Below are 205,432 nucleotides of genomic sequence, written 5' to 3' on the forward strand. Positions count from 1 at the left end.
ACTACTGAGCCTGCGTGTCTGGAGCCTGTGCTCCGCAACAAGAGAGGCCGCGATAGTGAGAGGCCCGCGCACCGCGATGAAGAGTGGCCCCCGCTTGTCACAACTAGAGAAAGCCCTCGCACAGAAACAAAGACCCAACACAGCCATAAATAAATAAATTAATTAAAAAAAAAAAAGAATACTTCTGCTCTTTTTATTACTTTGACTTTTTGAAGAATCTGAGACTATTAATTACCTTATAGAGTATATTCTGAATTTGTCTTATTGTTTGCTCATGATGTTATTAACTTCCCTTTCTCCTCAATTCCCTGTGATCTAGACAGAGCTAGGTCTTAAGGCTTGATTGGATTCAGGTTAAACATTTTTGACAAGAATACTTCAGAGATGTTGTGAACTTCGTGTTGCATCATATCAGGAGAACATGCTGTCAGATTGCCACACTCTTACTGATGTTAAGTTTGATTACTTGGCTAAGGTAAGATCTGCCAAATGTCTCCCTTGTTAAAGGAACATCCTTTTTCTTTGCAGTAAATACTCTGTACAATGATATTATCTAGTCTCTCAGCAACCTTTCACCTGATAGTTTTATCATCAATTGATTGTTCTTGCTTTAATCAAATATTACATTAGGAGTTGCAAAATGGTTAGTTTTCTAACTATCGTTATATCAACATTTCTTATCCAGCATGTCTTCTTTCCTTTTTTCCTCTATCATAGTCATTTAGTGTGTTGCCATTAGTTACACCCATTATTATTTTTGATACTCTCATTGTTCTAAATTTAGCCAGTGGGAGCCCTCTGAGCCAGTTCCTAGAACCTTCTGACACAATCCCATTAGTCTTTGAGCGTTTCCTTACTTTCTGAAACAACAATATGTCAAGGCTCACCTTGTACTTTTCCTGCCTTAGATATGGGCTCAGCTATTTCCCCCAAAGAACCTTAGTTCTTTTTACTGGGGAGTGACTTTTTGTTGTTTTCTGCTTATAAAAGCACTACATGCTCATTGTAGAAAAATTAGAAAATAAAAGAAAGTATAAAAAAAGAAAATGAAAACCATGTATTACTCTACCATTTAGAACTAACCACTCTTAACATTTATTGTACTTATTTCCATGGTTTTTAAACTATGTATCTAAAGTGGATATTTTAAATTTAAATTATGGCTTGATACTGTATATTTTGTACTGTACTTTTTTCTTTTATCAACTATATCCATGTCATTAGATAGTCTTCAAAATCATGATTTTAATCTTTTTGTGACAGAAACTGTGTCTTAAAGTGTTTGACTCTTTCCCAGGGCATCACACCTACCTATTGTGATAAAACTAAAACCATTCCACAGCTGTTAAGCTGCATCATAAAGCTTCACTGAGGAATTAGGGCATTAGTTGAGTATGAAAAAAGTAATAATGCCGTGAAATGAAGACATCCCTTGAAAACAGAAGTTTCCAAAATGCAATATATTCATGTGAGTTTCTCTCTACTAGTTACTGTGAGTGGATAAATTTCCTTGAATCTAGGTACTTTTCATGTCTTTAAGACAACCACCTGATAAATGAAACACCAAGGTATCTATTTTAAGTGCCCCCAAATTGGAATCAATTTTGTAAAAATATGATTGACCAACAAAGAAAAAGAGATGACTCTTCTTCTACTTATTCCTTGTTATATGATGGTGGGAATGTTATTTAATTGCTTTGTGACTTAGTTTTCTCGTCTATAGATTAATAGTAGTTCCTCCTACACAGCACTATTGTGGCAATTAAGTAATAATTAAAGTGTTTAGCACAGGATCTGGCATATAGTAAGGGCTCAATAAATGCCAACTCTTAGAATTATCACTGCAAGCTAGAATGGTGAATCGGATTTGAACTATCATTAATGGAAGAGCAGGATTTAGGCCGATGGTGGTGGGATTAAGGGACACTGTGGGAGCAAGACAAAATGCTAGCACAAAATTCGGAACACACAAGTTCTATTGAGCGAAGCTGCCGAGCTGTTGAGTATCTCTGTGTGAAGATTAAACAAGCTTGCTCTTATGATAGCACTGTAATGCAGGGGAAGCAGTTACCTTCTGTCCTTCTTCTTTGTCATACACATATCTATCATTTATATTGACTTGGGTCAAAGCATTAGAGGTATTTTTAATAGCGAAAGAGTTGAAAACTTCTCATTGGAAAGTGGACAAAATGTTAGCCAAACCCATGCTCATGTGGATTTCAATAATGCCTAAAGAGATTTTTACAGCTTTGAAGTCTTCTCAGCGTCTACCTGACTCCAGGTTTCCTCTACTCTTATTTCCTCTTTCAGATCTGATAAGGGTCTTAGAGTTAACCTAACAAGTGACCTCTGGTCACCCTAACAGGGTTATAAAGAAGTCAAGCACGTGCATAGACCACTTCTAGCTGCATGACCAGAGGAAAATTACTTAATCCTCTGGGTCCTAAATTTCCTCATCTTTAGAACAGGAATTACAACAATAATATTTACTATATAAGGTCATTGTAAGAATGAAATGCATTGCCATATACGTAGCACCTAATACCATGCCAGCGATTCAAGTATGTAGAATAAACAACAAATAGCAGTATTTATATTTACGATCATATATTGAAGATTAAACACCCTCCCAGTTTCAGCTTTCAGATCCTCCCTCCCGTTGCATTGTTTTTTAATCAAATTTGTAAGTTAGAATCTCTGTCAGATACATTGCCTTAAGTGTGAGGTAATTATATATTCGGAGTCTCCTATGTCTACTCCCACGCTAGTTATCCATGCAATTTATTCATTAATTTCACAAACCTGTATTGAGCACTTTATGATGCTTCACTCTGCTGGATCCTGGGCATCCGCAGAAGGTGCACATATCTGAGAAAAGGAGAAAGTATTCAAGTCCCCCGTGATGATGTCAGGGTTGAAAGTGGGAATACATGTCTGGAAATGCTGCTTATTAAGCAAGTGTCAAATTAGAATAAGTGAAAGATTTAAGCCCTTTAAGAAGACATCTTGCAGAGAGACTCAAAGGCAAGGTGGGCATTTGATAGCTTTATCTGGGACCACAGTCTCCAGACTATCTCACCACGAGTGGGAGGGACATGGCTATGTCCCTGAACTGTTTCCAGTTCCTTTTGGAAGCGTTTGTCAGGGCAAAGGTGAGAGACTCATGCAGTCGTCTCTGAGAGCATGACAGAATTAGAGGCTAGAGCCACCATCGTGTGTTTAAATTCTGGGTCCCGAAGCAATTGCTCCAGCTCACAGCTTCTAAAAATGTCCTTGGCTTAAAGTTTTGGCTCAGGGGTTGAGGCATTATACTGCAGAATGTTTCTGGAATAATTCAGTGACCTCAGACAGGCTACTCCAAGTCTCCCTAAACCACCTGCATTGTTCGACTATATTTAGCAATGAACATTTAAACAAAGAGAAGACAATTTATTGGATTAACAGGTGGGGGAGAGGAGGATACAGAAATGGTACCTCTTGCCTGGCCTCCCTCACTCATCCAATAAACACACAGTTGTGAGTGCCTTTTGTGTGCCAGGCACTGTGCGAGGTGTAGTAACCTGGCAGGTTTCAAGGCATTCCTCTCCTTGGGATGAAATGACTCCGAGATCCAGAATTAATTATTAGTATTAATTGATTAGTATTAATTGTACCAACCACAGATCATTCTCAGGGGTCCCCATGTTTATGGTCCCAGAGGGGACTGGGAGAGGATTGGGGGATCAGGGAAATACCACCTGCAGCAGTCCCAGCTCCTATGAGGAACGAATCACTGTTCTCTCCTCCTCAAGTCTCAACAGAAGTGAGCACGTTATTTCTCATTGGCTCATTGTTCCCTAAAGCCCCACCAGTGAGAAGATAATCTATGATTATTGGCTCAATTTCTCTACCTTCGTTAGGGACACAAGTTTAATAAATCCGAGCATACTTCTGGCTGGGTCAGGTTGACCAGGATAAAATTAACATTTGCTTCAGGATACATTTTGATCTAAACCATTCTCTGTATCTAAACCTTTAAGATGGAAGAAATAGCATCATATTCAACATTGGAAAAATGCTAAATACACAGGCTGATGCTTTATCTACCTTTTCTTTTTCTTTTTTTTTTTTTTAATTTATTTTTGGCTGTGTTGGGTCTTGCTGCACGCGGGCTTTCTCTAGTTGTGACAAGCAGGGGCTACTCTTCATTGCGGTGCGCAGGCTTCTCATTGCGGTGGCTTCTCTTGTTGCAGAGCACAGGCTCTAGGCGCATGGGCTTCAGTAGTTGTGGCGCTTGGGCTCAGCAGTTGTGTCTCATGGGCTAAGAGCGCAGGCTCAATAGTTGTGGTGCACAGGCTTAGTTGCTCCGCGGCATGTGGGATCTTCCCAGACCAGGGCTCGAACCCGTGTCCCCTGCATTGGCAGGCAAATTCTTAACCACTACGCCACCAGGGAAGTCTTATCTACCTTTTCTTATAAAAAGCTTGAGTTAGATAATCACAAACAGAACTTTAAAAAATACCCTCATTATCTGTAAAGATGCTTTCAGGAGTAAGTAACAAAACCCCCAATTCAAACTGCATTAAAGAATAAAGAATTACACTGTGGCAGCACAGGAAGTGCAAGGGTCAGGCAGCCTTCAAGGCCGGTTGATTCAGCAGAGCAGCAATATCTATGAGGATCCAGGTTATTTTTGTCTCTTCACTCACCATCTTCTGTGTTGGCGTCATCCTCAAGGGAGAGGCAAGGTGATTACAACAGTTCAGGTACAAAACCTGGACATAGCAATAGCAATATTCGCAAGAAGGAGAGAGAGACAGATCTTCTTGCTGCTGTATCATGGGAGCCCTTCCCCAGAAGCCCCAACAGATTTCAGCCCCCATGTCTCATTGGCTCCTTAACTCAACACTGGCAAGGGAAATGGGATTACACTTGGCCAACGAATGCCACCCCTGGAACTGGAGATGGAATCAGCATCACCTGGGGCGCCTAGCTGTGTGGAGGAAGGATGGATATCTGAACAAAGTTGGGGGTCTCTGAGTGAGAAAGTGGGGGAATGGATGCTGGGTAAATTACATTTAGTTTCAGGAAACAGAAAACCTAACTTACAAGGGACTTAGGCCCCAAAATTATTTTTCTCTCATAACTTAAATGACTGCATAAGCTGGCTGCTGGCATTGATTCAGCAGCTTGGTGATGCCACGGATAGAAACTGGGTGATGCTCTTGACATTTTCATCCCCCACGTTTGTAATTTTTTGACCCCAAGATGGCCATTCAAGTTCCATACATCAAGTCTGGATGCAATACAGGGAGAAAGGGGGAAAGGGTACGGGCTGTAAGAAGTACTGTGTCCTGGAATTTATGAAAAAGTAGATTTAATCGCCCTGTCTTACAAGGGTCTACAATTTACATGCGGAGACAAAACACATCTTAGGAACCACAACACAATGTCAGTACCAAGAGAAGGATGCGAACAACTCTTCAGGAGCAACTGGTGGGCATCAGGGCTGCCTGCCCCACCCCCGACATCTGGTCGCCCCCGCCCACCGTGTCGCAGTCCTGCTGTGTTACTGGCCTTGCTTCAGCTCCAGGCAAGCTTCCAGAAATCATGACCTGCACACCTGAAGTGAGCAGATCTCTGTCTACTTGTCCTTTAAATGGACACTGCTTTTTCTGTTGGGAAGACAGATAAATGTATCGGAGGCTCTTGGATGACGATATTGTCCTGGCAGGGGTCCAGGGTGGCTGGGAAGAGAGAGCATTTAATGGGTCTGGCAGCAGAGCAGCCGAGGTGTGGCTGAATGTAGCAGGGGACGAGGACCTCTTTGGCGATGACATTATCTGAGCTTGGGTGGGCTCTCAGCTCAAGTTTCAGATGGCCAGGCACCTCTTGCTGGCAGCCATCCAGTTGACAGATTACATTCTGAAACGATGAGGTAAGTTTGGAAGAAGGTTAAGCAAAACAGTTATTCTTTAGTCAGTCACTTGGGTGTTGCCTGTCTCCCCATAACATCTTAAATTCGGGAAGCACAGGGAATCTATGTCTTGCTTGCCTTTACGCCATTACCCTAACCTCTGGCACACGTGGGCTTCCTCTTGCCTTTAGGAGCACACTCCAGGATCTTACGATGCCCTGATGTCACCACTACCCCCTCACCCTCCCCAAATTTCATCTTCTTCCCCATCTCCAGCCTCTCTTCCTGCCTTGCTTCCCCTTCATACACAGATTGGATAGAGGTTCTGACTCCTGAAGTGGCCCTTCAGATCTTATTCTCCAGCCCTTTCCACAGCACTCAGCACCATGAACTGCAGCTGTCTCTCCCTTGGCTTCTGGAACTCACTCTCTCCTGGGTTTGGTTCCTTGAGCGATTCTTCTCAGGCGACTCTTTAAATGTCTGTTTCCCTCTGAGCCCTGTCCAGAGCTCTCTGCTTTATTTCTTACTCTCCGTGTCCTGCCTGGGTCCTTACAACTACAACCTCTGCTTCTGTCTCCAGCCCAGCTCTCTCTCCCAAACTCCACATATTATGATATAACTCCACCAGCCCAGCCCACAGGTACACTGAACTCAACGGGGCCAAGACCGGGGACAAGCTCCAAATGGGATTCCTCTCTTTCTAAAGAACACCAGCATCTATAAGCCAGAAACCTGCAAGTCATCCTAGAATCCTCTGGGTATGCATCTTATGTGACAGTCACCATTATTAAGATGTTGCCATCTGAATATGTGACATACTTAACCCTTTCTTCAAACCTTCCATCACAGTGTGTCATTGTTTGGTACCCCTCATGTGAAAGATGCCCTGCTGCCTCTTCCCCTCCAAGCCAGCCTGAATGAGTTGCCCTGCCTCTGGGACCCAATAGCACCAATAGCCCTCAGCCCCTTCTTCTACTGTAGAACTTATGAATAAATATTTTAATCATGTGTTTCCTTCTTCCTCACCTATACTAGGCTGTGATTTCCTCCAGGACGACTCTGTCATTACCGTTTTGAAATCTCCAACAAACAGCATACATAGGGCCTGGCACATAGTATTTACAAAATCAGTGTTTGTTGCATGAATTAGTCAACAAAAGGCTGACAAAACTATAGTATAGTTTTATACTATAAAAGTTCATTGATACACTTTGGTCCACATAGAAAAGAAGAGAAAAAAGCCACTGACAGTCCCATCACCCAACTGAACTATAGTCACATTTGGGTATATTTTCTTATCTTTACTTCTATGGGTAAGATTTATTTTTACTTAAGTATAATCATACTGCACTTGTAATTTTGAATCCTGCTTTTATACTACAAATATATATTTTTTCATATTGTTAAATATTTTTTCCAGCTTTATTGAGATATAATTGACATATGACATTGTGTAAATTTAAGGTATACAACATGATGATTTAATATACATATGTATTGTGAAACGATTACCACGATAATAGTTAACACCTCTGTCACCTTATAATTATCTTTCTGTGTGTGTGGTGAGAATATTTAAGGTGTTCTTAGCAACTTCCAAGTGTACAATACAGTATTATTAACTAAAGTCACTTCCAAGTGTACAATACAGTGTTATTAACTAAAGTCACTTCCAAGTGTACAATACAGTATTATTAACTAAAGTCTTTGTACATTAGATCCCCAGAACTTACTCATCTTCTAACTGTAAGTTTGTACCCTTTGACCAACACCTCACCACTTCCCCTACTCCCCCAGCCCCTGGCAATCACCATTCTACTTTGTTTTTATGAGTTTGGCTCTTTCAGATTCTACATATAGATGAGATCATAACGGTATTTGTCTTTCTCTGTCTGACTTATTTCACTAAGTATAATGCCCTCAAGATCCATCTATGTTGTTGCAAATGGCAGGATTTTTCTTTTTTATGGCTGAATAATATTCCATTATATATATATATAGCATATTGTTTACTCTTTAATTTTATTAATAATTTTACTTATATATAGATTTTGCTGTCTATGTAGTCAATCCACTATTTTCCTTTATGATTTCTTCAACTGATTACAACCTTAGAAAGGGCTTTCCTATCCATAATTCAGACAAATATTTAGCCATCTTTCCTTCTAGGATTTTTATGTTTTGATGGACTGTTATGTCTAATGCTTTTATCCACTTAAATTTATTTTGGCATGTCATGTAAAATAAAGGTCTAACTTGATCTTTTTCTCCTCAGAGTTAAGCAGTTGGGTAAGCATAATTTTTAATAAGATTATATTTTGCATTGTATTACATTTCAGGACAAGATTGCTAAAAGGAAGTCTGGATAATGTTTCTGATGAAATAAACCTCATCATGTAATTTGGAACATGAGTTAAGTGTATGACATGCCAGGAGGTAGGGGCAGGGTAGGGCCAAGTATGAGTTAGGTCTTGGAAACAAGGAAGACTCCCATTTCTGGGGATATCTTTTAGACTGGTGCATGTGCAAATAGAAAAAGCAGGATTATGCTTATGGATCCCTTAACCCCAGGAGCATTCACATGCACAAAGGATTGGTTTAGTAATGCCTAGGTATGATGTTGCCACTTCCATTTCTATAGAGGTCTATGAATACAATAAGATGGGAGGAAGAGAGAGCAGATGGAGAAGATATTATCTTTAATTTGCATCACTTCATACAAACCTCAGTCCTGACCCTGTGTTAAACAATGACTCATATTTCCACAAGTTGCCAAATATTTTAAAGACCATAGGAACACTATATAAGCTGAATGCAAATTGGTCTGCAGAAACCTAGGCTGCTGTCATTAATGTGTACAATTCATATATTTATTCAAAAGTCAGGGTGACTTTCCAATAAGAAAGGAATCACTCATGAAGCCATTCCCTCTACCACAGTGTGGATCAAGAGGGTCAGTACACATGACGGTGGTCTGCCTTCAGTTTATAGATCCGGGTTTTGGTTAGAAACTCAAGTTCAGCACCTAGCACCAAGGGCCTCTGGTTGGTTTAGTAGGGCAAGGTAAGCTAATGTGCCCATGCACAGTACTGGGAAATTTGCCTTGTGCCCCTTTTTGTCATCATAACAGAAAGACTTTATAATATCAACATTGTCATTTTGCAGAACTGAGTGCATCAGCAAAAAAGAGAGAGAGAGAGAAAATTTTGCAGCTGCACACACACACACACACACACACACACACACACACATTTGGCTCAGCTTTACTGATGAGATCTTGGCTTGGAAATGAAACAATTTTGTCATTCACGCAATTTAAAAACAGACCCCAAACCATCATTAAATAAGCAGTTGTCACAGAAGTACAACAACTCCTTAAGTTACCCAGCCACAGCCTATATACCAGCTATCCAGATTTTTCTCTAAAAAAGTGGTCGAATGTTCAAGTTGGAACAAGGAAGGAGTGCAACTTCCTTGTCTTACACTTTGAGGTTTTCAACTTGGTTTTACCATATTCTCTTTATCATTTACTAATTGTTAATTAATAACTATTTCTTAGCTCTCTTTCCCAGCCAGCTTCCAAATTCTTTGAGTGCAGAGGCTGCACTTTGTTGTGTGGCTCGCCAGTGTCCCGTGCATGAAGGATGCTCAGGGAATGTGGAAGATGGTCCTGGTGCTTCACCTACACCTTTCGGTACAATCCCAGACAAGAAAATACCTCTGGTACATCTAGCTCATGTTGTTTGATGGCCTTTAAGTGTGAACAAGACAAGCTTTAACCATAGTTAATATATGATGATGGCAAAAATAACTGGCGTCTGGCAAAAAATGAGTTAGCTACCTTATTATTCAAGAATGATGATCCAAGTTGTGGATTGTCTGGGCCTCTGGCTCTCCTCTCCTTTGTAAGGGGAAGTGAGGACAGAGGAATGAAGACTTTTCAGTCTGGGTGTAGATGCCAGTTGCTCATATCAGTCTGGTCAAACGCAGCTCCTGGAAGCCTTTTCTCTGTGTGTAGTAAATGACAATCAGGGGTTGGGGGAAGGGGTGATTGTTTCTTATACCATCTTTGAAAGTCTTTACTCTTGTTTTATTTCTAGGAATTAAAAATAAAAATTTGGTTCACTGGTAATTTAAAGAATTATATATTGTTAACTGTTTTGAAAGTTAGCTTTATCAAGGTATAATTAAAATAATCTAGTTTTTGAGCATGTCCATCACCTCAGAAAGTTTCCTCATGCCCATTTACAGGCATCATAGATCCCAACTCTAGCCCTAGGCAACCACAGAGCTGTTTCTGTTTCTATAAATTTGCCTTTTCTAAACACTTCATATAAATGGAATCAGACACACAATATACAGTCTTCTGTGTCTGGCCTCTATCACTTAGAATAATGTTTTCGAGGTTCATCCATGTGGTAGCATGAGTCAGTAGTTCTTTCATTTTAATTGTTGAATATTATTCCATTTTATGGATTTACCATATTTTGTTCATGAATATTTACCATAGTCACCAGTTGATGGATTTTTTAAGTTTCCAGTTTGGGTGGTTATGAATAATGCTCCTATGAACATTCACATCTGTGTCTTTATGTGGACACATGTTTTCATTTCTCTTGTAAAGATTCCCAGGAGTGGATTGCTAGATTGTATGGCAAGTTTATGTTTAACTTTTTAAGGAACTGCCAAACTGTTTTCCAAAGTGGCTGTATCATTTTATGTTCCAACCAGCAATGCATAAAAGTTTCAATTTCTCCACATCCATACTAACACATGGTATTGTCTTTTTGATTCTAGTCATTCTAGTGGGTTTGTAATTGTATCTCTTTCTGGCTTAAATTTGCATTACCCTTGTGACCAGTGATGTTGAACATCTTTTCATGTTCTGATTTCCATTCATTCATCTTCTTTGATAAAATGTCTATTTAAATCTTTTGCCCATTAAAGAAATTGGATTATGTTCTTATCATTGAATTATAAGAGTTCTTTACATATTCTGGTTACAAGTCCTTTACAGATCTATGATTTGTAAATATTTTTTCCCAGTCCATGGCCTATCTTTTCATTTTCTAAACGGTGTCTTTTGAAGCACAAAAGTATTTAATTTTGATAAGGTCTAATTTAGCCATTTTTTTCTTTAAGTATCATACTTTTGATGTCAACCGTTTTTATATTATGTTAAAATTAAAATTTTTGTATAAATATATTTAACATTATATGCAAAATACGTAATTTTATGTAAATATAATGTTTAACATTATTTTAAATATATGTTAAGAGGGAAATTAGTACCAAAGATTTCTCTGTTATCCCTCCTGACCTGCTTTGTATTTAGAATAGAAGCAACAACAGTACTCTGTTATAAATTAGTGTCAAGGTTTTACAAAGCCACAATGAGAGATATTCACTGTTTATCACCCAGCCCTGGATCCCCAATCTGTCACCTGGGCCACAGTACCAATGCAAGAACACTTCCTAAACCCAGCTTGACTTAACTGTAATAGTCGAGCAAACAAAACATACACTGTTCTGTTGCCTTGTGGATTTCCTGGACTGTGCTTCCTGTGTGTGTTTTTGTCATTTTCCTTCATTTTCTGCCCCCTGCCTCTGCCGGAGTTGTCACCATGTGAATTGGTTTCCCAAAGGGTTGCTGGGTTTGCTTCTTCCTTGTGCTAACAGGAGCTATGTGCCTGCCTTTTGTTGAACATTAAATACATGCTGGAAGCAAAAGTATCATTAATATAATGCTTTATGCTTCTGAGGCAGCTTTCTCATTACTGTCTAGCATACTGAGCAAAGAAGTTAAGTTACAGAAATAAAGAGAAGTGTGGTGTTGACAGTGCAAGCAGAGTCCCCTTTTCACATGGCAAGGCAGGAGGAGAAAAAGAAAAAAAAGAATTCTGAATACCAAATTCAAAACCCTTTACAGGAGGCATCTGGAAGAATTTACTCCTCGTCCTGGGTCAGCCATTAGTGGGCAGCAAGAGCTGATGAATGGGAGCTGGGATTGTGTATGAGAGAGCAGCAAAGAAAAGAGGGAGAGTTGGAGCCTGGAGAGAGTAAGAGGTGAAGCAGAGGGTCCAGAGCCAGCAGAGGAGGGGATGGTTGAAGGTGTATGGAAAGAGCACCTTGTTAGTCATGCTAAATGCCAGCAAAATGTGGCGATTTGTGTGAGAGGGTGGAGGCATTGACCTTGAACTGGAGTAGGAATGCATCATCCTCTGAGATGAAGGGATAAAAAGAAAATGGCTACAGATAAATGTGTCATTTGGGTGGAGTATACAATGGAAAGAGAGTGTGCCTGATGAAAGCAATTTTACTTGATGAAGTAGGAGATGAAGTCATCTGAAGTGTTCAAGTAGGGGCATTAGCACGTGAAATTTTGGGATTATCAGGTGAGGGAGATGGAGACTAGAGAGAACCAAGGTTAAGTTAAAAGATCAATGAATGAGGACAGTTAGGATAAGCCAGAGAACAAGAGAGCTATGTGGTTTTCTCCAGCCGCACATGATGGCTGGTATTTAGGAGGAGCGGGAAAACGGACTGACACACTTTTGAGGTTCCTTGGGGGGAGAAGGCTGACACAAGGATACAGAGGGAATATCCAGGTGGGAAGTATAGTTTGGATGATTAACCATATCTTCCAGGATGGGTAGGAGTGGTAGGGAGGCTAGAAGATGTTGATACCAGTGATTTCCAAACTTATCTGTACCTAGAATCACCTGAGGATCTCTTAGAAACTCCACAGCCCAAGCCACATTCCAGGTGAATTACACCACAATCCTGGGGCATGGGATGCAAGCACAGACATCCATACTTTTTGAAGTTCCCCGAGGTAATTCTAACATGAAGATAATTTGGGAACCACTGGGCATATACGTTAGGAGAGTGGTTCTCAAAGCGTGGTCCCCAAACCAGCAGCAGCAGCATAACCCTGGTACTTGTTAGAGATGCAGATTCCTGAGCCCTACCCCGTACCCACCGAATCAGAAAATCTGGGGTTGGAGTTCAGCAGGCAGTGGCTTAACAAGTCTTCCAGGTGATTCTGATGCTTGTTAAAACTTAACAAACGCTGAATTAGCAGAAAAGGAAGGAATCTTGGTCTTGGTTGTCTCTTGAAGAGCAGGCATAGTGAGGGAGCTTGAAGGTCTGGTATCCTTTGATGTTAAACATTTCCAGACCATAGCTAGCTCAGCTCTGAGACTTGAAAAGTTCAAGGAACTAAACACTAGTCTGTTGGATGGTCGTCCACAGATAGGTTTAAACGCCTCAGAATCATGTCAGGATTTGGCATGGTGAGAAAACTTATGATCAACACACGTCCAGATCTTCAGTGTTTATAGAGGATAGAAAATGGTAACCTCAAGTGGCATAAGCTTTGATGGGGTTTACGCAGGATGGAAAAACAGCACCAGGGAGACGGGTGAATCCTGACTCCAACCGCTGCCTCCTGTCTCAGGTTGTGTGGGAGAAACGGCAGCCTCCACTGGAGATGGAAGCAAGGAAATGCGCACCTTTGGGAGAAGGTAGGATTCAATTGATGATGGTGGAAGAACGCTGTAGAGAAGAAAATATTGAAACACTTATTGTCTGAAATGGTGGCTTCAGAGGGCATGATGGAAACGGGTGAAGGGTTTGGAGAGAGGGACTGAGGGGGGAGGAGCAGAAAGGGAGTATAAAGCTGCCAAAGGGAAATACAAGCTTGATGTTTGGGCATAAAAGGCTGGGGAGGAGGGCAGGTACCACTTGCCTTTGGGGCAGTGGCCATGGATCATTGGTATAAAAGTGCTTGGGAGAAATGACTGGCTTTCTCAACATGAATTATTTGGTGCCTTTGTGGTTGATGGCCCCAGGCAGTCCTATCTCCATCTCTCGGGGAGCTCAGTCACCTTGTGGTGAAAGCCGCAGTTTTGCACAAGGCTGTTTTGTGTCAGGCGGAGCAGCCATAGGCCTCGGGAAGCCGCCCCAAGGTGGATGGGGGTAGAGGGGCCTGGTATGGGATGAGCTCTTTCACCTGGGCAACTTTCCCCCTCCCCAGAGCTCCGGATGTTCACCCCAGCAGGATATGCCTGCCTGAAAATGGTTCCAGGGCCCAATTGTTATCATAAAGGAAAGCAGGGCCAGGAGAACCTTGAAAACTTTTAGATAGTACTTATCCTGGCTCTGACTGATAAGTGAGGCAGGAGGAGAAAAGGAGGAAGGAATCAATCAAAGAGATGTTAACAAAAGCAGAAGAAAACAGGTCCTTTTTGCTGGGCTAAGTAGTCTGGCTTATGATTTCTGTGTGACTCACAGCCACACTGGGGATTCTAGAATGAATTATATCCAGGTATGAATCAGGCATTGTAACGGCCACAAGATGTAGCTTAGTTTACAGATCAATACAATTGCTTGGGCTGGTCCAAGGCTAAATTGTGAAGCTGGCGTAATTTGTTTCTGATTGTACTCCATTTTTGGGGCCTTTTTCCTTCTCTGGAAATCCTTCTCAGATTTTTCTCTCCCTGTAGTCCTGTGCTCACCCTTCAGGAACATCCCCAGGGGCTCAGGGCTAGGGACAGCGTGGAGGTTCAGCCTCCTCCTTCTACCTAATGTTTTGTTGTTTTTTTTTAAAATTTATTTATTTATTTATTCTTGGCTGTGTTGGGCCTTCGTTTCTGTGCGAGGGCTTTCTCCAGTTGCGGCGAGCGGGGGCCACTCTTCATCGCGGTGCGCGGGCCTCTCACTATCGCGGCCTCTCTTGTTGCGGAGCACAGGCTCCAGACGCGCAGGCTCAGTAGCTGTGGCTCACAGGCTTAGTTGCTCCGCGGCATGTGGGATCCTCCCAGACCAGGGCTCGAACCCGTGTCCCCTGCATTGGCAGGCAGATTCTCAACCACTGCGTCACCAGGGAAGCCCCTACCTAATGTTTTGATGGGCAGTCATTAGAGACCCTCCCTCCCCGGAGACTCATAGCCCACTGTTGCGCTCCCCAAATACCCCTGTCTGGTTCTTGGGAATATCACAGTCCCCAGGCAATTCCTTGGACACAGGACTAATACTCAAAATATGTAACGACTCACAGGGCAAAGGCACTGACTGATGAGTCAGAATAGACATCAGCTGTAAATACCTCCGTAAAACAGCAAGGTACATGCTGGCCCCAGAGTTGCATCCTGCCCGCCCCGCCTCTCAGCCCTGCAGTGGCCTTGGCCTCTCCCACCTCAGCTGTCCATCCCATGTGTATATCCTGGGCTGGTCATTACCATCAACAATGACCCCTTCTCCTCTCCGACTCAATCATCCTCTGCTAACCTTTCAGTTTATCTCCCCTAATCCAAAAACAATTTAATTCCAACAGCTCTTTGACACACCTACAAGCTGTTGATCCAACTGTTGTTTCTCTATCCCTCCAACCCTCTAGTCCTCCCTCCCTCTTACGTAGCTCAGATTCCATAGCTCGTCATCATTATTACTCCCTCACACTCTCATCCCCCTTGCCTCTCTCTTACTCCAGTGTACTCATGGGGCATCCTAGTTAAATCCAGCTCGTCACATACGGCACACTCATGTTTGCATAGCCGCTGTTTCCTACCATCTTAAAAACAAAACCCTACCTTGATCCCACACCACCTTCTAGCCGCTGACCCATTCCTCTCCTCCCCTTTATAGTAAAATCCCTTGAAAGAGCTGTCTATCTTCACTGTCTCCAATCTCTCCTCCCATTCTCTGTTAAACTCACACCTATCAGGATTTCCCCTCCACCATTCCAACAACTCTGCTCTCATCAAGACCACCAGAGACATCCACTGTAAAATCCAGCGGTCAGTTCTCAGCGTTCATCCTACTGGATGGATAGGTAGCATTTCATAGCTGATCACTCCCTTCTTCTTGAAGCATTTTCTTCTTTTGACTTCCAGGATTTCACACTTTCCTGGTTTCCCTCCTCTGTCATGAGCCTTTCCTTCTCAGAGTCCTTTGCTTGTTCTTTTTCATCTTACTGACTTCTAAATAGCGAGATACTTCAGGGCTCAGTGGTTGGACCTCTTCTCTTCTCCATCTACGCTCACTCCCTAACTGAGCTCATCTCTTCTCACGGCTTTAAATACCACCTTTGCCTCGATGATTCCCAATTTTATATTTCTAGCAAAGACCTCTCACCTGTCTTCCACTCTCATATGCCAACTGCCTATTGGAAATCTCCACTTGATAGATAATAGGCATCTCATGTTTAACATGTTCATAATGGAACTCCTGTTTTTACCTTCCAGTGGTTCCTCCTACAGTTCTTCCAGCTCAGTAAATAGCAACTCTATCCTTCCAGTTACTCAAGACAGAAATCATAGAGCCATCTCTACATCTTCCTTTCACTTTCAGACCCTATGTCTAATCCATCAGCGAACTTCAATATATATTTAGAAGCTAACCACTTCTCATCACTCCAGTTACTTCTACTATGGTACAAGCTGACAATGTTTCTTACCTGAATTATTGCAATAGCTTCTTAATTGGTTTCCCTGCTTTCACTTTTGCCCCTCCTCCAGTTGTTTCAATACAGCAGTGATTCTTTTCAAACATTAGATGGCAAAGCTCCCTTCTAAAAAACTTCCCCAAAGTATCCATTTCATTAAAAGCAAAAACTAAAAATTTTAATGCTGACAAGGCTCCACAACACCATCTGTTTCTCTGCCCCTTTTCTCCTCTGACCCATGCCTTACTACTCTCCCCTATGTTCATGCCACGTGGTGACCTCCTTGCTAGTCCTCAAATGTGCCAGGCATGTTCTAGCCTCAAGGCCTTTGCACTTGCTATTTCCTCTGCCTGGAATGCTCTTCCTCTGCTTTGCTAGTTCCCCAACTCCAAAAATTGTTTCACTCCAGCAGTTTTAATGTCACATTCCCAGGAACAACTTTACTTAATATCTCAACTTACCCCCTCATCCTCTTTTCTGGCACTTCCCATCCCTCTTTGCTTTGAAATTTTTTTTCCCCAGCACCTAATCACCATCCAACATACTGTATTTATTTGTTTATTTATTGCGTGTGTTCCCCAATATAATATAATCTCCATGAGGACAGGATAGGAATTGTTACCTGTTTAGATTGCTATGTTGTCCTTAGAACAGTCTCTAACACATATTATGTGCCTAATAAATATTCTCTGAGTGAATGGATGAATTTGGATGATAAGGACATCAAGGGCAGCCTTGATCCATAAAACATAGATTATCAGTATCAGAAACCACAATCCACGGGGAGAAGTATTGCAGTAAAAAGGGTCACAAAAGAGTAATATGTTGCATGAATGAATAATCCTAAGAGAAGGAAAGGAGAAACTAATTTCCTTCTAGCAGTCAGATACTACCTGGTGCTTTTTCCTTCTCACCTCATGGTCTGTAGGGAGGTGGACTTTAAACATTACCCTAAACTCAGATTTAACAAAATCTGGAGAAGCCTTAATATAATCGAATTACCTCATGGCCAAAGCCAGCATAGTGCTACATACATAAGAAATCACAATCTAACAACCAAAAAGTAATTAATTTTTTTCTTCCAGTTTTGTTGAGATATAATTGACATACAACACTGTGTAAGGTGTACAGCACAATGGTTTGACATATGTGTACATTGCAAAATGATCACCACAATAAGATCAGTTAACATCCATCACCTCATATAGTTACAAAAAAATTCTTCTTTGTGATGAGAACTTTTAGGATCTACTCTCTTAGTAACTTTCTAATATACCATACAGTGGTGTTAACTAGTCAGCATGTTGTACATTACATCCCCAGTATTTATTTATCTTATTACTGGAAGTTTGTCCCCTTTGACCACGTTCATACAACTCACCCTCCCCCCACCCCGCTTTTGATATCCACAAATCTGTTCTCCATGTCTATGAGTTTGTTTTTTCTTAAGATTCCACATATAAGTGAGATCATACAGTATTTGTCTTTCTCTGACATTTTACTTAGCATAATGTCCTCAAGATCTATTCATGATGTAACAAATGGCAAGATTTCCTTTTTCTCTGTGTGTGTGTGTGTGTGTGTGTGTGTGTACATACTGCATTTTCCTTATCCATTGATGGACACTTTGGTTGTTTCCATGTCTTGGCTATTATAAATAATGCTGCTATGAACTCAGGGGTGCAGATATCTCTTTGACATAGTGATTTAATTTCCTTCGGATATATATCCAGAAGTGGGATTGCTAGATCATATAATAGTTCTATTTTTAATTTTTTGAGGAACCTCCATACTGTTTTCCATAATGGCTGCACCAATTTACATTTCCACCAACAGTGTACAAAAGTTCCCTTTCTCCACACCCTCAACACTTACTTTTTTTTTTTTTTAAAGATGGGTCACCATAATGGTTTTTTTTTTTTTTATTAATTAATTTATTTTTTAAATTTTTGGCTGTGTTGGGTCTTCGTTTCTGTGCGAGGGCTTTTTCTCTAGTTGCGGCAAGCAGGGGCTACTCTTCATCGTGGTGTGTGGGCCTCTCACTATCGCGGCCTCTCTTGTTGTGGAGCACAGGCTCCAGATGCGCAGGCTCAGTAGTTGTGGCTCACGGGCCTAGTTGCTCCGCGGCATGTGGGATCTTCCCAGACCAGGGCTCGAACCCGTGTCCCCTGCATTGGCAGGCAGACTCTCAACCAATGGGCCACCAGGGAAGCCCAACACTTACTTTTGTCTTGCTGATAATAGCCATCCTAACAGGTGTGCGGTAATAGCTCATTGTGGTTTTGATTTGCATTTCCCCGATGACAGTGATGTTCGGCACTGTTTCATGTACCTGTTGGCCATTTGAATATCTTCTTTGGAAAAAATCTATTCAGATTCTTTGTTTTTAAAATTGGATTGTTTGGTTTTTTGCTATGGAGTTGTATGAGTTTTTTAAAATATATTTTGGATAGTAACCACTTATCAGATATATGATTGCAAATATTTTCTCCCTTTTTGTAGGTTGCCTTTTCATTTTGTTGATCATTTCTTTGGCTGTGCAGAAGCTTGTTAATTTGATGTAGTCCTACTTGTTTATTTTTTATTTGTTGCTTGAGATTAGGTGGCAAATTTAAAAAATCATTGCTAAGACCAATGGGAAGGAGCTTTCCCCCTATGTTTTCTTCTAGGAGTTTTACGGTTTCAGGTCTTATATTTAAGTTTTTAATATATTTTGAGTTAATTTTTGTGAATGGTGTAAGACAGGGGTCTAGTTTCATTCTTTTAAATGTGAGTGTCCAATTTTCAAGCACCATTTATTGAAGAGACTGCCTTTTCTTCACTGAGTATTCTTGGTTCTCTTATCAAATATTAGGTGATCATTTAAGTACGGGTTTATTTCTGGGCTCTTGATTTTGTTCCATTGGTCTACATATCTGGCTTTATGCTGGTACCATACTGTTTTGGTTACTATAGCTTTGTAATGTAGTTTGAAATCAAGACATGTGATGCCTCCAGCTTTGTTCCTCTTTCTGAGGCTTGCTTTGGTTATTTGGGGTCTTCTGTGGTTCTATATGAATTTTAGAACTGTTTCTCCAAAAAGTAATTTAAATCTTTTACTGAAGTCTCACAAAGAGATACCAAAGTGGAATACGTTACACAACAGGTGGCATAATTCCTAAAGATTCTCTTCACTTTCAAAAGTATTATTTTCAAATTTAAATAAAAACACAATTCTTATAAAAATACATAGTGATTGCGGGTCAAAGTTTTTATTTTAACTCATTAAAATGATGATGAAGCCAGTTCAAGGATGATAAGAGAATATAATGTATATATAGTTAGTGAAAGCAAAAACGAATGTAAGAATAAGACTGTTAGTTAGATACAAAACTAATTTTTTTACCAAAGGGCAATAAACCATTATCTTTGAGGTTCTCTTTTCTACTTTCAGAAATAATTTGCATTTCTACAGGTCAAAAATTATTCTCTATAGGTGCCTTAGTCAGCTCAGGCTGCCATAACAATATACCATAGACTAGGTAGCTTAAACGACAGAAGTTTATTCTCTCACAGTTCTGGAGTCCAAGTTCACCATGTCAGCATGGTTAGTTTCTGGTGTGAGATCTCTCTTCCTGGCCTGAGGATGCCCACTTTCTCCTTACGTCCTCACATGGCAGAGAGAGAGAAAGTGAACTCTCTGGTGTCTCTTCTTATAAAGACACTAATCCCATAATGAGGGCCCCACCCTCATGACCTCATCTAGATATAATAACCTCTCAAATGTTCCATCTCCAAATACGATCATATTAGAGGTTAGAGCTTCAACATATGAGTTGGTGGGTGGGGCGGGGGGGGGGGTGCGGGTGGTGGAGAAAATTCATTCCGTAGCGGTAGGCAAAAATATTTGCATTAGCAGTTTTCTGCAAAGTTTAAAGGCTACCCTTACAAAATTGTAAAATGTTCTAATAAATAATTGGAATTAGTAAGTCAAACAAATTTCCAGCCTTCTGAATTCAGATGACACTTAGGAAGGCTTATTAGACAGGACCCTGGCATGACAAGGAAGGCATTTGCCTTTCAAGGTTTGGGAAATTTTTCTTAACATCACTCATTTACTTCTCTGTAGACCCACTCAAAGTTCAGATTTATGAGTTCTGAAGCTTACACAGGTTGAGGGGGGAGGGATGCTCTGTATGTAGAAGAATATAAAATGGGCATGTAAATACAGTACTTGGGTCCCAGGGACTTAGGATGAGCCTTTGCTAATGAAAACTTCATGGAAAATCCATGTCTGGCGCTCTTCATAGCAATTTCCACAATTTCTCTTTAAATCTCTCTTTTCCTCTCCCCATCCCTGAAAATCATCATCTTTCACTGCTGCTTCTTTCCCCACTCAAAACTCTTCTCCAGCTCTTCTTGGCCCATGAATTTCTTCTAATGTCTTTCTAATATAAATCATTTTAACCTCTGCAGGTGTCTTCTAATTCTTGATACCTACTATCTCTATAGCAAGAGGCAGGAAGTGTCCTTCTTAGAATCAAGAGTAGGGTAAGATTGTGAACATAACTACAGTAAGGTTTACTCCCTCAAAACCTACTTTTTAGGGAAAGGCCGTTGCTTCCTTCCACTAAGGTGGAGATGACTGAGGAAGCCTAACGTGTACCTCCCTCAGGAATTTTTAGCAATAGTTGGGAAGCCTTAAATCAAAAAAATGAAAACCATTATTTGTGGAATTTCAGGCAGAGGGGACAAGGTCTGTGATATTTGCGGGGCATAAAGAATGGCAATACTGATTTTTAGAAAAGCTCCCAGGAACACACATTCTACAGAATATCACTCACCTGTCACCATAATCAGTTCATCACAGCATCCTTCCTGCGTGCCCTCTGCTGGGATGATGAATGAAATTGCCATCACATCAGTACTGCCACTCCTTCCCCGTCATTGTTTCCCTTTTTAATAATGATATTGGTGGCCGTGTGGGTAGTATGGGATACACTGTTTCAGTGGCTTACAGTAGCTGGCTTGAATCCCACTCAACATGAGTGTCAGAATGCCTTTAAGACCCCCCTCATCATGCAATACCAACTGAGTTAGAAACATGGCCTTGCTCTCTGGACAATTATTGGAAGAGACAAAAAAAATTGTCAGATACAAAGATCTGTAGAATGCTGACTTCATTCAGAAAGTGTTTTAAATAAATAACACACTGAGGCTTTTGGAGACGGTAGAAGAAAGGTGTTTTAAGGGCTGACAGGAGAAAGGAAAGCAGGAATTACCTCAGAGGATTCTTGTCTTTCTATTAGCTGGAAGGATGCAAATATGTATTTTTCTATATATAGAAAATCCCCCAGAGCCTGCCTGGCATCAGCATATAGATTTTGCACAACAGTGCAGGAGTGCCAGCAATGCAATGGTCTCCATCCCTGGGCTTGCCTGGCTTCTGCCTGCCCTGGGCTCCCTGCTGAGGTCACAGCCATGTGGAAGCCAGGCCTTCCCTGGTGACTGACAACAGAGCTTGTTAACCAGCTGGGAGACAAGAGTAAATTGCTGGGGAAAAGTGGCAGATGAAAGGCTGGCTTGGTGCTAATGTGACTCCCTCCAGAGGGTAGCAAGTCAGAAGAAAGCCTTCCCTGCCTTGTGCAGAAGGCTTTGTGCTCGTGTGCTGTGTAGATGCCAGTGCCGCTGGGTGGTGCGTAAGGAAAAACACATGCTGCTCAACACTGATGTTGCTAAAGCCACTTTAATTTTCTGGGAGCATCCCTTTCATGGGAAAGAAGAAAAGCATAAGGGATGTCACCTAAGTGGGTTCTGGGAACACAACTAGGGCTGTAATGAATGCAGTTATTGGGTACATGGCCTGAAGTGTTCATTAATAGAATGCAAATGTTCTGGAAATAGATTTTCTTTTTCATTCCCTTTAGGGCATTCCATTTATTTCTGCTATGTCCAAAGAGAACCATTTTCCTGTATGCTCTGAGTATACAACCCTTTTATACAACTCTTTATTATATGCCTGGTTTAAAGATACCCTAAATGCCCACCCTGCTACTGTATATAAGCAGGGAAGGATACATTCCATGCTAAAAAGAGCTGGGAACTCTGATGGTCGGCAGGGTCTTCACCAAAGTAGTGGAATGCAAATTAACAGAAGGTCAACTCTGTAGAATTAGGCTTTCGCTCCTGGAATTATTAGCAAGACTCAGCTTTTTTTTTTTTTTTTTTAATGCCCTCTCTGAGGAAGGAGCAAAAGAGACAAGAGAAAGCTTCTAGGCTAACCTGATGTTTATTAATGGCCCTGGGGCTCAGTTGAGGGGAAGAGTTGAGGCCAAGATTCAGTAATTACTTATGGGAAGCAGGAAGGAACACTGAACTAATATATCAGATAAGAGTTGTAAAGCCCCAGAAAATATGAAGTAAAGACTAGGCATTCAGGTTTTTTATTCTCTCCAAACCTAACTTCTGACCTCATTTCTTTTATCTTGAGAAGGAGGAAAATTACTTTTATATTCAGACCTCCGTATCTCCTGGCTCTCTTTATGTGTAATATTTCAGAGGTCTGAGGCTATATAGGTAAATGAGAAGGGGTTTTTTTTTGTTGTTGGTTTTTTTTTTTTTTTTTTTCAGTTAGAGTGAGAAAGAGACTGCAGAGAGGAAGGTTTGTTAGAAGATCACTGTAAATAGTCTAGATAATCAAAAATTAGGATCTGATTTAGGGGTAATGGACAGAACTGATGGGAAAGGATAGAAGTGAAGCCACAGGGAAGATAGAATCTCTAAGGCTAGGCTATGGCGTGGTATAGGGGTGATAGGAGCACCAGGGGTAGGGGTCAAAAAAGTGAGTCAAGGCCAGGTTACTGGAAGATTGGCCATTAACAGGTCAAGGTGACCACTTGGAAATCAGTTTTAGTATGAAGGGGGTGTTGTAGGCAGAAGCCATTTTACAAGAGGTTAAAGAGTGAATGGGTAAGTGAAGGGTGGATACCCATTTTCAGATGTTAGAGAGGTGAGGACTGAGAAAAAGACCAAGCTGCTGATTGTTTCTATTAGATGATTGCCCAGAGATCAGTTTTAGTACACGCTGGGCAAGTAGCCCAGTTTATTTTAACCAAAAGAAAAGGAATAATGGGGGGATAGAATTAGCAAAATAAATTGGACACAGATCATGGGGGGCCTTGAAATTGTTTACAGTTTATGCTGTAGACCACTTGAGAATTCTCGTGAGCTCCAGGTGTGAATAAGCCATCAGTCCACAATGCCTGTAGGACAGTGGCTGCGTCTCCCTGGCATACAGCAGAGCGTTCCTTGTGGGATGCTCAGAATGTATTCATTGTTGAAAACGTGGCTTCATTGAAGGAGTTTTGGTTGGATACTAACATGCTAAAATCTCCTTTGGGAAGGTTTAGAAAATTTGTTGGTAATGATGGTGAGTAGAATAAGAATTGAAAGAGGGCTAGCTGAATGAGTTGGAGGAATTGAAGTAGGCTTTATAAAGGAGGTAGGGCTTGGCTAAATTAAAGGGGGAAACAGCGTAAGCAAAGATGAGGAGTCAGGAACGAGTTGAGGATGGCATGATGACTACTAAGGAAATTGTACTTTGGGGTGCTTTAAGAAATGAGATTCCAAAAGAATGAGAGGGGTTTTCATGCTGTACTCTTCCCTGCCCACAGCTCTGGAGTGTCACCCACCACTGGTTTGAGATAGGATGATTCAGACATATCAACCCCATCCTCTTCCCCCGGCTCCATGCTTCCCTGCAAACACTTAAACAGAGGTACCTAAACAAAAACATTTCGGAGGATGGGCTGGGGTGGGGAGAATATTTTCAGGCAGACAAATAGGATCATCCACTCCTGCTCCTTACCTGCAACTTCCCAATAAGGGAAAGACCCAAATGTATGACGCTCCCGAAGTGTCTTCCTTTCAGAATTGGAAATAAATGTAAACGCTTACCAAAGTAGAAAATCTTAGCTAGAATGCTGTATTTTTCTTTTTCCTACCACTTTGTAACTATTAGTCTTGCTGCTGATGGGTGCTTAAAGGAAGAATTAATGTCCAGCCATGAAATTTTCAGGATGAGATGCTGGACTGGGAAAATCATGTTAAAATAAATTTGATAGGTAAGTCGCCCAGGAACTTGGAAGGCTGTGCTGAGTCTGAGAGCATGCCACGTTGTTTTCAGCTTAACCTGACTCCAGACTTTCTTTATCTTTTATGATTTTATCATTAAGAGACTTCAAGTTCCTGTACTGTGTGTTGGCATCTTTCCACCAGTCATGTCCCCTATGACACCTATAAATGTGCCACACAAAATCTGCCTTCAACACGAAGTCTGCCTTTAACAATAAGTCTACCTTCAACACGAAGTCTACCTTCATCAGTAGCTCCTTGAGCCTGTTCAGTGGCCCCTCCTTACTGGACACAGTCTCGGTTCCCCACTCTGGATGCAGCCCCTGGAGCTGCCCAGTTCCCAGTCTCTTGAGGGACTTCTCCCCTCCGTGGATGCCCCTCTTCTGTCCTCCCCCTTCCACTTGTGTCCCAATCTCTGGAAACACTCTGCACCTTTAGTTCTGCTCCTCAGCCTTGGTCCTGGGTTGTCACGTATTCCGTGAGTTTTCCTGGATAGAGCTGAACAGAGCTTTGGATCCAGTGAGTAGATGCAGAGAGAAGAAAGCCATGTTAGCCCTTCTGCCCCAGGTCAATCATCCAGGAGAACAGTCTGATTTTTCACACCACTATAAATGACTGCCTTTTAGCACAACTCCTATGCTTTTAGCTAGAAGCGAGACCTCCCTTTCTTCTATAGAAGTTACATTATATAAACAAGTCCCTGAGGATTTTCCCATGTTGCAGTATTTGGAGCCCCGAGACCAGGTTCAGTCACACACGTGTATAACTCCTAGAATATATCACCTCCCACCGCAGCAAATGTAGATTAATTGGAGCCCTCATGCATCATTATTTTTCCCCTAGAGGTCACAGACAGACTGGGAGGAGGGATCACAAATGTATAATATGAAACCAGTTTAAGAAGTAAGAAGATGGGTGGTTCTCTAGAGCAGTGGTCCCCAACCTTTTTGGCACCAGGGATTGGTTTTGTGGAAGACAATTTTTCCATGGACTTGAGGGGGAGGAGGAGATGGTTTCGGGATGATTCAAGTGCATTACATTTATTGTGCACTTTATTTCTATTATTATTACATTGTAATATATAATGAAATAATTATACAACTCTCCATAATGCAGAATCAGTGGGAGCCCTGAGCTTGTTTTCACTTGCCGCTCACTGATAGGGTTTTGATATGAGTCTGCAAGCAATTGATTTATTATGGTCTCTGTGCAGTCAAACCTCTCTGCTAATGATAATCTGTATTTGCAGTCACTCCCCAGCGCTAGCATCACCACCTCAGCTCTACCTCAGATCATCAGGCATTAGATTCTCATAACGAGTGCACAGCCTAGGTCCCTGACATGCGCAGTTCACAGTAGGTTTCACACTCCTTTGAGAATCTAATGCCATTGCTGATCTGACACGACGCAGAGCTCAGGCGGTAATGCGAGCGATGGGAGCGGCTGTAAATACGGATGAAGCTTCGCTCACTCACCCGCCGCTCACCTCCTGCTGTGCGGCCTGGTTCCTAACAGGCCATAGACCGGTACCGGTCCGTGGCCCAGGGGTTGGGGACCCCTGCTCTAGAGGGTCACCACTGATGGGCAAATCAACCAAACTCTACAAAATCGGAGATTTGCCATGGGAGACAGTATGAGATGGGGGAAGCTCAAGAGAAAAGGAGGGAAGGACCAGGACAGCACCACAGGAGCCAAAATTGTAATTAAGTAGTGGTTCTTAAATGCCAGTGCATGAATCAGCTGCGGCAGGCCCCTCTCCAGACGGACTAAACTGGAATCAGTGGCAGTGGGCCCAGGAATCTCTACTTTAAACTAATTCCCCAGGGAATTCTGACATTTGCCCAGGTCTGGGAACCCCATGTTAAGAGGCTCCACCAGGAAAGAGCCCCTCAGAGTTCTATACTAATTCATATAATTCTCACAAGTTTCCTATAAGGAAGGCACTATTATTATCCCTATTTTACAGATGAGAACACTGAGGCACAGCTCATAAGCAGTGGAGCCTGGATTTGAACCTGGGTAATCTGGCTTCAGAGACCATGATAATATTTCAACAGAACTATTCAAAGGAAATACAAGGAGCAAGCAAAACATTAAGGCCCATGGAAGAAAAAGAATAGGAAGAAGTGAGAGGCAAATGAGAAAATCATTCTATAGGAATTAGGAAATGATTGTAAAAAAGAGACACACCTTCCAGCATGCAGAGCTAGGGACAAATTTGGTGAAATGCTTTTCTTCAGGGCAGTACAAGGACAACAGCGGTCTCATGACAGCCCCCAGATCATTCAAATTCTGTCACGAAAAAAAGAGGAGATTATTTCTAGTAGACTATACATGAAATAGTGACAAATATATTTAAGAATGATGTTGAACATGAATTAACTCTTCACACATAGCACCCAGAAGGTCCCATCAAGGGAAACATGCTGATTTCTGAACATTCTGCTTAAGGAAGTTTTTATTCCACTGTATGTTATTTTCCCATTGCCTAAAAGCCCTCCTTTTTTGTCTAATCTATGATGTCATGCTTATTTGCCCTCTTCTGACCTAAACAGTAATGAAATTGAGGTCCTTGTAAAAAAAAAACTCTCCTCTTCAGAGCCAGGATACTAAAAGCTTATTCGGATATGAGACAGTTGTCTTGATAATATCTAGTCTAGACATAGTGGCTCACGAAAGAAGGTACAATTACAGTTTTTAGTCTGGAGTTGAAGTCTTCAGGTTTTCTAAAAATCTGATTTTAGTATGCGTTATTTTTGTAGAGATGGTAAGAGAGCAAACATCTTGCTCAGTCTTCACCAGAGCAGTTAATTGTGTTTCTTCTCTCTACATCCTCTAGCGCTGTCAGAGTCAGTAACTGACCCTGTGATTGGCGGGCAGGTTTTTTTCTGGCAGCAACCCCTGGGGCACTGTGCACCTAAACAAAATGCTGAGAAGCCGGCCCCTCACCATCCCAGCACAGGAGTGGCATTTCCTGAGTTCCCACCAGAAGAGTCATGGACCTGTTCAGGGTCCAAAATTAATTTAACAAGATGGCAGTTTGGCCTGTGTTGCCAGAGGGATGGCCCACGTGTGACCCTTTTTCACAGAGCACAGGTATTTGCCAGAATTGAAGACAGAAAAAGAAATTCCTCTTCCTCTGGAGATCTCTGCTGCTAATCTTGGTGCCACTGAAGTAGCAAACTGAGATGTTACAGTAAAAGGCCCACCCATGTTATTATAAAGCAGAAGAGGCCAACAACCCAAGTAAGTTATAATTAGCTGAATTATATCAGGTGCTGCTAATCAACACAATTCTTACCGCCAATCATAGGGAAGGTCTTCAGGGCAAAGAGAGAGAAGAGATGTTGCTTTTATATTAATGCAAACAAATAATTGTTGAATGGATAGATGAAGGCACATCCATCTACTCTGGTTGTTTACCCCTGAGAGTACTTGAGAGTTCTCCCCACCTCCTCTTTCTTGCCTTTCTCTCCCTCTTATCTCCTCCCAGACGTTACTAGACACTTGACCATTTAGTGCTATGGAAACCACTCAAACGTGTTGTGTGTCTGCTCTAGCCTTCCACGCTACCCCTTTTCAAAGCCTGTCCCCCATTGTCACAGGATGGTTTTACCAAAATTCTAACCTGATCATATCAGTCCTCCGACCAGACTCTTCTATGCTTCCTCCTTTTCCCAGAGTGGTTGAAATGTCATGGGTGTACTTCCCAAACCGACCCCAGCCCACTGCTGCAATCCACAGTGGGCTTCACCAGCACACCCCGGCCATCAGCTCCCAGATACCAAACCCTCATGGCTCGGTCCCACCCTCACGCCTCTGAACAGGCGGGTACCTCAGTCTGAAAAGTCCCCTTTCTCTTACTCAGCCCTCAGCACCGTCTCCGTTGCTCCATCTGTTCTAAAGACTCTCCTGGAAAGCCAGGCAAAATAAATCCGACTCCTCCCTACGATTCTTCTTCTCGGGTTCCCCCATCAGTGTTCCAACAGTGTTTACAAGGCTATCCCAGCTACTCAACCAGTCTGAAGACACTCAAGTTGGTGAGGTACAAACATGGATCTGTTTTATCTTTCAGATGGCTTCTACCTACTATGTTGCAGCCGACTCTCCTTTCCTCTGGGCAGCAAGCTCCCTTAATGATACTTCATTCCATCCTATAATCCTTCAGTCACTTCTCCATCTCCCCTGGGCAGGCTGGACCAGGGCAGGGAACGCATCTGCTCTCTGACACAGTCCCCCTTTTACATAAAGTATCAGAGTGAGGGGAAGCAGGAAAAGGTTCCCTTTGTCACTTAGCTTCAGTGGTGAGGTTGCAGGCAACTCCGTTGTTTCTCACAGCTGGTGGGTGGGAATCATTGTATAAAGAGTCAGTGTGGTCAGATGGAAGCCCAAAAATCCCACTGAAGAGGACTGAGTCCCCAGAAGGTACCCTAAGCATTGGCAGTTCCTTCCCAGGTGAATCAACAGCAACTCCCAGCTGACCCCGCTGTCCCCCCATCCCCCCTCCACTCCGCACCCCTAGAGGTACCACTCACGTCCCTCTGAGGTCCATTCCTCTTTGTCTTTTGACACAGATTTGCTGAAACAGTTGGGAGCTCTTGTGGGGTTTATTGTTAGAGAATTTCACCTCTTAGACCTATGGAAGCTACAATAAAATCTTGAAAAGGAAAATATGTGCTCTTGTGCTCAAGTTTAAAGTAAATATTCTGAAGGTCAGCTAATTTATTGTAGATCCTTTTTCAATTCTTTTTTTTCCTTTTTCTTTCTCTTTGCTCTCTTAGGGATCTGGCTACAGGCTACATTAGATAATCATATGGAGACAATTACTTTTTTAAATCTTGTAATTTTAAATCCTAAAAATCCATATATCTTTAAATTACAATTAGAGAAATTAGGCCCAGCATTTCTCAAAGTGTGCTCTGAAGAACCCAGAGATGTTCTGTGAAGACATGGTTCAGTGGTCAGATACATTTGGGAAACATCATATTCTCTAGAGCCCCCTCCTATTCTATGCTGTATTCTATATTCTATTTATTTTCTCCAGAGTCACCATCAATATTGGCAAATCAAAAGCTCTGAGAAGTTCTGCAATAAATGAACCTGTTTAACATTATTGAACCTAAGATTTTGCAAAGTTATTTGTGCTCTGAATTTCCTGCCCCAACTTTTTAACCTGTGTGACACCTATTGACCCAGTTTGGAACATACTGGCTTTTGTGATGAGGCAGAGTTGAATGCCAGAAAGAGTATTAAGAAATGGATTGGGCTTCCCTGGTGGCGCAGTGGTTGAGAATCTGCCTGCTAATGCAGGAAACACGGGTTCGAGCCCTGGTCTGGGAAGATCCCACATGCCGCGGAGCAACTAGGCCCGTGAGCCACAACTACTGAGCCTGCGCGTCTGGAGCCTGTGCTCCGCAACAAGAGAGACCACAATAGTGAGAGGCCCGCGCACCGCGATGAAGAGTGGCCCCCACTTGCCACAACTGGAGAAAGCCATAGCACAAAAAAAAAAAAAAACGAAGACCCAACATAGCAATCAATCAGTCAATAAAGAAATCTTAAAAAAAAAGAAATGGCAGTTGCCGGGCCTGGATCCGTCTGCTTTGTACCCCGGAGCGCCCTCGGTGTTACTTCTCTGGCATCTGTAAAACATGGCATGCTTCAGCTCATTGCAGCTCTAACCTTCCAAAAGATAGGCATTCAGAAATGATTTCATGCTTTTTTATGGCTAAAAATAGAAAAAAAAAAAAATGATTTCAATGATTCAGCTGCCGAAAACTAATACTAAGGCACCAGTAGCTCTCTGTGTGTGTTCAGCAAACCCATGAAAATTCTGCCTGATTAGGTTTTAAAAACCTTTATATGAAGCATTTGTCAAAAGCAGAAAAATTTTTTTTTTAAAAAGAACAATAGATTAATTTTTAAACCATTTGAATCTAAGATATGACGAAAGTCAAGGAAATAAGTTATCAACAATTTTAGTTTTGTAAACAATTTTAGTTTTTGTATAAAATATATTTTATGTGTTTTTTAATATCCTAGTGCTCTTTATAGATATTACTAAACACAGATAACACCCAGGCTATGAAAACCATAGAAATCTGGATTAATCAATTTTTGGAATGTGGTTTTACCAGCGTGTTACAAATTTAAAAAAAGAAAGAGAGAAAAAATAACTGTATTTTGTATTTCTCCAAAGTTATTAGATAGAAATAAAAATTAATCCAGCAAATATTATAAATTAGAGCATTTAGAATCTTAATTTTAAAATTATGAAACTATACAAATAAGAGTCGTTCTAAAAAATGTCCGTGAAACCTGTTTTTTCTGTTTTGTTTTCAATCTAACTTAATCCTTCCACCCCAGTTAAATATTTCAGATTTCCTCGCAGTGGGATTCAGACTGATTACTGAAGGGTTCTAGCACCTGAGAATGGCATCTGTCTTCCTGTCACCGTGCCAACTCCTTGTGCGACAAATGAGGGATTTCCCCTTTTTTTTTCCGGTCTTCCCTCCAATGAGGGAGAGACACGGCTCCTACCTCAGGAAGAGCACCATTTCTCATTACAATTGGTTCCTTTCCTCTACTTTGTGTGAGAGAAAGGCTTGAGATGAAATCCTTTGTCTTTTTAGATATGATTTTTGTTTTCTCACTATTCTTACTGACGTCTTTGTGTGGTGCAGTGGCTGGGATCCCATTGCATTTACATGGCAACCAGGAAATCAGTCATTCACAGTTGCCATGGTAACCAGAGGGGGGCAGGGAGGAGAAGTGCATTTGATCACAGTCGGCTGTGTCCCTTCCTGGAAGCCTACAGAATTTTTAGACAGAGGTCATTATGAACACAACAACAACAAAAAAATACTTTTTGGCATCAAGACAGCTGTGTCCTGGCATCACAAAACATCCTGTATAGGAGGGTGTGGGTGAGCGTGAGGTAGACATCACAAGTAGGCCAAGGACGTTGCCTTCTCCCCTCAGAGCTCAGGGTGCTGACCTGATCTCCTAGTAAGTCTGTAGAGGGAGGTCTGTGAGCACCAGCTCCACACTGAATTGCCCAAGCTTCTCTTTAAAGCTTCAGGTCTGCAAAGTAAAAGCAGGTAACCAATGTTGTGCAGGACAGTGAGTATCTCGGTGTGGGTGGGAAACACAGCTCTGCTTTTATGGTAAAAGGAGCCCCAAACTGAGGAAGTGGGGCAGGAGGTGCTGTCCCAAGAAAAACGGAAGTGTCTGTTAAGTCGTTTCCTGCCACATCTGCTTCTGGAGCTGAAGGTCGTCATATTTCAAATTTTTTAAAAAAGTCATGTGAGGTTAACCAATAAGATTATCTTTTACAAGCATGATAATTAGGATCCTTAATCGATAGGCAGATTATGTTTTATAATAGACAACAGGGGCCCTGGAGTCCAGGAACAGACTTGGTTCCTGTATTTATCTAGTCTGATCTTTGGGAGCCAGAAATGACCTATAACCAATCACATTTATAACTAAAGTTGAGAATGCACTACTTGATCTTAAAAGTCTTCTAAGGGCAATATCTTAATAGGCCAGGAGATAAGAATGTTACTCTATGAATGTAGATCCTTTTCTTTCCAAAGTGAGGAAAAAATCTCTCATCTTCCTTTTTTTTTTTTAACAGCAGAATGTTACTATTTTCCTCTTTTGAAGATGAAATGAGCAAACTCTTGATTTTCACCCCTCCTTCCTCCAAATTGCCCCTCCCCCACTACACACACACACACACACACTCACACACACACTCTCACACACACACTCACACTCTCACACTCACTCTCCCTTGTGTTCATCTCAATAAATAGCTCCAGCCTTCATCATTCACTTTAGAGTCTTCCTTACTCTTCCTTCTCCTACATTCAATTTAGCAGCAAATTCTTACAGGTCTGGTTTCAAAATATATCCTGAATTCAGTCTCTTCTCACAACCTTTATTCATCATACCCAAGCCTCCTTATCTTTGTAAATTCTAAAAGTCTCCTGACTGGTCTCTGAGTTTCTACTGTATCTACCTACATCCTGGTCTCATAATGCCAGTCAGATCATGCCACGCCCCTGTTGAGACCACTCCCCACCCACCCACAGCTGTACCTAACACTCAGAACACAACTGTGACCCGCAGAATGCTGCCTGACATGGCCCCTGACTGCCTTTCCCCTTCACTTTCCTGTTCATGCATTCTACTCTACCCATGCTGACCTCCTTGCTGTTCTTTGAATACATCAAGCATTCCCTCATCCCAGGGTCTTTGCACTTGTGGGAATGTTCTTCCTGACATCACTTCCTTCAAGTCTCCAAATGTTGGCTCCTACAAGGAGGTCTTTGTATCAGCCCGAGTCTTGGTAGGAAATAGAAGACACACATTTCTTACAAGAATGAAGGGACTTGTTACAGAGGTGTGTGCACGGTTAAGGAAACCAACAGCAAGATTTGATGCCACGTCTAGGCTTGAAGGGGCAAAAGGAAGAAATAGCGTTGCAGGAGCATTAAGAAAGCTGTAGTCCTGGAGACGCATGGAGCTGCCCAGAGGGAACTGTGGTGACTGCGGGGAGGAAACCAGGGCCAGAGCAAAAGGTGTAGGAATAAACACACTGACCTCACTTTTGGTGTGTTGGCCAAACACAACTGGAAACCCGAGTCCAAGGCAGTTGAGTACTGTGCACATTCTCTATTGTTGCCTCACAAATTACCCCAAAACACAGCGGCTTGAAACAATAAACATTTATTCTCTCTTACAGTTTCTGTGGGTCAGGAATTCGGAAGCAGCTTATCTTGATGTTTCCGGCCCCAGGTCTCACATGAGATAGCAGTCAAGATGTCAGTTTTTTGAAGGGGTGGAAGATTCATTTCCAAGGTGGCTCACTTAACATGGTTGGCAAGCTGTTGCTGGTTTTTGGTAGGAGGCCTAAAATCCTGCCCCCAGGTGGGCCTCCACAGGGCTACGTGAGTATCCATACAACATGGTGCCCGGCTTCCCCCCAGAGTGAGTGATCCAAGAACCCAGGTGGAAACTATGGGGCCTTTTATGAATCAGCCTTGGAAATCACACACTGTCACCTCGGCTGCATTCTATTAGTCATATAGATCCACCTAGGGGATGAGACCACACAAGCTGTGAATAGCAGGAGGCAAGAATAGTTGGAGGCCATCTTGGAGATACCATCAGGCCCAGAGCAAACCAAAGAGGGTGGAGAATTAATTGAAAAGAGTGAGAAAAGGTGGAAATCAGGGAGTAACCAGTAGCCTTCCTGACCATCCTACTTAAAATATTGTATGCCACTCTGTTCCCCTTTATTTTTCTTCTCAAGACTTAATGCTACTTGACATAACCAGTATCTATTTGTTAACTATTTTATTTTTGATTCCCCTACCATCATATAAACTCCTTCAGATAAGAGACTTCAACTATTTTGTTTTCTGCTGGCACCTAATAAGCTTCCAATAAATAATGGTGTAGCTGAATGTATAAATTATACCCAATTTTCGATAAAAAGTAAATGCTTTTAAAAGACCAATTCCAGTGACATCCCCACTTTTTTAAACTGAAAGTTTATTTTGCCCCCAAAAGAATACTACTACTCAGTGAATTAGAATTTGCCTCTGGGAGTTTTACAAGCAACACAGTTGCCTCTTGGTCTTTTCTTCCTCTTCATCTGGTGGTGGTGGTATTTTTCCCTTCATTTTAAGGTCAAGTTCTCATTTTTATCCTCTTAAAATAAAGTAAGTTATATTGCCTCTTGTTTCTTTGGCTCTCAGTTGAGTTCTGTTTTCAGAGGTCTTATTTATTTTTTATAAATTTATTTAATTTATTTATTTTTGGCTGTGTTGGGTCTTTGTCACTGTGCACGGGCTTTCTCTAGTTGTGGTGAGCGGGGGCTGCTCTTTGCTGCAGGGCGCAGGCTTCTCACTACGGTGGCCTCTCTTGTTGCGGAGCACGGGCTCTAGGCATGTGGGCTTCAGTAGTTGTGGCACGTGGGCTCAGTAGTTGTGATGTGCGGGTTGTAGAGCGCAGGCTCAGTAGTTGTGGCGCACGGGCTTAGTTGCTCCGCGGCATGTGGCATCTTCCCGGACCAGGGCTCAAACCCATGTCCCCTGCATTGGCAGGCGGATTCTTAACCACTGCACCACCAGGGAAGTCCCCAGAAGTCTTATTTAACAAAATGGCTCTCATGAGAAAAATGAACCCTTCCCTCTTAATCTTCCCCCTTATTTCCCCTCTTTTGTTTTTTCCTAAAACATGCCAAGGGCACCTGTGGGGACTTCTGTGGCACCTGTGAGGCTAAAGAGATTGCTGACCTCTGGCTACTGAGGGTCAGAAGAGAACAGATTGCAAGCAGAGAACATTGCTCCTGGGCCCCACGTGGAGCCCACGTTCACGACGTTCTCCCCATTGACTGACCATGAGAAGAAGAAGGCAGCCCCAGGAACATCTGTACCCAAATCTAGAGTGGCTGGAGGATGCCTTTTCTCCTCCAGCAGCCCTAGAGGGTGCATCATTAACACCTTTCCAGATACGAAGTGGGAGAAACTGATCTCTTATGTTATGAAGCAGCTTCCCTCGAAGTGGAGGAGACAAGCTCGTTGTCAAAGCAGTGAAATGACATGACTTGATGCCACGTGTGCATACCTGTCATTCCACACAACATCTGCACAGAAGCATTCATTGTAACTGCTTTTTGTAATGTGGTACACCTACACCATCCGTACCAGAACCAGCAGCTTTTATCTTTTGTTAATACTAACCTAATCCTGGCCGTCAGCTCAGTTGGTTAGAGTGTGGTGCTACTTCATAACCCTCATCATTTACATGTATTATAAATGTGAATAATGAGTAATTCTTGTAAATTTCATTCATTCATTTAACAAAGATTTAGTGAGTGCTTACTATGTATCAGGCACCATCAAGACCCTGGTTAATCAAGGTAAGCACACAGTTATCTGCCCAGAAATTTAGGGGTAGACAGGTGTTTTTATTTTCCCATCTGATGATTGTTGTAAGTGGCGGGTCTTTGAAGAATTTCCCTAGACTATTATTCCAGAATAAAATGGGAGTCTGTCTCACTAACGATTAAGCAAATCCAGTCATTCTGAACACTTTAGTTTCTTCCTTGAAATCTTACTTTTCCTCTAGTGGTGTCCTCTCAGTTATGGGCAAGTACAACTTTTTTCCCTCTTGACTGCATTATTTGAGGTTATTGTTGCCACCTTCTTCAGGTATAAAACCATTGATGTATGTAATCCTTAAGTAAGGATTCAGGTCATGTAGTTTCCCATGCTTATATCAGCGCACCAAGTGTTTTTAAAGGATTTTTTTTTAAGTCATATTTATGCTGTCAGTTTTCAGCTAGTATAACTCTACTTTCTAGATGCAAAAATTTGGTGGTGGGGAGTTGGGGGAACGTCTGTAAATATTTAATAGCAAACAAATGGCTTGGCTGTTGTCTGGGTGAATTTCAGTATTTTGAGCTGCGAAAGAATCAGTGACAATCACTGGTCTTGAGCAAGTAACCTACTCTTTTCATTTGAAAACAAAGCCATTAATAACAATGTATAACTAATGACAGACTTGCTTCCTAACGTGATACTGTAGGATGTAATTTTTTAAAATTATAAATAAATCTACAGATGTTTGGCTTATAATCTTCCTCCTAAAATTAATCTCTGTACCTCACTTGAAATGCTTTTGCCTTTATTCATATATGCAACAGATATTTATTGCACACCTACTATGTGCTGTGCACTGCACACTGTACCAGAGATACAGCATTGAGTAGGACATGACCTATGTGTTCTAGAATTCCACGGGTGGTAGAGGATGGAGAAAGGGAAACACACAAGGACAATACAGTGTGATAAGAGCTATAATCAGGATAAGCAATAGGTGATTTGTGGAGGAGCGAGGGTAACAACTAACCCAGCTATTTCCTTTTAGAAAACTGTACAAGTAAAAGTAGTAATTTGCTAAGAAATCTTATTTATTGACTACGTTTGCCAAATCAGTCATTTGAGATTTTCACATTTACTATACGCCAGCAAATCTTCTCTGCTGAAATTACGCTGTGTAATCATACAAGTAATACTTAAAGAATGTTGTATAACTTCTTACAAAAGTAACTTAAATCATTTTTGTAACACTTCATGGGAAGTTATAGCAAATGTTTCACATTACTGAAATGCACTTTCCAAGTTTACAGATTGTGAGGAGAGCCATCAACTGACAAACCTTCACAAGAGCTTTCTACATATACTGGGCCTTCATTACCATCTAAGTAAATAACAGATTTTGCCTCTCGGTTTAATATCCTTACTTGGTTGGCATTTCAGGGTCTTTCCTGTTTCAGCATCAATAGCACATTTTCCTTCTCTTCTCATTTTCTGATTCCTAAAACATTTTGGGTCATATTTTAAGCAGTCTTGGTGGTTTGTTTGCTCCTTAACATTTTGTAAAATGTATGCTCTTGTATCTTCAAAGTGGTCAGTAGTATTCATAACTTTCTTCCACGGGACCTAATGGTTTAGATTCCCCTAAAGTTAACAAACATGTACTGAGCACACATAGCATACAGAGACCAGAGACACAGCCCTGCCCACAGCCCAGCACTCAGTCTAGCTAGACTCCAGAGGACTTGGGAGTAGAGACAGATTCACCACCCAACACTCAACATCACAATTCCCTCCCCAGCCCCTATGGTTCTGTTTCTGAAATTCTATCACAGGAAAATCCAAAGCAAGAAACTTAAGACTTACGAGAAAACTAGAGCTGGGGAGATCAAGGTCATAAGCAAACCTATGAATATTCTTTACAGTAGAGAAATCACCAAAGACGCGATGACAGAAGGTCCCCAAACATCTTTTATTGCCCAGCCTTTTGCCACCTTATTTACCATCAAAATAGATCATCCTTTCTGGCAACGTATTTGGCAGAGAAAATCAAATCTTGCCTTTCTGCCTTGTCTGCAAATTACTGGAGTTATTACCATATAGCTTTTCTTTCAAGACACTTCAAAATGATTTACTCCTGTGATGTTAATCTCACTGATTCGCATCCTTTAATTCTGACATTCTTTTCAAAAGATTGTTTTTCCCAGGCGTTGCTTGTGTACAGTGTTCTCTAACCTCTGCCAAACTTCATTGCTGACTCCCTCTTCTTGATCTTGTTGCTTGTTTCCTGTTGTCCCTGCTTTTCTATATGCATCTTTGGAGACGTTTTAGAGGGGACAAGTTGTATTTTGCAGAATTGCTCTTTGTTTTTATGGTAAGAATGCATTTGGTTTAAACTCTTTCATTACCCTAGTGGACAGTCCAGCCCTACCTTCCACTGGTGGAGGGTTTGAAAATTTTCTGGGAAGCCCAGAACTTCAGACATGAAGCAGGCAGTGTCCACTCAGGGAGTGTCTGGCCTTTGTCCTTACTTAAGCTGGCCAAACCCTCCCTGTGCACAGCTGTTTGGATCCACAGCCAGGCCTCTATGGCTCTTTCTTGCCTGTCTCCAGCTCTGATTCGACTGCCTTCCCCAGCTCCTGTGTGCGTCCTTTCTGTGTCCCTCCATACCTGGTGTCTCTTCGGCAAGACCTCCCGCTTCATGATTAGCCCTCCTCCAGCACCCCTTGGCTTCCACCTACCCTTTGTCTCTGAGCCCACACCCTCCCTCCTTCCCTTCCCATCAACTCTTGTATTTGTTAGGAAAGCAAATTTCTTGAACTCACTGATCATTGGCAACCTCCCCAGGGCTTTATGTATGTAGTACAATCATATATACACTTGGGTTAACAACCCAAATGAGTTCAATCGTGGTGACATTTCAGGCAATGTGAGGGAAGAATCTGGGGAAATTCACACTATCCAGTTAGCCCCCTAGTTAGCCCTGCCCAGGGCAAAGGGAAAGGAGAACTCATGCTTCTCTGGAGGAAGAGGTGGCCGTGGCTTGGCAAACCCCTTGTCCTATTAACTTTTGTGCTGGGCTATGCAGCAGAGACTGACATTTCCCATTTGTGAGGGTCAGCGGCGCTCTCTCTCTCCCTCTCTCTCTCTCTCTCTCTCTCTCAAGAAAGATTAGTTCTACCCACCCTGACCCCTGACTCTCTTTAAACCAAATATGATTCAGTCTCCTTGGCTCCCTAACAGCTGGGGGTAGGCTCAGATGTCTCGGGGGAGGGAATGATCGTGCTGACACAGAGATCAGATCATGACTATGCCTCTTTTTCAAAAGAAGTCTTGAGAGAGACTTCCATTCCTTTTAGTTGATCCAAGAAATGCCTGGAATTCTGGATTTTCTGTGATAAGATAACAGCTCAATGATTCATTTATTTATTCCTTTTTTAAAAAATTTATTTTATTTTTGGCTGCATTGGGTCTTTGTTACTGCACGGGCTTTCTCTAGTTGCGGTGTGCGGGGGCTGCTCTTCGTTGCGGTGCGCAGGCTTTTCATTGCGGTGGCTTCTCTTGTTGCAGAGCACGGGCTCTAGGCATGTGGGCTTCAGTAGTTGTCGCATGTGGGCTTCAGTAGTCGTGGCACGCGGGCTCTAGAGCACAGGCTCAGTAGTTGTGGCACGCGGGCTCAGTAGTTGTGGCTCGCGGGCTCTAGAGCACAGCCTCGGTAGTTGTGGCGCATGGGCTTAGTTGCTCCGCGGCATGTGGGATCTTCCCGGACCAGGGCTTGAACCTGTGTGCCCTGAATTGGCAGGCGGATTCTTAACCACTGTGCCACCAGGAAAGCCTCCATTTATTTATTCTTGATGACTATTTGGCACAACAATTAAGCAAGCCATTAAATGTATCATTCATGCATATGAGTGGACAGGATTTATTAACATACGAATTCACCTTCTTATTCTCATTTCACCATTCCCTCTCCAGCGCAGCCCACACATGCCCTCAAGGAGCTGCAGTGCTGGTTGGTTGCTGGCTCCTTCTGGAGACAATAGAATAAGGAAGGGGAGAGAGAGACCCATACTCCATACTGAGACGTGGGCGGAAAAGCAGGGAGGGCTTAGCCAGAGAAGGCAAGTCAATCAAAACAGTAAAGAAATAGCTGAGCAAAGCAAGGGGGGGAGGACAGAGGGAGGAACAGTATTTAACAAGATTAGAGGGAGAGTCTGGGGATTTGGCATGAGAGGCTCTGGGACAGCTGTGAGGTGGCAAAAACCCGAGAATTCAGGAGGGAATGTGAAAAGGTTTTCTGGCTTATTAATTAGTCTCTGGCTTATAAATTAGTTTCTGGCTTATAAATTAATCTCTGGCTTATAAATTAGTGTCCTTTAAGTCTCCTTGCATCTGGAAATGCAAGTAAAGAATAGCTTTCTTTCCTTTTTTTTTTTTTCTGTTTCTTTTTTTTTTTTTTTTTAAACATCTTTATTGAAGTATAATTGCCTTACAATAGTGTGTTAGCATCTGCTTTATAACAAAGTGAATCTGTTATACATATACAATATGTTCCCATTTCTCTTCCCTCTTGCATCTCCCTCCCTCCCACCCTCCCCATTCCACCCCTCTAGGTGGTCACAAAGCACCGAGCTGATCTCCCTGTGCTATGCGGCTGCTTCCCACTAGCTATCTATTTTACATTTGGTAGTGTATATATGTCCATGACACTCTCTCACCCTGTCACATCTCACCCCACCCCCTCCCCGTATCCTCAAGCCCATTCTCTAGTAGGTCTGTGTCTTTATTCCCGTCTTGCCACTAGGTTCTTCATGGCCTTTTTTTTTTTTTTTTTTCCCTTAGATTCCATATATATGTGTTAGCATACTGTATTTGTTTTTCTCTTTCTGACTTACTTCACTCTGTATGACAGACTCTAACTCCATCCACCTCATTACAAATACCTCCATTTCATTTCTTTTTATGGCTGAGTAATATTCCATTGTATATATGTGCCACATCTTCTTTATCCATTCATCTGTCGATGGACATTTAGGTTGCTTCCATGTCCTGGCTATTGTAAATAGAGCTGCAATGAACATTTTGGTACATGACTCTTTTTGACCTATGGTTTTCTCAGGGTATATGCCCAGTAGTGGGATTGCTGGGTCGTATGGTAGTTCTATTTGTAGTTTTTTAAGGAACCTCCATACTGTTCTCCATAGTGGCTGTATCAATTTACATTCCCACCAACAGTGCAAGAGTGTTCCCTTTCCTCCACACCCTCTCCAGCATTTATTGTTTCTAGATTTTTTGATGATGGCCATTCTGACCGGTGTGAGATGATATCTCATTGTAGTTTTGATTTGCATTTCTCTAATGATTAATGATGTTGAGCATTCTTTCATGTGTCTGTAGGCCATCTGTATATCTTCTTTGGAGAAATGTCTATTTAGATCTTCTGCCCATTTTTGGATTGGGTTGTTCGTTTTTTTGTTATTGAGCTGCATGAGCTGCTTGTAAATCTTGGAGATTAATCCTTTGTCAGTTGCTTCATTTGCAAATATTTTCTCCCATTCTGAGGGTTGTCTTTTCGTCTTGTTTATGGTTTCCTTTGCTGTGCAAAAGCTTTTCAGTTTCATTAGGTCCCATTTGTTTATTTGTGTTCTTATTTCCATTTCTCTGGGAGCTGGGTCAAAAAGAATCTTGCTGTGATGTATGTCATAGAGTGTTCTGCCTATGTTTTCCTCTAAGAGTTTGATAGTGTCTGCCCTTACACTTAGGTCTTTAATCCATTTTGAGTTTATTTTTGTGCATGGTGTCAGGGAGTGTTCTAATTTCATACTTTTACATGTTCCTGTCCAATTTTCCCAGCACCACTTATTGAAGAGGCTGTCTTTTCTCCACTGTATATGCTTGCCTCCTTTATCAAAGATAAGTTGACCATATGTGTGTGGGTTTATCTCTGGGCTTTCTATCCTGTTCCATTGATCTATATTTCTGTTTTTGTGTCAATACCAAACTGTCTTGATTACTGAAGCTTTGTAATATAGTCTGAAGTCAGGGAGCCTGATTCCCCCAGCTCCATTTTTCGTTCTCAAGATTGCTTTGGCTATTCGGGGTCTTTTGTGTTTCCATACAAATTGTGAAATTTTTTGTTCTAGTTCTGTGAAAAATGCCAGTGGTAGTTTGATAGGGATTGCATTGAATCTGTAGATTGCTTTGGGTAGTAGAGACATTTTCACAATGTTGATTCTTCCAATCCAGGAACATGGTATATCTCTCCATCTATTTGTATCATCTTTAATTTCTTTCATCAGTGTCTTATAATTTTCTGCATACAGGTCTTTTGTCTCCTTAGGTAGGTTTATTCCTAGATATTTTATTCTTTTTGTTGCAATGGTAAATGGGAGTGTTTTCTTAATTTCACTTTCAGATTTTTCGTCATTAGTGTATAGAAATGCAAGAGATTTCTGTGCATTAATTTTGTATCCTGTTACTTTACCAAATTCATTGATTAGCTCTAGGAGTTTTCTGGTAGCATCTTTAGGATTCTCTATGTATAGTATCATGTCATCTGCAAATAGTGACAGCTTTACTTCTTCTTTTCCGATTTGGATTCCTTTTATTTCTTTGTCTTCTCTGATTGCTGTGGCTAGGACTTCCAGAACTATGTTGAATAATAGTGGTGAGAGTGGGCAACCTTGTCTTGTTCCTGATCTTAGTGGAAATGGTTTCAGTTTTTCACCATTGAGGACAATGTTGGCTGTGGGTTTGTCATATATGGCCTTTATTATGTTGAGGAAAGTTCCCTCTATGCCTACTTTCTGCAGGGCTTTTATCATAAATGGGTGTTGAATTTTGTCAAAAGCTTTCTCTGCATCTATTGAGATGATCATATGGTTTTTCTCCTTCAATTTGTTAATATGGTGTATTGATTGATTTGCGTATATTGAAGAATCCTTGCATTCCTGGGATAAACCCCACTTGATCATGGTGTATGATCCTTTTAATGTGCTGTTGGATTCTGTTTGCTAGTATTTTGTTGAGGATTTTTGCATCTATGTTCATCAGTGATATTGGCCTGTAGTTTTCTTTCTTTGTGACATCTTTGTCTGGTTTTGGTATCAGGGTGATGGTGGCCTCGTAGAATGAGTTTGGGAGTGTTCCTCCCTCTGCAATATTTTGGAAGAGTTTGAGAAGGATAGGTGTTAGCTCTTCTCTAAATGTTTGATAGAATTCACCTGTGAAGCCATCTGGTCCTGGGCTTTTGTTTGTTGGAAGGTTTTTAATCACAGTTTCAATTTCAGTGCTTGTGATTGGTCTGTTCATATTTTCTATTTCTTCCTGGTTCAGTCTCGGCAGTTTGTGCATTTCTAAGAATCTGTCCATTTCTTCCAGGTTGTCCATTTTATTGGCATATAGTTGCTTGTAGTAATCTCTCATGATCTTTTGTATTTCTGCAGTGTCAGTGGTTACTTCTCCTTTTTCATTTCTAATTCTATTGATCTGAGTCTTCTCCCTTTTTCTCTTGATGAGTCTGGCTAATGGTTTATCAATTTTGTTTATCTTCTCAAAGAACCAGCTTTTAGTTTCATTGATTTTTGCTATTGTTTCCTTCATTTCTTTTTCATTTATTTCTGACCTGATCTTTATAATTTCTTTCCTTCTGCTGGCTTTGGGGTTTTTTTGTTCTTCTTTCTCTAATTGCTTTAGGTGCAAGGTTAGGTTGTTTATTCGAGATGTTTCCTGTTTCTTGAGGTAGGCTTGTATTGCTATAAACTTCCCTCTTAGCACTGCTTTTGCTGTGTCCCATAGGTTTTGGGTCGTCGTGTCTCCATTGTCATTTGTTTCTAGGTATTTTTTGATTTCCCCTTTGATTTCTTCAGTAATCACTTCGTTATTAAGTAATGTATTGTGTAGCCTCCATGTGTTTGTATTTTTTACAGATCTTTTCCTGTAATTGATATCTAGTCTCATAGCATTGTGGTCGGAAAAGATACTTGATACGATTTCAATTTTCTTAAATTTACCAAGGCTTGATTTGTGACCCAAGATATGATCTATCCTGGAGAATGTTCCATGAGCACTTGAGAAAAATGTGTATTCTGTTGTTTTTGGGTGGAATGTCCTATAAATATCAATTAAGTCCATATTGTTTAATGTATCATTTAAAGCTTGTGTTTCCTTATTTATTTTCATTTTGGATGATCTGTCCATTGGTGAAAGTGGGGTGTTAAAGTCCCCTACTATGATTGTGTTGCTGTCAATTTCCCCTTTCATGGCTGTTAGTATTTGCCTTATGTATTGAGGTGCTCCTATGTTGGGTGCATAAATATTTACAATTGTTATACCTTCCTCTTGGATCGATCCCTTGATCATTATATAGTGTCCTTCTTTGTCTCTTGTAATAGTCTTTATTTTAAAGTCTATTTTGTCTGATATGAGAATTGCTACTCCAGCTTTCTTTTGATTTCCATTTGCATGGAATATCTTTTTCCATCCCCTCACTTTCAGTCTGTATGTGTCCCTAGGTCTGAAGTGGGTCTCTTGTAGACAGCATATGTATGGGTCTTGTTTTTGTATCCATTCAGCCAGCCTGTGTCTTTTGGTGGGAGCATTTAATCCATTTACATTCAAGGTAATTATCGATATGTATGTTCCTATTCCCATTTTCTTAAATGTATTGGGTTTGTTATTGTAGGTGTTTTCCTTCTCTTGTGTTTCTTGCCTAGAGAATTTCCTTTAGCATTTGTTGTAAAGCTGGTTTGGTGGTGCTGAACTCTCTCAGCTTTTGCTTGTCTGTAAAGGTTTTAATTTCTCCATCGAATCTGAATGAGATCCTTGCTGGGTAGAGTAATCTTGGTTGTAGGTTTTTCTCCTTCATGACTTTAAGTATATCCTGCCACTCCCTTCTGGCTTGCAGAGTTTCTGCTGAGAGATCAGATGTTAACCTTATGGGGATTCCCTTGTGTGTTATTTGTTTTTTTTCCCTTGCTGCCTTTAATATGTTTTCCTTATATTTAATTTTTGACAGTTTGATTAATATGTGTCTTGGCGTGTTCCTCCTTGGGTTTATCCTGTATGGGACTCTCTGTGCTTCCAGGACTTGATTAACTATTTCCTTTCCCATATTAGGGAAGTTTTCAACTATAATCTCTTCAAAAATTTTCTCAGTCCCTTTCTTTTTCTCTTCTTCTTCTGGTACCCCTATAATTCGAATGTTGGCACGTTTAATGTTGTCCCAGAGGTCCCTGAGACTGTCCTCAGTTCTTTTCATTCTTTTTTCTTTATCCTGCTCTGTAGTAGTTATTTCCACCATTTTATCTTCCAGGTCACTTATCCTTTCTTCTGCCTCAGTTATTCTACTATTGATCCCATCTAGAGTATTTTTAATTTCATTTATTGTGTTTTTCATCATTGCTTGGTTCCTCTTTAGTTCTTCTACATCCTTGTTAAATGTTTCTTGCATTTTGTCTATTCTATTTCCAAGATTTTGGATCATCCTTACTATCATTATTCTGAATTCTTTTTCAGGTAGACTACCTATTTCCTCTTCATTTGTTAAGTCCAGTGTGTTTTGAGCCTGCTCCTTCATCTGCTGTGTGTTTTTCTGTCGTCTCATTTTGCCTATCTTACTGTGTTTGGGGTCTCCTTTTCACAGGCTGCAGGTTCGTAGTTCCCGTTGTTTTTGGTATCTGTCCCCAGCGGCTAAGGTTGGTTCAGTGGGTTGTGTAGGCTTCCTGGTGGAGGGAACTAGTGCCTGAGTTCTGGTGGATGAGGCTAGATCTTGTCTTTCTGGTGGGCACGTCCACGTCTGGTGGTGTATTTTGTGGTGTCTGTGGCCTTATTATGATTTTAGGCAGCCTGTTTCTTTTAAAAATTTATATTCTAAATAACTTTTTGTTGCCAGACTGTGCTTCTTTATAAGCAATTCAGTGCAGAAATGAAACCAGGAGTTGCCCCAGGATTGTTTAGGGTTACCTAGAGAACAAATATTCAGAATTTGGTATATATGTACCATGGCTTCCTGCAGACGATTTGAAAAAAAAATAGAGGGATCATTGTTCCTTACCCCATGACCAACTTCCCATATCAGAAACTTCCTTTTTTTCCCTTCCCCAGGCACCCAAAGGAAAACAACAGCAGTTTTGGAATTTCTTTCAATGATGCTTTTTCATTAACTTCTGTTAAGCGCCTGCTATGTGACAAGTAAAGATGAATGGAACCTGGCCCTAGCCTTAAGGGCTGATACTGATGAGTGAGGTGGACATATTAACAACTTGATAAAACACTGCAGTTAGTGCCTCTATGGAGACAGAGGCAAGGCACTGTGCACTCATGGGGCAAGGAAGACCCGCCTGTTTGCATGGTCAGGGGAGGTTTTTGAGAGAAGCTGAGTCTGAAGGGATAAGTGGGGGTCACCAGCAGAAAAATGGAGGAAAGAATAAGGGCGTTTCTGGCAAAAGGAAGAGCATATGCCAAGATGCAGAGGAGAAAAGAGCATGGCCCCAGGAGAAACCATGAAGGTAGATGTAGAACGGGTGGATGTAGGGTTGCAACAGGTTAGCTAAGAAGTTTAGGATGTAGGTGGGTGGCGTTACAGAAGGCCTTGTATGCCATGCAAAGGAATTAAGCCTTGTATCCTGCAAGCAGTGAGGAAGGGAGATTCTGAAAAATTATAGCAGGGTAGTGACTTGCTCACCTCTTCATTTTAGAGATGGACTTCTAGTGGGCATGGCTTAGAAGAGAGACTGAGGTAGAAGGACAAAGTAGAAAGTATTGCAGTCATCTAGGGAAAACCAAAGTATTGTTGGAATAAGACCATGGCCACAGTAATAGAGAGGAAGAGTTTGGTGGAAGAGAGAATTTCATGGCGGGTATGAAGGATGAGGAACTTTAAATCAGACATGGGGTAACAAAGACAGATGATTCTGATATTATTCTTATATTCCTGCTCTAGGCAACTGGTTGTTGTATTCCTCACTCAGTAAAATGGAGAATACAGAAAGGAGAACAAGCTTTGGATAAGTCAATATGTATAATTTGGGGACTGTTGATATCAAAGAACTCCAAGGAACATCCAGCTAGAATGCTCAATAACGCAGGAGAGATAACAGACCAAAATCATGGCCTCCCTACTACCATCGACCTCCGCTGCCAGGTAGATGTAAGAAGTACAGGTATCAATGCCTACAAACAGGGCCACTGATGACTGTTGAAGCATTTTACAGGCTTCTGTTTTATGTATAGGCTCATGTTTAGTTACTGATGGCATGAGTGGTTCATGGTGAGATGTAATTATATCTCCTAAGAAATGGACACTTTAAAAAAAAAAAGAACTGGACACTTTGTAGTCTCAGTATGCACACTTACCATGCTTGTCTTAAGAGCTCTGAACTGGATTAATCTTCTCTCTTGGCCAATCTACACATCCACATTTTTCTTTTCTCTCCAGAAAAAGAAGCTATTAGAATCAGTTGAAAGCAATGAGGTTAATGACAAGAAGAGAAAGATCTTACAATCTAGCTTTCAGCTTTGAAGAGAGGTTGGTTGACACTTCCCAGCAATGGGCAGGTTAACCTACTGAGAGTTTTATAAGGGCCAGAGATGGAAGAACAGATCAGAAGGCAGCAGGCCAAATTCCTAGAGATTTTAGTGTCTGAAAGAGATTTCCCTATGTAGACATAAAGATAAGTACCAGCCACTCTCTGATGGTTGAGGGAGAGAGAAGGGAGCGAGAGAGGATTTAAACAACAGAAAGGACCTGTTTGAATCCAGAGTTCATGCCAGAATCTGCCACTAGTTTAAAATTAACCAAAGATTTGTTTCCAAAATCTTTCCAACCATTCATAATTGTGCTTCTCATTTTTCTTAGACTTGATATCATATATATTTAAATTTTCATTTAAAAGCTTCCAGTAACCTTTGGCACCAAGATTCCTGATTTGGAGGTAATCCATGTCTGATCTTCATTGGGTTGTAGGAGGTTGTGGGAATGCTATCCAATCCTCTTTCACAACTACAATTCTATTTACTGGTGGTTCAAAAGTAGTTCCTCATTTTAAATCTTGAATCAATCCACTTTGTAATTTTTTGATGTTAGTGAGTTAACATCAGGGTCCTTTTTTTTTTTAAATTTATTTTACTTATTTTTGTCTGTGTTGGGTCTTCGTTGCTGCGCGCAGGCTTTCTCTAGTTGTGGCGAGCGGGGGCTGCTCTTGGTTATGGTGCACAGGCTTCTCTCGTTGCGGAGCACGGGCTCTAGGAGCATGGGCTTCAGTAGTTGTGGCACGCGGGCTCAGTAGATGTGGCTCATGGGCTCTGGAGTGCAGACTCAGTAGTTGTGGCTCACAGGCTTAGTTGCTCCGCGGCATGTGGGATCTTCCCAGAGCAGGGCTTGAACCCGTGTCCCCTGCATTGGCAGGCGGATTCTTAACCACTGCGCCACCAGGGAAGCCCACAGGGTCCTTTTTGATAAAAGATTTCTAGGAAGAAATAAGCAAGCTCTGTTTATGGAACATCAAATCAAAACAAAGAGTATCCTGGGGACTGTCTCAGAACATTTCATAGAAATTAAATTCTGTACCTTCCAGGCTAATGTAATGTAGTCCTCAAGGTGGCTTAGGAAGGCTCGCCTGGTGACTTCCCTGATGATAGAGTTATCCTGCATCCGCCCTAGATTTCCAACATTTCTTGTTAGTTTACTTGCTGGAGGGGTAAGGCAAGGCTGGATTAAAAAATAGAGCTGGGAATTAACTGTTGCCCAGGAAGATTAGCTTTCCAGGCACTGATTCTTGAGGAGAGGTTTCTTAATGGTGTTTACCTGGTCACTAGAAGGATTCCCCCGAGCCCCACCCTCAGCCTGGGTTTAATCTGTAGCTTCCCCAAAGCACCTTGTGTTCATAGTGGGGAAGAATGACTCACAGGCTGAATAAATTCAGAGTCCCAAGAGCATTGAGGTTTAGTGGTGAATATCCTACTGTGGGGAATCGGGAAACCAAGTACTGGTCCTGGTTTGGCTACTGACTGCCAAAGTCACTCACCGTCTCTGAGCGTCCACCTCCTCTAAAAATAATAGGATCTGATATGTATTGAATGAATCCCATGTTTCAGGAATGATTATTATCCTTTTGTGCACCATTTCATTTAATCCTCAGATTTCTGCTATGGGCTATGACTATAATCACCTCCATTTTGCAGATGAGGAAATCGAGGCACGTAGAAGTTAATTTGCCCAAGTTCATAAATCAGTAATGACCGCTTGGACGCAAATACTGGTGGGCAGATTGGCCTGCAGTCTCTACCCTTATTCCTAACACTGCACCACCTCCTAAAGTGAAGGGAAAAGACAAGAGGATGACGAGGGTTCTTTTAGCCCTGCTAGTGTGGGGTGGAGGGGAAGAGGGCTCTGTTTCTGGGGTGAGAAGATCCAGTGTCCAGCTCTACCTTGTTCCTCCCCACCCCTGAGAATCTTTCAGGGACTATGTCTTCACTATTAGGCCACGGGTAGCATTGCAGGACTTCGTTTAGCTCCTATGCCCCACAAGAATACTTATCAGGGCCATTCTTTTCTGAGCACGTGGGTTAAGCGAGATCTCAGCGGTAGTGGAACCTTGGAGAGATGAAGCATCGGGAATGTTGGCCACAGAGAAAAATGCTGCAGCAAGAAGCTGCAAGCTCCCAGCTCGCTGCCTTGATAGGGACCACAGTAAATCAGGAGGTGCCCTGGAGGCTGGTGCTGGATCTCAGGGGCAGAACCTGGCCAGGGGCTGTGGATCCCCCCCACCCCCAAAACAAAAGCAGCAGCAGCAGCAACAACAGACCAAGTTCAGGCTGAGAAAGCAGACTCTGTGCGGAAGGGGGCCGAGAGAATTGAGGGAATAAGGGGAAGGAAGGAACAGACGGCCCCAAAGGGTCTTGGAACAAAGGGGAAAAGGGGATTGTAGCCACATTGGTGTCGGTAGCCCAGGAGAAGAAGAAAGCGCTCCCGTGAGCCCTGAAATGGAAGGAGAGGGAAAGAAGTAAGCAGCTCACAGCTAGCAAGAGGAGGAAGTGGGAGATGCGCTGCTTCCTGTAGAAAGACCGATGACTGAAGACAAAGCTGGGTGGGGACTAGTCCCTGGGCTGCAGGAGCCGCTGCTACGCATACACACAGCGGCTGACGCGCCGTGGGCAGCTCCTACTACTGCGGGGCTGGGCTGGGCTGGGCTGGGCTGGGCTGGGCTGGGCTGGGCTGGGCTGGGCTGGGCTGGGCTGGGCTGGGCGGGCTGTGCCGGAGCTCGCCTGCACACAGCGGCTCGGAGGGAGGAGGAAAGCCACTCGTCTCAGACCAGCCTCGGGAGCCAAGGTAAAGGAAACACTTTTCGTGTTGCTCCTCGCTAAGTGAGAAAAATGACCCTCGCCTGTGGTTGTAAGGGCAGATTTCGAAGGGAAGAAAGACACATTGTTCCGGGGATGGGGGGAAATGGTCAGGATGGGTTGTGTTAGCAGGGCTTTTGAGAAGGACCAAATTCGTGACACCTTGATTTGAAAAAAATAATCCTCATTAGTGCTTAGCTTCGGTGACTCATCAGGAAAACGCGCTAAATGTTAAGAAGCTGTTTGCATAGTTCTCTTGGGAGGAAGGCAGAGCCCAGTTGAAATCAATTGGGGCTGTGAAGCTGTGGGCTGATCATCTGAACGTTGCAGTCTTGTTTGAGGGGTGTAAAATGTTAATTGCATTATCTTTCTTACACATTGCACTGGGGTAGCTTCTATCTTGCAGCATAACGACTGTGATTTGGCTTTTTGTTTGTTTGTTTGTTTGTTTTGGGGGTTAAATCCTTTTGTACTCAGAATTTGCTAACAAAGGCTGGAATTGCGTATTCGAGGGGCAGTATTTACCATTAAAAAAAAAGGTGTCTTCCTCCCTCTGCTCTGTGCAGCCACTTTCAGGATAACCTCAGAAACAGCTATCATTTACCAGTGGGTCTTATCCTAAAGTTGCATTCTTTCCCAAAAGAGTGTGGCGGGTTTAACTTGTCTAGAATCGGATACCAGTGTATATATGGATTTTATGTTTATATAGATTTTATTCATCTATAGGTCAAGGTGCATATTAGCCTCAGTGATGGACAACATGTAAAAGTGTTGCCAGGTTGTTTCCTTACCTGTATATGCTGTGGATGGACGAAATAGTGAAATCAGAACTTGATTTTTATTCTTTGATTTCCTTGAGCAATGGGTCCTCTTATTAGAGTCTATGGCCATGGCTTGTTCATATTTGTGAATGATACATACAAGTGCAGTAAATAGGTCTAACGGATTAGAAATGAGATTGTGAGATTTCTTTGGCAGGATATGTAGGAGGGTTTAATATCCTAGCATAGCCTGATTTAAAAAATTAAGCTGTGTCTCCAACAGAAAATGCGGTTAAGCAATAAGTGATCATTGATAAAAGGTTTTGTCTTGCATTTTTACAATGAAAGGAGATAATTTTCAAAAGAAAGAACTGCTTATAGTGGAGTAAAAATAATAAAAAGGTCATATTTAGACACTCATTCTTAAAGTGTAGGTTTTAAACACTAAATATGCCATGGAAAGTGTATATGCTTCCTCATTTATCATTATTCTCAATTGTGAAGAGCTCTTTTTTTTTTAATGTCACCTTATGAAATTGATTTGGCTTCTCAAAATTTGTGGAGTAGCAGCGCATTTTCAGAGATAAGAATCTTTAGGTACTAAAGAAAAAAACGTCAAATTTTCTGAGCATACTTATGAAACTAAACCTGTGTGATGACTAAGAGGTGAAATAGTGCTGGTGTTGAAACCATGGAGCTCCCCTGGCAAATCCATTGAATTTAATCAAACCTGTGGGCAAAACAAGTCACGCCACATATTCCATGGTTCCAGTTCCCGTGTGTCTCCTAGACATACGGGAACTGGAACCATATGTAAAGATCATCTTCCCAGAGAGGAGATCTCGGGTGCATCTTGGATCCCAAATGCCCCTAACTGGAGCTCTGTGACCAAGCTGCCTGTTATTAAATGAAATGGAAAGTTGGGAGTCCAGGCTGTATGAATGAGGATGGGGCTCACGCTCTGGTACTTACTCAGCTACGGGCTGGATTCACTAGATACTGCCAACACCCTGCTTTGTGTGAGGATGTGTAGACAATCTGCTTTACTCCTCACTGTGTGTTTCACAAAAGAGTCAGAAAATGAAACCTTGGCTCATAGGCACAGGGGAGTCCAGAGGCCCCCTGCTCTCTTTCAGAAAACATCGAACAAGAGATGCCTATTTTCTGCACAGCCCCAAACATTCCCTTAATTATTAAATTCCAGCTTGAAGCACAACATGAATGAGTAACGGCAGATCAGTAACTACGATGGCAGGAGGTTTAGGAAAAAGATGAAAAAGCTCCTGTCCTGTAAAATGGGACTATTTCCTCTTCTTCTGGCCATATGGAATATTAAAAGACGTACTACTTTTGTCCAGAGTGTTCGGAGGCTTTTGAGGGAGTCAACCAACACTGAAATTTTAATTGTGTGTGTGTGTGGTTTTTCTTCTGCCATATGGCCAACGGCAGAGTGGAAACACGACTCCTGGTTGGTCCTGGGCCTCATGGTGGGCTCGTAGTGAATGCATTTGGTTGACTGACTTTTTTAGCCTACTTCAGAAGGCAGGCTCAACTTTTAAGTATAAAAGCTCTATAGTCAGAGCACAAAGCCTCTTCAAAGACAACTGTGGGTAGCAGAAAACAGCATGGTGGAGTGAAAAGAATGCAGGCTTCGAGAGTCAGGCAGATCTGCCTTTGAATCCTACCATTGGTTCTTGCTGGTACGTTATGAACCTTGCTTTCTTCACTGTAAAGAAGGGTTAATAGTATATAATCAGGGTATTTGTTGTTGTTGTTTGTTTGTTGTGTTTTATTTGGTTTTTGCTTTTGTGTGTGATTTGTGAGTGCCTGCCTGGTACATAGTAGGTACTCAGATGTCACTTTTTCTTCTGCATCGGGAAAAGTTAGCGTATTCTTGATCTTTGCCACTATCTCAAAGATTCAGGAGACATTTTTTTTAAAATTGTAGTCAAATATATATAACATAAGATTTCCCATTTTAACTAGTTGTAAGTGTGCCACTCTGTGGCATTAAGTATATTGACATTGTTGTGCAACTGTCACTACCATCCATCCCCAGAGCTTTTTCATCTTCTCAAACTGAAAATCTGTTCCCATTAAACAGTAACTCCCCATTCCCTCCTCCCCCCGAGCCCCTGGCACCACCATTCTACCTTCTGTCTATGACTACTCTAGGGACCTCATGTAAGTGGAATCATACAGTATTTGCCCTTTTGTGACTCGCTTATTTCACTTGCCAAAATGTCTTCAAGGTTAATCCATGTTAACGGCATATGTTGGAATTTCCTTCCTTTTTTAGGCTGAATAATATTCCATTGTATATACATACTATAGTTTTTTATCCATTAGTCTGTTGATGGACACTTGGGTCGCTTCCACGTTTTAGCTATTGTGAATAGATCATGGGTGTACAAATATCCCTGCTTTCACTTCTTTTGGGTTACCCAGAAGTGTAATTGCTGTATTATATGGTAACTGTGTTTAATGTTTTGAAGAATGGCCATACTGTTTTCCATAGCTGCTACACCATTTTATATTCCCACAGCAGTACACGAGGGTCCCAATTTCTCCACATCCTCACCAACATTTGTTATTTCCTGGGGTTTTTTGTTTGTTTGTTTTTGACAGTAACTATCCCAGTGGGTGTGAATTGGTATCTCTTTGTGGTTTCAATTTGCATTTCCCTGAGGGTTAGTGACGTTGAATGTCTTTTCACGTGCCTGTTGGTGATTTGTATGTCTCCTTTAGAGAAATGCCTATTCAAGTCCTCTACCCATTTTTTAATTGGATTGTTTTCGAGGAGACGTTTTGAAATGGCAGCATCTCTTAATATAGTGTGTCAGAAAGATCATGATTATAATATTTGTATTCAGTCTCTTGCATACACCAGTATTATCCCTGCCCAAGTGAAATACATCTCTCAAAAGTAACTTTTAAAAGCAAAAGGAGAAAGAAAATCTGCATAGATCCTGATAATTAGTGATATCAAGAACCTGATAGTGTAAGTCAAACCCTAATTGTAGACCGGTGATCCTGCTGGCCAGGTGCAGGCCAGGCCCCAGGAGGGGGCCATCACTTCAGTGTCTTTCTAGTCTCTATTCATTAGCTGCAGGGGAAAAAGTGCCCAATAGGTAGCAAGTTCAGAAAAAGGGAGGAGAAACTACACACTAAATTGTTCTCAAACTCTTTATAATGGAGAGGATTAACCTTGGAAAGGGGCTATAGTAGTTAAACAACAACAATAGATTCTGAGAGAAGTTTCTACTAATGCAATGTGATTCTAATCTAAATTTCACTTTTGAAAATAAGAATCCTGTGTTTCACTTTCCACCACAGATTTCACTTTCCATTCCAAAACCAGTGAGGCAGGGTATGGATGGGGCTGAAGCGATCTGGGCAGAAAGATTAGGGAAGACTCTGTTGAACAGCAGTGATACCTGAGGCTTATGGTGTGGGTGCAGATGTTGACCTTGAATGGTTTGAAGAGCTCCTGAAAGACTGTATGTTAATTTTTTTGTAATGCACTCTGTGTGTGTACTAGGAGGTTGGATAATGACCTCCAACTTTTTAAAATTTGCAAATCTGTTGATTCTGTGGTTACTGGGAGGACCCATGACTGGCTTTACTAGACCCAGGTGGGAGAGGGGAATTACAGAGCTGGGTTAAGACTTTGTCCCAGCCTATGACATCATAGAATTGCAGAGCTAAAAAGGACCTGGGAAAAAAACCTAGCCTGTATCAACCCCTCCATGACGGATAATAAAATAGGCCCAGAATTTGTTACCTTTCTAGAGCTGCACAGTTGACTAATACCTCACCTCCCAATTCAATTTCCATTTTACTTCCCTCCACAGTAGGGCAAATGGATAGAGAAAGTCATTATACTTTGTCACTTTAAAAATTGTTTGGAAGACCATATTCTTTTGTTTACAAAGAAGAGGGTAATGTTTAAAGTTAATATGCTATGTTTCTGTGTTCAAATTTTTAAAAATGTAAAGATGCCAATGTGGAATTGAGATTCAGATTTTCAGGTAAGAGCGTTAGAGATATATGTGGTTTCTTAAAACTCTTATGTTAAAGAAAATCAATTATATTTAATGGGAGTCAATGTTCAGACAATGTTCAGAATCTCTAGAGGACTTCCTTAAACATTAGAAAAGAGGGAGCTCAATTCTCAAACTCTAGAAATAACATGTTTCTTAGAAGTGAAGATATAAGACAGGGTCAGCCCTTTTATCTCTTGTTAAACTGTCAAACTCTTAATGGAAAGACTTAGTAAAACCAGTCACTTGACACTTTCTCCCTATTTCTTTGGCCTTCCCTTGTCCCCCTGCCAGTCTGGTTGTCAGGGTCAGACCTTCCCATGATCCTCTGCCCCAGGCACCCGGCAGTAGAGCTGAAGGAGAAGTTCTGGAAACTGGAGTGATGGACTCTACTCCAGATTCCTTGCAACATCAGCAGGGCCATTGCTGTTCTTAGGAAATCCCCCCCCCCCACTCCCTTTATTCATTACAGGTGACCTCACCTCCTGTTATTTGGAGAAGGTATATATTATGGAATTCCTCGACCTCATTCTTTACCACCTCACAATTTCTCATGTCTTCATTCATTTTCTTCTCCTCCCTTCCTAGGTCAAATTAGCACAGCTTTTCTTTCAAGCCTGGACTTGGACTCTTATTTCCTTTTACTTTCTAGGGGACTATGTTCTGACAATAATTCTATCTCCTTCTTACACATTTGGTTTCTTCTTTTTATTGGCCCTTTCCTCTTTGCCTGCAAACATGCTAGTTTACACATATAAATTTAAACAAACCGGTTGCCAACAAAGCTTCCCCTTGACTTCGGTAACCTCTACTAACTTTGTTTTCTTCCTACCTGTAGCAGAGGAAAAATAGTTTTCCCTCCACCTTTCTCAGTTCTGAGAAGCCTGTAACAAAAGACAGATTGATAAGAGAAAAACAAATGGACATTTATTAACTTGTATACCTCATGTGTACATGGGAGATACCAGGGAAAAATGAGGAGCTCTCAGAAGTGGTTTAGAACTCAGGCTTAAATACCATCTTGAGCTAAAGACAAAATTGAGAAGGAGGAGTGGAGGAGGGCAGTTACGGGGAGGCGGCCAGGAAAAGTGTGGTAAATAAGAGTAAGATTTGAGATACATATTTAAGTTGATTCCACTCCTTCTTTTCCTGGAACAGAGAGGGAGGCACCCTTACAAATCGAGATTTCCTTTATAATGTAAATTTCCCTTACAAAAATGTAGCTTCTAGTATGTTTTCATAATTTCTCCAGTGTCTCCTGTTTCCCACGATAATCTGCCTGAAATAATCCTTATGCCAAAGAGGCATATTTTGGAGTGGCATATTCTGCCACCCTTCATGCCTCTCTGAAGGCTCCCAACTTCTCCATTAACTCCAAGTTCTGCTCCCCAAAATACGAGTGTTCTCAAGATTTGATTCTTCTGCCACTAAATTTCTCCCTCTTCCTTTATCAAACCCTTTTCTATGATTTCTGTCATTGTCACTGGGGTGGGGGGCAGTTCCAAATCTGATTCTCCATCCTGATCTCTCACCTACTCTAAACTTGCACATTGAGCACCCTGCAAACTTGCCAGAACATCCAACCCACTGAAACTGAGACTCCAAATCAGTGCTTGCCATTGCCTTTCCCCACTCAAAACCAGCTCCTCACCTGATTCCACGACTATTAATGACACCCATTCTCTCAGTCCCTCAATTAGGAAAACCCAATTTCATTATTATCCTCACCAAACAACCAAGTTGGAGTCAGTTGCTCAGACCTTTGCATTGTCATTGGAAACATATCTTGACACCATCTAATCTTTCCCATGTTGATAGCCAGTGTCTTCGTTCTAGCCCTCCTGACCTCCAGCTGGGCTGATTTGTTGTTTGTGTTCTTGCCTCTCCCTGGAAGAACTTTCCTGCTTCTCCTTCCACACTTCACCCCTATAGTCTTGCTTCTCTGCATAGCCAAATTCCATTCATCCTGTAAGCCCCAGTTCAAATGCTGTCTCTTCCATGAAGTCTTCCTTGGTTTCTTCCTTTCCCAATAAAAAGCAATCTTTACTTCCCCTGAAGTCTTTTGTTCTTTCATCACAGCAATTAGTGCATTCTCGTGTGTATAATGGCAATCTGCTATTTTTTTTTTTTCTTTTGCAAGCTCTTTGAGGACAGCAGCCACGCCCAGTTTCATCTTTGTCTTCCTTACAGCACACAAATACAGCTTGGGTTTTTGTTTGTTTTTAATTTCAGTTTTATTGAAGTGTAATTGGCAAATAAAATTATAAGATATTTAAAGCGTTCATCATGGTGATTGGATATACATATATACTGTGAAAGGATTCCTCCCATCTAGCTAATTAACACATACATCACCTCACATATATTTGTGGGATTTTTGTTTTTGCTTTTTTTGTTTGTTTGTTTGTTTGTTTTTGGTGAGAACATTTGGGTTCACAAATGCAGTTTGTTTATCGTTCGTTTAATGAACTTTCTTGTGTCACTTATTTTTTTATGCAGAGTGGACTAGATATTCTAGGAGCTCAAAAACTACTGGGAAAACAGACAAATACTGACAGAATTACAATACAGTCAGTCTGTCCACAAGTCTTAACGGAATGTCTGCAATGTGCCATGTGTCCTTCGAGGGGCCAGGGACACTTGGATGAACAAAACAGGCCAGTTCTTTGTTTTCTTGGAAATTACATTCTATTGGGAGAGACCTGGAAAACACATAAACCAGTGGTTTACAGATCTAGCTGCACATTAGAAATCACTGAGAGGTACTTAGAAAAAAACACCTATGGCCCAGCCTCAACCCAGACTAATTAGATCAGAATCAGCCAGGATTGGACCCCATTGACAGAAACAAATTACAATACAAGAAAATATCAGGTAGTGATAAGTGCTGAGGTGGATTAAAATAGAAACAGATTGAATGATAGAGATTGTGTGTATGATGGTGTGGTCATGGGTATTTTACCTTTGTTGGGTAATCCCTGAAGGCCTCTCTGAGATGACATTCACAACTCATGTGCCTTCCCTATTAGTAGCGAGGCAGACAGAGCTGCTGTGATTGGCTAATTCAAGTGTCCTGTGAGGCCATGGCGCAGCCCTGCCTCTCTGAAGAACATGGTCACCAGACTCCAGAAAAAAGGTCTAGCTCTATTAGCAAGGAAGAAGGGGTGAATGGTTATCGGGTGTTCAACAGAGTCTGCCACTATTATTGTTTCCATCCTATACATGAGGATATCAAGGCCCAAAAGGTTAAAAAAACCTATCAAGATCATACAACTTTGAGTTGAACAGTGTTTCCATGCATTCTCCTTTCAGAAAAACAAACATACACATATACACACAAATGGAAAGCTTGCTTTAGTTGATGGTGATGATCTAGGTAGACTGGAGAAAGAGTCCTGGAAAAAAATACAAAATGGCTCCTGTGAGACGAAGCAAAGAATCACCTTCTAAACAAACGATTCCAGAAGAAATTACATCAGGTCCTAGTAAGTAATAAGAATGGCATTTAATTTAGACAACTAGCCCTGCATTTCTGCATTGTAAAATACATATATATATAATTAAATTGAGTCTTCCTGACTCGTCATTTAAATCAATTTGATCTAAATAAAATCCACCCTGGGCCAAGAAATGAGCAAGAGAGGCCAAGGGTTCTGTGTATGATGTCTATCAGACTTAAAGGAAAACACTGTTTTCTCTAGAGAGGTATGCATTTTGTTGATTACAGCACATGTAAGAGAAGCAAGAATACTCTCTGAAATTTCTGATTATGAGTTATTTTGAAAATAGTTTTCCACTTTCCAACTGCAGAGGCAACATGCAGTTCTATTATTGTTGCATTGTCTTCATGGTTCCTACTTTTCATTCTGATATTTCATTTCAGAGACTACGTTTGTGAGGCAGCAGTAGTGAAAAAGGGAAAGTGCAGTGAAGCTGCCGTCATTACAGTGTTTTGACTGCTTGCCTCTAGGTGTATTTCTGTGCATTCTCATCGTAACAGATTAAGTGTTAATGGTAGGAATACCTTCTCTGTAATGAATGATCGAATGCTTCCTACTCTTATATTTGCATTTTTAAACAGGAAAGTAAAAGTTCATTTCTAAGCTTTGCCAACAGAGCTGTGTTTAAGAAGGGTATTTATCTGATCTGCACAGAACCATATGAGAAAAATTGTGAAAAAATTTACACAGAAAAAAAAAATTAACAGTCATTTTAGTCTTTCTTTGGAGAATTGAATGGATCCTTTGCCATTATTTTTTAAACTTCATGAATGATGGTTGTGTTTAGAGAACATTACTGTATATAAGCATTAAAGTAATTTCGCTAACAGTTTTATTATTTTTTTTCCATTGGGGGAAAAGAAAACTTGATATCAAACAGTCCCAAAATTTTCTTTTAATTAAACTAATAAAAAACTTAAGTTAAAAAAAAGTGAAAATTTCTAAGTAAAAAAAAAAAATTTGATTTTTTTATTATGTTTTAAAATAATCTGAAAATACTACAGTATAGAAAAATAATATTCTAAGGCTTAATACACAGGAGAGCATAGTAGTTAAAGAACATTGGTTTGGAATCAGAATGTCCTGGACAAGAACTATCTGTGCCTCTGTTTCCTTATCTATAGATTGGGATATAATGACAATACCTACTTCACAAAATTGTCAGGGGAAAATAATATAATGTATGTAAAATGTTTATTTAACATAGTGCCTGACATATAGTAACTAACTATTCAGAATTGTAGCTATTATTAGTATAATTATTATTGTTACCACAAAGATGGAGTAGAGCATCTCTAGCTCTAGCCATGGGGTTCTTAGCCAGTTTTAGCAGAAATGATTATGGCCCAACATAAACCACAGGTGCTCAGAACTTGGAGTAAGGAATCACCTGAGGAAGCCTGCTTCCTAAGCATAGTCAGACGTCAGTGTTCTGACTTAGTTAAGTGACAGTCTCAGGCTTGCACTATTTGTTCACCAATGCATGTGCTTAGGCATAAATATTTCTGGTTTTCCTTCCCAACTCATGATAGGCTTACAGGTCTCCGTCTGCTTTAGTTAGATGTAGCCATGTGTCTTGCATTGACCAGTGAAGTGAAAGCAGAAGTGATGTTTGTCACCTCTAGGAGGAAGCTTATAATGACCAGAATGTGAGCGCATTCCTTGGCAACTGACAGTGGTGAAAACACAGGAACAGTGGCTGAGCTCTTAAGCCTGGGTCTTAGAATAAAGACACACGGAGATGGTCTATCCACTGACCTGCAATGGACACATAGTGAGAGTGAAAAATGAGTTTTTCTGTCTTAAAAGATTTGGGGGTTGTTTGTTTCCACAGTATAACCTTAGCCTATCCTGACTAATAGGCTCTGGTTATCCCTTCAAACTCTAGAGAAAAAAATATTATTGGTAACAATACATAAAATATGTAGCAATTTGGAGTTAGTCATTTAAAAAAAATTTTTTTTAATTTAATTTATTTATTTTATACATCAGATTCTTATTAGTCATCAATTTTATACATGTCAGTGTATACGTGTCAATCCCAATCGCCCAATTCATCACACCACCACCCCCACGCCCCCACCACTTTCCCCCTTTGGTATCCATATGTTTGTTCTCTACATCTGTGTCTCAATTTCCACCCTGCAAACCAGTTCATCTGTACCATTTTTCTAGGTTCCACATACATGCGTTAATATACAATATTTGTTTTTCTCTTTCTGACTTACTTCACTCTGTATGACAGTGTCTAGATCCATCCACGTCTCAACAAATGACTCAATTTCGTTCCTTTTTATGGCTGAGTACTATTCCATTGTATATATGTACCACATCTTCTTTATCCATTCGTCTGTCGATTGGCATTTAGGTTGCTTCCATGACCTGGCTATTGTAAATAGTGCTGCAATGAACATTGGGGTGCATGTGTCTTTTTGAATTACGGTTTTCTCTGGGTATATGCCCAGTAGTGGGATTGCTGGATCATATGGTAATTCTATTTTTAGTTTTTTAAGGAACCTCCATATTGTTCTCCATAGTGGCTGTATCAATTTACATTCCCACCAACAGTGCAAGAGGGTTCCCTTTTCTCCGCACCCTCTCCAGCATTTGTTGTTTGTAGATTTTCTGCTGATGCCCATTCTAACTGGTGTGAGGTGATACCTCATAGTAGTTTTGATTTGCATTTCTCTAATAATTAGTGATGTTGAGCAGCTTTTCATGTGCTTCTTGGCCATCTGTATGTCTTCTTTGGAGAAATGTCTATTTAGGTCTTCTGCCCATTTTTGGATTGGGTTGTTTGTTTTTTTTAATATTGAGCTGCATTAGCTGTTTATATATTTTAGAGATTAATCCTTTGTCCGTTGATTTGTTTGCAAATATTTTCTCCCATTCTGAGGGTTGTCTTTTCGTCTTGCTTATGGTTTCCTTTGCTGTGTAAAAGCTTTGAAGTTTCATTAGGTCCCATTTGTTTATTTTTGTTTTTATTTCCATTACTCTAGGAGGTCTAGAGTAGGTCTTTAATCCATTTTGAGTTTATTTTTGTGTATGGTGTTAAGGAGTGTTCTAATTTCATTCTTTTACATGTAGCTGTCCAGTTTTCCCAGCACCACTTATTGAAGAGACTGTCTTTTCTCCATTGTATATCCTTGCCTACTTTGTCATAGATTAGTTGACCATAGGTGCACAGGATATCTCTGGGCTTTCTATCTTGTTCCATTGATCTATGTTTCTGTTTTTGTGCCAGTACCATATTGTCTTGATTACTGTAGCATTGTAGTATAGTCTGAAGTCAGGGAGTCTGATTCCTCCAGCTACATTTTTTTCCCTTAAGACTGCTTTGGCTATTCGGGGTCTTTTGTGTCTCCATACAAATTTTAAGATTTTTTGTTCTAGTTCTGTAAAAAATGCCATTGGTAATTTGATAGGGATTGCATTGAATCTGTAGATTGCTTTGGGTAGTATAGTCGTTTTCACAATATTGATTCTTCCAGTCCAAAAACATGGTATATCTCTCCATCTGTTGGTATTATCTTTAATTTCTTTCATCAGTGTCTTATAGTTTTCTGCATACAGGTCTTTTGTCTCCCTAGGTAGGTTTATTCCTAGGTATTTTATTCTTTTTGTTGCAATGGTAAATGGGAGTGTTTCCTTAATTTCTCTTTCAGATTTTTCATCATTCATATATAGGAATGCAAGAGATTTCTCTGCATTAATTTTGTATCCTGTAACTTTACCAAATTCATTGATTAGCTCTAGTAGTTTTCTGGTGGCATTTTAAGGATTCTCTATGTATAGTATCATGTCATCTGCAAACAGTGACAGTTTTACTTCTTCTTTTCCAATTTGGATTCCTTTTATTTCTTTTTCTTCTCTGATTGCCGTGGCTAGGACTTCCAAAACTATGTTGAATAATAGTGGTGAGAGTGGACATCCTTGTCTCGTTCCTGATCTTAGAGGAAATGCTTTCAGTTTTTCACCATTGAGAATAATGTTTACTGTGGGTTTGTCATATATGGCCTTTATTATATTGAGGTAGGTTCTCTCTATGCCCACTTTCTGGAGAGTTTTTATCATAAACGGGTGTTGAATTTTGTCAAAAGCTTTTTCTGCAACTCTTGAGATGATCATATGATTTTTATCCTTCAATTTGTTAATATGGTGTATCACATTGATTGATTTGCATATATTGAAGAATCCTTGCATCCCTGGGATAAATCCCACTTGATTGTGGTGTATGATCCTTTTAATGTGTTGTTGGATTCTGTTTGCTAATATTTTGTTGAGGATTTTTGCATCTATATTCATCAGTGATATTGGTCTGTAATTTTCTTTTTTTGTAGTATCTTTGGTTTTGATATCAGGGTGATGGTGGCCTCATAGAATGTGTTTGGGAGTGTTCCTTCCTCCGCAATTTTTTGGAAGAGTTTGAGAAGGATGGGTGTTAACTCTTCTCTAAATGTTTGATAGAATTCACCTGTGAAGCCATCTGGTCCTGGACTTTTGTTTGTTGGAAGATTTTTAATCACAGTCTCAATTTCATTACTTGTGATTGGTCTGTTCCTATTTTCTATTTCTTCCTGGTTCAGTCTTGGAAGGTTATACCTTTCTAAGAATTTGTCCATTTCTCCCAGGTTGTCCATTTTATTGGCATACAGTTGCTTGTAGTAGTCTCTTAAGATGCTTTGTATTTCTGCAGTGTCTGTTGTAACTTCTCCTTTTTCATTTCTAATTTTATTGATTTGAGTCCTCTCTCTCTTTTTTTTGATGAGTCTGGCTAATGGTTTTTCAATTTTGTTTATCTTCTCAAAGAACCAGCTTTTAGTTTTATTGATCTTTGCTATTGTTTTCTTTGTTTCTATTTCATTTATTTCTTCTTTGATCTTTATGATTTCTTTCCTTCTGCTAACTTTGTGTTTTGCTTGTTCTTCTTTCTGTAGTTCCTTTAGGTGTAAGGTTAGATTGTTTATTTGAGATTTTTCTTGTTTCTTGAGGTAGGCTTGTATAGCTATAAACTTCCCTCTTAGAACTGCTTTTGCTGCATCCCATAGGTTTTGGGTCGTCGTGTTTTCATTGTCATTTGTCTCTAGGTATTTTTTGATTTCCTCTTTGATTTCTTCAGTGATCTCTTGGTTGTTTAGTAACATATTGTTTAGCCTCCATGTGTTTGTGTTTTTTATGTTTTTTTCCCCTGTAATTGATTTCTAATCTCATAGCATTGTGGTCAGAAAAGATGCTTGATATGATTTCAATTTTCTTAAATTTACTAAGGCTTGATTTGTGATCCAAGATGTGATCTATCCTGGAGAATGTTCCGTGCAGACTTGAGAAGAACGTGTAATCTGCTGTTTTTGGATGGAATGTCCTATATGAATTAAATCTATCCGGTCTATAGTGTCATTTAAAGCTTCTGTTTCCTTATTTATTTTCATTTTGGATGATCTGTCCGTTGGTGTAAGTGAGGTGTTAAAGTCCCCCACTATTATTGTGTTACTGTCAGTTTCCTGTTTTATAGATGTTAGCAGTTGCCGTACATATTGAGGTGCTCCTATGTTGGGTGCATATATATTTATAATTGTTATATCTTCTTCTTGGATTGATCCCTTGATCATTATGTAGTGTCCTTCCTTGTCTCTTGTCACTCTTTATTTTAAAGTCTATTTTATCTGATATGAGTAGAGCTACTCCAGCTTTCTTTCGATTTCCATTTGCATGGAATATCTTTTTCCATCCCCTCACTTTCAGTCTGTATGTGTCCCTAGGTCTGAAGTGGGTCTCTTGTAGACAGCATATACATGGGTCTTGTTTTTGTATCCATTCAGGAAGCCTGGTTCTTTTGGTTGGAGCATTTAATCCATTCACATTTAAGGTAATTATCGATATGTATGTTCCTATGACTATTTTCTTAATTGTTATGGGTTTGTTTTTGTAGGTCCTTTTCTTCTCTTGTGTTTCCCACTTAGAGAAGTTCCTTTAGCATTTGTTGTAGAGCTGGTTTGGTGGTGCTGAATTCTCTTAGCTTTTGCTTGTCTGGAAAGCTTTTGATTTCTCCATCGAATCTGAATGAGATCCTTGCCAGGTAGAGTAATCTTGGTTGTACATTCTTGCCTTCATCACTTTAAGTACATCATGCCACTCCCTTCTGGCTTGTAGAGTTTCTGCTGAGAAATCAGCTGTTAACCTTATGGGAGTTCCCTTGTATATTATTTGTTGTTTTTCCATTGCTGCTTTCAGTAATTTTTCTTTGTCTTTAATTTTTGCCAGTTTGTTACTATGTGTCTCGGCGTGTTTCTCCTTGGGTTTATCCTGTATGGGACTCTCTGTGCTTCCTGGACTTGGGTGGCTACTTCCCATGTTAGGGAAGTTTTCGATTATAATCTCTTCAAATATTTTCTCTGGTCCTTTCTCTCTCCCTTCTCCTTCTGGGACCCCTATAATGCGAATGTTGTTGCGTTTAATGTTGTCCCAGAGGTCTCTTAGGCTGTCTTCATTTCTTTTCATTCTTTTTTCTTTGTTCTGTTCCACAGCAGTGAATTCCACCATTCTGTCTTCCAGGTTACTTATCCGTTCTTCTGCCTCAGTTATTCTGCTATTGATTCCTTCTAGTGTAGTTTTCATTGCAGTTATTGTATTGTTCATCTCTATTTGTTTGTTCTTTAATTCTTCTAGGTCTTTGTTTAACATTTCTTGCATCTTCTCAATCTTTGCCTCCATTCTTTTTCCGAGGTCCTGGATCATCTTCACTATCATTCTGAATTCTTTTTCTGGAAGGTTGCCTATCTCCACTTCATTTAGTTGTTTTTCTGGGGTTTTATCTTGTCCCTTCATCTGGTACATAGCCCTCTGCCTTTTCATCTTGTCTATCTTTCTGTGAATGTGGTTTTTGTTCCACAGGCTGCAGGATTGTAGTTCTTCTTGCTTCTGCTGTCTGCCCTCAACCCTGCTAGTGTTGGAGGGTCTCCTGCAGAGGCAGGGGGTGGCTGTGTCTCACCGTGAGGACAGGGACACTGGCAGCAGAAGTTCTGGGAAGTGCTCCTTGGCATGAGCCCTCCCAGAGTCCTGGAGATAGTCATTTTTAATGAATTTTGTATGTGTGTGTGTCTGCTTATCATATGTTGTACCATAAGTAAACATCAGGGTACTAAGCATTTTAATTTATATAGATTTATATAAAATTTTTCATTTAAATTTCTTTTAAAATCAGGTTTATTTCCATTTCATACAAAGGAAATTCAATATACCAAAATTACCAACATCTATTTTTTTTGGAGAGAGCTACCCATGATGTCCAAGTCAGGACTCTCAGTTCTAGGCCTGATGTGATCATTGGATCATGGTCCCTCTCACTAAAAGCTCATCCAGAATGGTGCCTTGTGACACAAAGGATCTTCTGAGAGAAGATGAGGGACTAAGCCATGCCCATGACCTTTGTCTCCAGTATGAAAATAGTCTTCCCTAAGTCCTATTACAATGTTCAGTTATAAACAGTGGTGCTTAGTACATAGAGGGTCTTAAATAATACGTATTGATAAATAGATGGAAGTAGTCCACAGTTCTTCCCAATGTCTGGACTCTTTCATGTTTGCTTTTTAAAAATAAATCTCTTTATTTTCGATCTTAGTTTAAAAACATCTCGGCATTAAGACTTACATTTACCCTAGAATCAAGTTATATTGTTATGATCAGGCAGTGTTAAGGAAAAGAAAATGCATTTCTAATTAAAAAAAAGGACTTACATTTATTCTTTTAAAACACTTTACATGTGATCGCCCATGTATGCACTGATGTAGTCTATTTTATTTGATAATTTTTACTGCTGATTTTATTTTACCTGATAATTTCATTTGGGTCCCTAAAACTACCTTATGAACTACCTCAATTATTTAAATTAGAAACAGATTAATTTTCTCCAGTGTACAAACTCAAATTAATTTCATTATTAACCCGAGTTTTAAATTGATTAATCTTGGAGTGTTTAAGGAACCAAGCGGGGTTTTTTCATCCTTAAGGAGATGGGCATATTGATTTGGTGACTCTCTCGTGGTCACACCAGTTGTGCTATGAAGAGCAAGACATTTGCAAGAAAACTTTGGATAGATTTTATAAACCAGCCAGAAACCTGTGTGTCTGGGGCTTCTGGGGGAACAATTTGTGAGTCATTTTAAAAACAAACACACTCATAATCACAGTGCATGGTGTTACCATGGTAATTAGGCCTGTGGAGTTGGGTTGCTTATGTTCTTGTAAAGGGAAGAGGGGGAGAGAAACTGAGAATTCAGAGCGTTGACTATCGGCTTCAATTTGACTATCACAAGACAGAGTGTAGGGTTTCTTGAGAACGTACTGGCACAGCTGTCCTGAGAGGGAAGTGAAGAAACTCTGGCATCCTCCCTTTGTTACTGAATATAAGTTAGCCGTTTTAGTGTTGGGTGTTGTGATTCACAGGGGAGAAAAGGGCCATTTGGCATTCTCTCAGGAAGAAGGGGGGAAAATTGGTCCTTTATCTGCTGTATAATTACATATAAGTCTCTCAGATCTACCCGGTAAGTGTCTGGTGTGCAGGTGCACAGGGCTTTAGTGAGCCTCTAAAAGGTGCCAAAATGACACTGGCATAATATTATTACAGATTTAAACGCTCCTCAGTGCATTATTCTAATACAGTTAGAGACGGGTTTTAGTGAGGCCATTGTTTCAGATCTGATCCCCAAGTAGACCAGGTCTCTTTTCTCTATTTTATGGAGTAGATATGACTCCTTTATCTTGGACAGTCATCTTATAATATAGGCCCCTGGGTCACAGAGGAGACCAAGGAGGTTATGTGAGCTCTGCCAAATCTTTCATCACTCCAGGGGAAAGTAAAATCAACATGCGTGCTTTTTTTTTTCCCCCATTTATTTTTATTTTTTTAATTTATTTAATTTATTTTATTATTTTTTAAAATTAATTAATTAATTTATTTTTGGGTGTGTTGGGTCTTCGTTTCTGTGAGAGGGCTTTCTCTAGTTGTGGCGAGCGGGGGCCACTCTTCATCGCGGTGCACGGACCTCTCACTGTTGCAGCCTCTCTTGATGCGGAGCACAGGCTCCAGACGCGCAGGCTCAGCAGCTGTGGCTCATGGGCTTAGTCGCTCCGCGCCATGTGGGATCCTCCCAGACCAGGGCTCGAACCCGTGTCCCCTGCATTGGCAGGCAGAGTCCCAACCACTGTGCCACCAAGGAAGCCCTCCCCCATTTATTTATTTATTTTTTGGCTGCGTTAGGTCTTTGTTGCTGCGCGCGGGCTTTCTCTAGTTGCGGTGAACGGGGGCTACTCTTCATTGCTGTGCACAGGCCTCTCATTGCGGTGGCTTCTCTTGTGGTGGAGCACGGGCTTCAGTAGTTGTGGTGCGTGGGCTCAGTAGTTGTGGCTCGTGGGCTCTAGAGCACAGGCTCAGTAGTGTACGGGCTACTGTGGCATAGTGGCGTAGTGGCATACGGGCTTAGTTGCTCCACAGCATGTGGGATCTTCCTGGACCAGGGCTCAAACCTGTGTCCCCTGCATTGGCAGGCAGATTCTTAACCACTGCGCCACCAGGGAAATCCCAACATACATGCTTTTTTGATGGACAGTCAACAAAGTGGGATTACTGAGGAGTGATTCATTATGATTCTGTACGGAGAACAAACAACACCCTTAAATTAAAGGTATGAGTTAGTTCACCTACAAAACTGGTTTTTAAGAATGATTTAAGATTTACTTTAAGAAGCCTAGGTATCCTCTTAAATGGATAAGTATAATACATTGACTAGAGGTTTTTTTAGAGTATTCCTCATGCAGATTTTATTTCTACAACTTTTCCGTATTAAAACTATTTTTCAAAAGCCTTGAAATAAAGTGCCGTGGAGTTTGATTAAAGGGTCATGCAAATGCAGGGAGTTTGTGTGTGATTTTGCCCTGGCATATGGTGTAAAAACTATTCCTCAAAACTGTGGGTTTCATTTTTCCTCTCATATGTGGGAAGAAGGCACATGTTACCCAAACTTCATTCTATGCTGTCTTAATTTTTTAAAGATTAGTAAACAATGCTTAACTTAAACTTTTTTTCTGATGGTGAAAGTAATTCATGGTGATCATTGAAAATTTGGAAAATACTTAAAGTGTAAAAGAAAAATTAAGACTGATCCCTTCCATTAATTAGGTTTTTGGTTGAACCACATATAACAGAGACCTGATTTCACAGTGGCTTACAGAAGTTAGAAGTTATTTCTCTCTCACATAACAATCCAGAGGTGTGTGGTCCAGGGCTGGTAAGGTAACTCTCCTCCACAAGATCATCCAGGTATCCAGCCTCCTTCTATCATACTGTTACATCATTCCAAGCATATTTTCCTTGCTTTATGGTCTAAAGTGGCTTCCTACCATAAGGACCTCATTATAACCAGTAGGAAGGGAGGAAGTTGGAAAGGGGAGGGCATGACCCAGAAGTTGCACCCATCACTGCTGCAGCAATCCCCTTGAACTTTGTCACATGGCCACACACCTAGCAACAAGGGAGGCTGAGAAAAGCAGTTATTCTTGACATGTATGTGCCTAGCTTAGATTCTATCACAAGCATGGAAGAAGAGGAAAGCAGATACTGGGGCATATCTAGCAATTTCTGGTACTTCCATTTTCTATACAAAAGGGATAATACACTGTTAACATTTTGACATACCTTCTTCCAATCTTTTTTCTAGAAAAATATGTAGCAGAAAGATATGTATAATATTTACTAGAAAATATTGTATGTGATATATTAGAATATTAAATATGAAAAATATGAAAATGTATTAGAAAAATGCATATATATAATATATAGATATTAGAAAATTAGCTGAGGTCATACTCTATATATAATTTTGTATTCTCTTTTCGCATAACTTTATTCCGTGTGTATTTTTCCTCATCATTTAAATTTTTTGTATTTATTGTTTCCAAGTTCCATCGTGTGGAATTTTTCTGTTTTACTTAATAGGTTATGTTATTAATATTTAGGCTATTTCTAACGCCTTGGTAATACTTCTTTGTCTATACTTTGCATTTTTTGGATCAAGTCAAGGAGTGACATCACCAGACAATGGGTGAGAACATATTTGGGATCTTGATAAATATTGCCCAACTGCTTTCCAGAGAGATTGTGTTGATTTATGCTCTCCCAAGAATGTATGAGAGTTCTGGACTCAGAGCTCCCTTCAAGGCTTATTTTGCAAGTCCCACTAATCATTGTTATCCCTAGGGTTTATTCTCTGAAAATAGGTTGTTTTCTGCCCTTGGCTTGTTTTTGTTTCCTTTGCTGTCATTAATCATGAGATAATGGTTTTCTAATAATGTTGGCTCATTTAAAAACATATGGTCCCTTATAGTCCTCTGGGAATATAATCAGTTGGGCTGAGATTTTAGCACACGTGCCAGTCTTAAGCAATGGGAGATCTCTAGAGACGCTGATGTTCATTTGGTCTCAGGGCCCAACGTGAATTTGATTTCCACTCTCAGTCATAATGCTCTAGATGCTAAGTAACTCTTAGTTCTGAGACACAGTGAAATATGAATGGTAAAGCATTCCCTGAGGCTTAGGCAGTTCCCTTTGAGCTGGCTGCCGGATATCTTTTCAGAAGTAAAGACAGGAACTTTCTTAGATATGAACCACACTCTGCACTAGGCAGAATTAGGCCAACTCTGTTCAGTATCCTCAAAGGTCATTAGTGGCTAAGGGCATAGGTGTTTCTACTTCTAAACAGCCTTCAGCTTTGGATGCTAACGATGTTTTTTAACCATTAACTTGTCCAATCTATCCTCTTAAAGGGTTAGATATACACGAATGGAGCCCCACCTCTGTCTGTCCCTAACAGCTGGAGAAAGAGTGTACCAAAGAGCACTTTGGTCCTGCTGGGAGCTAATCAAGTTAGGTCAGGAGGAAAGCTTGTTCTTATTCATCTCACCGGTACACAGCCTCTGTCACAGTTCACCAAGAACTGTGCTTGCCCTCGGTTCCCAAGCCGACTTGATATTTTCATGTTTTCTTGCAGGTTAGGGAAGGTCACAAAGAAAGGGACTCCTATTTTCACAAATATGTTTCTTCAAAGAAAGAGAGTTAACAAAATGTTTGTTTTTTGGCTCAGAAAGGTAAACCTGTGAGCCCCTCTGCCCTTTGAGCTATTCAGCCATCACCACCAAACCCTATTTACAGAAACATTTATTTGCTTGTTCAGCTTTTATGTATCATGTTATTTCTCCTTTTTTTTAAAAAAAAAAAACAACCAATACATTCTCCTCTCTGCTTTCTCAACAGCCAGATCTGCCAGTGAGCCTCAGGCTTTGTGAACTGAAGAGGTAAGAATTCTGAAATATTTTCTTCTAGGATCTTAAATCTAATCAGAACTTTAAGAGTTAAAGAAAAATCTTAAGCCTAGAGATGAAAGCATTTAACATGTAATGTTGATCAAAAAGAAACATTCATAGTCTTTAGCAATATTGACATGACTTTAGGATTTAAAGGAAAAAAAAATGGCTCTCCTTAATGATAGTTAAAAATCAGATTTCTCACTCAGATTTCACCCATTTTCTTCTAAAAACCTGAGTTTGGACGTCTTTGAGGTCACTGCCTTAACAAAATGTGTCTCTATGGCACCGAACATGATTAATTGGTGGCAGCCATTGAGGACAGTGAAAGACAGATGTCAGAGTAGATTAGACCAGAGAAGTGTAAACCCTGTTCTTAACAGATTGGTTGTAGACATTATAAGGGCTTTTTCAGCAGCAACAACAGTCACAATAAAAGGTCAATTTAATACTGGTGGGGTTTCTTCTTGAAGAAACAGACTTGGCTTTTGAAACTGAGTAAAGCCATTTGAATCTAGCTGTAGACTTGAAAGGTCACCATATTGCTGAGACAGGTGATAATGTGTTTTCTCTCCCCAACCAAGATGCAGTTTCCTTTAGTCCTGACGTGGACTTCCCCCCATTTTATTTTACTTTATTTTATTTATTTATTTATTTATTTTTTTGGCTGTGTTGGGTCTTCGTTGCTGCGCATGAGTTTTCTCTAGTTGCGGCGAGCGGGGGCTATTCTTCGTTGTGGTGCGCGGGCTTCTCATTGTGGTGGCTTCTCTTGTTGTGGAGCACGGGCTCTAGGCACGTGGGCTTCAGTAGTTGTGGCACGAGGGCTCAGTAGTTGTGATTCCCGGGTTCTAGAGCTCAGGCTCAGTGATTGTGGCGCATGGGCTTAGTTGCTCCACGGTGTGTGGGATCTTCCCAGACCAGGGCTCGAACCCATGTCCCCTGCATTGGCAGGTGGATTCTTAACCACTGCGCCACCAGGGAAGTCCTTCCCCCCATTTTAAAATTAACTTCATTCTGATAAATTTCAAGTATATAGCAAATAGAGAGGATAATATAATGAACTTCCGTATCCCTATCACTCAATTTTAACAATTATAACTCATGACCAGTATTGTTTCATTTATACCTCCACCCCTTCTCTTCTTTTCCCATTGGAGCATTGGATTATATGATGATGGCTTGAATTTGGCTGTTGGATTTTTAATTGTTTATACAACTATTTAGTGGCTACAGCAAAATGCAAATAAAAAATAAAACCTGCTTTTAACCTAACTTACTTTGCAGAAGCTAGCCATTTAACCATGTACTCATTCAGCCAATATTTAGTATTTACTAGTATCAAAACCTTCTTAGGAGAAAAAGTAGAGAACAACTAATGGAAGGGAGACCAGTAGACGTCTTGGATTTGCAAATGATGGGCTGGATATGGGAGAACTGATGAAATTGCTGATTGAAGATGAAGGAGAGGAGGATATTTAGAAAAACTCCCCAATTTCTCTTTTGGGAAATTCAGTGGGTGACGATAACTGGGCTACAGATACAGGAAGAGAGGAACAGATTCAAATCTGTGGAGTGGCCACATCCAGACGGATATGTCCAATAAGCTGCTCAAGGATGGTACAGAGCAGTGATTCTTAGTCCTGGGTGCACATCAGAATCTCCAGGGAAGTGTTTGAAAGCACCGATATGTAAACCCTACCCAGACCACTTGAGTCAGAATCCCTTGGGGAGGGGTCTGAACATCTGTAGTTTATAAGAGCTCCTCAGGTGATTACAATGTGTAGTCACGATTAAGAATCTCTTGTCTAGAGCTTAGTAGAAGGAAGGCCTGTGGGGGTGTGTGCTTTTAATGCCATGTATAGCTTTTGCGACCCCATAATGAGGTTCTTTTGGAGTTAAGTACTTAATACCTTTCAGGTGAGGGCTAAGCCATCCCTACACTCTACCAAATATTATTAATAATGAAGGCTTTTAAAATAAGTTTTTCATGTTCTCTGTCTGATGTTGGTGTTGATTTCTTTCATACTAATCACTGTACTTAAATGTTTCAAATCAATCCAAGCAGAGTTTCTCAGTGCGGGTTGCTGACACATTGAATGGGGCAATTCTTCCTTGTATTCTTTGGTATCCCTGTCCTTGGCTCACAAAAGGCCAGTGGCATCTTCCAGCCATCATGGTATCCAGAGTGCCCTAAGGAGACATTGAGAACTACTGTGTCGTTACACACCTTTAAAGAGGTTGTTTGTCATTTTACTCTTACCTACAAGCATTTTTGCTTCATGCAAAATTACTGGTTTCGGTTATGCAAAGTAGTTCCTTATGTAAGTGGTCTCTGTGCTAAAAAACTAAAGAAAGAAACTAAACAAAATAGAGATGTAAAAGGAAATATTGTTTTGCACTGTTGGAGGGATTTTGAGCATATTTGTTCTAGTACCAAATCTATTTTTTATGTCTGTACAGAGAAGCAAATTAAACACTAGGCAAGAAATGGTCAAATATTGAGATTTAAAGCAAAATACTGCTAAGGCATTATGCAAATTGAACAGCAGTGTTGAAGGATGTATTTGTTTCTTGTTTGCTGCTGTAACAAATTGTAGCAAACTTGGTGGATTAAAACAAATCCACCAAATACAGATATGTTATCTTACAGTTCTGCAAGTTAGGTTCTGTAGAGATCTCACTGGTCTAAAGGCAAAGTATTGACAGAGCTGTGTTCCTTTCTGGAGGCTCTAGGGAAGAATTCTAGAGTCCCCTTTCCTCCATTTTCAAAGCCAACAGCCTTGCATCTCCGTATGTCTTTCCACCATATTCGTTCCTCTGAACTGAGCCAGGAAATGTTCTTTGACTTTAAGGAGCCATGTGATAAGATTTGGCACACCTAGATAATACAAGATACTCTCCCCATCCCAAGGTCCTTAATTTAATCACATCTTCAAAGTCCCTTTTTCCACATAAGTTTATATATTCACAGGTTCCAGGGATTAGGGCATGGACCTATTTGGGGGCTATTATTCTGCCTACTACAAAGTAAAAGAGATTAATTGTTCAGAAAGGTAGAAATGCCTCAGGTAGCAGAGATAGGATTATCTTACATTTCATTGTATAGGGTTGAGAAGGTTTAGGGTTCCCAAGCTGATGAAGCAAGTTCTTGTCTTGACTCTGCAAAACCTGTTTGTAAATACAGGCACTGAAGGCTTTTAGTTTTCTTGGAATATTTGGCATTGGATCAAGTGGACAGGTTGAAGTCCAATGTCTCCTTCCTTGGCCAGACTTTCTGGTACTATGGGTGTGGCCTCTGGAGAGCATGCTGCTTTTGGCATTTTTCCAACTCTGGAGAGTTTGCCTACAGTGTGCAGGTTCCAAGGTCTTTGAATGGCACCAAAGAAATGTGAGATTTTTATTTTATGCTGTTATGTCTGCCTGTCACATTATGCTTTATTTATTAGGCTCTAACATGTGGAAGTTGGAGGGAAAAATAACATAATATTTTAGAACCTTACTGTAGTGGTATTTATTATAGCTAATTTCTAAGTATGGTTTAATTTCCACTATACATTAGGTAAGTCATCCCCACAAAGTAAGAAACAATTGCTCGCCTAGTGAATGAAATGGATCACTGGGTTATTTTTTAAAAACCATCTCCAGGGTAGAATATAGCCAGAATTTTTTAAAAATTTGTTTATATTTTATTTATTTATTTTTGGCTGCGTTGGCTCTTCATTGCTGTGTGCGGGCTTTCTCTAGTTGCGGCGAGCAGGGGCTACTCTTCGTTGCGGTGCGCAGGCTTCTCATTGCGGTGGCTTCTCTTGCGGTGGAGCACGGACTTTAGGCACACGGGCTTCAGTAGTTGTGGCACATGGGCTCAGTAGTTGTGGCTCGTGGGCTCTAGAGCGCAGGCTCAGTAGTTGTGGCTCACGGGCCTAGTTGCTCCGCGGCATGTGGGATCTTCCCAGACCAGGGCTCGAACCCGTGTCCCCTGCATTGGCAGGCAGGTTCTCAACCACTGCGCCACCAGGGAGGTCCCTAGCCAGAAATTTTTGATGGAGATTTTAAATGTTGCAGCTATTTTTGTAGCGAGTCCCCTTTTTATCCACTTCAAGACAGGTCAGCAATACAGATCTGAAGGCCAAACTTAGGGCTAGCTCTAGAGTAACAAAGCATCCTGATTTGTCTAAGACTGGGGGGTTACCTGGGACTTGGGAGCTTCAGTGCTACAACTCCTGGAGTTCTGGGTAATTTGGGACAGTTGGGCGCCTAGATGTCTAAAAACAGCTCTAGCGGAAAGTGACTGTCATGCCGATGAATTGTGAAAATAGAAAATCTGATTGAATGAAATAATGACAGTAACCTCCAGGGTTTGGGCTGAGGATAAGGGTGAATCTAACTCTGGAAAAATCTGTATCCACATATACATGTTTGCCCGAAACCAACTCAGAAGAACCAGCAACATTTATAAAGTGTTATTAGATTTCATGGCCCACTCTTTTAATCCCTCAGTGTTACTGGCATCTCTGATGATCACAGCTTTAATAGCTTTCTTATTGAGGTGACCACAGAACCTCATTGAATCTTTTTTGGCATGCCAGCATGTATGGAAATTACAAGTTTGCCAAAGCAGCATGGTGCTCTCTTAGTTTGAATCCTGCCTTTTGTATAACAAAATTGAACTTTTCCCCCCCTAAGAGACAGCACAGAATGTTCAAGAATAGATAAGTATTAGGAAGACTATCTTGATGCCCACGGGGAGGGGATTGGAGAGGGTCATGTCTTGGAGTCTTATCCAGCTCTAAGAGGTTGGTGCTCTCTGACTCCCAGTGGTAGAGCATGAGCTACTTACCCTGATGTAAGTAAGTGGCTGCACCTGGGTGAAGATTCTTACTCAGCCCTTCCTCCGTGCTTCCATAATGCTCTGCCCTGCCCTCACCCACAGCAAAGCCAGACTAGGAAAACAGGAATACAGAAGGAGCCTCATTTCTTACATTTCTGTGGCCTTCATTTGGAGATTTTTATTCTCTAAGCCACTGGGACAAAGAGATTGTAAGTGTACTTGAAAGGGCAGTGCATTAGCTTCCCTAGAATAGGCTTTGACTTTTAGGAGCTGGCAATATATATATATATATTTTTAATGTTTGTTTACTATCTTCTAAACTGTTCTAGTTGGTAGGTACAAAGAATTCTCTTTCAATTCTTTTTTTTTTTTTTCTTCCAAAAAAAAGATTGAGTACTATCAGTCTTGGAGGTAAGATCTGGGTTTCTGATGAGGATAGGGCTTGGATAGATTGTGAGTTATTCTGATATTCTTGTCAATCCCTTTTTGGGGTTGCTTCCTTCTAGGACTCTCAACCCTGGTTTCATTTTGTTAAGACTAGCCTCCTTTCAGCTTTGAACCTCAGCTGTTTTTTTTTTGTGAATCAAACAAGCTCCAGAAGAAATGAAAGGAGATGAAATCCTTTTGCTGTTGTTTAAACTCAGATTCTTTTACTCCTTTCCAAAAAGAAATTACAGAGTAAATGTAAATAGGAGATCCAAATGATCCAAGCTACTCTGGTGCAGGGTTTCTTTGGGGGTAATAGAAATGTCTTGGAACTAAATAGGGATGATGGCTACGTGACATCATAAATGTACTAAATGCCGTTGAATTGTACACTTTAAAGTGGTTAATGATTAATTTCATGTTTTGTGAATTTTACCTCAAAAAAAAAACGTTGAACTTCAAGAGGAAGGAAAAAAAAGACTGTTTCTCCCTATCTTCAAATTCTGGAGGAAGTCTCATCCATTTTAATACACTCATGTTTTTAAATTTCTAGACCAAAATTGTTGTTCATCCTGTCCCATTACTGGGAGAAGATATTTGGACTTGAAAGTGTCTGCCAGGCAGAACCAATCAGGAAATTTCATAGAGTTAAGACACTAGTTGTTAGTATTAAGATGCATAGTTTTTGTTACTGGATTATAAACTGGCCTATAATTTGCAAAGCTGATTGCAATAAAAAAAATTTTTTTAAGTTTAATAATTTAAAACACTGGACTTTTTTCCACCTCTCATGGGATAGAAGTTACGTCAACTAGGTTGGAAAGTTTTTTAATATCCTCTAGTAGCAGACTGCAATTGGGTATGACAAAACAGAAAGAGTCCAGTTGTGGTAACTTCAATGAAATGTGAGCATGGTAAAAAATTTCATATATAGAAATGTCTTTTATTAAAATATCTCCTTGGACATTCCCAAGGGCTACCACCTGATCAAAGTCTGACGGGCACTTATTTTAAGGGATGACTGCATAGGGTTTCACACATAATCATTGGTTTAATGGTGAAACTTTAAGGTTTTTAATTATTTCTAGATTTAGAGACAACTTTTTTGGCCTTTTGCAGAGATGTAACTAGGCAACCAGTATAGCACTTAACTGGTGCACAGCATCCAAACTTCATAGCCATTGCATCATTTTTTAAATGCTGTTTAAATCTGTCTTTTAGCTTTGGCATATGCTGCCATGTAACCTTTAATTTCTTAGAAAATATCGTGCAAAGCCCCAGCTGTAAGATAGAATGGTTCCTAGAACCCCAGCATGCTCTGTCTGATGTTAATCAATGTGCTTACAAGAACAATGGTAATAGAGTCGAGAGGTAGCCAAATGTACTGTGTTTTATAATTGGACGTTAAGAAGGTAGGTTTCAGTTTTGGTGTGTGAAGGTGTAAGAGTTTAAAACCATATCCTCAGCAGGTGGTAATGAGCATTTCTCACAATGTGATTAATGGAAAATGTACATTCACAGAGATGAGAGGTGGCCTTTATTCTAGTGAAGTTGATTTTACTTTGTTGGATAGGTGGTAACTAGAAATACCTAGTTTGATTAATAAGCCAGAATGTATTGAAAGCTTTTTAAGTGTCAGACGCTATTCTAGGTATATACTATATTCCTTTTCTGCGATAACTAAGCTTTTAATTTTTTAATTAGTTTTTTTTAATTATGAAAGGAATGTATATGTGAGATTTTAAAAAATTCAAGTAGTAGACACAGGAATAAATGAAAAAGAGAAGTTTCTTTCCAAACATCAACTCCTAGCCCACTCCCTAGAGATAACCACTGTTAATAGTATCTTGTGTGCCCTCCAGAAATTTTCCATCTCCTGGTTAATCTGTATTGAAATGTGAGTATGATAAGTGCCATTAAACCGTCTGTTCGTAGATTTCTCTTCTGGACCAAATCTCTTCATTTTGAGACACCATTTGATGCTTTTTTTTGACATGTGCTTTTTTAAAACTGAAAGAGTAAAAATGTCAGAACCAAAGTGATGCCAACAGAGGGCTGGTGGTAGGGAGGGTGACAACTGAAGACTGTTACTGTGAATTCTAGCTTCTGTAAGAGTTACATACAGAATGTAAGTAATAAACCTTAAGGTAGTTCTTCATCATTTTCAAAGTCATCTGGAGTACGTTATCTCCCTTTATCCTTTTGATGACCCTGTGACACAGAAATTGTTTACCTTATTTTACAAAGGAGGAAGCTGTGCTTCCCAGAGGTTAGGTAACTTGCCCATGAACACAGCTGACGAGTGACAGGATCGGGACGAGAATCAAGTCTTTTCCAAGTTTTAGCCTTGAACCAGACCACACTGGCAACCATGAGGAAGAGAGGGGCTCGGTAACACCACTGTGGTCCCTGTAGTGGGAGGCTGGAAGTGAAGGGGAGGCTTGCAGTCTGAAGATCCAGTTAGAAGTTATTCTGATTCTGCTCCTTGGGCAAGTTGTTTAATGCAGTCCGTATGCCCTCCTCACAGTTTCCTCACTGGCTATGTTTATTCCTGTTCTGTTTGTTTGGGTAGTACTGGCCAGAGGGATGGGGACGCCATAGTATTTCATCACCATACTACAGGAGTTGGTTTGAAGGGTGGGCATGCAACCCAGCAAGGGCCAATAGATTCTTTCTCTGGAATTTTCCAACTCAAGTGGAGGGAGGAGAGGTCCCATCCTTTCTAGTCTCAAGGTAGTAAGAATCATGTAAGGCCATGTTTCAGTCTGTTGAGAGAGTAAAGTCTGACACACAAAGGGGGAGCAAAAGAGAGAGAGAGACAGAGCGATAAAGGGAAGGAAAGAGATAGCCCAGTGAGAATTGGAGTCCATCAATCCAGTTGATGTGAGCCAATATATTCCCATTTTTTACCTAACCTAAGCCAAGTTGCTACTAAAGGAATCCTGTGTGATATCTTTGGGCCTTAGTTTCCTCATCTGTAAAATGGGGGTTTTAATATTTTCCCTGAAGTACTGTATATCTGAACTACTGTAAAGATGAGTTGAGATAATGAATAGGAAAGTACTTTGTACATTGTAAAACGCTGTACAAATGCAAGATGGTATTATTCATTAATATGTTGCACTGAACTAGGAAAAGTTGAAAGAATGAAATTACCAATCATTTGGAAAATAGGAAGTGAGAGCTTTGTAAGAGCCATCTGGTATTGTGCCGAAGTAAATGAAAGCTGCCAGAGTTCCCAGATTTTCTTTGGGTATCCCCTTTCATATACTCTTAAGTTCTAATAGATACCCATCATAAATACCGGGATAGATCTTACCTCACTGGCTCAGGTTAATTCAGTGAGTTCCTTTTTTCTATCTCCTGTCCTAATCTATGGTAAACAGACACACAGTAACACAAACCAAACAAAAATAAACACATCATATTAATATCTCAACATTTTAGCTTTTTCACTTAAAAGAACTTTACAGATTTATAAATGACATTTTGGCATCATCAAAGAAAATCAACCTTAAAGTGGCTATTCTATTTTTAGTACTTCATTTGGGAATGATATAGTTGAGGCGATTCTTGGGATGGGAGGTTAGTTATTTTGGGCTTAGATAGGATCAAAATCCATCTTTTACCTTAATGGACTTATATCTTTGATATATAAACTCTAAGTAACCAAAATGTACTTGAAATTACATCTTATGCATGACACAGGAAGCGTCACTTCACTTCTACAGCATTTTTCACTATATATGATAACATCTCTCCGTGAGAGAAAACAGATGGCACAGAACAGAAATTTGTTCTCTTTCTTAGATTTGCCATTTAGGCAGTTTTTATTGTAGCAAACATATCTTTCTTCATATTTGATCATTAAAACCAAAAAAAAAAGTGGTTTAAATTCTCAATCTAAATAGAATAGCATGTGCAAAAAGGTCAAAGTCACCACGGAAACATGATCTGTAAGCATAAAGAAGCATGAAATAGCAACCTGAATGTCTTACATCTCTCACAGTTTAAAATCTGAGAAATATATCCACCACTTTCACTGTTCTTGCAAATCTAAACCTTTGCCTTACAAAATCACCGAGGCAGGAAGGTTGAATCAGTGCTGTTTGACCACCCCACTCCACATCTCACCTAGCCATTGTTTATCTTTGTCTGAGCTTGATATCAACCCCATGAATGTCAGTGTTTTTGTATAAATGGAGGACTTGGAATAAGTTCATTTTCTGGATAAGCATGCTCTTAACCCTCAGAAAATGTCAACTGTACTGAAAACAGTTGGCATCCTCAAATCAATTAATTTTAGGAGAGCTTAATAAAGAGAATATTTACAAGGACGTGAGCAGAGTATAGGGAAACTGCAAGGGAGAGTGTACTTTTTTCAGGGCTCCTTTACCACCCGTAGACAGGAAGGGATGAGGGCTGGGAGGAGAGAACCCTCCTCAGTGGGGTTGTGACCTCCAGGAAAGGGCTGTAGCCAGCTTATAATGACCCTGCAGGCAGGGATGCCAGGAAACAAATACTCTGAAATGCTTCTCCTCTTTCCTTCTATCTGCTTATGCTCCCCATTGACCATACCTAACTGGAAGACAACAAGGAAGCCTGCCTCTGAGTCTGTAGTTCAGTCTCCTAGGGTGTAGAGCCGGGTAGAACAGGATGGAGAATGGGTTTGGAGGGGCAAATGAAAGGTATCCGGCACAGTTAACCTTCATTGTGAAAGTCTTGCATGAAAGAAATAGTACCCCTTTCTCTCCCAAATGTAGCTGTCTTATCAAAAAAAAAAAAATTGTTTTAACCAACGTTCACTTTTTCATTAATTGTATTTAATCAAGTTCATGGTCCATATTCAAATGGACCCAAATGCGATTGGTAGCATTTGGAGAGCATTCCCTTGTTTGTGTGATGAAGCACGATCTGGAGGAGGTACAGAAGTGACGAAACCACCCTAGTGCTTGTCCTGCTCAGACTTAGATGGCAACCTCGACTTGAAGTTCAAGTTTAGGGGAAGGGGTGGTAAAAAGTAATTAGATACCTCAGAGCAACTCTGAATAGTCCACATTTGTGGGCCTCCCATAATCAAAGGAGTGACTATTGTCCCAGAGAAGTGCAATGTCCACTTCTGGTGGGTTGAGTAGCCAGTTTTTGGTTTTGTCCAGCTTGCTTTTAATCTCAGACGAATTATTTTCACTCCTTTGATCTAGGGACCAGGATTACTTGCCTTGATCTAATCCAGATTAACTACTCTGATCCACTGAGAATGAATCAATCAACTGAATCGGATAAATCCCCATAATTAGAGAGGTATTTGTGGCAACATAAAATGATAGGCAAAAGAAAACAAACTTGGAATACCACCCTAAAGCATAAACTTCTGTGGACCAGAAAATTCCCTGACTTGGGAAATTCTGGGACCTAAGGATTCCAGAACAAAGAGTTGGGTCTATAACAGAAACAGTGAGAGGCAGTGTGGTGTAGTGAAAAGGGCATGGACTTTGAGATCTCAGCCTGGTACTGACTGTGACCATCTTGGCAAATTTCTGTGCTTTCTCAATCTCAAATTTCCTTGTGTGTAAAATGAGAGTAATTTAACTTGTTACAAAATTAATTGAAACCATATATGCAAAATAAAGACAGTGTTTTCCACATATTCAAACACTCTTTTGGGGGAGGTATACTTACTTTTTAAAAAACAGTGTTTCTTTACAGCTCTATTGAGATGTAATTGACATAAAATATAATGGACATACAATAAATGATATGTATATAAAGTTGATGAATATTGGCTGCATACATCCATGAAAGCATAGCCACAATCAAAGTAATGAACAAACCCATCCAAAAGTTTCCTCATGCCCAATAACAATCTCTTCTTCCCCTTCCCCATCTTCAGGCAACCACTGATCTGCTTTCTGTCACTCTAGAAGAGTTTGCATGTTCTAGAGTTTTATGTAAATGCGTTTATATATTATGTATTCCCTTTTGTCTGGCCTCCTTTGCTCAGCAGAATTACATGGAGATGCATTCATGTTGGATGTATCAATATGTTATTTCTTTTATTACTGAGTAGTATTCTAGAATATTGGTATGCCACAATTTGTTTATCTGCTCACCTATGAAAGGATATTACTCAATTATGTTTATTTTTGTTTTTTTTTGTTTTTTGTTTTTTTAGAAATTCACGTTCTTATTGATTGATTGATTGATTGATTGATGTGTTGGGTCTTCGTTTCTGTGCGAGGGCTTTCTCTAGTTGTGGCAAGTGGGGACCACTCTTCATCGCGGTGCGCGGGCCTCTCACTATCGCGGCCTCTCTCGTTACGGAGCACAGGCTCCAGACGCGCAGGCTCAGTAATTTGTGGCTCACGGGCCCAGTTGCTCCGCGGCATGCGGGATCTTCCCAGAGCAGGGCTCGAACCCGTGTCCCCTGCATTGGCAGGCAGATTCTCAACCACTGAGCCACCAGGGAAGCCCAATGTTTTAATTCTGTTTCCCTTCTTCTTCCCTCCCTAATAGCATAAGAAAAAAAATGTCTTATCTGTGTTACCACAGCTGATATTTCTAGTAACAATCTCTAGGAATAGCGTGGTTTAACAAGAATGGGGTATAAATGCAGGTATCACAGTAATTGTCTTAGTCCAGGGCTTAGGTTGAGTTTCTGAGCTGAAGGCCAATTCCTTCTGCTTTCTAGACTTTCTTTTGTTCTTTATCATTAATCAGCAAGCCAAATGCCCATTGACTGACGAATGGATAAAATTATGGTATATCTATACAATGGAATATTATTTGCCATAAAAAGGAAGTACTGATTCAATACTACAATATAGATGAACCTTGAAAACATTATGCTAAGTGAAAGAAACCAGGCACAACAGGCTATGTGGTATATGGTTCCATTTATTGAAATGTCCAGAACAGGAAAATCCATAGAAACAGAGCATAGATTTATGGTTGCAGGAGCTGGGCGGAGTGGGGAGGGGAAAATGGGGAGTGACTGCTAAAAACTATGGATTTTCTTTTTGGGGTGATGAAGATGCTCTGGAATTCAATAATGGTGATGGATGCACAATTTTGAATTTTCTAAAAATCACTGAATTGTGTATACTTTAAAAGGGTAAAATTTTATGTGCATTATATTTCAATAAAGCTCATATTTAAAAAAGCAATCTGTGCAACTTTGCTTAGGGAAAAGCATTCAAGAACAGCAATTAATTTAATTTCCAATTTTTCATTTGCTAAAGAGAAAACTTAGAGCCGTTTACCTCGTTGATTATGCTGCACCTGCATTTCCAGGTCATGAGCACAAAATGGAACTTTCTAGCATGAGGAAGTAGAAATGTCACATCTGTAATAAGTCATATTTGGGGAGGTAGTTTGGCATCATATTGTTTTGGTTTCCTTGAGACGATGAAGGGCCTGTAGCCACTTTGACTTTTTTGTCTTTTCCTTTCCTTTTAAAAATAACGTGCATTCAGATTGTCTAATCATCTTTCCTCTAGCCTTAGTTAACCAGATACAGGATATCCTGTCAGTAAAGCATTTTAGCTAAATCAGATTATTTACCAAACTCCTAACAGCAGTAGACAGAACAGAGTGAGTAAAGTAGACGTCCAAGTATTCAAAATAATCCTTGGGAAAGGAAAGAAGCCAGTAGCTTAGAATTAGTAGTGATTCAATTAGAGGAACAACTTTGATTTCCAACAGCTGTGGAGGATGAGAGTAAGGACAGACTTCCTCCCTTTCTAATTGTCTTCCTTCACCTGGTGAAACACCGCCTTATATAGAAGGCTTTTAGCTGCTCCACTGCAGTGAATCAGGACCAACATTGTAATATCTGGAAACAGAGCTCCATCTGCTCTACTCCCAATAAATCAGTATTTCCTAGGTACTCAAGATTTGTAACCGAAGAAAAAACATTTTTTCCCCCTGCTTTTGAAAATCTTACCAGCCAAGGTTTGAGTTTTGGTGTCATTTAGTTTAAATCATAAAGTGGATGAAAAGGATAACCCAGGGTGAAAGTAAAACCCATGTAACTCTACCCAGAAATGTTACCTTTGTTTTGTGCTGCAACTTAACAAATACAGTTTTCCCAAGGTGACTTGAAAAATTTTATGTCAGTGTGTGTGTTCATCTTGGATTTTTCTGTTATAGTCTCTCCGGCTTCTGGTACACTACAAAAAAATTGCATGGGAGAAATTTCCACTTTACCCTGGCCCTGGAAGAACATGGCTTCCAGGGTTGTTCCTTTGAGTATTACTCTAAAATATATCCATTCATTTATATATTAAGCACTTACAATGCAAAGCATACCTGCAAGATGGTTAAGTGACTTCTCCAGTACTAGGATAGGCTTTGTAGGCACGAGCATGCATTGCCCTAGATTCTTCCTGTGTGTGCACACGTGTGCATGAGTGAAACATACCATACATCCAAAGAATATATGCATGTATACACACATATACACATTAAAGACTGTTAGTAAAACAAACATACATACATTCCCTGTCTTTTTTCCCTGTAGCTTTATTGATGAGTACCACTTTTTTTAAATATTTATTTTATTTATTTATTAATTTAAAAAAATTTTTAAAATTTTTGGCTGCGACGGGCCTTAGTTCAGGCACTCGGGATCTTCGTTGCAGCGCGCCGACTTCTCTCTAGTTGTGGCATGCTGGCTTTCTCTCTCTAGTTGAGGCACACGGGCTTAGGTGCCCAGCAGCATGTGGAATCTTAGTTCCCCGACCAGGGATCGAACCTGCATCCCCTGCGCTGGAAGGCAGGCGGATTCCTTACCACTGGACCACCGTGGAAACCCCAGCCCCTTGATGAGTACCACTTTTAAAGACTCCTGTTTGCTTCTCCCAGACCCCTTCCTCCTTTCTGCCTCTTCCTAGAAAGCTGTAATCTGGACTTTTTATTTGTCATTTCCCTGCTTTTTCTTAAATTGTTTAGTGTCAACTCTTTTGGAAATGGAATCATACTTTATCTCTGGCTTAGATTTTTTACCCAACATTTTATTTTGAGATTATCTAGGTGGATGTGTGCAGTTAAAGTTCACTCAGTTTCACTGCTGTCTAGTATTAACTAGTACATCAGTATTCTTCTTCCTCTGTGTGAAATATACCATACTTTATCCATTCTACCCATTTAGGGCATTTGGGTTGCTTCGAGCCTTTTGCTCTCATGAAAATGCTGCACTCTGTACAAGTGTCCTAGTCCTCATCCAGGAGTTTTTCTAGGACATATACTTTGGCATTCAGTTGCTAGGTCATAGAATATGCAATGCTCAACTTTATTAGGTGATGCCAAGTTGTTTGAAAGTGATGACATCAGTTTACTCTTCATTAGCAGTGTACAAGTGGTCCTCTTGCTCCAACTGTCAATACTTAATGTTCTCTAAATTTTTGTTTTTCCTAGCCTTACTGCAAATTCTGAAATTTGTTTTAGGTAACAAATAATCGGTTGGGTTTTTATTTTGAACCATCTTGTTGAAAGAGACAAGGAAATAAATTGGTTTTTGTTCACTACATTTGATAAAGTTAAATGGACCATTGCTATAGATTCTGCCCCTAGATATATTTTCAGGTAATAGCCAGCCTGAGAGTCTTGTTTCTTTTCTATTTTTTCTTTACATTTTTATTTATTAGATATGTTTAATTCACAAAATTTTTAACAAGTAAAACAGTGCAAAGATGTATGAAGAAGTTGTTCATTTCTCCTTTCCTCCCTTACCACCCCCAGGCAGGTTACCAGTGTTAATGCTTGGGGTGTATCATTCTACATTTTTTTCATGCTCATAAATATATAAAAATTTATGTTAGATTGTGATTTATGAAATTGCCATTTTATTAGATCAAAAAGAGTTGAATATCAGCAGTTTTGTACAGTTCAATCACACATATCCTATCTTTGAGGATTTTTCGAATGTAAGTGTTCCCATGCAGCTATGTTTTCATGATAAATGTCATAGACATTCACCCAGCTCGTAGGTGTGGCTCTAACTCACTCATGTTAATGATTGCATTGCATTCACTCCACTGACCCCTGTGGAGAGAAATTAACATTGTCTCCCTTGGTTGTGCTTGTGTTTCCCCTAACTAACCTCTCCTTATATACCAGTGCTTCACCCTGGTTGAATCCCAAAAGTGGGGAAGGGGAGGGGACAAGGGGTTGAGTCAAAGGACACATGCATCTCAAATTTTAAAGTATGTTGCCAGATTCCTTTCCAAAAATGTACCAGTTCAGGCTTTCATTAGCAAGTGTGAGACTGCTTGTTTTCTATGTTGTAGTCATCATTGAGTATTACTCTACTGGGTGAAAAATGGTATATTCTATTTTCATTTATATTCCCTTGAATTTTGGTGAGGTTGAGCATATTTTCACGTTTTATTGTTCTTTTGCATTTCTTCTGTGAATTGTTTTCATATCCTTTGCTCATGCCTCTTGAAGGTGATTTGATGCCTCAATTTGTAGGGAGCTCTTAGTTTATTAGTGATAGTAATATTTTGTTTGTTCTATATGATGCAGTTATATATTTCCCAGTCTACTATTTGTCTTTGATTTTGTTTATATTCTCTTTTGCCATACACAATTTTTTTTATATTGGGCTGGCCAAAAAGTTCATTCGGGTTTTTCCATAAGGTATGAACTTTTGGGCCAACCCAATATTTAGTCACATATATCTATCTTTTCCTTTATGGTTTCTATCTTAGGAAGGCTTCATCCATCCAAGCCAGTATCCTTCTAACTCTTCTTCTAATACCTTGATTGATTTATTTTTAAAATACATATATTAAATTCATCTAGAATATATTTTGTATATGGTATGAGATATGAATGTAACTTTATGTTCTTTCAAATGTATAACCAGTTTGATGACACCATTTACTTTATCTATGAATTGAGATGCTGCCTTAGTCATATATTGTTCCACATATACTTCTATCAATTTCTATACCTTGTATTATATTTCCTGAGTCTATTTTCTATTCCTGTATCAATATGATACTATCTTGATTATAGTAGTTATAGTTTAGGTTTTAGTATATAGAAAAGCAACTGAGTCCCATTTTACTCTTCTTTTAAAATATTTCTTGGTGTTATATGGCATTTTTTCCCATATAAATTTTAGACTCATTTTGTTACAATCTAAAATCTCAGTGGAGATTCTGATTAAAACTGCATTAAAATTATATATTAATTTGGAAAGGATCAACTTTTTTTACATTCAGTTTTTTCCATCCAGGAAGTCTCTCTGTTCAAGTCTTGTTTTATATCTTTTAAAAACACTTTATAATGGTTTTCAAATAAATACTGAGCTTTCTTTTAAAATGTATTCCTCAGTATATAAGAGTTTTTGTTTTCTTTTGGAATTGGAAATTTGGTTAAATGGCTAGATAAAAGATAAATATAAATAGCTTTTCTTCTCTTAAGGGTAAAACTTGTTCTCAGGCTAAAATACAGAATAGTTCCTAGGTCCCGTCCCCCGGGACAGATGTGGTAAGCTGACTTAAAGACTGTTAAAGAAGAGCTTTGTGGGGCTTCCCTGGTGGCGCAGTGGTTAAGAGTCCGGCTGCCAATGCAGGGGACGCGGGTTCGATCCCTGGCCCAGGAAGATCCCACATGCTGAGGAGCAACTAAGCCTGTGCGCCACAACTACTGAGCCTGTGCTCTAGAGCCCACGAGCTACAACTACTGAACCCGTGAGCCACAACTACTGAACCCGTGAACCACAACTACTGAGCCCACGTGCCACAACTACTGAAGCCCATGCGCCTAGAGCCCGTGCTCTGCAACAAGAGAACCCATGACAATGGGAAGCCCGTGCACTGCAACGAAGAGTAGCCCCCACTCGCTGCAGCTAGAGAAAGCCTGCACATAGCCACGAAGACCCAACATGGCCAAAAAAAAAAAAAGCTTTGTGCTACTTGACCTCATTCCAACTTTGCTAACTTGGGGCAGGCGAAGGCTGCGCTCTGAGCTTTGTGTCATTAGGCATGTCATTTCTTCTCTTAGTTGTGGATTAGACATGACTTATTTAAAGGTGGGATCTTAGAAGAAACTAATTACTATATTTACATTTCAGTTTTCTCTGAAGCATAATTTTATCTGTTTGTACAGAGGCTTATTTGAAGATAAAACCTCAAGATATGAAATAGATGAGGAATATTACTTATTGGATAATGATTTATCATCCGTTTAAAAAATATCTACGGTACTCCGATATTTACTTTTAAAGACTAGAATTTACAAGTAGAAATATTTTTACCTCTTGGAAACCAATAGCCTAAGTAGCAGTGTAGACAGCCTTCTTCATATTAAACCCATTAAAATACCAATGAAAATGTCTCAAACAAACATCTTCAATAGCATAACCTCAATAATCAAAAAGCAAATCAAAGAAGAATTTTCAAAATAACCCAACTAAATTTTAAATGTTGCAATTCCAAAGAACAAAATTACAAAAGAACAATAAACTTTAAAATTGTCTGATACAGAACAGGCAAAAAGTCTCAGTCAGAGTTCAAAAAATGTCTCAAATAGGGACTTCCCTGGTGGCTCAGTGGTTAAGAATCCACCTGCCAATGCAGGGGACATGGGTTCGAGCCCTGGTCCGGGAAGATCCCACATGCCGCGGGGCAACTAAGCCCGTGCAACACAACTATTGAGCCTGCGCTCTAGAGCCTGCGAGGCACAACTACTGAGCCTGTGTGCCACAACTACTGAAGCTCGCACGCCTAGAGCCCGTGCTCCACAGCAAGAGAAGCCACGACAATGAGAAGCCCGCGCACTGCAATGAAGAGTAGCCCCCACTCACCGCATCTAGAGAAAGCCCACGCGCAGCAACAAAGACCCAACACAGCCAAAAACAAATTAATAAGTAAATTAAAAAAAAAATTTGTAAAAGAAAAAAAGATGACTCAAATATACTCTAAATGATAAGAAAGAAGATATAAGGCCATGAAGCAAAAGCCATGCAGTGAAATTGCAATACCATAAATAAGGACATTTCTAGTAGTGAAGAGTTTACATTGATAATTGCTAAATAGTTAATTAGGGTAGTATGCTTATTAACTACTGAATGAAATCCAAAATTAGATGGCTTAAGTAAACGTGTATAAGTAGTGGTGGATCAAAATGACTCATTTCTAGAAAATTGAGCAGAGTATTTTAACTTAAAAATAATAGAGTAAGTACTTGAGCCAAGAAAAGAAACAAATTTTGAAGAATCAACAATTTAAGGTAAAAGTGTTTTCAGAATTGATTAAAGACTTGGCCTATAAATGGAAATGAACACCCAGAGAAAGATATCAAGACATTTACTACTTATAACATCTTCAGTCTTTAGTGAGGAAGAAATTTTAAAACATCTGGAAAGAAAGTCCAGATAATATTCAAATAATGATTTCAGATGTAGCCATAATTGAGACCATGAACTCCCCAAGGAAATGAAACAACATCTGTAGCTCTTTTTAAGAAAAAAAAAAATGATTCAGGCAAGATGTCATTCATTTGGGAAAGCTTAAAGACAGATTTTCACATATCCCACCAACCCCAAAATGTCACTGACACTTTGGATCCAAAACAAGAATTCTTCATATTGTGGCTGCTTTAACTCAAGATATGAGACTAAAAACATCAACTAGGAGGGATCAATGCTTCTGACCATATCATCCTATTTCAGAATGGGATTGTGATCTAAAATGTAAAAGGAAGAGAGGAAGGGAACTAATATTTAGGGAGCAACTACTGTGTATCAAGTTCTTTACTATACATTGTTTCATTTAATCTTCAAAAATTCCTAGTGGTATGATCCCCTGGTTTCAGATGAAAAAACAGTCTCAGAGAAGTTAAGGAACTTGCTTTGGTAAGTAATAGAGCTGGAATTTGAATTTATGTCTTTCTGAACCCCCAAGAAAAGTAGAAGTTTCAGAGTAACAGTCCAAAAACTAAGAATGAGATAAGATAGGGAAGAGCTGAAGCCAATAACTCATATTTTTTTTTTACTCATATAAAAAAAGAAAAAGCCTAAGGATATGATGTTTATTATCATGGCTATAACTAGAAAACAACAGAAAAATGAATTTGATGATTGTCGTCATGGTTGTGTGTGTGTTGATTTAAGTGAAAATAGTTTTACTCAATGTTTTCTTCCAAACATATTTCAAAAGAAAGGAGAAAGGAGTATATATACAGTGTTTAATTAATACCAATGGCATGTATTAAGCATAAATAAGAAATAGCAAAAATAAGACGAAATAAGGAATGATAGATGATGGTCCAAATATAACAATCATAACAGATGTAAATTTAATTATGACACATAAAACAGATGTACTTAAAACAAAAGGTCATATATTAAAATACAAGTCAGGACTATGATACATTAATTAAACAAATTATAAGGAAAGGGAGAATAATAATATCTGAGAATATCACAACAAAATGGATAAAGGGGGAAACCGTTAGAAACAAACGGAACAAGTGAATAATGATAAAATGTACAAGTTGTGGTATTAGAGCGAGGTTTCTCCTTGGGGGGGCATCATTCCAAGAGTGAAGGTTCACATCATAGGTTATATTCCAGGAGCTCTCAGGGCCAGGGAAAAGCTTTGGCCTTTTGAAATTTGGGAGTAAGTGTTGTATACCTCCTGGTTTACTAACACTGAGTAGAGTTAGACAATCCGGCCTTATCTGCAGTGGATATAGTTGAGTCAAACCATTCATTCACTTATAGTTAGGGAATGTGTAAGTTTCCTTGGCTTGATCGTCTTGGGGAGGAAAGAGATTTCCTGAGGTCATGCAGCTGATGGCTCCTATAGCTAACAAGAATGAGGATAGATGTGGCAGGGTTATGTCACTCACAACTCCAGGGAGAGTTGTGAGCATGAAGCTGTGATGTAAGAAGGATAATGTTAGAATTGAGAGGTATCAGTTGAGCAGGTTATACAGATGGAACCAAGTTTGCAATTGAATCAGAACTCTAGTGGTCACTTCAAGAAGGAGAGATGGATTGAGAAGTTTGATGAAAAATTTATTGGGTGGGGGAATCAGTGATCAAATTTGCTTTCCAGGGACAGAAGCCTGTCTGTAATATGGTCTGTATTTCCCTGAAGAGATTACCAAATAGTTTGGGGCCCTGCTCATCTTATCTGGTTTTGGGAGGGCAGGGAACTCCTTTGGTGAAAGGCTAGTTGGAGCTGACTGGGGCCAGGTAGACAGAACATGTCCTTGGCCCTGCCATGTTTGAGGCCAGGGTCCCATAGGGTTATAACAGCTGCATGTCCTACAATGTATTGAAGGAATAATGTTTTAAAGGAAGACCATGGGAAATATCTGCATAATAGTAATAGTCTTTCCAAGTCCTGCCTTGAAATGAGGTTGTTGGGAGGCAGGTCAGTATGAAAGGGGCTCAATCCTTTGACTGTGGATTTAACACTCTTAATGTTCTCTAGAAGGTTCTTGCTCTCAGGGTATTGTTTTCCATTTATTTTATTTTCCCTCCAAGGCCCTGGTTTCTCAAGTGAATTGTCTCTGAACTGTGGTTACCTATGTTAGAGACCACAGATTCTCGTTTATACATCTCAGATTCTGAAAAATTTGGAGTGGTATTATTCCAACCTTTGAGGCTAATATTATTGCTTACAAATGATTGTGAAATATTTAAATTATACAGGAAAGGACAGAGAATTTCTTTCTTTCTTAGTGGTTCTTTTGAATGACTTGCATGAACAATTTTAAGGGTAGAAAGAGCCCCTGCATTTAGGTTTTTCTGGGTCTGATGTAGATGTGTGTTGGGGTAAGTATAGGAAGGAACACCACAGACCTGGCCAGGAATAAGGATTGTCCTCAGAGTTCTTTCCTTGCTTCCTCATTCCTGTTTAATAAAAGTGAAAAATACAAGAAAGTAACATGAAACAAAGCTGAAAAGATCACTCACTAAAAAAAGAAAGAGGGGACTACCCTGGCGGTCCAGTGGTTAGGACTCTGTGCTTCCACTGCAGGGGACATGGGTTCAATCCCTGCTCAGGGAACTAAGATCCCATATGCTGCGTGGCGTGGCCAAAAAACAAAGAAAGAAAGAAAGAAAGAAAAAACTGTGAAAATAATAGCTCTAACAAAAGCCCAATGGAACAAACAAAATAGCCACAAAGGACCAGGGAAAGTTCTTTGTATGAATTAAAAATAACAACAACCAAAAAATGGTAAGAGGTGCATTGAATACAAATGTTCATTTCATTGCAGAGTCCTTCAGCTCTGTAACTTTGCAGTCCCTGCCACCACAGGGAAGCACTTCCCAGACAAGTGTCGCTAGGGCCAGGTCACTGTCCCTTGCTTTCTTTTCTTTTTATTTAAATTGAGATATAATTAATATATAACACACTAGTTTTGCGTGTACAACATACAACATAATGATTCAATATGTGTATATATTGCAAAACTGTCACCATGATAAGTCTAGTTTACATCCATCACCACACAGTTACAAATTTATTTTTCTTGGGATGAGAACTTTTAAGATCTACTCTTTAGCAATGTCAAATAGAGACTTCCCTGGTGGCGCAGGAATCTGCCTGCCAATGCAGGGGACACGGTTTCAAGCCCTGGTCCAGGAGGATCCCACATGCTGCGGAGCAACTAAGCCCATGCGCCACAACGACTGAGCCTGCGCTCTAGAGCCCACGAGCCACAACTACTGTGCCCATGTGCCACAACTACTGAAGCCCGTGTGCCTAGAGCCCGTGCTCCACAGCAAGAGAAGCCACCACAATAAGAAGCCCGTGCACCGCAATGAAGATTAGCCCCCACTCGCTGCAACTAGAGAAAGCCCGCGTGCAGTGGCAAAGACCCAACGCAGCCAAAAATGAATAAATAAATAAGTTAATCAATTTATTTATTTATTTATAAAAAAGAGAAACTGTCAAATACACAATGCAGTATTGTTAACTGTAGTCACCATGCTATACATTACATCCCCAGGACTTATTTATCCTATAACTGGAAGTTTGTACCTTTTGCCCATTTTCACCCATTTCACACAGTGTCCCCCCACCCCACTGCCTCTGGCAATCACCAGTCTGTTCCATCTATGAATTTGGTGGTGGTGGGGGGGTTGTTTTGTTTTAAGATTCTACATATAAGCCAGAGCGTATGGTATTTGTCCTCTCTGTCTGACTTGTTTCACTTATGCCCTTGGGGTCCATTCATGATGGCATAAATAGCAAGATTTCCTTCTTCTTTATGGCTGAGTAATATTCCATTGTATACACATGCTTGTGTGTGTGTGTGTATCACATTTTCTTTATCTCTTCATTGATGGTCATTTAGGTTGTTTGCATGTCTTTGCTATTGTAAGTAATGCTGCTATGACCATGGGGGTGCAGATATCTTTTCAAGTTGGTATTTTGTTTCCTTCAGGTAAATATCCACAAGTGGAATTGCTGGATCATATTACTTCTATTTTTAATTTTTTGAGGACCCTCCTCCTACCTTCTTTGGTAGTCCTCTATAGCCCTTAGACATTGTCAACTCTGCCTTCTAGGTTCTAGCCGCAATGTCATGAGGATTTGGTGAAAATAAAATAGGTAGGGTGATCCAGACTGCTAATTAAGAAAGACCTTAAGATTCTTCAGCAGCTGTGAGGAAAGATGGAAAAGAAAGAGGAGGAAGGGTAGCTGTGATAAAATCTCCATCTCTGTCAGTGCTTTGTCAGCTTTTTGGAAACCTGTCTCTACTCTAGAATTGATCTTCAAGGAGTAGGTTGTTATGAGACTTTCCTCTGTCTTGTAGCATACTTCTGACCCTGACACCTGGCTGACAAATAAGAGTTTGCTTCTAGGCTCTTTGGGGGGAACTCACTGTTTTTCCCTCTCCCAGCACGTTTCTGCCCATCAGCTCTTGCTTGGCCTTGCCTCAGCCAAGGTCCAGCCATTCTCTGGCTGAACCCACAGGCTCTGAACCAGCCCCTTCCCTGGGACTCGGGCCATGTTCAGCCCAGGCCTCAGCTGGAACTAAAGCAAGAATGGTACCAACAGCAAGGCAGAATTATTATGATTTATGACAAAATTAAAGGTAGAGAAAGGAAAATACACATCTTGGGGTTTTTTTGAGGTTTCTTGTTTTGAAATTGTGGTAAAATACACATAACATAAAATTTACCATCTTAACCATTTTTAAATGTACAGTTCAGTGATATTAAGCACATTCTCATTGTGCAATCATCACCACCATCCACCTCCAGAACTCTTTTCATCTTGCAAAACTGAAGCTCTGTACCCATTAAACAGTAATGTTCCATGCCTCCCTGCCACCAGCCCCTGGAAACCACCATTCTACTTTCTTTCTCTATGAACTTCACTATCCTAGGTACCTCATATAAGAATTTATATACAGTGTATTTATATACAGTATTTGTCTTTTTGTGACTGCCTTATTTCACTTAGCATAATGTCCTCAAAGTTTATCCATGTTGTAGCATGTCAGAATTTCTTTTTAAGTCTGAATAATATTCCATTGTGTGTGTGTGTGTGTGTGTGTGTGTATCACAATTTGTTTATCCATTCATATACTGACGGACACTTGGTTTGCTTCCACCTCTTGGCTATTGTAAATAAAGCTGATATCAGCATGGGTGTACAAATATCTCTACAAGACTCTACTTTCAATTCTTTTGGGTATATACTTAGAAGTGGGATTGCTCTATCATATGGTAGTTCTATTTTTAATTTTTTGTGAAACAGCCATACTGTTTTCCACAGCGGCTGTACCATTTTATATTCTCAGTAAAAGTACACAAGCAAAAGCAAATATTAGTGACACTGAGCATCCTTTCATGTACTTGTTGACCATTTCTATATCTTCTTTGGAGAAAGGTATGTTAAGTCATTTGCCCATTTCTTAGTTGAGTTGTTAGTTATTATTGAGTTATAGGAGTTCTTTATGGATTCTGGATATTAACCCCTTATATGATTTACAAATGTCTTCTTCCATTTTAGGTGTTGCCTGTTTACTCTGTTGATTGTGTCCTTTGCTGCACAGAAGTTTTAAATTTTGATGTAATCCAATTTATCTATTTTTATTTTTGTTGGCAGTGGAAAATACATATTTTTTCTCTCAGATATACAGGGAGTTATAAAAATGTATTATTTACCTCAACACATAGAAACTTTCAATAAGAACAAAAAATTAGCAATTATATGTCATATTTTATGACCATAGTACAACTCACCCAAAAATATTTGTAGTAAAAATACTATGTATAAAATAATTAGGTCATAGACAGGCAATACAAAGGGAGAAATCTGTCACTTTCAGGATTGTTTTATTCTTTGTTTCTTTCTTCTGTGGAATAAAGAAAACTGTTAATCGGATAGGAAAGAGAAGGTGGCTACCATATTTGAGAATAAGAAGAAGGGAAAAGGCCGTGACATTCTGGAGCATCTGCAAATTGGCAGGTGATTTGCATATGTTGTTTTATTAATTTCTTATAGCAGACTTTGAGGGAGGCATTGCTGTTTTGCATTTCATAGGCTAAGGCTCAGTATCTTGCCTAAAGCCTCAGAGTTACTGAGCAGCAGAGCTGGAATGGGAACCCAAAGCCTGTTTTTTCCTAACCCATCACCAAGTGAACTAATACTTAACTAATAGTTAACCAAGTTAACACTTGCAGTTGAAATGTTGACAGGACACTTTATGGACTATAACACAATTATTTTAAAACTAATGGGTGAGAATTAATTTTCAAACTATCAAAGAAAAATAGTCAAGGATGATTTAAAACATATTATAATGTCTCACAATTCAAAATGGTGTGATACAGAATTAAAAATGGAAACGTAGATTATTGAGACAGAAAAGACCTCAGGAACAAGGCTTCGTATATGTAGGATTTACTATCGAATACTCTGAGTGTAAACAGTTATTGGGAAAAAGCAACTCATCATTTTATCAAGGCTGAGATTACTATAATCTTTTCTATTACTAGAAAAGGTAATAGACAAGGGTCTGACACTTACCAGTAGAAGTTTCGTTTGACCAGGGCGGGTGTGTGTGTGTGTGTGTGTGTGTGTGTGTGTGTGTGTGTGTGTGTGTGTGTGTGTGTGTGTGTGTGTGTGTATGCATCTGTGTGTGTGTGTGTGTGTGTGTGTGTATGTATGCATCTGTGTGTGTCTGGATTTGAATGCTTCTATGTGGGACATCGGGGCTACAGTTTGCCAGAGACTCTACATTTCCTTATAATCCTCATCTTGTCAAAATTTCATTTTTGTCCCTGCCTGGCCGCTTTGCCATTTAGGCTTGTGATTTCGGATGTGTATTCATTCTAGGTGAGTGAGTCTCGTAAAAAATGAGCAGGCATTACAGTCACCTCAGGTTTTGTTAAAACACAGATGGCTGGGCACCACCCCAGAGTTTTTGCTTCAGCAGATCTGGGATGAGGCCCAAGAATTTGCATTTCTAACAAATTCCCAAATGAAGTAAAATCCCGGGACCTGAGATAAGTACATAAATTGAGAAACTTTTCTACTTTTAAAAGGAACTTTTATATTGAAGAGTAATTTGGATTTTATTGGATCTAGTGATTAAAAAAAAATTGGGCCTTCATTTTCTATGGCTTTTTAAAAATTGCATCTTCCTGGTAATGTATTTTTATTACATTTTATAAAAGTATTGGTCCGCAGGGACTGGAAATCAAACACAAACAAATGAACGAAAAACGTCTCCAGAACCACAGATAGTTTGAGAAGCACTGTCACCAGAGTTCTGACCAACTGGCATTTCCCTTGGTGGGATCACGTGGTCTGGGGTAGGCCACAGCTTGCAGGCCTAGAAACTCGATCTAGTTGACGAACCAGAGTTGATTGAAGTCACAACACAGATACACGCTGTCAGGTTCCACAAAGAACTGGAATCTAAAACCACATGCCAATGACAATTTATTAATTTACAGTGAAAAATGAAACTACAGTCTGGCTGGGTTACTCATTCTGGCCTGACCAGTGAGTCATTTCCCTGCCTGAGAAACCATCCTATAATAGGTTACTCAGTGAGCATGAAAATGGAAAGAAGGGAGCTCGATATATGCTTTGTATGTTAGTGGCATCAGGCTGGTTACCTACTGAAGACATAGGGATGTACCTGCCAAGTGGCCCACATTCCCTTGGGCAGTGCTTAGATGGGTGGACATTTACTTACGAAGCTTCCATTGCTGGTCCACTCATTTCCCCTTCCTAACTGACAGGTGATGAAATTAATTCAGTCGAGTCACTGCCATCAGTCTAGTCAGATCTGTCTGGAAGTACGTAATTCTGTCTCTTTGATGATGTCTTTGCAAATCTCCATTGCAACCCATTAAGTTATGATTGTCAAAGTCAATCTTGAAAAAGTTAAAAACATGAGTCTCATCCAAATACATAGTGATCACATGTCAAAGATTTCATTAACTCATTAAAGGAAATAGCAAATGAAAAAATTGATTAAAGAAGTATATATAGTCAATGAGAGAAAGAATGCTGAAATAATGTTACCAAGTTATATATGAAACTGGTTAATGTCCTATAGGGCAATAAAGAAATAACCTTTGGGGTTATTTTTTCAATCAACTAATTTGCATGTCTACCAGAAAAAAATCATTTGTAATTTATCAAGCTTCTACACGTGAACGTCTAGCTTTACAGAGTCAGGCTCTAATCAATAGTGAGTCAAAAAACTGTCCTTCTCCTGCAGTGTCAGATGAAGCTGAATGAGCTTGTTAGACACTGCTCTTGTGTGACATTGAAGGGTACACAGTAATCATTCTGCCTTATTTCTGAGTTTTAGAAGATTTTTCTTAACAGACTTAATAGTTTTAGTCTCAGAGAGCAATCCTGTTTCCTTCTTTCCAGGTTCTCTGGAAGAGGGTGGAGATCGTCTAAGGGAGAACAGAGAGAAACTTCTCAGTCACTTAACTTTCACCGTTCTAAGTTCTTCCCAGCCAGAGGGACTTGGCCTTAAAGAGATTTGGACCTATTGGTTGTCTGAATGCCAGAAAGAGGAACTCAGTATTCACAGTTGAATAAAAGTGATGGTGTAAATGTACCTCCTGGCATTTAAATGCTCTTGTCAGCTGACTTTGGGTTTCGTTCCTTTGGGTTAGATAGTCAGCCAGTGCATGCAGAGTTCAAATGTGGAGCATTTAAGGATGATTCCAATGTGTTCCTACATCCTGCCAAGTTGACCGTCTAGAGTATTTGGGAGCGTTTAGGATCTGTTATTTAAGCAGGTGTCAGATCTGCAGGAATTATATTTCTGAATAATAATTTCATGTAAAACATTTCTTATGGGGTAGCCAGGGCTAACCATCAGCTGGTACATTGTGGTAGAGCTGCACTGAGTGTTAAACTACTATAATGTTTTCATATCAGTAAAGAGAAATTATCTCTTGATTGAGATTATAAGGTATCTAATGATGTCACCCACCAGTGGCCATGGAGGTGGTAATGGACCTGGGAGGAGTGCCAGCTAGAGGCTGGTGGTTCCAGAAGCCACTGAGTGGTCTGGAAGGCAATAGTGGAGGTGTGCACGCTGTCCTCCCTCTGGGCCAGGGCTGCCTAGAGTTGCAGGGGTGGCAGAGCTGGCACAGGCCCTCTGGGAGGCATTGGCATCCTGGTCTATGCCTGTTGTGATGGGCCTGCAGTATGTTCAGCTGCAACAAAGATACCAGAGGTTGCATGACTGTCAATATGATGGTGAAGTCATTGATGTGGTTCTTCTATGGTTTGAAAAGCGGTATCACTTATCTAGGTGGCAGCTACATCAACTTAAGATCACCACAACAATTTGTAAAAATCAACAATTGATTTGGAAATTTCTAGAATATTTTGGTGAATCATTTTCTCTATAGCATATCATTTATGAATATTTTAGGATATAGTTAATTCAGCAACTAAAAGGAATGTTAAATATGTTTTGGTTAAATATTTTTGAGTTATTACGTTATGTATTAATATTTTATCTTGCCAGTTGTTAAATATTTTGAATATGACTCATTTCTGGCTATTTAAAAATTAAAATTATTCAACTCAACCATCAAAACTAAGGAAAAAATTAATTGAGAGGATATTGGCATTATAATAGGTAAAGATTTATTGTCTGAATTTAAATAAGTAAAGTGTTTATTCAAAGCTTAAAAGATGACACAGCCTCCAATAGTCAGATGGCTGAATTTTAATAGGAAGTTTGTATAAAAGTAAAGACAGGCAGAGGGGAGGTTCCCCAAGGGCAGGGATAGTATCTGACATAAGCCTTGTGTCTGGTAGGGACTTGATAAATGTTAATTGACTAAGTGAATAACTGAATCAGTATATGAAAAAGCTCTTCATCCTCACCAGTGATTAAGTAAATACAAACTAAAACAATCATGAGATACAATTTCACAGCAATTAATTTAGCAAATTAAAGGAATAAAACCAATACGGAAGAACCACTGGGGAAACAGGAAAGCTTGTCACCACTTTCTGAAAGGACTTAGTTCATTTATAGTTACTAGTAATCCGGGATGCTCACTTTCTTCACCCATTTTAGGGAGCTATCCTCAGAAAACAATGTTTTTAAAAAAATGAAAACCTTTCTTTAAAAATGTTTATTGTAGAGCTGTTTAAAATAGCGAAACTTGGAAGCAATCAAAACGTCCGACAGCTCAGTGGAATATTGTGCACTCATTTGAAATGATACACGTGAATATTACATATAGAAGTTTAGAAGAAATGTTAACTAATATGCATATTCTGTTTGCAGCTGTGTTTAAAAACAAAGCAACATCTATTGAATGAAAATTTGAGGGGAAGTGGAGAGCATATAGATGGAAAGCTGTTGGGTTGTAATTTTTATTAAGCTGCTCTGCTAACGAATGAACAAGAAATTTTAAAGAAACATTTACCTCCCTTATAGATTGTTGTAGAAATCACTACAGATCGTTCTTAGCACATTAAAGTTTAGCCCCAAATTAATTTTCTCAAAACTGAAGATTGTTTTCTCTTTGCAATTTATATTGCTCCCCACAGATTCACGACAGATACATTCGAAAGGATGGTGTGTAATAACAGTGTTCAAAAGCAGTTTCATGGTACGCAGGAATATTTCTGTGAACGAGGTATACAGTTGTTCCTCTCTTTGCAAATTCCATATTTGTGAATTGGCCTACTTACTAAAATGTATTTGTAACCCCCCAATCGAAACTCAACGGCACTTTCACAGTCATTCACAGACATAAGCAGAGGAGGGAAAAATTTGAGTTGCTCAGCGTGTATGTATGTTCCCAGCTTAGGCCAAACCAAAGCAACACTCTGCCTTTTTGTTTCAGCTCTCATACTTTAAACAAAGTGTTCTTTTCATGGTCTATTTAGTGCCAAGTTTTTCACATTATTGTGCCCTTTTTTTTGTTGGTGGTGATTATACTATTTAAAACGTTCCCCAAAGCATAGCGCTGACGTGCTGTCTGGCATCCCTAAGCGGAAGAAGTCTGTGATGTGACTTATGGAGAAAATGCATGTGTTAGATAAGCTTCCTTCAGTCATGAATTGTCGTGTTGTTGCCCCTGAGTTCAATGTTAATGAATCAACAATATATATTAGATAAAGCATCTTAATAAACAGAAACACACATAAAACAAGGTTATGTGTTGATTGATTGACCACTAGTTGTGACCAGAGGCTCCCAGGAACCTAACCCTATATTTCCCCTGGATGCAATGCTTCAGTGTTTGCTCATTTATTGTTTGTGGCAACTTAGAGAACACACTGCCATGAATAATAAGAATTGACTGTATGTGGTTCTAGTGGGAGCATAGACTTACATGTTCACATCTGGTCAGATATCATCAGTGATATTCAAAATCTTGGGTAAGATGGAAAAAGACATCTGTTTTTAGGTTATTGTAATTTTTACTCCCCCATGGCAGTGGGCACACACCTTTCCAGACCTCCATGGCTTTTAGTCATTTGTAGAGTTTTTCTTTTTTCTTTTTCTTTTCTTTTTTTTAAAAGGAGTTTAACACCACCAATGTTTATGCGGGTTTTTTTGTTTTGTTTCGTTTTTTGAATTTATTTATTTTATTTATTTATTTTTGGCTGTGTTGGGTCTTCGCTGCTGCGCATGGACTTTCTCTAGTTGTGGAGAGCACGGGCTACTCTTTGTTGCGGTGCGCAGGCTTCTCATTGCGGTGGCTTCTCTTGTTGCAGAGCACGGGCTCTAGAGCGCAGGCTCAGTAGTTGTGGTGCACGGGCTTAGTTGCTCCATGGCATGTGGGATCTTCCCAGACCAGGGCTTGAACCCGTGTCCCCTGAATTGGCAGGTGGATTCTCAACAAATGCGCCACCAGGGAAGCCCTGTAGAGTTTTTCTTATTCCCTTTTTTTCCCTCTAAGATCAACAAGAATATTTTTATTTGAGTAGCATAGAGCTGCACAATAAATCCTAAGGAGATGGCAAGAACCTTAGAAGATGTATCCAATATTTTTCTTTATGTCCCCATGAGATTAGAAACTGACAACTACAACCAATTCTATGGTTGGGAAGAACTCAGATAGTGACAGGGTGGCTGTGACCTGACTCCTAATCAGGTGACCCATGCTGGATATAACGAAGACTCAAGAGCTCAGAGAACTGTGTTCTGTTCCCACCTCTATCTACTGTCTGGTCCACAGCTCTATTCCAGCAAGAGTCATGTGGGTGCCTGGGCTGCCGGACTGCTGCACCTGCTCTGTGTACACCCCCCTTGCACTCTACTGTTAGGAGAGAGAGGGGGATTAAAAAAAATCAATTTTAAAGAACAACCAAACAAATCTCAAGCCTTTTGACTCATGCCTGTTCCCAAATGATGCCCAAAATCCAGGCTCTAAAAGGCTCTACCTCTGTATCCATTGTGAGATTCAAATATGATTTTCAGGGCCATATTTGTGTCTTGGCAAGTTTTTGATCAGCTTTATTTCCTTAAAAAGTTATTCTTCAGAAGGCACTTTGTGCCCATTGATAATAGAAGACGTCTTCAAACAGTTTCTGCATCTGCCTGATTGCCCAGATAGCTGGGGACACACAGAACACCATGGTTTGGATAGACCTTGCCAGCAAATACATCTGCATCTATATGTTTTTCTTTTGCCATCTTGTTTACTATCTTTCACTATAAATTCCTTGTTACATGAGTGTGAAGGGGTGCAGGGGTAGGCAGGCTGTGCTCTCTGTGATTTCTGGCACTCCATCATCCAGGGACTGGAAGTAGTTGTTCCAAAATAATTATTTACCTTTTGCTGTGGCCTCATCTTTAGGAAACTCTGGTATTGTTTTCTAGAGATTTGAGATTCAATAATATTTCATTTTAAAGAGTTTTCTTGGCAGAACAATTTTTAACTATTTTGAATTTTTACTAACACAGTTGTGGTTGTCATTTCTGGGTATTCACCATAGAATTGAAAACAATAGTGGGTAGGTAGCTCTAAAATAAAAATATTAGTTATCTGGGTTAAAATTGCAATCAAATTTTCACCCTGAATTCCTCGTCAACATGGTCTAGCTGAGTTTTTCTGAACACACCTTTAGATTAAAAGTATAAAATAAAAATAAATTTAGAGAAATTGGATTCACTTAAATTACTTTTTCACTTTGAACCATAGACAAACTCAGAAAGAATGGAAGCCGAACTTGCCATGGAAATGGGTCACCCATAACTACAGAGGGGGTGCCATCAAACACGACAGAGACCTGATACAGACACATTTTCCTTCACCCGTCTAAGCCAGTCCGCACAAAGGGATTATTGCTGTCACTGGTCCACTGAAGTTTCTAGAATCTTCCATATGAGGCAGAAGTTTCTACTCCCTGCCTTTCCTACACCTGGCCCTCAAAGGCCTTGCTCTGTTTCTTCTTTCCTCCTCTTTCCTTATTTTACGATTTCATACATTTTTTTACCCAGTAGGAATCATGACATTATGATGGTACATTTTATATACCATCCTTTATAATGAAACTGCTCTTCTTCTTTTCTAAAATGTGTATTCTGTAAATGTAAATTTATGCATGCAGCATGATTTGCTTCAGTCAGTGTACCAGATTTTCACATTCAGGCAGTGGGTGAAACAATCAGAATGCAGTTACATTTCAGTGGAGAAAAAGAATTTTTTTATCTCCCTGTAGCATTTCTAGAACAATGATTCTCAACATGTCAATTGGAAAAGTCTTCTTTTTTTTTTTTTTTTTTTTTTAAGGATTTTCTTTTTAATTTATTTATTTATTTATTTTTGTCTGTATTGGGTCTTCGGTTCGTGCGAGGGCTTTCTCCAGTTGCGGCAAGCGGGGGCCACTCTTCATCGCGGTGCGGGGACCGCTCTTCATCGCGGTGCGCGGGCCTTTCTCCATCGCGGCCCCTCCCGTTGCGGGGCACAGGCTCCAGACGCGCAGGCTCAGCAATTGTGGCTCACGGGCCCAGCTGCTCCGTGGCATGTGGGATCTTCCCAGACCAGGGCTCGAACCCGTGTCCCCTGCATTAGCAGGCAGATTCTCAACCACTGCGCCACCAGGGAAGCCCGGAAAAGTCTTCTTTTAAATAAAATTTTACAAATCTCAGTATATTATATAATAGAAGGTATACTTTCAATGTCCGTTAAGAAAGCTCTTAATTGAAGAGTGCTTTTAAATGAATTTGCATTTGATGTATCACACTGTCATCTACGTATATTTGTGAAAGCGGAAGAACACATATGTGTAGAATATATTTTACGTGCAGCCTGTCGGAGAACCCCTTGCAGGACTCCGTGACTTTGTTACTAAGCCATACTAGAGGCACAGGCATGACAGTTCCTGGATTGTACTCAGGCTGGTGTCCACTGCCAAGTCTCCTTGGCCCAAGCTGGCAGCGAATTGATGGTGCCTTGGGAGAGATTGGTTCCCCCTGAACATGCTGGCGATGCTTCCCAACCTCTCATTGATTTTTGAGGTGGTGGTTCATACACATGTTTTTTTTCAGTTATGCAGAAATACACAATACAAGTGCAAACCATTTAAAAACAGAAAATAAAAGCCATTCCTAGAACAACTTAAACAGATGTTTATGACTGGATTAAAAACCATTGAAAATAAGGGTCTTGAGTGGAAACACACCAACAATAAAAGCAGAAAAGACTATAGCAGTGAAAGCTCATTTCCCTCACTGCACTGGACATTGAGCAGAATTAAACCCACGTATGAAAGGAGCTCATTTCTTTCATCAGAGACCCTCACTTACAAGGAAATAATGGACAGCTCTTTCAGCTGTTTTGTCCTTTTCTCTTTGTTGGGAGTGTCCTCTTGTGACATTTCATTTGAATTACTGCCTGAGTCAATAAAGTAATGGTTTGAAAAGGCAGAAATCTTTTTAAAAGCACAGGATTTTAACTTGAAGTTTTGAGACCAAGTCAGTTCCAGGCTCTGGTGACCTCTCTTGGATTCAGTCCCCCTCCCCTCATCATCGTGGAGACCTCCCAAGGACAGAGCAAAATGCCCGATACTGACTTTAGTTGCCAGTCGTTACCAATTTGAGGTTGGTGCAAAGTGGAAACCAATGTGAGACTAAGTTTAGGGCATAGATACTGACTTTAGTTGCCAGTCATTACCAATTTGAGGTTGGTGCAACGTGGGAACCAATGTGAGACTAAGTTTAGGGCATAAAGATGGTAATTTATAAGGCTATATGTGTAGATTGGGAAACAGGCACTAAAAATTACATAGTTGGTCAGGTCCTGTATTAGTTATCTATGACTACATAACAAATTAACCCAAACACAGTGTCTTCAAACAACAAACGTTTATTGTCAAACAGTTTCTGTGAGTCATGCATCCGGGAGTGGCTTAGCTGTGTGTGTGTGGCTCAGGTGCTCTCAGGAAGCTGCAATTAAGGTGTCAGCTGGGGCTGCAGTCATCTGAGGCTTCACTGGACGGGAGCATCTGGTTCCAGGATCTTTCATGTGGCTGTTGGCAGGAGGCCTCAGTTCCTCACCCCAGGGGCCTCTCTGTACAACTGCTCGTGACATGGTTTCCCCTGGAGCAAGGGATCTGGGAGAAAGCAAGCCCAAGACTTTAAGCTATAGTCTTTTAGAACCTGATTTTAGAAGTAACATATCATCATTTCTGCCACACTCTGTTGGTCTCACAAGGGTGTGAATACCAGGAGGCAGGAATTATTGCAGGCAGGTCCTCATGGAGGCTGGCTACCACAGGTCCAAATGACCAGCTTTTCTAGAAGCCATGATTGGATAGCTGCATTCTTTGTAAGTCTAAGGAAGACTGCTTGATCAAGTTAATAATAATGATCTATCATATTTTGAAAACAAATTTTATATCTAGGCTTAAAATGTAAACTTGATTTTTAGCATAGTTAAGTAAAATATGGTTATAAAGCCTGTAAATAATAGATAACAGTGTACAATGTAGAAGTTTAAAGTTTCATGTAAACTCCTTATAACCACAGTTAATAATATATATTTATATATCACTATAAAAACATATTCTAAAAACTACAGTTAACAATATATATTTATACAACACTCTAAACCACAGTTAATAAAATACATTTAGGGCTTCCCTGGTGGCGTAGTGGTTGGGAATCTGCCTGCCAATGCAGGGGACACGGGTTCGAGCCCTGGTCTGGGAAGATCCCACATGCCTCGGAGCAACTAGGCCCGTGAGCCACAATTGCTGAGCCTGCGCGTCTGGAGCCTGTGCTCCGCAACAAGAGGGGCCGCGATAGTGAGAGGCCTGCGCACCACGATGAAGAGTGGTCCCCACTTGCCGCAACTAGAGAAAGCCCTGGCACAGAAATGAAGACCCAACACAGCCAAAAGTAAATAAATAATTAATTAATTTTAAAAAAATACATTTAAATATCACTATAAAAATTATTTAAACTTTTTTCGCGAAATAGTATATTGTAGATCTCTTTCAATGTCAGGATATAAATTCATTCTTTTTACTAACTGCATAATATTCTATTGAATGATTGTACCAAATAGGATAACTGTATCAGGATTATCTAACCAGTTTCTACTGTCGGACAGTTAAGTTTTTCCCCATTTTTTGACAAAATAAGAATCGTGTTTGTACACATATCTTTGCATGCTGTTTGAGAATTCTTCAGGGTAAATTTTCAAAGTGAATTCTTGAGTAAAAAAAGTATGCGCATTAAAAATTTACTAGATATCACTGAGTTGTCTGCTAAAAATAATGTACTTACATTCTTTCCAGTGGTGACAAAAGCACTGAAAACACCTGCCTTCTAATGTCAACATTATTTCCCTTTGCTACAGCTTGCTGTGATTTTGAGGAAGGCATATGGTGTTGCACTTGGCAGAGAAACCTGACAAAAAGAAGGGGAGAAAAGGTCTGTGGTGAGATCAGGGCAACCATCAGGGAGAGTGAAAAGGAGCCCATGAGTGGCTGGTCCCTAGGTAGCAGAAGCCCTTCTGCACATAGATCCAGAGCCCAAGTTTGGCTTCTCTGCTTTGAGTATGAACACTGGGGATGTGTATCCCTTAACGAGATAACTCTGATGTCTTCAAGTGTCTGTCCATGCATCGGTGAGGGTGGTAATAGAATAGATGAGAAGATAAGGGGGTTGTAGAAAGCAGCTTCCCCAGTTCTCCCCAACAGCCTGGCACCATTCCTGCTGAAAACCTCACTGTTGCTTCGCCTGACACCTTGGACTCAAGATCCTTTCAACAGCACACAAACTGTCTGAGAAAAGTGATGTACTGATATCAGCCACTAATGTGTAAGCTGAGGTTAATATTTCACATTCATTGAAGAGGCCATTCATTCACTCATTCATGGGTTCATTCAACAAATACCGATTGGGTACCCGCTGAGGACCAGATGCTATCATAGTCCCTGGGTATATAATCGTGACCCAAAACAGGCATCAACATGGAGCCGTCAGTCTAGTGGAGGAGCTGGACGGTGAGCAAATAATCCCCAATATAGTTACAAACTGTAATTCTGTCTAGGAATGAGCCAGGACACTGGAAATCTAAAGGATGAGTTGAGGTCAGTAGGGGAGACTCTGCTAGGCAGAAAACAAAGCAACAAATAGCATGCTTGCAAAGGCTTTGAGGTGGGAAGGCATTGGGCTGTTCTGAGAAACTGTAAAAAGCCAGTGTGGCCAGTAGAAGGCATAGTCGGGGGGATGAGGCTGGAGAAGGGGCCCGGGGCCAGGGCATACAGGGCCTACATATCTGGAAATGTTCAAAGGGGCAGATAGGGAGGGGAGGGGGGAGTGATGGACACTGGGCTGGAGGGGAGAGATGTCGGCTGGGTAAGAAGGCCCCAGCAGCTCCCTTGGCCACGTCTGTCCTTCCCCTCCTTGTCCCCCTGGGTTTCGTGGGCAGAGCACTCTCGGGTTGGGACCTGCTCTACATTTGGCACTCACTCTAGGGGTGGAACAGCCTTGCCAGGGCCCACCTTCCTGCCCTCATGGACTTAAAAGTCCGTGCCCCACTTTGCCTTTCAGCCGCCTGGGAGGATTCCAACAAAAGTCCATCTCTGATTCTATTAATTGAATTACAGAGGAAAGGCCCTAGTGCATTCAGCAAACCTTAATCCAACTCCACGTTACCTTAGAACATTCCATGTTTTAAAAAGCCCAGTGCAGCGTGCCTCTAAAGCGGCACTTAATTGACATAATATGGGTCACCTGTCTGCATGGAATTAGCTGGCAGAGCTTCCAGAACAACCTACTTTCCCTCCCTTTGGCCTCTAGTTTTTGAACTTCTGAAATGCGTTGCTGCCGCTGAAGTCAGTTCTGAGTCATTATTTAACAAAGAGATGTAGGGTTGAGAGCTCCTAGCTTCAGGGTTGGTCCGGCGGTGCGGTTGAGGGGTGAGAAGGGAATGTGGTCAGGCGCTTGGGAACTGGGCCAGGGGCCTGTCGGTGCTACTTACCAAGCTGCTCAGCTTCAGCTTTTGCAAGCGTGCAAAACAAAAAGCATCCTATGGCTTGGTGTGCTGCTTTCATGGTGTCATGCTTTTAATGTCAGGCTTTATAAAAACTGTGCATGTGTGTGTGTTTGGGATGGGGACAGTGAATGAGCAGATTCTGTTATGGGGCAGGGAAGGGAATGCTCCCCAGCCCTGGAGAATGGAATAGTCCCTGAGCATTACCTTGGTGTCCCTGTGTCCTGTGACCTGGGAAGCCACAGAGCTGAAAGGCTAAGAAAGTGGCCTGGGAGATCCACCATCTGAGCTCAGATCCTGGCACCACTGTTCAGGGTCCAAGCTCTTAACCGCTTTCCTACACTGCGTCTCAGCCATGTATAAATGTTAGCTTTCATTAGTATTGGGAGAGAGGGAAGAACGGATGGGGGAAATATGGTAGAAATGGCCAGGAGAGGAAGGTGAGAGTGCTGAATTCCCTGTACCTTGGGCAGGACTGTGAGCCTCTCTGCGCTCCACGCCCTCACCTCTTGCCCTTTTCACCCTCTACCCCCCAATCCCTTAATTCTAGTGAGTCAGACTAAATACAGAGTGTGACCTGAGAGTGTTACACCCTTACTGAAACCTCCTGAGCCCGCTTAGGTGAGGGAGAGACTGTCACTTCCTGCTGTTGCTACAGCTGCCCAGGTTAGTGAAGGCTGCCAAGGGTCTGTCCAGGGGTACCTGCAACCATGGCCAGGGCAGAGCCCCTCTTGTGGGTTGAGTCCTGTCCACTTTCATTACTGATGGGCTTCTTCAGACCAGAGGAAGTTCCCCAGGGGTGAAATTCTCAGAACAGAACTGTATGATTGACCAAATCTGACGTTCTAGAGAAGAGTTATTCCCTGCAGGGTTACCAGCCTAGATTCTTTCTTCCAATATGTCAATAATTCTAATATAAGACCAAAGTCACCACACAGGGGAACATCATGTGAGCAGGCCTTTCTAAAATCCTTACTCCAGATATTATGCTGCAATCCGTATCTCTGTTGCCTGGCTTGGTTTTGTTTCATTTCCTTGAGGTGGGAGATTGCCTAGGAAAGGCTAAAATAAATATTTAGGTAAAACTGCTGAAGTTCATTAACTCTGCTGGGAGTTAGCTTAACCTGTAATCTTATAGTTTGGCTTTCAAAGGGAAGCTACTGCTGAAATGTTCAGACATGGAGCTTACTGATGTCTGCTGTCTAGTTTTGAACAGTGGGTGGGGACACAGAGAGAGCAGAAGTGACAGTTGTTAAATCCAGGTGGATGGTATATGGTTTTATTCTTTCAACTTTTCTGTATGTTTCCAATTTTTAAAAATAAGTTGGGGATATCATATGCTATTGCTTATATGTGGAATCTTAAAAAAAAATGATACAAATGAACTTACACACAAAACAGAAATAGACTCACAGACATAGAAAACAAACTTATGGTTACCAAAGGGGAAAGGCGGGGAGGGATAAATAGGAGTTTGGGATTAACATACGGTATGCACACTACCCTATATAAAACAGATAACGAACAAGAACCTGCTGTATAGCAAAGGGAACTATACTCAATATTTTTTAATAATCTATAAGGGAAAAGAATCTGGGAAAAAAGAGATATAACTGAATCACTCTGCTGTATACCTGAAACTAACACAAAATTGTAAAGCAACTATACTTCAATTTAAAAACAATAAGTTGGGGAAAACTAAACATATTTAAAAAAATAAGGTTTATGGGGAAGAGTTAAAAAACACAGTTGCTATTGGTGGGGTCTGTACAATGGAAGGGTTGGTGGTCTTTTCTCCCATGTCATCATCTACAGGACCAGCAGAGACCTGGAGAGGTTGTGTGTCGCAGGGGCAACAGAAGGAAAAGCAGTGCTCCAGATAAAGAAATAAATCCCATGGTTGTTAATACTGCTTCAGAAATCTAAGTTACTGTGGGAGTGAAGTTTACAACCTTTAAGTTATATATATATTTTTTAACTTTTAATTTTTAATTTAATTTAATTTATTTATTTATTTATGGCTGTGTTGGGTCTTCGTTTCTGTGCGAGGGCTTTTTCTCCAGTTGCAGCAAGCGGGGGCCACTCCTCACCGCGGTGCGCGGGCCTCTCACTATCGCGGCCTCTCCCGTTGCGGAGCACAGGCTCCAGATGCGCAGGCTCAGTAATTGTGGCTCACAGGCCCATCTGCTCCGCGGCATGTGGGATCTTCCCAGACCAGGGCTCGAACCCGTGTCCCCTGCATTGACAGGCAGACTCTCAACCACCGCGCCATCAGGGAAGCCCTTAAGTTATATTTTTAACTCTAATGTTAAGATCAAGGTCCTCCATATTTTCCCTTGAAACTGATCCAGCAACATCAACAAAAATGTTGCACGTATATATGAAATATTTTTTCCTTGATGTGTTTCATTTCATATATATGAAAAATAATGAAAAGAACCTCATTAAAAATTTATCTCTACATGGTGGGATTACAGATGCTTTTTATATTTTTCATATTACCTCTCTGAATTTTCCAGATATTTTCCAAGTGACACATTTTATAATCAGGAAAAAGTCAGTATTATACGAAAAATAAATGTCATATAGGTAGTATCTCTATGTAACTTGTTTTCTATACTTATCACTATTAACTACCACATTGAATGGGATGTATTTCTTTTATTTAGAAATTAAAGTGAGAAATTTCCAGAGAGTCTGCCCTATATCTTAACAAGAGTTAATAAATAAACATTGGATGGCTTTCTTCATACTTTTAATATTATGAGTCTTGACCACCTTAATAATTTGCCCAATTTTGAGGAGTTTTTCACATTTACTGATTCTTAACAGTGCTTTGGCCAGTACCTCCACAATTTCAACCTTACTTTCTTTAAAACTCTTGAGCAAAAACATCTTGGCCTGGTAACTTCTCTAGATGGCAGTTAGTCTGGTCGAGAATGTTATGTGCATTGACCACTGTTTGACTTAATTGCTCAGACATTTCTCTTTCCCAAGATTATTTTCAGATCAGAATCTCCCCAGTGGTTTCCTCAATAAAGACCAATGCCAATAATTCATTTAGTTTCTTGACAAGCATATTTTCATCCGTAGGCCCATATTATGTCTACAAATAACCAAATGATTTTTTTTTAATTTGCATGAATGAATTTTATAAAGGACTCACAAAATTCCTTCTGGCCTAATTTCAAATTTTTACCCAATTTGCCATATTTAGTAGGTCTATTTGAACCATGTTTAGGTAGGAATTTCCAAATATGTGCTTAATACTGGGAGTCACTGTATCGAGTATAAAGTTCAAGGTTTTTTGTTTGCTTGCTTGTTTGCTTTTTTATATACTTTTGCAGAAGGTGCTTAAGTTGTGATCATCTTCTGTTTCTTGAGGCTGTAGTGGTTCCATTTTTGCTCTTCTTTGTGTCTGTCTCCACTTTTATGCCAGCTACAGGCTGCCAGACATGACAGCATCATTGCATAGGGGTCACTGGGCAACAAGAAATGGATATCAGACCAAGGTAAAATGGAAGAGGACTGCCATCTTGGGCAGCTTTGGTAGACCCAAAGAAACACTGACCACAGTGACCATAACTCCTGCTTAATCCTTTCTCCCTGAATCTTCTTGAAGAATCCTTCCTGCTAAGGGTGCAGAGTGAAGAAGAAATTAGAATAAATGGAAACTGTTTTGACAGGAAGTTTGGTAAATCATCTTGGGTGCTAAGCCCCATGTAACACTATCTGAGAGTAATGAGATGACCTCAGTTTTTATCTAGTTAAAGCTTTAAAGAGACCATGTGCGTAATGTACTTCGGGTGCTTATCACTCATTCATTCATTCATTTGTAAGTGAAATACCTAACTGAAGGAGTTTAAGGGAGCTCCTTTGCAGCCATGATCTGGTGGGTCCAGTAACAGAGAGAGATGTTACTCTTGGCAGATGAAACTTGTTGGACAGATTCCCATGGGCTAGTTAGCTTGATCAGACTTTATTTGAACAATGTGTTTTGGTTTTTTTTTTAAAGTGTAATACAGGTTTGAATTGGTCTTTAATATTGACCTGAGTCACTCACATATTCATAGTCTTGGAAGAAACCTGAAGATAATATGATTGGCAGCTCTTTCAATAAGACAGGGGAAATGGAGAAGAGATACACATGGCTTCCTGTTGTGGCTTACTGCCTTGCCCTCTGCCATCAAGAAGGGCCAAAGAGCCTGTCACTTCATGATTTCCCCCTTGGGTTTAACTTCAGGGGCATTTCTTTCTACTTGTGAGTTTGCTTTGCTTTTACCTTGTCAGGAAACTATGTAACCCAAAGTACTCACAGTTGTGCCTCTGCTATTCAGAAACTTTGGCCATGTTTAGAAATTGAGTATATTAATCAGTTCAATTATCTGTTCCCCATGCTTCCTTTCATCTTTGTTCTTTTCTTAGAATAAGGGCATCATCCTTACAGGAAAAGAGCCCTATCAAGGCCATTAACTAGCTTATGGATAAGAATGGCAAATTTTGGTTGAGAAATTTATGTTTTATCTTAATGTGCTTTGTTCCATTAATGAGAGAAAAGGAAGTGTTTGAGTGTAATAATTATGACTGATTTCTAATGTAATGTGTTTTGTTCCTTGTAAACTGTTACTGCCTCAAATAAAACGAAAAGAGCAAAGTATAATTTTATAAATTAATTCATAAAAGACACCTAAGCTGCTCTCAGGATATGGGAGGATTTAGAGAAGCAGCAGGAAAACAAATTAAACTTGGGATAAATGGAAAATTAGGGTGAAATGGGTAAATATGATATACTAACAGCTGCCTGTTTTCTTCTGTAGTAGACTTGTCAGTATGCAGCGGGGCTCACACCACCCTTCAAGCAAACCCCAATCCTTGCCAACACCTTTCCCCCAGTCAGATTAAAGTGACCTTCTATTGAAAAAAAAAAAAAAAAACAAAACTTCTTCTATGAATGTTAGGCCCTTAAAATAATTTCTCCTGAACAAAAAAAAATGATGTTTTTCTAAAATGTTTTGTGACAAAATGCTAATTTAAAAAAAGTAGCATTGCTCTGAATTAGTTCTTTGAAAGGTACACATACTTAGCATGGAATAATCATTTTTGCCTACATATGTAAATTAAAGGTCATGTGCTTAGAACTTTGGAAATAAATAGTATACTCTTTTCTCAGGTAGAAACACACTGCAGAATACCACCTTTGGGCTTTTTCATTCTCCTGGGAGTGTGACAGTAGGTGACAATTGACAACAATATTTATTGTAAGAATAACCTATAATTACTGTCATTTTTCAGAGAGGGAGGCATTAGAAATACAAAGGATACAGTGGGACTGTTATAAAAGTCAACCTCAAAGATAAATTCCTTGAGAACAGGACCTCTTCTTGTTTCTTTGTTCCCTACTTTACAACATACTACACAGAGTAGGCACCAAATGAGTAAAGAATGATTGATTCTATTAACAAAATCAGGCATCGTTCTATCTACATAATCATTTTATTTCTGTATGAAAGTTCCTTGTGTTGAGTGGTAGCTGATAGTGTCTAACCAAGGGCTAATTTTAGATAGAAAGCCATGTTTTAGATCTAGTGTTATTTTAGCCAGAAGAAAATACAGAGATTGAGTGGGTGCTGGAACATCTCCATTAATTGCCCCCTGAAGATGTATGGAGTAGATGAGAATAGTGCACCGATGGCAGAACATGGTGGGAAAATTTGCACATTGGCTTCCCACAAGGACCTATTTTGTGCTGTTATTTCATATTTCAGTCTCTAGGATACCAATGTTATAACATCTTAAAGTACTTAAATTTCACCACCAAAATAATTCTGAAAAAAAAAAAGAAATGGAAATTAATGAAATTAAACACATTCTCCTGGGAGAACAGAATTTGTAGCTGGTGCAGCATCAGCGGTGGTCGGTAAGAGGGGAGGAAGCCAGGAGCAGAAGAGTGCGACCCAGGGAGACCCAGCTGCCTGCAGTGTGGTGGGGGCAATGCAGGGTGCCTGGGATCACACTCGGGTTGGTGTAGGTATCCCAGGTGCCGTGTGATGGACAGAGGATGTCAGGTAGTGAATAGAGTCAGGGTTTCATCTGCCAGCTTCGATGCTACATTCTAATAGCATTTATTAAGATTCAGGAAGGAAGGTCTGGCCATCGGGGGTTGAGGCCTGGCAGAATGCCCAACTAAATGGGCAGGATGCAGGGAACATTACCTGGGTGCCCAGGTGTTCCCCAGTTCCCTGGCCATAAGGCTTAAGAAGCAAAATCTATTTCAGACCTTACCCATTGCTGGAGATCTGATTTTATATACACTGCTAGGTTTGTCCAGGGCTGCTTGGGTACCAGGCGGTCAGAGTCTGCCAAAAGTAAGGCAGATTTTTAAAATATCTATCCATCCCAACTTATACAAAGGTATTTTCTAAAAATCAAAAAGCAGCTGGTAGCTGGAAAGGAGGAGGGACAGGCTAGGGAAGACTTGGCCTAACGGACTTTCCCTAAACCTTTGGTAGTCCTTAGGCATGTGAGTGCAACTTCAGCTGATCCGTCTCCCTTTCAAAATGATATTGCCTTTCTGAAATTTCTTCCATCCAACGTGAAAACAGTCCTGGGACTTTCCTGGTGGTCCAGTGGTTAAGACTGCAGGGGGCACGGGTTTGATCCCTGGTAGGGGGACTAAGATCCCGCATGCCGTGAGGCGCGGTGAAAAGGAAAAAAAAAAAAAAGTGAAAACAGTCCCCAAATGCTCTGAAGTCAAAATACCAGCAGTAACAACACTTCCCAGCAAAACCCAGCCACTGTCAGGAAGAGTGACGGAGAAGGGGTGATTTTTCCATAGATGTACTTGCTAAGCCCCAGGAGGAAAACACAAGAAAATTGCATCCCATTTGTCAGATGGCAATGATGTGATTGGTTTCCTTCGTACTGCAGTCTCCTCTGGAATTTTCCTGCAGGATTCAACATCCTCTAGGGGGTTAGAGCCAGAAACTTAACCTGGTGCCGAGTTTATTAGAACCATGTCTTTTTATTACTTAATACCCGGCAAATGGTATAAATCCTGCACATACTGATGTCCTCTAATTAAAGGTAGCTAGGATTAATCAAGGGTGTTTTCTTGTTCCCTGAAAGTAAAAATCAGGCTTTAAAACAAAAATAAAAACCATACCATTGAGCTATTTAGCCATGTTTATTTCCATCACAAAAGTAAATCTGACTCTTTGATAATTTATTTATTTATTAACATCTTTATTGGAGTATAATTGCAGATTTTTCCGTTTCACCTGGATGAGATGAGGCTATGGGTTGAATCTAAATTTTTAAAACATCTATCCATCCCAACTTACTGAAAGGTATTTTTTCTTAATTTTTAAAATTTTTTAAAATTAATTTTTATTGGAGTATAGTTGCTTTACAATGTTGTGTTAGTTTCTGCTGTATAACAAAGTGAATCAGCTATATGTATACATATATCCCTATATCCCCTCCCTCTTGCATCTCCCTCCCACCCTCCCTATCCCACCCCTCTAGGTGGTCACAAAGCACTGAGCTGATCTCCCTGTGTTATTCAGCGGCTTCCCACTAGCTATTTATTTTACATTTGGTAGTGTATATATGTCCATGCCACTCTCTCACTTCGTCCCAGCTTCCCCTTCCCCCTCCCCGTGTCCTCAAGTCCATTCCCCACGTCTGTGTCTTTATTCCTGTCCTGCCCCTAGGTTCTTCAGAAGCATTTTTTTTTTTTTTTAGATTCCATATATATGTGTTAGCATACGGTATATCTGTTTTTCTCTTTCTGACTTACTTCACTCTGTATGACAGACTCTAGGTCCATCCACCTCACTACAAATAACTCAATTTCGTTTCTTTTATGGCTGAGTAATATTCCATTGTATATATGTGCAACATCTTCTTTATCCATTCATCTGTCAATGGACACTTGGGTTGCTTCCATGTCCTGGCTATTGTAAATAGTGCTGCAATTAACATTGTGGTACAAATGCTGGAGAGAGAAAAGGGAACCCTCTTTGATCATTTATTAATCATCAGACATGCTATATTACATTAAAAATGAACAAACAAGCCCCACTTTTCTCTCCAGAAAAGGGAAAAAGACTGAAGCTACAGGGTAATGAACCAGAAGTGATGGGGAAAAACAGCGGGAGACAGTGGGATAGGAGTGATCCCCAAAGCTTATTTATTTGACAGCGTCAAAGGCAGCTGCCAAGGTTGAGACCTAATAAGATTTAGCCACGTCATCGAGATGTAGTCCTGCACGTTGGTAAAGAGCTGCACTATCTCTGCACTGCACAGGGCAGTTTTTGGCCACTTCTACTGCTTAATGGTTCCTATGTAGACATTAGTCCCAAGAGAGAGCACTTTTAAAAATACAAAGTTGGCTTTTATCTTCATTTTAAAAAGAGAGCAGATTTTTCAGTTTCAACTGGATGAGATAAGGCTAAAGGTTGAATCCAAATTTTTAAAATAACTAATCCCAACTTACTGAAAGGTATTTTTTTTTAATTTTTAAATTTTTTTAAATTAATTTTTATTGGAGTATAGTTGCTTTACAATGTTGTGTTAGTTTCTACTGTACAGCAAATCAGAGGTATTTTCTAAAAATAAAAGAGCAACTCTTCATCTTTGGCAGGGTCACCATGAGAGAGCACTTCACCTTGTGTTTTGCAGGCTCTCTTTCCAATAATTTACGCTTTTCAAAATAAGTAAATAAATAAATGCACTAACATTTATGGCACAAAAATAAGACAGCTTTTACTTGGATTCAGCTATAGAATAGAAACTAAAGCAGATTAGTTACTTAGGCACAAAATTAAACCTACTGGTTTGAATCTGTTTTCTTCATTTTGAGAGTGTTAAAAGACAAGGTGTTATTTTTTGGAGACATTTTTATATATCATCATTAAGAAAATAGAAGTTAGAAAACTTTTTATAATTCAGCTTGAGTAAAAGTTTTGTTAATTTAAATTATATTAATTCCCAGTTTGTTTTGTTTCAGGTAGCGACTGGATTGACATTTAATTTTACTTAGCAAACCTCTTCTTTGTGGATAATAGTGCAAGTGATTATAATGCAGTAATGTGTAAACAAGCTTGTAAGAGTAATGTTTAAAATATTAAAAGAATAATTTGTTTTTGAAGATCCTTAAGGTCTTTTGAAATAGCTCTTTACATATAAAGAATGAACATACCAAACACAAATTATTTTATGTGGTCTTTTAGGCAGGTCTTCAGAGAAGTATCTAGCAGAAAACTCTGCTCACGTACTTTAAGTTACCCTGGAACTTAAAAGTAATACAGTTGACCCTTGAACAATGCAGGTTGAAACTGCATGGGTCCACTTATAACCAGATTTTTTTCGATAGTAAATAATACAGTACTACACGATCCGTAGTTGGTTGAATCCTCGGATTTGGAGCAGAGGATACCATGTATATGGAGGGATGACTATAAGTTATACTTGGATTTTTCAACTGTGAGGAGGGGTGGTGCCCCCACCCCCGAGCTGTTCAAGGGTCAGCTGTACATTTCCTCCCAATATATCCCATAATTTAGATGTTTTAGACTGGTTTTTCCTTCTACTTAGTTTGATAATTGAGGTTTAGCAGTATAGCCAGCCCCACTCAGTGGGTTCCTGGACCCTGAATGAAAGGTAGATTTGTAAGCCAACTAGGCTTCTGCTGCTTGAGACTTTGGCTGTTAGAACATGTTCTTCCCTGGTACTGGATATGGTCCATTGACTGTGTAAAGGTAATGGGCACTGAAGCGTAGATGTCTATTAGGCAAAATATGGGGCAGCCTAATATTATCTTTTAACACTGTGTTGTTGAGTTTTTGATGTGAGTTCATTTAACAAATATTAATTGAGCACCTATTATGTACCAGATTCTAGATATTTATAGGCAAATAAAAAAGGCATGGCCCCTGTCCTCATGGAACTTACAGTCTAGCTGGGGAGACAGGAAGTAAACACACAACTATATATATATTTACAAATTATGATACAGAAGTATTCGGAAGGATAAGAACAGGCTGCCATGAGATACAATAGAAAGACTTCCTTTGGATAGAACTTATAAATGGAAGGGTCCAGGTGAACATTAGGGATTTTGAGCTCTTAGAATAGTCTCCATTGAATGGTTCTTAGTCTCTCCTTCCTTTTCATCCTTTTTAGACAATGGAAGATAACAAGAATGCCCCAACCATGAATTTTTCCTGTGTTACTGCCAATATTGATCTTTCTTAACCAAGATATAATGAATTTACAGAGGCCTGATAAAGTGCAATCGTTGGGGTCATGGAAACATGGAAGGCAATGTGGAATCTTGAAAAGGGCACTGATCTCCTTAGGAAGACCTGAATTCTTCTAAGGGTCGCTGATGGGGGTGGGGAGAGAAGAGGACAATATCTACATATTTCATTAGGATTAGAGTGATGTTGGTTCTGCTCTGGACTTTGTCAAGAACTTGCTGTATGTCCCAAGATGAGTCTTCTAACTTCATTGAATCTCATTCTTTCTTCCATAAAATGAGAGAATTGAAATGAGATAATTTCTGAGGTCCTTTTAGATCCAAAGTCCTGAAAGACTGTATGGTATAGTGATAGAAAGTACAGACTCTGAAACCAGATTGTAAGCTCTGTCACCTACTGCTGCATGACCTAGAGTAAGCTTCTTAACTTCTCTGTGCATTCATTTCCAAAAATGTAAACTGGAGGATAATATTAGTACCCACCTCATAGTGTTGTGAGAATTCAATGAATTAAAGATCTTAAAACACTGCCTGCCTCATAGTAAGTACTTAAGTGTTACTATTATTAATATCCTCTGAAAGGAAGTTACCTCCTTAAAGGATGGGACTCCAATAAGGCAGAATACTCAAGCCACTGGAGTGAACATATAAACAGAACAGTGTGTAGGAACCAAGATTTACATTTCCACAATTCCTATCACACTTCCCTTTGTTTCAGCACGGTTTAAAGGGGCAACTTCTTATTGCTGAAATAGGAGCTACAACCATAGAATGCTCTGTTGGATACCCACAGGGACTCTCCTCTCCCTTAGGACACAGGCAAGTAATTAAGCCTCTGGGTATGAGGTGTGTACAGGATATTAAACTAGTGCTTACTTCATAATGCTCTCACACCTGCAGCCAGGACCACAAAGCAGCAGAGATAAATGTCGTGACCAAAGGTGCCGAGATGTGGATTCTCTTAAGGCAATGAGTTTTTGTTCTTTTTAAGCAACATAATGAGACCTCATAAATTAAACTAGGGAAGGAGTTTTCAAGTCATGAAAAAATTCATTAAAATATTATAAGCTTTAACTTCTGTCTATTGCAGAGACTCTGTTTTAATGAAGCTAATGAAGAATTGTAATAAGCAGCATCATTTTCCCTTCATTTCTTCATGCATCCAAATCTCTAAAACCCTGTCATTTTTTCTTTGTAGTAGTTTCCTTAGCACTTTCTTCATAAATGGTACTCCCTGGATTCAGTTGGTACCTGAATTTTTATTAAACGTTTAATTAATAAAGAATAAATTGAGACTTTACTATATATTTTCTTCTTCTTCTTCTTTTTTTTCCTGTGTCCTTGTGTGTATAATCATGTGACAGCCAAATAAGTCAAACTGTAAAACTCTAGCCTCTTCCTACATACTCCTTAGACTGGGGGATATCTGAAATAGTTTAGAAGATTATGCTTCTTTAGTAAAAGAGAGACAAACTAGGATAGTATGATGGGAAGAAAATTGTTTGTGAATCTTGTAAAATATAAAATGTAGCTTTTTAGAGACTTCCGGAGAGGTCCAGTGGTTAAGATTGCATGCTTCCTCTGTAGGGGGCACAGGTTCCATCCCTGGTTGGGAACTAAGATCGCCCATGCCACGTGGTGCAGCAAGAAAAAAATATATATAGCTTTTTAGATAAAAAGAAAAGGAGAAGAAAGAGAAAAGAAATTAAGTCTACTTAGAGAAAACATAGTTCCCTGACATTTTTCTGGAGACCCAGGGCACTAGGATTCCTTCTAAATGGTCCTTGCGTAGATTGATCCCTTTCTGGGGGAGCAGACCCCAAGTGGTTGTGAGAGCCAACACCTCTTAGCCCTGACCACACAGCCAGACCCCACTCCCAATCATCCACCAAACCCGGGACCCTTTACTCAGAAAAGGCTCTGCTGCTTCCCACCGCCCCTCTGTCGCCCCCAGTCGTGTAGCATCTCCTCCCCATCTTTGGTTTCTCCTCCCTCTCCAAAGACTGTTCAGAAGGAGCTCAGTTTTTCCTAAAGAGTAAGAAACAAAAACGTCTTTATGTGGGAGTCTGCTTAAGAAATAACCGACTCCTGTTTATAAAGGCCCCTTTCATTCTGTTTGCTGGTCTGTGCTTCCTGAGCAGCCGCGGGTGGGACGGCTCAATGGATCCCAGTCACAGGCTGCAACTGCTAATTTCCATCCAAGGCTGCGCGGGGGAGGAGAGGGGGAGGGGGAGGAAAGGGTGCGCGTGGCCCTGCAGACGCTCTCCCAGGTCACCCAGAGCCACCAGCTCTGCCTTTAAACAGACCAAAGCGCATTTCCTGAGCAGGGCGGTCCTTTCTACCAAATAACTTTCTGTATGGTTTGCCATGTACAGGGTGGTTTTATTTTTCACAAAATGCCCTTACTTAAAAATAACAACTGAGCAGAGAAAATAATAGGCATTAAGTAGAAAATGGTTGGAACCTAAGGTTTCTTTCTGTGGCAGGCCTGCAAAGTGGTACCCTGGTAAGCCAGCCTGCGGCGTTTCCTGTTGCAACCATCAGGGTGGTGCCCACGGAGAGGCGGAGCTATTCTGAGAGTTCCCTCTCGGTCTCCGGTCTTAGGTTAGAATTACATAGAGGTCATCACACAGTCCGCACGTTGAATCGGAACTGTGGAGGTAAAGAGAGGGTCGGTTTAGTGATGCACAACTTTTTTTTGAAGCTGTGAAATCAAATGGTTAGTTTCACTTTTCCCCATACATATATGATACATATATACACATTTTCATTTTTCCATTCTGCATTGGTAAATATATATATTTTGTATATATATATTTAGACTATATAAATATATTTTATATTTATATAAATTTTATATATAAATATGCAAATATTTAAAATATATATTTATATATTATGTATATATGATTTAGATTTAAATGAAAAGACATTTGTATGTGGGACTCTAAATGAATTTCATAGCATCTTTATAAATGGAGAATGCACCATGTACCAGGATTAATATGGTAAAAGTTTCACTCTTTCTTATTTTTAAAAATTGTACGTTAAACACGGAATAGAATGCAAAATGGATATGGATTTAAGACAGAAATGGAATGTAACCCTTGCTTGTGGAAGGAAAGGCTCAGATTCCCTAGGGGCACAGATTTCCTCTCCTCTCTCAGCCTCAGCAGATACCCTGAGACACTGGGCAGCAAAAATCAGAAAGATTCTCTGATCAAAGATAGTTAAATCCCCTGCCCCTACCTTCATTCTGTAATTGTAAATTCAGTAGCCTTTTCAGGTCTCTCTTTTTAAAAGCATATGTCTCTTGATTTACCCTGTTGGTCCTTCACATCTTAGTTTTACTAAGTTGAATTACTTTAAACAGCTGGCTTTCTGTTCTGATTAGCTTCACAGACCAAATCAGAAGCCGTGAGTTCCTAACGTACGGTCACTTAACAATTTTGTGGACTAGAGCAAATCAGTTCATTCACTTGAGCCCCAGTTTCCCAAATGAAAATAGGCATAATAGCACCTGCTTTGCCATCACAGAACAGCTATGGAGTCAAAATGACATAATGTACATGGAAGACCTCTAGTAAATGATAAAATAAATGTCATCTCTCTGAATAATTTTAGTTGAGATTAGTGGCACATTATCATGCTTAGTAATGCATTTTACTAATGTATTAGTCAACAGATGAAGAAGAATGGTGTCAGGAGAGGTAATTTTGAAATATTGGGTTGGCCAAAAAGTTCGTTCCGGTTTTTCCTGTAACAGGAAAAACCGGAACGAACTTTTTGGCCCTCCCAGTAGTCATCTAGGAAGATCAGACCGACAGCGTTACTTCAGTGAAGGATTTCAGTATTTGAAAGTATCACAGGTCAGGGGAGAGAAGGAAGAGGAAAGAGGTGAGTAAATGCCAGAACAAAGTTCTGCTGTGTGGTTCAGCACAGGGAACTTGAGGTCAAAACAGCCCCTGATGACCCAAGTTGCTATAAAGGAAAAAGTCCATAGATGACATTTATCTTCAGTTGTTAGGCAACCCCCAAGACACAGACTGTGGAGTTCTAAGTATAGTATTTCTCAAAGCGAGGATCTGCCCAAAGTGCAAATATTTGAAGGTCAACGCTGGTCCCACTTAGCTTTCAAAATAAGCAATGCTCTTGTCTGGTGCAGCCTGTGTCTCCTCCCTGGTGGTCATCCTCCTCATAACAGCCAGCGGTTTCTAAGCATGTACTATGTATGGGGCACTATTCCAGCATTGTGCATATATGACTCATCTTATTTTAACCTCACAGCAACCCGAAGAACTAGATACTTTAATATTCCCATTTTACAGTTGACAAAACTGAGGCCGAGTGTTTAAGAAACTTGAGCAGTTCGTATCGGGCAGAAGGTCCAACCGAAAGGCGGTAGTGTGACTATAGAACTGGATAGATTCTGTGTCTCCCTGTACTTCCTCCCAACTGATGGCATAGCCATTGCAGACCAAGTGCAGAAGACAGCAAGCGCTCGCAGTCTGTTCCTCTGAAAACCAGAGGACATGCCCTTCTTGAGGGCCTGCTGCTCACGTTCTCTTCTGCAAGACTTGACATTGAAGCCTTAAATATACTTGGAGAGGTGAGGACAGAGTAGAGCCAGAAAGGGAAAGCCTCCAAGGAAGTGACCAGTTGTGCTTCTGTTTTCAAAGTTGAATAAGGATTTGAGAAGAACAGAGATCTAGGGAACGAAAATGTCCATTTTTTAAAAAGTGATCTGTTAGTATTTAGTGAGCTCTCAAATCTGCTCTTGGCACTGGCTTGTTTTGCTGTCTTCCAAATCTTCTGAAATCCTCAGTTTGACATTATGTTTGCTTCTAACTCCCTGCTTCACCGAGACGCATTTAAGTTTATTTAGAGAAAAGTCATGAAGAGCAAAGCAAAATAGTGGATTTTAGATGTTAACTTTTAACAATATCCCATCTCTTCCCTTCTAAACAAATCATAGAAATTACAGGCAAGAGTAGATCCTTATGTTAGGGAAACAACAGAGGGTTTATATCTGACTCTAGAATGAGCTTTGGACTAATTTGGGGGAGGGGGGTGCAGTGGGCAGAAATGTAGGCCAAAGTTTCATGTTCTAGCACATGACCGGCCCAAAATGACCATTGACACAGGGGCATGGTGGCTCCAATGCTGCTCCCTGTCAGAGATTTCTAATTTTTTGAAAGATTACTTTTGTTATCCTTCACCAACTACTTTTTTTTAATTTTATTTTATTTTAACATCTTTATTAGAGTATAATTGCTTTACAATGGTGTGTCAACTATTATTTTTTTAGGTCAATAAAAAATAGACTAACATTTATAATAGTCTAGGTATTAAAGTCACCAAAAGACAGTAATCAGTTTGAGAAAACACTTGGATATAGGTGCCAGATGTTTATATTTCTCTATCTTCAGGCTCATTCATTTCACTCATGGCCCGATCAATAACTCAATGTGTGGGCACCTTTCATAAGCTCTTGTCCAATCAGAAAGAGGCAGCCGGTTGGGGCAGATAACGACTGTCTGAATTGGGGCAGGTTGCCAAATGTACTTCAATGATTCCTTTTCTTGGGCTTTTAATGAAGAGAAGAGTCTTCCCTCCTGCCTGGGCTGTGCTGGCCTTCTCATTTTTTGTCCCCCCCTGACCATTAGCGGTTCCATTTGGTAAGATAATTCTATCTGAGTGAATAGTCAGTCCAGCAACATGGGAAATAATTTTGTCTGGGATCAAATGTCTATTGCTTATCTGGAGCTGAGGTCATGTTGAATTATAATCACCACTCTTCTTTCCTCTGATCCCTTTTCCCAATTTAATAGCATTAAAATTCCTCATATTCAGATTTTCTTTTGTAAGTCAGGGTCTCTAGTTCAATTAAGACCCAGCTGCCATTGGATGAATAACAGCAAACAGTTATCAGGCCTCTGAAGTCAGGCGGGTCGGATTCTTTGTGTCATTGGCTCAAATTGCATTTCCACGGGTTCGGTTTGTCTTGATCATGTATGTGGCCAAGGATCAAATATCAATTCATGTACAAAGCTGGAGAAGACTGTTGGCATCTTTCTTTTCTGCTTCTGCTGTCAGCTTCTGTCACATACTTAAATTAAGTTCCTTACCTTTCTCACTGTCACTTGGACCGTTCCGTTTACCTTTAAGTATATGACTTGGACCAATCATATACTTCTATACTGAGCATGCCCTCAAGTGCTTTGCATTTATTAGCTAGAGAAAAATTATTTTTTGTACTTCAGTGTTTTATTATTCAAGATTAAATCATAATGTTCCTTACACAGGTATTACAAAACAAGTTTATATTAGTACTTATTTTGTTTCCAGGGGGACCCTTTATGTATCAGAGTCTCTTTTTTTTTTCCAGCTTTATTGAGATATAATTAGCATGTAACATTGTATAAGTTCAAGATGTGCAATGCAATATATTTAGAAGTAATTACCACAGTAATGTTAGTTAACATATCCATTGCCTCACATACTTACCTTTTTTGTGTGTATGTATGCACTAAGAACATGTAAGTTCTGCTCTCTTAGCAACTTTCAAGTATATAATACAGTATTGTTAACTATAGAACTATATTCACCATGCTGTACATTAGATTCCCAGAACTTATTCATCTTGTAGCTGGACGTTTGTACCCTTTGACTGACATCTCCCCATATCCCTCACTCCCAACCCCTGGCAAACACCACCTTACTACTTAGGGAGAAATTCTTACTTAACATATCACTATATTTCACAGTAGTACTGTAAACTCTAATTTTTTTCTTTCTCTCTCTGGAAAAGAAATGGGTTAGGTACCCTTCCTGGTGCTTCCGTTATACTCTGGGCTTTCTCCTATCTTAGCAAACAAGACACCATGTTGAAACTACCTATTTATGGGTCTGTTTTACCTATAGAGTGTGGGCTTCTTGGAAACTGGGGTTGCGTCTGGTTCTCTGTTCTACCCCTGGCTCCCGGTACCGCCTGACACGTTAAGTAGGCAAGCTCGAAATCTCTTGATTATACTGAGATTTGAAAGGAAACTAGTGCCAGAAGGCTGGCAAGATTTCTGTTTAGTTGCCCAGTTACGTTAAATAAGGCCACGCAGATGTTGAGAAAGAATGATCTGTTACTTAAAGGAAGACAATGTTTTTGAAACTACGTCTTCCGGCGTTCTTAGCAAATAATGAACCGATCCCCTTGTGTAACCAGATTCGTAAGGTTTTGTCATGACACCAAAACACTTCGTGGAAATACCAAGTCTCCTCTGAAGTCCCTGCTGGGTGTTTGGCTTTTGCCAGCCTTTGTACCATCACAGTAAACGGTAGGAACTGAACCACAGTCTCATATAATTTATGTACTCTCTTTGTTCTTACCAGACCATAACTTTAGTCACTTTTACAGACTTTTATTTACAATAAGAAACATTTTACAAGCAAGTGGGATTACTGACGTTAGGGTTTTGTGGACCAAATCCCAGGAATTTCAAATGAATCTGTAATGCCAGAGTATTAATTAGACCTCTGTAAAATGAATTGGGCTCATTTGCCTAATCAGGGGTCACCTGAATGATGGCCCAGCAAGCGAACTGGCGTAGATACAGGGCTAGTTGTTGTTTCTTTTCCAGCTATTTGAAACAGCTGCTCTAATGGGGCCGTTGACCGCTTCTGTTCGTCCCATTCCTGTCTAGTCCCCGATGGTGGATGCAGCACACATCCGCAGGAACCATTTAACATTTGCCGAAGAAGTGAAAAGGTGTGAGGGCGCTAAGAATCTAGAGTCACTCACTAAGCAGCCTTTCAGGACACACAGGCTTTCTGAAAATGAGTATCCATAAACCACAGAATTCTCTAGGAGCTCTGGCAGAATTTGTTTCTCCAAGCGAGACAAAAGGTAAAGAAAGAATACACAGGCATTAGTCATAAATATAAGCCTTGTGTGTTACAGCCCAAAGTAATCGAGTGTGGGTGAGGTTAATGAACATCCACATGTTGCAACTAAAAGTACATCTACCTCTCTTTTCTCTCAGTTTTGGTGTGATTTTCATGGAAATATTCCTTAGGATGAGAGAAGACCAAATCCCTTCATCTTTCTATGCTTGGTAGGGTGGAAAACACAAGGAAGAGGTGAGGCTGGTTTTGAGAGATGAGGCTGGCAGTAGTAATTGAAGTAGGTTGCTCTGATGCCAGTTTGACAGATAAATGAAAGTCTTCATAGCAGATTTTCAGTGCCTCTGGAAAACTATTTGCTAGGATGATATTATCTGTTCTCTCCAGCCAGAAGTAAATGTGTCATCCTAGTTTTAAACTCGCCAGTAATGAAAGCATTTATCTCTAGAAATTCCAGAATATGTTTCTACACAGATGACTAATCACCACCCCTGTCTGTGAAGTGGCCCATTTATCTTAGCCTCAACCTGCATGACAGTGTAAATAACCCTCAGCCAAGCGAATAATTCTCTAACTGGGCATGAATCGCTCTTCTGACTCTTCTGTGCGTACTTCCTTTGATGTGTTTGGTTAGCACACTGTACAAATACGGTCTGAACACTTTCATTCCTCTGCAGCAGAATCAGCTTTGCTTTATTTCAGGACCACAAACTGCTTGATCAGCCCTGTCCTGCCTGTTCCTTGGTGATGGGGGACACAGTAGCCATGAGCCTGACCCATCCATCTCCACCATAAGCAAAATGTTCTGGATGTGAGCTCCATCCTTGGCCCTGCTTCATGGAAGAAACTAGTCATTTTCATAGGAAAGACCTAGTAAGAAAAGGGATTCTATTTTCTGGGGTTTTCTAGTGAAAGTACTAGTTCTCAGAGACATAAGAATTGGCTTGTAGTCACCATCTGTGACCTTCGTCAGGTCACCTGATCTCTTTATTTCTTCATCTGCAAATCTGGTTCTGATTTGCCTCAGGGGTGTTTTCCTCAAAACAGTGGAAAATGCAATATGAGTTCTTGAAGGTAAGCTTCCAGTATTGTACTTATCATTCTATATTGATGTCCTAAAATTAAATGGAACAAATAAGCCTCAGGAATATCACCTAGAAGTTAGTATCAAATCCCCTAACCTTCAGGTAAAGGCAACATTTAGAGTGTCCATCAGGAAACCTGCTTTAAAGCTAACTTCCTGTAATTTTTTTTTAAGTTCCAAAATACCAAAGCTCTCAAAGCCCATCTATAAATGATCAGTAAAAGCAAACCCCCTTCTGGGAAATGACTTTTTGGACAAAGGTATTATAGGTGCCTCATTCATTCATTCATTCTACAAATAGTTATTTAAAGCCTGCTGTGAGCCAGGCACTGTTCTAGGCACCAGTGATTCAGTAATGATCAAAACAGATGAATTCCCTGTGCTCAGGGAGCTTATATTTTAGTGGGCAATACAAGCCATAGAAATAAATAAAGATAAAATATGTCAGATGGTGATAAGTGCTAAGAAAGAACATAAAACTGGGTAAGGGGAATGAGAGGTGTAAGAAGGAGGGGTGATTTTTTAGACAGGAAGGCCAGGGATGGCCTCTGATAAGTTGGTATTTGAGCAGACACCTGAATAAAGTGAGGAGGTGAACTATAAGAAGAGCATTCCAGAGGGGTCAGGAGGTGCAAAGGCCCTGGGACAAGAGTAGGCTCGCCATGTTCAAGAAACAGCAAGGAGACACTGTAGCTGTATTAGAGTGAAAAGATGAAAGATGAAATCAGAGAGATGCCCATGGAGCTTATTATTCAGCTCTTGTAGACCATGTAAAGGACTGAGCTTTTACTCTGAGTGAGGTGGGAAGCCATTGGAGAGTTACAGGCAGAGGACTGACATCATTCTGACATACCTTTTATTAACAAACACTCTGGTTGCTACATGAAGAGAAGACTGAAAGGAGCAAGGGCAAAATCAGGGAAGACAGGATGATATTGAAATGTTCAAGCAGGAAATAAATGTGGCTAGGCCAGTGTGGCAGAAGTGGAAGGGAGGAGAGAGGGGTGATTCTGGATATATTTTGAAGGAACAGTTCAGGGATTTGCTGGGAGATTGGAGGTCAGATGTGAAACAAAGAAGCAACAAGAATGTCCTCGAAGTTTTTAATCTGAGCAACCAGAAGAATGGAACTGCCATTGACTGCATGAGGAACATTGTGGGAAGAGCAGGTCTTGGGGGAGAAAAATTAAGAATTTGGTTTGGGACATATCAAGTCTGAGATGCCCATTCAAGTAGAGAGATTGAGTAGGTAGTTGGATATATGAGTCTGTAGTTCAGGAGCAAAACTAGTAATTGAGATACAGATTTGAGAGGTGTAAGCAAAACAATGATACTTACAGCCATGGGTCTGAATGAGATTAGCAGGGCAGGATGGCGATGGCTATTGAATGTAAACATAGGAAGTGCAAACATACTGAGACCTGGGGATTGAGGAGATGAATAAAACCAAGAAGGGAGACTGAGATGGAACTGACAGTAAAGTAAAATAAGAATCAAGAAAGACAGAAAATGGGACTTCCCTGGCGGTCCAGTGGTTAAGACTTAGCCTTCCAATGCAGGGGATGCGGGTTCTATCCCTGGTCTGGGAGCTAAGATCCCACATGCCTCGCAGCTAAAAAACCAAAAAATAAAAAATAAAACAGAAGCAATATTGTAACAAATTCAAAAAAGACTTTAAAATTAAAAAAAAAGAAAGAAAGAAAGACAAAATAACCAGTGTTGGCAAGGAGGTGGAGAAATTGAAACCCTTGTGCACTGCACTGGTGGTGAGAATGTAAAATAGTACATCTGCTATTGAAAACAGTATGGAGAAGCAGATGCATAGCACAGGGAGATCAGCTCTGTGCTTTGTGACCACCTAGAGGGGTGGGATAGGGAGGGTGGGAGGGAGGGAGATGCAAGAGGGAAGAGATATGGGGACATATGTATATGTATAACTGATTCACTTTGTTATAAAGCAGAAACTAACACACCATTAAAAGCAATTATACTCCAATAAAGATGTTTTAAAATAAATAAATAAAAATTTAAAAATAAAGTATTGTCCCTTAAAAAAATTTTTTTTTAAATAAGATTAACATATGATCCAGCAATCCCACTTCTGGGCATATTGAAAGCAGGATCTTGAAGAGATATTTGTACTTCCATGTTCATAACGGCATTATTCACAATAGCCAAGAGGTGGAAGCAACCCACCTCTTCATCAGTGAAGATGAATGGCTATTCATCTGTGTTCATCAAGTGTTCATCCGTGGATGAATGGATAAACAAAATGTGATATAAACATACAATGATATATTACTTAGCCTTAAAACAGGACGAAATCCCACCACATGATGCAATACAGATGAACCTTGAGGACATTATGCTAAATGAAATAAGCCAGTCACAAAAAGACAAATACTGTATGATTTCACTTACGTGGGGTGTCTAAAGTAGTCAAACTCATAGAAACAGAAAGTAAAATTGTGGTTGCCAAGGGGTAGTGGGCGGGGGAAATGAGTTGTTCAGTGGGCATAGAGTTGCAGTTTTGCAAGATGGAAAAGTTCTAGGGATCTGTTGTACAACAATGTGAATATAGTTAACACTACTAAACTGTACACTTAAAGATGGTTACAATGGTAGATTTCGTTATGTGCCTTTTACCGCCATTCTGAATGAATTAATCAAGAAAGAAAGGGCAGCATCCCTGAAGTCAAATGAAGAAAGTGTTTAAGGAAAAGGAAGCAAAGCACTGTGTTAAAGGTTGCTAGAAGGTTACAGTTGCTGAATAATGGCCCCCAAAGATATCAAGTCCTAACCCCTGGAATCTGCAAATATTACCTTATAAGGGTAAAGAGTTTTTGTAGATGTGATTAAGTTAAGGTTCTTGACATGAAGTCATCATCCTAGATTATCCTGGTGGGTCCTAAATTCAATGATAAGTATCTTTACAAGAGAGGCAGAGGGAGGTGACTCACAGAAGAGGAGGAGGCATTGCGACCACAGAGGCAGACATTGGAGTGATTTGGCCACAAGTCAAGGAATGCCAGCAGCCACCAGAAGCTGAAAGAGGCAAGAAATGGATTCTTTCCTGGAAAGTCCAGGGTAAATCATGGCCCTGGTTTCCACTTAGTGGCACTGATTTAGAACTTCTAGCTTCCAGAACTGGGAGAGAGTAAATTTCTGCTGTTTTAAGCCATGAAGTTGGTAGTAATTTGTTACAGCAACCATAGCAAACTAAGACCAAGGTCAAGTAAGATGAGGACTGAGAAATGCCCATTGGGCTCGGCAAACTGGGAGCTGGACCTGCTGGTGACCAAGACAAATGTAGTTTCTATAGAGTGGTGGGGGAAAGGCTATTTGGAGTGAGCACAGGAAGGAACTGCAGGAAGAGAAATGGATACAGCGAGGCCAGACAAGCTTTCCAGGCCATCTGTAAGGGAAAGCCGAGAAATGGGTTTCTTGTTGGGGAGGGCGTGCAGAGTCAAGGGACAGGTTTTGTTGTTGTTGTTTTTCTTAAGATGGGAGATATTTTAGCATGTTTATATGCTGATGGGATTGTTCCAATAAAGAGGAGAGGAAAATTGGTGATGCAGGAGAAAATGAGAAAAAAAGGGCAAGGATCAAGTCCTTTAATAGATAAGAAAATATGGGATCCCAGGCTGAAGACTCCTCACCAAGACAGAGAAAACAACAGGGCACAAGCAGTTCATCATCACAAGAGAAGAGAAGGCAGAGTTTATGAGCATAGAAGTGCACATGCACATAGGTTGGCGGGATTGGTCATGGTAGAATATGGGTGTTCTCTTCTGTATGCTGCTAACTTTTCAGTGAAATAAGAAGTAAGGTCACCAGCTAAGAATGACGATGGAGAGAGAGAAGAGGTATTAGAGGCTCAAGGAGAAAAGAGAAGGTGTGAAAAAAGTCGGTGGAAGTTGACTAAGGAAATGTGGAAGAAAAGCTGGACAGCACTAAGGACCCACTTGAAGTTAATATCTGTGAATTTGTGCTTATGTGTTTACTCAACACTCTTAGTTGCTCAAGGGTAGATTGCAAGTTGGATTCAACCAGGGTTGGGGATTTTAGCAGCTGGTGTGATCGAGGGAGAAAGAGGCAGGGTTGCTGTTTGTTTAAAGGGAGTGGCCACATGATGGACTGTGGGAGATAAGCCAGGTAAGGTGGCACATGAGGACATGGGGGTCTTGAGAGACAGTGAAAAGGCAGCAGACTCAATGGATTGGTGTCCTGAATTCTTAGAATCAGGGTGCAGTGCGAGTAATCTGGAAAGACAGGAAATGAACATGAGAGAATGGGAAACTTGAAACCCTTCTCTCAAGCAGCTGGTGTCCACTTGGTCACAGGGCTTTTCTTCATATTTATCTGCTTCCCTTGGACATTTAATTTTGGAATTTGGGCTGAAACTTAACTACATTGAGAGAGTCCCAGAGCTGTGGGATTTAATGATAGAGTGACAAGAGTGAAACTACGTTATTATCTCTTGAGCAACAAGCAAAAAGAACTAGAAAGGAATCAAGCAGTCATCCACCTCAATCCCCTCATTTTACAGAAAAGGGAACTGAGGCCCAGAGGGGTGAAAGGACTTGTTTATGATTACTCAGCCAAGTTGAAACTCAAATCCAGACCTCCAGCCTCAGAACTGACAGCTCTCTTTAATACCCTCCACTGATTCTCACATTTTCTTCATGAACATCAGTTCAGTACCTTGGAGAGCCATGACTGACAGCTCATTAAGCATCCATGTGGCTCTGCTACCTCCATGCCCCTTTGTCTTTCCCTTCACATTTTCATCAAAAGACACCACACATTTACTAAAACAAGATAACTTCTAAAAAATTCCTTGGAAATCTACACAATTATCTCTTTCTCCTTCCACATAACATTAAACCTATTTTATTAAAATGTAGAGATCTGCTTAGCAAATACTATTCATTCACTAATCAAGGAACCCTTGTAGTCACATTTGCTGGCTATTTACATTCTTTGCAAAAATAGTACAAAAAATAACCAAGGTGGAAAAATCAAGCCCAGTTCCTCTAGTCTAAATAACTTAAAATGTCTCACTGCTGGGTAGTGATCACCATAGGGTATCGAGGGGTCAGGAGAGAGAGCAGGATATTATTTTTATTTCATTGACCCCTCCCACATTCTCCTAATAGGGTTTCTCTAATGGTGACCACGCATGGGAGGGTATGTGGGGTAGGTGGGGAATTTAGTAAGAAATCTGAACCTTAATAATGCTTCCAATCTAGGGGGTACCAAAATGTTAGAAATACTCAAGAAACAGTGAAAAGTGCATCTAACCAGGTATCTTAAACCCAGATTTAAGTCCTTGATTCTGACACGGTTATAGCTACCTTTTCTAAGGCAATTCATTTAATCACTATAGCCCTTAAGGTTTTTTTGTTTTTTGTTTTTTTTTACTCTGTGAAGTTAGGGTCTTGGTTTAGAGGGTTTCAAATGTCTCATATTTAGCTTGTCTTTAAGGGTTAGTGGCACAAATTTGCAGAGGAGCCATTTTCTAACTTGCTTATTCCTACAAAAATCCTCAACCCTAATGCTGAAGAGGCCTTCCTTTTTATGAGCCCCCAGGGGCTGCCAAAGCTGGACCAAACTTGTTAAATAAAACATTGGGCCACTCGGGTTCCACATGTTTATAGATATTTTCTTAACATGTGTCACCAATGATTAAAGTGTATTAATTCAGTGGTTATAAAACAGATTTCTGTTTTGGGTAGAGGGTTCTGCAAGGTAGCTTTCTGGGTCCTGCTAAACTCTGAGATTTAATAACGCCATGAACTCCATGGTATATTAAGTAAGGCCAGTTAAGTTCACAGTCTTTCCTTTCTCAGAACTGCTCTTAGTACCTGGGGACTGGTCTCAAAAGTGTTCATTCTGAGGGCAGGCTAGAAAAGGAATAAAGTGAGCGCCAACGTGGTTAAATAGCTCCTACAAATAGTATCTACATTTGAAGTGGTTTCAGGCCTGTATATACACAATTGTCAAACCCTTTTATCAGCACATGAAAAAAAGGGTGAATTTTAATGTGTATAAATTATACCTTGATAAATCTGACTTAAAAAAAAATAGTATCTATAAGATGACTGGTTCCCAAGTCAACATTTCAGACAGTTCTTTCACCCTTTGGAGATGGCAAATAAATAGCTGTCCTGGGGAGAAGAGTCCCTTTCTTGATTCTACTCCCCTCCAGCCTCAGGGTATTTCTGAACCAGTGTGGGCATAGTTGTCCTTACTTTGTGACAAAATAAAAGAAAACTTGTCCCTTTCTCTTTAATTTCTTACATTTTTCTTCTATTCACTCCATATAATCAAAGGGATATTGGTATGGCAATTTATTTTCTGCACCTAGGGCAGGAGTTCTAAAAACAATATTGATTAAAAGAAGAAAAAATGACTCTGTACTATGTATCAGAGCTGTGTAATAGCCTTAAAAGACGTGATATAAAATTTGACACTTGAGTAATGGGGAAACATTAAAATAACTTTATCTTCTGAAGAATGTGGGGGGCAGAGGGAAAGGATAAATCTTGCAGAATGGATAATGAGAAAACATCTCAGAAGGTCAGCATTTACGCAGGACCCAGCAAATGATTATGTATATTAGTTAATATTATCTTCCCAGCATGATATTACACACCAAAAATAAACACTTCAAGTGGGAGAAAGGCACTTGAAAATTACTGTGAAGGTGAACTTGGCTGTCTTTTGGGGGTAGGATTGTAGGAAATTTTTGTTTTCTGAATCTCTGTTTTTTTCAGCTTTCCAATAATGGCTATGTATTTCTTTTATAAGAAAAAAATACATTTAAAAAAGTGAATCGCTCCCTGCCGTCCCTGAAACTCAGCTAATAAAAAGGAGATGAGCCCTTCTGGTTTATGTTCTCAGAGCTGTGGGATTCTGTCTGAGATGAGTGGTCACAGATTGGTCAAGGGGCCAGTGCTACCAAGGAGTGCTCAGTATCAGACTGATGTTTACGCCTTCAAACTGCGTTTGTGTGTAACTTTGCACCAGGGAAAAGTTATTGATGATTTAGATGTTGCCCAAAACAACCAAAAAATGGTGAGAGGGAAGGACGTGCACCGGTCTCAAGCTTCTTTTTTGGCCCAAGAATATGGGGATACTTGAAGATCAGATGAGATATAGCTAAGAGTCTGGGAGGCGCCCTTTCAGGGAACATGCTTTGTAAGCCCATTCGCTACCAAACGAAAGCCAGTGTAAGCAATCTGTATCCAGGAGCATCTGTTTGGTGGGGCTGTGGTGAGGGGCATGGATGGTGCTGTGTGCCAGGTACTCATCCTCAGAAGCAGCAAACGTTTACTGAGGACCTAGGGGGTGCTGCGGGGGCTATGGAGGACTTTCATTCTTTTAACAGTTATTTGTTGAGCGCCTACTATGAACGCGACAGACGAGGTCTTTGCTCTGAGCTTACATCTAGAGGAGGAGAGAGGCTGATCATCAATAAATTAATTCGATAATTCCAGATTATTATAATACATTGAAGAAAATAAACAGGGTGATGTGCAGGAGAATGACAGGGGCTGGACAGGGGTCCTTTAGGTAGTGTGATCAAGAGGAGACTTGGTGTTTGAATATAGGCCAGAAGGAGAAAGTAACAGCTATGGGTCGCACCCCCTGGGGGCCTTGCAGCATTGCAAACAGGGGAGACAGCAAGTACAAGGGCCCCTTGATGAAACCTAGCTGAGTCTGTTTAACCAGTAAAGACAGACAGATTTAGAGCAATTTTTGGAGCTAGAATAGCAGGTTTAATAAATATTTATGAGAACAATGGCTGGATAAAATAAAGATAATTAATAACACCAGTCAGCATGCTGTACTTTCTAAAGCCAGAGAAATGGCTTGCATTATTATGGCACAGACTCGTAGGCTGGTGTGGCCTTGAGGGGCTGAGGAGGATACTGTAGTCGCCGAGGAACATTCCTTGGCAGAAAAGAGGCTTGAGCTGGGCTATACAATATAGATGTGTGTGAGGGACGAGAGAGATGGCAAAGCCGTGGCTGCTGAGGGATGAACTGTGTTTGGAGAACAGAGAACAGGCTGATTTGGCTGACGATTAGGGCTGGTGATGTGGAGCAGGCAGTGGAGATTTTGATGGAAATTGTTGCTATGTGTGCATGGACGCCTGCTGGCTTTGCATACAGGAAATTAAATCAGCCTGAGGCGGAGGCAGAAGCCCATCGGCCTCAGATACTAGGCTTGCAAGTTTAATTCTGTGACCACAGAAAACCTTTCAAACACTATATGTGCATGTGAGCCTTTCCCTCCAGAAGATCCCAATGAAACAAAGTGCCGTCCTAGAATTATTGAGGTGGCCCACAGCGTGCTCACATCCGCCCAGTGGCCGGTTTCCTTAGAAACTTACTATGTGTAACAAGTGCACATGCTTCTGGGCCACACACACTAAACGTTCAATAAATCCTTGTTAACTGATTTTATATCACAGTTGATTTTCAAAAAATCAAATCTCTTTAAGGTTGTCAACACAAATTGGAAATTTCAAAATTGGATGTAAAGATGGGTAAAGATTACCCATCCTCCCCCTCCAAAAAAAAAGGTTCCCCCGCTCTTTGGATTGTTTATTGAGTTCTTGCTTATTATTAAGGTTTTGATTAATAGTCACAGTTAGTCACGATCATAGATTTTCCCCTTTGCCTTTCTTAGTCCCTGATTCCCTTTCCATGTTCCTTCCAGGTCACAGTGCTTAGTAGTTGCTCAATAAATGGTGGTGGTCATTCTCTCTATTCATGCCCGCTCCTTCTATAGCACTCCAAAATTTACAAAACACTGTCACAAATGTTAGACACACAGGTGCAGTCTGGGCGTTGTTATCCCCACTCGACAGCTGAGCCACTGAGTCCCAGAACGATCCAATGATTTCCCCGCTGTAAACAGCTGGGAGTATCAGCCCGGACGAGAATCCAGGTCTTCTCCTAGTACCTGTTTTTCCACTTTTGTACTATCTCTCAGTTGCATCACTGGGAATATCCCCAGACAACACAGTGATTAAAAACTAACCTGAATGGAGGAGGTCCGATTCTTATTGGGGGGACTGTATTGGGGAGCTCAGCCAAGGGACTTCTGGTGTTACCATTTTGTAAACCTAAGGAGCCATCTGAGCAGTGACGAGGCAGCTTGGGCAGGTGAGTCTTCCTGGACTCCAGGGGCTGCTTAAGGCTTGAGATCCACCAGGGATTTAGGATTAAAGTTGTGCGGTTTTTTTTAAAGAAATTAATTAACCGATAGGTAATTTCCTACAGAGAGACAGAGGGCTGCTTCCTGTCAGATCTGCCTTGCCTCTTGTTGTGGAGCATTAGACATCAGTAGGTTCACAGAGCCATTTCTGTGGAAACAGGCTCATTATTTTTCTTTTGTTGGAACCCTACTGATTCATGGTCTGGGCTTCCATATTAAAAAAGAAAAGAAAAGAAAAGAAAACCCAACATATGCCATATAAAATAATAATCTTGTTTCCTTGGAGTGAACAAAGCCCATGTAACATCTAAAAATGCCAGCTCCCATTTGTGGACACAAGCCATTTCCTTGTCCAAGGCTCAGATAAGAACTAAAAGCTTACATGTCATTTCTTAAGCTGCAACATGGCCTATTCACTCCTGTGGCCTTTTACAAAATCCGTGAAATCCATGGCTTTGAGTCAACGTTTTTCCAGGGTTATGTGTTTGTCAAGGTCTTTAAAAGCGGCTAACCGATGATCCTCCTTCCAAGAGGAAGCTGTATCTGTGGACATGTGTTGTCTTGAAAACAACGGTTTGCTGGAAAGCGGAGAGCTGTCATTTCAATGAATGGTTTCTGGCAGCAAGTGAGACAGGGAAGCTTGCTGTGTCTTACCCTCCACCTACACAGCCTAGACGGCTCCCATGCTGATTCGAGGAAGTCAGACATCGTCTTGTCTTTCTCCCACTTGGTAAGTGGCACCATCCCAGCAAACCACATGGAAATAGTACAGAGTGGATTGATTGCTCCCTTGGTTCGTTCTGTTCCCTCTTGGCCCCCAGAGCACTTTTGGTTGGTACAGCTTCTACATCAGCCCTCGTTCGCCTTAGCTCTCCCTGTAGCTACACAGACAGTAAAAATTGCTATTGTGTTTGTGAAAATGGCCAACCTATACCATAGTCTCCAGGCTAGGATCAGTCTGCTGCCTCTAAAAACATGAATTGAGATGGGCTAAAGGAAAAAATCTTTCCCTGGGGACCTTGCTTTAGAAACAGCCTTCTCGCTCACGTTCTGACTTAATCTAAGTCTCCTCCAACCAGGGATGCGCTGCTTACTCCCCTAGAATTGTTGTGAGGATTAAATAAGATAATTCTTTAAAGTGCTTGGCCCAGTTCCTGACACATGGCAAGCCCTTGATTTATAAGCTAATATTGATTTTGAGTCTGAGTTCCTGGTCCTCTGCTGAAAGAACAGAGCTTTAGGCCTGGAAAATCGAGTTCTGGGAAATGGAGAACACTCAAAAGATGTGGAGGGGAGACAGGAGGAGGGGAAAGTCACTTGGAAGGCTCCTGTTTGGTTTTGTTTACAAATTCGTCATCTTAGCCAGCATGGTGGCGATGTCTGACTGTCTGCATCCTCTCCGCCCGTGAGCTCCCTGAGGTTCCCTGGGGAGGATACCTTCCCGTGCCTCCTTCCCTGCTCCCCTCCCTCTTCGTATGCTCACCAGTGCCTCCTGGACTCCGGGATCATTCCACAGCCTCCATCCCATGCAAGCCCTTCCATTCCTAAGCCTATGTGCACATACCCTACCCTACACCCTGCCTATTCCCCCAACTTGCTCTCCATCTCTCCATTTTATTCCCATCTCTCCATTTTATTCTCCATCTCTAACCTCTACACTGCTCCTCAAAAATGAGCAAAGGCAAGTGAGGAAACCACGACATTGTGACACCCAAAAGAAATCTTTGTGACGTCTCCAGTTGTTGAAACACATGATTGGGAAAAAAGTGAGCGAGCAAGATGAATTCCACTCCTGATGCCCTGGGCCTTGAAAGTGTTGAGGGAAAAGCAACGAGCTTCACAAATAAATCCCTTATGGATTTTAAATGTCCCTAGTGGCTGGAGAACCAAAAGGAAATTCATGTTTGCTGAGGAGTAGAGATTGCAATGTGCTATTTTGGTATTTTCAAGTCAAAATGGCCAACTGGTATTAGAGGATAATGCCTGACAAAAAACATCCCTGAAAGCTGGCAGGCTATTTTACAATACCTATTTGATTCACAGTGCAGCCACTGTTCATACATCTACTAGTGTTCTGACTCTGAAAGCCCGTCACAGGAAAGGATATTAAATGTCCTCCCTATATAGAATCTAATCCATTTGATGATGATGTACTTACTTGTTGCAGAATAAATTGCAGTAGGGATCAAAAAATGAGTGGCAGAATGACCAAGCTCAAACTTGGGTTGTGTGTCTGAACAGTTAACAAAGACATTTTTCCAGGTGACTAATTGTAGAAACTCTGAAGAATTCTAAATTGGAATAGTTTGGAATTAGTCCTCTAATTTAAAAGCAACTACTAACCAATCACCTATGCTAGGGCTAACTGACAAATGAGAATAATAAAGATATCATCAAGTGACTGGGAGACTATAGACCTCTAATTTGTTTTCTAGACCTAGAAATTGTTTGTTTTATTGCCAATGTAATCCTAACCTGGAAATATACAAAACAAATAAATCAAACCCCCTCAGCACCTATTGCAAATATCAAAATGTAGTTCAGAGAAACACACAGTTGTAATTAAAATGAAAGGCCATAGGGAAGTCTGCCTGGATCCACACTTTAAAAACACCATTAAAGGGCTTCCCTGGTGGCGCAGTGGTTGAGAATCTGCCTGCTAATGCAGGGGACACGGGTTCGAGCCCTGGTCTGGGAAGATCCCACATGCCGTGGAGCAACTAGGCCCGTGAGCCACAGCTACTGAGCCTGCGCGTCTGGAGCCTGTGCTCCGCAATGAAAGGCAACGATAGAGGCCCGCGCACCGTGATGAAGAGTGGCCCCCACTTGCCGCAGCTAGAGGAAGCCCTCGCACAGAAACGAAGACCCAACACAGCCAAAAATAAATAAATAAATAAATAAATAATAATTAAAAAAAAAAAACAAACACCATTAAAGTATGAAAAGAATGGAATCCTCCACAATTAACCTACAGTCTCTAAGGCAAAGATGCCTCAATCAAAACACTTCTTTATCTTTGTGCCACAGAAATAAGGGGTGGTGTGTTGATTCCCAACACTAAATGACAAGAAAATGTATGGTTTCTTAACAGAAAAGTTCCTCCTGAAAGAAATTAAAATACCGGATGTATTTTTAGAAAAAGAAAACTCATCTGATGGTTATAACAGGCGTGCCCCTCATTTTGGGGGATGGGGAACAAGTCTCATCAGTTGAAAAGAATAAAATGTCGTCTGTTATTATTCATGGGTTGGGAATTCAGGTGGGATAATTAGGACATTCTTCCATCAATCTCTAACACACAAGCTCCGTAATTATTCTAGGGGTTTTTGTTGTTTGTAATTTTTTTTTCCTCACTGGCAGATATAACTCAGCATAATCTCATTCCACCAGCGCATTGCAAGAAAGAGACTGTGCTCTTTTTTGAAATGAACATGGACTAAACATCCATAAAGCGTAATAACGCTGGTGAGAATTATGAACACTTACCACTTATTCATCACTGGGAAGGTAATAGGGATCATAAGACATAAGTATAAAAGCCCAGTGAGTTGAACCTTTTCTTTTTTCTTTTTTTTGAAAATATTTATTTATTTATTTATTTATTTTTGGCTGTGTTGGGTCTTCGTTTCTGTGCGAGGGCTTTCTCCACTTGCGGCGAGCGGGGGCCACTCTTCATCGCGGTGCACGGGCCTCTCACTATCGCGGCCTCTCTTGTTGCGGAGCACAGGCTCCAGACGCGCAGGCTCAGTAATTGTGGCTCACGGGCCCAGTTGCTCCGCGACATATGGGATCTTCCCAGACCAGGGCTCGAACCCGTGTCCCCTGCATTGGCAGGCAGATTCTCAACCACTGCGCCACCAGGGAAGCCCCTGAACCTTTTCTAATGGAGTATTTTCTTTGAGCAGAGTTTTCATTCACGGCTCTATGGCTATTTTTTCAGTGTCCTTTCTCATGGAGGGTACTGTGGACCTTTTGAGCAGCATGATTCATTGTTGCCTGGCATTCTGCAGGGCATTAGAGTTCCTGCCTCTGCTCGCTAAATGTCAGTAGCCCCCTAGTTATTGTCATAACCCAGTCCACCCCCGCACATTTCCAAATGGCTCCTACTGGGTGATATCTCCCCTGGCTGAGAACTACTGCCGGTGGTTCTAGTGTGGGGCTTGGAGAATAAATGGAACCCCGTTTGTTTGGAATTTCCAGAGAGTAGACTTTAGAATTTTAAAATGAGATATTGGCTGTAGGATTCTGAAAGAATTAATCTGCAGCATTATAGCTCCTGATTCAAATTCAGAGATGTGTAACCACTCATAGTCTGTGCCATTAACTTGGTTGCCAGTCTGGGCCACTGCAAAGGTAAACTCCAGTGCATCGCAAAGCAGGCTACAGACTAGGCTGATGGGGTGAGGGGGAGTGGTGTCCAGAAATTAATCACCCTTTCTTATTAACTACAAGCGTTTTTTGTTTGTTTGTTTATTTTTAAGAGGGTTGTATCTGTATGTGTGTGTATTTTAAAGCTTTGTCTACATGATCTTTTTAGGAGAATTTTACTTTTTCTTTTAGCTATTTCAGTTGTCAGTGTATTTAAACCATTTCCTTCCCTCTTAGAAAAATAATTTCAGCCCAATTTGGGTTACATGTAAAATGAAACAGAAACATTAGCAAAGACTATCTGTGCTTGCCTGCTGAAACAGCCTGTGCATCTAACAGGATTCTGTCAACACTTTATCTTGGCCCCGTTATGTTCACAAGGTACAATGCCCTCTCCTCAACAACACTTCTCATTGCATGCAATTACTCTCAACTCAGGCAACTCAGGTAGGGGTGGAAGGCAAAAGGTTTCCTCTTCCCCATTAAGAATCAGTGGTGTAGCATTTCTATGCACTAATGATAAACAAGCTGGAAAGGAAATTAAGAACACAATTCCATTTCCGACATCATGAAAAAGAATAAAATACTTAGGAATTAACTAAGGAGGTAAAAGACTTGTACAATAAAAACTTCAAAACATTGCTGAAAGAAATTTAAGAAGACATAAATAAATAGAAAGACATCCCATGTTCATAGATTGGAAGAATTAATATTGTTAAAATATCAGTATTACTCAAAGCAATCTACAGTTTCAATGTAATCTGTATTAAAATTCCAGCAATAATTTTTGCAGAAATAGAAAAATCCATCCTAAAATTTGTGTGGAAGGTCAATGGCCCTGAATAGGCAAAAAGAATCTTGAAAAAGAACAAGTTGGAGGACTCACACTTCATAATTTCAAAACTCACTACAAAGCTACAGTAATAAAAATTATGATACAGGCATAAAGATAGACATAGACTAATGGAATAGAGTAGAGAGCCCAGAAATAAACCCTCGCATATATAGTCAAATGATTTTCAACAACAGTGATGAGACCATTCAATAGAGAATGAACAATCTTTTCAACAAATGGTGCTGGGAAAACTAGATATCCACATGCAATAATAATAATAATGATAATAATAGAGTTGGACCCTTACCTCGCACCATACACAAAAATTAACTCAAAATGGATCAAAGACATAAACATAAGAGCTAAAACTCTAAAACTCTTGGAAGAAAATGTAAGGAGCAAAACTTTTTGCTATAATTACCTCCATTTCTAACAAAGATAACCACAATAAGACTAACTTGTTCACAAATTAAGTCTAATTTCAATAAACTTGGCCTGATTATTTAGTGATTAACCATAGAGACTCTTTCAAAGTTTGCTTTGCTGGAACTTTTTATAAGAAATCTCAGATTAAACTCTTAAAAGCCTCTCTAGGCTAGGAAGCAAAGCAGAGAATTTGCTGTCAGACTTTGCTTGCAGTACCTATAGATTTGGATGCGTTTTTCTCTTTTTGAAATCAGCAAAATATCCTAAGGTTCCCAGACCTGCCAGGAGGTGACGTTCCTTACTCACCTGGTAAGGCTGCCAGGAACCCTGTAAACAGGGTTGGCTGATTTTTCCAAGGCGCTTTATCGGCTCCATAAAGTCAGCTTTAGTTCCTTAAAGGTTTCTGGTCATATTTGAGTCTATGTATGTCTCTCTCAAATACGACATTCCAGTCAAAGCCTTGGACCAATGTTTCCAATTGTGTCCTGTTACAAGGAAAACAGATGCTTATTGAACTTATGCAAATAATTATATTGCCATGAAAATAAGAATACTCATTGAGAGTTTTTTAATTCCTGAGGGACAAAGTAGGGAGAAAAAGTAAATGTTTCATCTTTGTCCACAGAGGTATACTTTTACCAAATTGCTCTAAGTCATGGGTAGCTTAAGAGAAAAGGGGAAAATTTTTCCTTAAATCTGGAAAAACAAAACATTAAAGAACCAGCAGTGTCTCAAATGAAAAGTCATAAAAATTATAATCATCCTCTTCAGTTCATTCAGTTCCATGTATAATAATTAATTCTCGTTGATCTTTGTCTTTTGTTAGCAGTTTTGTGAATCCAGTTTTCCTTAGAGTTCTATAAATCTTTACCCAGTTCAGTGGTATGATCTAAAAGTTATCAGAAGTCTGTATTCCACAGTACTTCTCAGAGTCCTTTCCATGAATTTCTCCAAAGATGAAACACATTTGCAAAATTCATCAAAGTAAAACAGTAAGTATAAATGACAAAAGACTTTAAAATGTCCAGGGTTGAAGATCTAATGAAAGCTCATTACAATGCTATTAACAAGGAAATTTGGTTATTTCTGTGACATACATTCTAAGGTAATAACTAGTGATAACATTATACCTGGACATATCAAATTTCTAGGAATTTCATATAATTTCTGGAACACTTATATACCTATACAAATATAACATAAAGCAGGCTTGTATTAACTTATAATTTGACAATGCTTCCCATGTAATTTAACATATCAAATAAGCCTAATTAGTTAAACATCTCCCTTTTTTTTAATAAGTAGAGAGAACAAATCTTTTGAGATGTTCCAGGGAACCTCTGGAAAATCCCAAGTTACTTCCAGATCAAAAGACTTCATTTAGAATTTGATTTGGGGGAAGTTTGTCAAAAATATCAAAGGATTTGGACACTTGGCTAAATAGGATCACAGATAATTAGGAAACAATAATTATTTAATTAAAATGATAAAAGATTTTAAAGGCAAATACAGAAGGTTACATAGTTTTAAGCAAAACTTAGCTCATATTATTAAGACTCAGGTAATCAAAGACCTGATAAAGACAACATGAAGCACAGAAAATTATTTTAGTAAAACATAAAATCTTTGCTTCCTAGGCAGATTACTTACAAGGTAAAGAAAAACCTTTCACAATCTCTTATCAGGAGCAGACCAAGAGTTCAATAAAACTTGCTCTTTTAAGCAGAAAATTAGACTTTAGTTTTACATAAGCACACTGTTGATATTAAAGCTTATTTTTAAACCCTTACATTAACAATTCATTTTAGCCAGCTCCATTACCCAAGGTAAAATTCTCTCTTTCTCTCTCACTTCCCAACTTTCTATTTTCATTTAGTTTGTCCTTTGTTTCTCTTTTTCCCATTGTGAAATAACCAGCCTTACTTTAAGGTAAAGTTACCTTCATTTCCCTTAAGAAAAATGCATCTTCATACCTCATACCTTTTTTAACCCTAAACACAACCTACTTTTCTTGCACAGAAATGTTTTTCTTATTATTTTTAGTAGTTCCAATTGCATTTATTAATTAGAATTTTTAATTTGTAGAAACCTTAATTTCTAGTAAAAACCAAGAAGTAAGCAGTTGTGAATTGTACACTATACCAGCATTCTTGGATTGGCAAATTTATGAATACATTTTATAATTTCTAAAAACATATGTTTCTTTGTATTGTAACCTTTCAATGTGGTACATAATATTTACTAATAGATCCAAATATCTTTAGTTTCTCTGTAATCAGAAACCAAAAGTGGATAAACCCATGTTCAATAATTAATGTTCCTGTGTCTTATCTTATTTGGAAATTATCTACATATTCCATAAAGTTCTATCATTTAATTTAACTTAACAAAACTCTAAGGGTATAAGTTACCAAAGGGAGTTGGGAAACTATTTAAGTATACATCATAAAACATAATTATTATTGAAAAGTTCACTTAAAATTTTTTATCCCACTTACATTTATTTAATTCACTTGTTCCCAACAGTCATATCTAGATCACTCATGAAAATTTCGTAAGACATCAAAGTGGCCAGTCATCATTTTAAGTTATTTTTCTTGTTTACAAATTTTGCAACAGAGATAACATCAGCTTACTTGACTAGTAAACCCAGGTAGAATAAAAGTTGCATGTCTGCATTATATTTAGTGCTGATAACTCTGAAGACATGTCTATTTTAATTAAACCAACGAACTTAAACTAACATTTATTTAGCAAAGGGTATCCCACATCACATGAACTTGAAAAACATTTGAGTTAGTTTCTATGTTTCTGAGTTGTACGAATGCTTAATTCATAAGAGCTTAAGTTTAAGCCAGTTAAATAGAGCTCATTTACAAAATGATTTTGGCAATACCATACAGAGGTAGAAAAATATCACATATACATAACATAGATTTATAGACATATGTAAACATACAGACAGACACAGAGACTTTATAGCTTTTGTTCTAAAACTTTAGCCATGAATCAGGTCCAATAAAATAACACTCACTAGTTTATAAATAACAGTTGAATTCAAATTATATCTCTGTAGGACAGAACAAGTTAAGCTTACTCTCTTAAATGGCTAAAGCTTTTTACTAATGTTTGTGCAGGAGACTTTTAAGATTTGTGTTTGTCCTTGACAAGTAATCTTATGAACGATGTGGACTAGATTTAGGCAAGTGAGTTTATAGTAGTTTGTATTTTTAAAAGCCTCCCCCCTCCTTTTTTTATCTTGTGTCTTAGGCAATTGTGAGCAGTGTTCTATTTAGCTCTTGAGCTGTTTGCTTTATAAATACATGATAAGATTTACATCTTCAAGGGACAGGGAAAGAATGTAGGAATTTGGGAGTATATCTATTATCAGCAGTCTAAGGTAATTACTATTTAATTTTTTCCTTCTTTTTCTTAAGTCAGGATAATTGTACTTCCAATGTCTTGATTTTTTAATGATATCTGCAAATACCTGAAGGCAAATGGGAAAGGGTCTGAGTGGACTTTGAGCTGCTCTCAGAGCTATGCTTTTGTTTTTCTGAAGATTCAAGTTGCAAATCAAGTATTGTTGATTATAATTCCTTTTTTTCTCCTGCAATCTATCTTCAAAGAATTGGGTAGCTGCTTGCATCATAATGCTTAGAGGTTGATTAGTCCACCCAGGCACACTATTTTGAATTTGCCTTTTTAAATTCAGGAGAAATTTTCATATTAAGGAGGAAATTAAAAGATTTCTATATTCTGGAGCTTCAGGGCTTAATGCAGTATGCCTTTGAAAAGTCTGTACAAAGCATTTTATAAAGGCCTTTGGATGTTCTCCTTTTTCCGAGTGTACAATTTAATCTTAGACCAATTCACCTTGGGTGGGAAAGCCTCTACCTTTGCATATAATATATAATATTTAATATATAATATAAATGTAATATTTGCTAAACATCAGCCTCCAGCTAATCCATTTATTGACCATTTTATAGGAGGGCCTGGGAGAAATTCTGGTCATCTGTTTCCTCAGTGAGAAGGGTTGTAAATGGCCAATAATCTTTTTAATATGTCTTTAAATTTGGTAGAATCTTCTGAAAGTGGAGATAAAGGGCTTTGTAATTTAAAAGATCTGTTGCTCTCCAGGGGATATGAATTCTTTGTGGTGTTGGGTGGAGGGGTCCAGGATACTTCTACAAAGGACATTGTATAGAAAGACCTGAAGCTGGTAGAGCCTGATTATGGAGCCCTGGAAAGTAGGAGGAGTTGTAAGGAATAGCAAAGAAAGCCTTACTCTCCATCCTGGGTGCGTCTGTTAAATTTACTTCCTGGCTTTCAGCATTTGCATGAGTAACCTGTAATACTTGAGACCTAGAGATCCGAGTGCTCTCTATAAATCTTTTAGGGAAAGGGAAGTTAAAACAGGCGGCTGGGTGTTTAAGGGGAAGGTGGAGGAGTTTGAGGAGCTAAGGGAATTTACTGAGGAGATGGGGCCAGATTTTTTAAAGGGGGAATTTATGTTGGATGTGGTCTTTAATTTTTTTGCTAAGTCTAATGTCTGTTCTTTCATCTTGTTAAGAGGGTCCCTAAGGCTAGACATTATATTCCTTTGTGTTCTCTTTTTAATTTGGTCTTTCCATAGGTAGCAGTAAGACAGTCGTTTAGAATGAGAGCGCTCTTAAAAAATCTCTTTCTTTCAAATATTGCCAGTTCAAAGGATCCTTTGGCCATTGATGAGTAGGAACTTACATTAATCTCAATAGCGACTCAAACCAGTAAGTCTTTTTACAGTTTAACCATGGATGCAAGAGGCATCCCAAAGGACAGTACAAAAGACATAGTCCTCAGAAGATCCAGAAACTTCATTCCAGATTTGGCCTAAGAAAGCAAAGACCGTTGTTGTCATAGGTAGTAAGAACGGTATAGTGCAAGCAGTGTCTCTGGTCTCTCACAAGAACATGAGGCCGCTCTAGTCACAGACCTACTAATCTGTGACACCAGGCAGGCATTAATAGAATGAGACTTTGCCAGCACTAGCAAGACAACGAAGGCTGAGATGACAAAGGCCCCTTATGACAAACTTCCCTGAAAGCTGGCACAGTTGGACAAAGAGAACATTGCTTGTGACTTCATGTCTTGGAATCCAGTCTATTCAACTGGCCACCAAGTGCAAGCTATTACTTGCATTCTCCGGCTAGCAGAAACCAGAGAATATTCTTACTGGTCATAGAGTTATGCTTTCAGGACATAGAACAAGATGAAAGGAAAACTTCACCCAGTTTTTACATGAGAGGACCCAGAGCAAAGTTTGTCTAAATAGATGCCGGTCTGATGAGAACCGTGAACTCACCAATGTGTGAAGCCAGATCAGACAACAGGCTTCTAGAACCTATGCCTGTGTTCTGCCCTATGGTTTTTCTCCTTATGAGAAATGACACAAAAGGCAGAGAAAAAGGAAAACAATGACCATCTCTGGGAGAAAAGGAATAAATAGAAAACGAGAGTACTCACAACAAATCTTTACAAGTCGCCATACCCAAGGAACTAATTCATAAAAATATTTTCTCCTACTAATCTGAATTTAGAAAAAGAAAAGGATTCTTACCATTCTCACTTCTATGAGACCCTGCAGGCAGAGATCTGGGAGTCTGATTTGGTACGAATTCTTTCCTTCTGCCAGCACTTACCAGAGGTCCCAGGGTCTCTCAGCTGCCGCAGCCCGAGGGTGAACGGTGTCCAGGCCAGGCAGAGCCCTACTTTTGGCACCAAAACTGGAGAGGAGGAAAATTTCCCCTTCTTCCATTCTTGATTCTTTGGCTGGTCTAATAATTAAATTGACATAAGATTAACAGGAGAAAAACAAATTTAATTTTGTACATATACATGAGCCCATAAAGAAATGAGACTCAAAGAAGTGACCAAAGCAGGCAGCTTTTATACCTTTTAGACAGGGAAACAATACGTTTGTGAAGAATCAACAAGACAAATGGATCTGGGCTTGGGATAGCAAATTACTGAAGAAGTAACAAGGTTTATTGATACAGCCTTCTCGGCCCTGAATTTCCTGTCTCTGGCAATAAGGATGCCTTCTACCTTCCTGGTAGAGGGAGGGTGCCTTCACACAGGAGATTTATTTCCTGCTTTCAGGGGGACAAAGAGAGTGAGAGTATTCTTCTTGCACTGGCTATTTTCTTTTTTTTTTTTTTTTTTAAAGGATTTTCTTTTTTATTTATTTATTTATTTATTATTTTTGTCTGTATTGGGTCTTCGGTTCGTGCGAGGGCTTTCTCCAGTTGCGGCAAGCGGGGGCCACTCTTCATCGCGGTGCGGGGACCGCTCTTCATCGCGGTGCGCGGGCCTTTCTCTATCGCGGCCCCTCCCGTTGCGGGGCACAGGCTCCAGACGCGCAGGCTCAGCAATTGTGGCTCACGGGCCCAGCTGCTCCGTGGCATGTGGGATCTTCCCAGACCAGGGCTCGAACCCGTGTCCCCTGCATTAGCAGGCAGATTCTCAACCACTACGCCACCAGGGAAGCCCCACTGGCTATTTTCTTAACTAACTTCAATTCAAAATAACCAGTATGCCATAGTGACATATTTTGGGGTGGCATATTCTTTTCACCTTCAAAAAAATGGAGCATAACATTTACAACTTTAGATTTGGCAGTGATTTCCCGGCTCTAACACCAAAGGCATAGGCAACAAAAGAAAAAAATAGAAAAATTGGACTTCATGAAAAGTAAAAACTTTTGTGCATCAAAGTACACTATCAACAGAGTGAACAGGCAATCCATGGAATGGGAGAAAATATTTGTAAACCATATATCTGATTAGAGATTGGTATCCAGAATATATAGAAAATTCCTAAAACTCAACAACAACAAACCTGATTTTAAAATGGGCAAAAGGCTTGAATAGACATTTCTCCAAAAAAGGATATCCAAATGGCCAATGAACACATGAAAAGGTGCTCAACATCACTACTCATTTGGGAAATGCAAATCAAACTACAATGAGGTACCACCTCACACCCATTAGGATGGCTACTATTAAAAAAAACGAAAAAAAAAGAATGTGTTCATGAGGATGAGGAGAAACTGGAACCCTTGTGCACTTTTAGTGATAATGTAAAATGGTACAGCTACTACTGAAAACAGTATTGCTGTCCCTCAAAAAATTAAAAATAGACTTACCCTATATGATCCAACAACTCCATTTCTGGGTATATACTCAAAAGAACTGAAAGCAGAGTCTTGAAGAGATATGTGTACTCCCATATTCACAGCAGCATTACTCACAGTAGCTAAAACGTGGAAGCATCGCAAGTGTCTGTCAACAGATGAATTGATAAAATATGGTATATACATAAAATGTAATATTATTCAGCCTTAAAAAGGAAGGAAATTCTGACACATGCTACAACATGAATGAACCTTGAGGACATTATGCTAAGTGAAACAGGACAGTCATGTAAAGACAAATACTGTATGAGTCCACTTCTATGAGGTACCTAGAGTAATCAAAATCATAGAGACGGAAAGTAGAATGGTGGTTTCCCAGGCTGGGGGAGAAAGGAATGGGTGTTATTGTTTAATGGGTACAGAGTTTCAGATTTGTAGATGAAAAGAGGTGTGTGTGTATGTGTGTGTGTGTGTGAGTGTGTGTGATGCATTGTCCAAATGCTTCAAGCTTAGAAGATAAGCTAACTTTTTCTTATTTACCATAGTCACTTTTTAGGAAAATACATACTTCAGTAGGGCTCCAGGACCCAATTCCAGTGTGTGGAGGGGGGCAGTTCCCTTCACACCAATAAACAATCCTCTGACACCAGTTGAGTGTCCTGCAATTTCACTTAATTCTTTAATTCTGACATTGCCTACCCAGGGATAGCATCAGGTTCCACAGTTTAAGGGTTGATCTTACAAGACTGCAGTCTCCTCCACCTACCCACAAACACAATTCAGGCCCCCCATTGCAAGCCCAGGTTGTTACCTGTACTTCTGACTGACTGGCTATAAATCAGAGATTCCCATGACCTCTTCCTTGGTTTTGATTAATTTACTATTACAGAACTCAGAGAAACATTTTACATACTAGGGTACCAGTTTATTATAAAGGAATGTAACTCAGGAACAGCCAGATGGAAGAGATGCAAAGGGCAAGGTATGGGGAAAGGGTGCAGAGCTCCCATACCCTCTCTAGGTGGGCCACTCTTCCAGCATCTCCACGCGTTCACCAACCTGGAAGCTCTCCAAACCCTGTCCTTTTGGGGTCTTATGGAGCCTTCTTTACATAGTCGTGATTAATTAAATCATTGGCCACGGGCAATTGATTCAACCTTCAGCCCTTTTTCCCTTCCAGGAGGTTGGGGTTGGGGGTGAGTTCTGAAAGTTGCAACCCTCTAATCACATGGTTGGTTCTCCTGGCAAACAGCTCCCCCATCCTCAGGTTGCCTAAGGACTTTCCAAAAGTCACCTCATTAACATAACAAAAGACCTTTATTGGTCTTACCGCAGGAGATTCCAAGGGTTTTAGGAGCTCTGTGCCAAGAATAGTTCGAAGACCAAATATATATTTCTTATAAATCTCAATATCACATACTTCTTTGGAACACTGGTCTGGGACTCTACAGTTCTTTCAGTTTTCAGGAGGGGGATTTCTTCATTGCTTTTACGGGAAAGCAGCCAGATGTGAAAAAAGAGGAAAATGCACTAAGTGATTGTGAAAGTGGCCCTAGATTTTGTTGGGTCATATGGTAAAAGAAAAACATACAGGATCTTCCTAAAGGTAGAAGCACAAACCAAAGCCTTTGTCTACTTTTTTTTCTTAAGTCCATTTAGGGTTTATATGTTCTCTCCCCAGCATTTCTAAACTTACGTCCTTCCCCATCCCTCTTCTTTCCCACCTCAACATCCCACCTTTCCACTTTCCTTCTCTACCTGCACAGAGGTCTCCTTCCATCGTAGGTAGAATAAAGGCCCTTAAAGATGTCCATGTCCCCATACCTGGAACCTGCAGATTGTTATGTTATATGGCAAAGGGAATTAAGGTTGCAAATGGAATTAAGGTTGCTAATCAGTTGACCTAAAGATACAGAGATTATCCTGTATTATCAGAGTGGGCCCAGTATGGTTACAATGGTTCTTAAAAGCGGAAGAAGGAGGCAGAGGAGAGTCAGAGAGAGAAGTGACTACCAAAGAGGTTACAGTGATGTAGAGTGAGAAGAAGTCAACTCACCTTTGTTGGTTTTGAAAATGAAGAAAAAAACCAAGAGCCAAGGAATGCCGGCCACCTTTAGAAGCTATGTAAGGAAAGGAAACATTTTCCTTTAGACCTCCAGAAGGAATGAAGCCCTGCCAATAACTTGACTTTAGCCCAGTGGGATCTATTTCAGACTTCTAACCTCCAGAACTGTTAAGATACATTTATATTCTTTAAGCTACTAAATTTGTAGTAAGGTGTTACAGCAGCAATAGAAAGCTCATCCACTTTCCATCTCAGCCTCCTCAGGACAGCTACAGCTTTTTCCAGGGAACATTAACAGGCGTTAGGACATAGACTTTCCTGGATACTCAAATAAAAATAATGGGTCATTTAATCAGTTAATGGCAGATCTGTGAGCCAACAGTAGAGAAACCCTTAATAATAGTGGTGTAAAGAAGATAGGTGCTTATTTCTCTTCACATAGATGGCAGCCAGTTCACAGCTGGCATGGTGGCTCTACAGTATCAGTAAGGACCCAGATCCTTCCTGCTCCTCCTGGAGTGTAGCCCAGACGTTTGAGATGGAGCTCTGTGGTCAGTATGACTACCTTCTAGGCCAGTAACAGGAGGAAGGGGAAGCAAAAGGCACATCCCTTCCCTTCAGGACACTTCTGCTTATGTCTCATTGACCAAAACTTAGTCATATCACCACACCAAGCTGCAAGGGAGCCTGGGAATGCATCTTTCAGCAAAATGTCCCCAACTAAAATTCAGGGTTCTTGTGGTCTCTGTTAAAAAGAAAAAAAAAAAAAATTGTTATCACTAACGAAGAAGAGGAAAAAGGGGTATTGGAAGCAAGCAGTGGTCTCTGCCACAAGTTACTATATTATCTGGTTTAGATTCAAGGGCAGAAGAATAGCTGACCAGACTCTCAGAGCTCCCTCAGGCCCAATGAGGATTTGGAAATTCTGTGATAGTCTGTATTCTAGTGTGATAAATTCTAGTTTGGAGGAAACATGAACTTTACAGAGCAGTGTCCAGGGGCCTGTAGACCATGGCTCCTTCCATTTTGGATCACTGGAAGAGTTAGGCTACTCTACTGGGTAAGTCAATACTCCATCTTGGCCCTGTGAAGTTTTGCAAGGCTGGTAGATGTCTGTTTGATTTGGGGGCACATAATTTCCCTGTGGGGCTAAGATGATTAGGTCCCTAACCATGCTGATGAAATCGCAGTTGTTGTTAAAGCCTCCTTTTTTTTGTTTGTTTTTGCATGCAAGATCCTTCCCTTGATCTTCAAGCATTTGAAAGTAGAGTTCAGAGATCTTTGTGGCTTCAAAATTCTTTCAGTCTTCCTTCCCATTTTATTGTCTCCAAACCCTTTGAAAATCAATTGAGGGAACAGTTTACTATCCTCCAATTTATACTATAAATGTTGTTGGGCTGGCTTTTGCAGTATTCTTGATAAAATAACACTATCCATGAAGGGACCTCTTTGTTTACAGAGAGTTAAATGTCAAGAAATAAGAACCAAAGAAGATAATTTATAGACTTTTGCTTTTTTGGTAATTAAAATAAAAATTTTCTTGATTTTCATGGATATGTAAAAACCTATATACTGAACTTATTATGGGTTATTTTTCTTTCTGTAGGTTTTCTATGTATCCTCTTTCCTTTTTGAGGTGGTAGCCTGATCCTACTTTATCCCTAGATAAAAATATTCCCCAAAGCTAGTAGAAGTCACGGTTTTTAATATAATATCTTCAGAACAAGATATGACTGGTGGTGACTGAAGCAGTGTTTAATGTTTCTCATTTCTTGGGTCGTGCACTCTAGTTAAATTGCAGCTCTCAGATATTCCTTCACTATTGGGTGTCAGTGACCTCAGGGGCAAATTTACATTGATGGTCCTGAAATAGTATATGGTACCTTGACATGGAGCAAGACCTGATGAGAATGTGGGGGAAGCGAGCACTGAAAGTAAATAGGGTACTTTCTGAGATGAACAGCAAGAATAAAGTGAGATGGTGGGTCAAGAAATAATTAGAAGAGAAATGAAATTGGGATAGGACTTGAAGGGATTGGGGGACAAGGCTGGGAGTGGGTCTGGTAGAGCCAGAGACAAAGAAACCATCTCACCATCTGCATAGGTACAGAACTCCACTCTCTAAACATTTATGTTCCATTCCATATTCATAAAAGTATTAAGTCTGTTGTACTTAATTTAGAATACCACTGGTCTACTCATCAATGCAAGTAACAATTTAGACATAGCAAAGCCTACCCCTTGACATTATAGATTGTTCCTGAAGAGTTATGAGTAAAGTAATTGGTTGTGAATCAAGCCATATTTCAAATAGACTGGAGAGAAAGGGCCATTTAAAACGGTGCTGGATAAACAACACAAAAAAGCCACAAGTCCTATTGCAGTGTCTCTGCAGTATAATAGACTGAGGTGCTTACGGTTAACCAAAGAGTCAGCATTTGAGCCCATCAAGAGAACATGGTAAACATAGTGTTTTTAGTCCTTAGGGATTATATAATTTACCATTCCTGCCTCTGCTCACCTTTCATTCCTCATCCTCTGAGGGCACTTAACACAGTATCTAACAATAGCAGTATCCAATAAATAACAACAGTAATTATGCATACTGTCACCCTTACCATTTTGAACTTATTTCATAAATTGACATAAATTTAATAACTTGCTTTCTTAATTTGGCAACATATCTTATCTGATTTGATGAACATTCTTCTTTTTTTTTCCCCCAAAGAAGGATGGAAGGGCAGAGGTAGGGAGTTGGAAAAGCAAACCTCATCTTCTGGCCTGCCTGCCACTCAGACTCAGTGCTGGATTGGGGATGTAGATGGCTGGAGGAACCTGGCCTGACTATAGCCATTTTGGGGGGATCCCCCAGTTATGATGAATCTGCACATTTGGCAGCTAGAGAGTTCTCTGATGCATTTTTTCTCCTTGTTTTCTTTCCCAGTGTGTCTGAAAAACCCACCCAGCATTCCAATGGCCAGCAACAACACCGCCAGCATAGCTCAAGCCAGGAAACTGGTAGAACAGCTGAAGATGGAAGCCAACATCGATAGGATAAAGGTGAGGATGACGTAACCCACACAGCTCAGCTAGCCTTGATTGTCAGGAGAATGACTTGCAGCCATGTGTCATTTGGCTACTTTTCTATGGAGAGTGATGAAACCAGTGATGGTGGAAGAGAAACTTAATGGTTGGGCAAAAGTTCATTTTTCTAATATGTCTTTGCCTCCTCTGGATTTCTCCAGAATAAAATGATAGTATAAATTAAAACTGGTTCTCCATGTGGACGTCAAAACGAAACTTAGGCTCATGGCTGAATTCTAGTCAAGGGATTTGGAAAACCCATGAAACGTAGAAATCCACCAGTTCACTTCTCTGACCTTGTAAAGACCCCCTTCTCACTTGGGTTTAATTTTTTCTGTCCTTCCTTATGTCGTTTCTAATTTTTAGTGTCTATTTTCACGTCTAATCCTTCGATCCACCACTGCATGTTATTTTTTTTCTTCTTTATACCTTACTGGATTTTTTTCTTCAGAACGCAAAAACCACACGTGGTCTCCCTGAGAAGTCAAACAGCATAGAGGTTTCATGGAACTTAATATTCCACTTCTTTCTTTCTCTCACTCCCCAGATCAAACCTGACAGCTTTGTCTTAAGTTGGACCTAACATATTAAGCCAGGACTTTAAATCCAAACCTTTTGTTGGCAGATTTTCAATGTAAATTAACCCACACAGATAGCTACTGCAGGGTAGTAAAGTAAATTTATGTCAACTATCAAAGCTTCACTTTCCCAGAAGACCTGAGCATTTTATGAAATGGAACTCAGCAACATTTTACTAAAATTAGAACATTCTTTCAGATGCCTTTTTTAAACTGGAAGATTTGTCCATTCCTGACTTAGCAATCTGAACAATCCAGCCATCCTTTGGAAGGTGCTTCTAAAACAAAGGTCAATAAATTATGGTTCATGAGCCAAGTCCAGCCCACTGACTGTTTTTCTCAATAAAGCTTTATTAGAACACAGCCCCACCCATTTGTTTACATACTGTCTGTGGCTACTTTCACACTACAACAGCAGGGTAGAGTAGTTGCAGCAGAGACCCTGTGGCCCACAGAGCCTAAAATTTTTTCTCTCTGGCCTTTTAGAGAAAAACTTTGCTGACCACTGGTGTATAGCAGTGGTTCTCAGCCCAGCTGTATATTCATATCACCCAGGGAATTTTATAAAAGGACCAATTCTAAGACCACACTGTAGACCAATTAAATTAGAATCTATTAGGGTATGATTCAGGCAGCAGTATTTCTTTTAATTATCAGCTAATTTCAATGTATAGTTATGGTTGGGAACCATGGTCCTATAGGAAGGGGTTTGCTCCTTATAACTCCCATCAGGTCTGGCCTAGAGCATGAAGGGAGAGCTGGTCTTCCTCCATAAGTAAACTGAGCAAATTTCCATCTATCCTGAATCTCCTTTGTAAAATTCATGTCCTGATAATGGACCACAAAATGTAAACAGCTTCTTCTTTCTTGCAATAGCTTTAATTCTTTATTTATGAATATGATAAAGGGTCTTCACCATCTGTCCTGTGCCTTTTTTACCTTCCTCTTCTCCTTTTTTGCCTCTTCTTTTTTATTTCCTTTCTTTAAAAAAGTATAATATGGCAAGTGCGCACAGTACCTGCTGAGAGGAGTGAGGTGGCCAAAAGATTGTGGCACCAAAAAGAGTCATTTGGTTCTTTTTTTTTGGTTCTGTCCATGGACCTTCTGGAAAATGCCACCTTGCCTTTTGGCATGGCCGAACGAAGAAAAAAGTGTTTGAAAAGCACTATTGTGGTTGGCATTTTCTGTTACTACTCAGCATTCCCAGGCCCACATCCTGAAGGAGGGTGTGATGGTGTTGGTGGCGATGAAAAGCTGACAGTGGGAAGAACAGGACAAAAACCAACTTTTTCAGCCATACGTCAGACCTTCATCACCTCTCACCTGAATTACTGATTGAAAGGCGCTCTTAGCTGATCTTCGCAATCCCGTCTCAACCCCATCTCCATCCCTGCCATCACTTACCCTCCATGTGGCCAAAGACAACTTTCTACAAGAAAACCTCATTAGTTTCCTCTCTTACTGAAGATCTTTTCTAGATTCCCATCACCTGGAAAATGAAATTCAAACTCTATAGCAAAGCATACAACGTCCTTCTGACCCCTGCCCCACTTTTCAGCTTCATCCCCTTCCTCTCACCCACATGCTATATTGAACCATTTTTAATTCCCTTGATGACAATTTCAAATGCCTTTAACATTCACTCTCCTCCTCTCTACATTTCTGCTTTAGCAACTCCAGTGATTCCTTGGAGACTCAATCATTATATCCTTTAAGACACTTTCCCAAACCTTCATCATTAGGTTGGATTTTTGCTATTTTTCAGTTATTCATTTATTCCTTTATCCAATAAATATTTTATTGAGAGCTTTCTAAATTGCCAGGCCTTGTTAGATCTCTATATCTCTATAGAGATAGAGAGCTAGATGAAAAAGAAGACATAATTCTTGCTCTCAAGGATCTCCTAGTCTGGTAAGAGGTTACCAAAGAAATGAACAAGACCTATTATTAACACAAATAAGATATCCAAAAAGCATAATTACCAAATATCATGAGAAAGAAGTCAACACCACACCCTGCTTCCCTTTGAATACTGCTTCTGAAGAGACCAAATAAATCACTATCTGTTTTAGAGCGACAAAGCATTAGCCTAATGAGCTGAACAATGAGTGACTGCCTTCTTACATGATCGTCACTTTCATATCTCTGAATTCCTCTTGACGCCATTAGACCTGAAATTGTTGGAAATGCAGTGGCAGCCTGTATCTCAGCATCTGTTCTGCACATCAGAGCCAGGCAGGCATGCTGTGGTGAAGTGTCAGATTATTTTTAGTTTAGCTCTTGGGTAAAACTGCGACTGTGTTAACACTGTTGGCAGCTAGCTGGTTTAGGGCTTGGTTATCTGCCTTTTGGAGTCCCTTCCAGGCTTCTGAGTGGTCAGGCTTCGCCACCTGCTTTCGGTACATGATCCCATCAGCAAGAAGGGGCTTCTCTCTGAAGATCTCAAGTTTCTGATTTTCCAATTAGAGTAGTGACCTCTTCAAGCTATAAAGGTGGCAGTGGCTTTACGTCCATCTGGCAGAGCCTAGTACAGCTGAGGCAACAAGGAACAAGGAAAAGGAGGGCCTTCCCTGGTAGTCCAGTGGGTAAGGCTCTGTGCTCCCAATGCAGGGGGCCCAGGGTCTATCCCTGGTTGGGGAACTAGATCCTGCATGCATGCCACAACTAAGAAGTCCGCGTCTAAATATCCCTTGTGCCACAAGTAAGACTCGGTGCAGCCAAAATAAATTTAAAAAAAAAAAAAAAAGAAAAAAGGAACAAGGAAAAGGGGACACAGCTGACACTGGAGCTGTCAAGGGTCCCTTAAGCAGGGGGTGGCCTTATCCGTCCTGTGGCCTCCAGAACAACCTGGAGAGGCCCTACCTTGAGAGGGTCTGAATAGCATATTCGTTTTTAAACCGTCTTGTTTCCTATCCCTTTGCATCACAGATCCTGAGAGATTTGGGCTAATGAACCCATTATCTGTTCATAAGCCTCAGGCATATATAAATGATACTCCCAGCCTCTCTGTGTTTCTTTGTTAGCATTTCATTCAAGGAGAGAAAGGAATGAGAAACCAAAGAAAGCTGGGAAGGGCTCTGGGGAAAGAGGCAGAGAGAGGTTGTGGAAACTGTGACACTCAGATGTACAAAACAACAAGATACACTGCTGTTGAGCAAAGGCCAGTGAAAGAAAGCTTGTCCTGAGAGCGCAAGTCGAGAGAGCATGTGTAAAAGCAAAGGACAGTAGGACTTCAGTTAAATCTATTTATTCATCACTATATTAGGACTCTGGGTTTCTAATAATAGAAACCTAACCCAAGCTGACTTAAGCAGAAAGAAGGGATCGATTATAAAAAAAAACAGGGCGTCTCAGAATCTAAGAGCAGAAATGTAGCTGATTAAGCAGAGGGAGTGAGAGCTGGAAGGCCAGCGGGAACTGCAAGTGCTCTGTGATATGCCTCTGTTTCTCCCTGTATATCTGCCTCTTTCTTTTCCCGGGAGGAATAGATTTCTCAGCTGCCTGTTCCATATGGCAGACACAAGGTGGCTGCCCATGGCTCCGAGGATCACATGTCATACTTTCAGTTCCATGAAGAAACAGATTCATGTCATCTCTTTTAGTCTCACTCCCATATTCCTAGAGTGGTATATTTGTTCTACCAAGGATGAGCCATGCAGCTTCAATCAACTGATGCTAGAATTGAATCACGTTGCACAAAAATGGCTCCTAGGAACTAACCCACCCATATGGTTGGGAAGGGGACAGATAGTTAAGGAGGAGTGAGAATCATTGTAAGCTAGAAGGATGCCCTTTAACAGAGGGTGTTGTCGACATCATGAATAATGTAGTTGTTGACATCATGAATAATGTAGTTGTTGACATCATGAATAATGTAGTTGTTGACATCATGAATAATGTAGTTGTCGACATCATGAATAATGTAGATGTAAGTGCAAAAGAAAGCCAAGGCCAGGCGCCTGGGTGAAATGATTGCTTCTTATCTAGTTGGATGCTCTTTAAATTGCACATAAAAATGTCAAACTTATTTCTCATTTCTCCCAAATGGTTCCAATAGACCTTTCCAACTGGCTCGTCTCACTGTCTCAAGAATATGCTATGCAGATTCCCATCTCTCTGGTTATTCTGGATCCCTCACTGAGAACACCCTTCCTCTTATTCTTTTCCTATGTCCTATAGACCTAATGTTTGTGTCCCTCCCAAAATTCATATGTTAAAATCCTAACACCCAATGTAATAGTATTTGGAGGTGGGGCCTTTGGGAAGTGATTAGGTCACGAAGGCAGAGCTCTCAGGAATGGAATTAGTGCCCTTATAAAGACTCAGAGAACTCCCTTGCCCCTTCTACCTTGTGAGGTTATAGCAAGAACACAGGCATCTATGAACCAGGAAGCAAGACCCTCAACAGACACTAAATCTGCTGGCACCTCGATCTTAGACTTTACATCCTCCAGAACTATGAGAAATCAATTTCTGTTGTTTACAATCCACCCATTTTTGGTATTTTATTACAGCAGCCCAACTAGACTAGGGCATTATCCAAATCTTACTCCTCTCTTACAGGTCACCTTAAATCCCCACTTGTTCATGAATCTCCTTTTCCATTCTGATCCTACTTACTAGTCAATTTACTAAATAATTTTACCTTCATCAGATAATTTTTCAAACTAGACTACACAGACCTCAGTGCCAAAGACCTTGTTGTCTACTTCTTGGTGATGAGATATGCAGGCAGTCAGAAAACATTTTTGTTAGTGGGTAGCTTTAAGTTCATGGACTAAGAGTGTCATATAACAAGACATTAGGAACTATATTTTGCATGACATTTCCAATTACATTTATAGTTTGGGAAATTCCAAGCATGATGTCACTGGCCAAATAAAACTCATTGTAACAGGATAAAATTCAGTGAAATACCAAAAAGAAGGGCGTAATTGATCATTTTAAGACAGGTAAATTGTTTCGTGTCAAATGTATGATTATAAGTAGCCAGCATTTATAGTATACCTTCTTTTGAAAACAGTTCAACATAAAAAGAACAGGCTGATTTTCATAACTGACAAATATGTGTAATTATGGAACCAAATATAAACGTTTCTAATAAGTAAATCATCTTTCTGACAATTGACTCATAATACATTGGAACTGAACTTCAGGGAAAGCTGTAGTGAGAAACAAGCCAGGTAGACATCATGCTTCATTCCAGAGAGTGGACAGACATCTTAGGTTTGGGACTTTTCAAATACTTTTCCAGCATTTGAATTATAAGTTTTAACATCTCTTCTCTAAAATGCTTGCATTCAACTTATTAGGAACAGTAAGATTCAACCTTATAGGCCAACTGAGAGTATTTTCAGGGTTAATAAAATAGGCATAGTATGTCTAGGACTTATAGAGGAAAAGGCTGTGTTCAAAGATATCCAGTCCTAATTCATTTGATTTGCTGAAAGTGGAGCAAAAAATTTAATTTGAACCCAGGCATACATTAATAATTGAGCATAAAACTTCATTTTTATGAGAGTTGATATAATTTTTAAAATTCAGTAGATATTTGTTAAGCACCAAGTATATTCTTAGCCTTGTGCATTATACCTAGGAGCTAGAGAAGTAGTACTGTTAAACCTTGATAATTCAAAATCCCTAGGAAATGTAGTTTTCTGAATAGCCTAGTTTTCAGGCCAGATGAAGTTCTCCCTTCTTGAAAAATGTAACCATTTTGGATGATAATTTTGAATGTCTTTTCTTTATTTATTGAGATTTATCAATTAAATATCATGTACTTTTCTTGATGCTTGTTTTGAAAATTAATTCTTCTATTTCCTTTTTTTAAAAAATCCTATTGATGTGTATCATCAGTTTAATATCTCCTTGGAGGAACAGGGAGGGCAAGATAATTTAGAATATTCACTTTATTTTACAAATTTAAAATAGTAGATATTTATCCATACAATTATACTTTCTCTATATCACAATCAAAGTTTGATCCTGGGTGCTTTTCACAATCATAGTGGAGAGATCCTTTAGGCTCACCTTTGGCCACCAGCAGTGATGTGGGCACCTGGTGACGTGGGACATCATGGTGATATGGTGCTTTCCATTTCTGGCATTCCTAATCTTGCTGACCATTCCACCTGTTGTATTTTCAGTATAATTCCAAGGCATAGCAAAGAATACGGATGTTTCTTCTGCATTTACTAAGGATCAAACTAGATGTTTTAATTTTCCCTTACTTGAATTACATATTAATGATTCAAAGAAAAATAAAGACTTTAAAGTAGCCAGCAGCTTTTGACCTGAGTAAAAAGATCTTTCTAGACAAATATCAGGTCAATCTCTCCTAGTGTGAAAATCTTGTGATCTCTTTCCAGAGGTGTGGCAGTTTCTTTTGCCTTCAGCTATCTTGCCAGGCTTGTGACAGGCAGTGTTCGATGTTCACAATAACTTCTCATTCTAAGCCTCCATCCCAGCGTGATCTTTCAAGTCCTTTTAAGCATCAATTTAAAGTTGTCAACCCTTGATGGCTCCATTAGTACAGGCAACTCAACTGAAGGAGTGATTGAATGACTGATACCCTTAACACACAGGCAACTTCCCACGTGCACAGGCAGTGACAACCTATCAGTGCTTGTTGGTCTGGTGGTTTGCAAGCATTTTGCAACATTAATTTTAAGATGTGTTTCAATTTCAGGATGTAATAAAGATGGAGCTGTAGACTTACTCACCATTTAAATTCTTGGGTCTGGTTTTTATACTTACTGGCAACTGCTTCTTCTTAAAGCTGTCAGGGCATTTGCCTAGAATGGGTTCCTATTTTTTCAGAGCCTAAAATCACAATCTAGTGGCTTTTACTGGGACTGTCTAGAGTCCCCCCTCCCCTTACTCCCTGGTTCTCAGCCCCAGTCTAGTTTGGTGAGGTTGCTGGGTAGCTGGGTTTCAGCAGTTGTCAATCCAGGGAGATCCTTGCTCTTATCAAAAGTAAATCCCTTCACTGCACGTCAGATCTCATCTCCCTCATCAGGAACGCGCTCCAGCAGTTCACTGCCCATTCTGAATCACCAGTTTTGGTTCTCTGTTTCATCCTTTCCAACAACATTCAAACATAGTGTTATTTTTCCATCTTAAATAAAACTTAAATTTCTTCTCTTGAACCCCCCATTTCCTCTTCCAGCAACTGCCTCATTTGTTTGCTCTGCTTTGCAATGTAACTTCTTGAGAAAGTTGTCCATATTCACTGTTTCTAATATCTCTTTTCCCTTTCTTTAGAAAAAATATTTTTACTCTGGAAATAACCTTGAAGGTACAGAAGAGTTTCAAATACAAGGCAAAGAATTTTGTTTTTCCCTGAACCATTTGAGAAAAGTTGTCAACAGGTGCCCTATCGCCTCTGGATACTTTAATATTTCCTACAAGTAAAAACATTCTTCTACATAATCATAATATAATCATCATGCATAATTAACATTGATACATCACTACCTTCTGCTCCTCAGACCCCATTTAAGTATTGCAAATCATCCCAATAATGTCCCTTTGAGCAAAAGAACCCAGTTCAGAATCATGGGTTGCATTTAGCTGTCCTGTCAGGCACAGTTCCGTAGACTTCCTTGACTCTTATGACCTTGACATTTTTTAAGATTATAGGCCATTATTTTATAGAATGTCACTCAATTTAGGTTTGTCTGCTGTTTCTTTATGATTTAATTAAAGTAACAAAACATTAATAGCAGAGAACTGATGGGGTGTCCATCTCACTGCATTCTATCAGTGGCACATGATTTCAAATTGTCACTGGTGATATTAACCTTAATTACTTGATTAAGGTGGTGTCTTCCAGGTTTCTCCATGTAAAGGTATTCTTTTTTCCTTTGTAGTTAATAAATGTTTGTAGTTTGAGGGAAGGATCTTGAGGCTATATAACTATCCCATTCCTCATCAAACATTCTATTTTTTAAAATTGATTATGCACTTGTGGTTTCCTCTTTTATTGAATGATTTATAATCTGATACTGTCATCATTAATTTTTTTATGTTTACATTGGCACAGGCTAAATCTTTGGCTACTGTGTCCTTTGAAATGTCTTCCTCATTCTTTGAGTACTTCCTTAGTTTTTGGCACAAAAAGATTCTCTAGGGTCCTCTTGTTATTTCCCTGGCCCAGCCCTGGAATCATTCTTTTCTCCAAGAGCACTAGTTCCCTTGAGAATCGTATTTAGAAATCAAGATATCGATGCTAAGTGTACTCATTGCTGAAGAGTTGCTGCTCCTGGGTCCTCTCAGTGGACAGAGCTAGAGAATTCACACACGCATGCACACAAGGGCATGTGTGCGCACACACACAAACTTTTACGTCTATATTTCTTTATCTGTACATATGTGTATATGTAACCATGAGTTCACATCGACACCACCGGGTCCTATCCTACACCACAGGGTTCATTCCAGCTTTCTACTTTCCATATTTGTAACTCCCCTCACTGTTGGTGAGAAACCTGGCTCCCCTTATCCTTATTTGATCAACTCCCATGTATGAAACCAAGCTCCCACTCCATAACCTCTCTCCCTGATGCAGATGCCTTCACATCCCACTTGGGCTCCCAAACGCCTCACCAGGCTGCCCCCTGCACAGATGCTCTCCTCACATTGCTCCAGCTCTGACATCCCACCACGGGCCCCTGACCTACTGTGGAAACTATAATACCTTGCTTGGTCCTACCCTAAGCCTTTAAGATTGAATTGTTCATAAAGAAGAAGGAGGAGGAGGCCCCATTTGCTCTACACCCATTTCACTCCACCATTCCACTGAAGCTTCTCTCATCAAGGTCACCAATGACCTCAAATTGCTATATCTAGTAGTCCGTTCTCAGTTTTCATCTTACTTGACCTATTGACATGGTTGATGATTCCTTATGCCTTGAAGCACTTTCTTCATTTGGCTCTCAGTACTCCCCACTGTCACAAGCTACTCCTTTTAAATTTCCTTTGCTGTTCCTCTTAGGCTCCCTAACTTCTTACATTGAAGTTGTTCCAGGGTTCAATCCTTGTTCCTCTCTTTTCTATCTAAATGTAATCCTTTGGTGATCTTGCTCATTCCCAAGGCTTTATGTACCATCTGTATGGCCTCAAGTCCCAAATTTATGTCTCTAGTCTAAATCTTGCTTCTAACTCCAGCATTGTATATCTCATTAACAGATATTTCAATTTCAACCTTTCTAAAACTGAATTCCCAGTCTTCCTCCCCAAATCTTCTCTCCCTGCAGCTGAAATGATGGCAACTCCATCTTTCCATTAGATCAGTCCAAAAACTTAGAGTTGTCCTTAGTTCTTATTTTTTTATTCACACACTATCTCTAATCCATCATAAAATCCTGTGATTCTAGTTTCAAATGCTGTTTATCCAGAATTATACTTCTCATCACCACCTCTGCTGCTATTTCTCTGTTCTGAACCACTGTCACCTCTCACTTAGATTACAGCAATATTCTCCAGGAATCTCCGCTTCTACCCTTACTCCCACAGAGTCCTATTCTCAACATAGCATCCAGAATGCTTCTTTAAAATACATCAATGGCTCCCCATTTCTCTTACCATAAACTTTATAAGTTTTTACTCAAAGATTGATTACCTTCTCAATTAAGCCTAACCATTGCAACCTGTCTTCCATGCCCCCCACCCATATATACACTCTTAATCCCTTTTACCCTGCTCTACTTTTCATTTTCTTATAAAACTTACTACTATCTAACATCCTCTATAGCTATTTATTATGTTTCATTTTCTTGTCTCCATCCTCCTACTCAAATACTATATAAGCAATTTGATTACGCTGTGCATTGGTGTAGTTTGATTCATATTTTTTCATTTGGATTTTGTTGAGTTACTTAAACCTGTGGGTTTGTAGTTTTTATCAAATTTGGAAATTTTTAGTTATTATGTCTTCAAATATTTTTTCTTTTCTCTCCTCCACACACCATCTTTCTCCTCTCCTCAGAGACTCCAATTATATGTGTATTAGGCCACTTGAAGTTGTCTCCTAGCTCAGTGTGTTCTGGGGTTTTTTTGCGGGGGGTTGTTTTTTGTATTTGGGGTTTTTTTTTATTGTTTTCAGTCTGTTTTCTCTCTGTGCTTCACTTTGGAGGGTTCCCATTATTGTCTTCAAGTTCACTAATCTTTTCTTCTGCAAAGTCTAATCAGGTGCTAATTCCATTCAGTGTGTTTTTTATCTCTAGAAATTTGATTTGGGTCTTTTTAATATCTTCCATGTCTCTTTTAATCCTGTTTTGCTTTCCTCTATTTTCTTGATTATATAGAAAATATTTACAATAGCTGTTTTAACAGCATCCTTATCTATTAATTTTATCATCTATGTATGTCAGTTCTGGGTCTTTTTCTCCTCATTATGAGATTAATCAATTTGGATTAATTTTTCTCCTCATTATGGGATAGATTTATTCCCCCTACTTACCTGTATGTCTGGATTTTTTTCTTATTGGATTCCAGACATTGTGAATTTTATTTTGTGGCATACTGAAATTTCTTGTTTCTTTAAATATTTGGGGGTTTTGTTCTGTGGTCCAATTAAGTTACTTGGAAACATTTTGATCTATTCAAGGCTTACTTTTAAACTTTGATAGGTGGATCCACAACAGCCTTTAACCAAGGCCTACTTGGCACCACTACTGAACATACCCTTTTTAAGACTCTACTTAATCCCCTATGTGTTATGAGATCTATGTACTCTAGCCAGTAGAAACACAAACTATTCCAGCCCTGTGTGATCACCAGGGATTGTTTCACTTGATCCTTTCTGAAATTCTTTGCACAGCCTCAAGCAGTTTTCTCCCACATATGTGCTGATCAGTAATTAGCTAAAGACTCAAAAGGAATCCTCTGGAGGCCTCCAGATTGCTCTCTCACTCTCTCTCACTCTCTCTCTCTCTCTCTCTTTGTTTGTGTATGTGTGTAGCTCTTTCTTCTCTGTCACTCTCTCCTCAACTCAAGGAGGTTCATGAAATCTGTTTGGGTAGCCCCTCCCTGTGCTGTGGCCTAGAAACCATTTTCAAGCAGTGCTGCTGAAACATTCTTGGGGCTTTTCTTGCCTCCCTTCTCTCAGGGATCACTGTCCTCTGCTGCCTGTTCTCTACTATTTAAAAAACATTTGTTCACATATTTTTCTTTTCAGTTTTTAAGTTAAAGCAGGAGGGTTTAATTGGTTGCTGTTACTCCATCATCATCAGAATTGGAAGTCTAGAATACTGCATAAGTTCCACAAGGACAGGAAGCTTTGTTTATTTTGTTCCCTGATTATGCCGATCCCCCAGAACTGTGACTGGCAATTAGGTACTCAGTAAATATTAGATGAATGGCGTATTTGTTGATTAAGATTGTATTTGAGAACTTCTTCAGCAATTATTTGAGTGTTTCCTATGTGCCGGCACTGATGACACAGTCGTGAATAAAATAGATATGATCGCTGCCTTCATAGAGCAGAATGCCAAAAGGGAAACATCAAACATCAAATAAACAAACAATGGTTGTAATTATAAATTGTAATAAATGTTTTTCTGTGAAGGAAAAGAATGGGGTGCTCTGAAAGAGCCTAATGAGGAAAGTCATTATTGGATGAGGTAGTCAGTAAAGACTCTGCAAAGAATGGTATTTCACCCCTGAAGGAAGAGAAGGAGCCAGCCTGGTGAGGAGATGGGGAGAAGACCGTTCCAGGGAATTGTATATGTGAAGCTCTGAGGCAGAAAAGAACTTGGAGCTTTCACGAACTTAGAGAGAGGAGACCTGTGTGGGAGGAAAAAAATGCTACAACATGAAATTGGAGAGATGGCAGGCCCAAAGTAAGCAGGACCCACAGGCTGTTTTTATGATGTCTTGGCTTTCCACAAAGTACAATGGGAAGCTCTTGAAAGTTTTAAATAGGGGAGTTATATGAGCCAATTTATATTTTAAAAATATCCTTCTAGCTGTAGTATGGAGAGTACTACTCCTGGCACAATTGTAAAAGTAGAGAAGTTATTTACAACTGAGATTCTAAAATCTTTTGTGCCCCTAGACCTGTTTGGCTGCCTGCTGAAGCATATGGTTTCCTTCTCAGAATAATGTTTTTAAATTACAAAGGAAACTAATTATTTTAAAATATAGTTTATCAGAAAACATTTGCGGTACAGCTAAATATATATACTTCTTTATTAACTGATTATATAGGATGTAATAGTGGGTCTATACTTATAAAGCAAAAGAACATAAATAAATGTTGAGATATCTGCAGTTACTGTAATATGATGGAAAATATCTGATTTTTACTGGTGACTAAGTCACAGAAACTGTTCATGCTAATTGTGTTGTCTACATCTATAATGGAAAGAAATGTTAGATTTCCATTTCAGATTAGTGAAAATAAAGATGTAATTTTTTTTTAATCATTGAACTTAACAGACCACACCCTGCATTCTATTCATGGATCCTGTCTTAGTCCATTTGAGCTACTATAACAGAATGCCATACACTAGGTGGCTTATGAACAACAGATATTTATTTCTCACAGTTCTGAGACTCGAAGTCCAAGATCAAGGTGTCAGTAGATGTGGTGTCTAGTAAGGGCCTGCTTCCTGATTTGTAGAAGGCTACCTTCTCTCTGTGACCTCACATGGTTAAAGGGGCAAGGGAGCTCTCTGGGGTCTCTTTTATAAGAGCACTAATTCCACTCGTGAGGGCTCTACTCTCATGACCTATTCACCCCACAAAGGCCCCAACTCCAAACACCATCACACTGGGGATTAGATTTCAACATATGAATTGGGGGTGGGGGGGGGACACAAACATTCAGTCTATAAAAGATCCCTTGGAATTTTTTATTTAAGAGGTTATTTCAGTAATTGTGGGAAAAGAAGATGGAGGCTTGGACCAGGGTAGTTGCAAGAGAGGTGACAATAAGGGGACAAATTTGAGATATTTTTCTGGGAGCATCCCTATACAGTCTGCATGTACTCAATGGCATTGGTAGGAGAGCTGGATTTGACGTGAACACAAGTCATATCTTTCCTCAGGGTGTGCTGGCAGCTATCACCTTGGTAGGAGGTGGGGCTGGAGGTGGAGAGGCTAGGGCCAGAGCCAGGTGCGAGCCAGGGCTTCCTGTCTGCTCAGTGGCTGTTACTGCCCTAATGGGGGTGCGGGCAGGTCCCAAGTTGCTGGAGCAGAAGCTCTGAGGGTCAGGTTTGAGCTGGCTCTGTTCCCTTTAAGTGTGAACTCTCCCCTCTCCCAGCACCAGCACCCTTGGGAGCAGTGCTGGAGCAAGAGGGGCCCACTTGGGCTCTCAGCATCTGACAGGGTACAAGCTGCAGTGGTCCAGCCACAGAGTTCCAGGCTGCTTCTGATGCACTGCCTGTGTGAGTGCCAGTAATGGCTGCCCCCACCCAGCTCACACAGTGCCTCAGGTCTGAGCCACCTCTGTGTCTCTTAGCTGAGTTCCTTCTGTCATGGCAGCCCTCACTCCAGTGTGGAGCTACGACATGAAGTAAGCAGGGCTGGAGCGTTCACTCCTCAAGCTGGAGAGCACCGGGCAGTCATGGGAAACCAGACAGCCACCCAGGCAGTTTCAGTCAGCCCTCTCCGCTCTGCCTCAGGAGAAATCAAGCACGTATGTGCATTCCTCACAACTAGACAGAGTCCGGCCTTCCCACAGCCCTTGTGTTAGTCCCCCCCAGCCCTCCAATCAGCCAAGGGGGCTTGTCTTCCCTGTGCCAGACCCCAGGACTGGAGCCTACAATATGTAGCTCGAACCATTCACTCCCCAGGGAGGATCTCTACCCCTATAATCTCCCTTTTCTTCTGAGTTCCCTTCCTGGGCCACAGGTCCTGACCTGATTGCTTCTCTTCCCTTCCTACCCAATTCCGTGTAGATCTTTCTTTCAGCCGTGTTTGTACAGGAGTTTTCTGCCAGTTTCCAGTTAGTTTTCAGTGAGAATTGCTCCACATTTAGATTTTTTTTGTTGTATTTGTGGGGGGAGGTAAGTTCCAGGTCCTCCTACTCTGCCATCTTGATCACCTCCCAAATTTGAGATATTTTTGTAGGAAGAATCAACAGGATGGAAAAGGGAGAGATTACCTAAAGTTACTGGTGAAATCTTCATGGAAGAACTAGGCCTAGGAATGTGAAACGTAAAAGAATCTGTATGCACAATGTTAGCAGGGATAGTTAGAAAGCAAGAAGATTTGCCAGGCAGACTATTGCTGTGACTCACTGAAAAGTAAGGAACAAGGATGAAGCTATGGGTTCGAAAGAAAGAGCATTCATAAAGATCAAGTCAAGAACACTGAGACTCATGACTCAGGTACTCACGAGCTGTGAGAACTAGGGCAAATGTTTACCTAATGAAGCCTCAACTTCACATATTAAAAATGAGGATAATAATAATAGCTTGTGACCCATAATGTTGTTGTAAGGATTAAATAAAATACTGTGTGTAAAGTGGTTAGCACAGTTCTGACATGTAGCAAGGGCAGATAAATATTAGCAATTGTTCTAATTACTGCTAGGATTCTGACATTGTATTGGACCATCACCCACAGGAGATTGCAATCTAGTTGAGGAAACATGATAAAACACATGGTATATTTTTAGAAGGAAATTGTTCAAAGTCAAGTGTTCAAATACAAGATATGAGCAACTCTAAGCTATTAAATTTTGCCCAGTATAGTACTTTCTGTACCATAAAAAGATTTTGACAGTTCCTGCCACATATTTGTATGTGAGCATTGCAGATGAGTAGGGATACTGTTGGATCTCTTGTTAACAAGTAAGTTTTACATATTACTATTGTCCAGTCTCTGCTGCTTGCAGCTAAGCTCCCATTTGGCATAATAATGACTACAGCTCAAACAATTAAAAAAACAAAACAAAAAATGATAATTGAGATTCTGAAAGTCTGTTCTTTGCTTTCATTTAAAGGAGCTAAGACAAGAACAGGCTGTTTCCTTTCGTTCTGTCATAATAGCATTTCATAAAGATGCACAAAGCATTTCAATCAACCTTTGGAACTACCCCTGCATTTGAGTAGGTTGTATGTAGATGGCTGTGGCTTAATGGCAGAACATTAACGTTCAAGTTCTTCTTCTGCTGTGTACTTTGCTATATGACATTGAACCACTCATGCAATGTACTGAGCCTAAATTTTTCATCTATAAAAGGAGGAAAATAGTTCCTACCTCAGGATTATTTTGTAGATCAATAAAGAAAACTTAATGTCTGGAACAAAATAGAAACACAATAAAACTATTTTTATGAGCAATGTAATACCTATTAAAGAGTGAGAATTTAAGTCAAAACTTGTAACAAGAGACAAAGAAAGTCATTATATAATGATAACTAGGTCAATTTATTAAAAGGATACAATAATCATAAATAATACACACCCAAAATCAGAGTACCTATTTAGCAAATATTAACCATTAGTACCATTAAGCAAATATTAACAGACCTAAAGGGAGAAATAGACAATACAATCATAGCTGGGAACTTTAATACCTCACTTTCAACAATGGATAGATCATCCAGACAGAAAATCAATAGGGAAATGTTGAACTTGAACTATACTTTAGACCAAGTTAACCTAACAGACATATACAGAACATCGCATCCAACAGCCACAGAATATACTTGTTCTTAAGTGCACACGGAACATTCTCTAGGATAGGTCAAATGAAAGGTCATAAAACAAGTCTTGGCAAATTTAAGAAGCTTGAAATCATACCAAGAATCTTTTCCAATCACAATTGTATGAAACTAGAAATCAGTAACAGGAGTAAAACTGAAAAGTTCACCAATATGCAGAAATTAAACAACACACTTGTGAACAACCAGCAATGGATCAAAGAAGAAATACAAAAAAAAAAATTTTTTTTAATCTTGAAACAAACAAAAAGAGGAAACAAAACATACCAAAATGTATGGGATGCAGCAAAAGCAGTTCTAAGAGGGAAGTTTATAGTGATAAACACCTACATTAAGAAAAAACTAAAAATGATTTCAAATAAACAACCTAACTGTATACCTCAAAGAACTAGAAAAAAATAGCTTAAGCACAAAATTACCAGAAGGAAGCAAACACAAAGAGCAGAAATAAATGAAATAGAGACCAGAAAAACAACAGAAAAAATCAGCAAATATAAGGTCTGTGTTTTTTGAAAAGATGGAACAAAATTGACAAACCTTTAGCTAGACTAAGAAAAAAAGAAAAGACTCAAATAAGTAAAACTGGAAATGACAGAAGAGACATTACAACTGATATCACAGAAATACAAAGGATCCTGAGACTACTTATGAACAATCACATGCAACAAATTGGATAACCTAAAAGACATGGATAAGTTTTCAGAAATACATAACCTACCAAGACTGAATCATTAAGAAATAAAAAATCTGGGGACTTCCCTGGTGGCACAGTGGTTAAGAATCCACCTGCTAATGCAGGAGACATGGGTTCAAGCCCTGGTCCGGGAAGATCCCACATGCCGCGGAGCAACTAATCCCGTGCGCCACAACTGCAGAGCCTGCACTCTAGAGCCCACGAGCCACAACTATTGAAGCCCATGTGCCTAGAGCCCAAGCTCTGCAACAAAGAGAAGCCACCACAGTGAGAAGTCCGTGCACCAAAATGAAGAGTAGCTCCCACTCTCTGCAACTAGAGGAAGCCCACACACAGCAACGAAGACCCAACGCAGCCAAAAATAAAAAATAAATAAATAAATAAAATTATTAAAAAAAAAAAAAGAAATAGAAAACCTGAACAGACCAATTACTAGTAAGGAAATTGAATCAGTAATCAAAAATTTCCCAATAAAGAAAATCTCAGGACCAGATGGCTTTCCTGGTGAATTCTACCAAACATTAAAAAAATTAATGCCAGTTCTTCTCAAATTCTTCCAAAAAATTGAAGAGTAGGGAACACTTCTAAACTATTTTACAGGCCAGCATTACCCTGATACCAAAGCCAGATAAAGACATTACAAGAAAAGAAAACTAAACCAATATCCCTGATGAATATGAATGCTAAAATTCTCAACAAAATATTAGCAAACCGAATTCAACAGCACATTAAAAGGATCATATACCACAAACGAGTGGGATTTATTCCTGTGATACAAGGATACTGCAATGTATGCATGTCAATAAATGTGATACATCACATTAATAGAATGAAAGATAAAAATCATATGATCATCTCATTTAGATGCAGAAAGAAAATTTAACAAAATACAACACCCTTTCATGATAAAAACTCTCAACAAATTGGGTATAGAAGGAACGTACCTCAACATAATAAAGTCCATATATATCAAGCCCACAGCTGACATTGTACTCAATGGTAAAAGATTAAAAGCTTTTCCTGTAAGATCAGAAACAAGACAAGGTTACCCACTCTCATGACTCTATTCAACATAGTACTGGAAGTCCTAACCAGAACAGTCAGGGAAGAAAAAATAAAAGATATTTAAATAGAAACAAAAAAAGTAAAATTGTCTCTGTTTGTAGATGATGATCTTATATAGAGAAAATCCTAAAAATTTCACCAAAAAACAAAAAAAAAAAACCTGTTAGAGCTAATCAATGAACTCAGTAAAGTAGCCAGATAAAAAATCAACATACAAAAATCAGTTGTGTTTCTGTACACTAACAATGAAATAACTGGAAAAGAAATAAAGAAAATCCCATTCACAATAGCTTCAAAAATAAAATACTTAGGAATAAATTTACTCAAGGATTTGAAAGATCTGTACACTAAAAATTATAAGACTCTGATGAAAGAAATTAAGACATAAATAAATGGAAAGATATCCTGTGTTCATGGGTCAGAAGATTTAATATATTTTTTTAATTTTTGAATTTTATTTATTTATTTTATACAGCAGGTTCTTATTAATCATCAATTTTATACCCATCAGTGTATACATATCAATCCCAATCGCCCAATTCATCACACCCCCACCCCCACCACCCCATGGTTTTCCCCCCTTGGTGTCCGTACATTTGTTCTCTACATCTGTAAAATGTCCATACTACCCAAAGCCATCTGTAGATTCAATGCAATCTCTATCAAAATTCCAATGGAATTTTTCACAGAAATAAAAAAATAAATCATAAAATTCATATGGAACCACAAAAGACTCCAAATAGCCAAAGCAATTCTGAGAAAGAGGAACAAAGCTGGAGACATTACACTCCCTGATTTCAAACTATATTACAAAGCTATAGTAATAAAAACAGTATGGCATAAAAAATAGACACATGAAACAATGAAACAGAATCAAGAACCCAGAAATAAACCCTAGCATATACCATCAACTAATATTTGACAAAGGAGCCAGAGTGCTTGATGGGAAAATGATAGTCTCTTCAATAAGTGGTTTTGGGAAAAATGGATAATCACATGCAGCAAAGTGAAACTGGACCCCTGCCTTATCCTACTCACAAAAGTTAACTCAAAATGGATCAAAGACTTCAATATAAGATCTAAACCTGTAAAACTCCTAGAAGAAAACATAGAGGGTAAGCTCCTTGACATTGATCTTGGCAGTGATTTCTTGAATATGACACCAAAAGCACATGCAAGAAAAGCAAAAATAAATAAGTGCAACTACATGAAACTAAAAAGCTTCCACACATTAAAAGAAAGAGTCAACAAAATGAAAAAACAACCTATGGAATGGGAGAAAAATGTCAAACCTTGTATCTGATAAAGGGTTAATGTAAAGAATTCATACAACTTAATAGCAAACAAACAATCTGATTTAAAAATGGGCAGAGGGACTGAATAGACATTATTCCAAAGAAGATATAAATGTCCAACAAGTGTGTGAAACAATGCTCAATACCGCTAATCTGGGAAACGCAAATTAAAACCACAATGAGATATCATTTTACACTTGTTAGAATGGCTATTACCAAAAAAGATGAGCAATAACAAGTGTTGGCAAGGATGTGGAGAAAAGGGAACCCTTGTGTACTATTGATGGGAACATAAATTGGTACAGCCACTATGGAAAACAGTACAGAGGTTCCTAAAAAAATTAAAAATAGAACTATCATAGGATCTAGCAATCCTACTTCTGAGATATATATATATTTGATAAGTATATATATCCAATCAAGATCTCAAAGAGGTATCTGCACTTGCATATTCATGGCAGCACTATTCACAATAGCCAAGACATGGAAACAACCTAAGTCCATCTGCAGATGAATGAAGAAAGAAGATGTATTATTTACAGTGGAGTATTATTCAGCCATGAGAAAGAAGGATATTCTGCCATTTGGGTGGACTCAGAGGGCATTATGTTAGTGAGACACATCAGACAGAGAAAGATGAATACCGTCACTTATATGTGGAATCTAAAAAACCTGAACTCAGAGAAACAGAGTAGAATGGTAGTTGTCAGGGGCTGGGGGTGGTGAGGGATATGGGGAGATGTCAGTCAAAGGATACAAACTTCCAGTTATAAGAAGAATAAGTTCTGGGGAGCTGACGTACAATGTGGTGACTATAGTTAACAATACTGAATTACATACTTGAAGTTGCTAAGAAAGTAACTCTTAAATGTTCTCACCACAATTAAAGAAAAAGGTAATTATGTGAGGTGTTAGGGGTGTTAACTAACCATACTGTGGTAATCATTTCACAATATAGAAGTGTATCAAATGATTACACTGTATACCTTAAACTCACACAACATTATATGTGAATTATATCTCAGTGGAGCTGGAAAAAAATAAATAAAAAATGATTTACAATTTAAAAATAGTGAGACTGCCTTTTACACAAATATGCTATACTGGGTTGAAGAGAATCCCCTAAAATTGATGCCCACCTAGAACCTTAGAATGCAACCTTATTTGGAAGTAGGGTGTAGGTAGATGTAATCAAGCTAAGTTGAGGTCATACTGGATTAGGGTGGGCCTAATCTGATGACTGGTGGGTAGGATATTTGGACATAGGCAAAGAGGAGAACACCATGTGAGGACAGAGACACACAGGAGAGAATACCATGTGAAGGTGGAGGCAGAAAGTGGAATGATGCATCTAAAAGCCAAGGTACACCAAGTGCCAGCGACCACCAGACACTGATTGAGAAGCATGGAACAGATGCTTCTCCATCAGAGCCTCCAGTAGGGACCAACCCTGTGGACACTTTGATCTCAACCTTCTATCCTCTAGCACTGACTGAGGGAATAAATTACTGTTATTTTAAGCCACCTAGATTGGGTTTTGTTTAGCTAGAAAAAGGAAACTAACACACATATCAGTACCTATACCTTTTTATATCAGTCAGCATAGACTCGGTTTTGTTGCAGTAACAAAAGGTTCTCTCCTCCGATTCTTAGAGGCTACAACAGCAAAGATATACTTTTCATTCTTCTTCTCACCCACATGTCATCACAGATAGCTGCCACTCCACACCATGTTACCTTCAAGCAACCTCTACCTGGAATATTGCCTCTATCTGGTCTGAGAAAAATGGAACATAGAGTCCAAACATTCAGAGATTTATGGGATTAGAAGATGAAATTGATTCTCATTTCCAACCTGTAAACTCTAATATTGAAAAGCCTTTAAGTGACAAAGTTCTAATCAACTCAAACCTGGAACAAGGAACAAATCAAGAATATGGCCGCCATGTTTTACTAAAACCTCTGAATCAATTAAGGTGGTTTACAGTAAATTATTTCAGTTAGACAAAATGGCACAGGCAAACTATGCATTGGTTCTTGAAGCTTCTGCCCCAGAGTGACTCACATCACTTCTACTCATGTCTCATTGGCCAGAGCAAGTCTGATGCCATTGTATGGGTATGTATAACCCATATATAGGAGGGGCAGTGAATCTTTTCAGAAATACTACAATCTTCCCACTCTTACAGAGGATTATCCTTTCAGTAGTCACTTTGAGAGGCTATTTTAGTAGTACAGTGATGTGGAAGATGTTTGGAGTGATTTCCAGAGCAAGCGTATGAGGTCACATAAGAAATTGACTCGTGACTTTCTGGTTTTTAACCCCCAGTGGCATTCCCCAGATGGATCATCATCCACCTAGTCCCCAGATGTGGTTACAAATAACTTTTAGTTTACTTCCCCAAATTAAATCCCCTCTCAAGTAGTGAAAATGTGCCACTGTCAAAGCTGATCAAAGGAAGGTACTCCAGAAGACTACCAACAAGGAGCTACAGAAGTGTTGTGAGAAGTGTTATGAAACTACAGCATCACTGAGATCACTGACCAGCCTCCCAGTGGGACTCCCTAAAGGGTGCAATGCTTGATTGAAGTAATATATATAATGTGTAATAAATTATAACATACTAATATATTATCATACATAATATATATAAAATTTAAAAATGCATAACGTATAAGGTTATGAGTGTATGTATAAGTATATAATATCTCTGATGTGTTTGTTAAAAAAGGAAATCAACATGGCTTTAGGCATCCCTAGCACAACTTCTGAAGCAGAGAGACACAACTACAGAATGATAATGATGGCCAGCCTATGTGGAAATCTTCCTATGTTCCAGGCACTAAATGATTTATGTGAATTACCTCACTTAATCCTTGCAGCCAGGGCTGGGACTAGGACGAGGGAAGCAACCTACCTGGGGCACAGAATTTAAGGAGACACCCACTCTCAGGGCTGGACAAATACAAGGTTGATATTTGCATGACCCTGAACGCCTCCTTCAGTGTTGTACCCTCAGAGCCTCACCTCACCCTAATCCCGGACCTGCTTGTAACAGTCCTGTAAGGTCAAGATCATCAGCTCCTTTCTTCGCAGATGAGGAAACAGAGGCTTATGGGGGATGAGTATCTTGCTTCACTTGAACCCAGGCAGTTTGGACACCCAGGCCTGAGCCTTGACTCGTTGCACCTGCATCAATGCCTTCGTCGACGCCCCATCTCAAGTTTTGGTTGTTTTTGTCGTCTTTTCCAGGTGTCCAAGGCAGCTGCAGACTTGATGGCCTACTGTGAAGCGCATGCCAAGGAAGATCCCCTCCTGACGCCTGTTCCGGCTTCAGAGAACCCATTTAGGGAGAAGAAGTTTTTCTGTGCTATCCTTTAAGTCTTCAAGAGGAACCTGAGGAGCCTCGGGGCTCCAGGGACACTGATGTAGAGTTTTTAGCAAAGTGGGCGCCTTTCTAGTCCACAGCATTTAAAGAGAGGGAGGAGAACCATCCTGGAGACTCCAGGCTATGCATGTTTAAAGAACTGGTCCCCTTTATGAGAATGAGAGCTGATCCACACCCCGAGTTAAGAGATCTGATGTCTGCAGAATTGCCTGGAGGAGGGGAGTATGTAAAGATAAAATCGGTGTCATTTCTTTCCTGCTATCCCTCCCAAACCTTATGTTTCTGCTTCATATTTAAAAAATAAAACAGACAGCTGTACTGAGCTCAGATATGTATGACCTTTTTGGAATGAATATTGCCTTTAGAATACCCTTTGATGAGCTGAGTCGTCCAGTGTAGGCGCGGTTCAGTTTAATGGCGTTGATGTTTCGTCTTTGTGCCTTTCTTTTTCTTTTTCCCTTCTCCCCTACCCCTCCTTCCACCCCTCCCCATTAGAGTAGTAAAGAGATTTGGGCTAGATTTGTCTGTAAGACTGAGCTCAAAGGATGAACACCCAAAGGGTTTAAGGAGATGTTCCCCGTGGTTTATCCTCATGGTAATAACAACAACAACAAAAAATGCCGGTTGTCTGTATTCTTTTATCACTGTTCCTAACATTTGTACATGATAGCTTTGATTCTGCAAGTAAAAGTAAATCATGTGTTGTGACTGGTGCTTTCATATATTTGTGACAATTTTTGAGTAATACTGCATGAAAATGTCCCCATGTTACATCCATTCAGTTTTACTATAAAGTAAAGAAAAAGTTTTACTATAAAGTTTAGAAAAAGAACGAAAGAGAAAGGAAGCTGGGGAGGAAAAAACTCAGTATCTTGAAAATTGAGATTACTTCAGAGCCTTAGCCATGCCTAAAATACCTCCTTAGTTAACAGTGGCGTCAACACCTCTTCAACATATTTTCCAGAATCCAAAGCATTTTGGTTTGATCCAGGACCCAGGGCAGCACAGGGAGCGCCAAGCGACAGCGGCAAGGATTCACCCTGAGTTGGGAAGTGCTTTTATCGGAGAGTCAGAGCAAATTCCCTTTTTTCCCTGAATCACAGAAATTGTAGATTGAAAGAAGCCTTTCTGTGCTGTTCTTAACAAGAAAAAACGTGGCCCTTGTTTGTTTAAGTATCAGGAGAAATAAACCCACAACTCCAGACCAGACCCACTCTCAGAATCTGGCTGCTCACGGGCTAGGGAGAAGGGGGCAGCTGCTGCCCCCAGCAGCTCCACCAGAAAGCGTTCTGGCTCTTTTTGCCCCTGAAATGACCTTTGTTTTTCACCCAGCAAAATTTTCAATAGAATCTTTTCTTTGTTTTTGTTCTCTGCTTTGTTTGTTAGAGTCTTATTTACAAACTTCCTTGCAGCTTGAGCTCTCTCTTCCCAAGAAATGATATTGAAAGTGATTTTTCTTTCTGGCTCCAGCCTCCACCAGTAATGGGAGGTCTGGAAGTCTGTCTCACTTTTTTCTGTGTCATTCCCAGGCAGGTGTGGGCTCTCTTACAATTCCTTGTTTGCTTTGAAATCCTGAAAGACCATTTCTGAATTAATTTTATTCTCTTTCCATTCTCTTCCTCCCACTAAAAAAAAAAAGAAAGGAAGGAAAAAAAGAAGATAAAAAGATGTAATATGCCAAGGACAGATCTTGAAACAGACTTGATAAACTTTCTCCTTAGCTCCTTGTATGGGCATGATGGTAAAAGAATAAATACATCCCACTAAAACTCATGCCTGGGGAGGGGGAAGAGAATATTAAGACATTGTTAATCGTATGAATGCACTCCTATAACCAGATATTTCTGTTCAAACCTTGGGATTTTGCTACAGTCAGTGGGACACTGAAGAAGATTTAGAGGAGAAAAACCCTGGCAGAGTATTTATTAAACTACAGGATTGTACCATTGGCTTAGTAAGACTGTGGAATCAGCTAAAACCCAACCACATTTTTAAAATGTGCGGAAATACGAATTGAATGTGTGGTCACACAAAAACAACTGTGAATAAAGCACTCTTTGGTGGTGATTAAGGCGTCATTATAAAACCCTGATGCTTTTCATAATCCACACCATTTACTTTTCTCAGAAGGACTCTATATTTTCATGTAAAGCTAGGTCTTTGGAGAAATTAAAATGGAATTAAAACTTCTAGGAATACAGCTCTGGTAATTAAAAGTTAAGGAAGTTCCAAACTGCATGTGCCCTTGTTTATCAAAGGAGAAAGAAGGCAGAAAATACACAGCCCATCTGAAATTAAATTTAAGAAAAATGTTTAGCTTTTTCATAACTTCATGTGCTACAGAAGGGAATTATAATCCCAGAGTTTTTCTATGAGTTTTGATTTATTGGTATTTTTACTTGTTAAGGGGGAAATTATCTTTTGATTACTTATGCCTCTAAAGAGTCTTAATTCTTTTAGAAATTTAACAATCATTTTCACCAGCATAATTTTATCTTAAGGGATAACTAATAGGAAAATTTAGCTTAATTATTCAAGGCCCTAATTTACATATATAATATATTGGGTAGTAATGAAAATCTGCCATGGAATTCTTTAAACAGTAATAATAACGCTCATATTTAGAATGCAAACTCTATTAAGAAAAAAACCAATCTTGCCTCATCCTCAATATTAAATCTGTTTTCTTTTTTTTTTCTTTCCATTTTAAACCAAGTGCTATTTAAGTCAGAGCATGTGAATAAGTACTTTGAGCTGAGGCTAATTTTGCTAATAATATTTGAAAGAGATCGCTCACCAAGGAAAAGTTTTAAACCATTTCTCCATGTACTCATATTTACAAAAGGAATTTTGAGAAGCATGCTGTCTTAAGGGATTTTTGTACTTTTTTTTTTTATATATATTTGCTTCTAGCTGCTCCTGGCAATGGTGAATTGTTGCGTATACATTAATGTTTTCCCAGCCCTAGAATTGTTCACATTTTTCCTATATAAGATCTATGGAGTGTATCTTTCAAAGAGAGGGAAATACAGAAATGTTAAAGCAGAAAAACCTGAATGTGATGTGTACATTTTCATCCCCCATGGACAATGTATTTGTTTTAATAAATGGAATTTTCAGATTCATTTCATATGCAGTCGATTTTATTGTGAAAGCCCATGGACCACCTCACCCATCGATTCTATGGTTAATTTGAGAAGGATGATGACACATAACAAGATGGATAAGGAAATAGGAATTCATGAATTTTCTTTAGGGGTTTGTTAATAGAGGCACCTAAGGAGGGAAAAACTCACATGAGGCTCTTTAAAAGCCTTTCTCCCTGGTACAGTGCCTGGGGACAGAGAAAGGTGATGGGGAAGAGTCCAGGCTCTGGCAGGCTGGACCGTGAAGATACAGGAGATGCATTTACACTTGAACATGTTATGGGTATGCCACATGGGGATTTCTCCTTTACAAAAAAAAAAAAAAAAAATTGAACAAAAAACATGCTGTTCTCCATAAGCTGCTCATGATTTAAAAGGAGTACTAGAGAAGATAAAGGCTTAGAACTCTAGATTCACAGCTTCTTGGAGATTTCTCAGTCAAGATACCCTTCTGTATGTCCTTCAAATTATGCCAGTGAGTAACAGAGCCTGTTTGTAAGAAGAAGATGCTGGATCTCTCAGGATTCGTGCCTGCGACAAAAGCATCTTTAAACTTCCAGTGAAGGGGCCACTTGGAGTTTGTGCATTTGTCCACTTACATCATTGTTTCTCAGACTGTGATCCCTGGATCACCTGTTTCAGAATCACCTGGAATGCCGATGAAAAAGGCAGACACTGGGCCCCCCACTAACTCAGAATTGCTAGGAATGGTGCTTAAGACCGTGCACTCCGTTGCATGCTATTGAGGACCACTAATTTAAGTACTTACGACAGCTGGCTTTTCATCACGCCTCACGAAAGGCACAAACTAATTGTCAACATGCTGGCTCTTATTCCCACAGCTGCAGGAAGTGGCTGCCCTGGAGTGAACACGTGACCCGCGACTGAGCATCTCGGCAGCTCCCAGACGTGAGACGCAGAGAGGAGGAAGCTGGTGGGTTTTAACTCTGCTCCTGTTCTGTTGTGCCCCCGGGGGAGGATTGCTTCCAGCTCTGGTTCTTTAATAAGCTGCTCACATTTTACACAGCACAATGACGTGGGAATTGGAGCTGGGTCAGCTCCAATCCACAAATTGCAAATAATTTGCCAAGGGAAATCCCTTTCCCTTCGGTTCTGCCCCAAATCTACATTCTCTTCTATTTAGAACCAGGAGACTCAGGCAGAATTTATTTTTAATGAAGAGGGTCACGGGCTCCCGGGCCTTCCTCAGTAAGAACTCCTACTGCTTCTCCATGTCCGTAATAAAAGAAGCCCAGAGGCGGGGCGTACCTCCACACCAGGGTGACAGAAAGATGGTGCCTGGTGACCTCAGTTCATACTGTAGGCAAGCAAGAGCCCAGCCAGCATGAGCTGGAGAACAGGAGCAAGGCCCCAGAGTTCCATCTGACCTTGGCCAAGTCCGTTAACCTCTCCATGCTATAAAATGGGGACAGTGTACCTGATTCACTTGCCTCACACAGTTGTCTAAGCCAAATGAAAGAGAACAGATAAAGGGCATCGTGAAGGAAGAGGTGATAAAGAATCACTAGACCCTGCTTGCACAACTTTCGAAGAGAGGAAAAGTCTAGATCATTCCTTCTTGCCTTTTGACTCACTGCCTTTTCTCTCTACCCCAGGGCTCTGTGGTTCAGACCCTCAGTGCCTCATGTCCACCCACTGGTGTAGCCACTCTCTCATCTCCTCCCACTCTAAGTCATGCCACTTACCCCTGAGCGTTCATTAATCAGGAGTCCTCTGCATGCGAGTGGCAGAAATCTAGCTGAAACTGGCTAATAACCGAAGAGCTCAGAAACAGATCCCAATTCAGCCTCAGCTGGATCCAGGTGCTCAGATGATGTCATCAGATGTCTCTCTCATTTCCTTGGCTCTGCTTTCTTTTGCGCTGGTTTCATTCTCAGACAGACTCTTCCCCTGCAGCATCGGGATGGTGTCTGCAGCTCCAGGCTTACATCCCACCAGTTTAGCCATCACAGAAGAAAGATAGTGGCAGCTCCAGCAAAAGTCCCTGGCTGTATCCCCGAAACACTTCCTAAGACTCTTATTGGCTGGATCTGGTTCATGTGCCCACCCGTCCCTGAACCTGGGCATAGAGATCCCTCTGCCACATGGGCAGAACAGTGGTTCCAAGGAAATTGAAGTACTTGTACTAGAGGATCAGTATTGAAGAGATCAGAGATTGAAGGTTAAAGGCAAAAGTACTTGTACAAAAGTACTTGTACTAGAGGATCAGTATTGAAGAGATCAGAGATTGAAGGTTAAAGGCAAAAGTACTTGTACAAAAGTACTTGTACTAGAGGATCAGTATTGAAGAGATCAGAGATTGAAGGTTAAAGGCAAAAGTACTTGTACTAGTACTTGTACAAAAGTACTTGTACTAGAGGATCAGTATTGAAGAGATCAGAGATTGAAGGTTAAAGGCAAAAGTACTTGTACTAGTACTTGTACAAAAGTACTTGTACTAGAGGATCAGTATTGAAGAGATCAGAGATTGAAGGTTAAAGGCAAAAATAACTGGTGCCAACCACATCTTGCCTGACTCATGGATGTAACTCAGACCTCCCCACGTGCAGCCACCCAGAGTAATCTGGCTCACGGAGTTCTTATCAACCCATCAAGTCCACATGCAGCTGCCTGGCTGGCAAGGCCCTGGGGAGTCAAATCCACCCGACTATTCCTACTTTGTTTTCTAAACTCTCCTCTGATTCATCCTGTCTCCTGTAAATGTAAGATCTTCAACCCTACCTCCATGCCTTTGCCTATGATGTTACCCCCTCAGGAATGCCATTACTCAGCTCCTCAAGTAAACAAATCTCGCTCGGTTTCAAGCCAAGTCTGAATTCCACGCTGTCTGTGAATGACTTCAGGGACTACTCATCTCTTTCCTCGCTCAACTGCTGTTGCCCTTGTCATCGGCACCAAAAAATCTAGTATTTGACTGAGTCTGAGGCATTGTGCTAAGGTAGACACCATGGGCCCTGCCTTTGTGGAGCTCCTGGTTTAGTGGAGGAAATATGCAAGTAAACAGTAATTATCGGTCACGGTGAGAAGTTCTAGGACACAGGAAGCCAAGGGGAGGAGGGCAGAGGTGGATCGCCAGCCAGAGGAGGTGACGTTGGAGTTAATGGCTTCTTATATGAGAATCTTGTCTCCCAGGGTAAACTGTCATTTTCTAGGGAGCAGAGAACACCAGCTGAGCAGGCCTCTCTTTAATCCTCCTCGGTGTGTAGCACAGCACTTGAGGACGCAGGAGGTACTCAGCAATGATCATTGATGGATTGAGCACAGGGCAAATGCCTGCAGAGAAATGGGACAAGGCAGAGGCATAACTATAAAAGCCGTCTTGTGAGCCTGAGAATGAAGCTCCACCCCCAACTGCCCCCCACCCCCGATGGTCAGCAGTCGGCTCTGTGCACAGAGTGATGGACCAAGTCGCAGGGTGCCTGTGGCCTCTCCTCTCTAACTGGTACCAGCCAGCTCCATGTCCCCACGACTTCATTCTCTTTAGCTAGCAGCCCCTTGGCCTAGAAGATACCACCACCTTCCAACCTGGAAGTGAGATTTGGGGGCCCCTGTGGGCCCAGGGGCCAGAGGAAACACTGCTAACTGCGTCACCTTAATTTTAGCCCCAGGGAGGGGTCCATTCCACTCTCCACTGAGAACACTTTCTCTAATTGACCTCCAATGTGTCTACATGTGACTTTTTTTAAAAATTGAAGTATAGTTGATTTACAATGTTGTGTTAGTTTCAAGTGTAGAGCAAAGTGATTTGGTTATACCTACATATATATATATATATTCTTTTTCAGTTTCTTTTCCATTGTAGGTTATTACAAGATACTGAGTATGGTTCCCTGTGATACATGGTAGGTCCTTGTTGTTTCCATGTGGCTTTTTAAATTTAGATTCAAATTAACTAGTATTGAATAAAATTAAAACTTCAGTTCCTCTGCCACACTAACCATAGTTCAAGTGTCCAGTAGCCATATGCAGCTAGTGACTAGTGTACTGGACGGCAGGGACATAGGGCATTCCCATCATTCAGGAAGTTCTATTGGCAAGTGCTGCTCCAGAGCAATGGTTAGCAACTTTTTTCCACCCCACACAACTGACAGAATATGCCTTCTCCTTGTACCCAAATTTCGACAACACACACACACATACACACACAAAGGGAGAAAGTAAAAATACTGTAATAATCCACAATAATCATAACAACTGGCCATAGGTCATGGTAAATCATGGTATGAAAGAGATAGGCTGTAGATTAGGATCATTCCTAGAGTTCTCTAAACCATAAACTTACCCCTGTCTCTCTCATTCAAGAAAGTGCAGTGATAATAATGATGATGATGATGATAATAATAATAACAGCAGCAGCAGCAACAGTAAAGTGAACACTTATTAAGCACTTAACTATGTGCCAAGCATGATGCTAGACATTGCATAGACGTCATTGCATTTAATTCTCACAATAAGTCTATGACATGGATATTACTGCTGTAGCGTAGCAAACATCTTTGTTGCCTCATGTCACATCTGGTGACCCACTTGTGATTTCAGCCATAGCTGCAGCGGAGACTCATTCTTGCCCAGAGGGGGTAGGGGGGGAGGGGAGAATGAATACCCTCAGGGACAATCCTCAACCAATGAGGGAGGAGGCGCCCACCTTGCAGAGGCTAATTTAAGGGTACGTTTTGTAGGATTTCTCGGATGGTCTCTGGCAGGTCTGAGTCTTAATTGACCAGAATAGAAACCAGCCCAATAACACATCATATTGGTTTTTTCCTCCTTATCTGTTTCATTTTCTTTCCTCCTACATTTCTGCTTTCTGAGATCACTCTCACCACCAGCCCCAATGAATTACTTGCATCCAAGTCCTTGATTCAGGCTCTGCATTAGGGGACTCAAACGAATTCACCCCCATTTTATAGACGAGGAATTTGAAACTTAGAACGGCTGACATTTCCCCAAGTTCCCACTGCTATTAAGCGGGAGATCGAGGACATGAACCTAAATCTGCCTTGATTCCAAAAACTTAACTCCCAATTTCTATCTTATAATATAAATTAGAATGCAAGTGCATCAGAGGGAGGTGATTTAAAAAATTCTGAATCCGCTCTTATCTATAGAACAAGCAGATTGTTTGTAAACGTCAAGCCTCTGAATCACTTCTCTGGAATGAAGAAATCAGTGAATTCTTTCTTGTCAATACTTAGCTTTTCTTCACTGTAGTCATTTGGTACCTAGAAAGTATTCACCTGGTACAGAAAATATATCCTGGTATCGAGAAGCCTGCGCAAGGAAAACCAAGAAGGGTGATTTTAACAGGGAAGGTCGGAGTGTTTCTTTTCCTTCAGGACTTTCGGGAAGGGAAAATCCCTTCCCTTTCTAGCAACTGCTGCCCTATGATCTCAGAGCCCAGTAACCCTCCAAGGGTCAGAAGCAGGGTCTGAGTGGCAGTGGAGGCTTCCAGGGGTTTCACTGGAGAAAAGGGTCAGGGAAGAAGCCCAGGAAAAAGGCTCTTGCAAATGTAGCTTCAAGGAAGGTCTCACCCAGTCCATCTTTGGGAAAGGATGAGAATGGTGCTCATTTCCTTCCCCCACCCCCAACCCATTTCCTGTCTCTACTCCAAGAATATGCAGTATCCCACTCAAGCTCGGAATGCAGAATCCCAGCACAGAGCCAACAGATGTTGCTGCACTGGTATCCGCACGCACACGGGAGGAAAAGCTTACTGCTCCAGAACGCCTGCAAAAGCAAACTGGCACCCTAAGAAAGGGGTCAGCATGAGGTACAGGTACATCCCATTACCAAAAAAATCACGACTCCCACCTGCAGGTTATCTCCATTTACTTTACAACAGCGGGTCTCAAAGAGTGTTCCGGGAACTCCTAAGGGTCCCTGAGATCCTTCCAGGGGATCCGCTAGGTCAAAATTATTTTTATCATAATACTAGGATGTTGCCTCTTCTACTTTCATTCATGAGTGTAGAGTGGAGATTTGAGAGGCTACAATGATATCGATGTCACAACAGATTGAATGCAAACACACATGAGAATTCAGCAGTCTTCTATTAAGCTGATCACTAAAAAGATTTGCAAAATTGTAAAACAAAGCCACTCTTCTCATTATATACATTTTTTGTTTTGGACAACATAGTTATGTATGTTAACGTGTAATGGGTTTGTTATTGTTATTTTCCATGAATTAATAGATGCATATGTTAAGAAAAATTTTCAGTTTTAATTCCTAATATGGTAAATAGAATAGATACAATCCACCTAAACCAAAGTCTTCATAATTCAAGGAGGTTATCAATAATTTTTAAAAGTGAAAAGGAGTCCTTAGACCATAAAGTTTGAGAAATGCTCCCTTATCAATAGTTTTCTAGTCCAACCCCTTCTTTGGCAGGTGGGAAAATTTAAGCGTCATTTAAAATCATGCAGCTATCTTGTGGCAGAGTCATGAGTAGAATTTGAGGAGGGAAGATGATTTGATTCAAAAGGGGGAGATAGAAGTGTTTTAGGTTGTCCCCTTGGATGCTGTTCAAATGTCTTCTAGGAAAACATTCCTGAATTCAATTTCACAATTAAACAGCATGTTAGGAGATAATTTTCCACGAAAAAAAAAAAAAAAAGGTAGAATCATGACTCACACAGGTGTAAAATAAACACATGTCAAAGATTTGATTTAACTCATTGTTGATAAGGAAACCAGGCAAGTGTTACAATAGGTATAAAGCAAAAGTCAAACAGCAGAGACATTTACAGATCAGGAAAACTGAAGTGGATTTGCAAATGGATGTAAAACTAGCCTCTTTCACAAAGAGGGAGAGAAGCGAATTGAACCTTCACTAGACAGAGCGTAGTTGCTTGTCTAACCAAGAGCTATTTCCCATTGCTATCAGTTATCTACAACTCACAGAGTCATACAATAGCTCAAAGGCAAGGAAAGGGACAGAGCCCCTGGGAACCAGAACTGAATAACTCAGAGGAGCGTACTTTCCACTGAAGCACAGGTTTTTCCCTACAACTGAGGTCCCCTTGGATGCCAAGCACTGAGCTAAACTGAGTAAGAAAAAGATGAACTTGGTGTGTACCCTGCTCTCAAAAGGCTCTTACAATCCATTTCACACCAGAAAAAGTAGTTGTGGTGAGAATCATGTGTTTTTAATAACTTCTGAATTTTCAACAGCTCTTTGCTCAGTAACAGACATAGCAGGACCTCAAAGAGATGTTTGGTTCCTTCATCTTTCTTGGAGGCTGAATATTTCTAGATGGTCCCAGGGAGAAAACTTTACAAGGGTATTCTCTCAAAGAGATATAGAAATTACAGATGGAGTTAAAAGTTTGTGTCGAGAGATGGCTTAGAGTGGGAGTTGGCAAACCGCAGTCCATGGGATAAACCTGGCTGGGTTTTGTATGGCCTATAAGCTAAAAATAATTTTTGCATTTTTAAATGGTTGAAAAAAACAAAAGAAAAATTGTGACCTGTGAAAATTATATAAAATCCAAATTTCAGGGTCCCTAAATTAGGTTTCATTAGAATACAGCCACGCCGACTCATTTTGTATTTTCTGTACCGGCTTTTGAGCTACAACAGCAGATTTGAGAAGTTGTGACAGAAACTATATGGCCTACAAAAGTGAAAATACCTATTAGTACCAGAAAAAGTTTGCCAACTCTTGGCTTAGAGTGAATTTCTGCTTGAATATTGAGAATAATTTCTCAGGAACCCAGAGTAAGCAGTTGCGAAGGACTTCAGCGTGGCGTGACCTAAATGTGGCAGGTTTCAGAAGTACTTGGGAGGAAATCCTGTTATTGCAGGAATCTTTAAGAAGGCAAAACCCTACTGGAGGCTTCAAATCCTCATCTGAGTACCACTTTGGGTAGGTTCTTCTGCTGGGTTTCCCACCTTTGGCACCTCTATCACTCCGTGGTTGTTCTGGTTTCTGTCCTGAGGAAGTTCTGCTTGCATTCACCATTAATTACAATAATTAAAATTAAGTGGTGCCTCCTGTGTGTGAATTTTCCAGTCCCTGACAGGAAGAAGCTTCCAAAGGATTCTTCTTTCTCAAGAGCACCCTCTGCTGGTCAGTTCTCAGAAGGCACCTTATCATCACGTTTACAGCTGCAGGTGGGTTTTTATGCCAGGAAGAAGCCAGAGGCGGGTTTTGATCTAGAGACAAAAGCATTTTGGTTACTGTCTCCATGCCTGGCCAAGTTTTTCACAGTACATGGGCATTAGCATCTGAAGAAATAGAACTTATTCATCGTTGAACTTGGTGAGGGAACAAAACTCGCGTTGAATGCAAACTAACAATCCCCTAGTTAGGCAGGAGAGTACACACAGCCTTGTTGAATGAATGCTGGCTTTCAAACCACCCGTTACTATGGCAAAGCTGTGTTCATTGTTTGCCACCCTAAGGAAGGCTGATAGTGTCTTGATAAGGGAAGGGCAAGGTCTGATTTATTAAGACTTTGAGGTCTGGTTTAAGGCAGATCAGAGAGGCCTGATTAGGACTGGGAGAGGATTGTGGTATAACAGGTTAGGATTGGCGGATACAACAGGGTAAGGTGAGTCGAGGAATGCAAACTGTCTACTGATGACTTGAGACCTGCCAGAAATGTCTACAATGAAACAAAGATTTGCAACCTGCTTTTCCAAGGTAAGAGTCTCTGCACTAATAAAGTTATGCTAATTAAAGTGACATAATGTAGACAGGAAGCTGTGGAGGTTAGGAGGGACGCTAGTTCGGGTTCTAGGTTCTGCCGACTGAAAAAAATGCATAACCTAAAAGTTGAGAATTATGTTTTATTTGGCGGACAAAACTGAGGACTTAAGCCCGGGACGCAGCCTCTCAGATAGCTCTGAGGGACCGCTCCAAAGAGGTCAGGGAGAAGCCAAGATAATTTTTTGCAACAAAGACCAGGAAGTTGGAACTTCAAAAGATTACTGTTAATATAAAAACAACCAGATATCTCAAGTTAATGAATTTAGCACTTTTCTATGTATGGGAACATGTGAGAGTCTGGGCTCATTGAATTCATTCCTTTGATAGGCACCTTAGCTATGTAGGGCCACTATCCTGCTCTTTCCCATCCTGAGTCCCCTCAGGGATCACTTTTGGGGCGGTTGTATTGGCTTGATGGCTGCAACATCCTTCATTTACTGATACGGCGGGTGGCATTTTTCATTCACACTTCTTAAGATGGTCAGTGTTGTCTAAGAGGTCTGGTGTGGATGGGAGGTGGGCATGCTTGCTTAGTGCCCTGGTGACTTCAGACAAAATGTTGGGCCTGCTCTGGACTTCCGGATTTGTTTGGGGTGAATGGAACTGTGTTAATAACTCTTTGTGTTTGGATGTGGGCACTCTGCAGCTATAGGGGAGCTGGTGAGAGAAACCAGACTATGTCACCCCAAAATATGCCTCTCTGACATAAAAATTATTTTGAGCTGAAGGCAATTAAGCAGCAGCAAACCCAGGAAAAGCTCTCCCTTTTTTTGCCTAAAGGCAGGAAATAAATTCTCCTTTTACTGGAGATAGACTCTTATCAGCCCAGAGATGCAACAGAGGAATCTGTAAACAAACCTTGTTAAAGTAACACTTATCCTTGTTAAGGAAGATAAGGGTTAAGGAAGATAAGGACTACCTTGGCCTAGTTGAACCATCCCTAGCCCAAACTCCTTTGTCTTGTCAATTCTTCACAAATGTATTGTTTCTTTGTCTAAAAAATATAAAATCTTCCTGCTCTGGTCACTTCTTTGAGTCTTCATTCTCTTGTGAGAAATCTCACGTACATGTAAAATTTTTTTTAATTCATATGCTTTTCTCCTGTTAATCTGCCTTTGTCAGTTTAATTTTTAGACCCATTCAGGGACCCTAAGAGGGTCAAGGAAAGCTTTGTCCTTCCCAGCACCTGTCAGGAAGAGGGTTGATCTCTGTAGGCTGCTGAGTGCTGGTTTCACAGGAGTATATGCATTGGGCCCTGAGGGGGCCAGGGTGAGTGAGAGACCACCCCAGCCTCCTCTGCAGAAGCCCTGCCCTCACTGAAGAGATCGTGATGGTGCCGAGGACAGGGCCCAGGCTTGGCTGGATGCAGGGAAAAGTCAAGGAACCTGCACAGGGTTGACATGAGAGCCGGGATTCCAGGGATGGTGAGAAAGGAGAGGCTTCAGGAAGTCCTCCCAGACCGGGAGGCCAGAAAGCTCCCAGCATGTCCAGTGTGCTTTGGGATCAAGGCAGGAAAAGAAGTCTGGGGCCGGGTGCTTGAGGGCCTTATTTGCAGAGGTGTTGAACTTGATCCTGGAGGTGGAACAGAACCCCTGAAAAAGCTTTAGCAGCAAAGTGCTAAATGTGCTAATGATTTTACTTGCTATTTAGAATTCCACTCCAGCCCAGAAGCTGTAATAACAATAACAGAGTGAGGGCCTTCACTAAGAAAGTGGCTTCAGGATGGAGAGGAGGAAAGATTCAGGATGAAGAGGTAGAATCTCCATGCCTTGAAGACCTCTTAAATGTGGGAGTGAGGAAGAGAGAAGGTTTTCTAGCTTGGATGATACAGTAGACTTTGGTTGCATAAGCTGAGATGGGAAATGCAAGAGAACAGGTGGATTCATCACAGACAGTACCCCTTTGGTATAAGGATTATTTTGAGCTGATTGTTTTTTAAAACAGCAGACAGCAGATAAGCTCTGAAAGTAGAGTACAAGTTACCCTTTCGTATGGGAAATTTATATTTATAAAGGAACTCTCCATTTGTAAGGGTGTCTCCCTCTCTGTACCAGGAAGAGAAGGGTGACCCTAAATCACAAGACACTCTTATCCATGGAGAAGGCAGGGACTTAAATCTGTGTAACAAACCACCGTGCTTTTCCTGGTCATTGCCCCCATGACTGGCCTTCCCCACACCGGTTTTTTGTTTTTAGCAATGATGGTATTTCAGCCTGAATTCTAAGCCACCTCTTGGAGAGTTACTCATTTTTTCCTGGGTGTCTTGCATATACGTATACACAAGGTATACCTGTGAATAAACTTGTTTGTGTTTCTCTCATTAATCAATCTCTTTTGTAACAGGGTCCCAGCTGAGAATTTAGAAGGCTAGAGGGAAGAGGTTTTCTCCTTCCCCGCAAAGGTGATATGTTCAGCTTTGCAGTTGCTGGCTATGGGGTACAGAGGATGGGGCTAGCCTGGGAAATGCAGAATTAGAGCTTCTCTGAGAGGCGGGGTTTGGACAGACAGGTTTAGGCTTCACAGCTGAAGCTACAAAATAGCTGAAGTCAGCAAAGAAGAGAGTGCAAGTGGAGAACAGAAGTGAAAAAACCCTGAAGGAAACAGTGGTACCTCTGCTGTAGTGTCAGGAGCTGAGCAAAGCCAGATCCTTACAAGGTCCTATGCTTCTCCCTCCAGGGACAGAGGCTCTTGTCAAAGGACAAGAAAGCGTCTTAGAGCATCTGTGGACATCTGGGGGCCTCCTGCCACCTGCCCAGTGGTGAGAAGGCCATCAACCACATGGAGGACCAAGCTGGGTCAAAGAGGAACAAGGACTCCCGCATCTCACAGGACAGAATGAGGAGGACAGAGAAGGTAATTAGTTTTTATGGAACGGAGGATTTGACCTATTTCTTCCTCTGAAGTTGATCAACTCAATGCTTGAAAGGTTGGGAAACAATAGAAGTGGGAAGGAAATTGTACCAAAAGAAGCTGCCTCTTCTTTTGTGGGGATCCAGCTGTGTGAGCTGCAGGAAAAGCAGGTGTGTGCTCTCATGGTTGTTCCAGTCTCAGTGGTTGAACAAGGACAGATGAATAGCCCTGAAGGAGGCAGGGCTGAGCCAAGGCTTAGGAAAGGGTCTGAGTTAGGGACACTTGTGTAGAAGCGGTCAGCTCATGAGAGCCCAGAAAGGTCTCCAACAGCTGCTCTCAATCTTGAGCACATCACCTGGAGGGCTTGTCAAAACACAGATTGCTAGCCTCACCCTCAGAGACTCTGATTCAGTAGGTCTGGGGTGGGGCTGGAGAATGTGCATTTCTAGTGAGTTCCCAGGGGACACTGACGCTACTGGTCCAGGGATCACTCTTTGAGAACCACTGGCCTATGAGGTCTCCAAAGGGTAGTGTGCATACCTTTACCCAAGATGATGGTAGACGTTATATAGGGGAATGTTATACACTGAAACAGTTGTGTATATATTTTCGTGTGTATTTTAAAAGTACTACATGCCTATAAAATTCATGATTTTAAGAATATTCTGGTTTAGAGCAAGGCTAAAGTGGGTATAAGCAAAAAGTGAGTCAAATTTAAATAAAAATACTTAGCCATAAAAGTAGTGTAGGTAAAATGAGAATACAAGGTAAATCAGAAAGTGGTATGCAAATGACTAATATTTAGTAAATATGAACATCAAAAGGAAGTGACCCTACATTTATACTTACTATGTAGTTAGGGGTCAGGGTGATGTTCAAACATTAACAAATAGAAAGGCATGGACACTGCACAGTCAGAACAGACACGGTCAAAAGCAGTCAGTTCCGCTGTAGAAGGGAATGCAGATAAATATCAACCCAGTCAGGGCAGTTGATTGGGTCCCTGTTTTATAGATGAGAGAACTGAAGTTGTAAGAAGTTGTTTCCCAAGATCACAGTCAAATTAGGAGCAAAGCTACAACCAGAACATATAAAGCATTGCAGAGGTAAGAACAGCAGAATGTGCCCAGGATATGCACATGCAAAGCTGGACCTACTCCTCTGTTCACGCTGTTCCTTCCACACAACCTCCACCCCCAGAAATAGAGGGGCTTCTTCCTTCATGCCATGGCCCTACATTGGGCCCCCCTTCCTCTCCTATGGATGACCCAGGCCCTCCACAGGGGTCACTGGCCCATGGGTACATATGTATATACAAGTCCTGCCTATAAGTCATTTCGATTGTTTACACTTGTTCAACAAATATTTCTAGAGCACTGCTGGAGCCAGGACACTGTGCTAGATGCAGGATACAAAACAATGAAACACAAACCCTACCCTCAAGGAGCTCACAGTCACTGATGGCAGCAGACTAGAAATGATTACACGGAGTCATGATGTGCTGAGGGAAGTTGCATACCACCAGGTGGAAAGAGGGTGGTCCAAGGCACCCCAAAGGTGGTGATCTGACCTGAAGGCCAGGAGGACTGCCCCAAGTAGAGGGAGGATACGAGGCTATTCCAGGCTGAGAGGGGAGCAAGTGCAAAGGGGCACAGAAGAGAGGTCATGGTGCACTGCGGAACCAACATTGGTTCAGTGTGGTTCAAGCACTGAGTGTGGGAGGGCATGATAGGAAAATAGCACAGCGTGTGCTATGTGCCAGGCACTGCTGCAAACACTGTGTATACACACACACACACACACACACACACACACTCTCTTTGCATATCAATTCATATATACACATACATGCACAAATGAATTAATATACATGTATACATATTATTAACATATGCACATATCATACACATATATGCAATATATGTGCATTATATGTTGATACATATAAATTCATATACACGTGTATATGTGTATCATATATGTAATATGTTGATGAATAAAGATAATTTTAATCTTCACAGCCTACCAGGTAAGTACTATTACTATTCCCATTTAAAGGACAGGAAACTGGGACTTCCCTGGTGGCGCAGTGGTTAAGAACCTGCCTGCCAATGCAGGGGGCACGGGTTCAAGCCCTGGTCCGGGAAGATCCCACATGCCACGGAGCAACTCAGCCCGTGCGCCACAACTAGTGAGCATGCACTCTAGAGCCTGTGAGCTACAGCTACTGAGCCCTTGGCCACAACTACTGAAGCCCGTGTGCCTAGAGACTGTGCTCTGCAACAGGAGAAGCCACTGCAATGAGAAGCCCATGCACCACAACAAAGAGTAGACCTTGCTCACTGCAATTAGAGAAAGCCCACACACAGCAACAAAGACCCAACACAGCCAAACATAAATAAATAAATTTAAATTAATTAATTAATGATTAAAAAAAGATAGGAGACTGAGGCACAGAAAGCTTTAATAATTTTCCCAGGGAAAATTATTAGTAAGTAGAAAAAATATTAGTAGTAAAATTATTAGTAATATTCCAAGGAAAATTATAAGTAAGTGGCGCAGCTGGGATCCCTGAACTCAGGCCATCAGATTATAAAACTTGAACTCTTACCCACTAGCCTATACAGGACCAATAGAATGAGGGTGGGAAGGAATGTAGACAGGCTTCAGACATATAGGGCCTCAGACCCCATGCTGAACAGATGGGACTTTAAGACTGCCAGCTTGAAGGGTTTTAAGCAGAGGAGAGAGAGGATTCATTTATTCAGTCAGTCGGTCAATACATAATTATTTAGTGCCTACAGCATTCCGGGTACCATATACCAGACCCTGGCAATAGAGCAGCGAACAAGGTAGAAACGACCCATACAGTCAGGGGGCTTATCTGCTAGCAGTGGGAACAGTCATAAAAAGAAAAAGTCCACAATTAATTAACTTCTGACCATGGTGGTAAGTAAACAGAACAGCAGGTCAGTTGGATGAAAGTGTGTGGCCAGGGGCCCAGCCTCTTCCAAGGAGTTAGTGGCAGCTTTCCAGAGTAAGGGAAATGCCATCTTAGGGCTGTGTAGGCAGGAACTGGGCAAAGGGAAATGGCGGGGAAAGGTGAGAGGGAGTTCCAGGCTGGGCCTTGTCATGGTCAACTGGATCTGGAGCGGAGAATCAGAAATTGGGGAATATGAAAGGAAAAGGAAGAGAGAGTGGGCTTTATTTTTGGACACATTGAGTTTGAGGTGTCAAGAGGGATGGAAATGCCCAGTGGGCATTGGGTACAAAGATTGGATACAAGGCTCTGGGCTTCAGGAGAGAGGCCAGACCTGAGGGTTTAGATCTGACAGTCGGCAGACATGGCAATTCGAACCCTAAGAATGAATGAGATTGTCAGGGAATGTTTGAAAGAGAGAGAAAATGGCTGCAAATGGTTCCCAAGGTAGAATAGGAGGCAAATATCTGAACTCTTTGGGGCAGAAAGGAGGGGAAATCAGCCATAAACCATCAGAAGTGGGTCTTCCTACCACCAACCTCAACCCCCATCCCAGGCCTCATACTCACAAACAGCCTTACATACAGACTTTGAGCTAAATTTCCACATGAGGCTACATATGCAGTCTTCTTATCTGTGAGAGAGAGAGAGAGTGTATGTGTGTGTGTGTGTGTGTGTGCGCGCGCGTGTGCAAAAAGTTAATTTGCTGTACATTAAACATTTAATGTAAACCACAATTTTTACAAGGTTTGGTGGTCCTTGATTTTAAAAACATACCTAAAACCTCAAAAACTAGAAGTAGTCTGACCTCCCTCAACTTCAAAGAGGCCCTGAAAGGGCAGGCAGGGTTTTCCACGTCCTTGCTATCCCTCCCAAGCTGCCTGGTTCCTTCATTGTTCCGGCTCTCCAGGGTGTTCTTTTCCAAGAACAGTCTCTCTGAGGCTGGATGAACTCCTGCCAGCAGCCCCCTTAGTAATGTCCCTTTCGGATTTCTCAGTCCTCTGGAGTCCCTCCCCCGCCCCTTTTTTTAAGCTGGAAAGAGAATCAGGAATGACCAAATCTTGGGTGAACGTGAACCAAGGTCAAAGAACATGTGGATTCTAATTCCAGGGCCTTTTCATGTGCTTCCTCAAGGTGCCTGAGCCTTCATTCAAATTCAGTAAGACATTCAGATTGTCAAATTTCATTTGGCAATAATAAATAGACCTGTGGTTTTCTCCTGTTAATCAGATTTTTCTGTGATGCTCTATAATAGAGATCTCAAGTTTTAAGGCTATATTTTTGAGAATTCTTGAGAATGAAACTAAGAGCCTGAGTTTTGTTCCCACCTCTGCCACTAATGCTATGTGAGCAACCAGTGGCATCTTTGTTTTTTGGGGGTTTTTTTGTTGTTGTCTTTTGTTTTTTAATTAATTTATTTTATTTTATTTATTTTTGGCTGCATTGGGTCTTCGTTGCTGCGCGCGGGCTTTCTCTAGTTGCAGCGAGCGGGGGCTACTCTTCGTTGTGGTGCGCGGGCTTCTCATTGCGGTGGCTTCTCTTGTTGCGGAGCACGGGCTCTAGGTGCATGGGCTCAGTAGTTGTGGCTCGCAGGCTCTAGAGCGCAGGCTCAGTAGTTGTGGCACATGGGCTTAGTTGCTCCACGGCATGTGGGATCTTCCCGGACCAGGGATCAAACCCATGTCCCCTGCTTTGGCAGGCAGATTTTTAACCACTGAGCCACCAGGGAAGTCCTGGTATCTTTATTTTTTTAACTGAAGTATCAAATCAGCAAGTATGTGTTGACATCTTACTAGATACAAGGCTCTGTGTTAGTACCATGGGAAAGAAAGTCCTCAAGCTCAGGAAGTGGAATATCAAGTGAGGGTGTAATGACACCAGTACACCATGATCATAATACAAAGCCCAAAGGATGACAGTCAATCTGTGTTCCATGGGGGCTCAAAGAGCAGGAAAGATGCCGCCCAGCAGAGGTGGCATTTGAAAGGACCTTGAAAGATCAGGAGGTCTTGAGAAGATGAGCATGGTACTGAAGGCCAGGGAAGCCAGGGAGGGTGGACAGCAATGGGCACAGCATTCAAGGTGGAGGAACAGCATAAGCAAAGGCACAGAAGCAGAGAAAGATGGGAGTTGTTCAGGGCCGTGCTTACAACTGCTACTGATCCACAGTGAGTTCAGTAGAGAAACTGAGAGTAAGCATTTAAAAAATTTATATAGTAATTTGAAGGAGTAATTTTCTGTTCAAACTAATACTTTTTTAAAAATTGAGCTTGTGTTTATGTCCTTTTATTTCATTTTTCATTTACTGTTAAACTCTTTTGTTTTTTACTATTGCAATCAATTGGAAATTTTTAAATTGGTCCTTCACCACGAATAGTTTAAGAAGCACTGGGGTTCAGGGAATGTCGAGTCTCTAGCTCCATAAGTGTCGAATGTGAAGCAGAACTGGAAAAAGTAAGCTTGAAGTGGTATTTTGAGGCATACTGCAGGGGATGGCTTTTTTTTTTTTTTTTTTTTTTTTAATTCTCCTTTCCCAAGTCAATCCTGATAGTGGCTCTGCTTTTTTTTTTTTTTTAATTTTATTTATTTATTTATTTATGGCTGTGTTGGGTCTTCGTTTCTGTGTGAGGGCTTTCTCTAGTTGCGGCAAGCGGGGGCCACTCTTCATCGTGGTGTGCGGGCCTCTCTTGTTGCAGAGCACAGGCTCCAGACGCACAGGCTCAGTAGTTGTGGCTCACAGGCCTAGTTGTTCCGCAGCATGTGGGATCTTCCCAAACCAGGGCTTGAACCCGCATCCCCTGCATTGGCAGGCAGATTCTCAACCACTGCGCCACCAGGGAAGCCCTGGGATGGCTTTTTAAAGGTGATATAAGTCTATTGGTGGGCTCAGAGAAGGCAAGGAGACAGGAAAGGATGGGAGGAGGATCTGAAACATGTGAAATCTTCTGACTTCTAAGTGTTGGATCTAATTTTAATTTTTTAGTAGTTCAGATGAAACAAAACATATCTGAGGACCACGTGTGGGCCACTGGTTTGCGGTCTGACATAGGCAGATGGGGCTGAGTTACTCAGTTAAACAGGCAACGGCAGAGGATCAGCACTGCAGTCCCCCGGGTCCCAGAGGCCATGGAAGTGGAGTTCTGTCACTTAGATGGTGCAAGAGCAGTGAGATGTTCCCGAACAACTGAGGGCAGTACAGCACAGAGAACCTAGAGACTCGGCTGTGGGCATGAAGGGGGCCAGCAGTGACTTGTGCACCAACAACCAAAGACTGGGCAGAAATGAGAACATCCTGGGGTACCAGGGGTGGAGGAGGTGGTCTGTGAGGACACTGATCCAACACCCACTCCTTGGCGTTTCTGAATGTCCCCCAAATTCAGGCATAACCCTTGGAAATGAGATCATAATGGACTCATCATATCGTAAGTTGACTGTGATTGAGCTTCTACCACAAGTGGAAAGGAGGTTCAAGCAGAAATTCGGTTCACATTTGGGAACTGTTTTATTTCATTTTCTCCAGCAATGCTTGGATTGGACAGGCTGGCAGGTACTTTATTTCCCATGAGCGCTATCAGAGGCCCATTGTCGGAAGCAGATCTGTACTTTTTTAAAAAAAAAAACAAATTCCAGGGCTTCCCTGGTGGCGCAGTGGTTAAGAATCGGCCTGCCAATGCAGGGGACACAGGTTCGGGCCCTGGTCCAGGAAGATCCCACATGCCACGGAGCAGCTAAACCCGTGCGCCACAACTACTGAGTCTGCGCTCTAGAGCCCGTGCTCCGCAACAAGAGAAGCCACCGCAATGAGAAGCCCGCGCACCGCAACCAAGAGTAGCCCCGGCTCACCGCAATCGGAGAAAGCCCTTGCACAGCAACGAAGACCCAACAGAGACAAATATAAATAAATAAAATTTATAAAAACAAACAAACAAACAAAAATTCCAAATACTTCCTGACCGTGAGGAAAGAGTGTGAAAAAGGCAGCACTTTTAAAAACACACACTCTGCTGAACTCTGAAGACTAGGGCTGCCAGAAAGTTGGGTTCATTGGGGAAATAGCTCAAACCCTCATTAACAACCTGAATGATTTATTCCTGCATAGTCATTAGTGGGACCAGTGAGGTCAGGTCTCAGGTTCCAACACCACCGTTGGGGAGATTTCGTGGTGACAGCTGGAGAGGAAAGGATGAGAGAGAATGCCGTCCCGGAGGCTAACACCCGCGCCCAGCATGGGATGTTAGGCACCGAACATGGAATTCCCAGGAGGCTTCTGCCGCTGCTCTCATTGGCCAAAGCTCAGTAAGAATGACGCAGCAAACATGAAAAATAAAGAGAAACAAAGTGTTCAAGTGGGGATGAGAGTGAAAAGCAAAATTCTTCCTCTTGATTATTAAACCCCAATGTAGTAGCACATTTACCATATTTTCCAGGGAGCTTTTTAAAAGAAAAAGGTTTTCCTGAGCCGAGGAGAGGAATTGGGGCCTGCATCTCGCTGGAAAATAGGAAAATCTGTTTGAATTAAGAGTCAAAATGGGAGAGCCGAGAAGTAATATCTTGACTGACAGGGGCTGTATTTCTCCTTTTCTATCCAACGTGCTCTTGCTCATTAGAATGTATTTTACTATAATGGAAAAAGTATCCAAATGGCTCTCCAGCTCTTCCAGCAACACTGAGTAATAAACAGGAGGTATGAGGGTGAATAGTTTATAGGGATGATGCTCCAGCATCCATAAACATGGCTGAAAAGAGGGGAAAGGGTAATTTTGAATAGCTAATCCCCTCTCATATACATGAAAATACACCAGACGGCCTGCTCTGAAATTCGCCCCCTGCTCCCTGACCACTGCAGCAGCCTCCTAACTAGCCTCCCAGTTTCTTATGCTTTACCAGCTACATTCTGTTCTCCACCCACCCAGCAGCCAGGAGGATCATAAAGCCCAAGTCGCAGCTTGTCACCCTCTGTTTAATACCATCAGTGGCTTTCCTTTGCTCTTAGAAGAAAACCCAGATTTCTTGGCCTCCAAGGCCCTGCTGACCTATGTCAAAGATAAACAAAGTCAGACACTAGTTAAAGTGGTAAGGACAGATTTTAATCAGCAATACATTTTGCAACAAGAAAGAGTCCACCATGAACGGAACTCAACCTGGATTTGCCAAGGAAGTGCAAGATTACAAAGCGCTAGTCAGTATAAGTGCAATTAGACTAGCTGTGTCTGCCGGCTGGCCACTATGGAAGTTCGGATACTATCTTCCAATAGAGACTGAGAGACAGAGGCCTTATCCTCAAGTCATGGCCAGAACAGACAGCAAATTTTTTGACAGCCTTGAGTTTTCTTTTTTTTTTTTTTTTTTTAAATTCTTTTTTTTTTATTTTTATTAATTAATTTATTTATGGTTGTGTTGTGTCTTCGTTTCTGTGCGAGGGCTTTCTCTAGTTGTGGCAAGCGGGGGCCACTCTTCATCGCGGTGCGCGGGCCTCTCAGTATCGCGGCCTCTCTTGTTGCGGAGCACAGGCTCCAGACGCGCAGGCTCAGCAATTGTGGCTCACGGGCCCAGTTGCTCCGCGGCATGTGGGATCTTCCCAGACCAGGGCTCGAACCCGTGTCCCCTGCATTGGCAGGCAGACTCTCAACCACTGCACCACCAGGGAAGCCCCTTGAGTTTTCTTAAGTAGGTACTTGAAGCAGGGCGGGGTGGGGGGCGGCTAGGGTTATCTTAGGGATGTGGCCTTGAGCTGTTAGAAAATATGTTAGTGTTTGTTCAAGTCTTTATAGATCAAGCTTAAGACCTAGTCGAGGAGAGGGCTCCAAGGAGCGTGGCTGAAGTTAGGCTGAGAAGAGAATCTTTATCACCTGTCCTTTCCCTACCATCACTCCCTCCCCACTTAAGACAAACATACCCACCACCCACCTTGCTCATGCCCTCCTCCACCCTGCTCTGTCTTCGGTTCCACAGTATCATGTCCTTCCTGCCAAAGGGATTTTTGGCTCATGCTATTTTATCTGCCTTTTTTCTCATTTGGACATCCAGTAATAGCTCATATTATATGACTCAGCCCGAAGGTCGCCACCTTCAAGAGGCCTCTTCTGACTACCCTGTCTAAGTCAGAGACCTTTCTGTTTGTCTCTATCTCCTTTGCCTTGTTGCTGTTTTCTGTCTCCCTGTTGGGCTATAAGTTCCGTGAAGATAAAGGTCAGGTCTGTCTTTATCATCAGTATATCTCAAGTATCTAGCATGGTACAGAACAGATGCTCAATAAATATCTGCTGAATGAATGAATGAATGAATGCTCTCCACCCTCACCCAGGTCTGACTTCCTTCTAGATTGACCCACTGTGAGTTACTTGGGGTTTACATGTCATTTGAGCACAGAATAGTTCTGTGAGACTTTGAAGTACAAGGTAGAGAATCTTGTGTTCCTGCATCAAAATAAAATTTTACATAAAATGTCCTCGTATCTGAGAGCCAGTGTAGGATTAGGGCAAGTCTGGAGGAGTTTCCCATCTCCTCCCTTCTTTACAGCCTGCAGGCTGAGCTCCAGTGCTGTGGTTTGCAGAGAGGAACCCTGCAAAGTCTGGCTCCAATGTGAAGCCTGCATTTGGAGCCCACTTGTCAGGACAATGCCCTTTACAAGATGATCAAAGGGCCTTTGAGAAACCTGACTTCGCAACACTATAGGGACCCCTGCCCAACTCCTAGTATCCTGGAGAGAGACCAGTTCTCAGAAATTTGAAAAAAGGAGGATTTAGCCAGTACTATGCTTAGTGAACTAAGTCAGACAGAGAAAGACAAATACTGTGTGATATCACTTAGATGTGGAATCTAAAAAAATAAAACAAACTAGTGAATATAACAAAACAGAAACAGACTCATAGGGAACAAACCAGTGGTTACCAGGGGGGAGAGGGAAGAAGGGAAAGGCAAGATAGGGGTAGGGGATTAAAAGGTACAAACTACTATGTATAAAATAAATAAGCTACAAGGATATAGTGTACATCACAGAGAATACAGCCTATATTAAATAATAACTATAAATGGAGTATAATCTTTAAAAATTGTGAATCACTATGTCGTACATCTGAAGCATACAATATTGTAGTTCAACTACACCTCAATAAAATAATAATAATTAAATATATTAGAAAAAAGGGAAATGACTAAGCCTTTGTGGGTGATTCAGAGAGTTAGCAAATCTACCTGAGGGTTCACTGGGGTGTCGAGGAGAGGAAAGAGGGAATAACAGTATCCACAGGAGATCTGGAAAGCAGATTATTTAAATTTATGTTAATATATGAGATCATAAGCTCTGCCTTATTCATTACCTGCTTTCAAGCATTCAGAATTGGCTCTTCTATAATGTTTAGGGGAAGCTTCGTCAAAATTCTGTCACGCAAATGTTGGTCTCCATTGCCCTGCTCCCAACGCTGCCTCTCCAAACCCTTTCCTCGCTGCCTTTTGGGACGTGACATATTCCTGGTTTTCTTTCTCCTTCCAACCACTTTTCTCATGAAAGTCACTTTTCCGTGACTTTTCCTCTTACTCCCACTTAACTATGAATACCGGGTTTTCCTAGGATGCAGTCACCAGCACCCTCTTTTCTTTCCGTGGTTTCTCAGGGAGCCTATCCTCATGGTTCAACTACAGCTTTATACTGATGGCTCCTCAGCTGACATCTCTAGCCTGGACCACTCACTCAAGCTCACTCCTGAATCTCAGGAGTGTTCACGGGTGTAAGCGAAGACACATCATAATTCTCCCTCTACCCTCTGAGTTCTTGGCTGAAACCCCTGTAACAACAACAACAAAAACAGATTAACCAGAGAAAACCAATCCAGTTATTAACACGTGCAGCACGTAACATGCAGGAGAACCTAAACCAAAAGTAACTCAAAATGGCAGCTTAGAATTCCAGCTTACAGAGCATTTTCGACAGAGAACAGTACATTTGTAGAGAAATAACAGGACAGAGCAGTTTTAGTCTTCCAAGGGCGGCCAACTAAGGAGGGAAGATAAATACATGGGAGGAAACTAATGGAGTAAGGTTTGTTTGCAGATTTCTCTGTTGCATCTCTGGGCTGATGAGAGTCTATCTCTAGTAAAAGGAGAATTTATAACCTGCCTTTAGGCAAAAAAAGGGGAGCTTTTTCTGGGTTTGCTGCTTCTCAATTGCCTTCAGCTCAAAATAATTTTTATGTCAAAGAGGTACACCTATTTTGCGGTGACATATTCTGGTTTCCTTCACATTTACGTCAACCATCACCTCATTTACATCAACCATCACCTCAAACTCAGTAGGTCCTGAACTTGATTCCTCATGTTCCCCAGCTGGGTCATTTGTACCAGTGCTCCTGTCTCTATGCCTGCATCCACCATTCTTCAATTCTCTGATGTGTGACATTCCCAAGGTCACCTTTAAGCCATCCCCGGCTTAACCCATGCTGAGTCCCACCAGCTCTGGATTGTTTCTTTTAACTCTCTCTGGCCTCTGGCCTCATGTTAAGACTATTTCAATCATAAGTGACAAAACCCTAACCCAACCTGGATCAAGCACCCAAAGGAATTTATGGGCTCACATATCTGAAAAGCAAGACATTTTCAGGAATTGTCTTTTTCTACCTCTTGGCTCTGTTTTCTTTGTGTTGCTTTCATTGTCAGGCAAGCTTTTCTCCTGAGTATCAAGTATGGAAGGTGAATGCTTCGTGCTCCCTGTATAGGACTAAGGAAATTCCTATTCATTCCTATTCCATTTCTACCATTAAAATTGAGCTTCACTGGCCTGCTTTTTGATTTTAATGTTAAATCATGAAATTCCAGAGCCTGACCTAAAAAAAAGAGTTCAAGTCTTCATAATTAACAGAAGAGTCTCAGAAAGAGATGAAGGAGATGTCCTCTCCCAAGGAAGAATAAAGACCTCTCTGCATTTACAACTTGTTAAAAAAGATCTGATCAAATGGGGCATTAAATTGATAGCATTCATTAGAATATCCAACTTGTCTTTCTATGTGATAGAGACTTCTGTAGATATACCCATGTGTTACCAACTTGTTCTGTTCATTGTCTTCGGAAGAATAATTTGAAAAAAGGGGTCTAGTAAAAACTGCTAAGACTTTAAAAACATGTTGCAAGTTGTGAAAATAACCTTCAAAGAGCAACCTGTATCTCTGATTTGTTGTCTGAATTGATAATGCGTTGGCCTGGTAATAATGTTGACATTGCCACCTCTGCATTTCTGAAACCATATGAACTCTTGCAAATATTCTAGGCTCTATGAGCCATGTGTCTCTGTCATAACCATTCAGCTCTACGCTTATAGCACCAGAGCAGCCAGTAAGCAAATGGGTGTGGCTGTGTTCCAATACCACTTTATTTAGGGACACAAAATTTGAATTTCATATAATTGTCATGTGTCATGAAATAGTCTTCTTTTGATTTTTCAATTATTTAAAAATATATAAACCTTCCCTATCTCTCATTTGCACTGAGTACTGTACTAGAACTGTCTTCCCCCATTTATTCATGTGGCTAACTCCCTTACCTCCTTACATCTCTACATTTACCTTCTCAATGAGGCCTAACCTGACCATCCTGTTGAAAACTGCAAGCTGCATCGTTTCCCAGTGCCCCCACTGTCCCCACCTCCCCTCCTATTCGTCTTATCTTATGACTTTCCCATAGGACTTGCTGCCTTCTAAAATATGAAATAATTTACTTATTTATAATTATATTGCTCATCTTCCCTTGCCAGATGGCAAGCTCTCCAAGGGCAGAGGTTTCTGTGTAAAGTTCACAGGTGCATCCAAAATACCTAGAAGACTGCCTGGCACACAGACAATATTGAACAACTTTGTTGAATAATTAAACAGATGGATTAATGACCTGTCAACCCCCTGGTCAATTATTAGATTGGAGTTCAGGTCGTTTGATAATAAAAGTCGACTTCCCCTTCTTGATGTAAATACATAGAGGGCTCAGTCTTCAGAAATGGAATTGTCTAAGATTCACTTCTTGTTGGACACTTCATTCAAGATAGGCCAAAGGACTCCTTCAAATGCAGGAAAAAAAGACAAAATGGTTTGTAAATAAAAAAGAAGTTGAATGCTTATAATCTGCTATACGCCTTTTCCAAAATTAGCTTTAACCCCTGCTTGCGTCTAGTGGTCCCTGCAGCCTTCTCTGTGTCTGAATCCTCTTCCAATCTTCTCACACCTGGCGATGATGAGCAGAGTTTCAAGTGGCTGATAACTTTGGGTCTGAAATAGACATGGTTAGGAGCAAACAACTTAGTTTTTTGCACTAAAGAGTCAATTGCAGAAAATAAAATTGAAAAGCTGCTTTCCCCCGCTTTTTACCTTAGTGTGGCATGAAAGGTCTTTCTCGATTGGGTCCTTGCCTCTGTCCAAGTCTCATCAGCTGTCATTCTCTCCTACCCTCCAGCTCCCATAAGCTCTAGCCCCTCTGGGCCGTGCTGCTGCTCACTCCTTGCCTTTGTACGTCCTCTTCCCTCAAAACAAGTTACCCTTTTGACTGCATGGTGAATTCCTCACCATCTTCAAGCCATAGTTCATACTTGTATGTCTGTTTATTGCTTGTTTTCCCTCAAGGGCCTTTTAAACTTCATGAAAGTAGAAGCTTGGTCTGTCTTGCTCACTGTTGTCTCTCCAGTGTCTGAAAGCAGATGGGACTGGATCCGAAAGGGTGTTAAATAAAAGTTTTGATTATTACTAGAAGGCAACGAGGACCCACTAAAAGATACTAAGCATTAAACTGTTATGGACAGGTTTTTGTTTTAGAAAATCAGTATCATTGCTGTGTGGGGGAATGGATTGGAGAAGGCAAGACTGGACCTAAGAAATCAGACAATTAGAGTAAGCAAAAATGATGAGGGCCTGATTTGAGGCAGCATCAGTGGGGTTGGGAGAAGATGAGGGATTTGAGAGAGACATGAGAGAAAACAGCAGGAATCAATGAACTACTGGATGTTGTAACTTCAGTGAGAGGGAGTAAAGGATAAGTCCAGGTTTCTGGCTTCAAGATTCCGTGGCTGCTGGTGATGT

At 40.5% G+C, this 205,432-nt stretch overlaps 1 protein-coding gene across 3 annotated transcripts; it reads left to right on the forward strand.

Annotated features, from left to right (window-relative positions):
* Nucleotides 1-49,578: 49,578 nt before the first annotated feature.
* Nucleotides 49,579-179,801, forward strand: GNG2 (G protein subunit gamma 2). Of its 3 annotated transcripts, XM_057544513.1 has the most exons (5): nucleotides 49,613-49,679; nucleotides 70,299-70,339; nucleotides 105,907-105,980; nucleotides 153,835-153,950; nucleotides 176,536-179,801. In XM_057544513.1, the coding sequence occupies exons 3-5, from the start codon at nucleotides 105,932-105,934 to the stop codon at nucleotides 176,662-176,664; spliced, it is 294 nt and encodes a 97-aa protein (XP_057400496.1). In that variant the 5' UTR covers nucleotides 49,613-49,679; nucleotides 70,299-70,339; nucleotides 105,907-105,931; the 3' UTR covers nucleotides 176,665-179,801. The 3 variants fall into 3 exon arrangements, with proteins under 3 accessions (XP_007192918.1, XP_007192917.1, XP_057400496.1); XM_007192855.2 differs by lacking the exon at nucleotides 105,907-105,980 and having other exon boundaries at nucleotides 49,586-49,679; XM_007192856.2 differs by lacking the exons at nucleotides 70,299-70,339; nucleotides 105,907-105,980 and having other exon boundaries at nucleotides 49,579-49,679.
* The last annotated feature ends 25,631 nt before the right edge of the window (nucleotides 179,802-205,432 follow it).

Source organism: Balaenoptera acutorostrata, chromosome 3, assembly GCF_949987535.1.
Source record: "Balaenoptera acutorostrata chromosome 3, mBalAcu1.1, whole genome shotgun sequence".
NCBI lineage: Eukaryota > Metazoa > Chordata > Mammalia > Artiodactyla > Balaenopteridae > Balaenoptera > Balaenoptera acutorostrata.

Coding starts and splice junctions, on each gene's coding strand:
- GNG2 (XM_057544513.1), top strand. CDS start 105,932: ATGGTGTTGCACTTGGCAGAGAAACCTGACAAAAAGAAGGGGAGAAAA. Junction 105,981..153,834: donor CAAAAAGAAGGGGAGAAAAG/GTCTGTGGTGAG, acceptor TTTCTTTCCCAG/TGTGTCTGAAAAACCCACCC. Junction 153,951..176,535: donor CCAACATCGATAGGATAAAG/GTGAGGATGACG, acceptor CGTCTTTTCCAG/GTGTCCAAGGCAGCTGCAGA.